Raw genomic sequence first — 266649 nt, 5'->3', positions numbered from 1 at the left:
TTTTTTTGTTTCATACCTTCCAGACATGGCACTTTGAACTGAAGGGATATTTCAGAAAGTTTGAAAGCAGGCGATTTGCTCACTTGTGTACAGACAGAATGATAACTGATACATGCTTTGTTTGAGTTCCTTTGGATCGTTATAATTTCTGTATTATCCACATTTAAATAATGAGAAGAAGCAGAGAATTCTTCTGGTGATCAGGGTTAGGTTGCGCAAAGTAATACATTTCCCCTTATATCATTCTCCCTAATATCATTACTTTCTTACATTAATATTTCCTAAATATTTTACTTTATACTTCCAAACTGATGTTATTATTCCCTTATGCCACAATGCTTCATTTCTACTCATTTTGGCTTCTATTAAAAAAATATTCATCGATTATATCTACTTTAAATGATCAGAAATACAAGAAAATTATGTTAATTTCTCATTAAATTACAGAATTCTGCCACTCTTTAAGATGTTATTCCTAATCTAAACCAGAAGGTGATGAAAAAGGTGTATTGTGGCTAAATAGATAAAGGGAAGGAGGCTGGATGTTAGATAGCTGTACGTGAATCTGATATTTTTATATGTCAAGGGGGTTCAAGTCAAAATCCTATTATTTTGACTGGTAACTTGTTACAGGGAAACATAATTAAATTACTGGATGAATGATTAATGCATTTCCAAATAATTTTAGTTTATTTATGTTTCCAGGTCTTTTACACTGACCGTCTTAAAGAGATTTTAAAATCACTGGGCCTGATGTAAACCAAGTTTCTTCCCATGTCGAGGAATAAACCCATGTTGTTATATTTCAAGCATGTATGAGCCCAGGTTGCTTAATAGCGCAACAGACCACTGCAGGGTATTGCTGAACTGAAAGTGTGTGTGTGGATGTGCGTGTGTGTGTGTGTGACCGTATATTTATGTTAACTTCTTTTTGACAACCACTCTGATGTACTGTGAAAGCATATTGGTTAACATATTGGTACCATATTAAATTATAACTCAAGATTTATAAATAAAGTGTATTTGGTTTATTTGATTTAATTTGCATTTGGTGTATGGCTGAAGAAATGAAAGCCAAGCAGAGCTGTCTGGTTATGTGTCTGCAACATGGTCACTTGCATGTTAATCAAACTAATTGCTTCACTTTGACAGGCCTTATGTTAACATTTAGTTGAAGTGGCTTTATTTGAAGACCCACAGGAGCAAAACCTTTAACTTTACTCCTGCAGTTATTCACTGGGCCGGACCATGCAGTTAACCAAGTGAAACACATTTAAAATGTTGACAAAATGTACAACAATAGCACACACTAAAGACCTCGTATTCATTTTAGAGAAAGATTTGGAATTTGCATTGGAGTGTGACATCTTACTAACAATTGTGGGGCCAAATTATGTAGCCTATTTGCATATTTTAGGTGTATAAAAAGAGTGAATCAAGTATTAAAACACTTAAAAATAATATGTTCCCATTAGTATGGACTTGCACATAATGCTGCTATAGTATGGGACTTTATATACTCAATTAAACAATGCCATACATGTATTTTTACCTAAATTAATTCAGTGTTTACAACTTAACACCTCTTAACAAAATGCTTTTTTTTTTCTTTTGCTATTGAGAATTCCATTAATTCACAGAGCTGGTTCAACTGTGCATAAGAAAAGCAAGCAGAAATGGATTTATAATCGTGTCTCTGTTGCCAGACTGAAGCGGACAGAGCGGATTTAAGCAGCTTCTCTGCTTCTTAGCGGACAGAGAGCTAATGAGGGGCCCCTGACTGCTCTGTCACAACAGTTTACCCGGAGGAGGATGAAGCAGAGCGCTCCACGGCCCCTGGGTGTTTTGGGCCAAGGGGCCAACCTAAAACAATGGAGAATTTTCTCACACACGTACAGGTCCTATAGGAGAAAATACCAAGGAGTAGGCTGGGTGCAATGGAGGAGCAAAAATAGTTCAGTTCAGACTGCGCAGGACAAATCGCCTATGGATTCTCATTTGCTTCTATTAGTTTCGTCAGTTCTCCAGAATTTGTATGAATAAGAGAGCGGAGCGGCTCCTCCGTTAGTGGTGGTATTGTGCGTTGTGGGTTTAGCCAATCAGTATCGAGGAGAGAACATGTGTAGCCAATCAGAGTATTTTCAGAACTAACTGTTCAGAGTGGATTCTTTGGCCCACATGGCGCTTTACTGTCATAATTTGAACAGGTTTTACCCACATAGCAAATTGTTCTGATCAAATCAACACATATTTATTTGATAACCCAAATATGTCCTCGACATTTTTTCTTGTCGATGGAATTCATATTGTTTACAATGCAATAGGGCATAGGCTACTTTTAGGCTATGTGAATTTCCTTAAACATGAATAGCCTATACAAACATATTAAACCTTGTTTTATGATTAGGCCTTAGCTTAGACGCTTCCGAGAAATTCCTGAAAACGGCGAAATTGAGTCAAAAACTAAACAAGAGGATATTTAGCCAAATCGTTTAGAAAGAAACAATATAATAGAAATTACCAAGTAAGCTAATATGACGTCAGAATTTAGGCCACTCAAGCAGGGTTTTTTGTGCTTTGTCACCTTTTTATAGGCATATCTATTTATTGTGTGACTTTTTAGCTTTTACAGCAGTGATTATTAAAATAATTCAGTCATTCAGTATAATTATGCCAATTAAGACAGCTCAACGTGCTAAATGAAATGAATGCGTGTGCGTGGGCTACTGTCGTTTATTTGTGATGTGAAATAGGCCTAATTGCTGTGTGCAGCTTTTGAAGCCGTTTCAATGACATGCTTTAAACCGATAATTATAACTCTCAAAACCTGCTTCACAAAACTCTCAAAAAAGCTGATTTCAACACCCTTATGTTGATTACAAATGCTAATTTATGTTTTATGTTTAGAAATCAATTTACTGTAATAAATGCAAGTTTTTCAATGTAGGCTAGGCTAAAGAGGTTTGAGACAATTCTTGGAGCGAAGTTAAAATGGGGTAAAGCGACTCAGATTTCCTCTCGAATATCAGTCCACCCTTTAAGAAGAAAGATAGAAAAAGCTAGAAGAAAAACGTCACTTTTATTCATGATTTAGGCCTATGTATTTATTCACTATACAAGTAGACCTACGAAGCAGCTTTACAGCCGTGGATGTTTCACACGTTTTAAGCAGCTGACAGTTTACATGAAAAAGTATTATGTGTTCATGTAAGTTGATAAAAACACATTTAGGCCTAGGCCTACTTGGGTTGGTTGATTATTTCAGAGAAACTTTCGCTTCTGAAAAAACTGTTGCATCATTTTGTAGGCCAATTCACTTTTTAATTCGTGAATTTAGCCTAGTAGGCCTATTTATATTTCAGAACTTAAAGCTCTCGTTTGTTTTACAACCGAATGTAAGCTACTGATAGGCCTGCTTTACTTTTTATCGACTCAATCAGTTTTAATTGATTTTTTAAATTAAAAAATATATAGGCCTATATGTTTTTTTTTCATTTATTTACGCAGGCCTAATTTTTTGTATTTAGCCTACATCGTAATAGGCCACAGCACTTATTTATTACAAGCTTCGTTCATCCTTCAGCGACGCTTCGCCAGAAGGCCTTTTTCAAGTTGTATTAATTGTTTGTCATCCGATCCATTACTTTTTTACCCCACGCGTGTGTCGAGTTCATATCGTGAAAAGCAAGAAGGCCTATGCATTTCAAAACAATATTGTTTCTCGTAAACAGGTTCAAGTTTGTAATAAAAAAAACATAATTCAATGCATTAGCCTGGACTCTATTTCCACTTTGGGAATTCATTTTTCGTTTCAGAGTGGGAAAACAACAAGCCAGTAAAAAGGGTGAGCCAACAACCTAGAAAAAAAGCGCGCGTGTGTGGGGGGTCATTCCTAGGGCTAGGGATTTTATATTCAAAATGTCATTATAATTTTCACCTATTACCCTATACACTGACATTACATTCGATGGGCTATGTGGCCTATTTATTTAATTTAGGCCTACTTGACCAGGTATTTACTTATTATACTTATATGATGACTTATATTTGCGCTCTTATTGTGATGTATGTGGGCCTATACATGTCACAAAGAGCCGCTGTCCTGAAGTAGCCTATGTCCTGTCCCGGAAGTATGGCCTATTGCACACTAAGTGACAGGTTACTGGACAGCGGCATCCTATCGCCTTGATTCAGACTGAAGCTAAAACATCCGGAATCCTCTCATATAAAAAAACTAATCAAATCATACTGCTATTCAACCGTGGCCTGTATGCTACCCATTAGGTTAATTAAGTTCACGTATAGGCCTAGGCTTCTTACTCCAGGGTCTCTGAGCGACATGATTTGCACGTTCTGTTATCCGGAGATAGGCTACTGCGCGTTCAAGAAAATCAACAAGACTTCCGTCGCTAAAACGAAGCTCCATCTGTGGGGAAGCTGGCACTGGACTGAAACATCTGAGAAATAGGCTTCAATTTCTCTTTTTGTGCTCAAACGCAACATCTATGGGACTCACCAACACGGAAGGCTCATCAGATCAAATAAAAAAAGCCGCTCTAAAAGGCTATTTTACAGGTGATCAGTAGCTCCACTTGACAATAAGCCTACATACCATAAGGCTATACATGTGTCATGGTGGAGTCAGTCATTCTGGAGAATGCTCGTTGTGAAATTCATTTTTTGTCAAAATAAGTTAATATCCCTTCTCAATCCTCTGTCCTATTTTATTTTTGGTGTTAATACACTCTCTAAACTGGTAAGAAAACAAAGGGGTTAACCCTACTCTAGCAACATGCCCGTTTACAGAGCCTAGGCTGTGCACATCTTTTTTTCAGCACACACACAATAGACTAAAGCAAGTAATGGATCAAAGGGCAGATATTCACTCATTTTGACAAAAAAAGTAATTTTATCAACTACTGTGCCAGAATCGCTGACTCTACCTTTAAATACGAGTTGTTTGTCCAGACTTCTATCTATCTATCTATCTATCTATCTATCTATCTATCTATCTATCTATCTATCTATCTATCTATCTATCTATCTGTCTATCTGTCTGTCTGTCTGTCTGTCTGTCTGTCTGTCTGTCTGTCTGTCTGTCTGTCTGTCTGTCTGTCTGTCTGTCTGTCTGTCTATCTATCTATCTATCTATATATCTATCTATCTATCTATCTATCTATCTATCTATCTATCTATAAGATAAGCTGCTGGAGACAGAGAACAAAGTATTTCTTCTCTACCTTGTCCCCAGATTGGCCTTTTAATCCTGTTCTATGTGTGTGAGTGACATCACGTGGCTCCAAGTCGCTGCTCTGATGTCTTCAAGCTGACGGTATGGATCAAGAGGTTCCCTTGGCTCCTCGCTGTGGCCTGTGACCCTGGGCTGACATTTATATTCCCTGACCAGCTAAAGAGAAGGGGGATATGATAGTGTGGCGATGCAGCATCAAGACACCAAGCACTGGTATGACAGACTCGCTCACCCATAGGAACCTTGTGCCCTGGCCCTTGTGCCCCCAGAGTCCAAAAGTGCCCTAATAATAAAAACCTTATAGATTTTATTTTCTTTAATTATATCATGTGCGAACTTGGTATTATAAGGTTCTATCTGGGTGAAGTAATCAGTGACATGGCATCACATTTATTAAATCCCATTTGTCTAACCTGTTATAGTGTAATGTAATCCATAGTTCTTCGAAACCTACACTCCCAGGTTTCTCTGAATGTTCAGTATCAAAATCCTGGGATTTATAGAGAGTTTTGGAAGATGGTCGAACATAGAACATCATCATCATCAAATCTCTCTTCTGTCTGGATTGGGGATTCCATAGCAAGCGGATCAAGGAGCTGGCTGTTAGAATCTTATAATAGTAAATTAATGTGTCATTTTAGAGATAAAACCTTTTACTTTTTTTAAATATGTGATTCAAAAACCTATGAAAAAAAACAACAACACATCACAAGCATAATGTACCATCCCATGATAACGTTTATGTGATAAACTCATTTTCCAAAAAAATGCCAGATGGAACCTTATAATACTAAGGTCACAAAATATAAAGACAGAAATGTACAGTATAGTAGTATTATCCAAGAAAAATATGCTTTATCAATTTAGGAAGTAAGCTAAGCCGCATGGCCCACCTACTCACATTAGCTTTGCAACTTGTCCTGACTTGTCATGGAAAGCCTGCTCCCATCCAGCCCCCCCCCCCCCCCCCCTTCATTCAGTAAAAGTAAATGATGTCACTCAGGTAGGCACTGTTTAAATTGTGAAACCAGCCCAAATAACACTGAGTAGTAGGTCAGTAGGACTTTGTTGTAATTTACTAATAAATAACATCTGTCTGTACGCTGTACACCTGCTATTAATCAAGCTAGTCTAATTTACATTAGTTCCCCTGTCATGCAGGGCAACTTACAAGTATGCAATTCATTTATGAAGCAGATAGTTACGTTTTGGCTAGTTCGGATGGTCTTTTTTTTCTTTTTTGTAATTGAAGTTTTTAACGTTTTCAAACATGGTACAATGTGTGAAAACAAACTCAGACAGAGGAATGGCACTTCACAATAGCCCCTGCCCCCCAAAATGTCTGTGGACGACCCTGTGGTACGGTCACTTCATATAATGTCAGTAATTAAAGACTTTAAAGGTGATCAATAGTTATAAAACGGGCCCCTTGATCTAGAATCCTCCCCTCAAACCATTCTGTTTTTGTTGTAATATAGCTTTTTCTTCCTAACATTTCAATTATTTTTTGTATACTGCACATTTGGGGTCATGGACAGGCTGAGAGCTAGGGTGAGTGTTGCACGCCTCAGTGATTCCATACGATGCTTATGGAGACTAAATTCTTGAAAGCAGTGAATATGAGAGGAAGCCCATCTGTCTGGCGGTGAGGAGCCCCCTTCGCAAAAAAAAAAAAAAAACATTTCAGCAAGGAGGGGAGAAGCAAAACGCACCAATCAACTCAAGGACTGTACAAAGAGCGCTCTGTGGTTGCTAGGAGACAGATGCAGAATAACCTCCATGAGAAACCTGACCATGACCCTACCTTCTCCTCTCTCCCACTCCTACCCAATTACTGCAAAACATTAAAGCCCACCTCTGTCACATTAAGACTGAAAGGCAGGATGGTGGGGGGAGAGGGAGCTTGTTCTAATTGCAGTAAAATGATGCACAGAAGATTTGGGATTATATTCCTTAAAGGAAAAATGAAAGACATTTTTTTTTATTACGTGAGAGAATAGATGTGGTTTGGGTGCAGTGGCCATGTTGTCGGCGTGTTGTTAACGCAGGCTGCTGAGTGGGCGGAGTTTGTGATGCCTAGCAGGATGGTGGGGGCGGGCAGAGGGATTGTGTCAGACGAATGAGAAGATGAGGATTTGACAGCAAGGTGACACAGAGTTCAGTTTATACGAGGCCTGGCGATATGTGCGCTCATGGTTGACAGGTGGAATCCCAGGGGCGCGTCTGTCACCGTTTCTGATGCCAGGCTCAGCACCACCACCACTAAAGGAAGCACCCATTAGGCGGGGATACACTACAGTCAACCATGTACCTCATTGGTCCGGCCTGGCAGCCCGGCTTCCCAGTTGGAGCCTAGATTAAATGCTGGGTGAAAATCAGTTAATCCCTGACAAATAGATTACTATTGGTGATCTGATTTGACAACATGATCGAAACAGGCTTCCTGGAACTGGTATTAATCTAGTTCGGAAATAGTATTTTTTTTTATACGTATTGTGGCAGCAGCGTATGTGACTCTGAAAAGCACAGTGCGCAGACAGAGGGCCTCTGCTGTTGCTAGATCCATTAAGATGCATATATTTTTTTTCTTTTTTCCCCCCAAAAAATTTAACTGGGGCAAAATGAAAAATCATACTGGGAAGAATAAATTCATGCCAACACTTAATACTACTTTATGGAAAAGTTAGATTACAACCAAGACAAAAGTAGGCCCCTTCGTGGATGTAGAAACTATCAAAGTATCAAATGAAATGTCAGCGATACAGTCAAGTACAGCTATCAATATAGTTCTGCTAAAACTTAATGAAGACATAATAAACAGAACAGAACTCGTGTCCAAAAGGACACACCGGGTAGTGTCATGGACCATTTACACGAAGATGTCGACTAACGTGACAGCAACCATTTCTTTACTGCCATGCAGTAGCAGCTCATTCTGTAGCGATTAGATAATCACTTAATTTTTTTACTGTGAGGTCAACAAAAAAGATTGCAAACTTTTCTTTCCACTTATACTGTATGTGTAAAAAACATTTTAAAAAGTCAAGAAAAACCAATAGTTTAGTGCTTAGCATTTCTGTGTTTGTCTTATGGGCCTATATTTAGAGTCGTTGTTGGTATTTTAAGAAACAATTACAGGGCAGTAATAAAAGATATGGTGTCTGATAACAAACAGGATGTCTGTTTATATTTCCCTCCTCTGTTTGCTTTCTCCTATTGTGATATATTGTTCAGAACAAAGACTTTGGTTTTCTCCTTAGCACTCCCTAACCATCAGTGATCGTTCATGGGTCACAGGAATATTGTCCGTGTGCTGCGACCTCTGAACTCTTGATCTCCTGACTACTGCTTTGTAATCTTTCTAATCTAGGATTCTGGACGAGAGGGGACAGGAGAAACATCAGAATGGCTTTGAACATGTTTTGTTTATTTGTGTTTGTTTCCTGGATTTATTTGAGGTATTAGTTGATCAGATTTATTTTTGTATTGTGCCTCGTTTTGATTATATTGTCTTGTGCTGTTGCCCCGGGACAGATGAGAAATGAAAAATCAATAAAAACTGAAAAAAAAAAGAATTGCTTTGAATTCCAAAGATGTCAGTTTAGTTTTTCCTGATGTTTCTGTCTTTTTATGAGCCTTCAGACTTTGGCTCTGAATGGTGAAGGGTGGGGCAGGGGATTACGGTACACAGGACTGAAAGCAGCTGAAAATGTGTCGACTTTAAAGCAGGAGGTAATACAACCCAAAACGTCAGGAAAGACACAGCTTAGTTTTTTTTTTTACTTTAATGCATTTGTTACATTTAATGGGATAGTTCACTAGTTTTGAAGTAGGGTTATATGGGGTACTTAGGGAGAGTAAGCATGTTACCTTATGGAGATGACAATCGGTGCAGTCACCAAGGAGTTTGGCAGAGACGTTGCTGTAGCAGAAGTCAGCCCTATACTGCAGAGGGGGCCACATATGTCAATTTTAACCGTAAACCAAAATATATGTTAAATTCTATGATAAACTGAGATTTTTTCTTCAGTTTTAGATTACTGCTAGACGGCCGTTTATTTTTGTATCACTCCACTAATCAGCTGCTTCTATGGATTATTCAAGAGAGACACAAGAAAACAAAAATAAAAGTCTGTCTGACAGCAAACTAAAGCTGTGGCTGTCTCAGTTTAGCGTATAATTGAACAGATATTTAGGTTTTAGGTTAGCAATTATATATGAAAAAAAAACGTTTTTCTTCTGGCCCTGTCTTCAACAGCACAAGGCTGACTTCTTCTACAGAGAAATCTCCCCTAAACTCCTTAAAGTGACCGCAATCACCAACTCCATAAGACATTAACCATGACTAGGTACCCCATACAACCTCACTACAAATGTGCTGAACTATACCTTTAACTGCAGAGGCTTCAGCAGGTCTCTTATGCTTCAAAAACAAGGAGCATAACACTGATGAGTCCAACTGTCCCTGGGGACTGTTTTGTAATCTGGTGATAAATGTTGTCATCTTTTATTTTTGAGTGTGAGTCAGAAGTTTAAGATTGGCACTCTTTTTTTCACAATTTTTTTTGACACAGATCATGACTCAGCCTCTCGCCAAATGCAACTTTTTATTTTCATAGAGCATGCACATTTTACAAGGGATACTCAGTTATAGTATGGAGTCTTCTTTTTGTTCAGTCACAGTTGCCATGTTTGAAGGTTTTCAAACCTCCTATTGAAGATCTCACACTCGGATTTGGATGAACAATGTTATGAAATGTAGACATACTTTTTTTTCCATTTACTTATTAGCCTCTGGTTTCCTCAACGCGACCCCCCACCCCACACACACACACACACACACACACACACACACACACACACACACACACACACACACACACTCCCTCCTTCTAAAGGCATCGACATGGGACGGCAGTTGAGTTTCAAACCAGATTTGTCACTTTACCTTTGTATTTACTGCGTCAAATTTTCATTTCATTTTCATTTTTCCTTAATTTATCCTCAAATTATCCTCCATTTAAAATGATGTTGAGTAAAATTACAATACACACACAAACACAATGCAAATATACAACAAGCTGACAGAGACAAAAATTATTAAAACATTCAGATCAAATGGGTGAAGCAGAACATTGCTTAACCTAAACAATCACAGATGGAGTGGGACAAAATAATATGTTTAAATGTGTTAATGGATGTAGGCTCTTGCACATGCATATACTGTATGGGTGGATGACATATAAGCCCCAAAAAAGGTTAAAAATAAATATTCAAATATTTGACATGAGAACCATTGAGTGAGTTGTACTGATTCTTACATTTGTATGTGGTCTTTTAGATTTTTAATTGAAATATGTATTTATTCACCAATTTATTTGAGTATGTGCTTAAAATATGGTGTGACATGAAAGTTTTTGTATTTAAATTATAATGGGATATAAGTATACTGGTTTTATAACAATTCTTCATCTTACCTTTATTGAGATTCAGCATTTCCTTGTACAAAAACATTACATTTTGTATTATTTTTCTTATTCATTGCCCAATGTAAGACATTTGTCATACATTTTTTGGTATAATTTAGATAAATTCCAATATATCCTGTTATAAATCTAACAAAAATACTAGTAAGTATACCTTATAGTAATTTCCATGTGTTACAGTGAGATTTGTTCATCAATCACACCACACCACATTTCAATAGATTTTCTATTAATAATTTGATATTTTGACACCACTCAATTAGGTAGGTATCGGGGTTGAGTGAGTATCCAGTACTCAGAAGATCAACAGTAGTAATGTACAAGTAGTCACCTTTTTCCATGTGATTATGGACCAAAAAAGTTTAAAAAAAGAAAACACATATACATTTAAATGAGTTATAAGCTGTAACATACAAGACTAAAGTGTTAACTCAGGTGAATAATCATTTTATGTGTTAGAAAATGCACTTCATATCATATAGTGTGACAAATGGATCATATAGTGTGACAGGAAAGCCTTTCACACTATATGATTTAGCGTCATACCATATGAATTAGCGTCACACCATATGAGGTTTAGTGCTTTTTCAGACAATTTTTTGCCATGTCCTTTTATGATAGCATGCTAACAGCATACCAACTGTAATCTGACAACACAGATATAAATGTAGTAATGACAAAAAAGGTATTCATCTTTGTCATTTATATATAAAAAGCGTTACACTTTTACACTAAAAGACATTGACAATGGGTACGGAATTGGGATTACAGAAAATATTTGATTTATGCAAAAAATGACAACAGCCAGCATGCCTTGGGAAACTTATTTGGTTGTTTTCTGTACTTCCTGATCAAATAGGGAACTCTCCACCCAAAGGTGCACTGTCCAAGCAATTAAATATTTACATATCACAATTTGGTGTCACACCATATGACATTGATTTCTCTGACCAAATGTATTTAGTCATAGCTAATTCAAAATATTGTACCTAGACTTTGAAAAGAAGTTACTCCCAAATAGACATCTGTAAGATCATTCTGTAGCCTACTTTTTTGAGAAGATTTGCATTAGTTTTTCTTAGTTTTATTCAAGTTTAAAATGTGTGAAATGTGGTTGGGACAGTCACACCATATGAGCTTTTTCTAGTTGGGTTGGAAACTGAAAATGTGAGTGATTTATAACATTACTGTTCAGTGTGTCTACGTAAAGCAACATGGTCTGAACCACATAAGAATTTCTTTTTAACAAATACATTTTTCTTTAAATATGTGTTTCACGCTCGCAACCAACAAATATCCACGTCACATCATCCACCCATATACACATCTTGTATACCAAATGTAACAGAAAGCAAATGAATCAAAACTATCTAAATGTACAATTAGTATTACTTTATTTAACCAGGTTGGTCTCATTGAGATTATATTCTCTTTTTCAAGAGAGACCTGACAAAACTCAATTTCTAAACACACCTTAAGTGCAATTAAGAAAAATACATTAAAATTATATAAATCATCTAAATTGCACTAGAGCTAGTCACACCACTATAGTGACCACACTGAAATTAGACTGTCATTTTGATCAATAACAAGAGAGATGGGAGTCTCCTCTCTGCTACAGCTACAGGCTACTTATTTATGAATACTCACAGGATAAAGGTCAGGATTCTTGTTGGCCTTTCTTCAAGGTTTTTCATTAAATTTGTGGTCAATCTGTTTTTTGAGTTTCTGCGTGGCTATATCTCACTTGCAATCTCCAATTCACATAATATAGCATTCTAAGGGGTTTCATTTCATTGTTTAAATATTATATTGTCAAAATGTCCCACTTTAAATCCACAATGTCAAACAAGGGACAGCAATTAATCTTAATCCAGAAACTAGCACTTGCATGCAACGAGGAGGCTGTACTGTGTTATATAACAACTGAGTAAGTGAAATGTACTGAACTTAAATGGCTTTTTTTTCAGTCTGGGTTTATGACATGGGGTGAGATATGGGTCACAATGACTGTACTTTATTTTGAAGCAATTGTTGTTATTTTGCCATCAAATGAAGCTAAAATCCTTTATAAACAGTTTTAAGAAAACATAATCTTGCTTCACTCAGTGCTATGTGCATTAGACCTTTACAAAGCGTGTTCCTTTCAGAGAGGCTTCTCTTAGTGGAGTGAGTGGACAGGCATAAATGAAAAACATTTAAACATGACATGGTTTGGCCAATACAGTTAGGTTATTATATTTTCCCCATCAGGAGATATTTTTCACTTGGTGTTTTCCTCCAAAAAAAGTTTTGTTTGTTATTGAACCATTAAGTCTATACAACTAAATTGTAAACAATACTCTTTCAAATTGCATTGTTGAAGGGAGCTTGAGGCTCAATCATTTCATTGCCAACGACTGCTGCAGTAACTGTTCTGCATAAGACAAATAGACAATCTTGAATCAGGAAAATCTTCAATAGAACAATTTTGTATGGATGACTGTAATTATGAGTGAATTTTGAGTTAGCTGAGAAAGTGACGATGATTCGAGCTGAAAGGTAAGCCTTGGTTTGGTTTGAATAGGAGTTAGGGGTCGGGTCTCACACTGGAGACAGTCAGCTCCATTCAAAGAACGAAACACAAACCAGTGCTTTGCTTTCACCTGCATGTTGCCCCCATGATGGAATGTTGACTTCATCATGAGAGAAACTTTGTGAATATATATATTTTTTTTTACCATGACTCAACGGATGGAGGTCATTCCATCCTCATCTGACTGAATCCCATTCTGTCATAAAAGGTTTGAACTGTTTGGTGTACTCGCACAATTTTCTCTCTGCTCGGGATATTTTTGGCTCTTGCATGTGGAAAACAGTTAGTCACACAGAGAGACAGAGAGATGGAGGGAGGGAGGGAGGGAGGGAGGGAGAGTGATGGCTGTCAGAGGGAGAGAGAGAGAGAGAGAGAGAGGCTTCACAGAACTCCCCCTGGGCAGGCAGTGTGTGTGAGATCTGGGGGCCCCGGGAGCCTTTTGGATGGCTCACGCTGAATGGGTTGCCCTGGCGAGGTGACCAGGCTTAATGAAAACAGGTTACGAGGGGAAGGGAATGCTTTTGCTCCGCGTTTGGCCCCCTGACCCACTGTCCAACGTCTGCCTTGGCAGCTTTGAAACCCAACATATTTATTTGCGACGCTGTGAAGAGAGAGGGCGGAACGGCTGTCAGAATAAAGTCATCGTCCTGCTGACAGCTTCATCTGCCGTTGAAGGGCAAGCTATGACAGGAGCACAATGTCGCAGCGTCGGGCCGAGCCCTGGGCGAGGGACTGTCATATGTGGGACATGCTGGGAATCTAGCAACCATCATCCCCTAACCTCCCCTCTCCTAAAGCTCCCTTGATACTCCCCAGAATGATTTCTTTGGCCCCCGTTAGAAATGTTTTTCATCTCCGTGTACAAGGATGTCAACTGGGCAACATGTGGGAACTCTTCCTCACTGCAGAGCATTTAGTGCCTCAGAGTTTGCTTTTATCATTGTGTGAGAGAGAAAAGATTAAGTGGAAATATATTGTCCATGCCATGTCTAAATATACATAGGATAAATAAATACAAATTGCAAAGAATGTTTCGTCAGTATTGTCTGATGATTAAATCAGTCTGCGATTCAGACAGACAGCATCCTGTTTGTCTACAGACATCAAAATAGCAGAGCATAATGAGAGTTTCAAGTTGAATATCTACAACCCCTTTGATTTACTATGTTAAATGTAGGTGGCAAATAAAGTGAGATGTTCGTTAAAAAATTAATTATTTACCAGTTCTTGTACTTCAATGTAGGTACAGTGGAAGTAAACAACACTCAGGGAAACAACTGAAAATGATAGAGAAATGAGAAATATATAACATCTAGAACTTATAAGTATTTTTGGAAATGCATACTGGATAAAAAGAAAAAGAAAAAAGAAAGAAAAATGCTTTAACAACACTGATATGACAGGCTGTCTTGCGGCAAGACAAAACGGACCAACGTGCTGCATAGCAAGATTAAGATGTATAACCAGTGATATAAAATGACAGGAGAGCGCCCCCTGTGTTCAGGCCCTGTCCAGGTAATTGCATTTGCAATGCTCTGAGTGGCAAAGCAGCAGTACTACGACCAGCTGGCTTCATGCTAATATGCACAGGGCACTCAGCATCCTTTCCTATCACTAAGTCATTATCTGAGCCATGCCACGATGGGCATCCTGCAGCCATCTCTGCTGCTTAGACAAAGAGGATTGAGCGAGTTTCAGTGCTGGAATGCTGCCCATGTATGAGTTGTTATTTATGCTGCAGACAAAGGAGCACTATTGCCACCATAAATGGGTGTCCAGACTTTGATAATCCTAAATGTTGAGCCAGTCTACTAAGTCACCCTCAATTATTACTGTGGCCTTACGGTCTTTTTTGTTTACTTACTATTTTTGCTGGAACTACATGGGACTTGAAAAGTATGTCCATCTTCCATGTCCATGGTTTTGGACTAAGTAAAGCAAACAACGCTAGAATCTAACATAGAAGCTAATGCAGTGAAGGACAATACTGTGTGTTGTCTTGATGAAAAAAGAACATTAAAGTGTCAGTTCTCAAGTGTGATCATGTGGTTAGTGCATTAATAAACCCATGAGTGTGAAAGGTTATCAGACACCTGGACACTTCACATTGGTTAATATTACTTTAAGGCAGGACTTTTTTTCATAACCCTGGGAAAATACCTTAACTATGTAAATACTTACTTAAACCTGTTTCTGATTCTGCATTACTGTGTCAATGCAGTGTTGTCAGTCACATATATAAGTAAATCTTACACTGACACATTGTTACATGCCTGAGAGATGGACTGATGCGGCTTAACACACTGCCACAAAATAGATGGTAAATTAAAAGTACGGCTAAAAAGACAAAGGTCAACTGTGTCCAACTGCACCTTTTCTGTGGCATTAGTCGCCCCCCCATATCTGCAAAACATGACCACTGAATCTCTCAGCTCTGTCTCCCCCATCAACTTAAATTACCATCCTCCTCTAATTGATATGAGCAATAGCAGAAGAACGCGTGTTAATGGTGAACATAATTGTCCGAGACAAAAGGCCAAACACAGTAAATCACACTTTACAGCAGGAGAGAGCGGAAGGCGACGTCTGGGCTCCAGCCTGTGAGAGGGGAGAGAGATTTCACTAAAGATATCCATCTACCACCTGAATCACGTTTCATTACTGGGTCACCAATTTAACAGAACACCGGACTCCAAAAGCTCCTATTTTACAGCGTTGTACACAACATGGCATTGTTTCTGTTCGTAGATAAACAGTTTATGAGAGCACACAACAATGGCAACATGGTGACTGAGTGTGTGTATGCATTGGCTAGACAAGCAATTGTATAGGTGTGCCGTTAAGTCCTGTACAAAAATAATTTACCTAATAAAATATAGGTAAAAAGAATATATAGATACTAACCAACTGAAAAGTCATAACGGAAATATACAAGAAAGTTCCTTTTTTGTTCTAAAATCCATTTGCTGGTATATTTAAGGGTCTCCCATGGAGTACGCACCAGTGTACAACCAGTGCTCTTCATTAGGTACATTGCATGCCGCATTATAAAAAATAACAGCCTGTTGGAGATGTTAAATTGAGTGGACAGGGCTTAAACCCCTTCACTGCGTTAGTAACTGGCTCGGCCCCTCTCTCCCTATTCTAGCACACTGCGGAGAGGAGGAGGGTTAACTTTCAGCCATAATGTGTAAGTGAAGATCAGCTTCCCCCTTCGGCTCCAGCCCTCACTCCCACTCCCCCTCCCCTCCCACAATCCCCCGCTGCTGTTGTTGGGGTGGTCTCGGCTTCTGCTGTCACCGTGCCGCTGGTCTTTCAGCCGTACTGCTCCCTACCTTTTTTTTTTGTCTTGTTTTTTTTTGTTTGCCGCTCTCTTAGGCGTCACAAGATTACTGAAGCGGTGCTGACATCTCTATCAGCCTGACCTAACACTCTGCCCTTTTCCACCCTCTCCTCCTCCTCCTGCACTACAGGATCTATCAGACTCTGCTCTGTGACACCAACTAATCAACAACTAAAACACAGAGTACATAGAAAGAAAAGAAAAGAATAGAAAACAGAAAGCTTTTCCTCTCCTGCAGACAGCAAATTAAATATAAACACTTTAGTGCCTCCAGCAGTTGACAATGATTTAGAAAAGACAGTTCAAGTCTCTCAACTAGGAGAATTTCCAAGTGGTTTGGTTGGCTTACGTATTATCCGCTATGTAGCTTGGATGTGTTTAAATCAATAAAGGCACCTTTAACTCATGTGATTCTCTTTCCTATTCACCCATTATTTAATTGAAAATATCGTTATAAAGATAATTCCAGAGTATTCATTTAAAAATGTTTTCTTACCTAGGCTAGTCGAGTTGTTCTATGGATGGCAATGTAGGTCTGTGTGTAAAACTGAAATATATCAACAACTGTTTACTGGATTGCAATGAAGATTTTCATGTTACCAAGACAATGAATCTTGTTGACTCGAAACTGGCAGAATAAGTCCTCTAGTTGCAATACCTAAATTGTAATTCATCTTGTGCCATTAAAGATGGGGTATATGATTTATGATCGGTCAAAGTTAACATGAGCTGTACACTTTGACCAATCAGAGGGAGGCTCCGATTCTCTGTTCTTATTGGCTGTTGGGACTGTCCATTCACTTTGGCACGACTTCGTTGGTGTAGAGCGTGTCAGGGAGGGACCATAGGGGAGGGACCAAAGAGAACAAGAGGAGCGGTTGAGGTATTTGGATTCGAATCTCTATCACAACTGCTATTTTCTCCCCAAATCCTCCACCCCAGCTTTAAGTTCAGTGATAATTAGGAAAATGTTAGCATGCTAAAGCCAGATGGTAAAAATGATATCTGCAAAACATCAGGGGCCTCATTTCTAAAGCTTGCGGCGCACAAAAACCTTGCGTAGACGGGCAGAAATGTGCGGCAAAATGTGCGGTGGCAAACGTTGGTATTTATAAGAACATTCTTTGCGGAGAAGTGTGCGTATTCCCACGCCAACTTTCGACCAAGCGTAGAGCTACCGCAAGGTTTTCCTGACTCGGGGAATCAACGACACTCAATGGCAACACCACGAAATAAAGCTCAGTCATCAGAAAAACACACACATATTACTGTGAAATGCTTGGGACTCATATATAAAATCAATTATATGTATAAGCGTACCTATAGTTGTGAATATAGGCTACTGTCTATGATATGCAGTTATGATGTAGGTTGAATTACCTATCAAGTAGGTCTTAACATGTTTTGGTTATATTTTTAAATTTAATCTTATAGCGCTACTCTATAATAATATACGTCGGGAGGTGTTTCCATGTGTGGCCAGCGGGAGAGCAAATAGTTTATATTTTAGGCAGTGTTTTTAAAATATTTTTGTACTATGTAAAAGCCAAAAATATTAATCAAAACAGTATATTTCGTTAGATAAAATCATGTAGTGAATTTAGCAAATTATTACATACATCTTTTTCTCATAACAATTTACCCTGGAAGAAACTATGATCTGGCGTTGTTGGAAATGTGTGGATCTCACGGGACGGAAACAATGCTCTGGAATAGACTGTATAGACTAATGCATTATTTCACTTCTCACACCACATTTTATATACAATCATATGAAAAAGTGTGGGAACCCCTCTCAGCCGGCATTATGATTGACTCTGCTTTCACACAAAAAAGATAAAAGTGGTATGTCTTTCATTTACCAGGAACAGCTAAGTACTGGGATGTTTTCCAAACAAAGATTTTTTGAAAAGCAGTATTTAGTTTTATGAAATTAAATAAAATGTGAAAAACTGGCTGTGCAAAAATATGGGAACCCTTGTGGTCTTGCTGATTTTAATGCATGTAACAGCATGTAAAACTGAGGACTTTAAACACAAAATTGGTTGGATTATGTTGTTAAGCCTTGAACCTCATATAAAGGTCTGTTTAATCATGATAAAAGGTATTTTAGGTGCCTAAATGCAAGTTCCACTTCTCTTTGACTCTCTGCAGAAGTGAGACAGAATGCGATCATCAAAACAGCTCCCAAAAGATCTTAAAAACAAAGATTATTCATTGTCATGGTTTAGGGAAAGGCTACAAGAAGCTTTCCCAAAGGTTTCATAGCAATTGGGCTATGGCTTACTTTCAGGACACTGGTGTTAAATATGAAAGGAGGGTTTACAGTCAAATTGTTTACAGCGCAAATGTTCTGCTCAGTGAAGAGACATAGAGTAAATAAATGAAAAAGAATCATGTGATTTCATGCACAGGATGAAACCATTAAAGGTCACATATTATGCTAAATGCACTTTTTAAATGTGTTATAACATATCCATGCGTCCACAGTGTGCCTAGAGACTGCTATAATATTTAAAAAAATAACAATCTCTCCTTTTCTCACTCTCCCCCTTTCTGAAACCCCCACCCCTCCCCCCCAATATACTCCAGTCAGAATTCTCCTCGTTTCTGACCTCAAAAACTGGAAAGCCAGAAGCTTCCACTGTGCAGCCCACACCCCTATTTCTTATTGGTCCACGGCCCTGACAGACAGAGGGTGAGGCGTATCTGGCTTCGCTTCCGGACAGGGGGCGGGGGGAGCTCAAAGATTGTATATTTACGAGGGGAGCTGCAGCTCTTTTTAAAAAATAGGCCATTGTGAGATTAGCTGAACATCAGCATAGTACAATAAATTATCTGAAAGTTTTTTTCAGCAAACAATTAAAGAAAAACGTATTAGGGACCACTAAGACCATATAATATGGTGTATAATAGAACCGAAAAGTGTATAATATGGGAGCTTTAATGCCATTTTCCAATGTTTCAGCTAAATAATACAGCAAGTCAAAAAATGTATATGATATAACATGCTATCAATGATTGCAAAACTTTGAGTGGAATACAGCTTTTCTTGTTTTTTTATTTTGATACTTGTAAGGGAAACAATGTCACCCATTTGCCCTTCAGATGTGTTATGTGTTCTTTTCAGGAACTTTGCCTTGTCGCAGCCCCTCAGTGTTAATGATGAACATTTAGAAAAGTGCACCAACACAATCCACGACTTCCCAGGCTCCAAGCTGTATTATTCACAGTGGCTTCAATAGCATTGTAAGTGCACTTGTGCCGTGAGAGCCCTCATGCATATAACTAAAGTAAAACAATAGGTAACGGCTGATCAGGCATCTCTAACAGTGATCTGGATCATGCCAAACACAAGGTCCGCATTTACAACTGCTATATGTGCTGAGCATGTAATTGTAACGTGGTATGTAGAGTCTTTTCTATTTGATGGCTTGCATTGTCCTGTACCTTGTCAGCATGTACGGCACTATTATCAGGTGTCTCTGCTCTGGTTTAAGAAAAACAAGTCCCTGTAATTTGATTGTTCCAGCTGAATAAAGTGCTTCTAATTCTGGTCTTTTCAGACATTCGACCAGCTTCTCTTTTCATAAGTTAAATTGAATCCCCCCCCCGTCTTTGCTCGCCTGCTGCATTAATCCAATCAGCTTTTGAGATCTGTGAGGGGAATGATTTTCATCTGCAAACAAACTGCTGTTCATGATAGAATTCCTCAGTCGGTCCAGAGTGTTGTTATTAAGCAACCTAAAATGACAGTCTGCAGGGGAGCCTTGCTAGTGGAAAGATGCTGTCCATTAGCTGTCAACAATGACCACTGGGTCTACTCTCCCATGGGACTGGCAAGCAAGGCATCGTCTCATCCTGAGTCTGGCTGAGAGATCACACAGGCCCCATTGTCTCAAGCAGCCTGGGGTCTTATTGTAGCAGCGTCTCTGGGAAAGGACAAGCCTTCACGTCCGTAGTCTGCCAAAGAATGGGCTTTCTCCGGGCTAAGGCCACCAAAACTGTAAGGGATGAATCTAGGGGAACACAGAGAGGCTATGGAGTAGATTTGGAATAGGGGCACCCCTTCTTAGACAAGTCCCCATCCAGACCTCCCTCTCCCTCTCCCTGTGCTGACCTCCCCTCTCCACCTCAGTTTAATAATGCCTGGGCCTTGGTCATTATTTTGGGCAGATGGAGATGGGGGCAGGCAGTGAAAGGAGCTGGTGTCACTCCCGAGGAGAGGATGGTAGGGATGACAGAGAAGAAAAAGCAAATCAGAGAAAAGATCAAAAGCAGAAGCTCGCCTTTCACTCGCCTGAAAGCGCTAAAGAGGATAAGGAGCGATCGGGCCCGGGGTCTCCTGTCCTCTCTGGCAATTAGACTCAGCTGATGGAGAGAAAGGCGTGAATGGCAGGGTTCAAGGCCCTCTCTAGGACTCACACAACGGGAAGGAGTTTTTTCCCCGACGCCTCCTTTATCTTCCTCTCCTTTCAGAGTGTCAGAAATGCAGCTGAAATATCTTTCCAAAAAGACAGCACAATTCCCAATGCCAAACCTTAATCACGGTGGCTGATGAGATTGAGGAGGGAGGGGGGCGCATTTGAGAGAAAACACACATTCTTTTCACAATTCATCTTTACACTTTATTTGAAGCCAGGATTCAAGGAAGGTGTGGTAGGCTTATGTGTGATTATTGAATTATAGAAACAAGCGTCTATATTCTTCACCAGACAAGAGGACATTTTACATAAATACCAATACACAATGATATATCATTATGTTTTAAAATGTATCATAGGATGACGTGGTTTTCCAGAGCTGGAAATATCTGAACTGAAATTAAAAACATGTATTTGACTTTGCAAATTCATTTTAAAATGACAAACACATGAAGTTGAAAGAAACAACACATGTAAAGATAGAAAATGCAAAAAATAAAAGTGACACATCAAACTAAACTTCAGTTCCATGAAAATACATTATAATTTAGCCTGCATGGATCAGTCACCAAATTTTACTGGCGTAACCTTTGAGTGTCCCTGATGGACAGGCAGCCATGGCGGAAACAATAGCTTGGACTGTTTCATATGATTTAGTATTCCTTTTTCTAACTGGAGAGTTCTCGGCCATGGCCACAGCAACATGTCCCACAGGAACCTATTAACAACCTCTACATATGCAAGAGTTTCAATAGGCCGTCTATCATCCTCACGGAGGGACACACAGCTTTTTCCTACAACTTTAACAGCCTGTCATGAAAAGCGCACTGGGGATTTCAATTAAGCAGGTCATCTGAGAGTGAAGGAACAGCATTTGGGTTGAACAAATGTATTAACAGATAAAGCTAGCTAAAAAGCCATTTGTAAAACAAAGAAAAATAAAACCAGTTGAGCTTAGTATAGCTACAAATGACACTTTGGGGATTAGATGCTATGTTTGAAAAGTAGGTTTGTCTGTGGAGTCCACCCTAGAGAGGTTTATTTAGGCCTAGTAGTGTGGACCCCAACCCATAATCCTGCTGCAGACACACCTGTAGAGGAGAGTATAAAGAGCCATGACTGAAGTCAGTCAAACATCAGTCTTCAAGGAGAAGACTTCACAGCAGCTCTCCACAGTAACTCCAGATCCTCCAGACAGAGCCTGAAGATGACTCCCTCTGCCAGCTTCCTGCTGCTGCTTCTGCTCGGCCTCTCTCAGGCACTTCCTCTCCAGGAGGAAGGAAGTGAAGAAGAGGAAGAAGTCCAAGACCCTGTTGACGTCACCGCTCGTATTCTGACCACCAACAACGTCACCAATGAGCTCCTGTGGGAAGGAGACCTGCTGGTTCCCAAAACCAGAAATGCCATGCAGTGCTGGGTGGGCCCCAAGTGTTTGTGGAGGAAATCTTACAATGACAAGGTGATAATCCCCTTCACAGTGGACCCAACGTTCAGCAGAATGGATAGGCAGAAGATCAACATAGCCATGAGGGTCTTCCACATAAAAACCTGCATCCGCTTTACCCCCCGAGAGAGCGAGACAGACTACATCAGCATTGAGAACAGAGGCGGATGTTACTCCTTTCTGGGCAAAGTGGGAGGCAGACAGGTGGTCTCTCTCAAAAAGTATGGTTGCATGTACAACGGCATTATCCAGCATGAAATCCTCCACGCTCTGGGCTTCATACACGAACAGAACAGGAGTGACCGGGACAGCTACATCAAGATCAACTGGCAGAACATGGCACCATCAAATGCCCCCTACTTTGACAAGTTTGACACCAACAACCTGAACACTCCTTACGACTACTCCTCTGTCATGCACTATGGAAGAAAAGTCTACTCACTGTCCGAGAGGGACTCCATGACTCCTATTCCTGACCCCAACGTCGAGATCGGCCAGAGGCAGGGCATGTCCTACTGGGACATCGAGAGGGTCAACTTGCTCTACAAGTGCTGAAAACAATGATTCTGATCCAAAGTTTTCATTTAAGAAAAAAAGATGAGTAATAATATTCCTTGATAAGGATAGCAGATTCTAGGATTAAGTCAAAGAATATTTGAAACATCCGATCTTGTATGGAATAAAAAATTAAAAGCATTTAAGTTCAATTTTTCATTCTGTTGGTCATTTATCCACCTCTACGTAAATGTAACATTTTAACATTACTTTTGTAAATCAGCACACATTTGCAGATTGCATTGTATAGTCTCTTATACACAAAATGAAATTTATTCAATCTCATCCCACCAGGATTGCATAAGGAATGAGTCTGGAACACTATTCTATATTTTTCATATTGCTAACAAATCCCACCAAAACCAACAACTGATTGATCCTACCAACAAGTAATCTTATTGTCTGTGTATCCACAACTTGCGGTAGCTCATTCTATTGTCATAAAACTCCTTGTGGTCCAAATACTATTAAAAACACAGTTGCACTGGGATCCTTCATCACCATGATGACGGGAACTGTAATTGATTTAAAGTCAGTAATAGACCACACTGCATCAGTGAATGCTAGATGAGTGTTACTTTTGCAGTTGCAAAGGGGGTATGTGGAAAGATTAGAAGTAGCTCAAATGAGTCCACAAATCAGAAATAACATTGTTATTTAGAAAATATATTCACATATAGTGTTGGCAAAAACACCTTAAAGCCACTACGAGTAACTTTGTCCCTTGGCGGCCCCTTTGGACAAAAGCGGTAGTATTTTTACGACGCCCGCTGTCGCAAAGCTGTTTTCTAGCTCGTGCCAGGCGTGCGAGTGTCAATTGAGAAGGGGGGCAATATAGTGCATGTCTGTGTGTTGAAAGTGTGAGGGCACGGACTCTTTTCGGCTCTGTGAGAGTGGTTAGTGACACTGCAACTAATGCCAGTCAGTGCCACACACACCTGATTGCAATGAGTTGATGCAGCAGTGTCACATATCTACTCTCACGGAGCTGAAAGATTGCGTGTCCTCACAGAAAGCGAATGAACGAGAGACGGTAGTTAGTATGGATCACGATGAGGTAATGTGTTTATGTTGTTGTAAATAATGACTATTTCCGATGAATAATGGTAATCTGATGATGGTGAAGAAAAGCAAACTTTGTGTTTGTACCGCTCTTTCATTTAGGAGTAAACACTGCAGTCTAGTTCGCTCCCGTGAAATTGTATACATGTTGCTTGGCAACGCCCTCGTCCCGCCCGTAGCCTATATCACTCTCCCCCTTTTAGCTTTTCTTCATTGAATTCTCTTTTTTTTCTTTGATGGTTCAGCCCCGTTATCAGTCCTCATGACGACAAATAACTGTCTCAAACAAGGCTCCCGCTCCACTTCCCTCACCTGGAGGGATAGGCTTCTCAAATCGCGTTGCTGCGCCACACTGAAATCTGCGACCATATGTGACCATAGAGCCTGCACGAGCGAAGCGAAAATCGGACTGGGTGTACGACCAGACCAAAAGCAGTAATAAAAACTATACAAAAACCTCTTTCTTTGCACTGATGGTCTCGTTTGCTGTTAAAGGTAATTTATGATTATCAGAGGAAACATCAGGCTGTTTAAAATACACTGTGTGCAAATTTTTTAGGGAAGTTGTATAGGCCTATTTGAGGATTAATTTTATTATTGAACAACTACAGTGCTCTCGGTCAATCCAAAATGTTAATGAACCTACACCTGAATGTTTACGAAAGTAAAAGTGAGGTTTTGTCTTTCTTACGAGAATATATATATGTTTTGCTATTATTAGGCAACTGTTAGTATGCAGAATTATTATGCAACTAAATAAAAAAACTAAAATTTTCCCATCTCACTTGTTTATTTTCATCTGTTAAAGTGAGGATAATATAAAACAACTCAAAATTTCCAAATAAAAATGTCCGACATGTCAAAAAAAAAAATCAGTGACCAATATAGCCACCCTTCTTTTCAATAACTGTCACAAGCCTTCCATTCATGGAGTCTGTCAGTTTTTTTTATCTGTTGACGATCAACTTGTGCAGCAGCCACCACAGCCTCCCAGACACTGTGCAGAGAGGTGTACTGATTTCCTTCACTGTAAATCTCCCGTTTAAGCAGGGCCCACAGGTTCTCAATAGGGTTTAAGTCAGGTGAGGAAGGGGGCCATGTCATCATTTTTCATCCATAAAAAATGATGACATGCGTTTACGGGCTAGCCATGCGGTTGAGTACTTCGATGCAGGCGATGGAGCATTGTCCTGCATAAAAATCATGGTCTTCTTGAAAGATGCAGACTTTTTCCTGTACCAATGCTTGAAGAAAGTATCTTCTAGAACTGGCAGTAGGTTTGGGAGTTGATTTTGAGGCCATCTTCAACCCAAAATGGTCAAACTAGCTCATCTTTAAAGATACTAATAGTTGCCTTTAAAGATGAGCTAGTTGGACCTTATCTTTCTCTTATTGTTATTTTATTTTATGTGGCTCAGTTTCGCCTCGTCAAAAAGAACATTTTGGATATCCGCAACTACATTCCTCCTATCCACAACTATCATTTCGGATATCCACAAAGACATTCCTCCTAGGAGAAATGACGTCTCTTTTGCCATTCATCTCTATGGGGTTTCTCATTACAGATATCTACAATTCAGTTGCAGATATCCACTATGTGAATTACGGATATCTGCAACTGAAATGTAAGTATTTATGTTAAATCGGCTTGTCATATGCACGCTTCGTACTTGTACTGGATGTCAAAATACCGCGTTACCGAACACAATCGCATCTTTTAGCTAACATTACAGAACATTAACTGTGAATTTAAACAAGCAAACCTAGCCAATATTCATGTACCAAACTTCCACTGCCTAGAGCGGGTGTAGATACATACGATGACATTGCTGATAAATGTCTGTTCAATATCCAACTTAAAACTGACTTCAACGCTGTGTAAATATGTCTGTAGCCTATTGGGACGTTGAAATTATGGGCAGTCCCCAAAATTAGGTATATAAAGAGTTACAATCTTTATCTAAAAGTAATGGATAAATGGTTTGAATAGTTAGGTAAACAAATGGTAAATGGTGAAAATAGTCCTAGTTATCTAAAATTAGGCCTTATGAATCATTATTGATATACAGTACGTAGGCCTAGCGTAGCCTACCTAAAAGCAGTGGGTGTAGTTAGTTAGTGATACATGTTTTAAATAGTTAGCTAAAGGCAATATAAATTGTTAAAATAGTAAGCTTAAAATAATGGAGAAATGGATAATATAGCTTAAAGTAAAAGGGAAAGGATTGAAATAGTTTAACATTTTTAAATTTACATTTTAAATGTAATTTTAACCATGCACAACAGAAAAATAGTAGTTAGGTTAGTTATTTAAACGGTCTATAGGCTACACACAGTTGTAACATGATGGATGGTGGAAATATAGGCGAGCCTACTTAAAGGTTCAGTAAGCGGACAGTTTTTTGAACTGACAGGAAGTTATAACTTATCATCTCAGATCCATAAGTGTGATAAAACATGATAAAAACCATCAAAACAGACATTGGGAAGGATTTTTACCTGCTCTGCCATTGTAGGCGCATACACATTCACCCATCTATCGCTCTGCACGTGCACCGGCACTGAGACGGGTGCCGGTTTGTAGCGTTCTCTTTTCTGATTGGATACATGTTTCGGGATCCCCGAAAAGTTTATTTGCTGATTACATGCAGAGTGAGTGACTGAGAGATCGGCTTAATGAACCGCGCACACTATATAAGTGATCACTGTACGAATAAAGAAAAATTTCACACTTATATTAACATAAATAAATCGCTGAGGCCTATTAATACACACTTGAAAATACTCCAATACAAATATCATTTGAATCAGTTTGAGTAGTTAATGTTTGTTGCAAACTACAGTAGCCTACCCAGCAATTTACGGTAGCCCATTTTAAACTGAAATTATACATTTATAACATAAATTCTGAAAGCTTTTCGATAGGAACAAAAATGAGTTTGGGGATTAGTAGGCCAGACAGGTTGGGGAGATCTACAGAAGACCTTCTGAGATATGTTTTTATATTTTCAGAGGATTTATTGAGTAGAACTTAATATAGGCCTACCTTTTTACCAGAGCTTTCCTCTGCAATAAAACCACAAACATTATTTAGCTTTTTTATTTTAAAACTCTCCCATCCCATTGCTGTACATTTAAAATTATAGTAACAAAACACCAACACACAACTTAATATCTATGTGTTGGTCTTTCTCCCTCTCCTTTTACAGCTCCTCTATCAATCAGAGCTCTTGTCTGTTTCTAGCCTCAGGCTCTTCTGGATCAAGGGTTTTGATGTTGGCCTGCTCGGGGACAACACAGTCGCCCCACCGCCTCTGGGCAGAAGCCTATAGCTAGTAAAAGCCGTGACTGTGATGTACCTGGGCCCAGACTCCCTGAAGGATTGTTAACACTAGGGAAGTGTTCAGTCCACACGGTCACAATCAACTTAATTAATGCAAGTAATGATCGTTGAAAAATAATGATATTATCATTGGGAAACATCAAAAAAACTAAAAAAAAATCCTTGTGCTGTAGGACTGTGAACTAAATATATTAAATTGGTCTCTATAACTGATATTTTAAAAGAATAAATAGACATTACTTCTTTTTGGAGAAGATCACTTTACTTCTAACCATTCAGTTTGAAATGCCCTACTTTACTTAAACACATTAGGAGGTTAACAGAAGTGATGGTAATGATCATATTTCATGATAATAATGGTGATGTTTGGAATCAGAAAGAGTGAACAGATAACATTCTGCAAGCAATTGAATACCTTCCCGTATTGTTCGACATGTTCCGAACATTGTTTTTATTGGAACCAACCAGCTTTAAGTGTTAAGGTTAATCTGTAAGGTTAATTAGCATTTTTCCCCTATACCTCTTTTGTGTTTCATGTCAATTGCTATATAATAATTTCTAGAATTAAAAGCCCATAGAGTTTCCACCAGCAGCCAGAGTTTGATGGTGTCGTATAAATAGAGACAAAGTGAGCCACAAACTAACCAACTGGGCATGCTGACAGCATGGAAACAGCTTCCTGCTGCTCTGCAGTTTGGTCACTGCCAGTTTTTTTATGTTGGGAGCCAGTTATCACCATGTTGCCCATTGGAACCCTCCATCCCATGTACAAACACACACAGTCCATGCTGGTCGTAGTTAATAATGTGTTGCTAAAGACTGTTAATGGATAATAGATATTAGCAGCCTCTACAGAGCTTTTTATTGCGGCGCCTCTGTCTTCGCACACACACACACACACACACTCACAGCTGAGAATTGTGCCGGTCCTACACGAGTTATAACAAGTCTGCTGAGACCGATCAGCTGCTGTAGTTGTGTCTCATCAGAATGCATGTGCCACGTCACATTAGTCCCCACGTGTGAACCTTGATTTTACTTGGTAATTTTGAAGCGTCTCGCTGCCTATACATATTCATGCTGAGCCTATAAGTGTCAAAATTAGATGTCCTTCCAGTGTCCTTGACAGCGGGTTATTAATATTGAATACGTAAGTCAACATTATAACTAGATGAAGAGCTATACAGGGTCATCGTCTGTTGCATTGTCCACAACCTCTTTTCTCAAGACAATTGGACAAATCATCACATTATTTTATATGGTGTAGCAATGTATAGGATATTATGTGTATGTTGCACTGGGCAGTTTGCAGTGAAACGCAATTTCAGTTCTCTAGGGGTGGTGTTATTGCATGTATTTCTCAAACAATCCAGTGCGAATTGATATCCATTCCAATCAGTTGATTTGTCAATTACTCCTATATGGAAAACATTTTTTATTCTTATTGTGTTGTTACGAGAGCATTTTTCCCACTAATTCTAAACATTTCTCATTTAAGCAGCTGCTGACTGAAAGCCCACGCTCCGACTTAAAAGCCATAAATCCCAGGGTATTACTTGGGGAACGCCAAAATCTTAACTACTCCAATTCTCCAATCCCTAAATTGGTGAGGCTGTTGATGCTTGTGGATGTTTTTTTTTTAATCCTCCGCCTCCTCCCGAGTGGTGTGCGCAGCCCTGTACCGGAGGTTTTTCTAGCTGCAGTGCCTGATAGGATGCTGGCTGCAGGCATCTCGTCACAGCAGCTGGGAGCAGGTCGCTGAGGTCCTCCTGCTCGTGGCGACGCCCAAGGGCCGTCAGCACAGCGGGGAGCCTGGGTCCCGGCAAGGTCTCACACTGCCTCAGCCTCCCTTCATGAAAGCCTAATGAAGAGGGGGGAGGGGGGGGGGGAGGGGGCTCAGGAAACTGTACTGTTGAAGACGCCCACAATCCTGCAGCACGGGAGCACGGAGAGGATGAGTATGTTGTGCAGGGGAATTCGAGGAGCAGAGACAGAGAGGAAGATAACATACTGGTCTGTGTGATTGTGTGCTTTTATTGCTGTTGGAAATGAGACACACAAAGTCCTCAGCATCTATGATTGACGTAAATAAATAAAAAAGGTATGTGTGTACAGATCGGACCCCATCCCACTCACAAGCAAATAGTAAAGCACAGCTTAGAGAACAGAGCATACTCTTATGTATCGATGAAAGAACACAAAAAACTTAATGTAGGCACTTATTACATTTTAAAAAATGAATCCACGGGGCACTGGTGGTGTAGTGGTTAGAGTCCCCCCCCCCCCCCATAGAGGCTCAGTAATAAAATCAGAAATGCCCAAAAATAATCTTAAAAGAAAAAGTCCAGTCATGTTGAAGCAAAATCAGTTAATCAATACAGTATACACATGGCTATTTATCCATTGTTAAAGATAGATGGAAGATACTGACTTTTGATATGTTGTTGTATAAGCAGTTGTATTTGAAAAAGTGTTTGTTACCTACGGAAGCGTATTGCTGAAAACAGGGGGAACAAAAATGTACAACATTATCTCATAATTACGAGATCTTTTCTCGTTATCATGAGATAAGGATCCCGTCATTAGGAGGAACTGGAAAGGTGCGCCAGACACTGCTTTGCTCAGTAGAACGTTCAGTGACAGACTGATTAGATGCTATGTTTGAAAAGTAGGTTTGTCTGTGGAGTCCACCCTAGAGAGGTTTATTTAGGCCTAGTAGTGTGGACCCCAACCCATAATCCTGCTGCAGACACACCTGTAGAGGAGAGTATAAAGAGCCATGACTGAAGTCAGTCAAACATCAGTCTTCAAGGAGAAGACTTCACAGCAGCTCTCCACAGTAACTCCAGATCCTCCAGACAGAGCCTGAAGATGACTCCCTCTGCCAGCTTCCTGCTGCTGCTTCTGCTCGGCCTCTCTCAGGCCCTTCCTCTCCAGGAGGAAGGAAGTGAAGAAGAGGAAGAAGTCCAAGACCCTGTTGACGTCACCGCTCGTATTCTGACCACCAACAACGTCACCAATGAGCTCCTGTGGGAAGGAGACCTGCTGGTTCCCAAAACCAGAAATGCCATGAAGTGCTGGGTGGGCCACGAGTGTTCGTGGAGGAAATCTTACAATGGCAAGGTGATAATCCCCTTCACAGTGGACCCAGAGTTCAGCAGCATGGATAGGCATAAGATCGACATAGCCATGAGGGTCTTCCACAAAAAAACCTGCATCCGCTTTAACCCCCGAGAGAGCGAGACAGACTACATCAGCATTGAGAACAAAGACGGATGTTACTCCTCTCTGGGCAAAGTGGGAGGCAGACAGGTGGTCTCTCTCCAAAAGTATGGTTGCATGTCCAACGGCATTATCCAGCATGAGATCCTCCACGCTCTGGGCTTCGAACACGAACAGTCCAGGAGTGACCGGGACAGCTACATCAAGATCAACCGGCAGAACGTCCAATCATCATATGCCCCCTACTTTGACAAGGTGGACACCAACAACCTGAACACTCCTTACGACTACTCCTCTGTCATGCACTATGGAAGAACAGCCTTCTCACGGCCCGGGAGGGACTCCATCACTCCTATTCCTGACCCCAACGTTGAGATCGGCCAGAGGCAGGGCATGTCCTACTGGGACATCGAGAGGATCAACTTGCTCTACAAGTGCTGAAAACAATGCTTCTGATCCAAAGTTTTCATTTAAGAAAAAAAGATGAGTAATAATATTCCTTGATAAGGATAGCAGATTCTAGGATTAAGTCAAAGAATATTTGAAACATCCGATCTTGTATGGAATAAAAAATGAAAAGCATTTAAGTTCAATTTTTCATTCTGTTGGTCATTTATCCACCTCTACGTAAATGTAACATTTTAACATTACTTTTGTAAATCAGCACACATTTGCAGATTGCATTGTATAGTCTCTTATACACAAAATGAAACTTATTCAATCTCATCCCACCAGGTTTACATAAGGAATGAGTCTGGAACACTATTCTATATTTTACATATTGCTAACAAATCCCACCAAAACCAACGACTGATTGATCCTACCAACAAGTAATCTTATTGTCTGTGTATCCACAACTTGCGGTAGCTCATTCTATTGTCATAAAACTCCTTGTGGTCCAAATACTATTAAAAACACAGTTGCACTGGGATCCTTCATCACCATGATGACGGGAACTGTAATTGATTTAAAGTCAGTAATAGACCACCCTGCATCAGTGAATGCTAGATGAGTGTTACTTTTGCAGTTGCAAAGGGGGTATGTGGAAAGATTAGAAGTAGCTCAAATGACTCCACAAATCAGAAATAACATTGTTATTTAGAAAATATATTCACATATAGTGTTGGCAAAAACACCTTAAAGCCACTACGAGTAACTTTGTCCCTTGGCGGCCCCTTTGGACAAAAGCGGTAGTATTTTTACGACGCCCGCTGTCGCAAAGCTGTTTTCTAGCTCATGCCAGGCGTGCGAGTGTCAACTGAGAAGGGGGGCAATATAGTGCATGTCCGTGTGTTGAAAGTGTGAGGGCACGGACTCTTTTCGGCTCTGTGAGAGTGGTTAGTGACACTGCAACTAATGCCAGTCAGTGCCACACACACCTGATTGCAATGAGTTGATGCAGCAGTGTCACCTATCTACTCTCACGGAGCTGAAAGATTGATTTTATTATTGAACAACTACAGTGCTCTCGGTCAATCCAAAGTGTTAATGAACCTAAACCTGAATGTTTACGAAAGTAAAAGTGAAATTTTATGCAGACCATGGACCTTTTATAAATGGTGTCGACCCCAAATTGTTAATGACACACACATGTCCTTGTGTGTGCAACAACATTATGAGCTGGATACTATCAAACCGTATCAAACACACGCTCGCACTTTATTTCGTCTCCCGTTCTGAGCGGAGCATAAATGGTAGGCTACAGCAGGGAAGGGGAAGGGGAAGGGGAAGGGGAGGAGTTTAACAACGCTCCTTGCTTCATTTCCCAGGAGCGCTGTAGTAGTTGTCTATATCCGGTTAGCCAGACGAGTGGCACCCTGCTGGTTATACTACATCACTTAGTTTGGAAAATATTGCTTTTATTTAATTTTAGGGAATGTATTCTAATATTTGTATGGATATAATATCCGATAGCCTCACCTTTATACTGTGTAGTGAGCATAGATAGAATATAAAATGGATGTAGCTTCCAGGCTGATCTCTGTTATACAGACTGCATCCAATCGTCCTGGCCTATAGTGTCGCCATATTGTCGCTGACGTATACCTCCGAGGCGAAGTGAGGGCCATCGGCTAGCTGTCACTCAAGAGGCCGAGCCCCTAATTATTCATACATTTTAACCTCCAATAGAATAAAAACTATCCTGGTCCGAAAAAATTCACCCCTCTCAGTGTTGTCATGGAGATATGACCTTAACCATACAGACTAGAATGTTTTTTGGACCATACCTTCGATAGGTTAAATAATGCTGTGACAACATGGGAGTCTATGAAAAATTACTGTTTTGGTACCTGCCCTTAGTGGCCACTCTGTGAACTGCATTGTTTGTTGTCACTTCGGCATTGGATGCTGGTAGAACTCGCGAGTAGAGTCCAGCTGCAGCCCCGGAGAACACTACCCTGGCGGGACAACACTACCCAGGCGGGGCGGAAGTACTGTGGTGGGGCGGAAGTGGTGTGACAGACGTGATTTTTTACTATTTAGCTTCCATAACATGTCTGCTACGTCACTCACTTGCCCTAACCCTAACCACCAAGCTGTGACGCCTGTTTGGCGTGACCTACTCAAGATGGCCGCCGCGGTGTTCCCTCAGCCGAGTGGAGCTCAATAGCGCCGTGGCTAATCTAATGTTCTATCTATATGTATTCTAACCTCTCCCTGTCCCCTTGCCATAACCCTAACCACCCAGCTGTGATGCCTGAACATAATCGCCAAAACAATATAGCCTAAATAACACAAACTTAGTATCGGTCTGCGGTCTTGTCATTGTTTGATGTTGTTAACTTAGCAGCTAAGCTAACAGCAGTTTATGACGTAGCAAAAAAATAGGCTACTCAAGATTCAAGATGATTTATTTTGTCATTGTACATGTTTCAGAACAACGATAATCTGTTTACAATTATACCCCGCCAAGAGACATAGAGTGACAGTAACCAAACATGGGAGACAGGGGGGATACACTGAAGAGTCGTCTACTCCTGAGGTATTTGTCTAAATAACTTTTTTTTTAAGCTATGAAAACTGTAACTGACGTGGAAATATTTTTCTATTACGTTTATTTGTCTAAAAAAATAATTCTGAGGTAACTTCCGCCCCACCACAGTACTTCCGCCCCGCCTGGGTAGTGTTGTCCCGCCAGGGTAGTGTTCTCCGGGGATGCAGCTGGATACTATTGGAACTCGCTGTGGTTGGGGCTTGGTAGTGAGTGACACCAAAATGATTAAGTATAAGCAGCTGTGAAGCATAAGTTGTTTAACTGAATGTGGTTGCGCTACACTGTATAAAAAGGTGAAGCTATTGAATATGATATCCATAAAAAAAATCTAAAATGTAATAAAAGCAATATTTTCCCAAAACATGTTTTATCGTATAACCAGCAAGGGACCACGGTTGAGTGAAGTGATTTCGGGGTCACTCCACTGTATAAAAGTGAAGGTAATGAATGTTTTTTATCTTATTCGGCATTGCCATTTGTAGACGGTCCCTGCGCTCTCGTTTCACGGTCCTCTCTACAGACCAATACGTGGAGCTTACAGGACATCTGGTTTCAGTAAAACTTAGGTTGGAGCCCATTGTTCGGCTGACGAAGATAGCAAAGATGCATCGTTGCAACAAAGATGCAACATTCCTGCAGTCTTTCACTGAACGTGTGGTTCTACCGAGCAAATCAGTGGCTGTGGCTCTGCTTTGCTCTTACCAATCTTTTTTCAATAATTGTGCCTGTTTTTTTTCCTGGTGGCAGCAATAAGCTGCCCTAGTTACCCGACAGTCATCATTAATATTTAAAACCACATGTACTTAAAAATAGAATATTTTCTCTTGCAAAACAGCTGACCAATTTTGAAATTGAAGCATTCAAATCTGTCAATGTCAAAATATACAAACACATTTAACATAAAATAAAAGCAGCTGCTGATTGATTATTTCAGACAATAAACTCAACTGTACAATAAAACACCTACGATCTTCACAACTAATATAACAAATTGCTCCAGAAATGCACAGATAGACACATTAGAAAAGATCCAATACGACGTGGTAAAGCAAGTATAGACTTCTTTGGTTGACCGCTCTGTAGGCGTTGGTGGACGTGAGCGGTGCTGTACAGAGCTGAGCTTCGACACAGCAAGTTAAGATACAAATCACCCACGCACCACAATACCGACAAGAGGTGAGATTCTGCAGACCTCCAGCAGATCCTCTGGAAACAGTTTTCAGGTTGAAGGCCGACTATCGTCAGCATCAGGTCCCGCTAACACAGCGTCCTCCTCAAACTTTCTACAAGACTTTCTTCTTCTTACTGTTGCCTCTCATCTCACCGTACTGAACCTGCAGGAAAGAAAAACCACAAGTACTTTTATGAGTGAAGCAATCAATCAATTACCACAGATGTTTTACCTCGATCATCTTTTAGTGCTTTTACTGAAATACTATTGGAAAACAAATGACATTCCCTACCACTACTGAGCGTGATTGACCACGGTCGATTTAGCAAGTGGTCAGCCAAAAAACAAGAGAGTGTGTCATCACTAAACCCAGAGGCCCACGCGCATCCAAAGGAGAGGGAGGAGGCAAAATGGGGTCAAACAGCTTAGAGTCAAGAGGACAGAGTCAGAGAGTGTGAAGAAGAGGAGAGAGACAAAATAGAGAGAATAAAGGAGGAGGAGAGGTCAGAGCAGAGAACACAAAGGGATTAGAAGAAATAGGGAAAAGAAATATAGAGAAGCCCATAGATTTCGTCTGAATAGATCATACTTAAAGCCCCTGTAAACCCTAATCCACAAAATCCTTCTATTTATGTTATTTGGGGAGTTAGTTGCATAACAGTAAACAAGTGAAAAGAGTTGGGCATATTTTCAAATCCAAATTAAAGATATTGTCATTTAAGTTTGATAAACTTCACATACATTTCTGTTTAGATCAGGGCCCGCTCTGGTGTTTTTTTTTTTTTTTGTTTTTTTTAAGATATTCTTTTGGCATTTTTATACTTTATTGATAGTGTAGACAGAGTTGAAATGGGGTAGAGAGGGGAGTGACATGCAGAGAACGACCGTGGGCTGGAATCGAACCCGGGTCCGCTGCTGGCCGAGGCCCATGGGGGGGACGCCCTACCAACTGAGCTAAGGGCGCCCCCCTGGTGGTTCTTTTAAGTATTAAGTATTTTCTATGTTCTATAAAAACAATGACCGTGGTGGAGACCGTTCGCCCACACAGGCCCGTCAAATGGTCAACAGTAAAAAAGCATTTAAAATAAAAAAGTTTAATACAATTCTAACAAAAACATATATTTTCAATCCGATTTTTGTAATGGCTTTTTGAGACACCCAACTTTGATATCATATTGATTTTCACTATTCAAGAGCAGGTTTCCGGAGGCGTCTAGTTTATGGACATGTTGCAGGCCATTTTGGACCATCAATGCATAACAAACACACTGACGGTGTGGTTGTGGTAGATGTGAGTTGCAGGAGATACTGGCTGGCTGATGCTGGGGAGTTCATACAGGAGACAGCAGCCTGGGAACAGCCTGCGCAGCAAAGACCCCCACCAGGGATGTATCATGACCCAAACACAACAGAAATTATACAGGGCTACATAATTATACAGATGAGGCTAATTATACAGACAAGAGTGGTGAATGCCTGGGAGTTGTTTTATTCCAATGCAAGGATAGCGGGCTATGGGATTTTATGGCTTCCTGGCCGGCTGATCCAGCGGGGCTTACCTTCTGCACATCGGAAGGCACCCTCGAAAGGAAATCCAGCACTTCATTGTTGTCAATGCTGTACGGGTTCCGAAATTTCTTGGTGAATTTATTGATACCTAAAACAGAAATTCACACCAACATATCATTAGCACTAGTCTCTCGAAGCTGTGCTCTTTGTTTCCATACAAACAAAATCCTGCGGAGGAGACTTGTGCTGTTCAACAAATATTGCTTCCTGAACTACAACACTATGCGCCTCGTCCTTGTTTTACTTTCGATTTTTAGCCTGGAACGTTTCTGGTCATTCAGGAAATACTTTCATCCATAAAGACTTCTGTATTCTATAGAGCTTCAATTTATACATCACTTTCATTTAGAAGCAGCTAATGTAAAAAGCATTAAGGGGAAGATGTGGCAGCAGGCACTAAATACTCCTGTGACTTTGTAAATCTTCTGGATAATAGAATGCTAGGAAATTAACAAAAATATAGTGAGACAGTGACTATTTATTATAAATATGACAGCAAATTAGAATAGTTAGTGGGCAGGGATCTGACGGGTAGAACAGAGACAGACAGACATACAAACACAACACAATGAAGTGGGTTGGAGACTCACCCCATAATAAAATGATGTAGCGTATGGGGATGAAGTACGTCAGGATTGTGGCAATGAGAAAGATCAGCAAAGCCAGGCCAGACAGGAATGGCACCGACCACTGGAAAGTGCTGAGAAATCATCATCATCAGTGAGTGTCAAGGACAAATCTCAGTTTCAGCATAATTTACTGATCTCTGGCTGTACAACAAATGCAGACCCCACTCATTAAGAAGGTTTTCTTTTATAAAAATGGATAATTGCAGAACAGGTTGAACATTTCTTGAAAATGTAATAATTACGATCCATTTCATACGTTGATCATAGTGTGACCCCTCTAGCTGAAATCTGAGTAATGGATATTTGATTCTTACTTTTTAATCCTCTCCCCAAAACAGGCGACCTGGTCCAGCACGGTTTGAACGGTGATGATGGTTTCTTGGACCATGTGGATTTTCTCCCTCAGCCCTTTTCTCTCCGACTCCTACGGCAGGAAAATAAAACGAACGTGACAGACCAAAGACGTGGAAGACAAAATGACATTTTAAAGGTAGTTCTATTGTGTTGTGTGGTCATATTCTATTGTGCTACATATGTTTATGTTCTGATGTGGCTTTGTTTTTTACAGTACACTTGTGAGGTACTGCATCACAAAATACTTCTTGGTTAAAGGAATTCATAAGTGCATTCTCTGAATATCAATATCGTTTGAGTTTGGAATGTACAAAAACAATATTTTTACAAACTTAGCTTTACAATGACAGACATATCTGAGACAGGCCAGAGCTTTGATCTCTACACCACTTTATGATAACATCATGGTGTCTCACCAAACCACTGAAACAGATTAATTCAATGCTGCCCGTTGATAAGAGCATCTGCACAATGTGAATGTAAAGGCAGATCTTTTTAAGAGCCAGTTAGAAAATGGCCTTTTTGAAGTGGAAGCTCGTCGGAATGGGCCTGGACTTCACATTATGACAGAGACGAGGTACGGTTCTCAGGCTAGTACAACTCCCAGGAGGAAAAAGGACGGCTTTAAAGTAAACAGAGGACGCCAGACTCTGTGAAGATCTGTGGAGTGAGAGCCAGACTTCAGACGGAGACACACGGCCACATGTCCACATCAAACACAGGCAGACTGAAGGAGGGTTAGAGGAGGTCTGTGAGGAAAGGGTCCATTGTTTGCTGGCCAAAGCCATGGTTTTTGTCACTATGTGAGCATATAAATGTGTGTGTGCTTCTGCTCACAAACACAGTGAGAGTTATCGCTGGCTCAATGCCATCCATACTTTGGGGACGAGCCTGGGAAGAGGAGCATCAGAGGGGGATCAAACCTGGGATATTCCAGATGTACACTGACTATCAATCTCAGAAACCACATGTAAGACAATGTAGTCAAATATCCATCAAACCTCTTCAGCCGTTCCAGGGTCATGTTCCCACTGGAACCAGTATGAGAACCACTTTACATCTGTCCGACGTAGACCATTCAACAGTGCATCAATAAACTGCTGTCATTCTGAAGAGATGTTTTATTGCTTTAAAGCATTGTCACACTTTGAACACAACATTTCAAAATGAGCTTTAGAGAGCATGTCTGAGTGCTGTCATTAGTCCCATATTGATGGTATTATATGGAGTGTTAAGCTCTGGGACTTTCCCAAACTCAGCAGAACCTTTTCCCCGCCCTCTCTATTAGCATATGAATGTCTTGTGACATGTGCTAACACGCCACTGAGGTCTTCATTAAGCCCAAATGTATTTCGGTACATTTACAAACAATACCACAAGTGGTTGGCAGGAATCAAAATGCACCAGAAGATTTTGTGCCGAATTAAGAGCTAAACATATCATAAGCAAATAACTTTGTCAACATGTAAAAATAAATCTAAAAACATAATTTCTACTCATCAGCATGCAGAGATACACAGGCTTAGTCAACAAAAAACAGCAAAAAAAAAGTCACCACAGGTACGTACCTTTTCGTCATCCTCCTCTTCATCCCCCAAATCCATATTGTCCTGAAAACAATTTGTATTCAAAAAGGTGAGATTCCAGTGATTCCAAGACTTTCTACATTAAACGTTGTCTCATTTTGTCCCAGTAACTCTAGTGTGCTCATGGGGGTTGACAGCTGACAAAGTCCAGGGATCAGCAGGGACCTCAAGGGCAGCCTTTTATTTGCACTCCATATATTTGCGACCTTAACTACTTAGTACTGCAACGACTGCACTACACTTTCTCCCGGGATGAAAAAACTTCTCCCTTATCTCTTAAATGATTGCTTTGTTTGTGAAAGAAGTTTCTGGAAAGAACTAACCCACATAGAATTGCAGATCCCCGGGGGCGCCCTTAGCTCAGTTGGTATTGCGTCCCCCCAATGGGCCAGCAGCGGACCCGGGTTCGATTCCAGCCCGCGGTCGTTCTCTGCATGTCACTCCCCTCTTTGCCCCATTTCAACTCTGTCTCTACACTATCAATAAAGCATAAAAATGCCAAAAAGAATTGCAGCAAACAAGGAGCACCTTTCAGCTCCTTGTTTTGGTTTTTCTGGCATATAGCTGTACCGCTTCACGGTGTTGTTCTGGCAACACTTTACATTAAGGGTACATTAACAAATGGTTAGTTAATGCTTAGTTAATGCTCAATTGGCCTTAACTAAGCATTAACTAACAGTAAATAACTGCTTAGTTAATGCTTAACTCATCATTACTTATCTAAGAATAGTTAAAGTAAGTAAACCAAGTATTAACTAACTGTTAAAAAGAATGCATTTACAGTTATTTAATGCTCAGTAAAAATGTACTAACCGTTAATAGCATCAACTAAGCATTAATTATTGTACCCTTATTGTAAAATGTTGGTTTGCTTAAATTAAAAACAACAGATGTCATTTTTGTGCTTTGGGAACTGGTGAATGTCTAATGATAATATGCAGCCCTACATGGTTGTAAATCAGCGGCTATTTCACTGATTTGCATTATAGCAGAGTACATTGTTGTCTGAACAGTACGCTGTGTATATCATTTGCTGTAACCTATACTCTGTGTGCTACACACTGAGCACAGACACGACAACACATCCTTTTTTTCCTGTGAAGCTGAGAATGGTCAGAAGAAAAACACAGAATTTTCAAATTTTCAGAGCAAAGGCCTAAACACTTTTTTTTCTTCTAATTCTAAAGGCCACAAACCAATTACAGTGAATATGATACAGGATTCAGGACATTAACTGGAAGCAGAAGAAAGCAGGGTTAGTAAGGGACAAGCACTACAGATTAGCTTATGCTATAATGATATGTTGTTGCATTAGTCTATTCACCGAGTTTTCTATGCTCATGTATTATGTGCTCTTTTATTATCACGTAGCATGGATCTAGGTTGCAGCTGGTTGCTATGGAAACAAACCATCTTTTTTAATTATAAGAACCAAAGTGTGTTCTTTATTGTAGGAAATAAAGAAAAGGGAGTGTGAACACGACGAGCCAGTGGGGTCATCGGGCTCAGGGAGAAGAAAGAAAGAAAGATGGAGGAGGCGGACGAGTAGAGTAGCTGCTCATAGGACTCAAACTCACCAGGTCCTGGCTGACACGACCGGAGCGGATCAGGATGTAGTTCCATGAGATGAGCAGGACCATGAAGAGGGGCAGCATGTAGAAGTCCCAGTACCACACCGTCACCACAAACACCTGCGGACAAGAGGGCCACACAGGGTCACATATCAGTGAGGGCTCCACAGGAGGATAAAACAACCTGCTCTTCATTAAGCCACATCCAAAGACCCTTTCAATGTCTAGCCAAAAGGTCGATCCGATCCGCTATTGATTCCATTAGCACTGGTCAAGTTGATGAAGGCTACCCCGCCACTATCAAAGCCTCGCCTTATGCCGACAGTTGGACCGCATACGCTGTGCAGGGCATCCACTCTGCTCAGCTGGACCGACTCTGCCCTCCACCCCCTGCATATGCATTGACATTAACCACCAAAAGTCTTAATTGCTCTGCCTCTCTCATCTGCTGTACATTAAAGCCGACCACGCCATTCACTGCAGCCACGGGGAGCCTGTGTGTGTGAATATGTCATTGATAGGACGCTTTTGATATAATGTATATTGGTAATGACCTATTAAGGCTTATGAGAAAAACAAGTGGATTTTACCTAAATAATACTTAAATAATTTACATTAAAATCCAATATAAAGAGGTGTGTCATGTCTAGCTCTAAATACTGGAATAATTTGGAGACATGCTATGGAAGACATTTAACAAAAACACATGGAACACGGATAACATATATTCATTTTAAATAGAAGAAGTACTAAAATCCAATATAAAGGGGTGTGTCCGTATGGTATATCTGGGGCTGATTTTTAGTCACTGGGTCACATAATGTTTAAGAAAAATGTATTATAATTATTATCAAAATATTTGTTAAAAACAGATGAATTACACATTATCAAAATGAGTGTGCAACATGAGCCCAATTAGTCGCATATATTTTCATTATCATTTTCAATTTTATTGCCAAGTAAGCATGAAGTTATTGGAAAGTAAATCATGTAAACTATACAGTACTTTATTGACAATCCCCTAGTCAGTGTGGTCAAAATGAAGACAATCTTTCAAGTAATGTGTTAAGATTTCAAGCACATTTAAAACTTTGAAAACACATGATCAAGCAAAATCAAGCATTTTTCCAAACTTTCCAGACTCTGTAGGAACCCTGCATATAATGTCAGTCGTGGTGCACATTCCACCTGTGCGTGGCTCAAGTAAAATGGACAAGAGGCTAAAGAAATGTGGCGTGTGATGTCTCTATTGCAGGGCTAACTGGGGCTACAAAATAATCCTGTCAGAGGGGCCGCGCCGGCCAAGATGGCAGCGAGCCACAAGGCGTGGGGAAGGCTTTAGGGGTTTTTATATGCTAATAAAAACACAAGTGAACATCTGGTAAATACATCGCTTTCCTCTGAGGCACCGGCTGACATAAAAGACCCCCCCAGCCCACACACACACACACACACACACACACACACACACACACACACACACACACACACACACACACACACACACACACACACACACACACACACACACACACACACACACACACACACACACACACACACACACACACACACACACACACACACACACACACACACACACACACACACACACACACACACACACACACACACACACACACACGAATGTGCAAAAAGCCAAGCATCCTCCTGTCTGTTATCACAAGCCAAAAGCTGGCCTTGGAGAGGAGATGAAACCAATTCCTCCAAAAGGGTTACGTTTTATTAGGGAGAACTTTTGTAATGACTGGGAGAGCCGGCACAGAGGGAAAGCCAAGTCACGCTTTGGTGGAAATGTATACTAGGGCCATAAAGATAGTGATAATGGCAGCCCATTTTAGCTTGAAAGGCATTACACAGTCTTCAACAGCAAAAGGGGCTTTGGAAATACAATACAGAAGGGGAAAAAAATAAATGAAAGGCTACCTAATGCGAGGAGCGCTACTGAACTGGAGAGTTTAACACATTTTCAGAATGCAGCCGGATTTTCACACTAATGCTCTGGGAATTGTTTGCACGGAATTGTGTGCGGCCATCTAGGAACACAGAAATCCCTCACGTAATTTACTCCATTCATCGTTTTAGAGCAGGACTAGAACTTTTGCTAAAGAGCAGCTACTGTGACCATGAATAACAATTATGGGATGTTAAATGCTAACACTAGTAAACTGGTGGTAAATTGAGTGAACCATAATGTCTTACAATACATAAAGTTAGCCACCATACGCTCATGGTCATACCAGACACATTAAGGCTGTATGGAGGAGGACCTATTTAGGCTCACATTTTATGATTATTTGTAGCAGTTGTACTGTCAGACATTTTGAATTTTTACTTCTGGATCCCCATTAGGATACATATACTCCGCATACTCATAAAGATAAAAAAAAGAGGGAACCTCGTTTTTAAAAGAAGGCATCAGCGTTCAGAAAAGCTGCTGCATATGGAAGTAAAACTATTTCCTCAGGAAGGGCATACACAGTATGTTTATTTCATTAAGAGAAAGGACGAGGGGAGGCACATTTATGACATTGATTTCCATGTGGGAGTTCTATGTTTATGACATTTCTCAGGCATGTTTTTTTTTTCTTAGCAAACAGACTTTGTATTTGTGGTGTGGTGTAACGGTTGTTTGGAAAGAAGCTTTATCCTTTTTTCTGATTTAAAATACTGATATATTATTTTTTCAAAATGAAGTGTCCAATCATAAACAGCTCAGCCACCTTTTACTGAATAAAGTAATGAAGGGCAACAGTAATATACAAGCTAGGCACTCTCGATCATCCGTCCATTTAAAGTGTGCTGCATTGAGGTGTCTGACAATCAGAAGATGTTGTATGTAGTTTGTCCCTTTATCCTGCAGTATCCTGTGAAGCTCATGAGTAATTATGCCCATGCGGCCGTAATAAGCAGGTAACTTAATAATAGGAGCGTTGGTGTGGTGAAAACACAAGTACAGATGGTACAGTCTTTCAAACACTGAAATTCAGGATGTTTGTGTATGGTGTGTGCCTATTCCTGCATATATGATTTGTGCTTGATAGTTTGTATGTGTGTGTGTGTGTGTACTGCCAGGTAAAACAACAATACTATGCCTAATAAATACATATGTCTGTCTGTGTGTATTACAGGGGGATTGAGTTCAGAATTACATTAAGAATATTTTGCAATCAAGAAATAATGTTCCTGATGTTTAATCAGCAGGAAATAAAGCAGTTTTTGAATTTAGTTTGTTGACCCCTCACCCCATCATGGAGAACAGTTTCTGGAGGTCCAATCGGTCTTATATTTAAAAATAAAATGCCCAACTTAAACAATCTAACGAGTGGCTACTGTTCAGATAAGAGCTCTTTGCTACAGCTCCCATCTTGATAGCAAATTGAACAAACTGTACCTTGGCTGGCGTACAGTATGTATTTTAATAGTCACATAAGGAACATTCTTGGGATGCTGAGAAAATCTTTAGTGCCATCTACAGGACGTCAGCTGCAAAAACAAAAGGAACTTTTCGTGACCTTGATTGGCTGCATAGTTAATGCTCAACTTGCTGCATGCCATTTCAAATCGAACTAGACCTGGGAGAGGATAACGTCAAAAAAATCAGCTCCCACGCCACTCTGCAGTTTAAAGACAGAGGGCTGAGAGGCTTCTGCTGTGTTTCTGTCTCCACACTTGCTTAACACATGTATTCAACAAAAGGCAGCATGGAGAATAAGCCTTATCTCTGAAGAGCCTTTTAATTGGACTTCTGTCTGCATAATGGGGTCTAAATCAAACCGCGCACAGATTGGACGGTGGGTTAATGAGTTGTCAGGGAAGTAGAACAGAAATAGACTCTCTCTGGACTCCACTGGGACTGTACCCGCTCAAGCAGAGGCTTAACTGTGCATCCACGAGACATGAAACACAGAGAGAGCCCCACTCTGAAACACAGGCAGGGCCAGTGCCTGCCTTTTTTATGCTGAGCCCAACGCCGCATTGATTAAGATTCTCGCTGGGAGAGTTCAAGTAGGGGCTGGCCAGACTGCGCTTGTCTCCCGCAGCTCGGAGGGAAAACAGAGGGATATGCAGATGTGTGTTGATAAAAGCAGTTAAAGCAATTCACCAGAAAGGCTAGCAGGCTCCTCCAAACGCTCTCCCACTGGAAGCAGCTTTTGATGAACTGCAGAGTCGTCTTGATAGCACTGAACAGTGTCTTAACACGCATCACGTTCCTGGCCAGAGCCTGAAAGATACACATTATAAACATGCAAAACAAGTACATTTTATTACAGCTATTATTAAAATGAAGCTTTTATTGTGTCTTTGTTTAATCAGGTTATACATTTATTTATACTGAAATGGGAAACATCTAGTCAGCTGGTGAAGTTGTGAGAATAGTTGGTCTGTGTGGCAGTCATTGCGGCCATGAGGCAAAGATGTCAGTAATCTGACCTGATTTTGTTAACCAAGACTTTCAACATTAAAAGAGAGGGAAACCCTGCACATTGCGATCCGAACCCTCAGTGTGTAAGCCAATTTTGGCGCGAGTGAGCGATGTATTGTCTTACAACAATGAGGCTTTGTGGGGAGTACAGACAGTCAGGCACCCTGTCTCGCACCCTGTCTTGCACACTGTATATCAAACTAATGTAGCAGAACGGAAGGAAAGAACAGTGGAGTCAATTAGGGCTCCATTCAACCAATTAAGGCAAAGAAAAATCTTTTTCTTTTGCAGTCAATGCTCTGTGAAACTGTTCAATTCATATAAATACATAATTGAAAATAATCATAGTAGAATTTTAAAGCTTTTCTTCTTTTGCCACACATGGCTCTTCTTTAAAAAATGAATTACCCAAGCTTCACAGGAGTACAGGATTGTGTGCAGTGACCTTTGCACTCTTTACTATTGGAGGCCTATAATGTCTAATGTTTAGGGAACAGCAATCATTTTCATTCTCGATAAATTAGCAAAACTGCTGATTCATTTTATGTTGTTCAACTATCTTATTTAGCGTTTTAGCTCATATCGAGTTAAAAGGTATTCCACCCTTTGTATGCAAGTTCATGCTGCTCTGGATTTATAATCAACCTAACAAGTACAACTCAAATCTTACGTGCTATGTGTGTTACATTTTAGTTTGTATATATTTTCTTTTACATTATACAGTAAATGCAGAGCTGTGACAAACCCTTTTGGAAAATTTGGGATTATCCTCCTCAAATATTCGCTCCCTTGGATTGAAGGTTCGTATGCTTGCTCTGACCTGATAAAAAAAATCATAAAGGCAATGAGAAGCAGACAGAATCAGGCCCATCTTTCATAGCCATAATGCACTCCTGTCCTGTCCTGTCCGCAGGCTGAACTTTTACTTACAGGGTTAAAAATAACATCCAGCTCCAGAGTGATGGTCCCCTTCATCAGCGAGCTTAAGTCCTGTTTCTTCAGTAGGTAGGTGTTCTCTTGGCCCTGGCAGATCTGTGGGACAGAAAGGGCATCAGGTGCTGGATCAGACTTCAGGTCAGCTGTGACCCTGACCATCAGTCAAGCTGAATTACATTTTAACAAGTCGGCGCCCTCTTCACTTCAATTTAGACAAAGAGTGCAAATAGATCTAAGTCTATTGTCTGTTGGTGAGGTAGTGTGTACCGAGAGCAGGGGAATGGCAACTTTTCCCAGAAAGTCTGGCGCCCTGTCTCCATCCTTATCAAAGATGGTCACCACCAGAGCCTCGTGAATGTCTTTGACAGGCCTGCGGAGCCAAAAAAGCAGGTCAGATACACAGCCCACAGAGTAGCATTATGTGCCAGTATTACAGTGTGTTGTCAAACAGCATACATGTGGTTCAGACTACATACATAATGGTGTATTAATGAGAGAATGTGCTTAGAAAATAAGAGGCTCAAACGGACATTGTGAAGACTTGACTCCACTCTGGGTGGAGGCTCTTGTAGACAGTGTGGGTCTGCAGCCTGTCGTTCCCCAGCTCCAACACACAGAAGGGATCACTCTTGCCTGCAGAACACAACACAAACAACAGAAAAAACCTTGACACTGAGATCCCTCCATACAGTGTGACACAACAAAGGAAAGACTGAAATCAAAGTGTGTGACGCACCATTTAAATCCGCAGCCGTCAGATCAGCAGCCCTGATTACTTTGACTTGAAGGAAACCGACATCATGGAGGTTTCTCAGAGTGTTTTTCCAACTCTGTGGGGACAGTAAGCAGACAGGAGGGTTTGGATTGGAATGAGATAACACTTAAGAGAGCAGCTACTGCCACCGAGACTGCACAGTTCTCTACCTTGTTATTACATTTAAAGCAAGCCTAGAAATGAATCCTGCACGCCATCTTCTGTTTTTACTTTAACACACCAAAAAGACATGTTCCTTAAACAGACCATATTTGCAATTGGATTGTCACCCAACTAAAAGTGCCCAAACGATTATATTTCTCACAGTGCCTCTGTCTGCAACGCTTTTTTAAAGCCCGTCTCTTTACGTCTCGAAAACACAGGTTTTTAGAAAGGCGGAAGTGGAGGAAAAGAGGATTGTTCTTTCTCATACTTTGCGAGACTATAGTCACTTAGGGTTAATGTTGAAAAAGATATACTCATGATTTCTCTTTTTCTTTGTAATACTCATGCCACCCAGCTGTTTATTAAGGTAACCTTCAGCTCATCACTGATAAGGCACAATTCTTTGATACTGACTCTCAGCAGACTAGCAGTAGAATACTGCCATCTCTTGGCCTTTCAACACAGAAAGGGATGCAAGAATCATGATACCAGTTTAGACTTTACCCAAATCTGACTGAGAATTTAAAACAGCTTAATTTATTCTAAAATCTAAGCATGTTCGAGTATCTTTTTACTAAGATGGATAGGACTTTGTCTTGACTATTGTTCTATTTTAATTGGCCTTTACATACTGTATATTACAGGAAATTAAAGTCTACTAACAACAATCAAATAAAAGTCGGAGATACACTTTCCAGATAGAATATACACCACAATAAAGGTACTGACATAGTTGACAAGCTGGTTCTCTCTTTCCTGAGGTTGGTCAAGAGGTGCGACGGAGAGGTCGGCGATGGAGACACCGCTGCATGTGTTCTGTGCAACCAGAAAGACTAAGCTTCCTCTCCCATTGTTCAAGACTTGTATGCATAACTGCCTCTGATTGTAAGGGACCGTGGACAGGTCAGCTTCCCCCCTATACAAACAAGCACATACACATTTACAGGCCATTAGAAACGGTATGCTCTTGCTGGCATACACATCAAGGTACACTTGCAGTTGTGCAAAACATAAAAATGCACATACATCACAAATAGACATGCATGGTGACACACATAACAGTAACTATGCACACATACAGACATACCTGTAACACACTTAATCCTGAATATTTATGTCATTATTGCTGAATAGAACCGTTATGTGGGCTGCACACTTTTGAGTGATGAGTTTATTAAGCAGAAATGCAAAACAAATCGATAGTAGTAAGATTGTTCCCATACTGGCTTTGTGGGGCAGGAACACACACATACAAACACAAACAGAGGTTCTGAATGCAGACTCACGATCCTAAACAGTCCTCTGTCTTTCGTCCTTCCTTGGACCAGATGTCCACCTTCAGGATGCCTGGACTGTCCAGGAACTGGTTAAAAGTGAACTTCTCCCTCCACTGAGGGTTGGGCACTTTGCAGTGGGACTAAATAAGAAATGGGATTAGAATAGTCAAACAATATTGATACCCTCATTTACATGGTGTGTTTTGGCAACTTACATTGTGTACATGAAGTAAAATGTAATTTTGTTTCAGTGAGATGTCTGTAAACATGGACTTTTATAACATGTAATCTAGATTAACATTCACAGTTTATATTTAGAATAGGAACCAGTTGCGCTGTTTTACAAAGATGTTTTAACAAGGTTATTAAATCAGATTTTCCAACAGACTACACTGTGAAGGCTTTGTTGTTAAGAATAAATACGCTTCAGAAATTCCCATTGCACAATTATTAGTGCCACTTTGACCTGCATATATAAGAAAAAGAAAAGCATCAACACGGCTCATTAGCATATAGCTTTGATAGACATAGGATGTTGTTGCAAAATAGCAAGATAATCATATACAACGGGAGATACAGAGCCGGCCGTGCATCACTACTAGACTTTAACCAGCTGCCAGGATTAGCATTGACTAGAGCGTAGGCATTTCATGTCATCATATATTATAAGGGCACCAAGGCCCTTACACCTGTACCTTTTACTTTTTCTTTTAATTACAAGAGACATAGTAAGATTTATTACCAATGTGAATGTACAAATCTGCTGCATAGAGTACATTCAAATACAACAACAACAAAAAACATCTATATTTTGTTTAAAAGATTTAGGATGTAGTTACCAAATACATATACCAGATTAGTATCATTCTATTCTTGCAAAAGGAGTGGTGATTGACAAGAAAATATAGGGGAAGATACGTTAAGGGAAGGAAAGGTTAAATCATTAAAAATATATATGTTAAGGATTGGAGGAGAGGAAGAGGAAAAGAACAGAAGAGGAATGTGAGGAGAATAGAATAGTAGCAGAATGAATGGAGGGGGTTTAAGAATAGCAAGAACACTTCAAGAAGAAGAGGGGGGTGGGGCGGATAGTAAACACTAATCCTCCATCCAGTACCTTGCTTTTGTATTTCTGCTCTCCCAGACTGAAGCAAACAAAGAGATTCCCTGTATGCGAGTCCAGCGGCAGATCGTGGGCCCCAACAAGAGTCACTGTCACTACAGACGTCCACAGCTGCTTCCTCTTGATTGACTCTGCCAGGTGAGGGCTCAGAGAGATGCCTGGTTGCTGGAGAGGGATATGAAACAAGAGGGGGCAAATGAGGAACAAGAGACTCGCAATTCAAATAGAAAAAGTGAATGGAATTTCAGCACACCCAACAATCAAGTTCAAATTGTTTACATTTGTAATAACATCATTTATTATCCAACAATGCACACAAGCAGAAATCAGATACACAAAAGAGAGGAAACAAAACACAAACCATTACAGTGAACAAAGGCTGAAATCAAATAAATAAAGTGGGTAGGTAGTTAGTTCTCTGTCCAGTGAAAAGAGAAGTAAATTATTCCTTCATTACACCAAGAGATTGGGAATAGCCCACACCCACAGTAGCTACAATGCAGAGCAGTGTGAGTCTTCCCTATATATAAAAGGAAGCCATATTCTGAGATAATTAGCTTACATAAGGAAAAAGCACTGTAGGGAGACACATTTAACCCAGATTCAGTTATGGAGATGAAGCTGACACTGATGTAATATCTGAATGTGTTCAGCCATATGCACAGGCAGAAAATCCTTTTCCACTTAGTAGAGCACACCGAATAGAGAATACAGTATCTGAGCTAGTAGGGGAGCAGGCACTCAATGGCCACTTTCTCTGGTCAAACCTTTCATAAACCAGTCCTAGGAATGACCAAAGCTGTATAGATTCATGCACTACATAACATGGAACGTACAGATGGTGTGATAAGCAAAAATAGAAAAAACTTGCATTTAGCAGCTGCTGTGTGGGCGAAAACGCCTCGTCAGTGAGGAGTCACAACACAGTGTCAACAAATTATGTGAAAAAAAACCGCCATGCCTTTGTCTGTTACTCAATACTTCCGTACTACCGTACCCTGTCTGTGGCAATCTGCCCAAAAGCATATCACTTCCTACTGATAACAAAAAAGGTGCTATATCGTTTTATTTATTTAAAGTGACAATAACAGAAAAAAATTGTTCTCTTCTTATACATCATATATTGGATTCATAAGCAATAAAACACAACTTTTTTATGTTACAACTTTGCTTGATCTGGTATGACCAGTTGCCCATTGTGGCTAATGTTAGCAAACTTTCAATAGATATTGCTGTAGCTGACATTACTGAGTAATATTGCTGACTTTATAACTCTTCTGTACTTGCACTAATGTTATCCCATTAAAGATACTTTTTAGTAAAAGATTGTGTCATTTTAAAGTCTTTGTGTCTGCAGAAGGGTGTATCTGGAATCAATTAAATATAAAATAGTGTGCCAATGTTTATACTGTTAGTGTTCATATAAGTAGCTAGACAACAATGACGGACTCTTGCACAGATTAAAAACGTATGCCAAGCTTTGGTTACACTGAGAATACTTTTCAGTAATCCAATTCATTGTTGGTATGAGTCTTTTCATGGGATTTATTTAAAATAAGAACAATTCAGATCACAAGTAACAGTAGGGCCATAAGTACACAGTGAACGGGTGATTCTAATACTTACTTAATGCCTCAGACCACCACTGACTGTTAAAGGAATAGATCAACATTTTTTAATATTTATCTTTTTGCCTCACTCAAGCAAACAGGAGTGTTTACTGATGTTGTAAAGTTTTTCTTTTGACCTGCTCTCATTGACTACAAGTGTTTGAGCTAAGCTAACCTGGACCAGCAACCTTTGCCCATTCCTGTATCAAGATGTACGCACAGTTACAGGAACGGTTTATGTCACCTTCCCTTGAGCCAGGGAGTGAGGCAAAATAAAATAAATAAAGAATGTTGAACTATTCCTTTACCAACTCTTTATGTTAAATCTTAAAATAACTTATTTAGAATATTTTGAATTACTGAAGACCGTTTTGGAAGACAGTGGTGATTTGCTGCCCTCTTGTGCAAAGAGACTAAAATGATTCACATCAACCTGGAGGCCAAAATGAATGGTTTGTCAAACATTTATTGTTTATTTAGCAGGGACAGTGCACAATATACAATTGAGCCAGATTATAGCCACATGGCTAATTTTCGTCTGTAGTCCCAGACGAAACAGGAGACACCAAATTGGTTTCACTGATCCGTGTGCAACCAGTTTGACTAATCAGAACTATATTGGGAAAAGAACTACCCTGAGAAGATGAAACTTTAGTACCAGTTCATTATTTTAGAACTGAGAGGAAGCCATTTCTCTTTTAACTATTTCAATTTGATGGTTTTAATGGAATTTCTCTTTTATGATTGGCTAATATATGTCAAATGTTATACAAAGTAAATGCTATTTAATGTCTGTCTAGTGTATTCCCTCAATTATGTCTTAACCTTTTATATACCATCTACAGTCTTACCCTAATTCGTTTGTGGGGCCACCTCTGCAAACAGGAACATGCATGTTAAGTGCAAAACAAAACGACATAGCGGTTAGTTGTCCATAGACATAAACAGTGGGTCAAAAACAAATGTGTAAAAAATACAATGCATCAAAAGTATTAACTACTGACAGTAAACATGCAGTAAATACTGTATATGATTATGAGATTGCCATACGTTTCTTCTGCTGTTTTCATCTCGTATTGACAGGCACATGTCCAACAGCAGGACCCCCATGTCTGATTCCAGGCTGTTTGAGTCGTCCAAGGGCAAAACCATATCATTGTTCCTAAAAAAAAATGTAAGTTTAATTACAGAAATTCAACACAACAAGTGTAGAGAGGAGCTGTCATGTGCCAAGGAGCACAGTCAAGGTACGGTGGCTTCATAAAGTATACACAAGAGAACCTTTTACTTTTTGACTATTATAATTTGCTAAACTTTCTAAAACTATGTTTTCCCTTTGTTATTGTTGGTTCTTGAGCATTGATTGTCGGGCAGAATTTTAATTTGTATCAATTTATATCTACAACACAATCATTGGCACAAATTGAAGTGAAGGGGTCTGAATACTTTCTGAAGCCATTGTACCTGTTGTGACCCGAAACAGTGCTATGCGGTTTCCCGGAGTCATCAGCCAGAGACTAACCAATCTAGAATCCAACACTTCTACACTGGTGTCACAATCACCACACTGAACAGTCACAAATAGGCAACATATCTCACTCCACTCAGTCACCCCTTTGCACTGCTTGCATTTTTTGTCATTGTTTGGGACTGTCTCTGTTTTGTATGTATATTTATTTTGTGTAAATTGAACCCGCCCTGTCAAAGATGAATTTCTGTCACCTGTGACAGACAACACAGTTGTTCTTATCTTATCTTATCTTATTGTCAAAGAGTTTGTGAATCTACTCTGAGGTTGTTTTAGGAAGAAAGTATTTTTTATGTTCACAGTAGGTGATCATTTTGTGCATGTAATAAAAGGATGACCTAAATCATCACGGAGTTAAATTAAAAACTAAATAAGATTCAGAAAGGTAGCATTGATTCAGGGCTGCTTTAATGAACCAAATGCATCTGAACCATAAACATTAACATAGCAATTCATTGTCTGGGCTTGAGTGGAAGTAGAGGTGGATTATGAGCAATGGGATGGTCAACAACTGAGCTGGACTATTTCAGTCAGTTCATTATTATTATTTATTTATTTTTAAGTTACTGCAATTTACCAAATATAATAATAGTATTGGTCCACCAAATCCTGGATCTATTCATAAGCTGCCCAATAACAGTGTGCATTTCGAGTGCAACACAAACTTAACTAACTCAGAGTTTGACACCATCTTTCACTGAGGAACTTACTTGTCCATCTCCAGATCATTCAGAAAGACACTGTTGGAACCCATGAAGTCATCAGTTGTCAGGTCACGGTCGTAAACCTGTAATGTCAAATACCAAGAGACTGATCATCCAAAGAGTATCATGGAGAAAATTATGTATTCTTTATTGTTATATCTGCCTGCCTACAGGGAATACAGATGCAAATTAGTTACAAGCTAACTCTAGTGCTATTGTTTTTTAAGTTTTGTGCTGTCCCTGTAAAAATAAACAAACAGATGATTCATAGTTTTTTGTTTCTGTAAACGGTGTCCAGAATCTGATCAGATGTGGATTTTGATGAACACTACAACACCAGTTCTCATAGTTTATTCAATAAATTGATGAAATGAAGGAAGAGATAAAACCTGCACCAACATGTTCAGCTTGAACAAAAGTGGGTGGTTGGACCAACAGTTGACTTAAGGTGAAGTTTTTAATTAACGTGTTGATTTGGCTCTGGGGCTGAACCTCTTCCATGGCAATATAATGTACTTTTTCCACAACAATAATGCAACAAAAACAAAAAAAAAACAGTGAGGTACCTTGACGTACATCTTCTGGTTTAGATCCCTCACAGGTAGAGTGAAGCTCTCATTCCACAAGGGGTTAAGGGTTTTATAAACCACTTTGCTTTTGTAGACCGTTCTCCCATCTAATTTGAATTTCACATAAGGGTCACTGGTACCTGAAAATGATATAAAACATTTTTACTTTAAAAAAATGTCAGCGCACACAAAGTACAGACAGGTAGCGGATTGTGAGGAAAAAAAAAAAAATTGTCAACAAGCGTTCTGCAGAATAGCTGACTCCACTTTAAATAGGCTGCACATATTATTGTGTGCTCCTGGGAATGAACATTGGCTTGATTTATGAAATTCATAGTTTGAAACAATGGAATTCACCACCGCAGTTCCTTTTACAATTTTAAAGGCAGAGTTGACTTGTCATCATGACTGACCACTGAATTTACCCTCTTGTTTCCAAACAAGGTTTTAAATAGCTTTTTATAATTGTTTCTTAACTTCCATGGAAATGTGATGGATTCCAGCTAAAAAGGCAGGGTAAGCCTGTTCATAGAATCATCTCTTTCATGTATTTGTAACAGAGGATGTGGCTTTTTTTCTCCCCGACCGATGGGACCACAACTTCCCGAATCAAAAGCCGATCGCATTTCAGCGTCCACTGTGAAATGTGACGGCCGCTGAAACTTTTATTTGCGTGTTCTGTTATCACATGCAAAATAGGACAACACAGGTGACATTATCTTACCAGGATTCAGCCTCAAGTACAATACTGAGTACAATCTTTTTATACTTTTATGTCTCACATTTGTTGCTGCTCTGTCAAATCATTTTCACTCCACGCCTAAGGAAGTACAATCTGTGGCATCTGTCGGCCAGTTGAGGGCAGCAGGATACCTAACACATTTGGTGCACACTCAGCTTGTACTCCCCTGCATCTATGTCCTGTTTGTTTTTTCTTGTATACAATAAGCATGACATTACAGAGCAATTACACAACAAAGCAGTGTTGTCCATCAGAAAACAGCTGTCAGCATGTGCTTTGCATGCAGTGCACACAATCGGATTAAATGGGAAAAATTAAAAGGTAGTTCATGCACTGCTTCTAAAAGACTATAAGCTCCTAACAATATGATGAAACCAAATCCTACTGGCCCTTGACCCTCCCCTTTTCGTTTCCTGCATTATCTCTACACAGAAACTGGTTGTGTAAATATAAAGGCACACGCACATGAAAGAGAAATGGGATCCAAATACATGCCCAGAGTGAAAGGGCTTGTTTGTAATGAATGCTAGGTGTGGCTCAGACAAGTTCTAATATGCTGTGTGGGATCCTGTCTCTGTTGTTCTACAGTATGTGTGTCAGCTAACCTGACAATCCACTGACTCTGGCGTCCCTGCAATAAATCACATAGTGAGTAATTAAACAGATAATCCGAGACGTCCTTAACGAGCCAAGGCTAAACACACACAAACTGAGGCCAGTGCAAGCAAAAACACACAGTCAGCAGCAGAGGACACAGTGATAGAGGACACGTAATATTACAAGTGGAAAAAGAGGACGAACAACTCAAGCACCAGTTGCCACATGAGCGTGAGATTAAAACAAGAGGAATACATTAATAACAGTAGTAACGCTTAGTCACAAGGGTGAAATGTAGGCTACTTGATACATGGTGACAAAGTGACAAACTGTAAATGAAACAAATGTGAAACACGGAATATCCTTTGATGTTGTGATTAAAGAAAAGCCCACAGATGCCGAAGTGTACACTGTAGCTATCAGATCTAAATAACATGTCATAGAGTGTATGCATTACTAGCTGTAGAACTCATGTCAAGGATAATTCAGGAAGATGGAAAAGGTTGACCAACAAGCAGGGAAGTTAAAGTGATGAAATAATCTTCAGAAAAACAATTTGATTTTCAGATTTAGGACAGGAAGGTGTATGTGAGATATGAAAATATAAGTCGACCGCTGCACTTCTTTCAACCCCTCTGTTTGCTTACTTGCTAAAGTATATTTGCTCCTGCATTGACCCAGTTTCCATGTTCTAACCATTATGATATAATTGTCTAGGTTTGTTTGAACACCTCACCAATCTACCGAATATCTGCTCTATACATTTATACATGGGGAAGAAATGGGGTTTTAAGTGACTTTGAACATGCCATGGTTGATGGTGCACGGCAGGATGAATCCATACTTTCATGTTGTTTACGCCAAATTCTGAACCTGCCATCTGAATGTCGCAACTGAAATCTGCTACTGTAGCCCATCTGCTTCAAGGTTGGTCATGTTGTGCATTCAGAGATGGTATTCTGCATATCCTGGTTGTAACTAGTGGTTATTTGAGTTAATGTTGCCTTTCCAGAATCTTGAACCAGTCTGCCCATCCTCCACTGACCCCTGACTTCAACAAGGCATTTTGGTCCACACAAATGCCGCTCACTGGATATTTTTCTTTTTTCGGACCATTCTCTGTCAACCCTAGAGATGGTTGTGAGTGAAAATCCCAGTAGATCAGCAGTTTCTGAAATACTCAGACCAGCCCTTCGGGCATCCTCAACATTGCCATGTTCGAAGTCATTTAAAACCCCTTTCTTCCCCATGCTGATGCTCGGTTTAAACTCCAATAAGTGTTCGTGTCCAGGTCTACATGTGATTGGCTGATTAGTTATATGTGTTAAGAAGAAATTGAACTGTTGTACCTAATAAAGTGTCTGGTGAGTGTATAGTGTTCATATGTAAAGTCATCATTGTTCACCGAGATAATAACGAGAATGTAGCGGTAGTGTTGTTAATAGTGATAGTGTTAACGGTGGATTCAACAATTTTGGAGAAGGCTTGTTGTCATAATCCCTTTTTGACAAAATCAGTGAATGTCTCCTCAAGATCCGCAACCTTACTGTTTGAGGGCTGAAAATAAATCCAGTGTTAATATAAAGCCTAGGTTCTGTAAAGGGGCATGCTGCTAGCTATGGTGGGCACCTTTAGTTGACATTCCCTTGGTTTACATACAGATTTACAAAGCCTAGATTGTGTATAACACCAGATTTTTCAGTGTACACACAGTACGTACAGGTACCAAATCGTGAGGAGATATTCACTGATTTTTACTAAACGTCATCTGGACACAGAGGGTTCTCCTGACTCCACCTTTAATGTTGGTACAGGAGTTCCAGCAGTAGTAGAGGTAAGGGGAGGTTCTTACCACTGCGGTCCCTGATGACCAGGTTGCGTCCTTCCTTCAGGTGGATGTTGAGGAGGAAGGTCCTGAAAGCATCCCTGGTGCTCTCTGACAGAGGGCTAGGGGTGTCGCTGCCCGTCTCCCCCTGGACACACGCAGCAAAACAAATAAAATATTATTATTTTATTACTACTACTCATAAATCAGATTACGTCTTGACTTTTTCAGTAGGTTTAGACTGTATCTGATGTGTAATGTATAATCAGGAATGGGTACATGTCCCATAATATACCTTTGAATACAAATACAGAAAACACACTTTTTGTAGATATCCCTTTACATTATACCTAAATATGAACATGTTTTTCTAATAAGAAAAAACACACAAATAATATAAAATTATTATCAAAAAGTTTACATTTTATTCAGAAACTTTGATGCCAGTTTTTTAGTGGACCACTGTCAGACAATTGTTTGACAGCATTTAAAACGTTTACCAAGTCCAATGAGAAACTTTGATGTGTTAATGATTTAGACAAAACTAATGCATAATTCATTGTGCTGTCCACGTTGTTCCAATTGCAATGAAAGCCAATCCTATAAACAGAAGCTATTATTTCTCAGCATTGTTACAGAAGTGGCTGAAGCTCTCTTCTTTTGTTCATTTCAAATTCACATGTTCCTTCTCATACCGGATTTACCCTCTCTGTCTCTATTCTATTCCTCCTTACTCTGTACTTTTTTAGTTGCTCTATAGAAGGCGTCAATTCAATGATGGATTATTTAATCAATTTTAAACCTTTCAACCAAAACATACGAATTTCAGAGAAAAAAAACACCGCTGGCCTGGAGTCACCCCACTCAGCGTCCCAACCAGAACTTCTACAAAATACAGGATGAAGCACGTGCGGCCTGCTGTCCCATTATGTCCTGAATGCAACGCAATAATGTGGAATTAAATTTTGACATGAGTGTTTGTCAGCAGCTTAACCAAAATGCTGCTGCCTGCACCATACTTAACAAAAAACACGTACACAGCCATTTGACAGACGTTCATCTGCAGAGACCTGTTAGACACATAGGTGTAACTCAGAATAAAACCGCCTCCATGTACACTCGCCTTTTCAATATGATGTTACATCTTGACAAATAGGAAATAACATTATAATGATATCGGTTCAACAACTAAGTACCCACACATAGAATTGAATAGCAGCACTTACATTTTGGCTGTCCCCGTCTTTGGAAACGTGATTGTTGAAATCGTCATTACCAAACTGCGGAGACAAAGATAAAATAAGTCTTTTTAGATCCATCATGTTATAAATGGAAATGGTTTTTAAAAAAAGGGAAAGTGATTAAAGTGGAAAGTTTCAGTCTGCTGATCAAGTTCAGGAACTGGTCTCTATTCGGCCTTTCTACCACCAGCACAAATCCTCTGAGCATTTATTAAACATTCCTGTATCCCGGGGACTGAACCAAAGAACACAGTGATGCTGCCCTGTTTGTTCACTTCAAAGTTACAAGTCTAAGCCTTTACTTTACTGTGGAACCATGAAGGGCTGAGCGTTTTTTTTTTTTTTTTTAAACTAGGTTATATAATAAATGAAAAAAACAAATAGTAATAATAAAAAAACATTAAAATAAATATGCATGCATTTTTATTCATAGCTGTCTCCAGCAATATCTAATATTAATCTCTTTACAGATCTTTTGCGTACCAATATGTACAGTATGATACTGACTGCTCACATAAGTATAACATTAATTGAAATAATAATCCAGTGTTAATGTAAATGGGCATGTTGCTCGCTATGGTGGGCCCCCTTTGTACATACCAGTTTACCGAGCGTAGGCTCTGTATTAACACCAGATTATGGAGAAGTAGCAGATATCGAAGAGACACAATGTAAAAAGTACATTATGAACCAAAATAATGATATCCTAAAACTAAGTTTTGACAGTCTACAGCAATGCTGGCTTTGTGGGGCGACTGTGGCTCAGTTGGTAGAGCGGGTTGGCCGATGATCAAAGGGTTCGATCCCCGCCCTGCCACCTGTGTCATAGTTGTTGTGTCCTTGGGCAAGACACTTAACCCACCTTGCCTCGTGTGAATGTAGATAGTTTGCCTGCTATCGGTGTATGAATGTGTGTGTGAATGGTAACGTGGGAAAGGAAAACAGGTCTCCCTTGCAAAAGAGTCTTCGTTCTCAATGGGATATACCTGTATAAATAAAGGTTAAAAAAATAAATAAAAATAAAAAGTGGGGCACAACACAACGGTATTACATGTCAACATGAGCATGTTAACATGCTCAAACGCTCTTGTTCGCATGGTTACATTTGCTTTTTGGCACTAAATGTCAGCAGTTTTAAAAGGGTATCGAGCCATAGCCTACCACTGATGACAATTTACAGTGGAGGAAATAAGTATTTGATCCCTCACCGATTTTGTAAATTTGCCCACTTACAAAGAAATGAGCGGTCTATAATTTTAAAGCTAGGTTTATTTTAACAGTGATAGACAGAATATCAAAAAGAAAATCCAGAAAATCACATTAAAAAAAAAAGATAGAAATTATTTTGCATTTCATTGAGTGAAATAAGTATTTGATCCCCTACCAACCATAAAGAATTCTGGCTCCCACAGATTAGTCCTCGTGCTTTAAAAAAGTACTCCTAATCTCAACTAGTTTCCTGTATAAAACAGACCTGTCTCAAGTTGTTACCTGTATAAAAGACACCTGTCCACATGATCAATATCAAACTCCAACATCTCCATCATGGGCAAGACCAAAGAGCTGTCTAGGGACATCAGAGACAAGATTGTAGACCTGCGCAAGGCCGGAATAGACTATAAGACCATTGGCGAGAAGCTGGGTGAGAAGGAGACAACTGTTGGTGCGATTATTCGAAAATGAAAGAAACACAAAATAACCATCAATCTCCCTCGGTCTGGGGCTCCATGCAAGATCTCACCTTGTGGGGTATCAAGGATCATGAGAAAGGTGAGGGATCAGCCCAGATCTACACGGGAGGAGCCTGTTTATGATCCCAAGGCAGCTGGGACCACAGTCACCAAGACAACCATTGGTAACACACTATGCCGTAATGGATTGAAATCCTGTAGTGCCCGTAAGGTCCCCCTGCTCAAGAAAGGACATGTACAGAACCGTCTGAAGTTTGCCAATGAACACCTGAACGACTCAAAGAATGCTTGGGAGAAGGTGATGTGGTCAGATTAGAACAAAATCATGTTCTTTGGTATCATAGTGACTCGCCATGCTTGGAGGAAGAGGAATTCTGACTATGACCCCAAAAACACCATCCCCACAGTCAAGCATGGAGGTTGAAGCATTATGCTTTGGGGGTATTTCTCTGCTAAGGGGACAGGTGGACTTCACAGCATCAAAGGAAATATGGATGGGGCCATGTACCCTGAAATACTTGGTGACAACCTTTTTCTCTCAGTCAAGTCCGTAAAAATGGGTCATGGATGGGTCTTCCAGCAGGTCAATGACCCTAAAAATACAGCAAAGGCAACAAAGGACTGGCTCAAGAAGAAGCACATTACGGTCATGGATTGGCCTAGCCAGTCTACGGACCTTAACCCATTGATGACGGCTGCTGCGCGATGCCACGTTGGCTCTCCTGCCTGATGCTGCATCGCGCAGCATTATTACTTTATCTAATTTTCATGGCATTCCCAGCATAAAATGCACCGTCATTGGTTCAAATACACATGAGGTGGGTTTTGTTGATTTTTTTAAGACCACGTGACCACCCAAAAGTTGTGTGGTTTGCCAAAAATCACGTCAATCAAAAAATAAAAAATAAAAAAAATAAAACAAAATAATAAAAAAAATACGCCGGCTATGTCAGCGACAGAACAGTTAGTGGCGTTTGGTGCGCAGAATCAAGGTCTACTATAGACTACTGACGAAAATCCCACAACACATTGCATCTATTTATTAACAATATTTAATAATTTTCTAATTCATCTAATTTTGACGATTTTTAGAAATATTTGTTGGTTTGTAAGCGCTAAGGGAGCATGTTTAAATAAAACCTGTGAACCTTAACTTTTAAATGTATTTTATTTCATGTTTCTATGTGCTACACAGGCTTAGATATTAAGGTTTTGGTAGACTTGACAATTCGTACTATTTTTTCAGAAAACCCTCAGGCATTAAGGACATGCATCCTAGATTGCCATAGTCATCAATGGGTTAATCCAATAGATCTGTGAAGGGAGCTGAAGCTCAAGCGACAGCCTCGAAACCTTAAAGATTAGGAGAGGATCTGCAAAGAGGAGTGGTCCAAATGTCCTTCTGAGATGTGTGCAAACCTGGTCATCAACTAAAATACACGTCTGACCTCTGTACTTGCCAACAAGGGTTTCTCCACTAAGTACTAAGCAATGTTTTGATAGGGCATTAAATACTTATTTCCCTCAATGAAATGCAAAATAATTTCTATCTTTTTTTTAAGTAATTTTCTGGATTTTCTTTTTGATATTCTGTCTATCACTGTTAACATAAACCTAACATTAAAATTATAGACCGTTCATTTCATTGTAAGTGGGCAAACTTACAAAATCAGTGAGGGATCAAATACTTATTTCCTCCACTGTATCTGAGGGTGGTGTGAATTGAAAAGTTAATGAGATCACCAAAGTGATTTCGCAAACTATCTGGTAGACGTTGATGGATAAATGAGGAAGTTTCAGGTTACTTCCTTCGATTTTGCCAAAAAGGTTTCAAAATGAAAGAAGACTGTGTCGTGGTAACTTGAGAGCGTCCTGTGTCAAATGCCATATGATCACTAAGACAATCAAGGGTGTGGTGCAGTCATGAAACAACATTCACTATTTGCTCTCCTTGTTCAGCCAACAAATTTGGTTCAGCCATTGGATCTTTGACTGAAATGTCGTTAAGCTTTCCAACTGCAATCTGGCCACACTCCCATCTCATCTAAACCCTGTTCATATACCAAAGATATCTATAAAATATAGAGGAAATAAACAAAACATGTATTCTTGCATTCTCAAAAAAAAACTCTTTACCCTGTAAGATAATCTGTACATTTATCAAAGTTAGGGAAGGTACTGAACTCAAGAAATATTAAACGTGGCTACTAGGGATGGGCACGAGTATATTCCAAGATCGATGATTCGCATACATTCCTGGAAGACTAATCAAGGACTTTTTTTTGATTAATATCAGCTACTTTCCGGATGCATCTCTATGCAGGATAACAATGCAACATAGCCTACCCATTGCTTAATGCGTATCGCAAAACAAACAGAAGAACTGTAAGAAAACATTGCAAATAGCTGCAGAAAGTAAAATAAAACATTAATTCAATTTAAATGAATATATAATTAATTATTTTCTGTCCACTGTCCAGATAAAAGCTGACAAACTCCTGAATGCTTCTTTAGGCTTTAATAACTAAAGTTGATCAACATAAGTTGATGCATTGTGCAAGTATTGCTATGTTATCCTAGCTTGCCTTATCTCATACTTAACCCGATTTCCTCCTATTTCCACAAACTACTTCTGGACCTTGCTGCACTTAGCTAAGCTTTAGCAGACATACTGTAGAGAAACGTTATTCCATTTTTCAGGTGCAGCTGAGCCGGTGCAGACAGCTGCACAGATTAAAATGAGAGGGTTTATGTGAGATGCCGGAGTAAAAAACATGTCTTAGATGCTAGTGATCTAGACAGAGGGGTTATCGAAATCGAAACAACATCTGGGGCTGGTGGACAGACGTTTGAGCATGGCGTTTGACATGGGAAAATATTTTAAAATAAACATACACGTGGTGGGAACGTGCACTTGAGTTAATTTGAAACAAGGACTACTCCAGGATTTGATTACTGACGCCCATCACTAGCGGCCACGCAGCAGCTTTCATCAAAGGAGATAATACTTGCTAGTGACTGGGTGGAATCTAATGTAGGTAGAGCTGGGTATCTAAGTTCAATGCTTTTTTATCACCGACCCAAATGCCTCAATACCATCGAGTATAGAAAAATGTTGGGTAGCGAAAGTTGAGTATCTGAAAGTGTCTTGTTGTTCAACCTCAGTGAGCCAAAACAATTTGGGACGATACCCAGCCCTAAATGTAGGTGGAGACGACATGGGACAATCTTTTAAGCAAGGGATGCACCTGGGTACCATAACATGATATATATTTCACCTGTCTATTAGAGTTTGTTCTGTATGTAAAGTAAACAAGAGCAACATAACATCATGAAGGTATACAGTTCCTTGATGCATGTCTTCGAATGTTATCAGCAATGTGTGTAATTTTCTCATGCCATGTTCTTTGACATGGTGTGTGTGTGTGCAGGGCCGCCCATAAGGGGTAGAAAGTGGGAAGGCTTTCTAGGGCCCAGCCACTTGGGGGGCCCATGGTCTTTGGAAGCCAAGAACCTAACTAAGCTAAACTTTATTTTTAGATTTTTAGATATTTATATTTATGTCAATATCTAGGCTATTCAAAGTTGGGTGTTTACACAGAGCCACGGCTCCGCTTACGGCCATTTAAAAAGCAGTAGAAAAGCAGAAATGTTCAAAATGTTTCAGATTGAGCACAGCGGAGTGTAACTGTTTCAAACATAATCCATACTATAAACCCTTTGTGTGCCAAAAGGTGACAAGATTGGGTTTTGACATTAAACAGTTTTGGCTGGATTATATTTCCTGAGTCGTTCATGCTCACGGAAAACACATCTAGGCCTACCTGCTACTTGTGTCTGGGTGTCGTTGTGAAAAGTATTTGGACCCCATGAAAAAACAGGTTGGGTACCTTTTGTAGTTCTTCTACATTAATTACTCTGTAATTTTCCTGAGTCTACAAACAGGTTTAAATTCTCTCTCCACATAATGTAAAATTTTGTGAAAAAGAATTTCCCTTTGGGGACTATACCTTCTAAAGGCTTTGACATAAGTCTTCAGGTTGACACGACCAGCCAAGTCTGACCAGTTTTTCAGAAACCTGGCCAATTGACCAACCAGCCGGGTCATACCACAATGAAGCTGACGAGCAGCATCATCCTGTTTTAATTATTGCCATAACCACCAAGGTCCTGCTTTCTGTATTGTTTCTAAAAATAAAAAATAGACCTAAAAAAGTTCTTAATGCAAAGAAAGACACAAGGCCCAAAGAAGTTGGAAATAATTGAAGGAACAGATTTGAGTTCAAAGATTAAGAATTGTAATGATTTCAGTGCTTTTGCAGTGATGAGAGGATAATGTACTAAGCCTAAATGTTGCAACCAAACATAGGCCAACTTTATAGTTTTGAGGGTAGGTTGGTTTGGTTATTCATGTAGAGAACCGCCTTTTTTCATTTGTGTGTGAAGAATTTGTTGTTGATGTTGTTTTTTAAGTGTTTTTTATTTCAACAATACCACCAAAAGATTTCAAATGATTTAATGTCATGTGCAGAAATACAAAAAAGTGCAGTATTTGGTGCAGTCAATTAGTGTAAATGTATCTTACCAGAAACTAGTAGCATAGAAAAAGTGCAAATTGTGAAAAAACTGTTTGCTTTAGTGAATACTAAGGAAGAACAATGTCTCTGTGTGAACTGATTATTTTGTAGAGATCTGTTGATCTGTTAAACAATTGTGTGAGTGTAAGGGAATCAAAATAAATGGGTAGGTATGCTGGGCTAAGTCAGAAATGTGTTACTATTTTAAAATAATAATGAGCCCTTGCTCCCCCAACTGTCCCTGCAAGTCCCTGGTTGATAAGATATGTATGTGTTTATTGAGGGATGAGCACACTCACACTCATTGTTGATAGGAGTAATGGGTAAGGGAGGCCCATTGACTGGAGGTTTTCAGGGGCCCAGCCATTTGTGTGGGCAGGCCTGTGTGTGTGTGTGTGTGTGTGTGTGTGTGTGTGTGTGTGTGTGTGTGTGTGTGTGTGTGTGTGTGTGTGTGTGTGTGTGTGTGTGTGTGTGTGTGCTTTTGTTAGTCAATGAGATTATCTGATTAAATAGGACGGTATAAAGGATTATATAAACTGGCATATTATTATAATTATTATTATACAATATCTGGCAGCAATTGCTTTAGTCTAAGTTCAAAACAATCTCATGAAGACAGACTAAAACAAACAGCATCGACCCCTAAAGAATGCAAGGCAATTCAGCAAAAATCCTTTTAGGAATGTAGGAACTAGTCAAATATTTACCTTTTAAGATTCTTTGTTTTTCGTTTGTTTTTACAAAAAAGGGACAGAAGAAAGACCAGAGGACCAGGTTGAAGGGACACCAGCTACTTGCATACGTGAATGCATCAAACCAATGTTAACACTTATTTTAAAATAAATGGTGTAAGTAGTATTCTATTGTGCTATTACATTATTTTGATATTAAAGTCTACATCTAAATGGTAAATGTTATAAATCAAGCGAGAAGGAACAATCCTATCATGATTTTATCACTCCTTATTTAAATGTTTTTAAAGGTATACCAATGCACATGAATTGTAACTGTTGTTTACACACTATGCTGTGTTGACATTTTGACAGTCATTTACAGGCTAAAACTGGGGGCATGTTTGTCCCCTCTTGTTTTTTTGTTTGTTTGTTAAAGCAAATAATACTATACCTGCTACAGTTATGACAAACATACACAGTAAATAGAGTTCATTTTAAATGATTATGTTGTAAGGACATTTGTACACCATGCATTCCAACCGTGTTTCATAACATTTTAAATTATTAATTGATATTTTCTCTTATTTTATGTGACAATGCAAGTCTGGAACCCATGGCAACATCTACAGTATGTCCCTTCTCAAAGTATCCCGTGTTGCAAAGGCGTGAGTCATTATTTATTGGGTCTTAGCGGTCTAAAAAAACAAACACGGCCAGAGTTTACCCAATGTGGCTGTAGACTATTGATTTTGGAAGTACCGCAAATTTAAACTTCATCCGGCTCCTCTAAGTCAAACTCTGTAGGTCCTGTGCAAATACACCTGACACCTCACACACACCCAATGTTAAATAAACCAGCAAATCTATTAGAACCATGCCATCTCCTTACCTGTGCATTACGGGGAACTATACAAGCTTAATAAAATGCTCACTGAATAAATAGGAACATTAAAGTAAAAGGCTAATATTGAGAAACAAAAATCTCTTCAACAAGTTAAAAAGCTTTATAACATTTTATAAAAGATATTTGCTTATATTTGGAGAACTGAGTTGTTATTTCTGTTATACTGACTCAACGTTTCAAATGTAGTGTGTACCTGTGAGTTGTGTTGTGAACCGTCCAGGTCCATGCTGTCTGTGGACATCATCTCCTCATGCTCCATGCCTCTGGCTGCTCCGTTGTTCGTCTCTGGAGATCTCTGCTCTTCACTGATACTGCTGTTGAATGACTGTTGAGAGGAAGTCCAGTCTGTCTCGTCAGCAGGCACCTGTGTGTTTACACTGCTCTCAGCTCCTCCAAAAAGCGGTGTCATGGTGAGGCCACTCCCATCTCCTACCCGGCCTCTATCGAGCTTCCGAAGCAATGCAGAGGGGCTTCTGTGTGTGGAAGAGTTCAACTGTTGGGGCTGTGTGATGGAGGGGATTTGGCTGTAGTCCAGCATACTCATGTTGGGAACAGAGTTGCTCATGTGGTGGCCCATGCCTTGATGGACCTGGAGGCGATTCTTGCTCTGGCTCTCCTTGCCTCGCCGGCGGTGGAAGTTAGGCAAGGCGAGCTTTTGGCGAAGATTCTTCAACACGCCCGACTTTTTGGAGTCCATGATGGAAGGAGGGTTAAGCTGTGTTTCAAAAGGAGAATTTTTTTGTCCCTGTTAATATACGTTTTAATTCACTCTATATTCATACAGCAATCACTTGAATAGTATGCACAGTTCATAACACAGGTCTTACAGTCAATCAGCTTTGCAGTAATTGCCAGTTTGCATTTCAAGTATCCCATTTTTATCCAATCAGGAGACAGCGCGCTATAAAGAGGCGGGTCTCTGTGCCTGTGAACGATGACACCCTGCTCTCCATTGTGGCAATATCTGATGAAGACGGCTGTGTGCTCATGTGGTGGTGGCGTAGGGACGAGGGAGGGGACTACTAACTAAAGTCACTGACAGGAAGTTAGCTAAAAGGACCATATCAATTACTTCTCCATTAAAGGTGCTGTAAGCGGAATGGTTCTTTTAGCTAACTTCCTGTCAGTTACTGCAGTTAGCAGTCCCCTCACTCGTCCCTACGTCACCACATTAATGCATTGCGGTCTTTAAGCAGCAAGTTATCTAGCATCATCTCAGATCCATAAATGTGATAAAACCGGATAACACATGATAAAAACCATCAAAACAGACATTGGGAAGGATTTTTACCTGCTCCGCCATTGTAGGCGAATGCACATTCACCCATCTGTTGCTCTGGCGTGCACCGGCAGTGAGACCATGGAGTGTATATAATATATATGAGTGAGACGAGTGACGGTTTGTAGCGTTCTCTCTCCTGATTGGATAAAAAAAATCGGGATACTTCAACATTTTAATTGGGCCATTACTGCAAATCAGAATGACTTGGAGACCTGTCATATGACGCCCACACTCTGTTGAAGTGATTGATGTAGGAATATGGAGTGATATAACACATATTAACACAAATAAACCGCTTACTTCACCTTTAAGATCTGGAGATCACAAGGAGCTATAGTTAAAGAACACAGACAGTGCAGTCACCATCTACAGCTATGTGTGATATTAAGTGATATTAAGCTGGAATTCATTCAATGTCTGTCTCGTGTTCTTGCACTTGTAGACATTCAGAACAGGCTGGGAAATTGGGACATGCATTCTTATAATAAGCGATGAAGATCAAGGGATTTTGATGATAGCCCTTAAAATAATTACAACCGTTACGGGATGACTATGTGTGGGAAAATGAGAAAACATATCATCCACAACTCTAACTAAAAACACTCTTACTTTACATCCTACATGGAGCGAGAGAATATAGGGGGAACTAAATTGAAAGCAAACTAAATTCACGGTTTTTACATTTTGGGAGCTATGAAGAGTGTCCTTGAAATATTGCGTTCACAATACGCAAGGTCATAGTGACCTTGACCTGTAACCTCCAAAATCTAATCAGTTTATCCTTGAGTCCCAGTCGAGATGTGTTGCACTAAAAAAGAATGACCTGGATGGACGAACAGATAGACGGACATTGAAAAGCCAATCTTATGAACAAGGTTTCTCTTTCAGGCTAAAGGATTAGAAAGGAAGTGTTTCAATGACAGTTCACTCAGAAGAAAATATTCCTTGGAGAAACCTGTCTTCTATAAAGGTGCTCCAATAGTTACATAAAACCCCCCATTGTTATCATTTGATAAAAATAGATGAATATACTGGTGTTGCTATGCATCCAGCAAACCAAATAGTCATATTATGATTTAATTGATTCATCAGATGTATGATTACATCACTCTTGTTGACCCATTTATTTTATTCACCATCCTGACATATGCAGGATTTATTGATAACGGACTTGGTGAGCAACATAAAATACAATCTAATCTATGTAAGACTGAAAAACATCTCGACAACAAATACCTGAACATCAGTTGCATCTTTCAGGCTTTTTCATCTGTATGCAAGAGAATTCCGTCCATAATTTCCACTGAATCGACACTCAGCAACTTTAGCAGGCACACTACGTAGGAATGGTCCCGCCTACAATCAATCAACATGAAATGACACATCCACCAAGATTTGCATAAAGCAAGTGAAGTGGGTTTGTATTAGGTACTTACAGGTATTATATGTGCCTTTAAGAGGCTTGCCTAAACAAGGTGTGACTGAGGTGACATTCTTGGAGTGCAGCCATTGCTACTTTCTAATGACTTGTATTTCCTGTTGCCGATTATTTGTCCGTTTGTTTGTGTGTTTGTGTGCGTTTACGTATGAGAGAATGTATTTGACCAAGTCATCCATCTTTCTTCCACAGTTTACCCAATGCAAGTCACTCTTACGCTTTCAAGATCTCTATTTCTGATCAACTGAACAAGCGGCCTGTGCATATTTTAATTCATCATCTTTACTGCATTAATCTCTCATATTTTTAAAACTCTGCAATAGAGAAAGCAGTCGTACCTGGCCATAGCTGCGGCCGCTTCTGAAAAAAACCTGATTTTGTAAAGCAACACTCTCCTACGCATAATAGTTTGCATTGTTATTAACTGCAACCTACTTTCTCCCATAATCAGTTGGTAAGGGGAAGTAGAGGAAGCTGGCGGGTGGTGTCAGATCAAGCAACAAGACAAGGGCCAGTGTTTACCAAACACTGACATGACAGCTGACTTTTAGAGTGAAATTAGACCAACCATTCTAAAATGTCACACCAAATCTCATAGACAGATAAAGAAAATTACAATATTGCAACAAGTAATCTAAGTTTTCACTGACATATCCGATCCAAATGGGATATTAGTTTTAAAAAGTTATAGCTTTCCCCGGAACGAGTAATGCTGGGTTTACACTACACGACTTTTCACGCGATTTGACAGTCGCAGACAATCTTTCAATGTCGGACTAAAATCACGGGAGTCTTGCTGGAGTTGTGCACGTAATCTCAGTCGTTTGGTGTATAGTGGTCTTCCGACCCGATTTCAGCCAGTCTTCTCCCCGTCTTGACGTTCCGACATTATCAAACATGTTTGATATTATCGTTAGTCTTAAGGGGTTGGCTCAAGCGAAATTACGTGAACACTGTCATACTCTCTCCAGCACCAGACACGACGCAGGAGGAGCGGCATTAGTCGCGACCTGTGTCCAGCTGTGAGGCACTTTTTCCGGACACTTTCACGTAGAAGCCTCGGCTGGAGAACCAGGCTGTCAAGCGCAACCTTAACACTTTACCGTCAAATACAGGGTTAGGAGTCAGAGTTATTTGGGGACGATATCAGCATATACATTTGGTCAAATAATTACAGGATGTCCCCCGCTCGGAATATTGAATTAACTTTTTTTAAATTAAATATAATCACAATCGTGTTTGCAGTTTTTAACATGATCATGACACAAAGCCTACGTGATGAGGGCATATAGTTGTTTATACACCCAGTCCATTTTACCTTGTAAAAAATAGGTTTTATTTCACTGAAATCACTTTTAATCCCTCGTAGCAGGATTGGAAATTATATTAATTTCAAAAGGAATCTAGTTGTAGTCTTGCAATATGAGACCCCCTGTCTTTTCAAAATCTGTGACAGATAACTAATGACTAATTGTCTTCAGGTGTGAGTTGATTGTCTTTAGATGTGAGAGGTTGTCAGTCTTCAGTCTTTTCAAAGTATTTTAAAAGTCCTTTAGTGTAAGCCCAGCATTAGTCACCAACCACTTATCTCAACATCTAGTTTGGAGACAAAGAGTAAACTAATAACTTGATATCTCTGAACTACATTCAGAATTCTCTAGCCTAATCCACATACAAGGATCAGATAGTGGATCACTGAAAGAGTGAGAGAAACACAGCAGGCAGAGAAAAGGGAGAATGAACACCAAGTGACAAACCAACAGAGAATTATCAACCAACTTTGAATATTATAGCATTCAGTAGCAGCAGGCAGTTGTTCTACATATGGATTTTAAAAATGCCAATGTTGTGTCTATAGCTAGTTTCTGCTGACCTCACGTGCCGAACAAAATCTACTAATGCAGGTTTTGGAACACCACCTTTGCCGTCTCTAAAGCACAGCTGTTATCAACATCCTCTTGCGTAAAATAAAAACACGGGTCATCTTCAGTTGCACAATTAGCTGGATTTCAGCAACATTGAAAAGCAGACAATTTAAAATAAATTAAAATGAGATCAAACCAGTACCTCAATAGCCAATGAGAAAACGTAATTTACCATAAAGGCTGTATTTGTCATAGCTGACAAACCAGTCCACTTAGGCTGTTTGAGCATGGTACTACAATAGGATGCCACAGATGGAACAAGTCAGTCTGTGAAATTTCTTCCCTAGATATTCTAACATCAGTTGTAAGAGGTATCATTGCAAATTGGAAGCGTTTAGCCATGAAGTGGCGGACCAACTAAAGTTACATAGCGGGGTGTTGAGGCGTGATGAACCGACCTTTGGGATTAACTAGAACGGAGATTGTGAGCAAGGCCCCCTCATCCAACATCAATATCCGATGTCCCGTCACAAATGCTCTTCTGGGCGCTCCGGTGGCGTAGTGGCTAGAGCGCGTACCATATTGGCTCCGGCCTTCATTGCAGTGGTCGCGGGTTCAAATATGACTTGTGGACCTTTACTGCAGGTCATCCCCCCTCTCTCTTTGTCTACCCATTTCAACTCTGTACTGTCTATTAAAAAAAAATCTTGAAAAAAAATAAATGCAAAAAATAAAAAATCTTTAAAAAATAAAAAAAAATAAAACAAATGCTCTTCTGCATGAGATGGGTCAAACTCCCCACAGACACACTCCGACATCTTGTAGAAAGCCTTCCCAGAAGAGTGGAAACTGTTCTCTCTGCAACGAGAGGACTAGCTCCAGATTAATGCCAATGGATTTAGAACAGGATGTTATAAAAACTCGTGGGGGTGTGATGTTTAGGTGGCCCAATACTTTGGTCCATATAGTGTAGACTTGTGCCAGAGCATCTTAAAACCAAACTTTATCCTTGATGTTGGATCAACAGCTTTATCAGCAACCAACAGAAATACTGTAAGGTCACACTTGAACCAGGAAAAGGTTTATACATTAGCAGTCATTTTGGTGAACTAATTTTTTGTATGCTTTTACCATAGTCAGTTTTCTATGTTACGGTTATTTTCAAGCAAATTCAAGTTATTGTGTGAGACTGGGCTCAAAACAGTAGCGCTTGGCTGGTCCTTGGCAGTGCTCCGTAAACTGGACTCTGTTGTCTCTAAACAAAGTCCCATCATGTAAATAATTAACTCAATAGCCCCAATAACCCTTACAGATACAGACCAGTCAAGAATCATGATTCATTACAATAGCCAATAGGATTAGCAAAAAGCTTCCTGAAAGCATAGAATGACCACAATAACAATGTGTACAGCACTACTGTGTCATTGAGAAGTGCAACAAACCTTTGTTTGACTTTAAAATGAGTTCAGCCTTAAATGTGTGTAACTAAAGGTGCGGTCACTAAATATTTAACTAACAACTCACCACTCATACACATATGGCCCTGGTTTAATCCTGTGTAACTGAGATATACAGCCAGGTGGCCACTCAGCTCAGTGGACCGTTAAATTCATTAAAACTGCCAGACAAGCAAGGGGGCATCGCCGGGCCTCACCTGGACTAGACAGATACACATAGGTGATACATGACAGCATTTTTAAGATACTTGGCATCGGTCAATAACTGGCTGCACTTATTTACTTCATAATTATTTTATTTCCTCATTTATGACAGATGGCTAGTAAGAAATCCAGAACTCCCTCATGGCAATATTTACACACCAGGGAAGCCCAAATGCAATATACACTTTTTTATGTTTCAAATATTTTTCTGTATTCATTTATTTAATACATATTTAATTTAAGATCAATTCTGTTTCTCATTTGTCATTATAATTACATTAAAACCCAAAAAACTATTTTATGTATTGGCATTCTATATCGGCCGACCTGCTCTCGAAATATCGGCATTGGCCATTGAAAAACCCATATCGGTATATCACTTTTCTGAACACATGGCCAGGTGTCATCAGGTGAGCCGTGAATTACTTAATAAAAACACATTCATCAAATATTTATTGAAAAATATGAGCCTGTTTGACTTCAAACGGGAATGTACATCTCATCTCCTTTACAGTGCATCCCTAGTAGGCTACTGCCTGGCCAGTCTTTGGACAGCACGCGAAGGCTGGAACAGTATAGATAAAGCCAGCCCAGTTCAAGGAGACACTGCCAAAGCATTCAACCCAATCTGCAGACAACCTTGTCCAGAAACCCGTCTCACTGACCTCACATCATCTGTCTTGACTCTCTGCGTAAAGAGTAATGCAGTGAGATGGCCATAAACAAGTCAAAAGGTCACAAAGTTAGAAGTAGAGAGACACTATTGAAAAGCTATTAACTGATGAAGTGCTGCATATTATATGACACATAAACATTAAGGGAAAAAATATATACATATATAGGATTGTTGTGCCACAAATAAGTATGCTGTATTTACTTTATGTGTAACGTAAGCTTTAGCCTACTATGAACTCGCTAATATTGTAATTGTGTTCATCAGTGAGATTCTGTATCGTAAGCCCCAGCCATTGTTATTACAGGAGCTGGAGAAGGCACAAATCTCTACTTGCATTCCCAAATTGAGTTAATCACCATTATGAAAAAAAAGGCTATACTTTCATTGCAGTGTCTCGCTGTAGTCACGTCTTAAACATGTTGGCGACTTGGCCGCTATATTTGCCGACGTTTCGCCATAGCGATAAGACTGTTAAAGACCAGCTGCAAATCTAGCAATGTGGCGTATCCTCAGCCCTCACTCATACGGCCAGTCTAGCTCCCCCCCGCCACCTGCAGCAGCCAGCAGACAGACAGCACCGTGCCCGCAAGAGCTGCCAGTTGATGTTTGTACAAGCAAATAGTTATATAGGTCCATATTCAATTGGCCACTGCATATCTATAATAAAGTTAACCTTATAGTTATATGGCAACAAATACCATGTGTAAAGTGAGCTTGTAAATATGTGAATAGGCCTAGTTCATTTTAGTTCATTTAACTACATGTTCAGCATTTTCTAATTATTTTTCCTTCTTTCAGAATAGCATATTATGCAAATAAGATGAATATGTCATCTAGCTACAACTAGATACTTTATTACTTTTGGGCCAATAACTATTTTCCTTAGAGAGTCAGTCAGCAGAGATAGAGGAGGAAAAATCAGAGGGCTCAGAAGTGGAAGGGGTTGTGGTGAAAATTGGTTAAAAAAAATCCCTTTTCCTAAAGGAATGTCTGAAGGATTTCACATGGCAATGCAAAATCAAAAACACAATGAACTGTATGATCTGGGAAACCTGTTGTCAGTGTGGTCCAAAACATGCTGGCCATACAGAGTATCAGTAGGCCTAATATAGTTCAAATTGGGAAAATGTGAATAGATGTGTAAGAGCCATTGACCGCTACAAGATGCTTTCAAGGTCCATTTAACATTTTGAGTTAGGGGCACCAGTGCAACTAAAACAAGTTTGTCTGGTGCCCTGGTATTGATCTTTGAAAGGGTGTGCTTGCATTATTATGCCAGTATCATTACATTAGTTGAAAATGGTCTTAAAACGGCAATATTATCGCTTATCGCAATAATTGTTGGGGCAATTAATCGCCCAGCAAAATTTGTTATCGTGACAGGCCTACATGTAAGGCCTAGATCACAGGGAAACATTTTTCTCCTTATCTACTGCAGTTCACACTAATATTCTGATACCAACTGATTAGTACTGGTAACCCTCCTTTAGGCCTACTTGTTTGACTTTAATGTTTATTTCTTACTAGGTGTCCAAGTTGTGCAACAGCAAAGCAGCTCTGAACAAGTCAAAAGCCGTTTCCTGAACTATTTCACAGATTAGGGTTTTTTCGATATGGAGCAAGACAAAAACCTCCCTGCGTGGAGATGAAATAAACTAATGCAAAAAACAAAACAAAATGTAACTTGTGGTTAGTCAGCATAGTGGTTAGAAGCTTTTAGTATGCTGTGGTGACATAAACAAGACCATGGGAATAGAACTATCAGGATTTGTTTTGCTTAATTACCCGTTTTAAACCTTGGGCTCCAAAGGGATTCCAATTGGCATCCAGAGTTAGTAAAAAAAAAAGAAAATTATGCTGTTTAACGAAGAATGCCAAAAAAGACCAACAACGTCATAGTAAAAACTTTGCAGAAAAGTGACCAGACGCTCTCTAGGACAGGGTCAGACCAATCCCCTAAAAAAGAAACATGCAATTGATATTATCCTGCCAGTAAAGAGATACATTATAATACTGCATCTCAAACCTGTAACTGAGTCTTTATCATTGTTGTGTTCTTTTATTCGGCATGAAGGCTACCACACACATGCCGAACCAACCGCTGAGAATTGACACATAACTTCCCAGCACTGCAACTTTTTCTACATGCTTTATTTTATTTTATAGGCTATATAAAGTAACCTACTGTTTGCTTGACAAAATTGGTGGGCGACTGTTGCTTATGTGGACGCATTAAACAAAACAAAAAAAAGCCCACACGACATGACATGTAGCCTAGGCTAAATAACAAATTACAGATGTTTTGACGGGTTTCTATGCCAGCCTCATTCCATGCAGATGTAGGCAGCACAACTGGAAGACTTCAAGTTTACAGAAAGTAAAAAGTGAGGACAGATAGTTTAAAGGGGTCTGTTGAGGCCGAAGGGGATTTCACCTCCAGGAAGGAAGCTTACCTGAAGAGCCCACGAACCCCGCCCCGGAGACCCCGGAGGAGGACAGGTAGTCAAACAAACTTGCACAACTATACATTTCCCCCTCAAAACGTGAAATGAACGAGTGAGCTTTTACCTTTATCCGTTGCAAAGTAACTCCGACGAGTGTTTCTCATTCACTTCGTGGCTGCTTAACATTGTGGAAGAAAAACGAAACGGCAACAGTTGATAATATCGACCGGGTTGCGTGCCTGGCCTGGACTTCCTCCTATTCGCTTGAGCATCAAACATCAAGCCAGACCAGACACAACAGTCTGCTCTACAGTAGGCTAGGACTTTCAAAATAAAAGCCCTGGCGGTGAGCGCGTGCTCCAAATAAGAGCCCAAAAGGTTATTATAGGAAACATATCCAATAAATCAAGGCAAATTGAAAACATTGTAGCACCGCCTTAAAGCACATATTGATAGCCTATCTTTTTTCCTTTTCTTCTCTGGAAAAAAAGGAAAAAAGATAGGCCTAAACCAACCCCTTTTGAGCAACACTAGTTTAACAAGTAGCCTATCCTGTACGCCTACAGTTATCCTGTAACTAACTTATGTAGCATATAAAAAAATATATAGGCCTATATAAAGCCTTAAAAAAGCCCCCATGTTAAGTAATTAGATTTTTTATACAGCCTTGAGATCAATAAGACTACATATTTTCTGACTTTTCTGACTTCTGAAGTAGCTAAGATGAAACAAACACAACAGGAGTGTTAAGATAAGTCACATGTAACTTCTTCCCTCCAAGTTACCTCTGCACACTAATAACCCTTCACACAATAGATCATCAGTTATGTGGCGGTTAACACCAGCGCTTATGTGCCCAACCAGTTGTGTCACACATTAGTTTTCTTTACATCCAACAGCACAACAGTCTTTCTGATTCCTCAACTTCCTCCTATCCTACCTACATAGTTTCTGTCTGTCCCGCAGGCCATTGTAATCTAATGATCACAACAGTCCAGTAGCCTACTGATGCCACTAGTGTTGGCCCTCTCTCTGTTTTAAACCATGGATTTTCTTGTCTTTTCTTGTCTCATTATTCTCATCTGATGTTGTGACGCCTATTACTCCCACACACATTCCAGTTTCTCATGAATCATTTCACTGCACAGTCATTTGAGTCCGTTCAGCAAATTCCCACAAAGCTCAGACATTGTCATTTCTCCAACCTATCGCTCACTACTATCTAAACATTTCAATTGATTCCCTGCCACACTGTCATACCAATGTACACCCATATATATACAGATGGGTGTACATATGTACACTATGACCAATCAATATACTGTATGTATAGTTAAGAATTATGTGTACATAAAGTTTTTTTTAATTTAACTCATAAAGGAGGATTAAGAATTTCTGCTCAAATGTCAATTCTGTCTGTTTCAGTTGTTGTGTTTTTAAACACAATCAACGGGATGTTTCCTCATGCACAAATGCACTACCAAGCTAAGTGCAACTATTGCACTTGGGTCTATGTTGTTGTGTGGTTCATGTGACAGGATTACAATTCATGAAGACAATTTAATTGTGTCCCATATTAGCTCATGTATTGTATTCTCACCCCTCCATAGCAGTTTGGACAGCTTTGGCTTGATTTAGGTTTTCTGAGGCGGTTTTATTTTGTTCATTAAAGCTATAGTGTATAACTTGTCGCAGAGTAATTACAACATCACTGTCGGCGCAGCTACATGAGATGAGCCTATGATGGTAATCACACATGGATTTTATGCCGTCTGCTGTACTAACATACTAAACGCAGCCATACTGAGAAATAGAGAGTTTGGTCAACTTTGAGTCAACTTATTTGGCGATGGCTTGAATGTAACCGACATTCATATATATGAAAAGTAACGCACTATAGCTCTAAGAAGTGTTTTCTAGAGTGCACTATCCTTTCAGTATATTTTTGGAAAGCAGATACATGTATATTAGCATGGCATACTTCACAAAACCAGTTTATCCTATATACACTGGATGATTAAGAAAAAGGGTGATGCCCTGCCAAGGTTGCAATAACCACAAAAATGCACTCTTGTAAAATGTGGTGGAGCCGGCTTCCTGTTTCACCCAGGCAGACACAACAAACAGATGAACAATATATAGTTACACCAAAGTGATATATATTAAAGATAATATATACAAAACAATAATGACATATTTCTGTAGTACATACAGAGCAAGTGTCCATGGCTTTCATTATCCGAGTGAAATATTGTCTCATTCTGTGCATAATATAAAAACACACACAAACAACATAAAACCAGCATACTGCTTTGGCTGATATAAATAAGTGATTTTATAAAGAGGAGTAACAAGGATGATGTGGAGGGAGTATTGCTTTCATGTTGGACCCTGAGAAGATCAGAAGTGAATTGGCTGACACCCAATGGGAGATATCCAGAAGCACTTCACTGCTTGATAACCCGGATCAGGAAGCCACAAGATTGAATCTCGCCTTATTTGATTCCTTCCTATACAGTTCTGCATCCCATTGGATAAGAAAATGACAGATTGTACTGCAATTGGACCCACATTATCAGTCAGTGATTCATTAAATGATTTATAATATAAATAGGATGGCATGTTGTGTTTTACGTAGCATTGAAAAAACTCTGACATCCAGAATATCCAGACATTTTTTCTCAATAAACCTTCTCAAAAAACTGACCAGCAATCACAACAGGTAGCTTAAAGGGGCGGTCAGCGATTCTGAAGAATTCCAGTTGTCAAAATCACTCTGTCAAAATCAGTGAATATCTCCTCACGATCCGCTACCTGACCCGTTCTGTGTGCACGCTTAAAATAAAATCTGTGTTCAATACACAGCCTAAGCTCAGTAAACTGGTATGTACACAAAAAGTATGTAAACAAAGGGGGGGGCACCGTAGCTATCACCATGCCTGTTTACGGACCGTAGCCTGTGTATTAACACTGTATTTAATTTAGTGCACACACACATCGTCAGGAGATATTCACTGATTTTGACAAACAAGATTCTGACAACAAGCATTCTCCAGAATCGGGGACTCCACCTTTAGTGAAATAATAAAAGAACACATCATTAAAAAATCCCACATTTCATTTGCACAACAGTGTCCTTCCTGTGTTTGCCCTTGGCTTTTGGGCTGTCACGTGACTGTAGTATAGGCCTCTATGTCACCCAGCTGTCCATTCTCATTCGTTTGAGCGTGGGACTCTCCCTGCCCCCTGACAGCGAGGGGAAGTCTGGCCGCTGCCTCTCGTCCCGGTCCTCGTGGGAGCTGCAGGAGGAGCTGAGGCTGTCGGCAGGAGAGCGGCCCATGTCAGAGTGAGGCTGAGGAGGAGGGGCGTGGGCCTGGCTCATGTAACGTGATTGGCTGAGGTGGTCTCTGGGCGGGGAGATGGGCTCGGCTTTGATGTTCATGTTGTTATGGTTGGTGTTGATGGAGAGGTTGGAGCTGCCTGACCTAAAGACAGAGAGGGGGAGGATGTGTTAAGGCTGTGACGGTGGACTGGAGTGCTGGCACCACCTAGTGGTATAACTAAACATGTCTGTGAAATAACTTTTCTGTGGTTGGTTTATACTGAAATGTGTCCTGTGGAGGAAGCAACACATGTGTAGTACTTTAGCTTTACTATTTGATTCTTCTACTTCACTAGAAATAAAAGGAAAGTATAGTTCTATTTCATTCTACTTCAGTTATTTCAGATGGGATTTATCAACAACAAATTATATTTTACATGGAAAATGGACTTTAAAGTGACACCATGTACCGTTTGAAGGAACAGATAACACATTCTTCTAACAAATGAGAAGTTTAATGCAAAGGAATTATTTCTTCGGGTAAGACCAGTAGCCTATGGTGGCCTATAATAGCCACATTAGCATTAGCTGTAATACTGACATTGCTGGTTTTACAGCTACTCTCTACTTGTTCTAATCCTTCACAATGTTTTAGCATTTACCATGTGTCACTGTCAGTATCACAAGTTACATAGTCTCAATTTAACTCATACAGGAGTTGTCATTTACCTATAAGAAAATATGTTATTGTTAACAAATGACTTTGTTCTTTAGTGTTAATGTTTCTGTGCCCACTCTGGAAACTGTATCAGGTGATTTTAATATAGTGTAAATTGAAGTATCTACCACCAAAACGCTCAACAAAGGGTCAAACAGCAAGAGAAAGATAGTTACCCTAGTGAGCCCATCTGGTGCTGCTGCCATGCTGCCAAGGAGCCTAGACAGTGTCCAGCAGGGGAGCTGAAGCCCGACAAATCTGCACTGTTCAGGGAGTAATCTGACAGAGAGAGACGACATGTAACATTATAACACACAAATCATTAGACTGATATAGCTGCTGAACCACCTGAACCTCTTTCACTCTGACTAGCTTTTCACAAACCAACTTTTACCCCAGGAAGAGTGACACTCCAAGGATAGATGAATGTTGGCATTTGATGAACATTGAAAAAAAATATTACATTTCAGGGTACTGATCATCTTTATACATAAACAGTATATCCTTGTATTATTTCAAGACACAGTCAGTTTAACCCACATGTCTGCTTTCCACATGTGGATTGATGCTAAAAATGTAAGCTAGATACTAATACTAATGACAGCAAACACTACTAATCATCAGGTACCGTTGTTGTAGGAAGAGCTGATGCCCGAGTAGACCAGACTCTGGTGAGACAGACTGGGTGTGTTGATGGACACCACTGGGGTGGACAGAGATTGGTTGGACTGACTGCTGCTCAGCCTCTGGTTATTCTGAAAACATAATAAAAACAAACAGTCACTACATTTATTCATTTTCATTAAATAAAATCTTAAATCTGTCTTCTCTGTAGCTTATCTGTGCCTAGGTTGAAGTCATACTGCACAGTGGATTACATGCAGCTGACCATTGCTCGTGATGCTCCATTTAAACCACATGGTGTCGTATACATTCATTTTCACGGACTCTTTCTATAGCCAGTGAGAACTGATTCCCTTTTCAAGGAAACATGAAACCTCAAATACTCTTGCACTCTACAGTCATGATGTACAATATAGCTTCTGCTGTGTCCACTTTATATTAACCTGCCACATCTTCTTATGCTTTACTTTACTCATTTCCCATGTTGTCTCAACTTCCTTGCCGAGGTTCAGTGTCCTGCTCCGGAAAAACTGTCAACTCAAAGGGCTGCTGCTGATTAGTGCTGGAAGTTTTGAATGACTTAAGGCAAGCCGAATTTCACCAACCTGCCAGTGTCTTTTGTTAAACTCCAAATCTTAATATTTAAGAAAAGGAGCCGATGGTCATTTCTCACAATTTTAAAACACAGACCTGGTTAGTAAAAAAAATTAAAATATTTTGTATCATGTAAAAGCATTCAATTAATCAAGCATTTCATAACAGTTCACTGCCTCAAATTAAGCCTCATAAAGACATCAACCTAATAAATTAAAGCTGCTTTTAATCCAAACTGGCGGCTCTCTCACTTGACACATTTCTAACAGTAATTAGAAGTTTGGTGTTGTTCCTCTTTGCGTGTTGGCATTCCAGCCTGATAATGTCAGAAGTGACATCATCCTGAATGAGGTCATTAACTGCTGAGAGCACGGCACACACACACACACACACACACACACACACACACACACACACACACACACACACACACACACACACACACACACACACACACACACACACACACACACACACACACACACACACACACACACACACACACACACACACACACACACACACACACTTTAACAACTTATTCATCCCTAGAACTAACATCATCAAAGCTTACCCAGTGTGACTGCTTGCATTGCATTGCGCTACCTTCCCCTTTCCTTGTATTATCTGTGGCAATTCTATCACTATGAGTTACAAATGCAATACTAGAGAATTCAATTTCCATTTAACATGCTAATGATGATAACGGTTACGTAACAAGGGTGGGTCTGTGAAGAATGTCTTTAGGAACATTGTTTTAAAGAAACTCAGTGTAGAAATAAAAAGATGTCCAGTTTAAAGAGATGTTGTTTGTGCAAAAGACACAGTGAAAAACCACACTCGTATACAGAGGAGGAAGTGAAAGACAGTTTCTAAATGATCAAACGGAGGAGCTGCTGTCTGACCACAACTTAAATGTTCTTAGTGCACGGGATGAAAAGCAGAAACATATGCATGTGGTGTTGTGAGCAGCTCTCACCTTCTCCTGCTGCTGCTGCGTTTAACACTGGGGCTCTGTTGCACGTTTCACTCGCACACTGATGTCATCCCATAAAAGCTGACATTTAACACTCACACACCACTGAGAAATACACATGCTAACTTGCCATGCAGTTGTCACCAATAACCATCTCCCGAATGATGAGAAATGATGATACTGAGGCAATGTTTACTGCTACACAAAGGATGAAAGGCAGTTTATTCATATATATTTTCCACTTAATATTTAGTCAGACAGTATTATATTTTTTATTAATAAATATTTTTGTTCCAGCCTTCATAATGTTGCTTTTTGTATTTGTATCTCATCCTAAATCAATTCAGAGTTACAAAATCCTCACCACCACCTTCTTCTAACTATCTGAAAAAAATGTTATGTACACAATTCAAATAAATTACACCAAATCTCCAGACATGCTGTCTCTAGAAAACAGAGAGGGGAAAAAAGGAACAATTCCATTGTTTGCTATTCCTTACATCATGTTTTAGCATAGAGTGGGAGGGGAGGGCAACAGTCATGATGTATAAGGGCAGATCAATAACTTCAATAACTCAGACCAGCTGCTGAATGTACGTACAATCTGATGGCAGAAATGCAGGCACAAAAAGCTCTACATTTCATGCATCTAATAACTGAAAAACATGTGAGGGATCATGTGTGTGAGTAGAATGTAAAAGCATACATTTCAGCATTTGAGTTCCATTGGTACAGTTTCTACATCTGATGAGCTTCCACAGAGAAGCAGCACTCCCTTTCCTGGCAGACTCCTTGACATATCTTTCACTGAAATGAATCATTTTTGACTTTATAAGGCTCTTTGGGGGAAAGACAATCTGGCAAAAAGATCATGGGAGGTGTCTGCGAACACACAAGGAAAAACTACACACAAAGAAAAATACTTCCTGCAAGTGCTAGCACAGGTTACAGAAAATCAAACAAAATGTAATAAACGACGGCTTTGTGATTGCCAGTGGCAACCTCAACCATGAACCACTGTCTTAAACAACAGTCTGTATCTCAGTGCTAGGAACAGTACATTAAGCCACATCTGTCGTAATGTAGATTTCTAGGAAGAAAAAAACAACTGCACCTGTATTTGTTGTGCAGATGATAAAGAAACAAATTTGAAACTTGAAGAAATTGCAAAGGTTAATTACACTCTGGTTGCCAGTGGAGTTAATGGGAGTTTTAAGGATGCATGACACGCACCATGTCAAATAAACTGTTAAACAATGAAAAATAAGAAGACTGAAGTCCCTATTGAAAGAGACTTAGGGTGTATTCACACTGGGAAAGTCCGCTAGTTCACTTGCTTTGGGTCCAGACCAAATAGAATAAACTTATTATTATTATTTTTTTTTGGGTCCACTTTCACGTTGCCCTTTTTGCAAGTGAACCAGCATTATGAAGCAAAACAACATGTGTGCTAAGGTCATTCATTCATTTGACAGATATTCTGGGGCGGGGAAAAGCAGAATGCACAAAGTGAAAACTGACAAAGTGTTAACAATTATGGAAATATTCCATAACCTGTTTTAGTGATTTAGTAGAACTACTGCCTGATCTACAGCAGGCCTATATGGGGTTATAATTAATAAATAAATAAATACATAAATAAAAAAGAAAACAACAAATTATTGTTGTTTCATATGGTTAACATATCTATCAATGCCAAGTTGTGTGGCTTGTAGCCATCGATGTGGAACGTATACTTTTCACTGTATTTTTGCTGCTGGATGCGCAGCTCACAAGAAGAATAGGCTCAAGCTGACACAGCTGATTTAGCTGCTCGAACTAAACACGGCAGGTGTGAATACGCACTAAGGAACTTGAAGAGGATTACTGGTTATATGACAACTCATGCCTTGAAGTCAGTTCTTTGCCAACATTGATGTGGGGAATTGTTCAGTCCAGAACAGAGACATTCTCTCCTCTCTCTTCTCTCCAAGAACAAAGACTTCCTTGGCAAACCCACCCACCATCTGGTCAAGATGCCGTCCAACCAATTGTTCTGAAAAGTTGCGGACCAACTTTATGTGCATGATCTATTTACCCGGTGCTTGCCTGCCTCCACCATCCCCCAGGCTGACAAAAACATCATGTATAGTTCCTAATAAAACTCTGTCAGGCCCTGAAAGCCTGAAGGCAACACTTTGAAAAACAGTTTTATAAGCTGGTTATAAAGTGGTAGCTGTGTATCTGCCGGCTTGTTTTCATGTTGTTGTTCACCACACACGCGTGCACACACACACACACACACACACACACACACACACACACACACTTACCAGTGTTTGCATCATTCCTTTGGACTGAGGGATGACCACTCGGAGGTCTGTCTTGCGACTGGGAGGGCCCAGGTTGTTTCCAGGGGGAGAGGGTGATTTGGGCGGCATTATTTTCCCCAAACTGCTTCCACCAGATGAGACCACAAACCCGTTCACTGAAATAAGAAATGTAGTGACACAAGGACATTTTAGAAGTGATTCATGTTAAATCGTTTTTTTAAATATTTTTCAAATCTATTTTGCTGCCGCAGGTAATGTTGCCTTGCCTTAAAATCACATGCATTACAAGCTTCACATTAAAATAGACTTTAATGAAGATGAATAAGACTTTAATTAGCTTTCATGCCCTTATTTGCACAACGCCTCTTAGCACACAGTGGACTGAAGTAGATGCTGAAATCCTCCTTTGAACTGAATAGAGTAATCGATTTTGAATCGGGAATCGTTTTGAACCGAAAATCTATTTTGAATGGAAATAAGTTGTGGGATTCCCATAGATGCACAGCACTTATGGTTAACAAAATGCAATGCAAACTTTCCCTTCAGAATTGACAATAATGGTTAACTGATTCATTGATGGAGAATATGAGCTTTTCCACATGGCCCAGGAGCCCTGTATGTGCATCCTTTTAAAATAAACATTTTGAAAGGGATATTTCTTAGAGCCTCTTTAGTGGAAAGCACAAGACTCCTGATTTAAGAAATATTTTGAAGATTTTAAATGTGCTGTAAAAACCTGGGGGGAGGTAACAGTCCCTTGTGTTAGAACAACATGCCCACCAACTGGCTTAGACGAAAGAAGGGAGAAAGTACATCTATGTATTATACAAGAGGTAATAATGAATAATTCATCTATTTCAGCCCCTTGTGTTACATAATGGAAGTGTTCACCAAGAGAGATGGCATGAAGTAAAGATGACAGGGAGGGCTGTTTCAGCCAGGGATGAAGACACAACAGTAAAGACAAGTGCATATGATATAAAGCTGCTTCCAAACTCCTGGAGTAACACCAATAAAAACAGTGACTTTGTCGAGACTTCATAGAGTTATCATTTGACAGTAAATCAAACTCCTTCAAAAATCACTCACAGAGCTTCCTGTTGTATCACAGTGTGCTCAAATGTTTGGTTGAAACATGATACTTCTTTAAAAAAAACCTTCTACATCAGTGGTTTTCAACCTGGGGACCATGGCCTCCACAAGGGGTCAGAAAAAATATTTGTGATGGGTCATGAGATGATAAAAAGGACAGAAAAAAAAGATAAAATGATGTTAATTCTCTTATTTTTGCCTTTCCAAATTATGAGCAAAGTGTAACTCTTGCCTCCTTTTGGGAGGAGAGATATAGACAGGTGAAGCGGAGCAGTCAAGTAAACATTCGTTCTTATTTACAAATGTTCACTAAAGTTTCTGTCGAGTGTGGTACACTTGTTCTGCCCCCATGAGCAGGTGCACACTGGCACAAAGTAAGGAAGCTTGTAATGGATGAAAGAAAGTGTAATGAGCCCGGATGATATCTGATAATTTTTCAACATCAAACAAAGAGTGGACATGAACATTTAAAATGAACTTGACAATCCCTGAGCTGGTAATGCTCCACTTTACATGAGAATTGGAGTATTTTCATACAACACTAACACTGCCTTGGCTTTTTTAGAGATTGTTTCCATCACTACCTTATTCCATCAATTTTCTGTTATACACACATTTCTGCGTTGTACATGTTAATGAAAAAGCAGATTTCCCAGCAGTAATTGGCCTGAACTGAACCCTTCTGGCAGGGGAGGAGAGTAGAATGTCCAAAGTTATGAGGCAAACAACAGTGGGAAGGATAAAGTGGTATGAAGGCAGGAGGTATAAAGGAATCGAGCCCTCATTGTTAAGTTCTGCACCTAACCTGCACTGCAATCAAGGACTTGAGCCTGAGTGAAAATATGGCATATTCAATCTAGAAAATGATGAATGAACAATGAAATAGAATTTCTCTCTGAATAATTTAGTAATTTTTTAAAACTTCCTATAAGATATCTTATATATAGAAGTACTTTAGTCTTTAGACCAGGAGTTCTGTCAGAGTGTGTTTGTGTGATTCCTGAGAGACACATACCAACTGGTCCAGACCCGTTTTGCAGATCCAGATCAGAAGTGCCCTGCAGACCACCTGAGGATAAGCACACAGACAAACAGTTTTTTATTCCTTTCCAACCAAATTGTGTTCTGTAATGTACGTATATTTGGAACGTATCTTCCTGATCATCAGAATTTGTTTTGCCGGTCTTCAAGTTTCCTAATCATCATTATGTTCCGTCCGTTCCATCTTTGCATAATATCTTAATAGAGCAAAATACGCAGTACCAACTTTTTACATAGAAAGCCAGAATGCAGAGCAGATTTTATTCTGTGGTGTAGGTTGGTGATTTTTAAGTGCAATTCAGAAATATTATTCCTGTCTGCTGTGTATGTCTGTGTATGCTCTCCTCCCATTCTCTGTGATGTCATACAAAAATGAGATCCTCCTTAATGTCCATGCTTGAGTTTATTCTAAAAGCTCAGTGTGCACACAGAGTTTAGTTACTGTTGGAGCCATCATGCCACTCTTTTGTTTGTTATTTTGTTACCTGTAGTTCTGTGTTTTGACCACTGGGTGGAGCTTTGGGCTCTAAAAAAGGCATAAAGGTAATCACCTGGCACGGCCAAGTGTGTGTACTTTGGGAAGAGCAAACAGTTTTGTACCGTGTCAGCGTGTCACCATACTTGTTTGATCTGTACTAAAATGATGGAAGTTACTGAACTATACCTTACCTGAATGAAACTGGAATATGTGATACGATGAGAATGCACCGACAACACAAATAAATGGGTCACAGCACTCAAAGAGAAGTTTGTATCGGACATTGATTATTGGCACCACAGAACACGCGCACGGCCGAGTTCTCCCACACCACACCAAACAAACCTAATGCAGAGCCGGTTAAAAGGCTCTACAGTTACCATAGGACCTTCCGTCCCCTAGAACGTTAAGAGCGCACACACCTGTGTTTCCAGTGTTGGCGTGTCTTGGTGGAGAGTGTATGTTCCTATGGAGGGGTGTGTGAGGCGAGGAGAGGATCCCACTGTCAGACAGAGCTGCGGTGGCTGCAGCTAGAGCTTGTGAGGTCGCTCCTCCTCCTCCCGGGCTGTACGACATGCTGCCTGCTGCTACATGCATGAAGTTCTGCTGTGGAAGGCCTGTTGTCTGGGGAGACAAGATACAGACATGTCAACATGAGCTGGATCAATACTAGAATAAACAGCAACAGTCTGTTTTTCTGGAATTCATTTTGCCCTCTTGTGTTTTACATTTTCTGTTCTTGTTTAAAAAAGGTACCACAGGGTTTAAGCATTTGACCATCAACGGACTGACATAAGTGTGACATTTGACATCCCAATGACCTTGAATGACTGAGGCCTTTAATGCTTTAAAATGCCTTTCTATTAAGTTGACCTTAAAAAGAAATGTACTATTATTACTGATATTGTCATGTTTATGTTCATTAAATGTCAAGCTTGTAATGCATGTCATTGTATCACTGTACAACACAACATTTCCTGTATAAAATAAAGTTTATTTTTATTATTATTATTATTTGGCCCCACATGTTGTACTTGATTAACAATGTGTGTGGGAAGCACCAATGCTTTAAAGTCTCCTACCAAACATAAGACATTATTGAGATGGCGTTTATCAGTGTGTGTATCAATGAATAGAGAACAGTAAACCATCAAATGTAGCTTACAAGTTTATGACCCTTCATCATGTTGTCAAACTCTTCATTAATCTTCTTATATTTCTCCTCGATGTTTGGGGTGAGGATGTAGGTGGCATCAGCATCGGGGCTGTCGCAGCCTCTGTGCTCCTTCTTGTTCAGGGCCTGAGGGTGAGGGAAGCACAGGAAGAAGGTATCGAGTTTGGAAAGATCGATTGAAACCATTGGTAAAAGGGTCAAAATTACAACAACATCGACACATCCTTTGCCCAGCTTGTGATGGCTGGTGGTTGGCTTTCATAATGAAGCAACATTTTTCCCATAGAGACCAGAAAGCTGACTTCTACTGTAAGAACACTTCATGGATAAAAAAAACAGCTTGTTAAAAAGGATTTGCATTATCTATTTGAATTTTGGTATGAATGTCCTTCATTATAGACCACCATGTATATTTACATAGCATGTAAAGCTTTGAAACACATTGGCTCATTGTTTTCGTAACATAGTAGTTCAGTGTTTTCCCCAGGTTCAAACAGCAGCGGCGCCGCCGCTGCTATATTTTTCCCGCCGCTGCAATAAAGATCATTTGCATATCAATTTAGTTTTTTTTTGCATTTGGAGCCTGTCTCATATCCGCACGTTGCCCACGCTCCCAAGGGGTGGACACTCGCGCAGCTTACCGCTAGGAATGTCTGCTGAAAGTTCTACAGCTCAAAATTTTAAGTCATGAATTGATGAACTTGCATCATTGAAAAATATGTAAGTTTTCTAAAGGGCTTTAAATAGGCCAATCTATGTGGCTAAATAGCATGCTAATATTGATGTTTGGTTGTGTCAAGTGTCTAAGGATGAATGCTAACATTATCTGGTTATGTGTTATGTAGCTAACGTTAGCTAGCTGCTGATAGCCCATCCCTTTTGTTTCCAGTGGTGGCTTTGCATTTCATTACCAATGTAAACTGTCATAAATAATTTACACCGGTGCTGGGTCATGATTCCTAAAAACAATTAAATTCCATAATAACTTTCTCAATGAACCTGAATGTTGTCTTCTCCTCCACAGAAAAAAAATAAATTTCCACTAAATTGATTCTAGAAAAGGCACAGATCGGTGGATTTTTATCCACCAGAATGCAGGAAATTAAGTGTTAAATTAAACTTTTTCTGGGAGGTGCCCCCATACCCCCACCTATAATTTGTACCCCCAAATGTTGAAACAAAACCTAGCCTATATGCCCTGTACGTAGGTTGTTTTACAATATATTGATATGTTGTTTTTACTTTTTGGATTAAAAAGAAGTCATGTCGGTAAACTACATGTCTGGCCCTTAGTGTGATTATCATATCGTAGAGTGGCCCTTTGTGAAAATGGTCTAATTGATATTTCCTACATTCAAACAACATCACTGCAGCACACATATTCTTATAGTCCAGGTTGTGGCCCAAATAAATGATGTTCATAGCTTGACTGCTGTGCGTTAAAGGGGTGATGAATGCAAGCTTAATAAGAGAATAAATCCAGGCGAACCAAAACATCTCAAAAATAGCTCAGGGGCTCGGGTTAATAGGGTTAAACTTGTTTAAGAGTCAGCATCAATTATCCTATCTATAGTAATACACAAGACTCCTTGAATGGGATTTAAGTGCATATTCTCCTCTCAAAGTGCACCAGATTCATGCATTCAAATTTAAAGGGTACAAAAAACTTTCGGACGGGGGGGCATGCCCCCGGACCTCCCTAGAGGGTTCGGGGGACCACACCACCGCTGCTGAAAAAAATCCTGCGGGAAACACTGTAGTTTGTTAAAGGAATCAGACGTACACATTTGATAAAGAAAATTAGTAGAAAAGTGTCAAGCTGAGACTGAGCAGTTCAGACGTTGAACATATCAATAACCTACCATGTAATAACATATGTCCATGTCACAGGCTGAGGTACTGCAGAACACAGGATGTGTATGGTTCTGCTTGCTCCCTATCTACTATGTGATTAAAGAGCAGGAGTGACAACCAACTCCTGTCAAGACAAGAAACCAGATCTTACTCTGAAGAGGTTCAGTGTCCAGATACTTCCCTAACACTGAGGCCATATTTACATTCCTGCAAGCCTGTGAGCGCTTTACTATGATTTCTGAACACATTCTGTAAGGGCGGGGAAACTCATTTTTTGGAAAGGAATTCACTCTATGTAATGTAAGGTTTCTTATTAACTGTACCAAGACAGTCATAAGGTGACCGGCGTTATACAGCAAGTAAAATGCTCCTAAGCAAGATACTGAACCCATTCCCATGTAATTATTTGGCATTTGCTGATCGGAGGCCAATTAAATTCGATATTTTCTCAATCAAAATAATTGCCTACACATTTTAGTGTACTATTGGGTTCTAATTTGAGGGACACATTCAAGTTGTGCATGTACAGTAGCTGAGCAGCTGCAACCCCGCTTTAGTCAAATATCATCTGTCTATACAGGGCACATAAACTCTACTCTTGAGTGTCTGACAGCTTGTTTGCCTTGACAAGCTTTGAAGCAACACAACAGACAAAAGGCCGGTCTGAGTAGTAGACATTAACAGGAGTGCTGCAGCTTAACATATAAAACAACATTTTAAAACACAATGGACTGGAGTAATCAGATATTTTGATGGCAAGCATTAAATAACTTTGCGTATGGTTTGGTAGTGTAAAGTGGATGGACAGGGAAATAAAAGGCAAAAGGCTGGCTGTAAAAGAATCCCTGAGCACCACTCAGATATAGCTGTAAATCAGATTCATTCGCACAACATCAGGCTTAAGAGGATCATGTTACTGTTAGCAGCACAGCTTAGGCAAATGTCCACAGTGCTGCAGAAAGGCAGTCCTGGTTAGGTACAATATTCTCTATATATCTACTGTATATCTATATCTGTGTAAATAAAAATGTTCCAGTATGTCTCAGCTACGCTCGCCTCTCACTTTGTCATTTGGTGCTGAGCTTAGTTTATTTTTGCTAGAAACAACAGTGAAATTAAAAGATATTAAAACAGTGAACCAAAAGACATTGAAATACTCTGCTGTGGGTTTAAAACAAATTAAATTCAAAATGTTTAATGGCTCGCATCAAAAACAAATATAACATGGAATTCCCAATGTAGATAAGACATGATGCTGAACCTGATTTTCCAGGTGGTTTAGAAAAATTAGGTTTAGATAATTTGTTTAGAACCTGGACAGACGGTTTGATAAGATGTTAATTTCCAGCACCTGGACTTTGGGACGAGAGTTACTGTAAAAATCTAATTATACCAATATAATGCAAGCCTGGATAATGACATCACTTCTCTGGTATACATCATCTCAGCTATGCTCCTCATTACATTACACATCACAGTGTAAAAAGAACAGACAGACAGACAGAGCAACACTCCAGCCAGCTGACTTTAAATCCACCACATGTCCTCTGCATTCCCAGACACTGCTTTCAGTTGGGAACTTCGATCACACACTCCCAAGTCTATTTTCACAACAGGCCTGAAAAGACATTTTAACAACTGGTGACCACTTAAGTAGTCACACGCTCAATGCTTGCTTCGTTCAATGCCTGGTTATTTTCATACTACAGTCAACATCAAGCCGGCCGCTTTACATTTCCAGAGGACACACGCAGTGTATGAATCATTTGAATCAGGACAAGCTTTCTCTAAAGCTGACAGCTAGTTTGTTCGGTGGATGCTTTATCTGACAATAATGCCATTTTGTCTAATTAGGCGATGGTACATTATGTAGTTTATAATTTGGCAGTGCCAGTAATTATTGGTCATAGTCAAAATGAGAGATGTCCAAGAAATGATCTATGGGTGATTTGTTTTGTGATAATATGGCACTGACGCACATGAGAAAAGTAAAACGACCCCTCTACTTTGCAAAAAAATAACACTTTTCGTTTGTTAACAGAATTCTTGCAGAAATCGTGCAAACAGCCCTGCTCCTGCTACATTACAGCTCTGCATCAGGTATCAGGTTTATCACAACAAACTTACACGCAGTGAGATATCGGATATAGGTCTGCTAACACTGGAAAATGGGAAATGCATCCCCTCTTTCAAGGGCTTACAATGATGTGTGTCAGGCACTGAACCGACACAGATAAAAGGTGCCAATGAACCATTCCGCTCCAACTCTCGCATTTACAACAGAAAAGGAACAAGGGTTTATCCCAATCTGGCTGTCTGATTGTAAATTGATAAAACACCAAAGCAAGAATCAGCATTCCACAGTAATATTCAACGTGCAGTGTCTCAGCAGTCTGCAACAATAATGTGGGAAGAAATTTGATGAAATATGACAAGAGCAAAGTGTTTATTATCTCACCATCAGGAGTTTGTTACTCTATGTACATCCTCTGACTCAAGTGTAAACTTGGCTTGACCTTAGGAGGAGAGCAAACGGAAAGGGAGTTTTGAGGGAGTTATTTCTAAGAGTATATCTGTCAGCAATCACATGTGATCACTAATTTTTATTTTAAATTTTCACACCATCCCGAGGTAGCTTTCGAGTAATGTTTAACATGGGACAGTTATAGCTCATATGAAGGAAGTTGTTATCTTTAGAGAAAGTTCAGTGGACAGCATGAGAGCACAGAAGGACACGGAGTGGACTCGGGAGAGGGGAAGGTCTAGTGGGATTTGCTCCAAGACCCAGCGGACTATATTTGGCTGGACAGATGCTGGTTTAAAGCAATACATCATGTCTGGGCACTGACGACTATCTTAAAGTGTCTGTTAGAGGATCTGAGTGTGTGTGTGTGTCTCCTTATCATCTCAAATGTCAAAGTGGGCTTTAGGGGGGATCACCAAAGGCATGTGGATCATTGCCACCATGAGGCACAAGCTGCAACGCTTAGCATCTTAACATGGCGAGGCTGATGTCTTGTTACTGTTGGAGTTGCATCAAAGATAAAATAAGGCCCGCTCTTTCCAGGGAGTCTCTTCCAGTTGGACGGCTGCCCTGTAGGGCTGAATAGGGCGGACACAGGAGATGTAATACAACACATCTCTGGCAGATAAGCTCCACTCACACATTTTCAAAGGCCAGGCCACACAGTTTCCACAGATTGTTTTTTTATGAAGCATCCTGCCACACTTGACTTGAACTGAACCAAATAGACCGCTGTGCTGAATGCCACAGGGTCAAGTTTCCGTGTATTGTAGTTTTTCACTTTCTGTTATGGCTCTTGTTCATCTCTGGAGCTCTGCAGGCTGAAATGATTGCGTTGCATACCTTGGACTGTTGCTCTGTTGTTGTTGAAACTCAACTCTGCTGCACACGACCCTGCCTCATTTTTATGACAAAAGCAATCTGTCAGTGTGATTAGCTGACCAGTTAGGACTGTTATAGCTGGCAGACCATCGTTAAAACAAGAAATAAAAAAAGGTCTTTCACCCACATTTTAGGTGATATTAGATACAGTATGAGCTGGAAATCTGTTTTTATTAATAGTTACATTTGTGACTCAAACAAAAGATGTAACTTGCAGAACTTTGTGGGGCAGCCACTAAAACTTGTCTTTGTTAATATTGCATCAATTTCACCATTTTTATCTACAGCTTAGCAACAACTAATATTTGACCACTCTCTACATTACTCCATGACAACATTCAAATCACGTTGAGTGCTGAGGTTACAGAACTACTCGCTGCTCTGAGTTTTGACAGGTTGTTTATCTGCTATTGTTAAATGTTGTAAAGGCACAGACAGCCTAAAGGAATAGTTTGATATTGGCATTGACATTCTTGCTGACAGATATATGAAACGTGTGATCCCTTTTGCCAACTATCTTTGTTGAAAAATAGCGAAGAAAAGTTGAGGTTGCCAGGTGGTGTAACATGACCAAATGCATATCTGTTTACATGAGGCATAAAACTAACTCACCAACAATGACCTTATTATGAGCTTAATATAAGCCTATCATATTGGCCAATTATGATTTAGATTATACAATGTTCAAACTGCTATCATCTCATCGATATGCATCATACTCTACCTTACATTTCAAAAACCTTTTCAGAAGGCTATTTATTGAGCAACTGAAGTATCATAGGGAGTTGAATAAACTCACTCCTCTAAACTCTGTGTATTTTCAAAAAATTAAAAAACTTAAATGGTCAAATTAAATCTCTAGCCTAAAATGTCAAATCAGTCCTTACAGCAATGTTATCTCTTTGGGCTTGTCCAAAAAGGTAAACATGCCTTGTATTAACATTTTCAAGCTATACGGTGTGACGTTTCTCTGATGCTATAATGCATCACAGCAGCTAAATTAGCACATCAGCAAAGACAATGCGTCTCCTAGCATCATTGGACCTCTGAGGACAGTCAACCAATGTCACGGGGAAGGCCCATCCATTGTTTCCACATACTGTATATGCCCCAAAATGTATTTATTCTGCTTTGAAAATTAAAACGTTATTACATAAGTGAGGAAATTCACATTTCAAGTCAACCTAAACCCATGTGCCAGTATGTGACAAGAAAACGTATGGGCTGTTTATGCCAGAGAGATAATCATCAGCCATCAAACAAAGACAATGAACCCAAAGAAGCTTTCTGCCCGTCCGCCTGTTGCAGCCGGCGGGGTATTACATTACACATAGTCAAATATCCATGTCATGCTTAAATGTTGCAAATGTATAAACCATTATGTAAAACCTTTCTCACTTTCCAGGATTCGTTTTTTACCAAGCGTGACATTTGCGGGAAAAAACAAATGAGGTCTCAAAGCTGGCAAATCAAGCCTGGCCAAAGGCATACGGTGCTGACACAGGTGTCTGCTAATGGTTTCACAGCAGGATAATAGATAGTATTATGTTATTTAGAATCCTTTCACTGCTATGGCAGTCTAATTTCCCTTGAGAAACAGCGGTTGATTTAGTTTGGAAGGTAAAGCATCTAGGATTTTGGCTAGATTGAGGTGACTGAGTGAAGAAAGTTAGTTTGTTTGGGAAGTTTATCTTCCTTTTCAGTTGACAGTTTTACACTTGTAGTGTATGTGTGTGTGTGTGTGTGTGTGTGTGTGTGTGTGTGTGTGTGTGTGTGAGAGCATTTAGGCTGTCAGGATGGCAAACAAATACGCATTAACAGATTACATAAACAGCCAGAAAATGAGTCATGATGACCATTCATATTTGATGGCGGCAGAAGGCAATGGGTACTGTTGCTGCCGCTCGGGGACCATGATGCAACATCACCCGTTGTGTGGTGTCCTGTAGCGTCACCACCATGATGACGCTGCAAGACACCACAAAACTGGTGAACGGCTGGATCTTTTTCCCCTCGCTGAAGACGTCTGTGTCTCCAGTAGGCCAACTATGACTGCTGTGTAAATGTTTAAAAACTGTTTCATAATTTTTTTTTAAATAATCCAACTTTGGAGGACCAACCTGTTAGAGGTTCCCTAGTGAGGTTGTATCTGCTGCATTCATGATGTAAACATTTCAGCCTTTCTAATCACATGTCAGATTATAACCACTACTAACAGTGTTATCCCATTAGGACCTGATAGTCTTGTGGTCCTATTGTTTTGTTTTGTACCATGTAAGACAGCATGAAATGACCTCACTGCCTGAGTTAATACAAAGTCAGTATCATCCACATATATTATTGAGCAATATTATACCTGGCAGGGGAAGTTAGCAGCCGCGGCCAGCGGAGCCTTCAGAACAAATATTAAGGGATTTTCCACTCTGATGGGAAAGTAAAGAATGAGTAAATCCTCAATTATTATTGTATAAATATAAATGTTGTTCCCTCTCTTTAATGCCTACATTTTCCTCTTTTTATTTCTGTCTATGGTCACATACCAGTGCCCCAGGCATGAATGCACTCAAATGAGAAAAAACAGCAAACACTGTATCATTTTTACAATGTTGAAAGTTGCAAAAAAGGCTGTTGTGGGTGATGCATATTTGCATTTGGCTGGAACACTGTTCAACAGAATATTTGGCTTCAATAGATAAAATAACAAAATCAAAGAGGAAAAAGAAAGTTCACATTTTCTCAAAAAACACGAGTGTACATAAATTAGACCATGCTGGGTACCATACCATTTTGTCAGCTGACAGCGCTCCAATGATAACACGAGCACTGACATAGTAAAAAACAAGACGGAGACTACCATGTGAGCTAACTGAGCCTGCCACTCACCTCTACAATGTCAGAGTTAGTCCTGCTCTCGTGGGGTTCGTTGTACTCGGTGTATTTCAGCAGGACTTTGTCCATGTCGGTGCTGGCATACTGGAACAGCTTGTTGGAGCTGTTGAAGATGATGAGGGCGATTTCACAGTCACACAGAACACTCAACTCATAGGCCTTCTTCATCAGACCAAACTTCCTCTTTGTGAAAGTCACCTAGACAGACAGAAAACAAAGTTAAATGTAGTTTTCTTCAACTATCCGCTCCTGTTTCCTCACATCAATGGATGACTAAAGAACTGTGATAAGAGTTTAAATAGTTTTTTGGAAACCATACAACTCATTCCTTGTTCAGAAGCACAGTTTGGACAGACATGGGACCAGATTACATTGACATTTATATTTCATTTTAGGAATTGGGTGCAGCAGCGTCAGCTACTGACAGAAAATCAACTGACATTGAAATAAACAGTTGCTTACATAACCTTGTTGTTTAGAGAGATAGGAACAGTGATTTCAAAATGTGTCAGTGTCACACAGGAAGGAAAGAAGGAGGAGGGAGGGAGGTTCCCATGTGGGGGCTGACGCTGAATTCCCAAAGAGGGCTGCAATGGCCTGATAAGTGACTTCTACTTGAATGTGACTGATTGAGTGGGTGGAAAATGTGGGTGGGGAAAGCAAGTGAGTAATGTTAAGTAGAATCACTATCATATTCCATGGAATATCCATGAAATTTCAAATACAATTTTGAAAGGGTTAAAACAACTGCACATTTCTGAAACCTTTCTAGATTGTGGTTTAGACTCTCATATTGAAGAAACAATTTAAATTGATCACTTGTCTCCCTTGGTGCCAAAAATGTGAAATGTGTCAAGTCAGCCATTTTGACAGGAAAGTTCAGGTGTTCTGTTAGCAACACCCCCACAGCTGTGGCATCAATAGAACGTCCAGGATGTCCTCTGTGCAGTACATTAGGTTTCAAATATAATTCATATATTTTTCTTGACTTAGAGGTCTCAGACTCATGTCCACTACAGAGGACAAAAATTAATTGCCATGCCATGGAGCATAGTGTCCTATTTTACTGTAACATCTGCAATGATAACAAACAGCACTGAGCACCTGACACAGACATTATTCAGCATCTCCAAATGGCTTGAGCTGTCTCAGTTGACTATTAATGTGAAGAAAACCGTCTCTATGTGCTTCTCCATCCGTAATAGGCCTATCAAGGATGTTTTTGAGGTACGGATCAAAAATGAATTAATTGAATCAGTAAATGAAGTAAAATATCTAGGCATCATCCTGGATAAGAATTTAAAATTTGACACGCAGATTAAGTATGTTGCAAAGAAGGTCAAACTAAATCTGAATTGTTTCCGGTTCATAAGAAGGGACTTGTCATGTCAAACGGCCAAATTATTTATGCACGCTATGATTTTTTCTCATTTGTCATACTGCATCACATCATGGTCACAAGCTTCTTCTACTGCATTAAAACCTATATTTTCAATATACAAACAGACAATAAAAGTAATCAACCGGAAACCCATGAGATGGCATCACTGTGGCATTCTAAAAAAACAAAACCTTTTCACCCTTGATAACTTTATTAATTTTAGTAATCTTAAATTGTTTTTCAAGTGTGTAAATAACCATGTGTCACCACTGTTGTCTGAATTGGCCATCAGACGTCAGAGCTCTCGTCGGGCAAATACACGAGACTCTATCAATGGTGATTGTCTTGTTCCCATGTACAAGGCATCTTTCGCCCAGTCTGTTTTCTTTGTAAAAGGTGCAAAACTATGGAACCTCTTGCCAACTAATCTAAAACTAGAAACTAACAGCAACACTTTTAACAGAGAACTTAAACAACGGCTCAAATCAAATCAACAGTGCTCACACAAATAATTTACAACTGGTTTATTGTTTGATCATGCTGCCTTTGTTTTACTCTACGTAGCCTATATATATATATATACAGGTCCTTCTCATATAATTAGCATATTGTGATAAAGTTGATTATTTTCCATAATGTAATGATAATAATTGAACTTTCATATATTTTAGATTCATTGCACACCAACTGAAATATTTCAGGTCTTTTGTTGTTTTAATACTGATGATTTTGGCATACAGCTCATGAAAACCCCAAATTCCTATCTCAAAAAGTTAGCATATCATGAAAAGGTACTCTAAACGAGCTCTTAACCTAATCATCTGAATCAACTAATTAACTCTAAACACCTGCAAAAGATTCCTGAGGCTTTTAAAAACTCCCAGCCTGGTTCATTACTCAAAACCGCAATCATGGGTAAGACTGCCGACCTGACTGCTGTCCAGAAGGCCATCATTGACACCCTCAAGCAAGAGGGTAAGACACAGAAAGAAATTTCTGAGCGAATAGGTTGTTCCCAGAGTGCTGTATCAAGGCACCTCAGTGGGAAGTCTGTGGTAAGGAAAAAGTGTGGCAGAAAACGCTGCACAACCAGAAGAGGTGACCGGACCCTGAGGAGGATTGTGGAGAAGGGCCGATTCCAGACCTTGGGGGACCTGCGGAAGCAGTGGACTGAGTCAGGAGTAGAAACATCCAGAGCCACCGTGCACAGGCGTGTGCAGGAAATGGGCTACAGGTGCCGCATTCCCCAGGTCAAGCCACTTTTGAACCAGAAACAGCGGCAGAAGCGCCTGACCTGGGCTACAGAGAAGCAGCACTGGACTGGTGCTCAGTGGTCCAAAGTACTTTTTTCGGATGAAAGCAAATTTTGCATGTCTTTCGGAAATCAAGGTGCCAGAGTCTGGAGGAAGACTGGGGAGAAGGAAATGCCAAAATGCCTGAAGTCCAGTGTCAAGTACCCACAGTCAGTGATGGTCTGGGGTGCCATGTCAGCTGCTGGTGTTGGTCCACTGTGTTTTATCAAAGGCAGGGTCAATGCAGCTAGCTATCAGGAGATTTTGGAGCACTTCATGCTTCCATCTGCTGAAAAGCTTTATGGAGATGAAGATTTCATTTTTCAACAAGACCTGGCACCTGCTCACAGTGCCAAAACCACTGGTAAATGGTTTACTGACCATGGTATTACTGTGCTCAATTGGCCTGCCAACTCTCCTGACCTGAACCCCATAGAGAATCTGTGGGATATTGTGAAGAGGAAGTTGAGAGACACCAGACCCAACACTGTGGATGAGCTTAAGGCCGCTATCGAAGCATCCTGGGCCTCCATAACACCTCAGCAGTGCCACAGGCTGATTGCCTCCATGCCACGCTGCATTGAAGCAGTCATTTCTGCGAAAGGATTCCCGACCAAGTATTGAGTGCATAACTGAACATAATTATTTGAAGGTTGACTTTTTTGCATTAAAAACACTTTTCTTTTATTGGTCGGATGAAATATGCAAATTTTTTGAGATAGGGATTTTTGGTTTTTCTTTACTTTTTTGCCAAAATCATCAATATTAAAACAATAAAAGGCTTGAACTACTTCAGTTGTGTGTAATGAATCTAAAATATATGAAAGTCTAATGTTTATCAGTACATTACAGAAAATATTGAACTTTATCACAATATGCTAATTATATGAGAAGGACCTGTATATATATTTGACTCATTATATTGCTGCTCTGTACTCTATTGTATAGTATACTGCATTTTTACTCTTTTAATTATCTTTTTTTTTATCAGTATTTGATCTTGTTTCTGTCTTGTTTAGTTTCTTTTGTTGTTTTTAAAAAACCTCCTGTGGACAGGTATGCTAATGTAAACAATGCATCTGGTTCGTCCAATGACATTGTCATGTCCGTGTCCAAATAAAATCTATTATACTATACTATTCCTGAAACCTCCTTCCTCTATGCCATAAAATCCACCCCTACCAAAATGAAATGTTTGTAGTGGAGCATTTACGGCTCAAAATAAACCCACAGGTCACACCTCGATCATCCTCTCTCATCCCGTGTGCAGCTAACTCCCGTGTCAAGCATATTTATCTGGGATCCTGATTGTGTCATAACATTTGTAGAAGCTGCCGTTGACTTTCACACCTCCAAGATTTCCTGCCTTGCTTTATAACTATCAAGTGTATTGGTCATTAGCTGCCTCCATATATACAGGTTAACACAGCACTGCAGCTCACCTCAAGTGTTCTAATGTCGGCTGCTGAAAAGATTTACCTGAGCAGTTAGTAGTTTAGTGAGATATACTCTGATTATCTAAACCATATTGATGAACAGCCTCTTTTTCTAGAGATAAGATTATTTGCCCAAGCCCCCCTACCTACCTCCCTACCTTCTTAATTTTAATGTAAAAATTTATATTAATTTGGTTAACAAAATATTTAATATAAGGCTATCCAAAGTATTTGCTAGCTCATTTTGTGTGTTATAGATCATTGTTAGTTTTTAAGTGTTTCAATCCAGTGGCGTCACTAGGCTGTTTTATTCGGGGAGCCCGGATCTAATTTGATTAGCCCCGAATCTTTTTTGTAAAAGATAAAATAAAATAAAATAAAATAAAATCATTTTTTTATTTTTTATTTTTTTGCTGCTTTCAGAGCCTGTGCCATATCCGCACGACGCACATGCTCCCATTGGTTAGGACTCTTGCGTAGCTTACTGCTAGGAAAGTCTGAACTTGCATTGAAGAAAATATGTCAGTTTTCTGTGGGCTAAATAGCAGGCCAATATTGATGACTGATTGTGTCAAGTGTCTAAGGATGAATGCTAACATGATTTGTTTCCAACTTTTGCCCTAAGTAACAATTTAGCTAACAAATTATGCTACCATAATTATGCAGACGACACACAAATTTACATAACCATATCACCAGGAGACTATAGTCCGATTCAAGCACTAAGTAAATGCATTGAACAAATCAATGACTGGATGTGCCAAAACTTTCTTCAATTAAACAGCGACAAAACTGAAGTAATTGTCTTTGGTGCCAGGGATGAACAATCAAAAGTCAGTGCACAGCTTAAATCTGTTATGTTAGAAAGCACACACCAAGCTAGAAATCTTGGAGTAGTGATAGATTCCGACTTAAATTTCAAAAAACACATTAAATCAATTACTAAGTCAGCCTACTACCACCTTAAAAATATATCGAGAATTAAAGGGCTAATGTCTCAGCAGGACTTAGAAAAACTTGTCCATGCATTTATTTTTAGTAGACTTGACTACTGTAACAGTGTCCTTGCTGGCCTTCCTAAAAAATCAATCAGACAGCTTCAGCTAATTCAGAACGCTGCTGCTCGAGTCCTCACTAGGACCAAAAAAGTGGATCACATCACCCCAGTTCTGAGGTCTTTACATTGGCTTCCTGTTAACCAAATAATTGATTTTAAAATATTGATGTTGGTCTACAAAGCCCTAAATGGTTTAGGGCCAAAATACATATCTGACCTACTGGTCCCTTATGAACCAGTCAGAGCTCTCAGGTCGTCTGGGACTGGGCTATTGAAAGTCCCCAGAGTAAGGACCAGACAGGGAGAGGCAGCCTTTAGTTTTAATGCACCCAAGCTCTGGAATAAACTTCCAGGGGACTTGAGGTCCGCTTCAACACTTGGCTCTTTTAAATCAGGTCTGAAGACCGTTCTGTTTCCGTTTTAACCTGAAATTTGAATTTCTCATTTTGAATTAATTTTTTTTTTTTTTTTTTTTTTTTTTTTTTGGAATGTGTGCTCTATGCTTGATGTATTTTGTTCTTACTTGATGTATTTTGTTATTGCTTATGTAAAGCACCTTGAATGGCCTTGTGTCCGAAATGTGCTCTAAAAATAAACTTGCCTTGCCTTGCCTAGCTAGCTGCCCACCCATTTCATTTCCAATGGTGGCTGTCATTTCATTACCAATGTTAAGTGTCATAAATAGTTAACACTGGTGCTGAGTCATGATTCCTAAAAAAGAAATACCCAAAACAGGTGACATATATATTTGCAGAAAGTTTTGAAAAATCCAGGATGCCTGAGAGCCTTCAGGTGCGAACACACTACACTCGTTACACGCGTACAGACGCGTATAAAATCGGCAATTTTTCCATAGGGAACCATTGGTTTACGCGCGTATATGGCACGTTACTCGCAACATTTTAGCCGCGTATATACGCACCTTACGCACCTACGCGCAAAGTTAAACATTTTTAACTTTTTACGCTCCTACGCGTGACGATTAGCCGCGTTGGCCAACCAGCATTGAGCTTGACCCGACATCACATACATTGGCACGGTCGGAGAACAGTATACACAGAGGCTGAGAAACACCGAGGAGGAAAATGTATTGCAGGCGGCCCGGTGATGTATGACAGCAGCTCGGGAATAGAAGACGTGGGCAAAGTAAACCAGGAGAATGGACTTCCTGGTTAATTCAGTGAATATGTGCGCTGTGCTTTAGCCAATAAACCAATTTAGCGCAGTATAGCATTAGTTAACTCACCCAGTTGTGTGCGGGCGGCTAGCGCCTCATATTATGAACCCAAACATGACGGCTATGTCCGGGGGACTTTCACAACAAGTACAGCGAAGCACCGGTGTTGATCTACGCCAGCCACGGTCTCATTTTAGCTGCATTACGCACATAAAGCATACGCGGGTAACGCGTGTAGTGTGTTCGCACAAATACTGCATTATATCCCATAATAGTTGTTTCTTTAGGAACCTGAATGTTGTCTTTTCCTTCACAGAAAAAAATAATATTTCCACTATAAAATGATGCAGAAAAGGCACAGATAGATGAATAAAAATCCACCAGAATGCAGGAAATTAAGTGTTTGACACTCAAACATTTCTGGGGGAGCACCCCTATACCCCCCACCTATAATTTGTCCCCCAAAATGTTGAAATTAAACCTAGCCTATGACCCTGTACGCAGGTTGTATACAATATATTCATACTGTAGATATGTTGTTTTTACTTTTTGGATTAAAAAGAAGGCATGTCAGTAAACTCCATGCTGGTCCTTAGTGTGATTATCATTTCATCATAGAGTGGCCCTTTGTGAAAATGAGTTTGACACCCCTGAATGGGTAATGTAAGTAATGTCTCACTGTATTAATTTTACTTGAATGGAACTTTAGATGTCTGGGGATAAGCACCAGTCAGGTAGTAGCTATTTAAAGCTATAATTACCTGCCTATTTTGTTTATTTAGATAAAGCATTATTATGACATTTTTTTTGCATGCGCAATAAAGTATACAACAAAATGTGCTGCGTGCACTGTCCTATTCCCTCTTGGGCTAAGCCCCGGATGTTTCAGAAACCTAGAAATGCCCCTGTTTCAATTCATGTTTTTTGGGATCCTAATTAAGTACGGGCCCTCAATGTATTGAGGGCCCGTAATTATTACTCTCCACCATACTTACTTCTTACTTCTTCTTACTTCTTCTGACTTCTGATGCAAAAGTTTGAGCTGCTTCTCCTCCCACACCGTTTCACTTAGAAACGCAAAAATGTCACAGAACGTCCGTCCCTACCCCGAATCGTGTGCAATTATACAGTTTTTTGAATTTCCGCTAGGGGGCGCTGTTATTAAGCCCCGACTGAAGAAAGTTTGAGAGGCCACGCCCCTCACACCGTAACTCCGATTGACTTGAAATTTCTCACACAGGTGTATGTTAGGGTGCTCTACAAAAAAGCCTCTGGGACCATAAAAAGTCTTCTGGGAATATTTCCCGCTAATTAGCATAAACCTAAAAACAGCGTGTTATCCACAACTTTCTGCAATTTGACTGTATCGACACCAAATTTCTCGTGAAGCCCCGGGGGACTACAATAAACATACCCGTAAAAGATTAGTTGGACAACTTGAAAACCATGGCCGCCATTGACCAAAAAGTTTACGCAGGGGCGGGGCTTAATAACACGTTGGCCATAACTCCTTAACCATAGGTCCTATCATCATCAAACTTGCTGGGTATGTGCGGAAGTCATGTGGTAGCATGTCCATAGAAACTTATCGAGGTTAACCCATAGGGGGCGCCACAAATGTCACCCGACTCCGATTGACTTGAAATTGATTACACTTGTACAGCTCATGGTGCTCTACAATATAGCCTCTCGGACAATAGGGGTCAGCCATGATTATTTTTTTCGCCGCCATTGCCCAAAAAGTTTACGCAGGGGCGGGGCCTATACACAAATTGGCCATAACTCCTTAACCATAGGTCCTATCATCATCAAACTTTCTGGGTATGTGCAGAAGTCATGTGGTAGCATGTCCCTCAGAGCTTATCGAGATTAACCCATAGGGGGCGCCACAAATGTCACCCGACTCTGATTCACTTGAAATTGATTACACTTGTACAGCTCATGGTGCTCTACAATATAGCCTCAAGGAATTTTTTTTTGATTTCCGCTAGGGGGCTCTGTAATTAAACCCAGACTGAAGAAAGTTTGAGAGGCCACGCCCCGCACACCGTAAGTCCGATCGACTTGAAATTTCTCACACAGGTGTGTGTTAGGGTGCTCTACAAAAAAGCCTCTGGGACCATAAAAGTCAACCTGGAAATATTTTCGGCTAATTAGCATAAACTGAAAAACAGGGTTTTAACCACAACTTTTTCCAGTTTTACTCTATCGACACCAAATGTCTCACGAAGCCCCGGTGGACTATGACGCACGTTTCCGAAAAATATTAGTAGGATAGCTTGGAAAACATAGCCGCCATTGACTAAAATGTTTACGCAGGGGCGGGGCTTAATTACAAATTGGCCATAACTCGTTGACCGTAGGTCCTATCATCATGAAACTTGCAGGATGTGTGCAGAAGACATGTGGTAGCGTGGCCCTCTAAGCTTGTCGAGGTTAACCCATAGGGGGCGCCACAAATGCGAAAAACGTCATTCACCAATGCAATGTTTGCCAGGCCACGCCCCTTTCCCCCTGACTCCGATCGACTTATCATTTGTCAGACATGCACAGCTCGCGTCGCTCTACGGTAACGCCTCTCGGACCACGGGGGTCGGCCGTGATTTTTTTCCTTCCCCGATTTACGCGGGCGGCCCGTACTTTCAAAATCTCAGCGGGATTTCTAGTTATTGTTATAATAGATAATAAATATAATAATAGAATAGATAAAAAATATAATAATATATAATAGAAAGAATAGATTAAAAACTCTAATCAAAACAGACAACTTATTGAAATAAAATAAACTTTCCCTGGCACATCCTCATCATTGGGTATTGATTAGTCACAGATATATCCCCTCAAGCTGATGTAACTTCTTAGCATTGACTTCTTGGCAACAAATTATGTTTCCTATAATGAGGGCATGACTGGAGGACAGATAACTGACATATGCAGAATGGAAAGTGTAACCTTCAAACGCCAAAGCATGTCAGTTGTTGGGTTGAATGGGTTGAGCCTGGTTACTTACAGCCACTCTCCACTTTCAGCCCCACTCGGAGGCTTTTACCTGCAGAGAGTTCTATTATATGCATGATAGCACCGTGGCCTTTTATATTTAATAGCACAGAACAGCCAGATAGAGAAAGAGACGTGCTGATGATTTAGTCATAAAATCATATTTTCTTATAACATATTCCCATTGGGGGAGATATAATGTCATATTTTGTCTCCAATGCAAAAGGATTTGTGTTTTGAATGTTTGAGGAGCAATGAGCAAAACCTCAACCAAGATGTTGGAACTTTTCCAACATCACATTTATCAAGTTAGATAGCAAAGGCTGCTTCAGATGGCCAACCAAGTTCATGCTCAGCCAAGCTGAAAATGTGCAGTAATGCCAGAAACACTTTGAGGAGAAAAAGCCATGAAATAAATGTTCCATCTCATCGCAGTAACACTATAATATGATGGTAGTAAACGCCGCAGCTCTTTCCTTGATTCCAAGGGCAATAACATTAGTTTTTACAGTTTGAGGTGGAGTCAGCGATATAGAATGCTTGTTGTCAAAATCAGTGAACAGATCCTAGGCTGTATGTTATCACCAGAATAGTTTTCAGCGCACACACAGTACGTGCAGGAGATTTTGACAACAAGCTTTTTTCATAAATGCTGACTCCACATTTAAATGATGTTTAAAATTATATTATTTTTTTGAGAAAAAAAACTAACAAAAACCGGTGCTTGTACCGGTGCCTCTTTCTTACACTGTAATGTCAGTAGTATTTGTTTTGCAAAGTGTGCAATAGTGTGACAGTTGGAAAGGAACAGCTAAAAAAACTTGACAGATAAAACGAGAATACGAGCCAACTTCCCAAAATAGAGTACAAGAACCTAAATATACAGCGGGCTCCAGGGATGCTCACCGGACAGCCAACGCAGTGTCTGTCTATCTAAAAATGCTCTGGCCAAGACAACCAAACATCAAATATAAACATCATCCTAGATATTTATTTTCCAGCCACATCCCTATTTCCAGCGCCTGCGCCTTCCTTCCAGACAGGCTGGTATTTGTTGTGCTGTTGAAAGTGATATATATATATAGAGGAGACAGACAGAGAGGGATTCCAGTGGGCAGCGGTGTGGCTGCACAAGGAGACGGTGAGGAGAAAAAGGGCCACTGTGTGTCCCTAACACTGACCCACCCTGCTAATGATAGGGTGCCGTCCGGACCCAGCTAACCCCAAATGACTGCCCTCGCCACCAGCTGTGACCACTGCACTCCCAAAAGTACAAGGCTTGGAGGCATCTTTAGGCGTTCCTAACGTTGACGATTTTAAACCATCCGGGGCCCACAGAAGGCTCCTTGAGGAATCCCTTCATAAATTGTCATGAAGCGGTCAAAACTTGAACATCCATAAAATATTTGGTGTTTTTGTAGAAAACTCTATAGGAGGTACTTTTAAAAATCTGACTCTGCATGTTGTTAGAGTGGAATCTTATGGCTCGTTTCCACCGAATAGAGCGGGTCGGAGCGGTTCGGTCCGGGTATTTTGGCTTTTCATTTGCCAAAAGTTGGGTAGGGTATGGATATAAGCACACCTAAAGGGCCTTTTCCACCGCCGCGCGGCAACCGCCCTCTCAACCGCCTCCTTGCTGGAGGACTCCACCGGTGAGCCCGGCGTTTTTAAAAGTGGCTGCTGCCTTGGCGGCAATGACAGCGAGATGCTTCGGTGATCGTATCAGTGGGATAGCCCGACCAGAAGTCCACCACACTTATTTCTCTCTCGTATAACGATGTTATAGTCTCTCTATATGAGCTTTTATGAAGAATAATACATGCCGTCCGTTTATTGGTCGAAATAATCATTTCCGCCGTGCGTAGTCACCTCGGCAAGAGTAAAGAGAGTCTTGAATCTTGAATAATGAAAAATAAAACACTAAGAACATTTCTGAAAATGCCTCCAGATGATGGTATACAATTAGCGATGTCCATGGTTAACTGGTAAACCGTTAACCGTTAAGAAGATCTTTAACCGGTTAATACTAAAGGTTAAACGGTTAAAAAAAATTAAATAATCTTAATTTCTCTCAAATCCGGACTCTTATTTTGATATCGCTAAACTGGATGTAAGAATGTGAACAACAGTCCCCTGCCATGTGTTTGTATAATTAATTAACAGCGTGGGCTCCCGCTAGCTTAACATAGCGCTAGCATTAGCCTTCTTGAGGTGGATGCTGTCACCGTCTCAGTGAGTGTGTGAGAGTGACAGACAGGCAGTGAGGTCCTGCACAGACACAGAAAGGTCTGCCATGATTGTGTGCCAGGATCAATAGCGAAAATCTGTCATAAAAAAAAGTGTAAAGTACCGTTATGAAGTACTGATAACGGCGGAGCTTATCAATACTACAGTCTTTCAAAATGTTGCCCCGTGCTAAGCAACACTTTTTTTATTGTCCCAGACTACACAGATTCTGGAATGACTTTTTTATAATCGCGACAAAGGTTCTAGGAGCCCAAATAAAAACAGACCCCTTCATTGCAATATTTGGAACCCCATCTAAACAAACCCATATTACAGCATTACAATCAGAAACATTAGCCTTCACTTCCCTTCTGGCAAGACGCCGTATTTTACTTATGTGGAAATCCCCTAATCCCCCATCAATTCAAATGTGGCTCAAATACGTTATGTTCTTTTTAAAATGAGAAAAAATTTAATTAACAGTGAAACGCTGTGCTAATACATTTACCAAAAATGTGATTCTTTTATAACTTATTTCACTACTTCTTAATCAACCATGGCCCAGGACTAAACCCCCCCTCACTTTATTTAGTCGCTGCTTGTTTTTTGTTGTATTTATACACATTTTTGTATGAAAGCTTATTATGTTTTGTATGATGTATTTTGACTTTATTTGAACTCAGAAACACCTGTTCCTGGTGTATGCGTCTTGAAAACCCCCCTCCCCCCGAGAAAAAAAAAAAAAAAAAAAAAGGGGGATGCACACCTTATAACACATACAGTACATGTAAGAACTGAAACTGGATGCAAAAGAACCCTTCTCTGCCAATTTTAACTGCACCTTCAACAACCAAATAGGAGTATCAGGGTAACATTATGAAATTGGTTATGTTGCTGTACTGTAAGGGGCTTTGAAGAAGTATACAACTAAATGGCCACAATTTCAAATGGTGTGAAGGAAGAATAAGAAGAAGACACTGACCTGGCGGTTCCTCTCATCTACGATGCGGGTGATCTGGATCTTCTTCCTCCCCATTTTCCAAAACAACGTCCTCTAACAGCCGAAGAAGAATATCAGTGGGCTTCAGGTACTTCAGAGTTCTACAGACAATCCTTAACACATAGTTCCACTGTCCATTCTGTTACTCCAGGATCAGTATGGCTTGGCTTGCTGTAAAAGAGCGAGATAGAGACAGAGACAGGAATCAACTTCACCCCAATGATATTTAGCCATCATAGTATGGACACACGTACAGTTTACAATGAGCTGCTCGCTGGATATATTATTTACCCAGGACCCAGCGACAAGAACATGATCTCTCACTGGTTTCCAACCACCTTGCACACACGCACTTCCAACTGTATGTTAGTACGCACAACCAGACAAATGACAGTGCTCCCAGGGGCAGAACCAGAACTTCTGCCATAGTGGAGTCAAGGAATGCTATAGCCTTGCACCCTTAAAGGTATTTTCCCATATCCTTTTGCCGTCAAAACTCTGCGACAGAAAGTTGATAAAGCCTATCAGCTCCTCAGAAATCTCTCTGTAATTCTCAGTATGGCAGCGTTTTCAAACCGGTGCTGTCTACCAGGAGCTCAGAAAAATCCCAATAATTTCCAAAGAGATGTTTCAGTTGTTGATTCTACTGCTAAGAAAAAAGCTGTACGTACAACAGTAGGAATTAAATCCATGCGCAATCACCGAAGACTTACCTCATGTAGATGTGCTGACAGGGTCGTTGTAATTACTCAGAATTCCTCATGAGGGCAACAGAAGTTATGCACTATAGCTTTAAATCTTGTGCATCTACTTCATCACACAACTTGTCGAGCTGGCTCTTAACTCTCCCAAAGCCACACTCCTTCAACATGAAAATGCAGTCCTGTATTATCTGGTGAGCTAGCCTTTGCTGTCCGGCTGTATCCTCCTGCAGGAATGCCCACCTGCCTGGCTGTGTCCCTCCTCTCTTCAGCCTCAGTGTTTTCTGAGCCCTGCCTTCCCACCAGAGCTCCTCAACTCTCTCCTAATCCACATCTGATCTGGGAGGAGGCAGAGAGTGAGGCAAAGCCAGGCTTTATCCTAACCCCCTCTGGATTACTGCAGCATGTGGATCCCAGAGATGAGCCACCAAAACCCCCACAGCAGACCCTGTTCACAGTGTCCGGAGATGGGGCAAATATATTTGTCATGCACCAGTGGAAATTTATTGGTGATTATTTGCTGTTTTAAGAGCCTCTACATTTGATGGAAAAATAATATTTTTCAGTGCCAATCTCTTAAATGCCCATTACACAGATATATGACGAAGAAATAAAAGAAAATCCCATGTTTATTTAAAATGCATTTAAAACATAGTTTTTAGAATTTGGTCTGCAATAACAGACTGCACAGTATCCTCTTTCGAACCCATTCAGTTCAATGCCAGGCCAGATCCCAGCTGACCTGGCAAAGTCAGTTCAGGATACACACTGTAACAAAGACTCCTTGCATAATTTGGATTTAAAAGGTCACAGGGATTTATCTGTTTGACAATCTGGATGATTTGCTGGCAGGCAAATATTTCGAAAAGAGATATTTCTATGAGAAAGGAGACAACAGACATCTCTTTGAGCATGTGTTTTAAAGTGCCTGTTGGGTTGGTTCACTGTAACTGCTGCTCATCTCAACATGAATAGAAGACATCCATTTCTAGATGTGAAGATCTCCCAGTTTAACAACACTGTAAGAAATGGTCTAAAGAGTTGGGTTTTACAGTAATAATGTTAAAGGTGAAATAATATGTACTGAAGTACTGTAATACAAATGTAACTTATGTCTCTTGTTTTAGAGTGATGATTAAAACATGAATCTGATGTCCATTATTTTATTTTATATATTAATAAATGGTTCAACATAAAAGTATATTTATTTTAAACACAGTTCAGAATAATCATAACTGATAATTGAAAAACATTTTTTTATCAAATTAAATTGAGAAATAAAATTATTAATCACCCTTGAATTGGATCACCAACTTGACAAATTAAATGTAATCAAATTGAAGCGAAAGCAAGCGATTCACATCCTTAATCAACCCTGCTAACCCACACTACTAATTTGTTTTCCCAAATAGATTTTTCAAGGGAACATAATTGCTGGATTAATAGTGTTCCCTGGTAATGTGTTTTCAAGTGTAGAACAATGTTGTTTTACCACAAGCTTCAGCTATTGTGTTGTCTAGTGTGAGTACAAAGTGCAGTACGTTTAAATCCTGGTACACCTTGGTAAAGGGTATGGAAAGATTGTGGTTTCAGTTCAATGTAACTAAAAAGACCATGTTTTTTTATTTCCTGCTTCAAGTTACAGTGGCCAATATTAAACCAAGAACATGATGTCGTCCTAACTTAAATTCAACGCTGTGAATGCCTAAACATAACCATTTAAATGCATTAGTTGTTATAGGATATTGTAAATACAATGTCAGTTAACATTTTGCAGTACCAACATTTTGTGTCTTTGTAGGTATGTTCAACCTTTTATCATGTTGATGAAAAAAAAGATACATTTCTTACTAAATGCATTTGATGTTGCAAATAAATATATAAGTCTAATTTATAGCAGACAGGTTTTCCTTATATAATCATTGTAGTTCTAGCTCTTTGTTAACTCTGACAAAAGATATCTAGAGTCCTTTGTAATTTGTAGCGTTGGAGAGAAATAAGGGCTTAAATCGCAAATACATACAATAAAAATCAAACGTACCAACTGCTTGTACAATAATTTTGTTACAATAAATTGTCTCAAGCTATAGAGTCAGTAGATCATGGTGGAGCCTTATAAACATCTCTAGTACATGTGCTCTTTCCAGTCCTTTTAAGTCATTCTGATCAATGCAGATCTAATGTTACAATGGCAGAAACGCTATCCGGTTGATGTTAAAATCAATACGCAGGCCCAGCCAACAGGCTGCAGCAACCTGCACACAAACATCGAGACTAAGCTATATAATATAATTTCATTTTATCGGGTCCTCCTTACCTTGTCAAATAATAAACACTTAAATAATGGTAGGCTATGTATTTTTTTTTAATGAATTTCCAAAGGCCTGGAAAAAAGATTACAAATCATTGAAACTGTAGTTTTCTAAGATATACTGTACCTGCTCTTTTCAATGCCCATCTCTAACTACAAAATACCCCCCCTGGATGTATCCTTAACAGGAAGTGTTAAGCCCCACAAGCGAACCTCACATCCAACCGCTCCACTCTTTATCTCGACCATGAAATCCAATTCCTGTGGCTCTTTGGAAGCGTGACCAAGCTTTGTGAGGGTGTGAAACGTTCTTTTCCAAGGTTGGACTGCACATGATTTTATATATTGTATGCCTATACAATAGTAGAATGTCACATACTGTTGTTTTGCTAAATAAAGCCTAAGTGTTTCCTTTTTAAAAATTTGCTACACTGAATGTTGTACTAAAAATAAAGTGAGAATGTTTACTTCCGCTGTTCGCAACAATTTGTCCACTCTTAGATCTTAACAATGTGAAAGTATGACTTTGCACACAGAGTGTTGGCTCACATGGTTATTTCAGGCTAAAAAGGAAAAGTTTGAAATATACTCCTTTGATTTTTTTGCCAAGATTTGGATAATTTCAATACACCTCCCATTTCTGTGCATTAAATATGAAGCTGGAGCAAAGAGATTGCTCCCTTAGCTTAGCATAAAGATTGGAAACAGCTAGCCTCACTCAGTCTTGAAAATGTAATCAAAATATAAAACATCTTGCCATCACGGAGCGGATGCCAGAAAGTATTTGCGCCCGACTTAGACATAGTCTGGTACATAACTTCCAATCAAACCACAAATAGTCATTTTTTGACTTATCCTGTTTTAAACACATATGTTTGTTATCCTTGTAAAAGTAGTATAAGCACAGATGCACTTGCATTAAATGAACTAAGACAACTAACCCTCAATGGTATATCTCCCTCCCAAACACTTCCTCCCACAAACATCAAAAATTATTATCTTCTCATTGAGCTAACTGAGCATAGCATAACTTTACTATGTAAACTGATATGCTAAGTGAAGCACAATTAGCTTTGGTTTCTATTAAACAAAAGAAACCACCACACAGCAACATCATGCATCAGCAACCAGTCTGCAGGAGAAAAAGCTTGTTGTTGACCCCAACACACCCTAATAAACAGGTTCAACCATACGTGTTATTTAACATTTAACATAATAAAGCATACACTAACAGCCCACCCCCTCCTTCTGTCATCTTAATATGTAAAGAATAAACAGAGTCAGAGCTGAAGAAGGTCAACCATGGTTGTTGTTGACAGCACCATGTTGTTTACAGTACAAAGCAGAACAAAGTGATTGGCAAGCCTTTCATCCCTCCTCCTCATTAAAGACCACGGGTTCATCGTTAATTGTGTTGACCCTGCCGTGGCCCGGGCTCCAGTCACTCACTCCAAGAGTGAATCAATGAGGCTTCAAGCTGGTGCTACCCAGCATGCAACCCAGTACAATAAAGTAACCACTGTCCTCAGTGTGTGCTAGACGGACCATCATTTTGATGCGGTTAGATAATATGGATGAAGATAGATGGACGTTGTCAGTGTGGAAATACTCATCAAAGAGTGTCTGTTTCATCACTGTTTGCTAAAGTGTTGAGGACTCTCTTTACATTCCCTGCAGCTTCCCTCATCTCCTTGCTCTCCTCTACTTCGCTTTGCTCCATCTTGTCCTTCTTCCTCCAGCAGCTTATTTGCATTGTATCCATCAGAAGAGGGAGGGAAAGAGGGAGAGAGGTAGAGAGGTAGAGAGGTAGAGAGGTAGAGAGGTAGAGAGAGAGAGAGAGAGAGAGAGAGAGAGAGGCTCGATTGCTCAAGGCATTATGTGGCAGACCGATAGAAGATACCTCCTCCCCCGAAGCCCGGACATTCTTTGAAGTTCTCATAAATGAAGGTTTTCATGCACGCGCTTGGGCAAACTGGCACATGGTAAACAGTCAGGCTACGTGGTGGAGCAGTTCCCAGAGGGAGGTTGAGTGAGATCGGGCTTGTTTACTGTATGAAGTGTTTAACACTTCCCTGTTTAGAGTAGCGCTCAATGTGCCGGCCCTCCCCATAAGCCCAGTTGTGAATATGAGTTTGCTTTGATGTAGGGAAAGCAAATGACAATTTATGTAAAAAGCATAACAGTGTTGCAGCTGCTTAAAAAGAACTAACGATGAAATTTGCATTCTCTTATGTAAATGATGCTCTGGCACAATGCACAATCTTTGAATAAACAGAAGCTAATAGACACGTCAAAACCAGCAACCAAATTAGTCTCCTTAAAAGGTGGAGTCAGCGATTCTGGAGAACACCTGTCTGTAATTTGTGTGCGCTGAAAAAAATCCAGTAATAATACACAGTCTAGGCTCTGTAAACTGGTATGTAAACAGGGCGGGCCCAAGGTATCTAGCAACATGCTGTTTACACAGCCTAGGCTGTGTTTTAACACTGGATTTTTTCCGGCCCACACACAGTACCATAAAAAATGTAATTGACAACAAGCGTTCTCCAGAATTGCTGACTCCATCTTTAAATCTGCCTTAGTAGATTTTTTTCTTAAAATGTTCCCCTTCACCATTTTTTGTGGCTTACCGAGACAGGAACATCCCTTTCATAGAAGACAGGAGCGAGGAAACCAAGTGCTGGTGTTGACGGCGAGCAGACACGGCAGGAGCACGGGCTGTGAGTAATTCATCACCCACAGTCAGACAGGCTAGCCTCTGGTAACATGCAGCCTGATTGAGTATTGACGCTCCACTGCTGTGCAGGTCACTGAGCTAATGAGTTTTTGCCTGAAATGTAATAATTAAACTTGGCCATTTAATGCCAGGCTAAAGGCGATGCAGATTAGATGGCTTAAACTGTCATGTGCCATAACATCCCGACTCCCCCAGTCACTTGGCAAACTAAGATGCTGTGTTGCCGTGTGAAAGAGTCTCTATAAGGAAAGTACGCTAGATCTGGCTTGTGTTTCCACTGCTGACAGACACACAATAAATGCAGCGCTGCGTGCAGACATTTTTCCCTTAACACAAGATTCTTCACTCTTGCCAAAGTGACTACACACAGAAAATAACTATGTCGACCAATCAATGGACTGCATTGTGATGATCCATCCTTTTGGGACTCTTTGCAAACGGCTTGGTACCCCCAGGTAACCCAATGAAAGGGTGAAAAAAAAGTCACACTTCTCGCTTATCTTGGTGCTCATTCTAACTTTTGACAGTGGAAACGCAAATAAAAGAGTGCCGAGCCGCACTGAACCAAACCGCTCAAACGAGGCTTATGTGAGGGGGTGTACAATACATGTATGTCAAGGCATGTTGACAAGACAAAATGTGTTAATACAAAAAACATGATAGTACATTTGCGAATTTCACACTAAAAAGCTCATAGCTTCAGGGCTACATTTACCGACTATTCTCCAGTGTGCTGCACTGTTACTTACAATCTCCCAGCCTAGTAAAAACTCCAAGACAGCAGTCTGCTCATTTAATTACTCGCCCACCGTGATGTCATTTCGTTATTGTGTTGCTTTTATGACAGTGGCAGAGGGATAAGATTTTCCTGTCTCAACACAGAGACACTGATGTCATGCCTGCAACACAGATTGAAACACAAGCTTGCCCTGTAAAATATGGCTATGCTTCCATACTCGATGTCGCTTTAACAAAAGAAACACTAATTGGCCTTCAGGAGAACTATCAATACTGACACACACAATATGGCCATTTTTGGTCTCCCCCAAAAAATATCAGCTGTGACACTGAGAGGAATTGATTGTGGACTGGTTAAATGTTTCATTTTCAAACTTTAATCAAGCAGCATGTACAGTATCATATTCATAAAAAGCTAAAAAAAAAAGGCCTAAACTGTACTGGGCCAATTGAATAAGAAACAAAATTCCAACCTCAACTGCTCCCAAACAGTTCAATGTCATATCAAGTGTCTAACCTGAACTGTTGTTATTACCATTATCAAAACTATCGCAGAAATGCAATGAAGTTTTAAAGTTGACAGTTTTGAGACATAAAAGACACAAGGCTCTCCTCCTATTACAGTGAACCTGAGAGCAAGATCCAACAAATGCCTCAACTACGTCTATTGTTCTTTATTACATTCAGTTTGCCTTTCTGAAAACTCTTGCTGAGTTGCTGCGAGAGTTGCAGAGAGGATTTCTGGCACTCCTGGAGTCCCATTCATTTTTTCCCCATAGACATGTTTATGTTATACAGTTCATTTCGGACAGGCATGACATTTTCCTAATTCAATCGGCAGTGCAAATGCAAGCGCAAGTTGAAAAGTTAGATCTTGAAGAAGCAGCCAATTACAGAACTTTAAAAAAATTGTTACACGTGTCGCTAACGGCCAGTGGAAGCTAAAGATTATGCTGCAGAGAAAACAACCTGCAGCTTAAAGAGACTATACACGTCAATACTTTTATAATAACAACATATTACCAAATGTGAAAGCAATGTGACTATGTCAACAGGAACAATATAGTTATGAACCAACAGAGAATGATCAGCTACATTTGCAACTTTGCAGCTTCACGGAGCAGTAAAGTGGGTTTCAGATGTTTGCTTCTCTGTCTGGCTGCTACTTTGCTCCTCTCCTTGACTCTCTACTACAATTGGTATGGCCGTTGCTCTACCCTCAACTTCAAGATTTAACAAAGGGTGGTTAATAGTGCATAGTGACCCCAGCAACACGATGTTCTACCTGCTGTCTTCATACATTACCAGTGCATCCAGTCCTGCACACACCACACATAGGGATAAACTCATCCCACAGGCCAAAAGTCTGTTGAACTGTTTAGCTCGTCACTATGTCACATTACTCATATTTCACAGTTTATGGTTTTATATTTCCAATTATAGAAGGAGAGAATAAAATACAGTGCAGTAATAATTTTGCCTATATTGTTATTATGTGAAACTTGTGCTTGAAAGAGGAAACAGATGCACTGGTCTGGCTGAGGTGGATCTTTTGAGAGAGCCAATGCTTTTATTGGTGAGTTTTTTTGGCTATGATAATAAAATAACTTTGAATTTTAACTTTGAACTTTATCCTGAAAAAAACACCACATAGAAAGTATATACTATAGATATGCACTGTATTTTCTTCTATCCTTACTGCAGATAAGTCTGCAGAGCCACACAACTTCAGAGAAATATATCTAGGCTCAGCGCAATCTTTTGATCTACTCAATGATATTATAATGAATTCTTTAACATGTGTATTTGTTCCTGCTCTCATTGAAATTCTGTGCTTTCAGCAAAGTAATGGCATCCTTTTAATGTTATGAAGAAATGTTAAGTAGATCTGAGGCGGCCTCTATCCTGAGGGTCTTAATGCAATCTCCCCATCCTGCCCCCAAGCCCCCCATCACACACACACACACACACACACACACACACACACACACACACACACACACACACACACACACACACACACACACACACACACACACACACACACACACACACACACACACACACACACACACACACACACACACACACACACACACACACACACACACACAACCATCTCCCCCTCTTTCTCTGAGATAACTGGGTAAACAGTGGGCTCTTTTCAAGTTGGTATATATAAAGGACAAGTAGAGTTCAGCCGGAGCCATTAAACAAGTATTTCTGCATGGTATCCTGTATCAAATAAGTGGAGTAACACACAAGTATCAAAAATTGTGTATTTCAAGTGGCACGTAAAGCATTGTACATCAACATTTTAGGCAGTGGAATTGCATACATTTCAAAGTGCAGAATTTTTCTAATAGTAAGTTTGCAGCTCCTTCTTGAAATTCAAAGATTGGCCTAAAATTGACATCTATTTTCTTATAATAAATGGAAGGTTATGAAGTGGCTGGTTCCAATATGAAAATCAACACAGACTGCTATAATGTTGGGCATGAGAATAAGAAATTATAGTTGTAAATTTAGCCAAAATAATAAGTATTCTGAACATGCCAAGCATACAAATGGTATACTGTAGTGCTCCAAAATGCAGCCAAAGCTGACACATCTTTTTGTATTATAATGTAACCTTATTATAATGTAATCTTCCTTTCCTTGATAAAATGTTTATATGATTTCAGAATGATTTAGAATTGTTAGCAGCTGGTGAAGCTGATCCACCCTGAAAACTGGCCGCAGACTATTCTGGAGGGGAAGCTTAGGTTAACTGTGTGCATTTGCTCACAATTCTTTTTCTCTTTGGCTGACTTGCTGACATGGGAAAGGGTTGTTACAGTTGGGATCACCCTAGTCACCTGTGGTCAATTAACATCAGCCATGCTAAAGGAAGGCAAGTCAACTTCAACATGTAGTCACAAAATTCCCAATTTCTTTCGTTTTATAGCTATTGACATTATGAATGCTTACTTATAACCATGGACGTCGATTTGGCTAAACAAGTGGGGGGGACAAACAGGCATTCTGGAGTGCATTTTCAAAAGTGGGGGGGACAATGAGGAAACATCTTTTTTTCTCTTTAGTGCAGGTAATGAACTGTTCTGAAAGACGGCATACCCGCTCACTAATGAATACAATGTATAGCCTACAAAACACTGATGTCTGACGCATTTTCAAAAAGCAGCGGACATATGAGCCACTAGCTGCTCCCCGTAGCCCAACCAAACATGACGTAAACAGAAGGAGCTTGGGAAGGTAGTTCCGACTGAGCACATCGAGCCGAAGCACGGCTGGACTGTCGCACAACAATATTACTCCGCCTCGGTCTCCATGGCAACCTAGCTAGTAGCATAGCCATGATCAGCTTCAATTACTTCTTGATAAACAACCAGTGACGTGCGGTGAGGTCAGTGAGTGGGTAGGCACTGAGTTCTGAAAGCCAGATTTCTCTAAACCTATATATTGTTAAATCAAAAACAATAAACAACAAACAGGCACGCACGGCCGATTTCAAATAAGTTCCTCCCTTTCTTTCTCTCTCTCACTCACTCACTCACTCACACACACACACACACACACACACACACACAGACGGGACGTATATGAAATGTCACGACGGTGACTTCAGGTTTGCCCGTAGCCTACTGTAGTTTGGTCTAAATGATTAAACATCGCATCCATCGACTTAACGGACCCGTCCCTCACACCGAGGGCCGAAAAAACGTAAGGCAACAAGTCAGACCTTCGCCGATTCAAACTACCGGTACTACTTCTAATCAACTTAAAAATAAAAGACAGCATTCATCATTATGTAGGACTACAGCATAACTGATGGCATCTCCACTCCATAAACTTTATCTTAATAGATAAAGTACCAGTAGCATATGCCCCATGGACCTGTCCAGCATCAGAATGTAACCATTTATCCACATTGCAGAGCTTAGGTTTGTCCGTCAGTAACAATGAAAACACAACTGCTCAATTGAATATAAAATGCAGAATGGATTGCATTCGGTATCAATTCATCCAACTTTATTATTAAATAAACCCCAAAAAAGTTTCTGACTCACCAATCTGACTCCCTGGCTGTAGAAATAAGCAAGACGATAGTAATCCAGTGACAGTCTGACTGACAGCACAGCTAGCTAGCATCCTTCCGTTCATGTAGGCTACATGTCCGTTTGAAATGCTCGAACATTGTTTGTCCCTGTTGCTGCTGTACACCGTCCAAGGCTGGCGCAGGCCTTTCTCTTGCTATTCATTCTGTTCCTTTTTAAATTATAATCCAATTTGTTAAAATTCCTCCAGTCTGAAATATCTGCGGGCACGGCAGCTGCAATGTTGACTTAAAAATCCGCGGGGGTAATGCGACGTGAATGAGCATAGCCAACGTAATGACGTTGGCCTAAGCTGCGTAAATGTCTAGTAATATCTCGATTTTAATTGGTCCATGAATGATATGTAATGTAAAGGCTTATGTGGCATACCATTTACGTAAAAAAGGCACAAAGAATTATGCTTATTTGCGTACATGTTAAATAATACAGAATCAAGTGCGCATGCGCGAAAACTTTTTTCTTGCCGTCCACAATGAATAGGCGCAAAGGCACTGATTCTTTGCCGTACACAATGAATGGGAAACAGCAAAGGCAATATTTTTTTGGCATAATTTACTAACTGCTACGTTTCGAATCAAAACGTCTACACTTTTTTAAAGTAATCGCGGATTACATGTAAAGATCGAAATAATTAACAGTAACAGTAATAATACAAATATAAGTTTATTAAATAAAAAAAATATTTAATTTTATTTAATTTTATTTTTTTTGCACACGGCGCCTACCCTGACCGCACGTCACTGTAAACAACATCGTCAGTATCCATGTGCCGCGACACAAGCTGCTGTTAGTGTCCGCTACATTAACAGTCATTAGTGGGCATAGAGGATGGTAATCCCTACAGTTTACACTTCACAACGGGACACTTAAAGCCACTCGCCGTTGTCTCTCTGCTGCTGATTGAAATGCATCAGTCTTCTCTGGTGTGCAAACTAGCGGAGACTTCGGAGCATGTTTTCTCTGGTGTGCAAACTAGTAGTGTGTGTGTGAGAGAGAGAGAGAGAGAGAGAGAGAGAGAGAGAGAGAGAGAGAGAGACCTTAACGCTGTGTTTTAATACGGCTGGACCGACGCACTCCATGTCCGGCTTAAAAAGTGGGGGGGACAAAATGAGTCTTGACGAAAAGTGGGGGGTACATGTACCCCCCATACCCCCCGTAATCGACGTCTATGCTTATAACCAAACAATCTAAATCCCACAACAAATACTGAAAAGAGCAACTGTACAACAATCAATAACAGCTGAACAATATCATGAACATATCATTAAAAGTAAAAATGTTTTGAACGACCGTGAGTCTCAAAACACTACCAGTAAATATGACCTATGTGAAGTTGGGCAAAATCAAAATAATGCCAAACCGAGCAACATATTGGCTTTACCGAATTGCCTTCTAGCTATTATATTTTAGGATATTTAAGGGTCCTGCAACCTGATCCTGGGAATGTTGGGTTAGTAAGATCAGTTACAAGGACACATTTATTTGAATAAATCATTTCTTATTGTATTAGTTTTCATAGTCAGAAAGTTACAAGTTAACCAAACTCTTGAATAGAGTCTATGGAAGTTGCCAGTATAGTCCTCAACTAAGCAAGAAGAAGTGAGAGTGTCTTGGTTTACAGCCAGCTTTAATGAAGTGCTGGCACCATTAACAACAGTGTGTGAGGATTCTGAGCAGACCCAAACCACTCTGTGCTCTGGACCCTGGCTCTGCAAATCCACAGTGAGTTTAATTAAGCCAAGCCACACAGCCATTGACCCAACATCGCTGTTTGAGTTGGCAGGGCCCAGGGAAACCTATTTGCTGTGAGCAACACAGGCAGTTTTATATGACTGCAGCAAAGTAGATTGCCAGGCTAATATTTGGAAATTGTTTTATTTGATTTCAGTATTTATTGAGTGTAATTCCCGAGCTCCTCTGTGGCATTTTTAGCATCAAAGGTGCTGGTGTGTGGCCCGGCGGTCAGACGGCAGGCAGCCAGAGGTCTGGAAGGAGCAGCTAGGGGAGGATTTACTGGGGCGACCCCGCCCGCACCAAGACTTCTCAAGTCCAATAGATTAAGAGCTCTGACATAAACCACGGCAACGGGGATAGGGAAAGGAAAATGCAGTTCTGAACTTTTTTGTAACTTGGACTGAAGGGATCTGGGTCTACTGTAGCTTATTTCAATCAATTCAAATTGAAATGTTATGACATTAAAAAAAAACTAAGTAATTGTTGTGATTACGCGTCCGTATCATCCCAAAGAAAAGCTAATAGATCTGACCCAAGTTTAAAGTTTAGTTTCGGCGTTGAATGTGGGATACAAAATGCATTTTGAAGAAGCCGTTGCATGAAAAATAAGAAGGGAATAAAATATGTGATGAAAAGTTATCAGATATTACCTGAAAGTGTTTGTTATGTCCCCTGGCAGGCGGAGGGGATTCCTCTTCAAGGTCAAACCTGGAGGACGGATACAAGGAAGACGATATGACAGAGTGAGTCTTCCTCTTGCCCGGAGATTCTGGAGAAAAAAACATCTTAATGTATTACATCGTTCTGTCAAATAAATTAGAAAGTGACAGTTTTGAAATTGAAGTTGTAGCTGCGTTTGACAAATATGCTCGTTTTCTGATTTATATGGCAAAGGAGGAAAGTGATGCACCAGGTTTGTTACTCTGAAGATTAAATGAGAGCAGTAATTTGCATCCAAAGAGCACGAGAAAAGACTGCTTTACTCCTCAAATACGTTCTCATCAACACACAATTGCACAACTTGTACACACAACTGTTTGTGTGAAGACCATCTGTGAATCAATGAAGCCATATTTACTAGAAGTCATAAAATCTTGGGGCGCCCTTAGCTCAGTTGGTAGGGCGTCCCCCCCCCGGGCCGGGCCCAGCAGCAGACCCGGGTTCGATTCCCGCCCGCGGTCGTTCTCTGTATGTCACTCCCCTCTCTGCCCCATTTCACCTCTGTCTCTTCACACTATCAATAAAAAAGCATAAAAATGCCCAAAAAATATATAGACCTATAATTTTTTTTTTAAAAGTCATAAAATCGTGAACATTTCCGTGCTGTGGACAGAAGAACTAAAATGAGCCTGTTGCTGTTCCATTATCACATCAGTCTGGATGACAGCATCAGCACTGACAATACAACAAGCCTCCACAGCAGGAGTCAGCGAAGTCAGGCACACAGCTAGCTACAGCTAATCAAAGTGGATAAGAAAAATGCATTAGTCTACTCACAGTGTGCATTAGCCTGGGCTTGCCAAAGCAGGCCATGTAATTGACTACAAGAAACTAAGTCAGTCAGTCAGTCAGTCACGGAGTACTGGAAATAGCTTCTCAATTAAACACACACACATACATACACAGTGCAGCCTCTATTTCTTCAGCGTGCGGTGCAAAAAGAGAAGCCTGTCCTTCACAAGTGTTGCTATTTCTGTTTACCACAAGGCCCAAAATATTCTATCATTAGGGAAACTCAGAGGGAAAGGAAATACCACCAGGGAACACATGGATTCCATACAGCCACACAACGGAACCTTACTGACAGGGTGGACTGTCATGCTTACTGCTAACTGGTTTCAGTTCCGCAATATCCATGTGTCCGTTAACATTCTCTTCTTGAAAGAAATCATCAGCTTTTTCTACTTTCTATAACGGATTTAACAATTTTCCTATCTATAGCCGGTTCATCAATGTCTCTACTTTTATACCAGGATTTGGTGTGCCTTTCCTGTGATGGGAAACAATACATAAAAACTGAACATTGTATGTATAAGTAGCTCTGAGGACTGTATTGCTGAATCAAGCAGTCCCATTCGGGCTTGTAGCTCAAACAGTGTTATAGTGCATGAAGATACAGTGCCTCTGTTGGCAACTACGTGAAGGTTTGGGAAAACTGCAGCGTCCATGGGATTGTATTTAGAAATATGCTTCTTTCAAGTATTCTTTTTAACCTGAATTAAATCATGACCCTAAAAGTAAAACATTAATCTTTAAGTTCTGTATGAATGTGTTTTTTAAGCGTTGTGTACAGTTACCTGGGTTGGATATGGTCTCTGCCTTTCTAAGTGACAATGCAAATCATGTCTGTTCAAACCAGAGCCATAACTCTCAATTTGGATTTTCATTTTGCATGTATTATAAACAGCATAACACACACGAAATGTAGATTGTGCTGATTTGGTAGCCATCATATGTATTTTCACTTTCACTATGGCCAATGTAATATAGTGAGTGATCCACACAAACTCTAGCCCCAGCAGCAAAGAAGAAGAAGCATCTTTCTGAGGCAACTGAAGAAGCCAACAAAAACAGAGATGGACATCTCTAAGAGGTGAAGGTCAACATTGTTTCACAAGCATTTGCATGGATTTTGTAACTCCTAATTTTCTTGTTCTGTGATGTATGAGAATCTTCAATGTTACAGTTTATATTGCACAAGCACAGCTTAAAGGAATACTTCACCCATACGGAACCAGCGTTCTATCATTATAAAATAACTATTATAATATAATGAATGAGGTTTTTCTTCACTCAGTCTTCCCTTGGCCCAGCTGTCCTGTTAATCCTAACCCTTACTGAGATGTCACAAAAAGGAAACTGTAGGGTTAGACAGTGAGACCATAAAACACTCTCTCTGCTTTTTCTCAGGCTAAGATGATCCGATTTCAATTTTTTTTGCACATTTATACTAAATAGGATCTCCGAGTTCAATACACCTTCATATTCCAACCGGTGAAGTAGGCCTTTAAACTATATCAACCTCCAACCAACATGATATTAACTGACATGACTCACTTCTATCACTGAAGTCATATGCTATACTTAGGTCTTGAGAGTGATTTCATAAACCCTCAGTCCTAACAGGAACCACAACGACAAGAAACAAAGCTTACACGCTAAGTAACCAGCAGCAATATGGTATCTTTAAAATGTATACTTGTCAAATTATTTAGCTTTAAAGACCAAGTGCCTTTCAATAAATGGGCAGGGATCCCAGAAACGTTCCAAGCCAGATTACATTAGGACACAGTGAAGTTTTGATTGCCATTCTAGTAAAACAATATCAATCATCCGTCCAACCATTATCTCATGTGCTTACCATTTTTTGGTTATTTGGGTGCAGCAGAAACAAGCTATGAACACTTGTTAACATATTGTTACAGTTTAAGTTGAGATGGCCAATGTGTTAGCACATAGTTGCCTATTTACACATACAACAACAACAGCGTTCATTTAAAGTTGTATTTCAGGCCACTTTCAAGCCATTGTCAAATGAGTTGACCCAAAGTTGATTGAGCCTCTCATCTCCACAAAACTCTGTCCTCCCCGCCCCTGACACTGGAGCAGGAGGTTCTTCTTGGGAAAAATCCTAAGAAGGACTAAAAAAAAAGTTGTTGATTCTACCAAAAAACTTGGCAGTCAGCAGAACGTATAATATCCACCTCATGCAGATGCGCTGACAGTGTTGTTGTTTCTCAGAATTCCTCATGTGGGCGACGGATGTTATGCACTAGAGCTTTAAGTTAGCCTACATACAGCCAGTGTTCGAGGGTAACTACAAAGGTAACTACTATCAACCCTGGCTGTGTGATTGGCTCATTAAAAAAAATATTGACCATGGTACCATTCCCGTAATAACTGGAATAGACTCTGGAAAAAGAAAAAACAGCAACACATTACATTACTGCAACAAAATGAAAGTGCTCAGGATTACTATGTGAGAGATAACTGATTGGAGATGGGAGTTGTTTCATCCCATATGCTCCCTGTGGTCTCAGCAGTATGACAGTGGAACCATGACCTGATTACCTGTCCCCTGAAGCCTGTAATCACTAAAGCCAGCAGACAGCCACTGTCAGTCTGCTGACAGGGAAGATAATTGCTGGTGATGCTACATGCCGTTAGCCCTGCTAATGAAATATGAAAACAAAGAGCAGTGACAAGGCAGCGGGGGCACCAAAGAGGCCTGAACTCCATTGCAGGCCATTTCCTCCCCATTCTCCACCAGCCTCTTTTCATTTCACCTGCCAATCACATGTTTAGTATTGCTCTATATGGAATGATTGAACTGTGGTTTACACTACCTCACTAGCCTAAACAATTGCTTTTCTACAGGGCTGGTCTATCCCATAGATATTCCCATTCAGTCAGATGTTTCCTTTTTACTTCTTACTAGTGCAGTGCCCGTAGGAAGCAGGTCTGCTGTGTGTGTCCCGCTCATCACTCATTTCAAGCTATAGTCGCAGCAGCCAATCAAATCAGAGGGAGGCGGGGTTTAGCCGGAGACTACTTCATGCCGCTTCATGCCCGTCGTTACTGTGGCCTTCAGTCTGCGCATGTATTCGCCGCCAGCATGATATAAATATGATAACTTCTACATATTTGGTCTAAAACTTCATAATCGATCAAGGATGCACACCTTTGTGCCGTGCGCAAGCAATATCCGGAAGCTCAGGCCGATCTGACTAACAGTGAGAGAGATATGCGAGTCACAGACAGACACACAGTGACAAAATGCAGTGTCTACCTTGTCGTTACAGTGCAGAGTATGCAGACCATTAAAGGAGTATGTTATATTCATTGAAACTCCCTCAGTGATGCTCCGCAGCAACATTTAACATGAACCAGCAAAAACAGCGTTTATTTTGTTTAAAACTGTGATGAATTTTAATGAACTTTACAAACACATCTTTCCTACATGGCCTATCTAATGGGTTAAGAGTTAATGTTTTTAATTTATTGACAACCCTTTCTGCATAGAATGGTGTGTTTATTTATTTATTTTATTTCTTCATTGGAGACCTTTCCCAAAACGCTTGAGAAAGGGATGTCTCTACTGCTAGTATGGACAAGAAGAAAAATACAGCAGCAGAAAGCTCTTGACATGTAGATATAGATAAGATATATATATATGAAATATTGTATTAGGAGGATAGATGTAAACCTCTTACAAACCACATGGCTTTGTCTGAATTTCCATACCACCATTTCAAAACAAACTGACAGCTCAAAAAAACATCTGTTATCGTTATCACAAATCTCATTGTAGCTATTATAACCCCCTTACACTGTATATGACTTGAGTACATTGCAGGCCATAAAGATGATAGATAGCCTTGTAAAAGTGATCTTTGAGGTTTTAATCACCCTTCGTCTTCTGCTTCAGCTAGTTATTTCACATAGTCCTATAGCCCTTAGTGATGTGGTTGGTATTTTAGTGAAAGTATTTTAGGAAAAAAAAAACTTAAATTACCTCAAAGTAGGCTATTATTTGGTAACTTAAACTTTATGACTGAAAATGTAATGGAGTTTTCGGTATTAGCTTTTTGCTCTACAAAATCAGCCCATTGATGTCCCCTTTTAGAAATAACCAATGAAATACGACACATGTTTCTATATTCATGTATACAGAATGCAGTAGGCCTAGTAGAAGTAGCCTATCCCAAGGAGAAAATGGTCAAACTAGCTAACCGGCTAAAAAACAGCTAGCGTGCGAAGTTAATCAAAGTTTTATAAAGCTCTCCACTTCGGCGTATCACACAATATGTACAGCACACGTACTGTACTCACATGCAATGTTACATAGCCCAAAAATTACGACAAAAACACTTGTATAGCAAAAAATATATACTGTACGTAGCCTAAATTAAGGTAATACAGAGCACTGTATGTCATACTTTTATGTTGTTTATGAAACATACTAACGGACCAAGTCACAGCGTGTTAGCAAGAATATCCTAACCCTGTGTGGACCGCGGTGACTCCACAGTAGAGACAACAAAACAGACTCTCTCCATGTAATATATCTAATTTAATGTAAAGAGAGATGAGTTTCTTCCACTTACCCCTCTGCCCTCCTGACTCTTCTGTGAATACGGACAGTTTTCTGCCAAAGTGTCTCAGGCACACACACTGACGGGTACTCGTCCGCTTTATTTAGGAAACTGACAAACTCAGAGCACAGAGAGCGTAGCCCTTCCCACCAGAGTGCGCGTGCGCAGCTACGTCGGCGCGCGCTTGTTCATATCATCGTAAATACAGTGTAGCCTACTGTACAGGGTATGAGGCGTGTGTTTGTAGAGTGATGGATCTTTTAAGGTAGCATATTATAGTGTGTGTGTGTGTGTGTGTGTGTGTGTGTGTGTGTGTGTGTGTGTGTGTGTGTGTGTGTGTGTGTGTGTGTGTCTGCGTGCGTGTGTGTATGTGTGTGAACCATAGATAGTATAATAAAGTAGCACAGTAGTGTGAAGGCTAAGTAATGGCCTGTTTCAGTCAGATTGTAAAGATTCACCTTTGTGTCTAACAAATCAGATAGAAGTTCTCACATAAACTCAACATGGACAATGAGAACCTGGAATATCATGTTAAAAAGTGTTGATATCATATAGCCTTTACTCTTCGGCTGCATGTCTGCCCAAAACACAAGCCCCAAATAATAGCATTAAGGACGAAGAAGAGAACTTGTGACTGAAATGCCAAGTTCATGTATGAAGTGGCTGAGAAGTTCAGCTTAGTTTAGCTAGGTGCAGCTTCAGAAACTATCAGTGCCATCCAGTAGCTGGATGTACATGCCTGATATTTAATAACTAATGATAGATTGATGAAAAATGCAGAGAAAAACATACTTGTAATGCAATCAAAAAATGTAATCAAACAGAATAATCTTTTCAGCTAAAAAGAATAAATAAATAACCCAGCCCCAGTCGTATACAGTTTATATTCACTTAATCAAAAGAGACCTTTTACTTTTTGCTTTTACAATCCGACATGTAAAATAAAAATGTGCCCTTCAAGCATTTCTTATAGAGAATAGTATTGCTCATCTTTGCCCAGATGCCATATACCTGTGCCAGATTCCATGAACAATACTAGGCCTACTTCTTCTGAATGGAGATAGTGTTTTAGAACTAAGCCCTTTAAATAAGAAACACAATTCAAGCTCTCAGACTTCTTTCCATCAGGATGAAAAGCAGCACTCTGGTGCCATCTTGTGTCCCTGGTTAAAAGCATCAGGTAGAAGGAATCTAATGGGAGAAAGAGTTTTGCTGAATATTCAGATCCAAACATAGATAGATAACCACATTCATGATTGTTAACAGAATTTAATTTGCTTTATTGTATAATATTTTAATGCACAATACATGCTTTCTGGCTGTTGAACTTTGTCCCAGTAGTTTCAACTCCAAAGTGTTTTGCTACAAGTTTGTTGTTTAGCCTTGACAGAGGTATGACGCATTCATGTGCACAGTAAGAAAAGACTCCCTAAACTCCCCATATTCTGTTATCAGACATTGTATGAAGGATAACACCAGCTGAGATGAATTTCTGGGAATACCTGCCTAATTAAAAACATTTCTGCTTTCGCCAGCAAAAAGGGCTGGACACACCAAACTTAGTATGTGTTTGCGCACACACCAACTTCTCTTGCATATAATCTCTGTACACTGTTCATTCGAGGTATTCAATCATGTAAGCCCATTTGTGGTACATTGTTGTTTGACCCTTGCTGCTGTTTGCAAGTAAATTCACCTGCTTCCAAGAAGGCCTGACTCAGTTTCAATTATTCAAACACTTGGTGAAATAATTCTAGTAACAAATGGTCCTTCGAGCCGGATCCAACATCTTCTTCTCTGGACAAGACGAGCCTGCACCGTGACGACGGGGGAGTCCACGACTCTCGACAAAAGACCTCCAGTGAACATTGCTACAAAAGAGGCTGTCAGCAGACTCGACTTGGACGGAGAGGGGTGACGGAATCCAGAGCCTGAGCGAGTCGAGGCTTTCTTGAAATCAGGTGAATATAAACAGCTGATTTTGTTTTGTCCAGGAATTAGGAATTCCTTTGTTTTATGTATTAGGTAGATAAACTAGTTTATGAAGCAGTATTTCTCATGGTTTTACCGTAAGGGAGAATAACTGATCGTAGTGTTTGGGAAAATGCACTAAAGAGAAAAATATTTCAACCTATAGTGTTTGGGGAGATGCACTAGAGACAAACCTATCTCAGCCTTTGGTGTTTGAGAATTTACACTGTCAAAAACAAAAGTCTCTCACGTACGTAATTAGAATGATCATTAGTGTGGGGTCGAGGGTGGTCCCTTTATTCTGACAGGTATATTTTGTTCCATTAAACTGAGAGTTCTTTGTAATTCGGGAAGGTTTTATGGAAACAAATTGATATCTGGCTGCTTGTTGTTACTTAGCCTGGGGATATAGTACTGCTCCAGGGAGTTAGTCTATGACAGGTTGTTTATTTGTTTTGTTTTGTTTTGTTATGTTTGTCAATAGTCTACAACTGCAGAGTAGACTTATTAGTTTTATTTAGAATACATCACATAGGGTGTTCTAGTTTAAATTGGTGAATTTTGTTAATCAATTGGAGGGAATAGGGGTGTTCACCCTGTTTAAATAGATTACTGGGTAATTTGATATTAGATTTTACATTTTAAAAAATTAAATTACTTGTAAGCGCAACTGCCCCTCTTACATATGATCAAATATCTGACTTTACATTTGATCCAAGCCCCCATCGAGAACAGTAAAGAGAAAGGTGGTGGCCAAAGAGATGAATAAGAGAATGTTGTTGAAAGTGTAAGAGAAAAAAGATTGTTTGGAACTGATTGTTTATGGATGTTATAAAGAAAGAAAAAGTATGTAGGGGAAGGGAGATAGAAGGTTTTGTAAGTGTGCATACAATTGTTATGCTGTTATGATGGGTTATAAAATGCTTGTCTCCTAAAGATGACCAGAGTTCTGACTAAATTGCTAAAAGCTTTAAAGTTTAGAGCTAAATATCTTGCCAAATCCAAGCCCCATAGTGAACCTTAAAGATTAAAGGTGCAGTCAATCATTTGAAGTCCCAGCATAAACTTAAAAAAGCGTCCCTTTGTGTTCTTTTTATGAAAATGTTCACTGAAAAGAATTGTTCAATGCTTTTGATTTGAACTACAAGTTAAAGGGGATTTTTATGCTGAAAATATGATCATAATGTGTATTGTTGATATAAATTGATTCAAAAACTGGTTAACTGTAAAGACACCTATACTTAACCTACATGTTAACTTTTGTTATTTGAAGAACAAACTATAACACCATGTCAGATTTGGAGAAGTAGAGAGCTTCTCAGGAATGTGGTGTGTGTGTGATTCAGTCCCATGCAGAAAAGGGAGGGCCTGTCTCACTGACTGCCTGTGTGTGCTTGAATGCTGCCCAAACACAGACAACCATGTGGAAGAATGAAATCAAACCTATTCTAAAATGTTGTTGTGCGTTAATTGTGACATCTAGAGCAAGCAAAATGGATAGGATGATATTTTAGAAACAACCCTGGCAGAATGATGAGCATTTCTTTTGAGAACATGTTACTGCTCAAATTCATTCTGTTTCAGATGCAAGGAGAAGACCAAGCTGACCATTCTTCAATAAGGACAATTGGACACTGAGGAACAATCTGAATCGGTTATGGTAATATCCTACATAACCATTCCCCCAGTGACTGTGATATGAAGGACACTTTGCGTCAAAATGCCACAAAAGGACTTGTTGACCATCAAGACGATCTTGGTTCCTGTTCCCTGGCTTCTACAAAAACTGTCCTCTCTGAAACTGTACATAGACGATATAGCACCAGTACACAAACTTGCATTTTCACAACTGTGATGTTGATGTACTTGATATTATTCTGCTTGACTGAAATATATCTACTCATATGCTTTGCCCTTTTGCTTTGAAGTGTTGCAAAAAGTTGCATTAAATATTATAAAAAGGGTGGAATGTTAACAGAATTTAATTTGCTTTATTGTATAATATTTTAATGCACAATACATGCTTTCTGGCTGTTGAACTTTGTCCCAGTAGTTTCAACTCCAAAGTGTTTTGCTACAAGTTTGTTGTTTAGCCTTGACAGAGGTATGACGCATTCATGTGCACAGTAAGAAAAGACTCCCTAAACTCCCCATATTCTGTTATCAGACATTGTATGAAGGATAACACCAGCTGAGATGAATTTCTGGGAATACCTGCCTAATTAAAAACATTTCTGCTTTCGCCAGCAAAAAGGGCTGGACACACCAAACTTAGTATGTGTTTGCGCACACACCAACTTCTCTTGCATATAATCTCTGTACACTGTTCATTCGAGGTATTCAATCATGTAAGCCCATTTGTGGTACATTGTTGTTTGACCCTTGCTGCTGTTTGCAAGTAAATTCACCTGCTTCCAAGAAGGCCTGACTCAGTTTCAATTATTCAAACACTTGGTGAAATAATTCTAGTAACAATGATCATGTATTGATTTCAGTTCTATTTGTATTATATTTCTTACATGATACTTCTACAGGAGCAGCTCATAAGCCCACATTATAAGCAGTGACTCAATTAAGCTGTTTTAGTTAGTTTTCCAAGAATTATCTCCATACTAATGATAGAGAGGAGGCCAATGTGGACTTGATGTGGCAGGAAACAACATATTTTATAGATGGACAATTATTTTAATTTGTTGTTGACCTTCTACTCATATCTTTCTTGAATTATTTTGTCAATTTTCTCTGGGCCACTTTATGGCTCTTTTTCTTAAGCATACTGTACATCTTAATCCATCCTGCTTCATCTCTGTTTACTAATTGGTAAGAAACAAAAGATCAATTTGAATCAATGTTACAATCGGTAAACAGTTCATACTACGCAATGAAATGAAATATAAAGAAGCTTATTTTGCAGCATCTTCCTTAGTTAGGTTCCTATATGCACAAAGAGACAGGACATGTTGGAGGTGCTCATTAGATAAGCCCTTAACATGCTTAAAAAAAAGGGAGTGATCCTATATAACTTCATGTGTGAAGATTAGACAGTATATCTTAATATGCATATTGTGTATCCCAGTCCCAGTTTTATCATGAGTTGAATATGGGAGGATGTGGAGCGGAGAGATTAAATAAGGATTGAAAGAGCAGGCCGGGGACGAGACCTTGCCATTAAAAAAACACTATAACCACAGCTGAAAGAAACGTCATGCCTTAACAGGATTTCACAGCGGGAAGCCTTCATCCTCCTCCTGAGACACTGGCTTGATATGAGGCTCGTATATGTGAAATACTCTTCTATAAAGAGCCAAGAAGACAGTAGAAGCAAACTTCCTCTGTGAGTTGATCCTGCAGCAAATACACTGACTTTGCAAAAACTATAGAGCATTAGCCACCGTTACCCCTTCAATCAGCATTACCGCTTTCTGTAAAGTGGGCAGCGGGATGTGGGTCATAGTCAACTGGTAAAAATGAACCAGGTCGTAAAATGAAGAAATAAGATATACTTATTACACTGAAAAAGCCATTTGTATAACACGTGTTAAATGACGAGGATTACAAGAGAAAAGAGAATCTATAATTGATTGCAGGAAGCAGCACACAGTGTGAGTGGAAATTCCACATTTCTATCATTTACACTGTGTGCACAATTATTAGGCAAGTTGTATTTTTGAGGATTAATTTTATTATTGAACAACTACAGTGCTCTCGGTCAATCCAAAATGTTAATGAACCTAAACCTGAATGTTTACGAAAGTAAAAGTGAGGTTTTGTCTTTCTTACGAGAATATATGTGCACAATTATTAGGCAACTATTAGTATGCAGAATTATTATGCAACTAAATAAAAAAACTAAAATTTTCCCATCTCACTTGTTTATTTTCATCTGTTAAAGTGAGAATAATAAAACTCAAAATATACAAATAAAAATGTCCGACATGTCGAAAAATAAATAATCAGTGACCAATATAGCCACCCTTCTTTTCAATAACTGTCACAAGCCTTCTATTCATGGAGTCTGTCTATTTCTTGATCTGTTTTTTTGTGCAGCAGCAACCACAGCCTCCCAGACACTGTTCCGAGAGGTGTACTGATTTCCTTCACTGTAAATATCCCGTTTAAGCAGGGCCCACAGGTTCTCAATAGGGTTTAAGTCAGGTGAGGAATGGGGCCATGTCATTATTTTTCATCCTTAAGGCCTTTACTGGCTAGCCATGCAATTGAGTATTTCGATGCATGTGATGGAGCATTGTCCTGCATAAAAATCATGGTCTTCTTGAAAGATGCACTTTTTCCTGTACCACTGCTTGAAGAAAGTATCTTCTAGAAACTGGCAGTAGGTTTGGGAGTTGATTTTGAGGCCATCTTCAACCCGAAAAGGTCCAACTAGCTCATCTTTAATAATACCAGCCCATACCAGTATCCCACCTCCACCTTGCTGGCGTCTGAGTCGAAGTGGAGCTCTGTGTTCGTTACTGATCCAGCCATGGGCCCATCCATCTGGTCCATCAAGAGTCACTCTTATCTCATCAGTCCATAAAACCTTTGAAAAATCTGTCTTCAGATATTTCTTGGCCCAGTCTTGACGTTTCAACTTGCGTGTTTTGTTCAGTGGTGGTTGGGTTTCAGCCTTCCTTACCTTGGCCATGTTTCTAAGCACTGAACACCTTGTACTTCTGAGCACTCCGGGTAGGTTGCAGTTCTGGAATATGGCAGAACTGGAGGATAATGGGTTCCTGGTAGCTTCACGTTTGATTATTTTCAAATCTTTGGCAGTTAATTTGCGTCTTTTTCTCTCAATACGTTTCTTGCGACCTTGTTGGCTATTTGCAACAAAACGTTTGATGGTTCTGTGGTCACGCCCCAATATCTTAGCAATTTCAAGAGTGCTGCATCCCTCTGAAAGACTTTTAACAATTTTTGACTTTTCAAAGTCCGTTAAATCTCTTTTTTGGCCCATTTTGCCTGAGAAAGAGAAACTGCCTAATAATTATGCACACCTTGATATAGAGTATTGATCTCCTTAGGCCACACCTTAACTCATTACACAAATACACATCACCTGGTATGCTTAAATCCAATAAGCACTTAGGTTTATACAGCTTGAAGTTGGGAAATATGCATAAAAATTATGATATGGCCAAAATCCTCACTTGCCTAATAATTGTGCACACAGTGTATTACCACTTTGTGTCAGCAGCAACATTGTTTCAGTTGACGTTATATTAGTACATTTGTTTTATTTTCCACAAAGCGTTCTTCAATATGATGAAATACAATTGTTATTTCACAATCTGTTGCGTACAGTATGCGTTGCACATACACACAGCAGACGAAAATGGAATAGCAGTGGAAAATCAATAAATAAAATCTTTTAAATATAAATGACGGGTCGTATCCACTCCTATGAAAAACATATGCAAGAACACCATTCACATATACAGTATTTTGTTTCCGCCGACAGGAGAGATAAATACATCACTATTTACATGTAGCCTTTTTCTGCATGAACATTAAACCCCATCTTCTCATCTGCTGCTCCGTCACATCATTACAGCAATATGAGAATAGTGTTTAAAGCCCCTGTAAGCCCAAAATCCACAACATCCTCCTAACTATGTTATTTGTGCAGTTAGTTGCATGATGTACACATCCGAAAAGATTTAGGCATATTTATCAATCCAAATGAAAGATATGCCAATTAATGTTTGGTCAACTGTACAGAACTTCGGTTTAGATGAGGCGGGCTATGCTCTGGTCCTTATTATACAATAAGTCTTTTGACCCAATCATGGCAGTTCTGTGCCCGAACTTTCTATAAAAATAATGACTGTTGCCATAGAGAGCATTTGATATGGTTATGTCCACACATTCCTATCAAACGGTCTAGACAGTAAAAAAGCTGTTTCTTTTAGAAAGCTTTATAATATTTATGAGATTTTTTTCAATAAGATTTTTGTAAAAGTTTATGAGACACCAAACTTTGATATCAAGTATTGATTTTTTTTTTATACTATTTTAGACTAGGTTTCCAGATGCTTTAAGACATGGTTGTAGAATTGAATAGCTGTTATAATGTCACATGACTATGACTGTGTAGGTTGAGGTGTGGTCTCTTCACTGCTGGCCTCTGTGGTTGGGGTGTTGACAGAGTTGGCAGCGGTCAGGAGGGAGGAGAACATAGAGCCGGGTCTTTGCCTCAGCACATCTGGATCGCCTAACTCTGCCGCCTGTCGGACAGAGCGCTTGTCGTTAGTTTAGGGGTTAAGGATGACACAGTCTTCATCATTGTTATGTAAGTGTTTCTCTTGTTACCTCTCCGTTGTCCATGACCAGGATCCGATCTGCGTTCATCACGGTGTTGATGCGATGGGCGATGGTGAGCATGGTGCAGGCCTGGAAGGCTTCTTTAATCGTGGTCTGAATCAAGGCGTCTGTCTCTGCATCGATGGATGCCGTTGCCTCATCCAAAATAATGATCTGTTGGAAGGCAGGAAGGACAGTTAGTGAAGACGCAGAGGAGAAGAAGGGAGTTTGATTGGTGTTGTACTAGCATATACAGTAGATAGGGGGCAGTAGTAATCCAGTGGCAGTGAAAGTGGAAAGTGTTCAACTAAACAGAAACCTAAGGCAATGGACGCATGTTGTATATAAATTGGTGGCTGATTGTGGTGTATGAGAACTGCATACGACTATGTTGATTCTACTTATTTATCATAGTGCTGCTTTTGTGGCCAGGTCATTCTTGAAAAATAGATTTTAATCTCAATAAATTTTACTTGGTTAAATAAAGGATATTGATTGATTGGTGTACAGACCTTGGAGTTGCGGAGTAGTGCTCTAGCCATACACAACAGCTGTCTTTCTCCGACAGAGAAGTTCTCTCCGTTCTCCTGCACCTGTGCCTGTAGTTTATCCTCCAGTCTGGAGATCTGAGGAAACAAAAGCATACTCATAGCACCACTTCTAGGAATGATTAACACAGACTGACTGTGATTCAAAAGCCCATTAAAGGAATACCTTTTTGTTTTTGGGAAATCCACTTGTTCTTGCTGACAGTAACATGACAAGATCCAGAGTTCAGTGGTGGAATGTAAATAAGTTTGTTTACTCAAGTACTGTACTCTCTCTGTACCAATTTGAGCTACTTGAACTTTACTTGTGACTTTAGGGTTAGGGTTATTAAATGCAAATGTATTCTTTTGAGAGTTACAAGTTACTTTTTTAAATTAAAGATTATACTTACACAACATTTGAGTTTATTAAATATAAGTTTAGTTACACTGTAAGAAAACATTGTAAATATACATGACTGTCTCATATTTTACAGCTTACGTACCGAGTCCTTCATGTAGGTCTTCTCCAGTGCTGCCCAGATCTGCTCATCAGTGTAGTTATTGAAGGGGTCCAGGTTGTACCTGTAAGCAAGAACACACGTTATCATAGTTAGCGATCCAGTGACTAACACACAACAGTGAGAACACTGTGTGCAAACTATGTGAAGTTAGGAGTTAGCCAAGGTTACCTGACTGTACCAATAAATAGCACAGGGTCCTGGGGGATGATAGACAACTTGCTGCGTAGGTCCCGCAGACCAATGGCCATAACGTCCACTCCATCTATCAGGATGGTTCCTGCTGCCGGCTCCACCAGCCTGAACAGAGCCACGCCTAAAGAGGACTTCCCTACAGACACAAAGCATGGAGTACCTGAGAATAGTAACTTTAAAGATCCTAAAACATGGCTTAACATAATCACACCATAATCTGCAATTTTAGGGGTGCACTATGCAGTTTCAGGGGAGGGGGATTTGTTTACATTTAAGTCCAGTCCAATTTTCCTGTAAGGAAATTTTTTGATCCAGTCATGAGAATTTACTTTAGAAAATGTTCTCTTTTCTGACACACCCACGGTTATGTTGCACCTACATAAGAATGTAATTCTTTTCACTGATGGTCTCGTTTGCAGGTCATTTATGTTATTCAGAGGAAAAATGTGACTGTTCATAAACATTTGAAAGTTCCTTGTTGTCTTTTTAAACATTTACAGCTAAAGATTGCTGCTGCAACACAGCTGTTTTCAACATCTGCATTTGTATAACCCACAATACAAAAACCTCCACCTGTATGAAAAATAGATGATAAAAACTACTGACGTCTCGGTTCTTACCAGAGCCAGTCCTACCCACAATGCCAAGCTTCTCTCCAGGTTGGATGAGGAAATTGAGCTTGTTCAGGACGATGGGTGTGTTCTCTCTGTACCTCATCTTGTAGTCCTGGAAGGTGATGGCTCCGCTCTTTGGCCAGTCCTCTGGGACTTGAGCGTCCTTTATTTGTCTTGGGGCCTCAGATGTACAACCCTGTAAACAATCAATAACCGCTGCTTTAAAGGGAGGGGGTAAGAGGGGCTCAATATGATAATTAACTGCACACTAGTGAAAGCATTTGGCATCTTTCTTGGATAGTGGGATTGGTGTTGAAACACAGATAGATAGATAGATAGATAGATAGATAGATAGATAGATAGATAGATAGATAGATAGATAGATAGATAGATAGATAGATAGATAGATAGATAGATAGATAGATAGATAGATAGATAGATAGATAGATAGATAGATAGATAGATAGATAGATAGATAGATAGATAGATAGATAGATAGATAGATAGATAGATATATAGATAGATAGATAGATAGATAGATAGATAGATAGATAGATAGATAGATAGATAGATAGATAGATAGATAGATAGAATGGCCCTTAGTAGCCAGGCAACCCTGAGTATAAACATTTGTGAGGAAGAGCAGCTTAGAGTCTGACCGTGATGTATTCCTGCAGCCGCTCCACTGAGTTGAACCTGGCCTCCACCTCTGTCGCCTGCCTCACCACGTACTGAAGCATGCCTGTCAACTGGAACACACATGGACACCGTCAGTCAACAAATGTGTTGCAGTATGTCTTTACTAAAATATGCATTGCTCATTCAAATGTACCTGTATGGTGTAGGACAGGGCCAGGCCTTTCAAAGACGGACTGATGACACTATTGTCGGTGAGCACTATGAACAGAGTCACCATCAAGGTCATGGTTGCAGCCATGAAGTCCAGCCAGAAGGAGAGCCAACGGGTCCCGGAGTGGAACAGTAAGTAGTGGTTGGAGTTGATGTCGTTGAGTGATTTGAACCTACAACGTGGCAAAGGGACAGGCCAGGGTTAGGGACCATATTGATTCAATAACAGTGTTTACAGTGCAGACAGGGATCAGACACACCTTGTAGGGCTGTGCTAAAAAATGTATAGACATAGACCTATATATATATTGTGATATTTATTTACATGATATCTGGGTCGTTTTCCCACTCCAAAAAATCTATTTTTTTTCGATGTAAAACTGGGATTAATTCAGAGCATACTGTAAAAACCTTTTTTTTTAAAGTGTAGTATCTTACAGTTTGATGTGGCTGTCTCTTATGTTGTAGGCGTGGATGGTGCTGAGGCCCTGCAGGGTAGAGGTGGTGAGGGAGATGCACGGAGAGCGACTGATGTTCTCCATCTTTTTCATCTGTCGGATACTCCTCTGGAACACACTGCATGGGAAATCACAACTGTGGTTCAATTTACGTGCACGGACGAACAATCTCTCAAATATAAAATAATCTATTGCTTCAAGATGGAAACCAGATTATGGATTGCTAGGGTCCTATTTTTCCAACGGTCCCGTCAGAAATCCATTTGAACATGTTTACACTTGACTGCCTTAACTCACAAGAGAATGAGGGCGAACAAAGCTCCAATCACCAGCACAGCGACCAGCATGATGGGGAAAACAGCCGAGATGATGACGATGGTGAACATGACCAGCAGGCAAAACTGCAGGAAAGGGTCCATGTGGAGGGGCAGCACAGTGTCCAACTCCTCCTGGTCTTTGGAGAAGCGGTTTAGAATGCGGCCTGCTGGCGTCGTGTCGAAGAAACTCATGGGACTGAGGACAATCTGAGAGAGGAAAACATAAAAAATCAATTGGTAGCTGCTTTTAAAGAATAAATGTTTTATATTTCTTAAAATAAGTTCTCTCTTAATGAGCCTCACACAACATGGCAGTTATACAGACACTATTGAGATACAATCACATACACGTACACAACAATACCACTAAAAAACATAAGAGGTGAAGAGTGAATTTCTCAGAGCTCTAGTTTAGCCATTTCAGAATATTTACTGTTGTGGGCAATCCCAAAAGGTGTTTGAGGCATCTCCAATTACTACACACCTTCTCCAGCAGAGGGGGCTAGACATCTAGTCATAGTCATGTAGTACAAACAGTGTTTTGAAATACCCATCAAGGCAAATTCCCTCCAATTTGGACTATTTTGGGACACCCAGGACTTCTCCCATTCATCTTTATCTATTTATAGTATTTATTGCCATAAAGTTTCCATTTATTTCTCACATTGGTGGCTGATTTTTACACAGCAAACGTGTCATTAGATAGTTTGCCGTTTTTTGAACAAATGTTTAAAAAGGCTAAATGTATGATGAGTAAACGTGGCTATCTACGATCAAAATTGAGAGTTTGAATGTGTGATGGTGTAAAGATGGCCAGGGAGGGTCAGCCATTCGACAGTACCTTCCTGAACATGTTGTCGTGGAAATTGCAGGCGGCATTTAAGGTGACCCCGGTGTAGACGAAGCATTTGATGATGGCAAGTGTCACCATGACAACCACCACCACGCCATAAATAATTTGGTAGAAGTGCAGATCTGGGTTCTGGGAAATGTCTCCCTGTTCTGAAGTCTTATTGGTGAGCGAGAAAAAACAGAAAATGCAGGATTTTAGTTAAGAGGGACAACTGATGAACACATTTTGTTTGGTTGTGTATACAATAATGATGTATGTGCTGTTATAAATATAGTCCCCACATTGTGCAGAGCTGGGGAAGTAAAAAATAAAAAATAGGACAAAAATAGAGAGAAATACAGATGTGTTTATTAAAAAATATGTGATAACTGGCCTGTATACAACTTTAAACAAAGCTGTGGTTTCATCCAAAGTCACTATGGGCAAAAACACGGGCTAAAATACACAAAAGACTGTAAAAGTAAAATATTTTTATCAATAGGGTTCTCTTCAGGTGCTCGCTATGAATATAAATCTCAAACTAATGTTAAGGGTAGGTATGAAAATAGATGTGTGAGAGAGATGGTTGGTCTCACCCCATTGCCCTGACCCAGCCAGTTGCTAAGCCACCAGTTGCTGAAGGCGGTGGATCCAATCATCAGGACGATGTTCAGGATAGTGAGGAAAGTGATGATGTAGCCTGCAGCAACAAAGCAACCCAGTCACACCAAATATCATCAATTGAAATGTGTCTTATTTCTTAGAATCAGGCCAGTACACGTGTGTGTGTGTGTGTGTGTGTGTGTGTGTGTGTGTGTGTGTGTGTGTGTGTGTGTGTGTGTGTGTGTGTGTGTGTGTGTGTGTGTGTGCGTATGTGTGTGTGAGGGTACTGTATCAGACCTCCCGCTGCCTTGCAGTATTGACTGTAGACCCTCCAGGAGACGGCACCTTCTGTGTACAACTCCTGACTGACCAGCTGATCACCGACGACATCTTAAAGGGAACACATTTTTTACTTTTTAGAATCGTAGTACAAATAAAGTAACTTCCATTTGTATCAGCCTGTGCCCTGACTAATTGGATTGTGTTCCCATGTATCATTCATAAACATCTTATTTTTTAGTCTAAGTTTGTGTGGTAGTCATTTAAAAACGCAGATAACAGTGCCCATAATCTTTCTAACAAGACATTCATAGTGTTGCACTCGTTGATTTTAACCACAAAAAATTAAAAAAGAGATCTAGTAGAAAGGAAAAGTGAAACCCCCAGCATTTTTGTTACCACTTTACACAAAGAGCTACATTAATAAGGCTCATTCACAAAGACTCAAACACACACAGCATTGGGTAGGGAGCCAGCTTGACTCCAAGTTCAATCAGTTCTAAAGGCCAACCCTGCAATCAGTAGACCACTTGCTCTACCTCCTGAGGCCTCCCTCTGAAGATACACACACCTAGCCACACACACCTGGCCAATCACTGAGTTTCCAAAACTGTTCAACCATCCTATATACACACTTCAGTTGACGCCCTGCTGGCTGCTTGACCTTATTTCTTTTGGGTTCCCACATTAAAATGGAAACCTATGTTTGAGCCTGACTTTCTTACAGACACTGGACATCTAAACTGTATACTCACCATTTTGGTCTGCTGTCGCTCCATCCTCATTTTCATCTGACATGTCGAATACTGCAAGGGAAGCAGGGTAAGATATGATTAAAATGAAAGAAAACAATCTTACCTCTCTACTGTAGAATCTTGGAAAGACATAACCTATAATGTCTACCGACAGACAGAATTGTAGGTTTATTGCAATGTCTGGTAAAGTTCCCACAAAGCTTTGTACTCATTGTCCTTGGTCTTATCACCCAATGTGCCTTTGTTACCTCCATGGATTGCTGCCAGTACCTTTAACATCCTCTGTGTTATATAGTGTCTTTTTTTGCAAATCCAGCACATTTTTAATTACACTTCACTGTAAAAACTGTTGCTTTATTGCAACTTACCCTACAATAACCCAATGTCGATTTTACGACTGTCTCTGTTCTTTAGACTGATTTTAGTGATCCATTCCCACCAGTTTCTACAGTATGTGCCACACTTATTAGCCTACTAGTGTGTCTTTTTACTACTCTATATTAAACTCCAACATTTTTTCTCATTTATTCTAAGTCTTTAGGCTTCAGAAATTATCCCGTATCATTTATTTTGGACCATTACACACCTGGATTCACTACCCCACTGTAGGTGCGACTGCGAGCCCTCGGCATGTCTTCCGTCAGCTGGGCAGCATCCTCGGGTGACACTTCATCTTCATCTTTCTGAGTCTGTGAACGATGAGCAAACACACAGGGACAAACAGCTGAGTCTGGACAAGTTCAAAATAACACACTTTCCACCCTAACATAGAAGATACACCTTTAACACGTGCCCTTACAGAAGACATGTCCCTGCCCCCTCGTAAACTTATGACCCTTGCTTTATGGCCAACCATTGTTTGTGAGCTAGTAAAGAAATAAAGACATCGAGAAAAGTGTGTACAGCTAGTACACTGACGAAGAGAGACACATTGTGGGATAAAGTGTACTATTCAGTTTCATGGGAGGGAGATTTTTTTTTATATTTGAAGAGCCTGTGGTTAATTTTCAAAACATATTTCCTCCACATGTAATTCCTAGTATTGAATCATTCTATCATCATACATCAAAAGGATGTTATTTTGAGACAACTGGAACCAAATGTAATATTAGAATATATTTGTAAACAAAACCATGAGGCTGCTGTAAACAACAACAGTGAAACATTCACTTTTCCGGTAGCTTTCTACCTTCAAAATAGTGTTCTAGAGTTAAGAACTTCCAATGAGGAGAGAATTGCTGATTCAGTTGTGAGAATACCTTACAAAATGTTCACTTCTCTGACACGCCCAAAGTTACATGGTGCACCTTTAACGGAGCTAGAGTTTTTTTTAAATTGATTTACTTTGGACTGTTCGGTCTGGTAGTTGCTGATGAGTTGTGCGTAGCGTCCGTTGGCTTTGGTCAGGGTCTGGTGGTCTCCAGCCTCCAGCACCTCGCCATCCTCCAGAACCAAAATGTCATCGCAGAACTCAAGATACTGGCAGACACAAGACATGGCAAAGATATCAACAACACTGTCTCAGCACTGTAGCCAGAGGTCTAACAAACGCAAGCTCAACAGCAGTCATTCATGGCATAGGGCAGACATTATTTCTTACCTCGAGCGACTTACACAAATGTCGCTTATAATTAATTATGATTCAGGACAATACCAGTGCCAGCAAATTACTACCTGCTTTGTGATTTACAATTACTATATACAGGATGGCAGGAATAATCTACTATGAAATTCAAGTGCGTAACTCCTGTCGCGGCCCCATGAGGAAATTACAGTAACACTGTTGGTGCGTCTACATTAGGTAAGCCTTAGGTGATTGCACATGGATTTAATGCCTTCTGCTGTACATCCAGTTTTTTTTCTTGGCAGTAAAATCAACAATTGAAACATTTCGTGGCCGCTTTTTGAGCTCCTGCGCCAGTGTCTGGGGCGACCCCAGTTTGTTAACGCTGTCATACTGAGAAATACAGGGAGCTTTGTGGAGCTGAAACTTTGTGTCAACTCCTTTGGAAATGGCTTGAATGTATCCGACATTCATTGATAGACTGAACCACCAGTATAAATGAGTTTGCAAAGTTGATTGATCAATGATGTGTCTATTAAAATGTTTCTGTATATACTATCTGTTTTTTCCCCCACCTGCAGCTGGTGTGTAACCAGTATGACTGATTTTCCCCTGAGCTCCTTCTTAACACATTCTTCAAAGATGTGTTTGCCCACGTGTGCGTCCACAGCAGAGAGCGGGTCGTCCAGGAGGAAGATGTCCTTGTTGGAGTAGACGGCTCTGGCCACACTGATCCTCTGCTTCTGGCCTCCCGACAGGTTCAGCCCTCGCTCTCCAATCTGACAGCATGACAAAGAGGATAGCAACTTATACCCCGTTTCCACTTGGAGTTAACATCTGATTTTTAAGTGATCCGATCGCAAGTGAACAGCTCTTACTTCAAATGGAAACACTCTCAGGACGCATTGAAGACGCATTGAGATGGGATCACAAAAACCACATTTGGAGGTGGTTTACGTCGCTTGTGTCCGATGTGTCCGCATCCAAATAGAATAATAATAGAATTCAAATTGAGCTGCAGATTTGGTAATGCCCAACTCAAACTGCTTTCATCAAGAGGCCTCATATTCATCCTTTTTTTTCCGCACATTAGATGATCATTCTGTTTCCCTAACATCTGACTTCCAATTCACTTTTATGGAAGAATCAAAAAGATAGTCATTAGTATAGTTTGCACAAACTAAAAAAATACTATCCAAAATATTTTGCGCTGCTATAAGTTAAAGGTTAAAATGGCAATTCAAAGTGTTGAAAGAAAGTCTCCATGTTTTCCATGATTGTTTCCAACTGGAGTTGATATACTTAGGAGGATGACAGTGACTTTAGTAGAAATAAATTAATAATAAAAACATTGTTACATTGCAAATTGTCAAGAGCTGTTAGCTAATGATCAGCTTTGGGGGAAAAAAGGGAATCTCTCTCTTTGAGGTCGACTTCAAACGGCACACCATAGCTGTAGAGTTTTATTTAATTGCCTTTAGGCTCAAAACTACAAAAAGTAGAGAGAGCTGCGGTTCAAAACACTCTTAAAAAGAAAAGAGGAACTGATTATACTGAAGGAGTGAGTTACACAATGTCTGAAGCTTTATAAAAGTATCTTTGTAAAATAATTGTGCTAGTCCTTCTAAATCTAATATTTTAAGCACACTATTTTTTTGGAATTACATTAATTTTCAGAGCTTATGTTCAACATTTGTTACTCAACCTCATCCCTGTAGCTTTTGCCTTAACATAATGCTTCTCTATAAAAGTGAGAGACTTATGACCTTGTAAATCGTTAACGTGAGTGTATGTTGGGCTGCTGGAAAATATTAGCTTCACAGCCACAGACGAACATTGCATTACACAGTGATCATTACCCAGCCTGGGAAAAAGTTAGTGAAGCATCTGAATATTGATGACTGTTGATGAGTGTCATGCATGCTTTGACAAACCAATTTAAAGTATAACTCTAAAAGAAGCAAACTAATAAGTAGTATCATTACAATTACTCGGTTAAAGCCTTATCTCAAATCTATTTTTTCTCCAAAACCAGGATTATACTATATACAGCTCTGAAAAAAATTAAGAGACCACTCCAAATGTTCAGTGTCTCTCGTTTTACTATTTATGGGCATATGTTTGAGTAGAATGAACATTTTGGTTTTATAATATAAACTTCTGACAACATTTCTACCAAATGTCAATACATTGTTGTCATTAAGAGCATTTTCAATAAGTCATGTACAGATGAAGATTTAAGAAAAATCCATACTGGTCTCTTAATATTTTCCGGAGCTGTATATAGTATTTGCACAGAATATTCAAAGTTCCACAATTGTACAAAATCATCCAAAAAAAAGCCCCCCCACACACAAACACACATACAAAAATGACATTTAGTCAGCAGAGTACAAAGTACCTACTTCTGTTTGATCACCATATGGGAAGCTTTTCAGGTCAGCTCTGAGGCTGCACACATCCACAACTCGTTCGTATCTGTGGGGAAAAGACAGTGAACGTAGAATGTATTCAACAGAGCCATTGTTAAGGCATGCTATGGCTATTTATTTCACTTACACAAACTGTAATCAAAGGTAGAGGTCACTATTGTAATTATTTGTATTTTTGTACTTTGTTTATACATTGCATAATGGTGATTACAGCACAACTGTAGGTCTGAATACATTCATAAAGAACAGTTTAATGATGGTAAACATTGAAATACTGAGAACAGGTCAGCAGTTGTGCTTTATGCCACCCCTGGCAACATGGAGTGGCTTCCCCATGCTAGTCACACCATATATCAGAGATGACCTCTTGCCTTGTTTGACATGTCATAAAAACGATAAGAGATAAGAAGACCTTTCTACCACTTACACATACATTACGTGAAAAAGAAGACCCAGTCAAGCCTTGTTTTTAAAATCTATGGCCCGTGGTAAAATATTAACATCGCATATAACATTCCCATATAGTAAATAAAGCACCTCCTTATTATTTCGATAGGCTATGGTCACATTTATTTGCAGTTATTTATAATCGGTGAATCATTTTAGCAAGGTAACTGTTTACTTGGCCTGGTCAAAAGGTTCCCCCATCAGGATGTTTTCCTGGATGGTTCCATGGAATATCCAGGCCTGCTGGGAAACATAGGCAAATGTCCCATCAGCTGTGAGGGACCCCTGCAGCAGGTGCATCTAAAATATAAAAATAAGCACACAATCATGTGTTACACAGACAACAGCATCCGTTAAGCGATAACACAAATGTATAAGGAGCATAATTTTGCCAAACGCGTTTATAACAAAGTGACGGACAACAAAACAGTGAAAAGTGAATAACGAATAACAATTGTCAAACATTATGTCGGAGACTGGTAGAGAAAGAAAAACAGAAAAAGGAGGAGCCAACCTGTTCTAAAATGCTGGAAATCAGGGACGTCTTTCCACTCCCCACGTTGCCACAGACACCCAGGAGTTTGCCCTTCAGGAGATAATAACAAAGAGAGTGTAGGTTTACTCCTCACCCAATCCAGTTAACCACATGTCCCTCTATCAGTGGTAAAGCACACCTTAGGCAGGGTGAAGGAGATGTTTCTCAGGGTTGGCAAGCTTTCAGTCTGTCTGCTTTGGGACTTCTGGTCGTCCTTGTGTGCATCCAGCCCGTTGGCAGTGATGGGTGAAGGCTCTGGCTGTGTGGCTGGTCTGGTCCAGGAGAGTGTGGCGTTTTTCATCACTATGGCTGCGTCGCTGTCTTTCCCGTGCGTCAGGTATGGCTCCGGATTCTGGATCAGCAGGATTTTCTAAAAACAGTAGCATACGGCGATTATAGGCTGGTATTTTGTTTGATGGTGAGGAATAAAATGAATGTTGTGGTGACAAACCCTGAACACAGACATACTGAAAGAGGTTAATGCCTCCAATTGCAACAACCAAAAAGATGGGGATAAAATGGAGTATAAATAATAACATTTGTCAACAGGTTTTAGAGAAAATATTTATTATTTGCAATTAATTTGGTATTGCTTTTAATTTGCTGTACATTATATAATTTGCTTTTAAAGAGGCTATCGATAAGTTTTTATTATATTTGTATTGCATTTGTTTAGCAAGCGAGTGAAAGAGAGACCGCAGGATGTATCACAATGTGGTTATGTATTATTCATATGTGAATATGTAAGATTTATAATGGTAATATGACGATGGTGAAGCAAATTAAACTTTGATTTAGTACTGTTCCATAAACACAGGATATACCCGTCTAATTATAACCCTTACTGTTCAGGAGGACACAAAGAGAAGAGTTTACCCTTAGCCGTGCTAGTGACACAGCAGCCTCAGCCATGGCCTTCACAGACATGGGCATCAGAGCCAGGCAGAACCTCATGGAGTTAAAGATGGCGATGGTGGTGAATGCCTGGTAACAACAAAGAACGATTGCTCAAACAATACCGCAAACCATAAATCGACATGGTAATTTATTTGTATTGAATGGAACACAATGCTTCAGTACCCAGAAACTCAATGTAGCCAGCTCTGGTTCAATGCAAACACAAATGAGCAGTGTTTTTATCATGGATACGTGGCGCTACACTGCTACAGTACTCACATTGGACGTGTTGAGACTCAGGCCCAACAAAGTGTGGACGATGAAGGTGAGAACGGTGGCAATGGTGGGGATGATGCCAGTGATGCTGGTATTGATATTCTGGACATAACTGACCTTCTGCAGTTGTTTCCTCTCCTTTTTTCTGAGGTCTAAGAGAGAGATATCATCCCATATGTGGAGAACAGTGAGTGAGTTCAACAGAAATGACAGCAACTGAAATGTTGAAAAGGTGATCAGATATGAAGCTAGATGCTGACACCCCTCGACACTTCTATGTGTGTGAGGTGTTAGTTGGAGAAATGGCAGCTGCAGCCTCGTCTCCTACCTCTCTTGACTCTGGCAGAGTGTTTTCACTGAAGTGCTTTTTTTTGTATTAAAAACTAAAGTAAACTCTTGTTCAGATTAAAGCTTTTCACCATCTGTGCCACCCTCTCCAGATTCCCGTACAGGTGTGCATATATTTCCTTCGGCTTTGCTTTAATCCCAACTTCTGGGTCATGAAACATGAGAAATGGAGCAAACATCCTTCAAGATTGGTTTGTGAGGAAGCCAAGAATTGCAATAGTTGTAATTATTTACAACTTTATAATTAAGTCGTCTTGTGATAAGAAATTATCTTTCGATCCAAAGAAAAAAATAGGCCGTTTTCTCAGGATCACAAGATAATGAACTCGTTATCACTAGGAAACACATTTTATGTACTATATATTACTACCACTAGATAACTATGGAGAACTCAAATAAGATTATAAGTAACGAGAGGACACAACCTTATTTTTTTTCAAAGGCGTTGTTAATCGCATTATTTTGAAATGACACTTGTTTTCTTGAGATATTTACATAATTTACTCGCGAGAACAGCATTGTATATTTTAATATGAGGAAACTAGCCTTTGTTTACTATAATGAGAGAGCAAGCTTTGTTTTCACAACGTCACAACATAATTAAGTCTTAATCATGAGAGAACAGCACTAAAAAATTATTGCAAGCACATCCTTTTTAGGCTTCTATACTTTTGGGTCTACACAAAGGGAAACAATGCCTGGGATATTCGATTGGCAAGAAACACTGAAAATGAATGTGACCAGAAGACACAATCACTGTGCAGCCGTCTGACTGTATACCTGCGATCTTCTCCTCAAAGGATTCCTCCCAGGCGTACATCTTAATCAGTTTGATGCTGTTGAGAATCTCGTTCATTGTGCGGACACGGCTGTCTGTTATCAACATGGCTTTAAATCTGAACTTGTTGATGAACTTGGCTAAGGCAAACTGAGAGCAGAACAAAAAAAATAGACATTAATATTACTGACAACGGAAGCAGGCAGCAAATGGGAAAACAATAATACATAGTAGTAGAAATAGTCCTTGTTGCTAGAATAGTCAAGGGGAATATACCAGAACTTAATTGTAAATCATGGTAAATTATTTTTTTTTTAAATGTGATGATTGAGACTAGTCCACGAACCACACATACGGAATGGTCTATATGGGGACCATTATGAAAATGCAATGTATTTCTTGTTGACTTTATCTATTAATAACCCTGATAATTACAATGACTGATTTAACCGTAGCAAAGACCATTTTATTTTTACACTGCTTAATGAACTACAGTAAGGCACAGACCTGAACGGGGACAAAGATGATGTATGTGAGGACTCCAGTCAGAGCGGTGTAGCCCAGGACGTAGCAGGCATAGATTACACACACTATGAACAGCACTGGGGTGGACAGCAAGAAGCTCGAAAACAACACTGCCTCAAACATCCTGTGGCCATCGTTGGTCAACACATTGATCATCTGGACGGGAAAGAGAGGGACAGAGACAGAAGACTGTAAGGGCGAGTCTTTCAGCAACAAATAAGCTAGATAGACAGAGGCAGATTAAACCCACAAGACATGTATGACAAAAATGTTAAAAAACGCATAAACTACTTCTACTACTGCTAATAGTAATGAATGTATTTGTATCTCATCTCTATTGGTTTTACACAACATAATTAATCCAACCACAATTCATTAAAGTGGTTACAGGGAACTTTTGAATTGTATTTGATTTCTAGCGTCCTCTTAGGACAAAAGCTTTAGTGCTTTTACGTCAGCTGGCAATGGTGTCGTAAAAACGTTGCTTTGTTTAGGAAGCGATTGAAGGAAGATAAATAATGGTTATATGAGGATTGGTTAAGCAAGGTTAGCTTTGATTTTAGTACCATTCAGAAAACCCAGGATGTTCCTGTATGCCTGCAATACATTGAATGATGTTTATCTGTGAGTGGGGACACTTTATGCCTGAACCTTAACTGCACTTCACCCGCTCCTCAGCTACTGAGGAAGACTATTTGCATTCTGCTTTGTCTTGGACTGACCCCAGTTGACATGTTCAACACCATGAAATTAAAGAAAAAGGTGTAATCTTGGTGAAGTATAACCTAATAAATATAACAACTGTTAACTGATATACCTATATATTTGGTGAATAACATTACAAAAATATTTCCATTACACTACTTCCTGCTTGCCAACAGGAGTAAAGAGGACACACACACACACACACACACACACACACACACACACACACACACACACACACACACACACACACACACACATGGTTGGTGAAGTGATTCCAGTGTTCAGGACCTGCCACGTTAAAGCATTAACTCTTATGTAGCCTATGTGCCCCCGGGCTTTACCTCTCCCATTGAAATTCCACTGTGCACCCGCAGAGAGATGACTTTCTGAAAGGCCACTGAGGAGAAGGCGCCCTTCAGTCTGACTGCAGTGCGTAGATTCATGGCCCACAGCAGGGATATGAAGAAGGCTTTGCAGAACTCTGTGGTGAACAGAGCGAAGGCCAGGCCCACACCATGTGACACTGTGGACTCCTCTGGGTTATCAGCGTAGCTCAGGATCTCATAGACCAGAACCGCCTGAGGGAACAGAGAGGTTTCTGTCTGTTAAAGAGAAGCATCAAACACCCAATAACATGGCATGGTAGTTGTCGTGAGGGGGATTGTTTGCTTGAAACATTCTATAGTTGTGTGATATGAATTTTTGGGGCATTTTTCCTTTATTAGACAGATTTTGGAGAGACAGAGCTGAAATGGGGCAAAGAGGGGAAGAAGACATGCAGAGAACTGACCCGGGCCAGACTTGAACCCTGGTCCGATGCCAGGCCTGAGTCTCTAGGGGGGACCCTCTAACCACTGTGCCACAAGCGACCCCTTGATATTAATTTCTTTAATAATATTTTTGTTTCTGTATAAAATGAGGAAAAGGATCAGATGTATCCATATTTGTGTAGCAGAGAATTTTACTTTTGATACTGGTGTATTTTGTTGATCAAATTAAGTGTACTTTTACTTAAGTACAGTTTTTTCTAATCACTAATCCTGTAGTGGAGTATTTTTATAGTGTTGCAGAGAAACAAAGGGACCGTACCAAACTGTGGGCCCCATGCATTAGTTTTTGTGGGCCCCATTTCTTGAACCATGGTGAACCTTAATATCTTTAAAAACATATATTGTCTAACAATTGAACCTACAACCGTTTAAGTGACTCTGTAGTGTTTGTTAAGGTAGTCACTAAGAACTGTTCATACCATGTTAAAATGTAGTAATAATTCCTTCCTTAACTAATTGTAGCATACAATTGACTCAACTATGGAACTGGTATGTATCTCTCTTTCTCTTTCCTTTCTTTCTTTTGTCTTTCTAGCCCTGTTTCCCTTTTTTTGAGAGAGCCATTACAATAACCATGCACTTTAGCCTTGTGCATCACTCAGCTCAATCAGTTCTTTAGAGATGCTTGGCTGGAATGAACCATTTTGTGCTTCTTGGAAGGGTTAAGAATGCACACTGAGAGCCTCCACTATAAAAATAAGTCACTAAACAAATGTATTCTGTTTATTTGAAAATAGTATGACAAATAGTACTTAAAATTAAATATAAATAATTCAAAGTAATTATTTACCCCACTGATTTGGGAGCACTGGTAGTCAGTTCAACTTTTTCCCTCATACTGGTTCGCTCATGCTGGTACGTTTACTAAAAGTGAAACATCTGAATCATCATTTGCAGTGACTGTGATACCAGGACAAACTTCAGAGAAATCCCTTGGATCCAGGTGATAAAGCAAGCCTTGGTGTGGCTGATATCGAAAAATCTGATATAATTACCGGGCCCACGAACACAGCCATCATGGCAAGTATGCCAACAAAGGTGGACACAATCAGTCTGGTTCTCTGAAAGCGAAGCACCGCCCGAACCAGAGAGGCCTTCTCCAGGCCCACCTTTGCCACCTCTTCCTTCCAGAGTCTGTGAAGCCTGCACAGCACACACAGCCAACAGTGAGAGAGTCAACAACACTGTTAGCCTCGGTAATGCCTTCCTCAAGCAAAACTAAAAATCAGAAATCTCAAATGCACCACACACATTCCCTGTTCTTGACACTTTCCTAGCATTCCTTTTCCAGTTACATATTTCAGATAGGCTTCATACCTTTCTCCGCTGGTGTCGGCTGCATCCAGCGGTGACAGGTTGACAGAGCTTATGTCCAATTTATTCTTAAAGATTGCCCACATCATGGGAGTCATCCAGGAAAAAGTTGTAAAGGACAGGAAGCTTGCATCGTCCAGAGGGTGGGACCTAGACTTGGAAAAATCACCCAATTATAAGATCTGCAGTAGGTAGAATATGTAATAGCTGCTAGCCAAGCACAGTATTTGTCTGTAAACATGTTGCCTCAAAGCTGTAGCGCGTAACCTCTGTCACCCCCCATGAGGAATTCTGAGTAATTACAACAACACTGTCGGCCCATCTACATGAGGTAAGCCTTTGGTGATCGTGCATGGATTGTATTCCTTCTGCTGTAGGCCAACTTTTTTTTTACAGTAGAAACTATAACTGAAACATTTCATGGGCACTTCTTGAGCTCCTGTGCCAGTGTAAGGGGGGCGACACCAGTTTGTAAACGCTGCCATACTGAAAAATACAGAGGGAGCTGGTAGGCTTTATCTGCTTTGTGCAAACCCCTTTGGGAATGGCTTGAATGTAACCGACATTCATTCATATGAAAACGGTATGCACTATAGCTTTAAACGGATTCATCAAAAAATTATATTTAAAAACATTATAACAGACAGAAGTAAGTCATCATAGACACTGACTGTGATTTGGACCATCGGAAGGGTTTGAGGCTCTGGAGGCTCTGGTGGTATTTTCCAAACAGGGAAGGGCTGTCCTTTTTGCCGTTATCCACATCAGATTGCCCTAAGGACGCTGCAGATTCAGTTCTGTGACGGAAACTATCTTCTATCTTTAGAGTGGACACAAAGAGACAGAGTAAGAAACAAGAGAGAGAGGAAGAGGGAGAGGGAGAGGGGGAGAGGGAAATGGAAAGGAAGAGGGAGAGGGAGATGTTGCCTTTTAAAGAAAATAAATACAAATTCCTTAAAAGTCTCAAAAAGTTGATCAAACACATCCACAACAAAAGCACGGGAAGGGGGAGAAACAATAGGAGAGGAAAAGGTCCCAGGCAGTGAAAACAACATGTGAAGAGGTTTAAGAGATGTCTGGTGGAAGCTGCTGTTTGATCTCTTATACTCACATAAGAGACTCCTCCGCCACGGTCCTTCTCCAAAGAATAGTCGGTCTTCATTTTGTCCTGCATGCAAAGATAATCAGCAAAGAAGATCAGTGCCACAAGCAGCGGCTTAGAGAAAAACACACGCTTGTAGCCTAATTTAGCAGATGCTGACTTTCCACAGTGTCTGGCTGAAGGCTGTGATCATGCCCCCTTTCATCCATGTATGGACTATTATGCGTGTGAAGCTATAAAACACAACGCAATCATCACAAGGCATTTAGTTGGCTGAATATCACACATGTGGCCATATTGCATGCAAGGCTTTAAAGTCTTCCAAAAACGACAAACGGCTAATACCGTATAAACCATAAAAACAAGGCTCAGACGGAGGCAGAATACTTGTGTCACATTTATGTCACAAAGGAAATGAAAACACAGCCTTGTTAACATGTCATCTGACAGCAGCCATCCTTCCTCCCCACTTCCTCTCACACTGTGTCAAAGTTCTTTACTGTCTGCAGCAGGGTCATATTAAATGTGCACATTCATGACGGCCGGGACACGTGACCTCTGTTACGGCAATGCTGAAAAACCCTGAAGAGCTGAAAAAGCAAAAACTTTTACAACCCCATAATTCCAAAAGGGATGGAGTCAATCTGATCACATGTTATACCCACATGTGTAGTTATGTGTGTCTGAGGATAGGTGTAACTTTACTAACTAACTTATTCATAGATTTGGCATTTTGTCTTTCTGCATAACCAACCATTCGGTCCCACAGGGGGACCTGCAGGGAGACAATGACACAGCTATTTTGTCATGAGAAAAAAAACTTTCACTCTACATCCTATAACCTTAAAACCTTAGACTATTCAGCCAAATAATGTTGCCTGAAGATTTCAGCTCTGTATTAAAAACATATAATAACCAAACATATCCACAGCTGTGAAATCACCACTCATATTGTATTTTTCATTCAAATAGTTTAGATCTAAGGAAATTACATAACTGTGCCTTTAAAACACTAGAATACATCTAACTCACGTGAATTAAAGTGCATTTAAGGATTCAAACAAGCTTAACCTAAACAGAACTACATTTGATAAATAATATTAAATAAAGTGACAAAACCAAAACCTTATATAACGGAATAGATAGACGATACACAGGCTGCTTATCTAGACACCTAAACTCTACAATACCTAACTAAACAACCGTGCAAAACTAAAAAAATTAATTCTTTACTAAACTGAGTGAAAGTTTCTGTAAAGTAGAAAAAGGAAAACAATACTGTACCTCTGTGTGGAGGACTGTGAAGACTCACGGCAGCTTGTTGGTACTAAATATAAGCTGACAACTGACGCGCACGCTGCTCTGGGTTACACAAGTCCCAATAATAGAGATCAAAGGTTGGCCTGCTCATAGGTAAACCTCCCTTCTCACTGTAGGACAATATTTATCGGACGGCTGCCAAACCAATTCAAGCCTGTTATAGTAGATGAAACTAACTGATAAAGATTGGGGGGGTGGGGGGGGGGCTACGCGATAACATTAAGTTTAAACCTCAATTAAACTGATTGATCAACCAATAAAAGTGTAGGGGAGAACGGGGTAATTTGTCACACGGGTAGGTTGTCACAATCGTTATATCTCAGAACCAGAAGGCGCTGTCTGTGAAATTTTGGTATGTAAATATCCAGAATTGGGATCAGAGGTCACCTACATAGTCTTCCTTGGAGTTAGACTGCTGAATTTGAGGAGAGACGACTGTTTGTGTTTTTCATGTCAAATTGAAAATATTTAGCTCCTCAGTATTTTTCTTCTAGGCTTTTTACACAATGGGTTTATAACAACACACTTGTTACCCATACAAAGTGTGAAGGGTAAACCATAGTTTAGATTGTGGTTAGCAAGTTAATTAGTTTTCAGATGGTTGTTGGCCTTGATGCTAGCAAGAAATTCAAGTTGGGGTTGGTCGTCACATTTTTTGGGGGGTTGGTTGTCACATGTTATCCAAAGGCTGCAGTCAGAAAAGGAACCCAATAACGAAATAAATTGTCAAGCTGTATCCTCACTGACACCCCAGAGAAGGAAAGAATAGAGCAGGAAAAGGCAGCTAGCATGCAAAAGAAAAAAGGGCAACAAAATCAAAACAAACCCAGTGCATCCCAAACTAGACCAGCTGCCAAGGCTACATTAAGTTAATTAGGCCTATTTGTCAACTTGACAATGCAATTAAACTTTCAAATTTAGTTTTACTTTCTTGCCTTCTTTTTAATATTATTCCCATTAAGATAACATTGTGACAAACAACCCCATAGTGTTTGACAACCGACCCCTTGATGGGGTTGGTTGTCACAATGTGTAAGGGTGTCTTTCTTCTTTATTACAATAAGATAGAAAAAGTGAGGGGTACACATTTCAAGCCAACACCTTAAGCTTCAATTTAATGTAGGAATGATTATTGAAAGATGTTTAGGTGATGAGCAATTCTCACTGGAGTAAAAAGTGTGCCTACTTACCCCGTTCTCCCCTACTGTACATGACGGCTCTCCAGTCAGAATAGTACCCACCGGTCTGGTGACAAGAGACTTTCTAACTTTGATTTCAACTTCGAACGTTCTTGCTTAAAATCAATGATGATGCGTGTTTGTTCATGTCCACAGAAGAATGCATCTTGTTTTGATCAGCTTGTTAAATAAGGCATCTCCTAACTTGTATGACAATAACAAAATATTCTGTAAATAATAACCCAACTATATTACCATAGTGAAAGACACAAAGACCATGCTCCATTTTAATGGTTCAATGGTTAGATTATGATTTACTGTGCAGTCATGCCTGTTAAAGAAATTATTTGATCAAAAACCCAAGTGTTTTAATTAAAGAGATCGAGTCAGGCATCTTCAAAGTCTGGTAGAATTTTACTTGCGAGCAAAGCAAGGATACATGAATTGAGACAACGAAATGAACAGTAGCACAAGGCTTTATGTGTAAAAAATGTGTATGCTAACCAGTCTGTTCGTGTGTCTGGTCCTTGAGTTCCTGGCAATAGGGGGATGTCTTTTAATTACACTATTCCCAGAACCTTTATCAAGCAGATATTATTCTTCATACAATGTCCAAGAAAGAATGTGGGAGTCTCTTCTCTCCCCAAGGCCATTCAGTAGTAAGTTGCATATTGTGAGGTCAAACAACGATTACAGCACAAAGCATAATGTTGCAGCATTAAAATATTATACAATTTATAAGGCTAATTAAACTCTGTTAACAATTACCATAGTGAAAGAAACAAAGATCATGCTCCAGCTATAATGGTTCAATGGTTAGATTATGATTTACTGTGCAGTCCTGCCTCCTAAAGACAGTTCTGTGATGGTCAATGTTTGAAAAGATCAGCGACACTGACATGGCTATAATATAAAAATAATATCTTAGCATGCAGGAAACGCAAGAATGCTACTGGGTAGCATTCTTGCAACGGGCAACTGGGTGATATATAGATAACCATGTAAGGCAAGGCAAGGCAAGTTTATTTATATAGCACAATTCAGACACAAGGCCACTCAAAGTGCTTTACAGGGGCAAGATTAGAATACATAAAACACATTATAAAACATTTAAAAGCGAATAAAAGAAGCAAATAAAATATGTAGATAACAGTGGCTGCTGAATATTGTCGCAGTCTTGTCGCAGGGCTCATTATTTTTCCCATCATGTCTTATTCTTCCCTTCTCCTTGGTTTCGCCTTCTCCTTAAACTTAAGTAGATCCGTTGTTAATACACAGGACACATTGGCACAGGAGGAGGGCGGCCTACACATCCCTCCCAGGCCACATGTTTTCAGAACGAGCTTTCACATCTAAACCTTAACATGTTCCTAACAAATGTATAATCATCATACTAGAACAAATAAATGATTAAGACGTGTTAATTAAACTAAAACAGTGCAAAAAAGGATGCAATATGAAGAAAACCCTAAAAGCATTAAGTGATTAAGTCACACAAGCACATGTTACATACAAAGTAGTGATACTGAGTTACCTTGATTATTACAATTAGCTGGAGAGGTGCAGCAGTAGTTCAGCAAATAATCATCAAACCCTTCCCCTGATGCTCATTGTATATTGTTAGTTTCTTCACACACTTTGTTCAGTTCAAACTCAATGCTTTCATTTTTCCTGTTCCAAAGCTCTCCCATTCTGTGGATGATACACAAGATAAGATAAGAGAACTTTTATTGTCCATTACATTGCATGAAATGGACATTTGACTTCGGCATTCTGCCAACACAGTGTAAAACAGACAGCACATTCTACAGATAGACCATGTGTTCCATGTCTTTCTTTCTCTCTGGCTTTAATTTTCATTATCTTCATCACAGACTATCTCTGATCAATCTTTTCTTTATCCCACATGCATAATGCCTTCTAGCCCACACTGTATTGGCCTTTTAGCCTTTGTGTCTGCCTTTTTCTAAATGCTCCTTCAAAGCTTCCATCTGATTCAGATTCAGATCCACACTTTTTTACCATTCAAATGCCATTCTCCATATTTGTCACAAATTATTTTCACACAGCCTGAATAAACACATTTTTCTTGCAGACTGTAACATTTACCCATGTTTTTACTGTTACAGTTTAGAGAACCAAGGAGACAAGATTCATATCACCTCTCTTTGAACTCATCTGTCATTTTAACATGATTCTGACACTCAACTAGTCCAACTACTCCCTTACATCAGCCACACCGATATTCCAACTAATCCTGTTAGAATCACACAATCTAATGATTCTCCCACATTAAAGGGATAGTTCAGAATTTTTTCACTGCTGATATGCGGACTGATATGCCGCACTGCACTGGCGAGAGTTGGCATAGTAAAACATGGCCCAACTACAGTTCGCTTAAAAAAGTGCAACAAAAAAAGTCTGTCGGTGCAGTTCTGCGACTCAGTCCATAAATCAGCGGTGAAAAAAATTCCTACATCAAGCGCACAAATGAAACAGATATTCTTTTGTAGGCAAGCATTTACAGCATGCGTGGCAAAGAAAAATATTTCTTTGCTGGCGCCATCTGCAACAGTACTAAGTTGACTTCTGCTACAGCAACGTCTCCCTCAAACTCTTTATAGTGACTGCGCTGATGTATAATAATATATAATGTAGCAGACTAACTATGCCTACTGTATGTACCTCATACAACCACACTATCCCTTTAAGAACTCAGCCCTTTAGAGAGTTTTCCAATATGGGCCTTCTACCATCAAATATCATGTCTTCACCTTTTAAGTTGTTCAATTCCTCAGGATGCCATGTGGAGGAAACTGTGATGCAGTCAGGCACTCTTTCTCAGCCCCTCAGGTCGGTTACCATCCTATTTTAGGGGAGAGGTTCAGTGGTCCTCAGCTGCACATAATTGACCTGTCACCGTGTTTCAGGAAATCCCCAAGTACTGTAAGACATGACGGACCGGCCAAAAATGTTCTGAAAATGTAAAATGTCTGTGTCTAATGAAGATGATAGTTAGTAACTAATCACCAGATGACACAATATCTTCTTACAAAAATGAATGATCATAACAGAAAATTCCCTCATTGGCCTAACCATGTGAGACAATATACTCCCAAAATATATTGGATTTCATCGAGACATGCACACATCTCAATTAAAATGCTTCACATGTGATTTCAGGCATCCTGGTTGTATATAACGCTTTTGACATTAGCTGAAGTTATAAGTTAGCTAGTGAGCTAATTAGAAACAAACTTAAACAAGTATTTGCATTAATTTAGAACATTCATTGATATTTTCCTTTTGAACAAATGATACACTTACCTGAGGTTGTTTAAATGTCAAAAAACATTCTTCTTGCTGAGAAACTTAGTGAAGCACCTGAGTGGGTGGGCTCAATTATGGCTACCAAAATAGTTAAACAAATAATAATAATTATCACTTTGTCCACCTTTAAGAGCCAAGTAAAGGTATGGCTAAGAACTAACCAAAGGTGCAACCACCTCTAAATGTATGCTGTAACCTATTAGTTGTGTATTCCTTTAACTTACTCATCCTACTAATGAATTATCATGTGTTTCTTTTCTTTCTTTCTATTTCTCAGTGTTTTTACAAAGCAAATGTTTTTATTGTATATCTTTGTCATTTTTATTGTTACATCAACCTGCCTAATGGACTACAGATGGAAATTAGCCTCTGGCTACAATCTGTCCTTTTTACGTGTACTGCTGTACATGTTCACTAACGTGCATTGTCCTGAAATAAATAAATAAATACATTTGTTTGTAACACTTTAGGTGTACTATGTATTCATGCCTTTTTCCCCACATCAAGTTTTTGCTTGCTGAGGTTACAACCTTGATTAACAGACCAGAGAGAGGTGTGTGTGCCAGGATCCCAGAGCACATACTGTATCTTCATTCATTATTGATCTTCCAAGACGGCACAACAATCTAACAGTCATTTACCCGCTGTGCTCTTTTACCTGTGAGACTGGTAAACACACACCTTTCACACAGATAAAGAGTTTATTTTCCTGAATCATACTGATTCTTGAATTCTTGAACAATACCCAGCTCTAATTATTCATGTGTAGTCTGTTGTTGCTTCTAAGCAAGGCTTTGTGTTATGTGAGGTCACAGAAACAAACTTAGATAAGGTAATTATGCAAATCTCATTCAAACTAAAAGTAATTAAATTTTTCCTGGAAAAAGGGCAAGCTATAGTATTTATAATGGCAGGCAGTGTGCAGGGTTGTTCTCAGTCTTTGAGTAACGTATTTGATACTTTATGCCGCTGCGCTAAATACTTTAATTAAGTGCAGCAAAATGCAGCATTGCTCTCAGTGAAACGACCTTTTTGAATACTAAAACACTCAGGAGTCCACATATCTCTGGTTTGTTATTTAATGATGAAGCCAGATTCCACTGCCATCTGTTCCATGCCTTACAACAGGTTGAATAAGATTGCTTCAAAATGGATATTTCTTAGGATTCACAGTGGATTTTTTTCTCATGGGAGCCAGAAACAGCAGGTTCCATGAATATGCTTTCTCTTTGTGAAATTAAAGGAAAAAAAAGAAAGACAATGGGACATGCTAAACCATTGTTGGAATAATGCCAAAACTCGAATATAGGCCTATACGTGTGTGTGTGTGTGTATATATATATATACAGTCATATGAAAAAGTTTGGGAACCCCTCTCAGCCGGCATTATAATTGACTCTGCTTTCACAAAAAAAAAGATAAAAGTGGTATGTCTTTAATTTACCAGGAACAGCTAAGTACTGGGATGTTTTCCAAACAAAGATTTTTTGAAAAGCAGTATTTGGTTGTATGAAATAAAATAAAATGTGAAAAACTGGCTGTGCAAAAATATGGGTACCCTTGTGGTTTTGTTGATTTTAATGCCTGTAACAGCATGTAAAACTGATGACTTTAAACACACAGTTGGTTGGATTATGTTGTTAAGCCTTGAACCTCATAGAATTGTCTGTTTAATCATGAGAAAATTTATTTTAGGTGCCTAAATGCAAGTTGCACTTCTCTTTGACTCTCTGCTGAAGTGAAACAGAATGGGATCATCAAAACAGCTCCCAAAAGATCTGAAAAACAAAGATTGTTCATTGTCATGGTTTAGGGGAAGGCTACAAGAAGCTTTCCCAAAGGTTTCAATTGTCAATTTCGACTTGTCAGGAAATGGAAGGACACAGGCATAGTGGCAGTTAAACCCAGTCATGGCAGAACAAGAAAAAAACAGGAGCGGCATAGGTGGAGGATTGTGAGAATGGTTGCACACAACCCACAGATCACCTCCAAAGACCTGCAAGAACATCTGGCTGCAGATTGTGTATCTGTACATCGTTCAACAATTCAGCGCAATTTGCACCAAAACATCTGCTTTTTATAAAGACCAAATAACTTAATTTTTGTCTCATCAGTCCAAAGCATTTTCTTCCAATATGAAGCTGGCTTGTCTAAATGAGCTTTTGCATACTCAATGCAACTGTATCTGTGGCGTGGGCGCAGAAAGGGCTTCCTTCTCATCACCCGGCCATACAGATGTTTTGGTGCAAATTGCACTGAATTGTAGAACCATGTACAGATACACAATCTGCAGCCAGATGTTCTTGCAGGTCTTTGGAGGTGATCTTTGGGTTGTGTGCAACCATTCTCACAATCCGCCGCATATGCCGCTCTTGTACTTTTCTTGGTCTGCTAGACCTGGGTTTAACTGCAACTGTGCCTGTGTCCTTCCATTCCCTGACAACGTTCCTTACAGTAGAAATTGACAATTGAAACCTTTGGGAAAGCTTCTTGTAGCCTTCCCCTAAACCATGACAATGAATAATCTTTGTTTTTCAGATCTTTTGGGAGCTGTTTTGATGATCCCATTCTGTCTCACTTCAGCAGAGAGTCAAAGAGAAGTGCAACTTGCATTTAGGCACCTAAAATAAATTTTCTCATGATTAAACAGACAATTCTATGAGGTTCAAGGCATAACAACATAATCCAACCAACTTTGCGTTTAAAGTCATCAGTTTTACATGCTGTTACAGGCATTAAAATCAACAAAACCACAAGGGTACCCATATTTTTGCACAGCCAGTTTTTCACATTTTATTTTATTTCATACAACCAAATACTGCTTTTCAAAAAAATCTTTGTTTGGAAAACATCCCAGTACTTAGCTGTTCCTGGTAAATTAAAGACATACCACTTTTATCTTTTTTTTTGTGAAAGCAGAGTCAATTATGATGCCGGCTGAGAGGGGTTCCCAAACTTTTTCATATGATTGTATATATATATATATATATATATATATATATATATATATATATATATATATATATAAGGGCTGTCAAGCGATTAAAAAAATGTATCTAATTAATTACAGGCTCTGTGATTAATTAATCTAAATTAATCGCATACTTTTATGACACTTTTATGCCTGTTTATAAATGGCTGAATAGCCTACTACAGTTTGTCTCTCTCTCTCTCTCCATCTCTCTTAACTTCTGTCTCCTCACCTCAGTCAGGTTTCGAACTAGCGCCGAATTTAAAAAAAAAAACAAGCAGACTAAATGACGACTTTCCATTTTCCACACTATTTTGAACCTACATTGTTGCACCCACTAAATCAATAATGCAGACACTGCGGAGAATAAAGTAAGATGTCTTCCTACCTTCATGCTTATTTGCCCGAAGCATCCCATAAACCGTCCATCGAGCGCGCCCCTCGCCCCCTTTCCCCTGCGGGCCGTGTAAGCAATTGGCTACAGGCTGCGCAGCACTTTTGCACCATGTCAAAGTGTATTATAGAAGTGCGATTAATCTGCGTTAATTTTTTTATAATTTTTCTGTGATTAATTAATCGAAATTAACGCGTTAATTTGACAGCCCTAATATATATATATATATATCAGTGATTCTTGAGAACCGGGACAAAAGGCCGTCTTCCATATGTAACTGCTGTTATGTTTAAAACAAAAACATTTGAGAACCGGGACGAAAGGCCGTCTTCCGTAACTGCTGTTATGTTTAAAACTAAAAATATTTAAAATTGTAGATGTTATTAGGGATTAAGAATAGAATGTCTGGAGCACAATTATCCCCTTAAATTTAATTTTATCATTATTATGTCAAATATATGACACTTGTTATCTTCTCACGAGTCACGAGTCATGACGTCCAAAACAGTGTGTCCTCAGAGAATGTTTCAATCTTTTATATGCAATTAAACCTATTACAAATGTACTTTAATGATTAACAAGAGCTTTTTTTTTTATCAAAAGCAACACTATATAATCTCTCATATCAATAAAAACAGTTTTTCTACAACACATTCATGTTTTAGAAGGATTCTAAGTGGTGGGACCACTTTACTGTAAGTCAACACCGTCAGACATTTCATTATGAAAAATGTAATCAAATCAGGCGAAATAAGGGGCAGCTGTCACTTTGAAGGACCTCTTGTCAAATTCTACCTCCGTAGAGTACATTAGAGTCAGACAGGCTCTGATGAAAGTTGTAGTTTTAGAATATTTTACATTACAAATCTTGAAAGTCCTGTGTCAGAACCATGATATGTCAACACCGATTTAAATTTCTGAAGAGGTTATTTGAAATTTTTTGATAATTTTATTTTCCTGAAGTAGTTCATACTAGCACCTAACATCAACAGAAAAACCAAATGGCTACTAGATAAGTTCCATTTGTTATGTAATGTTTAAGAAAAGTTCAATATGTCAACACCGTCAGACAGGAAATCTGACGGAGTTGACATCTGTCGGTGGTGATAGGCCAATGACGGTAAAAAAAACAAAAGCTGGGAGGTTGTGTCAAACCTTAGCTCAGTAGCTTAGTATATGTTGGAAACATACATATAATTTAAATCGCCGTAACATAGGGTTTGTATTTATTATTCTGTTATCTAGTTTTCACAGGATAGTGGAATACAAATCAAGGCTACTCTCGGCTTCCGTAATATACAGTGCGTATGGAAGGCAGATACCCGGCCACCCTCTGCAACCGCCTTCTGGATCTACAAGTCAGCCCATCACTCATCCTGTGGATAAAAGACTTCCTGCAGGACCGGTCCCAGCACGTGGTGGTCAATGGCTTTAAATCCAAGAACATGATTTTAAACACCGGTGTCCCCCAGGGTTGTGTTTTATCACCGATTTTATTCTCCATCTACACAAACAACATAACAAACAACAACAGTGACATTTCTCTTTTTAAGTACGCAGATGACATGGCCCTGGTGGCCGACATCAAGGATAACTCCTCTCTGGCTGCCTATTATCTACAGGTCAACACCATGATGCTGTGGATTAAAGAGAGCTCTTTGGAGCTCAACATCTCCAAGACCAAGGAGCTGTGTTGTGGGGGGAGGCAAACATCTTCCCCCCAACCTCTCTTTGAACCTCTGAGGCTGAATGGGCAGACAGTCGAGCAGGTAGAGGCCTTCAGATACCTGGGCACACAGATCGACACCCACCTGTCCTTCTCCCAGCACACAGACTCTGTGTACAAAAAAGCACAGCAACGCCTGTTCCTGCTGAGGAAACTCAGGAGCTTTGATGTCAGACAGGACATTTTAACAGCTGTCTATAAATCACTCATAGAATCTGTACTCACGTTCAACATCACATCCTGGTTCACCCTCACCTCTGTCAAAAACAAATCAAAGCTTTCTCGGATTATCAATCAAGGAAGCAAAATAACAGGCAAAACTCAAATTCAATTATCAGTACTCCACAGCCAGGCAGTTAAAAGGAAAGCCAACATCATTACACAGGATCCCACCCACCCCCTGCACAAGTCCTTCCAACTTCTGCCATCAGGCCGCCGGTATAGAGTACCCCTATCAAGGAAAAACATATACAAAAACTCATTCATACCCATTGCCATAAACAGCCTAAACAAACAATGAACAATGGACAAATGAACCCTGACGCACTGTCACTTTACACTTTGCACATATCCACAGCTTTTATCTTGTTATTTTTACAGTTTTTAATATTTATACTTGTTTTAAGATCTATACACACTGTGTGTGCTCTTAGAAATCAATGTTGTTGTATGAATGCCTATCATTACATTATCGTGTTTGTATGTCGAGCCACGTCATAGACGATTTTCTGTTACGACAGACAATAAAGTTTTCTGAATCTGAATCTGAATCTGAATACAGTATAAAAGGCTGTATGTATCAGTATTTTTACAAATGTTTATAAAGCATATACTTGTATGTTAACTCTGTGGCTAAGAGGCTCAAAGCCATCATTTACCTGTTGATTGGTTGTCAAGCCTCACGTTCTACCGCTACACCAGGTATTAGGAGCATATCTCATCCCTTAACAGCAACTATGCATCTCTGAGCCACCGCTCCACCGTCATGCTGGTCTATGTTCATCTTTGTTCGTCAGCAGGGATCTGTGGTACACCTCTGTAAAGACAGAACTCAGCTTTGTGGTCATAATAATAATGGATTGGATTTATATAGTGCTTTTTTCCCTAGGGACTCGAAGCGCTTTACAGGGTTCCAGGTTCCATTCATTCACACACATACCGGTGGTGGTAAACTATGATGGTAGCCACAGCTGCCCTGCGGCAGACTGACGGATGGTTATGGTCAAAGCCTGCAGAGCCTGCCCAGACAAATGACTGGGCCCCTGAAAAGGTCCTTACGGGACAAGTATTTGAAGGAGAGGAAGGTAGCAGTGTGTAATATGACATCATCAAGAAAGTTCTACAAAGTTCTAGAATGCAAAGCTCCCTGGGTAACCCCACCCCTTTCGAATAATAACAGAAGCTACAGTGGCCTTCAAGGACCATAGATATATGTCTATGTTCAAGGACAAGAACAATTCTAAATTTTAAACAATGCACCTGATGACATTCCAACAATGACACTTTCAAGATGGCGGCACAAGGCCTTGGTCCAAGATATGCAGAAATATGGACATATATGTACGGTGGCGCTGAGCATTCACCAAATAAAAAAAAGTTTCACAGCTAATGAGACCCTTTCTAAGGGGAAAAAAATTATTAAAAACATTATTTTTCAGCTATTATGCACTAAATGAAATGTACTTATGGATATTATAATTACTTTCTACAAAATCTGCTAGGAAATAAAACCCAACATTCTACACGCTGCAGGTTTAAACTACCTTAGAGTGGAAAAACATTTTTTTTTCTAAAACCCTGAATAAGATAAATGATATCAGGCTCATGACAAGTCTTCTTACTTATTTACACAAAAGCTAAACAGTCCCTACACCAGAATGGTGCAGATTCAATTACAAGTCTAAATCAAAGAACAAATTCAGCTCTGTCCCAAAATACAATCAAGTCGATTTTATTTACATTGCCAAATATCACAATTTGCCTCTTGACAATAATGATATGGAATTAGAGCCAGGCATGAATGTATAAATAGGCGTACATTTCCTTTTTTTACCTGGACATTTGTGTTTACTATTATATTCTATATTTAAATAATCATTCTCCAAACAATCAATGTACCTGTAGCATAGCCATGTCTGCATTTGCGTTTTGTACCATACCCAGTGTGCAAAGTGATTTTATGGACATGGAGCGTTGTAAAAGGTTGTTCACCAAAAATGACATCTAGGACCTTCCACGATCACAACCTGGGTGGACAACCTTGTCAACAAGCTGCTGGAAAGCTACAGTGGGCCGACATAGCAAATCAGAACCACTAAAGTGAATGGGGATGAATGGGGGTGGGCTAATGGGGAATTTTTTGAACTTATAGATATCATTATGAAAATTTGCCAGTTGATTACTGACATTAAAACAAACTTTTTGTATTACAGTATTTTCGAAAATTTTTAAATAAATATGAAAAATCATCAATATCTTACTAATGATGCGTAAATTTGCATATCTGCAAAGCCCCAAAATCTAGATGTTGGAAGAAAACAAAGTCAATTTGTTTTTAAATTTTGAAAACAAAACAAGTGTCCAACTGCCTGAAGCCTTTCCTAATCACAGTTCAAATATGTTAAATAACCCATCGAATTTTTTTTACACAGTTACATTTCATGTGCTATGGACCAAAAGTGTCCTTTTGGAGTCTCCAGCTGGTATTTTAGGAAACGGCTAGACATTCCCTTGGAAAAAACAGTGTAAAAAATTCATTTTCTATGGGTTATTGATCAAATTTGAACTGTGATTAGGAAAAGCTTCAGGCAGTTGGACACTTGTTTTGTTTTAAAAATTTAAAAACAAATTGACTCTGCTTTTGTCCAACATCTAGATTTTGGGGCTTTGCAGATATGCAAATTTACGCATCATTAGTAAGATATTGATGATTTTTCATATTTATTCAAACTTTTTGGAAAATACTGTAATACAAAAAGTTGTTGTTTTAATGTCAGTAATCAACTTGCAAAGTTTCATAATGATATCTATAAGTTTAAAAAATTCCCTATTAGCCCATCCCCATTCACTTAAAGAGTGGTTCTGATTTGCTCTGTCGGCCCCCTGTAGCTTTCCAGCAGCTAGTTGACCAGGTTGTCCACCCAGGTTGGGATCTTGGAAGGTCCTAGATATCATTTCTGGTGAACAACCTTTTACAACGATCCATGTCTGTTTTTCCAAAAAAAGGGGTTTTGCCCCTTAGGTACCATGTAATGTTGCTATTACGACATTAACACCATTACCATGTATGTCCAGCAGGTGGCAACATTGGCTATGTTCTTTATGACACAACAGCCTAACTCAAGCTGAATCATGCACATTTTTCCACAATTTGATTTTCTTTTTACCTTATATATACTTGGCACAGTCTAAAATAAAACCCTGAGACCAATTTACAAAGACAAATAGATTTTAAAAAATTACAAAAGTCTTTATAAAATGGAAGTCTCTCTTACTGGTACACAGAGTGATGTCAGTTACATAAGTCCGCACTGTCAAAACTGAGCTGTTAATTTCTTTTCTACTTAGGTTCAATGTGTTATATGTTTTGCTACAATCCTTGTGCCTAAAACCAAGTTTTCCTTACAGGAAAAAAAGTTTGAAGTGAATTTACACAGATTATTATTGCCTCTTCTGGTGATTACAGTTTAGATTAATACAATTATGGAAGGTGCAAGTTTAAGATCTTATCTCTCAAACATAGTAATTTTGGCAGATGCCTGTATGTTGAGATGTTCAGACTTCAACCTTATTTTATATACATATTGCTGCAATGAGTGAACACAGTATAGTATGGGTAATGGCTTCAAGAGTTTTTAGCAATAGAAATCCAGCCCATGCTTTTGCTTGTCGTCCGCGGAGCTGTTTTGGTGATCAGATTCAGATTTAGACATGGCCTCTGTCTTTGAATTGTGTGGGTGATGCTGGGTTGGTGTACTGACGTTATCTAGATCCTGAAAAGCCCACACAGGAGAGACCCCGCTGGAAATGGCCCAACCGTGCATGTTTGCAGGGGCCGTAGAATCCAAAAGGCTCCCCCTCATCTGCTGGTTCTCCCTTGTGGCTGCCTGCCAAACCATCTCCAACTCTTCCTCTACTTCCCTGTTGGAACAAAGACAGAGGAGAGCAGGCATTAAAGTCAGCCAGTCAAATGAAAGCTGGTAGGATGACAGGCTCTGCACAGCAAGACCTAAGGGTATATCTCAATATTATCATGTCCACGAAACCAGTGTCTGGCCGTCTGCTGACTTGTACTGTGCCATCCCAACAAGGCCAATATAGCAGACGATTGTGACAACCGCAGCAAACATACAAGCTGCAGGAGCTCACACCGCTCCATTTTCTTTTCAACTTTCGAAATACATTGGGAATTGGGAATACAACTGCTAGATTCACCTGCTTCCAAGTTATTTCTGAAGCACCACCTGGGCCTTTGCATTTTGGAATTGAAACTGAGAATGGCCCACGGCAGCAATTAACACCATAACAAATTACAATTCACTGTAGTGGGACTACGAAATGAACAGTTAAGTCATGAGCAAAATGGAGGAGATGGGATAAGGAAAACATCTAATACCCAATGCCCACATTGTTATAATTATTAGAAATCCCTTTTGTTTTTGCAATGCTATGGAAGCATAATGTATTCATTTGAGAAAAATAAATGTTTGGACTGTTTCTCTGAATTGGTGAAGATAATTATCTGAGGATTCAATTATGTTGCTAGAGTTAATCCATATTCATCTCCATGCCCTTTATACCTGCCTAGGGAACCAGGGGGAGACTATCTCTACTACCTCTCATTCATTCAGAATTATGAACAAAATTAGTTTTTAAATGTTAAAAATGTTTCTCTTGTGAATTCAGGAAAAAAGAGCAAAAGTTTTATCTCAAGGGGATGCATTATGCTCCAGTTCAATGCAGTTCATGAGTTATAGCCTTGAACATTATTCTGGAACTCTTTTTAAAACACCTATCTTAAACAGAATGTATTGCAAGACTGTTGTATTAGAACATAATAAACCTAGGGCAACTAAGGATAGTTGAGCAACAGCATGAAGCCATGACCCATTTCCCCTGTGGGGTTGTTTGCAGTGTGTGAAAAAGGTTGAAATCTTGTCTGTCTACCCAACCAGAATACTATTCATTCAATTATACTAGGTATGGGAATCACTCAAAGTAGGTAATAGGTTTTGATTAAGTCGTTTTGAGCATTGAAAAATGGTAATTACATATTTAGCCTCAGCATGGCCCTAACATTCAACACACCTGCTAATTATATTCTTAACTAGTGGTCAGAAACATAAGTTTATTATCAACATCAAGTGTGTGTGTGTGTGTGTGTGTGTGTGTGTGTGTGTGTGTGTGTGTGTGTGTGTGTGTGTGTGTGTGTGTGTGTGTGTGTGTGTGTGTGTGTGTGTGTGTGTGTGTGTGCGTGTGTGTGTTTGCGGCTGTGCAAGCATATAATCCTAAAGGTCAATGGCAGCAGCCACATGAGCAGGGGTTTAGCATTCTGCTATGCATCAGGAAGTGCAGATCAGATCAGGTACATTAACCTATTCCTGGCCACTTCCTAGCACTTTGAGTACGACCAACAACACCAATGGCCAGATTTTAAAAAGCTTGTGTGTCTATCCTTCTTCGAACTGGATTCCAATGCATTATTCATCCATGCGTGTGCACTTTGTCATGTGAGATGCAAGCTTTGCGTCAACAGTAAGTAAACTAAATGATGATATGAATGATGATAACACAAATAATGGAAGGAGGTGTGGTAGGCTAATATTTATACTGGAAAAGGTATACTGCTAGACAAGTAATTAGAATCATATAGGAAGATAAGTAGACTGTGACCAGACTAGGGTGACAATATTCTGAAGCTGCATCAGGTATTTAAGATTCTGCTTGTGGTCTGACACATTTCAGTGTTTCCATATGGCACACCAACAAGAGAAAGCAGTTTGCAGATGCCAAATGCTGCAGTGACTGAACCGCCGAGTGTGTCTGTGACAGAGCCAGAGAGTTTACACATCTGCTCCACCTGTTTGTTGTCAAGATATACTGTAGGCATCGTTTTTGAAACCAGATTTGGCTGACATTTTCTGAATGAACTGCCTATGGCTTAGCATGGCAGCATATTAGATATTCCTGTTGATCTGCAGTTTTCACCAAAAAAAACAATAGTTTATTTTAAAGGTTACCTATTACGCCAGATGCAAGTTGTCATCGTTTTTAAACATTAATATGGGTCCCTGGTGTAACTAGAGACTCCCAAAGTATGAGAAAAAACACTCCACCTTTCTGAAAACCTGATGTGTTCAAAAACCCTTGTCAGAGTTCTCTCCCCTTATGACATCATAAGGGGAAAAGCCACACCCCCTCATTACCAACCTACTTTATTACTACCTCCACTTGTGATAAGTCACACCGCAAGATCCTCCTGAATCTAACTGAAAGTTTGATCCAGGGCCAATCAGAGCAGACTGGGCTTTTTGGAAGTCTGGGCAGTGGCTGTGATAAATATGTTTTCTTTTTACACTATACAATGAAAAAAGTTTCTCGTAGAAACTCAAATTACAATTTTTACCAGTGGGTGTGACATGCACCTAAAGGGTACATTGACATGTGTCATTTTGATTTGCAGTGTTGAACAACAACAAACACATTCAAGCGTGGCCTGAATGTGACCTTGGTCAATGTTTTTATAAATTAAAACATTGTGCTTTTTAAATCAGAGTGCCTCATGGTTCTTAATGGCCACAATTTACTGTCAAATTCATGTTAGTAAGGAGCTAGCTGGAGTGCAGAAACACATACTGTAGAACTTACTCATTGGCACAATGCAGGAATAGTGGAGTGTTTCTAAATAAAGCAGAACTCCTTGGGCTCTGGACTGCATGCAGTTCACATGGGAATAACTGTCGGAGTGAACTGATTGTTAAAGGCTCTGACTTGGTCGTGTTCAAACATTAAAACTCAACTGATGCATTTTTCAGGAGTTTTCCTCCAGATCATTTACCACTGAGTGGTCAGCTCAAAGAGAGATGTGATGACATGCAGTCTGGTTGCATTGTGGTTATAAAAATAATCGTAAAACTCAAAATGTAAATGTGTCTGTGCTGACAGAAAAATCTGAATCACAATAACCACCATTTAAAATACATAATTATCATTATATATCAGCTTTTTTCTCCGTCCCCATACACTGTATACGTATATATCCAACACACAATAATACACATATAAATCAATGCGACAGAGCAGAGAGCAGGGTGTGTAAAATCATCATCAATTTCATGTGGTCACGTACTACCTTTAAGGCTCTCTCTATTACATGTATGCTTTCTTTTTCGAGATGCACCTCAAACCAAAGTACAGCACATGTGTATTGGATGAAACCAACCTATAGAAGCAACCTACCATTTCAGACCGAGAGGTAAAGAAGAGGGATTGTGACAAAAGAGAAATAATAACAGCTCCAAGGCAACAGAGTTACCTTGGTGTGCTGTTATTGTGACCTGACTAAGAGTTAACAGCCATGCTAGCAGCGGCATGAGGCAGCATGATTAACACAGTCTGGTTTTTTGACCATTTCCTTTGGCATATACAGTATAGACATCTATCTTGTCCCATCATATTGCCAACATCATCAGCATGCCACCATGCTCACAATGAAAATAAGAACATGCTGATGTAATAGCAGGTATCATTAACTAATGTTAATTTATAGTATATTAAGTTGTATGTAATTGGCAAATATAGTATCGCCAATAGTACAGAGAATATAGATAAGAGAAGCGAATATAATTGTTGTTTTTGTTTTATTTTATTTTATTTTATTTTATTTTTTATTTTATTTTTTTTATTTAATAAATATTTTGATTTTATTTTTTCTAAGGAAAGGGGTAGGATTAAATAAGTGTATACTTCTTCCTGCTCCTTTTCATGCATATTTATTGTATTTCCATGCTTTTCATTTTGTTTTGTATGTGGATGTCTGAAATAAACTAAATCAAATCAAAAAAAAAAAAATTGTCAGTTACCATCTTAGTTCAGCGTGGTAACATGCTAACATCAAATAATAAGTAGTAAAGTCCAGCTCAGGTTGATGGGAACGTAATCAGTTTAGCATCCTTCTCCATGCCATTGGCATGGCTCTAAGGATAGCTTTGTCTCTCTGTTGGTTAGTTGGCTGAGTGGTTTGACCCAGACTGAAATATATTATCAAGTAATGGGTGGTGTTTGCCATAGGATTATGTAGTAAAATTAATAGTTGTGTCACAACCCGGCTCAAGGGAAGGACAAAGAGGAAACCACACAAGATAATTAGTTTACCCAAATAATAAACTATTTAAACCAATTTTGAAGTAATCTAATAAATGGTGCGTGAATATCAGTAATCAGTAATGGGTGCGGTGTCTGTGTGAGTGAAGAGTGTATGGTATGTGTAAAGCAGCACTAACTAAACTAAACTAAACCAAACCAAACCAAACCAAACCAAACCAAACCAAACCAAACCAAACCAAACCAAACCAAAACAAACCAAAACAAACCATACATCAAGGGAGGGAGGCCCAAGTGGCTGATTCCTGCAGCTTTTATAGCTCAGGAGAGCAGCCAGCATGGGTGTTTGCAATCAGCAATCAGCTCCTGGAAGCCTGCCAATCAGGAGGTGCCAGGAGCTGTCACAGTTGCCATAGGATGAATTATTTATTTTGGGAATCCCATCATCTTTTTTTTTGTCTCGTGCCAGCAAATGAAAAGAAAATTCAATTATCCGGGAAAATATCTGAATCTATTAAATGTTTTTTCCATTACATTTTCAATGGAAATCTATGGTTACCGGATGGTTCGTCACAAAGTGATACGATTACAAAAAATGTGACACCCTGTACAAGATGCCATAATAAATTCTTGACAAAAAGATGACCATGGTTGATCTCTCACCTATTCGAGTTTCTGCCTACATTTAAAATAACCTTAACCAGAGTGGTGGCAGATCAGGGAAGCCTCGTGAATAGTTTATATGGGTCAAAGGGATAAATTTGAAGGCAAAACAAACCTATCAATTTGGTCTTTAGGTAAAATAACGTATTTCCTAAAATAAAACAACACCTGTCAGTACAAGGTTGGCTGTTGATAAGGTTTAACACATGTTTTCTTAGACTTAAATTTCAATTTATAAAGCCACTCTGAGACCAAATGTAAATGTGTGAACATTGATTCACTAGTACTAGATATGGAACAAATGAGAATTATTCTCGTTGTCATTAAAGCAAACAATGGATAATGATGTTTCTTTAAGTTATGGACTATAAACACTTTGTGAGAGTCTTTAATCAGGAACGACAAGGGACAAACCCCCCGCTTGCTAATTACCTCCAACCGAAACAGCATTCACAAATGTGTACCCATGGCAACCACACTCATCGCTTACTATGGCACTACTCAGAAGGAATACAAAGATTAATCTTGCAGCTATGAGAGCAGGACAATTCAACAATAGCATGTCTGTAAGGTGTGTGTTTTGCTTGGATAGCTGTGACCTACAGAGAAGGGGTTAGCTGCTCCACTACCCCAACTACAGTTCATCTCCATTTCCATTACCATTATACTGTAGCTGCAGTAAGCTGCAGCCATCTGAGGATTTGGTCTATCACTCTGCGACAGAACAAGTCCCTGCGCCCTGTCAACCCAGATACTAACATTATTCAGTGTCATTAGTGCAGTGGGGCTTATAAGGCATGTCTGGCTGCGAGAAAGCCACGGGGAACAACACAGGGACTGGCATTAGACAATCAGTTCTTATTATCCCTTCAAGAGAGTCGTGTCTTGTCCATATGTGACATAACGGAGGCGCTGTGTGTCTCATATACACAAATACACATTCTGACTTCAGCACAAATACAATACTGCTGTTTTGAGTGATAGTGAGTTAATGTGTAACATTTGCTAAATTCAATATGGCTTTTCTTCTCTACTATAGTTGAAAATGTTAGAAAGTCTTACATTTGGATGCGTTGGGGCGATACTTAAGTCACATTTTTCTTTTTTGAAAAAAGTGTTCTGTCGTGCAGTTATTTTACATACAAAATGTCCAACTATTAATTCTGCTATATCATTTTTTTTAAGTATTAAACTGCAGGGTCAATTGTATTGTAGCAGTAAAATGAAAAACATCTCCACTCAGGTTTATTTCAGATTAGATCTAAGAAATTGTATACTGGTGTTGGCTGCAGATCTAGAAAAGGAGTATGGATTATCTACTGTATGTGAGCTGAGTGCTGCTATTAGCCAAGTACTCCTACTGTGCGTCAATGCCAGACTTCACTTTGTATTCATTTTAAACCACAAAATACACCTTCTGGAGAGTGAGGTTGAGAACAAATGGATTACAAAATGATGAGCTACTTATGCCAAGGTAGCCGTACAAACACCACCTGTCACAGTCACATACATACGTTTTTTAAGTACTTTTAAAAAGAGGTTTTTGTTGAAAGCTCTGTCATTACAAGGAGGTATGAGTTAGAAAAGACTTGGTCACCACATGAGCCTCAATGAATACACAGGGTGAGTGACATTTTTCAGAGCTATGATGTCAGCTTCCAAGAAACCGCAGCAATATCTGCTCGACGCACAAGACTCACAACCACTCCAGAACCACATGGGAAACCAAGGGATAATTAAGAACTCCTAGTGTTTATGCACATTCATTGGCTTAAGAATTAATTATACATGAGGTTCCAAGTGTGTAAATCCATTAACATAAAGCAATGTCAGCAAAGTTTACACAGTGTGTGAAAACAGGACAGATTAAAGGCTGCAGCAAACACAGATTCCAACAAGCTTGAACCAAGAAAAACACATTTTCTAAATAAATAAAAAAATTCAAATTACACTTCATAGTCATAATGCATTCCAATTTCAACAGATGATAATGTATATGCCACAAACTGCTGCAAAAAGTAGCTGAAAACCATACGTGAGTAAGAGATACTTTGCTAGAGAAATTACTCAGTTACAAGTAACTCAATTATTAAAATTCCACTTGAGTAATAGCTGATTTGAAAAGTATTTAAGTATTAAGAGGATTTAGCTCGTATGGAATGTATAATGCTCAAAGATGCACAGTAGTGGAGGACGTATTCAGTTCCCTTACTTAAAGCCACCACGAGTAACATGGCACGTTGGCGTCCCCTTTGGACAAAAGCGGTAGTATTTTTACGACGCCCGCTGTCGCGAAGCTGTTTTTCTAGCTCGTGCCAGGCGTGCGAGTGTGAACTGAGAAGGGCGCAATATAGTGCATGTCCGTGTGTTGAAAGTGTGAGGACTCTTTTCGGCTCCGTGAGAGTGGTTTTGACACTGCATCAACTAATGTCAGTCAGTGCTACACACACCTGATTGCAATGAGTTGATGCAGCAGCGTCACCTAACTACTCTCTCTCACGGAGCTGAAAGATTACGTGTCCTCACAGAAAGCGAATGAACGAGAGACGGCAGTTAGTATGGATCACGATGAGGTAATGTGTTTGTGTTGTTGATGTAAATAATGACTATTTCAGATAATGGTTATCTGATGATGGTGAAGCAAAGCAAACTTTGTGTTAGTACCAACCGCTCATTCATTTAGGAGTAAACACTGCAGTCTAGTTTCGCTCTCGTGAAATTGTATACACGTTGCTTGGCAACGCCCTCGTCCCGCCCGTAGCCTATATCACTCTCCCTTTTAACTTTTCTTCATTGCATTCTCTTTTTTTTCTTTGATGGTTCAGCCCCGTTATCAGTCATTATGACGACAAATAACTGTCTCAAACAAGGCTCCCGCTCCTCTTCCTTCACCTGGAGGGATAGGCTTCTCAAATCGAGTTGCAGCGCCACACTGAAATCTGCGACCAATACGGATATGTGACCATAGAGTCTGCACAAGCGAACCGAAAATAGGACTGGGTGTGCGACCAGACCAAAAGCAGTAATAAAAACTATATAAAAACGTCTTTTTTGCACTGATGGTCTCGTTTGCTGTTAAAGGTAATTTATGATTATCAGAGGAAACAGGAGGCTGTTTAAAAGATATTTAAATGTTACTCGTAGCCGCTTTAATCAAATAATAATAATTGATCTCTCGGGTATAAATAAAAGTAAAATGCAAATGAAAAAAGAAAAATCAAGAATATGCACTTAAACTATTAAAAGCCATGACAGTTTTGGCAAATTTGTATTAAAAATTACAATCATCAAATAGTTAATAGCCTATTTGTTTTGTCAGTGTTGGGTTTAAAGCCTACAATATTGTTTAAACTCTTCATAAGGATTGTGTACAAAAATCTTAATTCATAAAGTAGCTAGTAATTTACAACATGTGTTTGGTACAGAAAACTATATTTTGTATGACTTGTCCAAGAGAAAGAAGTCCCTATGTGCTAAAATTAGTTCAGCTGGTGGGTGGGCACCAATGTTCCAATATAGAACTTTTTTGATTGCTGATTTTATTGAAAAGGCGTGGGCTAAGAGGAATATGTCTCTTTATATATAGTGTGTTTATTCAGTGCTGGATAAATTGTATTGTATAGTGTATTTTGATTGTGTATGTACTACACGCTTTGTATAGTTATATCGGTCTCCTGTAATCCTGTGTGGGATGGGCCACTTGTGTGGCAGCATGATAGGGAAATAAAAACATCATTCATTCATTCATTCATTCATACAAGTAAGTTATCAGCCAAATGTAGTGAGTAAAAGGTAGAATATTTCCCACTGAATTGTAGTATAGTATAAGTATAGAGAAGCATTAAAAGAAGTCAAGTCCAAGTACCTTAAACTTGTACTAAAGTACAGTACTTGACTGAACGTGTATAGTTACATTACACCTCTGCACAAAACTTATTCAATCCCACATTCTAAATGTATTGCAATAATGTAATCAGGTTTCCAGCCAGTTGACTGTTTTTCAAAATGCAAATACGCTACAAACTCAGGCAGTGATGCTTGTCTGTAAGCTAAGCAGCACTCAGAAGGGAGGCGGCCATCTCAACCAGGCTTCATCTCTGCTGCTGCAGCCTGGGCAGAATACAACGTGTTGGATAAAAAGAGAAAAAAGAATGAGGTAAAAATAGATTTTGGAGGAGTAAAGTTTGACTCCAGCCAAGTGAAACGCTACCTGGCTGAACTCATAATGATGGAACTGAGACCCCAACTACTACGCTCATAGTTTCACATTTTTACTGGGACTGGTAAATCAAAGGTTTTCCTATCCGCAATCATTTGGAGGTCAGTCGGGGGTTTAACCAAATCATCCCGACGACTTATCAGGTCCACAGTAGGGGTGCATGCAGGGTAAAGCCAATGCAGTTTTGCAAAGCCAGCAGTTTGTTGTGTATTAAAGCCAGTAGGTTAGTGGTGTTAGGGCCCACTCACACTAGGGCCGGGGAGAAGTAGGGTAAAAGAGGAGCTGTAAGTATCACAGTGTGCCTGTTCCGTGCTGCAGGAAGATTCAGCATGATTCCCCCCCTCCCTACTCCCTACTGCTCGTGGCCTGGGCACGATTGCACCTTGCTTACGTCACCGTGCGCGTTTAGGATTCGGAGCGTAGTCTACTTGTAGGCTATACGACTGTTTGTGAATATTTTCATCCGGCCAAATTTGCATCAAATATTCCACTTCCAAATTAGAGCAACGAGAATCCTTAATCTATTGTTTTTTTTTAATGTAGCCTTGACGTAATAGGTCGCGATGGACAGTCTCATATTTGTGCAGCACGCTGTTTATTATTAATATGGCAGCCCGTCATCAGACCATACGTACCGGATGGTTTTATACACATCGATCGCTCCATCAAGTAATCCAAGTCAGAACTTTTTGTATGGGCAGAGATCGTTTTTTTAAGTGTCTTTATAAAGTTTCTTGTTAAACCTTAGTGTAGACTACTGTTTCCTTATCACCGGGCCGCGGAGTCCCGTTGTGTGTTGTTTTGTGTTCGTTTCCACCGCCATGCGTAAAGACAGTATTATGACAGCTGACGGGAGGAAAAAGAAAAAAATCATCTGACGAATGTGAGTAAACACGAAAATCTTTTTGCTTTGCTTTCTGCGCTCAACCTATTTAGCTCTCTCCCTCTTTTATTAGCCCACACCTAGGCCTACACACACGTTAATTCTCACACATTTTATGTAGCTACAGTCTAAGTGGTGGGCAATTCTGGTGCCGACTAGAAAGGCAGCGGACGTTAATGGACAATGCATCCTTAATAAATTCACGTCAGGAACGCCGCCTGTGCGCTTGCTTGTGCGCTTCCTTGTGCGCGTGTCATCTCATTAGCATCTGTACTTTGGCCAAGGGGCTGTTCCGTGCTGGAATACGGATGGCGTGGTCACACTAGCCAAACGTTCTAGACTTTAGTATGCAAATGAGCTCGGGCACGGGGCCGCGGCCCTAGTGTGAGTGGCCCCTTAGTGTCGACCGTGGTAGTCTTTGTGATTTGTCATTAAGATGCCCTCAGGGAAGAGCAGGACAGGATCTCCTAACAATCTGATTAGCTAGCTTTCATTTGATAGCAGCAGCAGGCAGCGAGCCCAGAGAGCGGGCTAAAAACAGACGGGGGGGAAATGGTAGATTGTTTTGGGAGCAACAAAAGTACCAGTCAGGTTTTTTCAAAAGGTGCCTCACTGTAGCAGTGCAACTATCTCAAAATAAACCCTTCCTGAAAATCAGTCACACTGCAAATGATTGGCTACATGAAAAGTTAAGTTTTTCTTCTAAAGAATTACCAATGGACTTTCTCTGTCATAGGTAGTTAAGTGCTGTCCACAACAACGTCTTTGCACAATATCTGAAGTGTTTCAGTAGATACTGTACTTTCTTCACGAGGACAATTTAATCAGCTCCATGCAGTGGCCTAGGGGTATAATGCACAAAGAGCCTTATTAGCTCAAGTGCTGTACTATTTCAGATATATATATATATATATATATTTCAAATAAAGTACACGGAAAGGATATATGTAATAAAAGTTTAAAACAATATACAGCATATTAAAAGAGAACAGTTATTTTCTGTTTGGCACTATCGTATTTACCCAAACCAGTTATTGTCTTATGTTGTTTGTAATAGCTTAAAGGTGCTGTAAGCGGAATGGTTCTTTTAGCTAACTTCCTGTCAGTTACTGCAGTTAGCAGTCCCCTCGCTCGTCCCTACGTTACCACATTAATGCACTGCGGTCTTCAAGCAGCAAGTTATCTAGCATCGTCTCGGATCCATAAGTGTGATAAAACATGATAAAAACCATCAAAACAGACATTGGGAAGGATTTTTACCTGCTCCGCCATTGTAGGCGCATACACATTCACCCATCTGTTGCTCTGGCGTGCACCGGCAGTGAGACCATGGAGTGTATATACTATATATGACTGAGACGAGTGTCGGTTTGTAGCGTTCTCTCTTCTGATTGGATAAATATTTCGGGATACTACAATAAGTTTATCCACCGATTACATGCAAAGCAGCTGACTGAGAGATCGGCTTTATGAAACGTGCACATTATGTAAGTGATCACTGTATGAATAAAGAGCGATTTAACACTTATATTAACATGAATAAACCGCTTACTTCACCTTTCAGAGATTTCTCTGTAATTCTTAAATGTCTCATTCATGCATATCCAGTTGGAAGCAGATGAGATTGTTCAACCCCAAGCAGAGCAGAGTCTGTGATTGAGAATACATTGAGAGGATTAGAGGATTGGAGGAAATTGGGACGGTCCTGAGGGACGTAGCCATAATGGAGCTGTGTGATCTGCTGTGTCCAGCAGTTAACGGAGAAGAGAGTGGAAAATTACAACTGTACAAATGTATGAAACTGTGGAGAACACAGAGATACACTGTAGCATGTGGTGCTTTCTCTGCATTACCAGGTTGTGTTGCTGTGGTTTCTTGTGAAAGAAAATGTGGGATTTAAAAAAAAAACAGACAGTTTTGATAAGCCATTAAGTCAAAGGATACTTGTAGAGCTGAGAGGAACTCCCGTGTCGGGTCATAATCAACGTGGGCTCTTGACCATTATTCGACCTCTTTCATATACGTTTAGGGATTCGATGCATTGTTAAGATAACAATAAGGATAATATAGTAGGTTTAAATTTGGTCTTGTTACCATGGTTTGTACAGTTGGTATTTACTGAGCAAGTCATTTTACATTATTTTTTTTTTCAAACAGCGCTCTCCGGTGGACAAACTATTCAACTGCAGCACTGTTTCTTGAATTTCTTCCAAGATTGTATGTACATTTTGGCACTGCAGTTTCTATCGTCAGCTGAAATCAGACTATAATTGGCCGGCAGCTGTATCAGTCGTGGTTGTGTATTCTGTTGTCGTTTTTTTGTTGTTGTCTAAACCCAACATAGTCTTTTTGAGGTATATGTAAGGAAAAGACAAACAATGCACCCCAAAAAAAGTTGAAACTGAAATGATTGTCTAGACATATCTATCAGTTCCTTGTTGTTAGCTCCATGCACTCCTTACCACTTCCTCTGGCTTCCCTCTTTTAACACACACACACACACACACACACACACACACACACACACACACACACACACACACACACACACACACACACACACACACACACACACACACACACACACACACACACACACACACACACTCTCTCTCTCTCTCTTTCCTTCTTTCATACACACATTCTCGACCTATTCTTTTTTCTGCCAGCCTGCCTCCTGTCGTTTCTCCACCACTCTCTCTCTCTCTCTCTGTGCTCCCTCCTCTCTCTCTCTCTCTGTCCTCCCTCCTCTCTCTCTCTCTCTCTCTCTCTCTCTCTCTCTCTCTCTCCTCCTGGCTCCCCTCCTACCGTTTGGACTGCAGTAGTCTCTCCTCAGCCTCCTGTCTTTCTCTTAGCAACCTCTGCAGGTGAAGGATCTCCCTCTCGTGAGAAGCTGTCCTCCCCTCTGTTGCCTCCTCCAACACTGCCAGTCTGGTTGACGCCTGCGTCCGGTACACCTGCAAACAAACAAACACACACACACACACACACACACACACACACACACACACACACACACACACACACACACACACACACACACACACACACACACACACACACACACACACAGGAATGAGATGTGGAGTGTTGCTATGAAGGAGGTGGATTTACATGAAGGACAGCGCAGCAGAAACAACTGGAGTGGAGGAGGGGGAGTCACACGCATTGGGACAAGGTGAGAAACACACACACACACACACACACACACACACACACACACACACACACACACACACACACACACTAAACTGCAGGTCCTCTATGAAGAGTCTGGTAGGAGAGTGCATCTGTTCATTTACTGCATTTTGTGTTAATTTGGTTTGGAGGATGTGCACTTGTGTGTGTGTGTGTATGTGTGACCAGCACATCATATTTCTGTCTAGATTTGGATTTAAGTTTCTGTATCAGCAGAACAGCAGCTGTTGAGCTGCCGACAGTTTAGAACTACTGCGGCAAGTGCAGCACACACACACACACACACACACACACACACACACACACTCTTACAAGTGGACTATATGTAAACCGATATATGTTCAACTACTTGACCTCAGCTCAAGCAGAATAACAATCACAACAATAAATCAAAAGGAGGGCCATTAATATTAGAATCAATGAAAGACAACACTGTAAGAGAGTGAAGGAGAGGCAGAGGATAATAAAGATGTATCAAAGGAAAACGAGGGTAGACACTGTGAGTTGCTGCTATGTGCTCTGCAGTTAGAGAAGATTTAGTGGTGAGAAGAAAACAAGGTCTGTCTAAGGACAGATAGTGTGCGCTTGATGATGGCTTCTTAATTGTGTCTGCAAAGTGTGTTTATTCTGTATAGGGGAAAACAAACAAGTTGTGTTGACCCTTTCACTGTAGATAAGCGTGGATTATTAAGTAGCTTTCTTGTCTAGACTTAATTATGGAAGACATGTACAAGAGTATACATGTACATTGATACTGATTCATCTATAAGGCTTCTTTTGAATCTAGTCATTATGAAACCGGATCAGACGACTGTTGAGTTGTAACGACTCAAACACGATGCCTTTTGTTGACAGATAGCAACAGGGAGCAACTACAAAGCACTTTGAATGTGGCTTCTCGTTATAAAGCCTTTTTCAGAAAAAAGCACATCCAGATGTCTAAATGCTTTCTAGTTAGCCCACCAATCACATTCAAGAAGACAGCGGGATACATGTTTCCCAACTCATTGCTTTTGATAAAATGGAATGCTAAACAAAGGAATCATAAATCAGGGCACCAGGTAGCTGGAACAAAACAGTTTTTTTTAAGAAAACAAGGGATGAAATTGTTTTTCATACCTAAATACCTGTATTATATATATAACTGATTGTAGTCAATTACCTTGGTTAAAAACCATATCACCTTATCACTGACTTTAAAGCAATGATATTTCACATATTCTATGATTCAGTCTATGGTTGTGCACTTCTACGAGGTGGACAATTCTGTAATTTCTTAACATTTACCACTTTCCTCTACATTTTACAGTGTTAATGTATGGGCCTGGCTTCAGAGAGAGAGAGAGAGAGAGAGAGAGAGAGAGAGAGAGAGAGAGAAAGAGAGAGAGAGAGAGAGAGAGAGAGAGAGATTTCAAAGAAACAGATTAAAATCTGAAAGGAACTGAACGGAAAAAAAGTAATTAATTGCCCAGGACAGACTTGAGAGCTGAGAGCATGTCAAATATTTAATTAATATACATGTATGTGTTTCTATGTACTGCTCTGTGACCGTATACTATCTAACTATACTAAGGTCGGACCTTAAATTTGTAATTAAAAATAAAAAAAAACACCTACATCAGAGGCGGCACAATTCAGATCCATGAAATGTGCTTTTTATACTTTGGTGGGATTAACTATAGTATTCAGTAGCTTTCTACCTTATCCAAATGACACAAACATGTACTTATTGACATGTGCTTTCATTGACTTTGCTAAAAGCAATCCAAATGCTGCAGTTGACTGCCACATATAAACAGAATGGCAAAGTACCAGGAGGCTCAGTGGGTGGCGGACACAGAGTGGAAAGCAGGTTTGTTCAGCAGGAAGCTAATTGAAAATGCCTGCTGTTAAAAGAAAGAATCAATGACGTTCAAACACTACCCACATGCTCTTATAAGTATACCTTTCTGACCAAATAGTCATCTAAGTCTCTGAGCCCTTTTATATGCCTGTACCTTACGTGACACAGACACAAGACACAGGGACACACAGTAGGTAGGTTAAGTCGTAAATGGTCAGGCCTTGTCATCTGTCAGGCTCATGTGAAATATGTACGTAAAGGCCCTTACCCAAAGCATACCATTTAAAACATTGTCATTACATACCTATCTCATCCATTTAAATATCTCTTACAGGCTTAAGATCAGCTCTGATATTGATATGATACAATTTGTTTTATCATTAACAATGACAGTTGCACCCTGGATAGTGTCACTCTTGGTGTTTTACAGACATGGCATATTTTGATAATGTTTAGATTTTGGCATACACCTCAGATCACCTGTTATTTTACTGGAACTGGTATGTTTAACTTTTTATTTTAAATCATATATAGCTATGAGTTAGCCTGGTCCAACCAGACCATCGTACTTCATTTCATTTGTACAGAAGGTCTGGAAGTGCTGTAATTGGCAAACGTTCACTCACTTGGAGGCGGGTGTCTGTCGAAGTTTAAAACTATTGGATCTGCCCAGTGCCACTCTGGATTAGCCAACCAATCGCATCACGTTTGGTCGTCACGTGTGTCATGAGCCGGCTTTTGATGGTGCGTTCCAGTTGGACAGGGAACTCGGAAATTTCTGACTTCACTACATATTGTAGTCTATGAATCTACCGGTACCTGGCAACAGTAACTTGTTAGAGCCTAACGTTTAGTTATTTGGACGAGAAAGGTTTTAGGCGTCCATACTTTCGCGAGCAGATGCACTGGAACACAGACAGGTCGGAACTCGGAACTACCAAGTCGGAAATCTCCTTCTTCCGAGTATAAAGGAACGCAGCATTCAACTGAAACTGGAGCGCGACTTCGACGTCATCGTTCTGTTCGCTGATTGGACGACTGTAGATTCTCCGGCGAAAGCTGGGAAATGCACTGTACACCCAGACTGACTACTGAAGGGAAAATGAAATTTGGCCGGAAGTAGGCGGGCGGGCGGAGCCAGGCTAGCTATGAATGACAATCAAGCATTAATAGCTACATGTAAGACATATGTTTAATGCATCATCAGACCAGCAAGTGGTGGTTTTCACTCAACTCATATCTGTGGTGCAGTTAAACTGTGTTTAGAACAGGCCACACATTGTAGGCATAGTGTTTCAGCAATATACATACTGTGCATAGTGCGAGTTAAGCAGTCAATTGTGTCGCAAGTAATATGTGTGACTCATTAGTCATTAGGAGGTCTGACCTAGCTTTTATTTACTGACACATTACCAAACACTGTGGAGTGCAGGGTGGCATGTGTGTCCATGTGTGTGCGTGTGTGTGTGTGTGTGTGTGTGTGAGTGAGTGGAAGAGAGAGAGCGAGACAATGTCACAATGATTAACAATGCAATTTGGTACACATCTCAAGACCCCACTGAAGTAGAACAAATAATCAGATTAGCATTGATGGAAAAATAATCTACATATAGCTAAAAGAAGTATTTCAGAATATTTTTTTGCTGCAGGCTTGTCTTTAATTCTACACGTGCTTCGTCTTCTTAAGAGCTGTACGTGCAGGAAATACAGGCTCGCTTGCCCATTCAATCCGTCATAAGTGACTCACTCTCCTCTCTTCAACCAGTGGCCGCGTCTCTGCATTCTAGGTGATTACTAGGTGGCAGTTCATCAGCCAGCCACCACCATGCCATAGTCAGACGTACTTAGAGGTTGGCAACAGTGACATGCTATTTACCGTGGCCCTAGCTCTGATTCTGATTTGTCAGTGTTGAGAAAGTCATAAAACCCTTCATATGGCCCTTGTTCTCCCCACAACCGGCTTGTTAAATTGTGCTCGGTAATGAATGAAATTGGTATGTTGTGTTAAGCCAGTAAAATCTGGAGAGCGTAATGTTTACCAAGCTTGGCCTGGATCTTCATCAGCCCCCCGGGGAGGCAGCTGGGCGCCAGCATCAGCCCAGCTGAAGCGGTGACATTTAGCGTTCGCAACAAGCTGAGCTGAGCAAAGCCAAACCAATATATCCTACCTCCAAGCTGTGGTCCAGAGGCTGGCTGACCTTCTCCACACATTTTTTTTAAATAAATTACTATCCATTGTTTTCCATTCATTTTTAAGCCCTCTTCATATCACTCCACATAGGTTTCACAGAGCACAATTCACTTGAAGTGCGCACACACACCTGAGAACTATACTCGGTACACATGCTGTCTTCTGCTGTTGGCTATACGTTGTGTGTGTGTGTGTGTGTTTGTGTGAGGACTTATATTAGTCCCAGCCATGTTTCTTCCAAACTAAATATGTTAAGATAAGGACCTCCTGTCTGTCAGGATAGTTTTGAAAAACACAAGACAAAATGGTGCTAATTTTGCATGTGAGCAATAGCTTTCTACGTATGTATAATGCTTTACTGTACATCTGAACATTTTAGTCTCCCATGCCTGAAATGTATTATGATGGATTTTATTGAGTATATAGGTTATGTATATGGTGTCCAGACTTGACAATAGCATTACTTTGGTGCGACCGAGAAGCTACAGGTTGATGTTGTGGGGGGAAAGTATAAAGTTGCATTGACAAGCAGCACACTTGAGTTTTTTGCTTGAAGCTGGCTTCACTCCATTTATTTTCTAAAATGAAAGTCAACTATTTATTTTTGTTCATGAGAAACCAGCTGAGGCCGATCCTTTGGGTCCTACCACCTGTTCAAAAGCCAATCGAGCATCAGCACATGGCATATGTTCCTCCTCTTGCTGAAGAACTATTATATAATATACAGTATGTGCTGAAGCCAACAACTGCTGCTAACGTTGACTAAATCTTGAGCATGTGTTTAAGGCTACTTCTTGGACAACCTTCTTTTCCTTTATCTGGCAATCTGCCATTATTTTAATAAAAGGTTGAATCAGCTGGAAACCAACTGTTCTAATAATCACTTTTTGTCAAAATCCAAGAATAATATATCCTCACGATCCACTACCTGTACTTACTGTGTGTGTGTGTGTGCGCTGGCAAGAAATTCCAGAGTTATTAGGGTTTAATACACAGCCTATGCTCTGTATATTGATATGTAAATAAAGGGGGCCCATCGTAACTAGCTAGTTAACAGAGCCTAGGCTGTGTATCTCCATCTTTTTCTCAGGGCACCCAGGTAGCGGATCATGAGGCGGGAAAGTGATTTTTTCCATTAGCATTCTCCAGAATCACTGACTGCACCTTAACACCTAACAAACCTCACTCACAACTTCCTACCTTTTAATCCGCTTCATTAATTCACAAGTTCAAACGTTTAAACTCCCTGCAGCAATAAGTACATTTCCTCAACTCGAAAGCATCATTCCATGTGTAATCAGACTGACCTTTTCTGCAGAAATTGGCTGTCCTGAACATTAGCATAAGAAAACAAAGTAGGTGTCATGAAGGTGTCACTACTCTACAGCCGATCTTACTGCATCTAATAAGAGAAAAAGGGGATATTTTGAATAAGAGTATAGTGAAAAAGCAGACCATAAAGGAGGTTAAACTGAATGTATAACAGGTATCTATCTGCAGCAGACATGCAGTGGAACAGGGGGAAGTAATATTGTGGGTAAAGGAGAAGAAACAAAAAAAAATTCCCTCTTCCAGTGGTAGACAATGCAAGCCTGTTGGAGCAATTCTTAGGTCCTGGAGGCCAACAGGAAAACAATGAGGTTGTACGTGTTGCCTTTTAGTGGCTAACAGCAGGGTGGGGTTAAAAAACTGAATTAAGTGTACAGCAATTTCTTTTTTTTTTCCGGCTCAAAGATTTATGGAATAATGACATTTATTGCCAATTCTCACAAGCTTCAGCTGGCATGACCTTCTGGTTAAAAACATCTGACCTTTGCTGAGGAGTGAAGCTCTTGTGGTGCAGAGAATCCACAGGTGATTGGAGGCTTATTGGAGGTTGGCTTGCAATGGCACAGGATAACACTATGGGGGTTAGTGTAATAAAAGATGTGTAGTAGATACGGTAAGTTAACCTCTGCTCCTAGGTTTGAAAAACGTCAGAGAAAGAGGGTGTAGCAGCAGCATTTCTGCCAATAGCACACACAAACAGGCATCACATACACAATAACTGACAGGTCGGTCTAAAGAGGTTTCATGGGTTTTTTTTTCTCCAAAAGACTGCTCTGTTTTTTGATTGTTGTTAACAGGGATGAAAGCTCTGCCAACAGCAGCGTGAACATAATCCTCTGGATCAATGGCATGATTCAGAGAAGCATCACCAAGCAGATATTCTGACAGCAAAGGTCAAAGCTATCCTCAACAATCCACATTGAAATGAGGAGAGATAGGAATGGACAGGGGAGCAGAGAACACAATGGATGGTTGTATGTCCCATTTTGCCTACCATATGTAAATTAATTTTTCACAAATCACATGCCAATCAAACATACACACAAAAATCCTGAATAGTAATTGATATGTTTGAGCTTTTGTTTTAGAGTTCTGCACTCTTTATAGCAAAATAGGTAAAACCTTGTCAGGGGCAATCGACAAAGTTACTGTATGCTGTGAATCTAAACCTAGCCCCAAGTTAGCAAGCGGGACTTAGTAGCTAAAAGCACAAGGCATTTTCCCCATACAGTATGCTATAAATGCAAGTTAACACGGCGTTTGATATAGTTCATCCTGCCAAGATCTATACAGAATATTGACTGTCTTGTAATTCTGGCTGATCCATCAGAGCGTCTGGAGCTCAGTATTGTATAGACTTCTTTAGCTGTGACAACCCAGCTAAGACTTTGCTTTTATCTTGGTGATCAAAGTATTTTCCATTACGTGACCAAACCTATTGTTCAAAGCCCTTTTTGCTTTTAAAAATACTGACCTGACTTTGTAGAACTTTAAGTGATACATTGCTTTTCCGCAAGGGGCAACATTTTTACTGGTCTCCCTTATATGAGAGCTCGGGACTATCTACAAAATACAGTGAATGGAGCTGGACATCTAAACATCCCCGGGTTATAATTTGTTCCAGCATGGGTTAATATATCACCGATGCAGTGCTGGGTTAACATGGCTCTGCACCTACTTATGGGTAGAAAACCACATAACAAAAGGGTTGTTTTGATCCATTAACCCAACAGTAATATAAAGCTAACATCCACACCAGGTCAAAACCCCCAATTGGTACTGGGTCAAGTAAAGCAATATTGTGTCACACTGAATTTATGAAACAGTGTGTAGGGACTCAGTAGGCAGAGGTATATACTGTTCCAATCAACAAGTCCTCCAAATTGAACAGCAAAATACACTCACTGGCCACTTTATTAGGTTTATCTTGCTGGAAAAAAATATAGAATCGGCCGCCTGGAATAGAACAATATATTGAGAGTGTGTGACTCCCAGGCTTAATTGGTTTGTACCCAGCTTAACTACAAGTGTGAAATTAAAGTTTATAGGCATGTGTTGATCAATCAGAATCTCAAAACGGGAAACATATTTCTGGCACCTGCAGAGAGGAATTTCACATCGACAGTTGGTGAAGGTACAATTAAAAAGAAAGCAATGATCCAATAAAAGAACATAAAAGAGTACAACAAGCTGGTGTTAACAATATCAATAATGCTTCAATAAAGGTAAGACACCTGAAGGTAAAGGGGCATACAATTATTTCTGGGAAAAAGGATTACAATTTGATTTTAACCTTCACATTTTATTTAATGTTGCATTTTGCAAAACAAGCTCGACTTGCTCTTGCACAATCCCACTGATAGGCAAGGCAAGTTCATTTATATAGCACAATTCAGACACAAGGCCATTCAAAGTGCTTTGCAGGGGCAAGATTAAAATACATAAAACACATTAGAAGACATTTAAAAGCGAATGAAAAGAAGTAGAACATTTAAATAAAATAAAAAGTACAGGTTAAAATGGAAACAGAAAAGTCTTCAGACTCGATTTAAAAGAACTGGGGGTTGCAGCAGACCTCAAGTTTTCTGGGAGTTTGTTCCAAATATTTGGTGCATAAAAACTAAAAGCTGCTTCTCCTTGTTTAGTCCTAACTCTTGGGACTGTAAGTAGACCTGTCCCAGACGACCTAAGGGCTCTGGACGGTTCATAACGTATCAGCAGATAAGTAATGTATTTAGACCCTAAACCATTTAGTGCTTTATAAACCAACATCAATATTTTGAAATCAATTCTTTGAGTGACAGGAAGCCAGTGTAAAGACCTCAGAACTGGGGTAATGTGATCCACTTTTTTGGTCCTAGTGAGGACTCGAGCAGCAGCGTTCTGAATTAGCTGAAGCTGTCTGATAGATTTTTTTGGAAGGCCTGCAAGGACACTGTTACAGTAGTCAAGTCTACTAAAGATAAATGCATGGACAAGTTTTTCAAAATCTTGCTGAGACATAAGCCCTTTAATTCTTGATATGTTTTTAAGGTGGTAGTATGCTGATTTATTACTTGATTTAATATGTTTCTTGAAATTCAAGTCTGAGTCTATGACAACACCAAGAATTCTGGCTTGGTGTGTGGTTTCTAACATAACCGATGTAAGCTGTGAGCTGACTTTTAATTGTTCATCTTTGGCACCAAAGACAATTACTTCAGTTCTGTCGTTGTTTAATTGAACGAAATTTTGGCACATCCAATCATTGATTTGTTCAATGCACTTACTCAGTGCTTGTATAGGACTGTAGTCTCCTGGTGATATGGTTAAGTACATTTGTGTGTCGTCTGCATAATTATGGTAGCATAATTTGTTCTTATTCATAATCTGAGCTAGTGGGAGCATGTAGATGTTAAACAGAAGAGGCCCAAGAATGGAACCGCATTCAATATGTGTCCGCTCAGATATGAAATTGCCTATAGACACATAGTAGTCTCTGTCCTTTAAGTAGGATTCAAACCAGTTTAGTACAGTTCCAGAAAGTCCAACCCAGTTTGCTAGTCGATCTAGTAATATGTTGTGGTCAACTGTGTCAAAAGCGGCACTGAGATCCAGTAAAACTAAGACAGAACTTTTGCCACTCTCTGTGTTTAAGTGGATGTCATTGAGGACCTTAACCAGAGCAGTCTCAGTGCTGTGGTGTTGTCAAAATCCTGACTGGAAAACATCAAAGCAGTTGTTCATTGCTAAATAGTTATTTAGCTGTTGATAAACAGCTTTTTCAATGATTTTGCTTAAAAATGGTAGGTTAGATATGGGCCTATGATTATTCATGAGTGATGTATCTAGATTGTTCTGGTGGCTTGATGACTGCTGTTTTCAGGGCCTGTGGGAATACACCTGTCCGAAGGGACATGTTGACAATTTGTAGAACATCTGAGGCCATACAGCTAAAAACAGTTTTAACGAAGCCTGTGGGCAGAATGTCAAGGCAACAGGAGGAGGAGTTCAGGTGTTGTATAATGCCCTCCAGGTTTTTGTGGTTTATCAGATAAAATTGTGTCATTGCATTTGGATTGATTTTAAGTGGGCATAGCGATAACACATATGTTGAACTTTGTATTGATGCAGTGACAGGTTGTCTAATTTTGTGAATTTTGTCAGTAAAGAAGGAGGCAAATTAATTGCAGGCCCTCGTGGAGAGATGCTACTGACACAGGAGGGTTTGTTAATCTGTCGACAGTAGCAAACAGGGCATGTGCATTGTTGTTGTTTTTGGTGATGATGTCAGAAAAGAAAGACTGCCTTGCATTTCTCAGTTCTGAGTTAAACGTGCACAGTTTCTCTTTGAAGATGTCATAATGAACCTGGAGATTTGTTTTTCGCCACCTGCGTTCTGCTTTACGGCACTCTCTTTTTTCTATTCTGACCTGCGGGGTATTTTTCCAAGGAGATCCTTTCTTACCAGAGACAACCTTCATCTTAGTGGGCGCAATAGCATCTATAACACTTGTAATTTTGCCGTTAAAGTTGTCTAAAAGCTCATTAACTGAGTTACAGGGGAGGGTTCCACGTTCACTTCTATTCGATTCACTTTTGTTTCCAGTGCTGTAATCCTCTGTAGGAGTATTTGATAGTCCTCGTTTGATAAGGGAGGCATCTTGCTGCTAATTAGCTTTAGCTTAGCGCCTCACTTCCAGTCACCAAAGGCTTGTCCTGCTGGTAGGCCTCTTCACGTTCTGTTGAGGAGGTCGTAAAAGTTTCTAAAAATGCCTGTAGTATCTATTAATGTATGTTATTTGTATGTATCCAGGAGCTACTGCTACATTTATATTGACAAAAAAGAAGAATATAAGCAAAAAGTGCAAGAGGAGGAGAGAGCAAGCAGAAAAGCATCTGCACAGTAGGAAAGCCGGAAGCTTCAACCACTGAGATATTTCATGACAGTATTTATTTGTCTAGGACTTCAGGGGAAAGTAGGTCAATTCTGGGATCTACTGGGATTGATGTAGCAAGAGCTGCTTCTTTCTGACATGCTTCGGAATGATTTTTAAAGACTTGTAGCTGAAATATTTAACAGTCAGAAAGTCACAGACAGGCCTGCTGGGCAATTGCCTGTGTAAAACCCACCTATTCAATCTATATTTCATGGTCATGATAAATGGATGAATGACTGTTTTTCTCAGGGCTGCCAAGTTTCACCAAAAGTTTGGAGTGAGATTTTTTGGCCGAGGGACCCAAAACCGTGTCCTCTTTCCCACCCAATAATTTTTGCTAGTGTCCTGCAAGTTTACATATTGTTCATAATAAATCAGAAATAAAAGACAATTGGAAAATGTGATAAAACATCAAAAATCTTATTAAAATAAACAAATTCATGAATTGCGTAGGACAGGTTTTAATTAAACATTGGGTGTGGACATATTGTAAGTGGGGGTCTGGGGTTTCCCCCCAGAACATTTTGAGCATTAAACACTTAATTTCCTGCATTCTGGTGAATTTTTATGAAGCAATGTGTGCCTTTTCTGCATTCATTTTTATGTAAAGTAAAAGAGAACATTCACGGTTTCGCTGACACAAATTTAATTGAATAGCCTACAATGCATGTGTAGTGCTTTCAAATATCTCCTGTAGCCTATTGTTAAAACATTTGGTTAAACTGTAATAAAGGTAATTATTCTATATGTATTCAACATTGTATGGGTTATCCAATTATCCAATTTCAATTCACCATTATTATATTAAATCTATGACACTTGATGTCTTCTCAGAACATATTTTTCCCACAGTAACCTCTAAGCTTAGTTACTCAATACATTCATTCAATTAATGTTGACAACATTTTAGAACAAAAATGTGTTGGTGTGTCAACCAGCCCAAATACATGCAAAACAAGCTTGAATATATCAAGTGAAGTGACTGATTTGAATTAAGGTGTTCTTACCTCTTTGTTCATTTAATACCGGCGTCCTTGTTGTCATTAATTTTCCATATAATTTGAACAAAGGGCGGGACTGGGAGGCGGCGGGCTTTTATTAGTTTTGTAGTGTAACGCAGGGGGGCGTGGCCGTGGTGGTTTGCCAAGTGGCTGCTGCGGCTACGGGCTGCACACGGCCATGGACCTATAAAGAAACCGCGCGTGCAGAAAGCATGGCAGAAAGAGGATGTCACGGAACTCAGTCCGTTTAGCTTTTCAAAATAAGACTTTCAAAGTAAAAGTACCAAAAAATATATATATATATTACGGGGATTAATTTCTCTGCGTGAGAAATTGAAGGTGTGGCGTGTGAGCGTGTGAACTGGTTGATATGCGTGTGTCTCACGGCCAAAGCGTGAGACTTGGCTGCTCTGGTTTTTCTTTATATATAATCTCACTGAAGGGAGGGTGAAATGCAATTAAGTAAGTAGGAAAGAAATGAGGAACACAGGAACAGGAATGAGGAAACAACAACTATAGCTCATTAGAGCACTGGGTTTTCCTTGGATCATAATGAATTTAACCAAGTAAACCTGACATTTTAAGGAAAATATGAATCATAGTCACACAAAAATAATCCCTCTCAATTATCTTTTCAGCCCAGAGCACAGAGCAGAAGCCTCTCCACTTCCTTGACTGGGGTTAGCTTTGGTTAGCTCAGTGGCTAACACACTGATATGTACTGTAGGCCAATGTATAATTGGAAACTGGTGTCCTCTCGCCCTCCTCCGAACGTCGGTGTCTGTTCGCACCTCTGACACGCGGAGGAGGGAGATCTCAACCAGCGTCTAGTCATTCGTCTGCTTCGTGCAGAGCTGTGGCAGCGACTGAGCGCCCTCACAATGTAATTGGTTGATAGTTCAACACTCCAGATGTTATTGGTTGAAGGTTCAACACTCTCCACGTGCACTGCTTAATTGATTGACGCCTAGAAACGTCCCAACATAACAAAATAAACCAAAACAAAGCAAATACAGACAGTATGGGGGGGAGAAGTGATCATTGCGTCGGATTACTTTTGTGTGACTATGATTTCATTTTTAACAGTGACATGCATAGGCAACCTTTAACAATAACTGAAGGCAAGCTTATTACTTTCCTGCCACCCTGCCCGAGCATAGGCAAATAATAATATCCTCACACCGCAAACAGCTACAAACAAGCTCAATGTGTTTTAAGTGGATGGGGCTAATGTGGTAGTTGTTCAATTTTGACGCGTGGCCTGAGTTGTGAGAAGGACCAGCATCAACCTACGTCCTACACATCCATTCAAGCCAGAACTAGAATCCAACAAGGGCATGTACTTTTGAGCGCATGAAAACCTACCACTACCTTTGTGCAAGAGCACATGTTAGGCATGCTCCATGACCACACTGGGAAAACAAGAAGCAATGAGGCCTGATCTGTGTTTCTTATATGCAGGAGGGGCAAGGACTTAGTTTTGGTGTGCCCCTCTATGGACACCAAGTCGGCCACCCAAAGGAGGAGGACAGGCACCTGGCTGGTCCTTAAGAGACCATACAGTATGTGATGTTTGGTCCTGAGTACAACCTCAAGCACTCATCTTAAAAGACTTAAACATTTTAAAACATTATTACAGGAAGGTTACAGTTGCAGTGTTGCATGACTGTATTGTGACATGTAAGCTGCATGGCTGAGGCACTGTAACAGAGGTCCTCACTGTCTCCTTAACAGGAAGTGTTGTTTATCAGGAGCAGAGTGTGGGTAGAATATATCTGTTTGTGCTTATTGTATCAGTCTGTCAGAACTTCCGGGTGTTCGGGTAAAAGAGGGCCCCTTGGTTGGGACCTCTTTTAATGGTTCCGGGAGAGTACCAGCCGATGGATTGAGTTAGAGGGTGCTTACTTTGTAATTGAATAATGTGTATAATTATTTATCATTCGGGTGTGGGGTGTTTTGTGATATGTTGCCGGGTTGTAGTTATGCGAGTTACATTATATATCTATTTTGAAAACGGTATTGGTGTTTGTAAACACCCCAATGGAGGTAAATGGATCCTGCCAAATAACAGTGTTGGCCATTTAATGCAGTCGAAAGTGAGAGTCAGGGATAGTTCATGGATAGTGTGCTGGTGACTGTGTTTTGTTATATTAGGCGGAAAAAAATAGAATATTAGTCAATGAAAAATATTTAAATCTAGAAATATATTTCTCTACCATTCATATTTCATATTTTGCTGCAGGCTATTTCCAGAGAAGAGACGAGTGGAGTTTCCTACCCTCATTTAATGTTAAAGACTAGACATATAAGAAGGTAATTTACATATAAAGCAGGGTTTTCACACAAATAGTACAACTGTATGAGAGGATCGGATTTGAATCGGAACCGGAAAAAAATGCATTGTTGCATCTCTAAGAACAACAAGGCACTGCCTAGTTGCTACTGCACCAAGATTCCACCATAGGTTATTAATACATTGTTTTCAGATTTTACAGATCTTGAAATCTTAAAAGACTGGTTATGTAGCAACAGATAAAATCAATATCTGCCACAGTAACAGTCTGATGCAAAGTAGTGGAGGAGGGGTCTCCTCGCCTCGTGTCTAAAATGCTTGGTCTCTATGGATAGACGCTAACAGCTATTTGACCTTAATAATGATGATTGACAGTTTCTTGCTGTTCATTGGAGTTTTCTCATCTCAGCCTTTAAGGGCTTCAATAGATGTCAGCCATTCTGTACAATCGCACAGAAGATGCAGGCATCAGCAAATACTCAAAAAGGGCGAGTGTTAATAACACACACTAACCTTTACCCCAAATCATGACCCAAATTTGTCTTCATGGGTAGTGAGGTAGGTGAGGGCAACTGTGTTTAAAGCATGTAACTCAGGGCTTTTATGCACAATTTTGGGGATGGATAATGTAACATCTTATCAATGAGTATGTCTATATTTTCTATTCTCCAAAATGTCTCTAGTGTACATGCCATGAAGACCCTTTTACAATTTCCTCATATCTTTATATATGTATCAATGAAATTAGTTGGGATAGCTCCAAGGCATGAGTGACAACATATTTTACTTTACTGTTCAATGATGGTTTTTTAGTTACATTTTTATTTCCTGCATTTCACCTGCATGAATTTAGCCATCACATACAGATACATATGCTAACTGTAACACTTCTTTAGTCAGTGACAGTCATTTTGAACAAAATAAAAGTAAATGGCTTTGAACGAAGAAATCGCAATGCTCTAAAATTCTGTATCTGAACAGATACACATGGCTCTATATAATAAACAAATAAGTTAAGCAACAATGAAAAAACTTTAATTCAGCGCCTGGTCTACTTGTACTCTACACAACATTACTGAATCAACAACATTTTTTGAAGGAGCAGCCATCCCTACCACTTTGCCCCAAATATGATTAGCAATACTGGCTCTTGCTTTGCCACACAGGCTTCTGGGATGACACTGATGATCCAAATCCCACACCATAAATAATTCATCACCAGCCAGTACAAACAGTGAACAAGGCCTGACATGCTGGTATTTGAGACAGCAGATAAAACCAGTTATAAACACCAGCTTAAGTGGATTACCAACACTCAAAGTATTTATTTTCAATGGGTCTTTTTTTTTCTCCTTCCGCAGAACATGACTTGAAGATGAGCTGTCCTCAGGCTGAGTTGGAGGAGAAGGACTGTCATCCACCAGAAGAATTAGAGTGTAAAATCTGTTACCAACGCTACAATGCCCATAACCGCAAGCCTAAGATCCTGGACTGCCTGCACCGGGTCTGCGCTCGCTGCCTTCTTAAGATCCTGGATATTGCTGACGGGGCAGGCTTCATCTCCTGCCCTTTTTGTCGACACCAAACCGATATCCCGGAGTATGAGGTGTCAGAGCTCCCTGACGATGCTAACATCATGTCCCGCTTGGCAATGAAGGACAAATCCTGGAGCTCTGACCACAACAGGGAGGTGGTCCTGACGCCAAAAAGTTTCTCCTCCTCCAGCCCCTCTCACAATTCCAACTGCCTGGTAATCACTATAATGGAAGTGCAGAGGGACTCACAGGCCTCCCCAAGCCGAAATGCCAGCTCTGAGATGTATGCGGAGCAGAGCATGGACTCAATATCGATGGGCTCCAATGGTGCAGCTGACCAGGACGCCCTGTCCAAGCTCTGTAATCATGTCCCACGCATCCTGGTCTGGCTGTTGGGTCTCTTATATTTTGGCTCACTGCCTCTAGGGATCTACTTGCTTGTGATACAGAGGGTGACACTGGGTATAGTTTCTGTTAGCTTGGTCCCATCGAGCCTGACAGTTTGCCTGGTTTATGGATTCTGCCAGTGTCTGTGCCAGGGCATGTGTGACTGCTCCACCAGGGGCTGATGGGAAGTTCTAAGAGAACCGGTGGTCCTAGGCATATGCAGTAACAAAATATTTCACTCTTTTTTTCCCCGGATAGCTATTGGGGACAACAGGTGAAAATGATGCGGGCTTTACAAGCCTACCAGTCAGTCATCTTGAGGGTAATAATTGTCCACTATAAAGAACTAAGAAGACTGCCTTTAATGACGGTCAGTGCATTGTTAAGCCGATAGCTGCAATTCAGAAACTGGTTTGGACAACCGGAACAGAGAGCCCCCGCCAAACTCTATTGGAGTAGCACCTATACCTGCATTTCTGCGATTTATTTCTGTAACTTTTATTTGTTCTGTGTTGTGTGTACGACCTAGGACTGGAATAACATTTGAGAGCAGACTTTCTATTCTTTGAATTACATAACGACAGCACTGATAGAGTATGGGCCCTCAGTTATCAACATTGTACAAAAATTGTACATGCAGTCAGTTTTACATGATGATAAAGCGGGATTAACTCTTTATTACTTCCCCTTAAGTTTGTATGTTTTGGTATAGCTCTAGTCTAAACCATGCACACAAACAACACATTGTGATGAAAAATGAGCACTACAAATTAAATAACATAGACTAAATGGCAAGGGGATTTACTAGGTTTCCTCATGATCTTCTTAAAGGTGCGGTGTGTATTAAGGTTGTATTTATGCGTTAGCTTGTGGGGAATGCTCTAGATTGCAAGGCTCCATCTCTCTACCCTCCCGTTAGAAGAATATCCGGAAATTACGGTGGTGTTCAAGGACAAGAAGCTACACCCACCACTGCCTCAATTGTTTTCACAATATAAAGTGATGAGGTGAAGATGTATTTAATTGTTTATTCTATAGTAGTTCATCATCTTCCAATAAGTGCATTTCCAGCGTACACCCACTTTTTATAAAAACATGTAAAGTCGTTAAGTTTGTCTGTTCTGCGCTACTGTAGAAACATGGCGTTGCAAAACGCTCCCATTCATCAAATGCTTATTCTGAGGTGATAAAAAACACTTATTTTCAAGGAATTATACACTAATTAAGATATACTTGTGAATATTATTTTCCATTTCTACCAAGTATGTTCTGAAAAACGCCAATTCCCTTTACACACTGCACTTTTAAGTTAACAAATAATTGCATGAGCATGACTAAATAAAAGTTACACATAACAAAAAAGGGGGAAATCCATCTTGTGTGCGATTTTGGCAACCAGTTTAAAACAATGACAACTCTTAGACACTGATTGACAGTAAAAACATTACAAATATATGTTATAAAATGTGTTTTTCGCTGTTAAGGCTACAGGTAACTCAAAATGTAATATATGTTCATTTTGGTCCCTGTCTTGCCCTTAGCTGCTCTGAATATCATCGGATCAATATTTGCAATCATTGCACATTTCCTCCAAGACTAAATACAAATTAAAAATTGGACACACAACACTTACCTGTTGCCCATTGTACTGTCAAATCAGTGGCTTTGAGGCATACATGTGCTGAGGTAACCATCGCTAATTAAATGTGATCTCCTTCTTTCTCTGTTTCTGCCTCAAATAGACACACACTTTTAAGGTTGTTGTGTTGATTTGGTATACATGTGAGGAATACACCGGACTCATATCAGGCTTTTTGATAATCTTGCAATGTGTACAACAAACTTTCCATTAAGCTTGTTGTTGGGTTGAACATGGCTATGGCTTCTTTGTTGTAATAATTTATTTTTGGAAAAGTTTGAAGCAGTTTTGCACATTAGACAAAAAACAACTTACTTGTAATTCAAGCATTTTACATTTAATGCTTAAGAATCATATTAGAACCCTTTTTGCACAATGTTGATAACTAAACTGGGCACTGTACAGATAACTGTTAAACATATTGAATGATTAAGTTCAGGTATTGATATTTTTATCAAAACAGAAATGTAGCATTTTGGAAAAAATATTATTTTGTGCTGAATAATCTACATCATGTTCATATATTGTCTAGGTTCTATATATTATTTTCTTAGCTTTCTTTTGTCAACTTCTCTCTACCACTATATGTCTCTGTATCTCCTGTGTTTTCTTGTGTCTGTGTCTTTGATCGACTGACTGAAGCTTAGTAGTGCCACACTACTGATTACATAAGCTACTAGACAATGAAATAAATGGACAATTTTTTCTATGCTTTTCATGTGATCTTAATTATATGCCTCAGCTTCCTAATACAGCTCGGTTTGAGGATTGCAAATATCAATTATAATTTTTATTTTTTAAATTAAAGGTGAAGTAAGCGATTTATTTATGTTAATACAAGTGTTAAATAGCTCTTTATTCATACAGTGATCACTTAAATAGTGTGCACGTTTCATAAAGCCGATCTCTCAGTCACCCGCTCTGCATGTAATCGGCAAATAAACTTTTCGGGGATCCCGAAATTAATATCCAATCATAAGAGAGAACGCTACAAACCGACACCCGTCTCACTGCCGGTGCACGCCAGAGCGGGTGAATGCTTATGCCCCTACAATGATGGAGCAGGTAAAAATCCTCCCCAATGACTGTTTTGATGGTTTTTCTCATGTTTTATCAAACTTACTTATCTGAGATGGTGCTAGATAACTCACTGTTTGAAAACCGCAGTGCATTAATGTGGTGACGTGGGGACGAGGGAGGGGACTGCTAACTGCAGTCAGTGACAGGAAGTTAGCTAAACTGACCATTCCGCTTAAAGCAATGAACGGTTTATTAGGCTTGTTTCCGATTGCCGATCGGATCGATTATCAGCAATTGAAGGGATGGATAATGATTTTTCCCAAGACGATAGGATCGCCTATGAAGGCACCTTTAACTAACTTGAGACATGTTGATCGAGAAGTTAACAAGAAGTTTGAAGTGAATTAAAGCCTTTTAGTTTACAACCCTGTTTACCTACCGTCGCTCACACCCCACATCTCCCTCTTAAATCTTCTCACCAAACCTTTGCTTTGTGCTTCATATACATGTATGTAAACCTAGGCTATATTGATTAGAAATTTGATATTTAATATAGCCTATAATGTTAAACGAGACATGTTGGAATGTGCTGTGTTTAGAGCCCCTCTTGTGCTAAATGGCAACGACACGCACCATGCATCAACACTCAAACTTTACAAGGGATGTGTTTTAATAGAGCAGTATTCCCCCTAGATTAATTGTACAGCGGAAACTTGAAATTTGGGCCTGAAAGGCTGATTCATTTATTGATTACTTTTTGGGAGAAAAGAGAAGACGAGACGTGCATGCGGTGCAAATAGCGCTCCTTTTTTTTCTCAAGTGTGCATTCCCATAGACACTGCTTCTTAAAATACGAATTGAGACACATAAAAGACCAAGGGATAAAAGAGCAAAGTGAAAAACTCTAAACTAAAGGAATATATTAAAGCTTAAAAATTCAGCTGTTTGAAGTGCAGAGACGTAACTTCACCCCCCGATTGGATCGTCTATCAGCGACCCCTATTGAACATGATTGGACGATCTGAAAATAGAACCGATTGCCTACGGTTCATATAGTTCAAACCAGCTGGAGACAGACAATAAAAGGAGAAACGGGCAAAAGAAACAAAGAAATTTAAGATGACAGCCAACGCCAGCAGGTCAGAAAGTGGAAATAGATTTTATTTTCTGCCTGAGTTGGCAGAGCTTTGCAGAGTGACTGTCAGTGGAGCATTTGTCCTACTGGTGTACCGTCCAACATCTGAACCCTGCCTTTCATCTCTCTAGTGTGGCAGGTTACATATGGTATGCCTCTTTTCCACTGAGCAGTACAGTTTGGTCAATCAATCTTTCAGCCCTTCTTGATACTCAGGAATATCCACATCCTCACTGCCATGATTTATTTTACAAGAACTCCTTCCCTCTTCAAAAGTCAGTTGGAATTAGCACATTCAACAATGTGTAGTTCAGCGAAGTGCAGTTTGTTAAGGAAAAGTTGTGAGGATAGACAGTTCTTAGCTCTTGCTGAGACAATTATCAAACTGATCCAATCATACAAGTGGAAGTTGTGACGACCCTCTGGCTGTCATACATAGGGGTTGATATACTAAGAAATGACAACAGGTGCAAACAAGTTAGAAGAAGTAAATCGAAATGAGGGCTTTGCATGCCTTACTGGTTTCCGTGTTTGGACGGAGAGCAGAGTGACAGCAAGCGCAAAGATAAATGTAATGCCACGGAATTAGAGGTGGTATTGGAAGAGAAAAACACACGCACTGTTGAGCTAAAGCCCATTAATATTAATATTATCATAGCAATGCGATGTGTGAGAAAATAAATGCTGTGGGTAAAACAAGAAGGACTGATGAAATTAAGAGAATATGGCAGGACATTAGAAGAAGAACAAAATGACAAATATCTTATAAAAAAAAGCCTTGGCATATAAAACAGGTTGCACATTAGTACAGTCGCTCCTGTTGGAAACAGCAACCGTGTAAAGCCCCGTTTGGCTTCATTCTGTGCGTCCCGAGTCCAGACAGTGTTACAGTAAGCTCATTGTGCTGGAACAACCCAGATGTGAGAAAATGTTGTATGTATGCAGGTGTTGTGTGACTGGTTCTATTTAATGGCTACAAATAAGCCCTTAACTCATCCAAAAGCTCCAAAATGGTATTGCCGGATGGGCAATATGGCAGGATTATTTTTGTTTCTGTAAATCTAAGCATAACACAAGCAGAGAATAAACTAGAAAAAATCTTGTTTGCACACGTTTTTAAACGCGCAAAAGTTTAGTAGATCAACCCCATAGTGTATTTTTATTTGAACAGGGACAGTGTACAAAAGAAACATTAACCTCGTTTAAAACAAGGAGAGATGCATTGTACCAGGTTTTAGCAAACTGCTATTTTCAGCCTGTAGTATTTGTTTACTCACTCTATTTCTCCAATAATTCAATCTCAATATCTATAAGCACTTATGACGAGGGAAGGGGATGTCAAAACACCCTCTATAAATTAGAAGGAAGATATATTCATGTGATTGTATAATTATGCGTACACGTGTAATTATGTATAATTATGTGTGAATAATGTTTTGCGAATGTTCTTGTAAAATATTTCAAACCAAGATCAGAGGAGCATTTTGAATGGGGGGAAAGAATCATCTTACACTGATGTCAAGCAGCATGGGTCTTGCAAACAGAGTGGCTTCCATTAACTCATAAAAGATGAGAGTTTCTTTGAAGCCATCAAACATAGAGGGGATTTTGAGTAAATTGCAAACATGGGATTCACTGGGTGCCTGTTAAAACCTGAGGATATATGTGATTTAATCTTACAAATAGTGTCAGACAAAATCTTGATCAGATCGTATTACTATCCACCTACATAACTGACTCTTCTTTGCATGGATTTTTCTTATTTGGAAAAGTTGTGACTTATAAATAGATACTAATCTCTACAACCATTTGAGGTTGATGATTAACTATTTTGGAATGAGAAAGAATTCTACTTTTTCTTTCTAGTAAGGTGGATTTTGATATAGGAAAAATGTTTTGGCTTTAGCCTCTACAAGTGGCAATGTATATATGATGAATCCTATAACTTTGGGTTGCCGATTTTTGGATAAAAATACATCTTATATTATGAGAGAAAGTGAAAAATCATAGAGAAAGATCAATATGGAAATAAACTTAAAAATAAAGTTTTGATATAAAATTAAGGCAAATCATTCCCTAAAGATGCGTGACTGATTTATTGTTTTTCAGAGGGTCTATTCAGAAACTGTTTTAAACTGAACTGATGTTAAAAACAATCCCTATATCAATAACTGCTCCAAACTGCAATGACTTAAAGGAGAGATACAGTATAATTCCGCTTTAAAGATCTCCTATTATACTACTTTTCTGGTCTTAATGTCTTGTTAAAAACTGCTATAGAGCAACCTGACACGAATCACATCACAAAAAACCATGTAGATTTTTGGGAAACTCTTCCTCTCATCTCAGCGAGCACAGCAGTTTCTCTACACTTGGCATTGTGCTTCTCCGCCCCCTCCTGCAAACCCCACTCCGTTGTGATTGGTTACCTTCCTTCCGGAACAGTTTCAGCAGCGCGTGGGTAGATTTGAGAGCAGGAAGGTGGGGGCATGGCCGGAGCTTGCCTGAGCAGCACGTTACCATACATGGAAAAATCCGGAATCGTGACGACACGATGGCAGGAAATTTGAACCGATTTGAACACGTGATTTCTCGACCGGCTGCCCTAGTGTTTAGTGCTCTGCACAGCCACCCCAGACGGTCAGCAGGGAATACGTCTAAATGCATGTACGTCATTATTTGATAAGCTAGTATGGTTAAACATGACTATAAATCATTATAACAACGTTTATAGGTCATAAAAGTCAAAAAGTATCATAGGTCCTCTTTAAAGTGTTTATCTTCATTAAAGGGGACATATCAGGCTTTTTCTGACGAATGAATCTTGTTACCATGTTGCATAGTCATGTTAAACGATGCCAAAGAAGTAAATAATGAGGTGCGCACACTTGGAAGCAGTGACATCACAGTGATCCGGACTCCTCTACTGTATATGGTCATGCCGCTACAGCGCTGTCGCTTGTTAGCAGGACTTCACGCAGGACTGTTTTTTCAACATGGGCCAGTACGGATCTGGATTAGCGCTGTTTCTCTTTTTCAAACTTTATTCACAAAGAAATGGATACACAGTCTGTTCAAGGACTGCACGTTTCCGACGACACTTGATTATGTTGAAGTGAAAGAAGCCAAAGATGTAACAAACATTGTATCAGTGTCCTACCGCCGGGTTTTTTTTGTGTCAAACGGGGTTGTGAGTACAGTGTCAGCATATACACAGAGCTAAAGTTTTTTTTTCAAGCTGTTGTGCTCAGCCGCCATCCAGAAGTCTTCAAGAGGGTGACTGGTACAGGCACGTGTAGGGTCTTTCCCTGTTTTTATTATTTTGTTTACTGGAGCTGATTATTGACATGCAGCTATGTTGTGTTACGCTAGTGAGTACACATCCCAGTACCAGGTGACGTCATGCAGAAGCGAGGGACTGCTACTTGATTGACAGCAGACTTGCAGTTTGAGAGCCGAAATGTTTAGACAGACACCTGCAGACGAAGAGGATCAGAGCTTGACAAGCTAGCTCGCGTCAATGAACAGTTCTTTGGTTTTAAGCTTTTCACAACTTCACGGAAGGATCTTCATTCCCCATCACACTACTGAACTCCATATCATACGGAGCGGACTGGCGGCTAAGGAGAGCTGAGAACGGGGCTTATTGCATCATCAGATAACGGTGAGCATAGCTAGCTTTAGCATCTGTCGCATCAGCTCTGATTTTGCTCTTCTTTTGTTCTTTGCATTATATTGCAGTAGCGGCAACCCGAACTGCTAGCTCTGGGGTATGACAGTGACCAACACAACGTAATGCACTGTGCGGAAGGGGTAGGAAGAACCTAAGCAGGCCTTTCTGAGTGGAGGCTGAACATGAGCAAAAGAGAGAGGGCAATTTCCTAATATCTACAGAGTTGAATGTGCGGTCCATTGACTCTAGTTTCTTAATAGGAGTCCAAAACCAAAGACCTGAAAATGTGTATGTGGGAATGAGACAGTAAAACAGTGGAGATTATAAGTAAGAAGAGAATAATGTCCTTCTACATAAATGGCATTTGCATTCTGATCACCACCAAAAAAACACACATTCACACACGTCTTTCTCTGAGGGCTGTTGCTATAGAGACTCTTCATAAAATTGCCGGAACCACTGAGATGTTTTTCCCTGCTGTGGCTTGAGTGACAAGAACTGCTGACAGCTAGAACGAGCAGAACGCATTGGCCCTAAAACAAGGCACTGATACTGCCAGACAAATGTCTTGTTCACATTTGCCATATATATAAACAAACAAACAAACACATATACTGTAGAAAAGCTGTACCAACTAGTATTACAGGATAACTAACAGACATATTGGAAAACCTTGCTTTACTTTCAGATAGCTTCTCTACGTTTCCTGACTGGTGAACTAATTGTGTCAATGTTTGGTCATGGACAACCTAGTGAGGTTGTAGAATAAAAATTGAGGGTGCAAGTTAACAGAATTGCAGGTTTTATGTGAAACCAAATGAAACCAATAACAAAGCCCTGTTGGCTTTACACATCTCTTCTTACTGCAATTTTGCTAATGATGGTGAGACAAAAATAACAATAATTTTGCACTTAAGTGTTGCACTTAAATGCAGCACTTACATGTGGCACTAGTTTGGCTAATTTGAAGCCAATGAGATCCAAAGAGTTTGTACCTTCATGGTTGAATGCACTTATTGGAAGATAAGCGACAAAAGCGTCAGCTAAATAAAATGTAATGTATTATAAGCACTATAAATACTAGGAGTAGCAGTGCCACAGGTATAATCTGAAATCAATGGGACCAGTGCACAGCATCACTGTTCAATACTTACTATTGTCTTTATAATGGTGTGTTCTTTACATTTAACATGCTAACTGTGTGAGGTGTTGATTATACATTGGAACGTAGTCCCAGAGAACAATTTGGCTCAGCTTGAGAGATGCCAATTTGAGAGACACAGGCGTTCGTCAATTTCTGAGAAGTGGAGACTGACAGCTGCAATGGAGTGGGCTGATCAATAGGAAGTAAATTGCAGGTTATATTGTGGACAATTAACTCCAGGTATAATTCAACACGCTGTATATAGAGGATTTATCACACTGCTGCTGAATGTTTGTGCCCATTCCCAAGACAAGAGGGAGTGGGTGTATTATTATATTATATTTACCCCCAGAATCAGCTGATTAAAATCTTAAAATCTACAGTACTGTTCGGAATTATATCCATAATCCTAGACTAGATGAAATGGAGAAATCATAGATGCAGAACCAAAACTGGGAGATGGAGGAGAAAATATAAAATATTTCTATCCAAAACTATCATTAGGATCGTGAAGTCTCTGGGGTGTGACATGGACAAACTGTGGCCACTGATGAGAACACAGCTGGAATATCTGGGATCAAATATTATTTGTTTGGGGGTTGTAGTGTTTTAAAGAACAGACGGTGTTAACTGTAAGTGGTGAGTTATGTGAGTCAGTATTATCTGCAGAGGGAGACCATATGCACTATCCATGTTGCTGTTAACAACCCCATTAGCTGCAGCAGACACGGTGCATGACTCCAAATACAACCCCCCAAAGGCTCTCTTAACGATTTCTGAAGACTTTCTGTCTCTGCCATGTTGCCAACCTTTCAATTAATTTTCAACCGCCCCATTAGAGAAAACAAAACAATGGACATGCTTTAAGACACAGTGTTAAGGGGTGCATACAGCTCCACTCCCGATGACATGTTCTCCATCCAGAATGAGGAGATCAATCATTTCAAATGTCATGGCCACATTGTTGTCTGTGGGGGGGGACTTCAATGCCTCAAATGGAGACGATGACAAAAACCTGAGGCCCTTAGTACACAGATACAAACACCTACCAGTAGTTGAAACATTCCTTATCCAATTTGGGTTTGGTTGTGGAGAGAAGGATGCTGCACAAGCTTTTCAAGCATCTGACTAAAAGCTTCAAGCTTTTAGTCAGAGGCTTCTAGAGCTCCACTGTTATAAGGACCTTTACATGAGGTCGTTGGTGTCACATTGAACTTCTACAATGACTCTCCTCTGTGCCAAATGTGACATTGAACGTGTGCATTAGTAGTAATATCCTGTATATATTGACAAGTGTGTGTTCTAAATTCCTAATTTGCCTTATTTTGTGTGTGTTTGAAAGTTATGCATGTTTTTTTGTCATTTGTATCCGTTTATCTGAGCTTAATTTCCAGCCTCATTAGCTACCCTGGCATTAACAGTAAAGAATAAATGAACCTGCCTGCCATGTTTGGATGAAGACACTTACCTTGATTTCTTCCTGTAGTTTTCCGAATCGGACTGTGCCATTCAGCATCCTGTTGATGAATCCCTGCTTTTCCTGATTTAGAAGCGAAGCCTGGGAAGGTAGAGAGGGAAGACGGAGGGTTACTGATCTAAGAAGAGACCACAGGGGGCGGCGGAAAGCACAATTGGATGGAGGGAGTGTGAGATTATGGGTGAGGTGGATAAAGGAAAAAAGAAGAGACTGTTGAAACTGCTGCCAAATTACAGTATTCCCACAGATGCTTCCATAAAAAGCCTATTTAGTTTCATTATCATACTGAACAAATGAGTGGTAGAGGTGAAGAGTAATAAGAAAAGAGAAAATGAAAGTATATTTCAAAAAACAAATCAATAGTGACTTATTATCAAATGAATAAATGAAACAATAGTGAATTGTCTGATGGTATAAAATAATATTTAGCATTAAATAATAAAACTCCAGCTGCACATTGTAATTGCAACCAAAAGTCCAAAGTTCTCCTCACTTTCTTTCTCTCACTTTGCCAAAAAGTGAAGGTCCAAATCCGCACAGGCTGTGACTACATACAACTGTTAAACTGTACATTAAGTCACTGTTTTAGAGTGTCATTTGATTTAGAGAGCATTTTTATATTCAGTATTTCTACACTCTAATTTTTTTCTCTGCTTGCTTAATTTAGACAAATTCATGTTTTTTTTAAACCATTTCAGGCACTTGCTGCATAATAAGCAGGACTGTCTAAAGCACCTTGATGGACAAAAAAAGCCGTGGCCTATTGAGAAACTGCAAAGTAATTCTGTTAACCTGGGGGTCACAACCAGAAAATCAAGCCAAATACAGTTATATCTGAATGTATCTCAGTCTCATGCTACTCAGAGAAACAGCTCAACTGCTCACCTATTGTGGCCTAGCCACAACACAGTAAATTACCAAATTGGAGCCTTGGTGAAAGAAGAAAATATCAAATTTTCTGTTGACTGTGATCTAATTTTAATGTTTTGAAGGTGTAAACAACCGCTCCATTTCCCTTTTGTTTGGGTCAGCGGACAGCCCAAACAACAATAAGTTAATTCAGTAAACTAGCTGACATTTTTCAGTATATGTAATGTCACTTTTTTTCTTTTTTTAAAAACACGGTTTGAACTCGTATAATTTGGACACCCAGACTTTCCACTCCTCCTCAGAGCCAGATTTACTAACATTATTATCTTTTTCAATAAGCACTCCTCATTTAAGTGTACACACAGCAGCTTGTTACTGCCTGCAAGTAAAGAAGAGATCAATATAGATGTAGTGTGGGGCTTGGATTATACAAGAAAAGCACGTCTTGGCTGATTCGGAACGATTTATTCCACCGCTATAGTTCCAGAGAATTGCTCTAAATAAAGCAATAGAAGGTTATATTAAATGAACGTTATCCACTCTGACATTTTTCTGTTATCCACTTGGATTGATGAGGGGAATAACTTGTCTGAGAAGCTGAGGGGAATGAAGCAAAATGCACACTGGAAATGTCAGTGTAGTGCAGTATGTAATGATTTTGCAGTTCCTGGAGTTTCAGGTTTAAATTCATTTTAAATTAACAAAAAGCCACAACTCTCCATCCACATCTTTGTTTGTGGTTGCAAAACAGGTATTTCATTTGGAATTATAGGTCACCATTGCTTTCAGTTTGTAGTTATCGATGTGCATGGCTGGACTGCACCAATGTAGGCTCAACCCTAATACCTCGCATTCACTGAGGGAATCAAAGTGGAAACCAACGTACACAACAACATTTGTTCTGCTTGTAACACGTCAGAGGAGAGAAAGAGAGAAAACATCTCTCTTTGAACACTCAGAGACATGAGGCTACAATATAGCACATTAACCATACAGGGTCCAGCGGTATACTAGGTTTCCACTTAGTTTAATTTTTACCGCAGTTTTCACTCTCATTACTCAGTCAATGTCCACTTTCCTAAAGGATAATAGAGACTATAAAAGATAATCAACAACCAACAATATATTAGTCAATTTCGTAAAAAACAAGGATTCAGACATTTTTATGCCAGGTGAGATAACACATAACTAAAAGGAATTCGCATTGGTCTGTTGGTGCATAAAATAAACAAAGAAAAGATCAATAAAGTAAGTCAAGAATATTAATTGAAAATAGAAAATGTTCAATAAGAATATATCAAAAAAGAAATGTGTGCAAACGACTATTCTTCGGAGGGGAGAGATGTGCATTGAGCAGAATGATCTAATGGCTGCAGTCTGTAAAGATGTGTGTTAATGAAAATAGTTTCTTCAGGTAAGGAAACTGTATGTTAATGTAAAGTGTGATATCTATGGAAGGGGATAAGAGCCAGTGTCAGTGGGGTTCCCTTTTTAATGAGGGCGACTGCATATGGTAAGAAACTGTTCCTGTGGCATGAGGTTTTGGTCCTAATGGATCACAGGGGAGTACCTGCACTATTTACACCTGCACTTTACATGTGGAAAATGACCAATCTACAATGAATATAGCTTTCTCCCTGCAGTCGTTTTGACTAAGCAGGTCATAGCAAGAAAATCACAGCTGATACTCATTTCATTAAAAATCCCGTCCATTCCAGTTCCACCAATTATCCCCGGAACTAGCTCACCTAAACTTAATGAAGTCCTTTTAAATGATGTCAGTTACACCTGTGTCTTTTCTGCTAAAACATACCAAAATGTCTGCTATAATAAAGATCTTTTGCTGACACCTTAGTCATTTCCGTATCATCACTGCATCTCACTGTTGACATGAAGAGTGCACCTCAGGTGAAAGAGACACAGCACCTGTTTGATAAATGTAACATGAATTCAGGCACAAAAACAATTTTTCCTTCTCAGAGTTATCTACGTCTGTGGATTGGCCACATGCTGCGCAGCTGCTCCTTATCCATATCTCTTCTGTATATGTAGAGGGTTGGCTTTATCAGGCATTTACCATATTGCCTGTGTTCCCTTTTAGCTGTAGCAGCTACTATATGTCCTGGGTCCTGCCAGCTCTCCTGTGCTTGTTTCTCTAATCCTACCTGTCTTCACACCGATTACAAACCCAAATAATGACCAAGTATTTTCCCTTCAAACCGTACCAGCTGAGTTTTGCTGTCTGCCTCAATACCTAAGCAGGCACTTCTAACAAAAGCCTAAAAGATTCAATTAACACTGCATTTTCCCAAAAATATTTTGTGATTTGGTCTTATTTGCACAGGTTGCATGAATTAAAAAATATATATATAGGCTATGTATAACTATTTGTGAATGCTGATGGAAAGTTTTATATAAAAATAATATAATATATAGAGTAATACTTGTTCACCTGCAGTGATAAAGGTGTCAGTAATTGTATGCACCTGTATGTAAATACATAGTACAGTAATACACAATCAGTACCAGTAGTATGATTAATACCATTTGCAATAGTTGGTCCCGCTCCTGGGAAAGGTGCTCCGCGACAGAAATGACAGCTCCCATGTACTGCCGAGTCTTTTCCTCTGTCAACACACACTCCTCTTTCTGACGCTTCAACACACTCATCTTCCTCTCAGCCTTCCTGGAAGATGGAGAGACAGAAGAGAAGTAGGAAATCGAATTAATAAGAGTGAAAGAGACAGGGGAAAATTAGTCAGTGTTCAGGGGAAAGGAGTAGGGCAGAACAAATGGTTGAAAACAGGGAATACAAGAGACGATATCTTGAGACCCTGCCGTCATGATTCGACAGGTTAAAACATTGTTGCTTAATGAAACACCTTCTGACAATGGTCACACTTCAAGATGAGAAACTCCACAATGGGCTCAGCTGAAGTCTACAGGGACCAGCAGAGCAAAGGGTTCCAGAGAGACTACGACAGTTTATACATCAGCTGTAATTCCTGACAAAATAAATAGTGCATTACTAGGAGTACTTCAAAAAATCAGGAATATAGGAAAATGATTTGATCTGATTTAAACTATGATAAAATGAATGAGGAAAAATCTCTGTGGCAACTCCAGCCTATCAACAGTGTCTTAAATAATCTGTGGCACAAACATTCATGATTATTTTTATTGTACTTTTGGATTAAATTGGAATATTCTCTTAACATGTGCTAAAACTCTGAAAAATAGCGATTATCCCTATCTTTAACAAAGTGGCTCTGAGCATGGCATCTGTTACAATGCTGACCTGTCCTACAGCAAGGGAAGAGGCACTCAAAGCCCACTTTAGGTTAAACTGTGGTTGCACAACGTTCGTGAAGAGGCTTTTAAATAAACACATTGCTCTGCATTTAACATCATACTGAAACGACAACAATTAGATGTCCATTGTTTTTCTTTATACTGTAATATAAACAGCCATGTTGACAAGACTTATAACAATGTCAGTTTAACAGGGTAGTCATAAGCTTTTAAACAGATCTGCTTTGTAGAGAACGATAATACAGAGCTTCTTTAAGCTGGGAACACACCGCACTGGCCGCGCGGCGAGATTACATACAAAGTCAATGTACTAGCGCGTGGCCGCGCGTCCACCCAATAATCAGCGTCCAGCGGCCGGCGGCGGGGGCTTGCGCGGCGCGGCCTCATGAGAGGCGCGTGAATCAGGAGCGCGGCCATTAGCGGCGCATAGAAATTGTGTCATCGAAGGAGCGTGAATCGAAGGCTTGTGCGGCGAGCACGGCGCCGCGCCTCCACAGCGAACCTCCTGCATTCACGCGGCCAACCGCCGCAGGCGGCCAATGCGGTGTGTTCCCAGCTTTAAAGAAGATGCGATTGCAGCAAAGGAGTGTGTTTTGGCTTTCATGTGTACTGTGATATCTAACAAAGAGAGCAGCGTATTCAGTACCTGTTGGCTTGTTTAGTGAGTGCCATCTCAGCCTCCATTCTCTTTATATCAGCAGTCAGGTTGGCTTTGTCCAGAGCTAGACTCCTATTCTCCTCCTGCAGACTGGACCATTTGAGAAGAAACTCCTCCATCTCACTCTTATTCCTGTGCTCCTGTTCCTCCAATTGTCTGAAAGCCAAAAGCAGATTGTACAGAACATTATAACATAGCCTCTCTTGTATTTGGTAAACACTCTTTACAATATTTTTTTTATCCCATATTATTTGTATCATACATAGTCTGGAATTCACAAGAAAGTTAAGTAAATAACATTTTTCACATGTATATACATAATGAGTGCATTAATGATACATATATATAAAAACAAATCTCCAGGTTCATTATGACATCTTCAAAGAGAAACTTTGCACTTTTAACTCAGAGATGAAAAGTGCAAGGCAGTCTTTCTTTTCTGACATCATCACCAAGAACAACAACAATGCAGGTGCCCTATTTGCTACTGTCGACAGATTAACAAACCCTCCTGTGCCAGTAGCATCTGAACATCTTTCCACGAGAGCCTGCAATGAATTTGCCTCCTTTTTCACTGACAAAATTCACAAAATTAGACAAGCGGTCACCGCATCAATACCAAGTTCAACATATGTGTTTTCCCTGTGCCCACTTAAAATCAATTCAAATAAAATGACAGAATTTTATCTAATCAACCACAAAAATCTGGAGGACATTTTACAACACCTGAACTCCTCCTCCTGTTGCCTTGACATTCTGCCCACAGGCTTCTTTAAAACTGTTTTTAGCTGGCCTCAGATGTTCTACAAATTGTAAACATGTCCCTTCGCACTGGTGTATTCCCACAGGCCCTGAAAACAGCAGTCATTAAGCCACTCCTAAAAAAGAACAATTTAGATACATCACTCATGAACAATTATAGGCCCATATCTAACCTTCCATTTCTAAGCAAAATCATTGAAAAAGTTGTTTATCAACAGCTAAATAACTACTTAGCAGTGAACAACTGCTTTGACGTCTTCCAGTCAGGTTTTCGACAACACCACAGCACTGAGTCCACTCTGGTTAAAGTCCTCAATGACATCCACTTAAACACAGACAGTGGCAAAAGTTATATCTTAGTTTTACTTGATCTTAGTGCTGCTTTCGACACAGTTGACCACAACATATTACTAGATCGCCTCGCAAACTGGTTTGGACTTTCTGGAACTGTGCTAAGCTGGTTTGAATCCTACTTAAAGGACAGAGAATACTATGTGTCAATAGGTAATTTCACATCCGAGCGAACAAATATTGAATGCGGGGTTCCCCAAGGTTCCATTCTTGGGCCTCTTCTGTTTAACATCTACATGCTCCCACTGGCTCAGATTATGAATAAGAACAAATTATGCTACCATAATTATGCAGACGACACACAAATTTACATAACCATATCACCAGGTGACTATAGTCCAATTCAAACACTAAGTAAGGATTTTTACTCCTTGGCTTTCAACCCAGCATGAGACCTTAATTTTGTTTTAGTGTCCTATGGTGTATTTTATTCATTGTGCTTATTAGTTTTATTTGTTTAAATTGTTTTTTTCTGAATTTTAAATTGTTGTTTTGTTTTTAAATTGTTTTATCTGCATTATGTACAGCACTTTGTTTCAGCTGTGGTTGTTTTAAAGGGCTTTATAAATAAAGTTGAGTTGAGTTGAGTTGAGTTGAGTAAGTGCATTGAACAAATCAATGATTGGATGTTCCAACATTTTCTTCAATTAAACAACGACAAAACTGAAGTAATTGTCTTTGGTGCCAAAGATGAACAATTAAAAGTCAGTGCAGAGCTTAAATCTGTTATGCTAGAAACCACACACCAAGCCAGAAATCTTGGTGTTGTCATAGACTCAGACTTGAATTTCAAAAAACACATTAAATCAATTAATAAGTCAGCTTATTACCACCTTAAAAACATATCAAGAATTAAAGGGCTTATGTCTCAGCAAGATTTAGAAAAACCTGTCCATGCATTTATCTTTAGTAGACTTGACTACTGTAACAGTGTTCTTGCAGGCCTTCCAAAAAAATCTATCAGACAGCTTCAGCTAATTCAGAACGCTGCTGCTCGAGTACTCACCAGGACCAAAAAAGTGGATCACATTACCCCAGTTCTGAGGTCTTTACACTGGCTTCCTGTCACTCAAAGAATTGATTTAAAAATATTGATGTTGGTTTATAAAGCCCTAAATGGTCTAGGGCCAAAATATATTACTGATCTGCTGATACGTTATGAGCCGTCCAGAGCCCTTAGGTCGTCTGGGACAGGTCTGCTTACAGTCCCCAGAGTTAGGACTAAACAAGGAGAAAACAAGTTGTGTATTTTAATCTTGCCCCTGTAAAGCACTTTGAGTGGCCTTGTGTCTGAATTGTGCTATATAAATAAACTTGCCTTGCCTTGCCTTGCCTTCCCTATGTACAATTAAAAAGGAAAAGCCTCAGGTGCGGCAAAAATTAATTGATAGTAAAACTAAAACTGAACTGAGGTGAGCTCTTGAAAAACCTTTTGGAAAGAACAAGATGAGGAGCCTTGGCATTTTGGGTGAGAATATGGAGTGAGAGCTGTGCAACCTTTTCTAAAGTAGAGCAAATGAGAATGTGCGTCACTGATATAATCTGCTCAGTTTTCCTTTTTTCTTGTTCTCCCTTCACAGAAAATGACTGTATTCCATTTCATGAGCTAAACTGTTTCAAATACTGACACACTCATATTTTAGAGCAAGAAATATATGATTAAATGTGACAATGTAGCTGTACCTTCTGAGTTTCCCAGCAATGTTGCAGTGTTCCTCCCAGGTGACGGCATCCTTCAGGCGGGCCTGTAGAACTTGAACCTCCCTCATATTTTTCTGCAACTCCCTCCTGCTCTCTTCCAAGTCCTCCTGCAAACGCTGCTTTTCTGCCTCTAACAACATTAGTTGTTTAGACACCTTGGAAACTACAGAGAGGGGCAAGAGAGGCAGTAAAATGAAAATAAACTGTCAAAATTAAATGGAGAAAATTATTCAGTGACACAATAAAAGAGAATTATGCCAAAAGCCACATTTAGTAGCTACATTTTCTTTTAGTTTTGATTACAAGATTCCCTCTTCAATTTTAACCATAGAGGATTTTCTCTTATAAATACCTATATGGTTTCAATTGTGTTTTTACTTTTCTTTTTACAAAGGGCCCTTATGTCGTGGAAGGGCCACAACCAGGACACCCAACCGCTTAGAATTTTCCGGACCATGACATTGGCATTGGTCCCCTTAGCATTGTTTTGACAGAAAATGCATGGTGCCATTTGAAGGCAGCAGAACAAATATTGTCTCGGTCCCAACTGTGCCTGTAGTTGTTTCCCTTGTGTTCGCTTTCTCTCCTGTGTTCCCCTGTCTGCCTGTGTGTGGTGTGGCTATGACTCCCTCCCATGCTCTCTCCTGGATCACTCCAGATTACAACTCAGCTCACTGGTCCGGCTCACCTCCTGCCTGTCATCGTATCCACTGTGTTTACCACAAATAAAAACATGCATGACATCATGCAACTACAAAATAGCCTCTTTAAGCGAGGCCTATGTCTGCCCAGACCTGCGCAATTATGACGAGCGTCTTGCTCACCGAACAGCATTATGGTTAGACTTTTTGTCCGATTTGCACCTGCGCCGACTGCAGCTCGACTGCATGAGACTTTGAAGTCTCCCTTCCCCTATAGGAGCTAGACACTGCAGTTGCTCTCCACGGGCTGCGGGAGCTAAATGTTTGATGAGAAACTGCTTGCTGAGGAGCGGAGCTGAGCGCTGATTTGGAGTTTAAACCCTGTGCCTTTGATGAATTTCCCCAATTGTTTCCGCAAAAGTCTGACATCACCACTAAAAATTTGATTACGATCCATTATATATATATTCTTTTATCATTACACCACAATGTAAATGAGCTTAAGAAGTAACCTTTTATAGACTATCTATGGAAGTAACACTGGTCTGCATCCTTGACATACAAGGAATAATTAGCCTACAGGATTGAACTCTCCTGTAGCCTATAGATTTGTTTTAAAGTGAACACAAACTTGGGTCACATTAATTTGTAGTGACGTGTTATCTTTATGCCATTAAGATTATAGCAGCCTATTATAAAGTTAATCTCTACAATATTAATAAGGGATTTTCTAGTACATCCACTTCATCAACAATGTAACATGCTTACTACTGAAATCAGTCATATTTTTAAATATGAATACATTTACTTCCTATATCATATTCATTGTACAAAGGGAGAAATACTAAACCTGTTTCTTTGGATTGTAAAGTTTTTTTTTGTATCACTTCAAAGTAGGCTAATCTAGTAAATGTAAGAAAGATTTGTGGGGATATCACTAGTTTCTTGTTGTTTTGATGCCCTCGCTTTTGAAGTGTTTGCTCCTCTTTGTTTTGTTTTGTGTGCTGCTTCGAGTGTAGTAATGTAGCCCCTCTGTGAATATATGTATGGTTCTAATGTAATTTCAAAATATTACTTGAAAACAAACTTCATACCCAACAAAGACGCTACTTCCAACGGCGCTGTTCGGCTTCAGCCACCCTTTTTGGTCACTCCCCCGACTGCACTCGGCTACCCATTGTCTACTTTCGAGAAGAGCCGCAACTGAGCTGGAACGAGCCTAATAACTCCCTAAACCCCAACACATATCAAACTAGTTGGTTGTATTTCTTTATGCGAAAGACTGCAGATCACCGGAGTTCTCATTAATAAATGTCACATTGTAAAATGTGAAGTAACCTTTACAATGTAAAATACTGTACACTTATTCTCGAAGTAGCATTGGATTGATTGACATTATACTACTCTACAATATTATATTACAGCTTCACTGAATTTTCTTTTAAAAATGTGCTTATATCATCATTATATTATCTTATTAACCATTATATTGATGTGACTGGCTGGCTTTTTATTTCACCCAGCCCGTTTGCATTTTTCTCTTTTGCACATCAACATCATCAACCAAGGTAGCAGCTCTGAGTTGCCCACACAGTCAGCACATCCAAGACATACCGTTTTGCTATGTTGTTTCCCTGCATGAATACAATCTTTCACTGTACTTGGTAGTGGTACCTTCAGAATGGTGTCTGCCATGGCTGGTCTTTGCCTTAACATGCTGAGCTTCGAGCTGATCAATCAAAACCTGGTTCTCCTGCAAAACCAGAAAGGCCTGTTGTTGTAGTTGTTGACTAGAGAGAGAGAAAAAAAGACAAAATTATTATATTATTATGACACAAAGATTCTATGGCAACATGAATAGCATATTAAAAATAAAAAAGACATAATATCAGCCGCTTACCCTTTCTAACGTGATATTAACTGATTGGATACCTCATATGAAAATGTAATTTTATTATTCTTACTTTAAAAGCAACAGTCTAAATTTCATGCATTGTCTAAATCAATTACTTTTTAAGTACATACACATTCTCAAAGAGTATTCTTATGAGTATTGTCTTAAAAAATGTATAGGTTTATGAGAAAAATATTTGTAAACCCTTAAAGATAAAATTAGCGACAACACACAGTAATAGCCATTTCAGACGGTAGGCGACATTCCGCTCGCGTTGTCGACTGGCCCCGCAGCGTCACGGGAGACAGGCAATCAGTGGATCAGAAGAGAGAAAGTGCTGTACCGATTTACATCACTCATATTTCTCCTTACCAGTCCTTTTGGCTGACCCCTCCCATCTTTGCAATTTCCTCATGGAGTCTCTCATTTTCTTTGATCACCTCCTCCGCACGAACATGCAACCTCTTCACCTCTTTCTGTGGGAAAAGCAGGCAAAGACACGAAAGGACTTCTGATTTCAAGTACGCAATTTGAGAAGGTTTTCACTGAAGAGAGCAATATATATATACTGTTTATATACTGGATCTTTGACTAATGCAATCCGTCGTGATTTCATAAGTATATCTTAGGTTTTGATCCCATTCAAAGCCTACCCATATCCAAGGCAGTAGCCTTATGATTCTGAAAAAATATATGAATATTACATGCTCCTGAATCAGAAGATTACAGAGGATTGAGGAGATAGTAAGAATATGGTAACACACACACATGCTGTTAATTTCCCTCACACAGTTTTACCTCAGTGGTTTGCAGAAGTGCATCTTGCTCATTCATCCTGTCTTCATAGGCCAGCAACAGAGGAGATATATACTTCATGTCAAGCTATAAAATAGGACAATGAGACATTATCCAAATTAGATTTGCTTCTACTCACATTACATCACAAGACTTAAGGCAGTTTCAGACGGGAGGCAATTGTTGCACCTGGTAATACATTCTCAATGAGAAGCAAGAGAGGGAGGCACGGACGTTCTGACAAGCGTAGCGACAAGAGCGCAAACTCCGTAAAACTTTCGCATCCGTCCTCGTCAAATGCATGCACGCACGGAAGCAGATTGAATAATTGAAAACAGTTTAACTTTTTCCTACGCACCAGTTTATAAATCGGAATTGCGCTTCTACCATCTGAAACGATGCTGTGGCTCCCAGCGACATCACTAGAAATCGACTGTAACTCTCAACGTAGTCACTAGAGATATGCCATTAATAATGTTATGGAGTTCCACTGAGGGAAAAACATCACTAGAATTCTACGAGCACTTTCAATGACATCACTGAATTTCTTGCGTGCTGACAAAATCACTTGTTGTCAAAATCTGTGAATATCGCCTCATGATCCACTACCTTTCCAAAGGGTATATAAACAAACGGGGCCCACCGTAGAAGGCCGGTTTACAGAGCCTAGATTGTGTATTAACACTGCATTTTTGTTCAGCACAGACACAGTATGTACAGGTAGCGGATCACAAGGAGATATTCCCTGATTTAGAATTTTTCTTTGACAAAATGCATTTTCCAGAATCCCTGACTCCACCAAAAGGGTTCTACAATATAGCCCTCAGTGACATCAGTAGTTTGATACCATTGCTCACAATGACATCGTTGGAATTCTACTGTAGCTCATTGACATTAAGTAAGTCATCATTACTAACATCCTACTGAAGGCCACAATAAAATAAATTCATCAGGACTTTCAAACTGTAGCTCACAATGATAGCATTGGAGTTATGGTGTCTGTCTACCATAAATCATTCACCTGTATTAAAAAAGGTATTTCCTTAAACTAGTCAACCATGTCAACCAGCCTTGAGGTTAGATTACTGCCCTGTCGTATTAAGGTAATGTACTGTGCAGATTATATCGGGATACTGACCAGCCAGGGAGGAGGAGACCCTGTCTTTGGTAAGCCACTCATTCTGGAGGACTGGGCGAGACACATGAAAGAGAAAGAAAATACAGTTAGTCATAATAACCACTGTTAATATGGCAGCTTATGGCAAAGCAGATATATAAAAATATGTTGATAAAAACAAAGGATTAAAATCTGGTATAGTATATATGATTTCATCACATTTGCATTTACTGTAGATATCTGAAGAAGATAATGTTTTACATTTTGCTGCTTCTTGTGAACAGTTGCTTGTCAAATTTAAAAGAAAGCTTATTAAACATTTTCACTGGCAAACAAAATTACTGTTTTATAACAAAAGAACAGATACAATTTCAGTGTTTATGGGATCCAAAGAAAGAGACAAAGCAAAATTCAAGCGTAGATAATTAAACTGATTAAGACTAATCCTATTGAACTATTATTGCATTATTCTACAAATAAATACTCCCTATTTTCTTCCTGTATCGCTTTCTTGCACAGGTCAAACTTCAGCTGTCACAAATGAAAGCGAACAGCTACAGAGAAAGCAAACTGGTAGCGATGAGAGCCAGGGATCTCTTGGTGTGAAGACACAGCATGAGGTAGCCATGATTAGGCAACCTTTTTTCTGCAGGATAAAACCCACAAACTAGACAGCCACAGATACGTGATCAAGAAAGTATTTTGGAGCAACAAATCAGATGTAAGGACAGACATAGGGAAAACCTTGTTTCGCTCACCAGGAGTTGTGGATCAAAGGGGGATTTTTATCTTTAAGGCTTGGTTGCAAAGAAATAGTTTTTTTCAGTGCTCCAGCTTTGAAAATAAAGTGACGTACTGGCAATAGATTCTGTATAAAATTTCATCAAAGCAGACTGAGGTAGAGGTGATCAAAAGATTTGATACAATAAAACAAACAAAGTTGTTCTTGTTGGCGAACAAAGCAAATCAGGTGAATACGTCTAGAATACACAAACCTGTTTACATTCAATTAGTGAGACATACTAAAGAAATGTTCCTGATGCCATTCCCTGACAGTACTGTTTCTTCCACTGGCGAGCTTTATAAGGCTGGCTACATTAGCCTTCTAACATAATTATCTTAAACCAAGGCAACCAAGGCCCATGACATTTTAATGGGGGCTACAAACAGGTCACAAGAGTTTCCATTCACAAATGGTCCATTTGAGATTAATGAATGTGTTTTCAAAGGAAATTCTTATAATATTCTGGACCAAAAACACCTTCAGCGATATACTGTACAAGATGAGGTTCTACACAAAAAGCAGAAATGTAATCTTGTAGCTTGTCATACCTCCTGTTTAGACAAAGGTCTGAAGCGGGTTTGGTAACGACTCAGCTCCACATTCAGACGGTGAACTGTCAATTTGAGGGCGTCGTTTTCATCCACCAGCTCCTGAGCATGACGCCTCAAATTCTGTAGCTCTGCCTGGTTGCCTGTAAGCACATCAGGTTATATACATATGTTTGAGACATTAAACAGTACTCTTATTCAGAATATCATGATAGTCAGAGTCAAGGGCTTAGTGGCCTTACAACATAAGATAAAATAGTCATACTCATTGTCGTAATGGCTGGAGGAAGGAAGACAGCAGACCAGTGAAATCTCAATATAGGAATTCAATTCATGGCAGGATGACCTATTGAGATATGTCTATTTCTATTCTTCAACTCTCCATGTGGTCTGCTGGCTGACCCTGATCCGTAGTCCCAGGGAAGAAAAAACAGACAGCAACTCTGCAGAATGCCTGTTGTAAAAATCACTTTTCATCAAAATCATTGAATATCTCCTCACAATTCGCTACCTGTTCATAAAATAAAGATCCTGTGCTATTAACAGAGGGTATGTAAACAAAGGGGCCCCCCGAAGCTAGCAACATGCCCATTTATATAGCCTAGGTTGTCTATTAACAATGTATATTCGATGATTTTGTCAAAAAGTGATTTTGACCTCATGCGTTATCTAGCATCGCTGACTCCACCTTTAATAAATAATACATCATCAATGCAGGTTTTACCATTGATGATGTACTCTTCATTAGAATATGTGTTCGAAAATGGCTATAGAACTAGTACTTTTGCTTGCTGCTTCTCCCTGATCACCAAACCAACATGCAACACATTTAAACTGACCATTTTCTTTCCTCATTTAAACAATGTTTTCCTCTTGATGTCCTTGGCATCAATGTATCTCCAGCTCCCTTCTGTTACCCCTGCACACACATATATCTTTTGTGCCAAGCTGCTTAATTCCTTCTCTGTCCTTCTCCTGTCCTTTCATCCCTTTTCCCCTGTTCCTCTTTCCTCTTTACCTTTATTGATTTTCTATCTCCCGCCCCTCATGCTCCTCTGTTTGTGCCTCTGCATATCTCGCCCCAGCTCTACCTGCAGATGGCCGCAGGTTTGAAGAGGCCTGGCTGTGACTGATCTCCTGTTCCAGCCGCTGCAGTCTCTCCTCTAGGTGCTTTTGTTCATCTACCATCCTTGTGTTCTTCTTTGACAAGGCCAGCACAGCCTCCCTCTGCGCCTCACTACTTTGTGCCTTGCTGGGCTCTGGAGACTGCCGGGTTGGGTTTTTGTTTTTTTCGGTTTTGATGGGTTGGCTGGGGTGTATAGTTATAATAGATGGGGCAGCTGTAATAGGAAAGGCAAATACATGTTAGAGATGGATATGTACTGTAGGCTATTCCTAAAAAAAAATCCATATTTTCAATACATAACACATATGAGAATAAGCAAGTATCTCATATTGCCATTACATCAACAACAAAATATGTGTGTCAAGCAGAGATACAATTATTGAACTTATTGTTACATATTAAATTATTACTTTGACAGTCACTTTGGCAATATCAGGGACTATTCTAAATGACTTCAACTTAACAACTTCATTAGAATACATTGTGAGACATAACCAAACAACAAATTGCATAACATTGATGAGTGCGGTATGTTGTAGGATGTTTTTTGTAACAGAAAGAAATATACAAACGCCCAACCCAAATTGGAAAGAAGAAGGGAAAGATGACGGTATCAACAGTATGGTCAATCTACTGTTTAAGGGTAACAATGTGAAATATGCAGCATGTTGCAATTGTCCATAATTGTTACCAAAAGCTTTCCCATTTTAAGTGAACAGAGGAAACAAAAGATGTAGCCTGCAGAGCACAATATAAATAACATCTAAAAATACATGCTTGCATTTCAAGGAGCATTGAACTCTAACTCTCATTGGGGGATTTAGGCTGCATGGGGCTAACAGCATGCTATGCACTTGCTTTCAAATACTCAAATGGACATTGCACATAACACGTTTGCTACTAAAGTAAATACAGAGGTGAATATGCATTGGTTTGACAAAAAGGTAGGTGTTTTGAAAACATGACAAAAGGTTAAAGGTCACATATTATGCTAAATGCACTTTTTAAATGTGTTCTAACATATCCATGGGTCCACGGTGTGCCTAGAGACTGCCAAAATATTAAAATAAATAACACTCTCCTTTTCTCACTCTCCCCCTTTCTGAAACCACCACCCCTCCCCCACCCAATATACTCCAGTCAGAATTCTCCCCTTTTCTGACCTCACAAACTGGAAAGCCAGAAGCTTCCACTGTGCAGCCCACACCCCTATTTCTTATTGGTCCACGGCCCTGACAGACAGAGGGCGAGGTGTATCTGGCTTCGCTTCCGGACAGGGGGCGGGGGGAGCTCAAAGATTGTATATTTACGAGGGGAGCTGCAGCTCTTTTTTTAAAAATAGGCCATTGTGAGATTAGCTGAACATCAGCATAGTACAATAAATTATCTGAAAGTTTTTTTCAGCAAAAAATTAAAGAAAAACGTATTAGGGACCACTAAGACCATATAATATGGTGTATAATAGAACCGAAAAGTGTATAATATGGGAGCTTTAAGTATTAATAACAGACTATAATTCCCATCAGAAAATACTTGTCTGATCTGACATCTTGAGCAGAGGGGAGCACGACTTGTCACCAGACGTGTGCAGTGGGTCAGAGTGATAAAATAACCAATAATACAGTACATAATGCATGATGGATGGAGAGGGGAACTATGTAAATTCATTTATTTTGATCAAGTATTCAGCAAACTTAAGTGGAAAAAACTAGCAGAGACACAGCAGGTTACGTAAGGCCATACATACACAGGACTTACATCTAGAAGGTACAACCTCTTTCCAACTTCCAAGGCTCTTCTTGATAGAGGCTTTCTTATTGGTAGAATCACCACCGGCTTCTGGTGACTGGACACTGGATTCCTCTGTGAAATCTGAGGGATAAGATAAATCATGCCATTATTAAATTAAACCAGAAACTGCATATTTTTCTGTCAAAGTGAATTTCACCATAGCTTGAATGTGCTGCTTTACTACACAGCCAGCCTGTATGAAGTATACCCATTCTAGTGATTAAGGTAGGACAATTCTAAGAATTCACAACCTGTTTTAATTGTACGCCGCCAAAAGCCTGAAGCAAGCTCTGGTAATAACAACTGTAATGAGGGTTTCCATTAAGCTTGATGTAAGGTTGGATTATGGCTGTGATGAAACAACATATCGGTTGAATGAGAGAGGTCATGCTCATGCATGGTACAGCGGAGCCTCACCACTCTTTTCTGTTTTTGGTAAAAATCTAAAAAAACATTTGCATGTCTCTCTTTATATTACCTCTACACCCATACCTCTAAACATAAATGTGTTCAGATAGGTTTATTATAAGTGTACATTCATATTGATATAATAACACTATTTGTCTTTTAAGGTGACCAGAAGTCCCTGTTTTCAGGGGACAGTCTCCATTTTTGGTGGCCTGTGCCTGTTGAAAATGTTTCTAAATGAGCCTTACAACAAATAAAGGTTAAATGAAATAGCATGATTAGGGCAATACTGCCTATAGTATTTTTTTAACATGAGCATGGCGTGTTTAATATCCACATTTATATTTTGACACCACAGGAATTGACATGACATGTTTATGGCTTCTTTATCAAATAAAATATAAAACATCTCCTTTATCCTTTATAATCTGACTATGCATGATTTACCAGTTTATTGATTTTTTCAATCGAGTCCTATTCCTAGTCCCGCTGAAAGGCTATTTCTCCCTCAAAAGTGACTTGATAAAATTCATGAAGGCTATATGGCTCAGATTAGAGCCAACCCAGTCTCTTTTACCAGCTGGACCTTTGAAAGTTCAAAATAATGCTTATAGGCCTGACCCAAATTAGTTGTTTAGCTCCTGTTTGATCGGAAGCCCTATTTTGTTGCTGAAATGTTTTTTCTGCCTTAAAGTGAATCAATACAATTGAGTAGGGCCCACCAAGTCCCTTTTACCAACTGAAAAAACGTTAGAAATGCCAATATAACACATTTGAGTCGTTTTGCTCCTGCCAGAAATATATCAAATAGTATTATGGTTGGTCAAGTAACATTGTCAGCTCTTTGTCCTTTTTATATGTGGGGTTATTCATCAATGATATATTATGAGTTGGTTACTGTGTCCGTACACTTTTGCACTGTCTGCTTATACTAATGTACACATATCATTAATGTGAAGTTAGTACCTGGAGAAGGCACTCTTCTGCGTGACTTCAGAGTCGGTTCAGGTGTACTGATCTGGAAAACAGACAGGTAAAAAAAAAAATAATAATAATAAGTCAGTCTTTAAAAAAAAGATTTCCAAAGACCAGCTGCCTGGATCCCATTGGTGCAAGCCTATTTCAGAGACTACTGCGTTTATTATCATTGTCAAAATGTGGACAATAATACTGTATCTTGTTGCTTTTATTGCTTTGCATTTATTGTGGCACATCTTCAGAGACACATTAAAGTAATGTGATTGAGTCACAGTGGTGAGTTCAGAGTGGATAGGAGTCACAGAAAAAACAGTAAAGTAGAAAGAAGCCAAACAAAGGAAATGAAGACCAAAGACTGTCAACTGCTCTGTAGCAAACTATAACCTGTCCTTAAGGTACACATAGCTAAAAGTAAAGTAGTCCAATTTAAAAGTCCTGCAATAAATCCTCCTTTTTTGAAGGTTAAAATGATTCAATCTGGTAGCTGCTACTAACATGTCACATACAATTTGTTTAAATACCTGCTAGTTTGAGCTAGGTATATCTATAACATAAATACAGCCTTATCCTGAATGACCAAGAGGGCAACTAATGATGGACAGTCTGGTATATTAAGGGATAGGCTTATGTTTGCACATCATTCTGTCCAAATGAACTACATAAGGGGTGCTCACCTCAGATTATGGTACATGGAGACATCATGTCCTGTGTGTTGCTAAAAATATGTTCAGCTAACATAAACTGGTGGATAGCAGCAGGCAGCTAGACTTTATGAACGCCTGGAGAGACAACTGACAGGAGGAAATATTGCCCACACTTTTATAATAGGTCCATGAGCCCACTGGGGCAATTATAAGATAGCAACACAATGTCACAGTATACAGGTAATGCATATAACAATATCACAAGACTCTGTGAAAGCATACTCTTAAGATAAATGAAGTTATGTGGCAAGAAGAAGTCTCTACAAATACATGTATTAAATTCCAAATGTGGGAAACGAACAATGGCTCAGAAAAAACTGCTTTGATATAGAGGAAAAAGACCTGTAAGATGTTATTTAGGAACACTAAAAAAGGATTTATCACTCAACACTGCAAGCTAAGTCCTTGAACATCACTACTGAGCTGAATCAAAGCCTGTGACGGTTTAACTACACAGATCACTTCTCTACAGTACAACACTCAACAGATACACGTTACATTCCGTGTACCACTGTGCCTCCCAGTGGATCAGGCTCGTATCACAATGCCCCCAGTTCACCTCAGAAACATCAGAAATTCAACAAAGTATAAGAAATATTTGAGAGGGAATAGTAATGATCCCTCGACACACACATTTCCAAAGTAGATATTCTGACTAGTCATTGCAGGAACAGCAAACAAAAATAACCAATTAAGTCTCTGTATGTCTCTGTTGCCTATGCCAGTGTACAGACACAGCGCTGGAACTGCCTCACAGATATGTAATGTGCGATGTTAATGAGGTCATTAAATTACACCTGCTCTGTTATTAAACTGGTCTAATGGTTCCGGAGCTCTGATGGTACATTCGTTTGAAAGCTCTGTGACACAAGTTATCAGGAATTCATATTAAAGCGAAAAGAATGTTTCTCACTTGCTTTCAATTGGCTACATTTCTTTAATTGGGATCACACTCTTAACAAGAGTGTAGTGGGAATCTTGCTCACACAAAACAATGAAAACTTCCTTGTAGATTCTCACCTTAGGTTTCAGTGGGAGGGCATAGACAGGTTCTGGGACTGAAATATCCTCCTGTCTGTCCAGACTTTGGTAAACATGTTCTTCCCAGTCCGCTTCATTATCCACCTCCTCTACCTCCTCCTCTTCAAACTCCTCCTCCGATTGGTCAGGAGAGGACAGACGTGGCCGGCCAGACAAATCTTCAGACCATTTGTCTCTGAGGAAGGTAAAAGAAAGCATAATCTCAAAGTCTGTATTTTATTCTGTAATATTTTCTCTGGTTGAAAAAGTAACAAAACATACTTCTTCAACAATATGTCTTTTTTACAGCAGATATTTAGACATACTAAAGAAAATGCACTGATGTAATGTTAACAATAACATTAATGATGGGTTTTTTCTTATATTCTTTTATATTTAAAATGTCTCAGTAAACTATGCCAGTTTGCTAGCATGAACAATAAAATAATCCTGAAATTAAAACAGCTAAATAGAAAACAGCTATAATTAATTGTATAATGTACACATGTGTATTATTTTCCTACTGTGACATGTCAGAATGTCTATATTCATTATGTATGTATATATTTTTTAAATGGGATGTAAGTTTCCCAACCAAATTAGTTACACATTCTCTATCTGAACATTCCTACAGCACCAGGACACATTTTCATGAAGGGGTTATTGAAAAAAACCATCAAGATGGCAAAAATGCAAACGTTCAGCATGTATTTTCCAAGTTCACGTGCCACATTTCATTTCAGACACCTCTTTTGATTGGGTAAATACTGGTGAAGAGCCTACAATTTGTACTTTGACAGTGCTAATATACTAGCTGTACTGCTATTCCCTAGAGAAGGGCTGTTTGTGTATCATTTGGGAGCCTTTTTTTTATTTTTATTTTACTGTGACACGCTTAATAAATACAGCCGCATTTTAGATTGACATTTGGAATCCTGCATCTGCTTGTAGATATAATCATGAATCACAAAGTTAGGGGAAGTTTACTTGGTGTAAAGTGCTGTGCTGAGGTTTGGTTCAGTTATGAAAGAATCCGACCGGTTGCCCTCAGAGAAAGACCTCCTCGGCCAGACAGGGGGGATGGCCCATGTCTGTCCAGTTAGCGAAGAAGACAAGATGGCTGCTGCTAAGGCTGATCTGTAGATGGGAGAATATAGTTTATATGAGGAGAGACAGACATTGTAATACTGTATTAGCACAGGAAATTCATGCTGCCTATCACATCCAAATCTCAACTTCTAATGTATTATAACTAATGTTGACATTCAGCACAACTATAATCCTTCAAACCACAAACAATGAAAATAGGCATTCTATAAACCAAAAGCAACCCACCAAAAGTGTGTGTGGTATGATGATTATAAGTGATTAAAAAACAATTCCCAGCATTGCAGTGGCAATGACAATGAGAGCCACAGTATTATAGTTGAAGACGGAAGGAATAAGCTGTATTTTCGTCTGAATTCATTAAAGGCCTACTTCACCGGTTTGAATATGAAGGTGTATTGAATTCTGAGATCCTATGTAGTATAAATGTGCGAAAAAAATTGAAATCGGTTCATCCTAGCCTGAGAAAAGGCAGAAAGAGTGTTTTTTTTAACCCTATATTTCTCTTTCTCGTGACATCACAGAAAGAGAAATATAGGGTTAAAAAAAACTTACTTTGTAAATATTACTGTGATGACTTTTACTGTGACATCACAGTAATATTTACAAAGTACGTTTTGCAAGAACTTGTCACTACCGCAAATGGTGATGTGGATTTAAACAAGAGTGGATATTGAGCTTAATTAGACAGGATGTCAAACATTACAAACGACGGGTATAACAGGAAACACAGAAGCTACATGAAAGGATGTGGGAGGTTAGAGGAGATGGAGTGTGTTTGGTACCTGGGTCTCTCAGGTGAGGGGGCTGGGCTGCGAGGGGGCGGGGTGCGAGGCACAGCAGGCTTGGGAGCAAGGGAGGCTGCTGGGATCAAACCATGAGCTATATGCTTCTACACACACACACACACACACACACACACACACACACACACACACACACACACACACACACACACACACACACACACACACACACACACACACACACACACACACACACACACAGGGGAAGGTTAGGGAACGTGTGAGCATTTATCACATCGACACAGACAGGAGGATCCACGAGACAAAAAACACTAAAAAGCCTGTAGCAGCACTGTCTGGATGCAGCACTGGTATATTGGCCACAACAGGTCAGTAACAGTTGCCTTTCCAAATAACAGCAGAGAAATGGTGGGCAATTTATCACAAAAAAAATACGCAAATGCACATGGGAAGACGCCTTAACGTTGCAACACTGGTGATAAAGTAAATAACATTACCTTCAATAACTAAATAGCTAAACAACCAAAGCTATCTCTCTAGCTTGCTTTCAATGTCAGCTTAGTTAATTCAAGCTTGCGCTACGTGAAAAACAACAACCATTTAGCGTTTAAGCTAGCTCGAAAAAGTACACGGGTTATTTATTTGATAAAAGATGCGAGACTTACAAACTCCTTGTGTTTTTCCCTCCTGAAGCTGAACATATTTGTAGGTGAAAAGGGGTTTTGAGCCTGGCTTCACTCGCTAAAGTTATTTATTCTGTTCTCGACTAGTTCTCCAAGCATTCCCTCAGGCTAATAGCATTAGAAAAGTTAACTTGTCATTGCCCATTTGTTTCAAGTTATCCCTCATATTCTATCCTTTAAATAGAAAGCAAAATGCTAGAGCTAACAATATTCAACAGGCTGACAGTTTGCAGAAGCCTCGTTTCTAGACGCTTCGCCGCAAGAAGGCACCTCGATACAAAGATAGTGCTGATTGGCTAAAACCGAGAAAAGAAGCCAATCAGCGACGATTATGATTCCCCTAGCAACGACGTCCTTGCTAACAAGAAATTAGGCCAACAGGGGGCGACTGTCATAGATATATGGCGACTGTCACCTCCTTTCTCAACATTACTGTTACTTGAGGGACTGTTTTAAGAGAGGAATTGTTCTTTCTTTCTTTCTTTCTTTCTTTCTTTCTTTCTTTCTTTCTTTCTTTCTTTCTTTCTTTCTTTCTTTCTTTCTTTCTTGTTTCCTTTAATGGTTTCTTGCTTTGTTATTGTTCATTATTTATTTCTTTTTCTCCTTCCCTTCATTAATAATGTAGACCTATAACCTACTTGTAAATTGAACATTACATTAAGATGTCTTGATGTTTAACCAGTCCACTTAGGCCAATTTATAGCCTATAGGCCTAGGTGAAACTTAGCAAACCAATTACTTTCAACTCTCCAAAAGAGTCCCATTTCTAAAAGGGGAACCGCCTTCCATTCCAAATTAGCTACCACTTTCAAAGCATGAGCAGATGGTGGAAACACATTTTGACACTATTCATCCATCAATCTAATCTCTATGCTTTATGATTGTAATAGCCTATAGAAAAGAAACACAGACATTTTCAGTCTGGCTATAAATCAGCTATCAATTGCAAGTTGAGTTTTCTCAAGTGCTGCCCAGGAATGGTGGGAGTAGCATACTCCCACCATTCCTGGGTATTGGATGCTCTCTGATCAAAACTCAACATATTTGGTTCCATATCCACATTTACTTTTCCTGTTAAATAAATCAAAGTAGCCTATTGAAGATAATTTGACTTTAGTACTTTGCTCTAAATGTATGATGAGCAACCACAGTAGCAGGGGTGGATTACTGCACGGGCACACCGGGCACAGGCCCAGGGGCCCAAGGGCTCAGGGGAGCCCTTAGCCAGTGATAGTAACTTTTCATGTCGCATAGTCAAAGAGCTCAGTCACTGATGTCAATAACAGGCTCCAAAAAGGAATAGCCTAAATATAAGGATACTCATTCAAATTTAACAAGATAGAAATCATCATGGGCCCCTCAACTAGTAGGGGAGAAATACAAAAGCAAGCTAAAAACAACAGCATTAGTAGCTCTGTCTAATACAGAAATAAGCTTTCGATTTGTGAATTCTAAATTGTTCATAAAAAGTAGCTATCCACCCTTTATCTGTTGAAATGGTCCCCTCCATCATAGAACATGGGTCTGCAGACCAATCTACTGTACTGTTTTTACAGTTGCAGAGTAAAGAGTGCTGCCTGTTAAAGAAAAATCTTCCTTCTGCATCTCAGGATTTGATATAGCCTCTAAAATGTACTCTCAAAGTGCACCAGATTGATGCATTTTACTTTAAAAAGGTAAAAAAAAATCCGGGGGGGCATGCCCCCGGACCCCCCAACAAGGTACAGGGTCCCTCCAACAGTATCCCAAAACCCTGTGGGAAACACTAATTTCCTTCATATGTTTTGCCATTAATTGTATGTATCTGTGTGGAAAAGTCAGTGTACCTGAATGGATAGGGACGAGTGGGGGGCCCTTTAAGAGTTTGTGCCCAGGGGCCCATTATCTCATAATCCGTCTATGCACAGTAGTCTTTTTCATTTAGGTAAATGCCCAAAAGCACACAGGCTATAAGCAAGTGCCTAATAAAAATAATAATAATAATATCAATGGAATGGGTGAGTGAAGGTCTGATGGGTAGCCTACATATGAATCACATGGGGTTTCCTTGTGTTTCCATAGCGGATTAGTATGTCATATGATCTGCAAGCCACACTCGACAGTTAAAAAACGTAAGTGTTGATTTAGTGTGTGTTGTTCCACTGAGGTCTAGTCAATCCAGTCACCACCAACCTGCTTGGTAGATTTAACCTCTGAGATAGGCCATACACACAAACACACAAACACAAAAACATATTTCGAAAGAATCCAGAAAAATGTGTTTTGTCCCCCTCCTTTTATTGAGATTTGAGCTTGTACATATGATACAAATACTTAGCAAAAAGAGCATTCACACAACAGTGGCTATGCACAGAAGTACACATAAAGAAGCAAAGGCAACCCGAAACCTTTAGAAAAACAGGTACTTTAACCCTCTGCATACACCAAGGCATTGAGGATCACTATGCACTGTTAAATGCATGGATACATCTGTTGTGTCTACAGGATCATCGGTGTAACTAGCTATACATGCCTCTATTAATCAATTACTGCACATTCTTGTTAGACACCTATTGTGACATTTTCCTTTGTGGTTTAGCATAATCGGCACTTGAGACATTAGGTAAACGGAGACAGTGAAGAGCGTTACATCTTCTCAGTGTTGCTGTTTAAAAACATTGACATTTAAAAATATATTAACATATACAAAATGTACCATTATATAAGTTCACCAAAGGATTAAGCAAGGCTAGTAAAATACATTCCTCCAAGAAACCAACCAAGAAATCCAACGTGCAAAAATTCACAATCTACAACTTAACAGGTAAATATATATTCATTTTTATGTGTATTTTTTATTTTATTTTATTACATAAATAATTTGATTATCAAATGTGTATTAGGAATCTACTTTGTAGATAAAGAGATAGTCCAACACAGGTAAGTGTCAGTAAAATGTGGAATGTGACTTCATTAAAAACAGATAGAGACAAATGGTAGAAACCTGACTATAAAGCCTACTTTGATCAAAGTCACTGTTTGGTGACTGGCTGTCCAGGTACGCTGCAGGAGTGTCATTGGTCTGACAACATTCTTCCCTTCTGGAGAAAATATGACCTTTAACTACATCAAGATTCACATTAACAGAGAGACACACAGCTCGTGCTTCTCTTCTCTTACAAATGGACAAACTGCCAGACAGCAGCAGCACTGATGAAAGAGAGGCCAGAACATGAGATGAGTCAGGGTGGTAAATGGTTCATTCTGGCAGATCAGGGACAAGGAGGCATTTTGGTATGTGGCATGACTGGTAAAGCCTAAAACACCAATAGATCCATTTTACACTGTATTCTACGCATGGCACTTAGCAGAAACAATAATCCTCAAAGGCTGTGTCTCACAAATACGAAAGTGACATGAATTCATAACAAAAGGTATACGTATATATTTATATATGTAGTTATTTTTGTAGCAGCATATAGAACATTGCATTCATCAACTTTCCCCATACAAAAACAACTGAACAGCACAAAATAGTGTTTCCTTCAATCACTGTTTAACATACTGCAGCGAGGTTTATCACATCTACATATCGATTTGGAAAATATATGCATTTCAAACCCCACAACTGATCCACTGATTGCAACACATATCGTAGCATCGACAGAACCCTTCACATGTATGAAACAGACATGTGTTGAGGATACACAGAGAACATAACTGCACAGTGCACGGCTACATCAGCACACAATGGAACTAACAAGGTATCGCTCAGGCCACTAGAAAATGACCACCTTTGCAGTCAAGTGGTAACCAGCTCTGGGTGTGTTCATACAACTTTTTTTTGGCTTTGTCCTTCAGTTTGCCTGGAGTGTTTCTTTAAGAACACATACTGAGATGACAGTTTAACTTAAGGGCCTGTTTCAGTGATGTGTATATATATATATAGACTGGAATGAAAACTGGTATGTTTTTTTTGTCGCACTGTGCAGTTGTACTGTGCTGTACACATACTGGCATGGTACACAATGATTTCCCATTATGTTTAGTGTGCAGTCCAGTTTACTACAGATACTGAACTGTGCTGGGAAGGCGCCCATGTACCAACAAAAGGCACCTATATTCAGTATTTGGCACAGCCACTTTCCGGGGTGGCTGGCAGAAATGTCCCCATAGCACTGGTGCCATACAAGCTACATAAACTACTGCTCAGTATTCCAGTGGAAACACCAAAGGACCACTGGAACTGTTCCATAGCCATTGCAGGTCTCGTATAGGTACAGCACAGTACTGTGTAGAGCCCCACTAGGCTTAATATGCCGACCAGCCTGATGCTTGCACACAGTCTAAGGTCTGCTGATGGCTCAATAGAGGGCACTGTCGTTGTTGTAGGAGCTAGAGCTGGGGAATGTGGGACAGGGTTTGTTCCAGGGAAGGGTGCTGGAGCGGTCGGATGTGGGAAGGCTGAGGGTGCTGGCGCTCTTCAGCTTGTTCTTCAGACCCCAGCTGATGAATGAAGGCTTCTTGGCTACTTTGCGGGACTTGGGGCTCTTGTCGTCATCGAAGGCCAGACAAATCATGGAGTAGGTCTTGGGCAGGTTCCCACAGAAGGTGGCACTCTTGGTAGGCTGGAGAAAGAGATTGACATTGTGACATTTAGTAGAAGGAGGCAGCCATTGTTAGTTTAATCTAAACGCAGATAAAGCAATAAATACATACATAGAGAGGTTATTGTTAAGCAACCATGCCTCATATGAAATGTGCAGGGGCAACTTATTGACAATACATAATATAGCATATAATGCAGCCTGAGTAACCCCAAAGTTGCTTAGTCTGTCCACTCCCTATGTATGTCCAACAGAGGAGGAGCTTAAACCTGAATTATTTTAGCTCCTTGTCTTAATATTTATGGAACTGGCTCATGAAGCATTTCATACATAATCCAAATACTAAGAACTCCTCTGCTGTAAATGTGCCAGTTTACTCTCTGGTCAGATTGTTTAAACATCTGTTTTATTCACTAAATATGGGTTGTTCATATCCAAAGAGCTATTTCTCATGGGACACTGTTAAAGTCTACCTAAAAAGAGCAATGTGAAACTCCTACTTGCCGTCTAGATACAAAGAGCAATTTTGCTGTCACTATTTGTCATTGGAGGAAACCAGATGGACAACTTTTCTCTCAGCTAAAAGCAAGGAAAGAAGGGCAAGGCATACCATTGGTGGGTTGCTGTCCATCATGCTGACAACCTGGATGTCAATATCCTCCTCATGCACGTCCTTCAGCAGCCGCATCACCTCACCCACGCCCATCCATTTGCAATCTGTGTCGCCCACGGCAACAATGTAATCGGCCTCTTTCAGACCGTCGGCCTGGAAAAGACATGGGGAATAACAGGGGTTAGTTAGAGAAGAGAGCAGTGAAACGTCCTGATACTGAGTAAATATTTACAGTTGAAGGTTTGTTTGAATGGCAGCCGAGTCCGGTTCACCTACTTTTCCTTCAACACCCAGCCAGGATCAGCAGAGACAAATACTGAGGTTAAGTCAGAAAGTCACAAACTTTTTTTTTTTTTAACAGCAATAAAAAAAGCAATTGGTTGGGTGTGTGTGTGTGTATCAGAGCACAATATTTCAATGCTGTTTGGAATCCATCTTATCTACACAAGCTCAGCTATTTCGGTCTGACAACTTGATCTGTGTTCACAAGAGGCGGGTCAACAACTCAGAACATAATTGGTCCATTCCAAAAAAACAAAAAAAAATCCTGGTGAATGCATTATTAAAAAGTTATACAGAGTTTGGCCTAGTTAGACTTGTGTAATACCCACGACTGTAATCCGTTTCTCCGCTTAGCCTGCAGGGCCTAGTAAGAGTCGGCTCTTTGTCAGTGCCTCTTAATGAGCTGTCAGACAAAGAAAGGATTGCAGGGAGTATAGACTCCCTAAATCTTAATTAAATTTGCAGCCTGAGTGGCTGTTTAGAGGGAGAGTGCGCCCCCAAACACTGTTTGACGCTGAATCCTGTGAAGGTTTCTGAAAATTATATTCAGTGTGCAAACATGGCTGATTTCGCACCACCTGCTTGTTAACCTTTGAGTTAATATCAAGGGACTAATGCATTTGGCTTTTGTTTGTATGATTTGCTGAGCGTGAATGAGCATGGCCCCTGAAAAATCTTCTCTGCTCTGCAATTAAATTGTAGGGCATGAAAGGTGATATCAACTCACAGCAGCTTGGCACAGAGGGTCTAATGAAACCACCTGGACCGGTGATTCTCCTTTGAGGGTGAAGCCCAGGTCTGTGTCCTCTGGGTGAAGTCGTACTGTCCGTGGGGCTGTCCACCGCTGCTTAGCTGAGAAGACTGACATAGGGCCCTGAGTGGAAACATTGTGGGCATGCTAGGGTCAATAGGGACACAGGTTTTACTAACTCAAGAGGACAATATCTGTAAGTCATATAATTATATTACTGTTCAAATTCATTCTTGTGTCCTCAAGGCTAGTTAAACAGGAAAAAGTAACACTAAATTAAAAAGGTGCACGTTTACAGTCATATTTGAATGACCAATATCTCCTTTACCTGCTCCTTTAGGTGTCAGAAATTGTATGTTTTTTAATTTTTCATATTTGCACTGTCAACAGATCAGGTCACAATAATGTACTCTTTAGACAATTATTCATACGAAATGCATTCTTAACAAACTAGATTGTTTTGCCGAAAATATATCGGCACGACTGTGGTTGCTGGTAACAGTTCTTTAAAGCTCCCATATTATACACTTTTCGGTTCTATTATACACCATATTATATGGTCTTAGTGGTCCCCAATACGTTTTTCTTCAATTGTTTGCTGAAAAAAACTTTCAGATAATTTATTGTACTATGCTGATGTTCAGCTAATCTCACAATGGCCTATTTTTTAAAAAGAGCTGCAGCTCCCCTCGTAAATATACAATCTTTGAGCTCCCCCCGCCCCCTGTCTGGAAGCCAGATACGCCTCGCCCTCTGTCTGTTTGTAAACAATGAAGACGTATAGCCTGTTAGCACAGTTAGGTTTAGCCTACCCATGAGAAGAACCAAGTCTAGTGCTAGTAACACACTTTGAACAGTTTGACATGACCTATCCTTGTCTACATGAAATACTATGTTCATACAGATGCACTGACAGCCACACGCTAATGGAAACGGCATGTTCACAATAAAAATGCTGCAAAAGATGGTGGCTACTGCGAAGCTAGCTCGGGAGCTAGCTGCTAACAATACCACTAAAATCAGTGAAAAAATTATCTTCAAAGTCAGACTTCTTCAGTATACCTTCCAATCCTTTGTCCTATTAAAAACGAGGCATTTCCAGACTGGTGTGGGGAATAGAAATATGTTTTTATGGGCAAAAGCTGAATGCTTGTCCCAAAGCTAATAGCTATACCAGTCAGGCAAAAATACCAATAAAAACATTTATTTCAGTTTCACTGTTTGAAAAAAAGCACAAGTAGCTTCCTATCCGTTGTGTTATTAAAAACGAGGCTGCTGTGGTTAAGATAAATTAGTGGATTATGCAACATTCATCATGTTTTGCCGTACTACAGGCATCTTGTCGCTTAGCAACAAGCAAATAACATGGGGGTGAAGGAATATTTTTCGAGAGGATCTCGGGGCTGTGGACCAATAAGAAATAGGGGGGTGGACTGCACAGTGGAAGCTTCTGGCTTTCCAGTTTTTGACGTCAGAAACGAGGAGAATTCTGACTGGAGTATATTGGGTGAAGAGGTGGAGGGTTTCAGAAAAGGGGAGAGTGAGAAAAGGAGAGAGCTTTCTTTTTTTATATACTTTGGCAGTCTGTAGGCACACCGTAGACCCATAATTATGTTCAAAAACATCGGAAAAGTGCATTTGCACAATATGGGAGCTTTAAATGAATATTTCTTATTAAGAAATGTATCTTTTCATATATCGTCCATAGATCACTGGAGCCAAAAGTGATGGCTTACAATAGACTATTTTGTCAAACTGTTACAATACAGTAAATTCTTAATTAAGTAAGCAAGCATATTTAAGAAGCTGTAACCTTCCGTTGTTTTGTTTAACTTTCTTTTAACTTGTGAAATGTTTTAAATGATAAAGCAATTAGTTATTTTTAAGTTAAGTTCTGTTGATCAGAATGACTAACCAATTAATAATGTCAACATTAGCCATCATTTATCGTAAGCATGGACTGCACTTTATACTACTGAATTGACTATTTAACAAACAGACTGTGATCTCACATGAAACATTTCTTATCTGATGGGAAAATCTCTCCTCAAGAAAAACCCTGATAATCCCTCCTATGTAACACTAACCCGATCACCGTAGTAATCGTATGGAGAGATTGCGCTAGATTTAACTTTACCGTCTCATTTCGTTGTGGATCCAAAGGGATTTGAATCTTGTTAATGAAGAGCAAGGTGGGAACGGTTAAAACAGAGGGACCCATTCACAGAGACCCCTTTACCCCCTAATGTCTGGGAACCTCTTCACCAGAAATGACGTATTCCCAATTGAATGTCTCTTTGTAGAGGACATGAACAGAATATTTCATTTCTAGTGACAGAGGATGCCAGTGCCCCCCTTCCAGCCAACACCATGATAATCAACCCAGGATCAGAGTGCTCTCTGTCCATGTGGATAATGTTAGTTTAGCATTTTTGTGCTTTGGATGAAAGTCCAGGAGGCATTGGAAACCAGATGCGAATGTGCTGGTCAAATGTGCCAAAGCTTCCAGGAAATTCACCCTTGGTTGGTCGTATTCAGGAATAACAAAAAAAAGACACTGTGCGTTTAATAAAAACACAATTTCAGGGTCATTTCCTGTCACTCGATGAATAAACCAACCAATATGTACAAAAGAGTGGAAGGATATTAGTAACCCACATACCAGCCTCTGGAAGAAGTCGCTGACTTTCACCTTTGTGGACGGGGGCACCTCCATCTCTGCTCTGTGCTCTGTTTTAGCTGTGGACAGAAAGGGGGAAACAATAGGTATTATTATACATGTGTGTACTGTCCTAACCACATTCAAATGCTAGTAAGCAGTGTAAACATTACATCATCTGAACCTGGTCATAAATGTCACTCGTCGTCACATCTGATAGCAGAAGGCGTGGTACAATAAACAGCGGTCTTTATACGAACTGTTTCCTGAGAGACGTGAACGCATTGGCATTAGCTAGTGTTATTTGTTGAGTGTTTGTTGTGGTGACATTGAGGTTTCTATGTCAACCTCAGGATGAATAGCTTTCACCTCAGTCAGTGACTCAAAAGAACTTTACAATTACCCTCATCCTATCTTTGCATGAACAGGACATATTCATTGCTTGTGGTGTCGTATTCTCGTCCGAAAAATGTCAAACTCACAGATGATGTCTGGGGCCTCGGTGTAGTCCGTGAACTCGTCCTCGTTTTCGTTTTCGCTGCACTTGTTGAGCGAGCGCTGGTGACTGGCTCTTAGAATGTCCTGCAGGACATCCAGCTTGTTCAAATGGTGGCACAGACTGTAGATCCTAAGAGCCTCCTCATGACCCAGGATGGCCCGACGAATGTGTGCTTTACCTGGGGGAAGTATGGACAGATTCATAGCCATAGGGAAGGAGATAGTGGGGAGGAAATGGGGATAAAAAGAGAGGGACAGAGAAGAACAGGCAGTCAGGTCTGGTGTTGTTGGCACGCTGCTGTTTTCTATTGCCTTCCTTTCCATGTCCCACACTTACCAATGCGTGTACGTTCATCTTTACTTTTCAGGATGTCCAGAGGAGAGTGTCCGTCAGGGAGACTATCATAAACCTGGGACAAGGTCTTCTCCTGCTGGTCCTCATCATCACTGGGACTCACTTCAAATAAAGAGAGGGAAAAACAACTGTTAAATTAAATACCACCAATGTTACAGTCAACACTAAAACACAATGCTAACATGAATGGCATGATGACAGTAGAAAACCTGAACTTGTGAGATAGACAAGGCGCTGTATGCAGATAAGTCAGTGGACAGCGCATAGACATACATTGTTGCACACTTTGCAAAAATGAAAACGGGTACATGAATCTGATACATACAAAATAATTCTACAGTGTATGCTAACTTAAGCTTACATACAAGTACTGTTTACGGGTCGAGAAGAACACGCTAAACAGAATTTGACAACTACACACTTATTATCTTCGAAACTAATCAAAATGCAAATCCATCATTGCCAGATGAAAAAGGAACATGTAAAGCATGACAATTTTACAGTCCTGCTGCATAGAAACAGTATAAAGCATTGGTTGAGCAGTGTTTATGTTTTCAATTTGTTTACTCCAGCAGTCATCCTCCTCTCCTCTCCTGCCTCTGGCCTGTGTCCTCTCTCTCTCTCTCTCTCTCTCTCTCTCTCTCTCTCTACACTGCTGTGGCTAATTGCTCTATTCTCCTCATTCACACAGGAATCTGTTAATGAGCTGCCAAACTCAAAGCTGCTTCGCTCCATTGTCCCGCTATTCAGTCCCGCCCCATTCATAGAACCGGGCGAAACTATGACCGCATACTGTAAAGCTTCATATAATCTGCCTCCGTATTTTGTTCAATTTGTTTTTCCTGGTTTGATCTCTCCTCAATTACAATTTTTTGATGTTTAGCAAGAAAGTAAAGCATGAAAACAATACAGCTACAAGAGTGCAAAATGTAAATCTGTGACACGAGGAGACTTTGAATGATGGACCAATATAAAGATGAAGATAACAAACGAATAGAATTTTTTAAACGAAATGATTAGTGGTGAAGTTTGTTCCGATGACAGAAATACTGACAAGCCATGAAGAAATAAAGCAGAAGGCTACAGCACTATTAGCAACAGCACTACTGGAAGGGTTTTGTTCACTCCCTCTCTGCCACCTCATTATGTGGACGGCACTGAGATTCTACAGAAATGTAATCCCCCAGCATTCCACAGAACATCCACTCATCACTCCATCTCCTTCACTCTTTGTCTATCCTGCAACCAAGCTCCTAGAAACTTAGCTTCTCTTTTTCTTTGGTGTGTGTGTGCGTGTGTGCGTGTGTGCGTGTGAGTGAGTGAGTGAGTGAGTGAGTGAGTGAGTGAGTGAGTGAGTGAGTGAGTGAGTGAGTGAGTGAGTGAGTGAGTGAGTGAGTGAGTGAGTGAGTGAGTGAGTGAGTGAGTGAGTGAGTGAGTGAGTGAGTGAGTGAGTGAGTGAGTGAGTGAGTGAGTGAGTGAGTGAGTGAGAGAGAGAGAGAGAATGTAGTGTGTGTCTGTGTGTCTCTTAATAGCTGTTATGTAAGAGCATTGTGGCTGGCTGTGGTTCAGTCCATCCAACCTCGGCCAACCCAGTGGCACTAGAAGAGAAGGATCAGGTTTTCCAGGATGTTTGAAATCGGACAGTTTAAGTCGCGAGAGTTGTTTTACACCCAAACAGCCAACAGGGTAATACCATAGAACAACTACATTACAACGTGAACAGTGGAGGTGCTAATGGACTGGGAGGAGTGGAGGTTGCTTAAGACTAAAGTAAATACAACTTTGTTGACAAACTCCACCTGTTAACCGAGAGTCACTGAAGTAATTTATGTGGCTATTTCAACCACAGTTACGAGATAAAATAGTTCAATAAACTGTGTTTCTTACACTGGTGGTCCAGGAGTGCTGAGGCTACAAAGTAGTGTGCCATGGAGCGATAGTGGTTGGTTTTGACTTGTGACATGGTGGACCAGAAAAATGGCACATTGTCTTTGATGGGCGCCTGGATCATGGACTGATGGACTTGGTCGTAGATTTCAGAGACCTGGCGGGAAAAGGAGGACAGGGTTAGTGAGGGGACTTTAAAAGCACTGATTCAGATCAAATGAGATAGAATACTGTGTGTTTATGCCCTGAGGATTGTGTGTGCACCTTTGCGGCCTCCTGGGCCATTTTCATGAGGGGGGAGAACTGGTTTCGGATGCCTGGCAGCGCAGTCTTCTCAAACAGACACTCCTGAGCCTGAGCCAGCATCAGCCGGATCAACATGCTCACCATGGCTGGACTCATGTCGTAGCTGGGAGTGTGGGTGAAGGTTTCCTTCAGGTGGTTCAGGATACCTGGGGGAGAACCAGAGGTCAGCACAGCTCCAAAAACAAAAAATCATGTCACAGTTATAAATCGTTTGGGGCAGTTGGGTAGCCTGGTCCTACCAGACCATCGTACTTCATTGCATTTCTACCGAAGGTCTGGAATCGCTCAATTGACAAACGTGAACTCAGTTGAAGGCAGGTGTCTGTTGAAGTTTAAAACTATTGGATCTGCCCAGTGCTACTCTGGATCTGCCAACCAATCGCATGACGTTTGGTCGTGACGTATGTCATGCGCCGGCTTCTGACTACAACTGAAACTGGCGCACAACCTCAACGTCATTGTTCTCAGCCACTCCCTCTGTTCACTGATTGGACCGGTAAAAAAGAAAACACGCAAATATACCACGGCGCGGACCCAGACTGACTACTGAAGGGAAATGAATATTGAGCGGAAGTAGGTAGGCGGGCGGTGCCAGGCTAGCAGTTGGGTGGTTTTGTGCCAAAACAATGGCATGGGAAGACAAGGTACGTAGACTTTCCCAGCTCAATGGGGAAAAAACATTTTCAAGAAGGTGCTGTAATAATACATTCCGTTAGCCTAGTAGTTGTCTGACAGTAAAATAAATAATTTGGGCAAAAGTGAATCTTCATGGGGAAACTTCAATAGTCTATTTTGGGAAAGGCATGGAGTAGTATGCTGGTCCGCAAAATGATGGATTGGGCTTGTCAAAATGCTCGTACATTTGCCCTCATAACTAACACACTCTTATACAGATATTTTAAAAGGAGTTGAGTGATTCAGTTCGTCCTATCATTTACTTCCTCCTCTAGCGCCTGTTGCCATTTCAAAAGCATTCAGTAAGAAGGAAAAGTTCACTGCTAGCAGCAAGATCAATGTCTGTGTGCTATCTTTAAATCTGAGCCAAGACACAAACCGCCTTTAATTTGGTTTTCATGTTCAATAGAAGCAATGAGACCATCTGCATTCCAACTGGGAACGCCTCCCTCTTATTTTACAGATTAAAAACCTGGCAGCAAATACTTTTAGACAACTTAATAACAGAGTGCTGCCTTGCTCGTCTTCCTCTAAGGTTCTGCCATTGTTGGTAGGCTCCTCCCATCCTCTAAAACCATGTTGCGTCCAAGGCAGCAGCACTCCTACAGCTAGCATCTCTGCCTACCACCTTCCTGCTTAGTTTATCACTGGCCCGACAAAGGTCCTCATAAAAGGCTTAATTGTTTTACTCAGTACAAGCCTAAATTATAGCTTCCAAAGTAACATAACTGAAGCCATGGAGTGATCAGAGCTGTAATTATACTGCTATACTCCTCATACTGCCAAGTCATAACTCTCTCAAGACTCGTCTGAGCTCCCTGAAACCTCAGAGGGTTGAGGAACCAGTTCATATGACTAGTGCTTCTCTGGAGCCCGGCCACATGACACGCAGCCAGAGAGAAAAACAACTGCACTCATTCTCCGTCACGGAGGGTGGAGGCTGGCACCCATTCTGAAAACAAGGCTGCGCTCAGAACAGTAGGCTTTCTTTAACAGAGTGTGCGTTTTTCATGCTAAGATTGTAAGAAAATGTCCGCAAGGAGAAACAAACATGTTCATTTTGGATGAATCACCACAACTGGCAATTTTTATTTGTTAATATAGCCTGGTTTTAAGACTTTTCTAAAATGTTTACATATTGAATGTGATACTACAGGTCAATTCTAGGCTGGTAAGAGAGGAATTATCTGATAAAAACCTGTTAATCAATCCTATCTCTTCCTACCTGCTGCTTTCTGGAAGGACACGATAGCCTCCTCCAGGCCCACTATTGTCTGTCGATCACTGCGGGTGCCGATCTGAGAGTAGAGGGCGGCCATGTTGAAGAGGACGCTGGCCTTCTCCAGGGACAGGTTCTGTTGGCATACCGGCACCCCAGTGAAGGAGTCGTACCTGAAGGAATGAGACCAGAGATGTCACCATTTACACCATTTGCGTAGAAAACAATCACAATATGACTGATTGGATTTTTTTTAAACGTAATAATGTTTAGTAAATTCCAATAGATAAACAATGTAAATGATACAACCAGAAATATAAACAATAATACTTGAGATAACGTCTTCTCATTTGAACCACTGTTGCCCTCTCTAAAAAGGGATTTCCTCTTTTGTTTTTAACAGGTACAAAATGCAGCAGGGAGGCATGACCTGACCTAGAAGCTAGGCTCAAACCAGTCCTTTTTGATTTATCTCTCCTGTGAGTTGAAGCATAGCCTGGCGTCTTCTGGTAGAGATATACCCACTGCTCCAGGGATTTAAAAGGAGTAAAAAAAACAAGGCTGAGACTTTGCTGTTCAAGCTCAAAGGATTTGGAAAACCTCAGTGTAGGGGCTCATGGCCCGCTAGACTGAATAACACAGAGCTTTCTTTACAGCCTAATGTTCTGCTTATTTTCATGTTATCACTGCCGTAAACTCAGCTGTTATCTTGCTGTCTTAAGGCTAGGACGATAAGGTTAATGTTATTTATTCTGTAAACCTTTGCAGCATTTGCTTTCATTCGTATTATTTTGTCCAAATTTTTATTTTAACAATGTCCTATTGATAATTCCTCTTACAGCAGGTTCATTAATATTAATGCCATTGCTTCTTATTTGCATGAATTAGTTATACAAGTGTTAGTCATTAGTGTTTACCAGGTGAAGAAGATGCCAGTCTGGCGGTTTGGGGAGAAGAATCGGCTCTCCATCAAAGGAAGATGGCTGGAGTATTTTGCCAGCAGTTCCACCCCGGCGTCGTTTCGACTCGGCGTTCTGCAAGCCTGGCACATGAAAGGACAGAGATCTGAGTCAGGCTGCAGTAATGGAGAACTGCTTGTGTTGAGGCCACACAACACAGTACTGTTTGTTTGTTTGTTTGTTTGTTTGTTTGTTTGTTTGTTTGTTTTTCGTCTACAACTGGCTAATAGGGCTACATGGATAACTTTACTTTTATGTACAGATATTTTTTCAGACATCTGCCTTTAATTGTGCCACTACATAAAAACAACAAAGAAGCGCTCAGCATCATAAAAATAATTGCATTTGAATGACTTTTGACGGTATGGTCTGGGGATAATGCAAAGAAACTGGGACAATGTTCTGGAAAGAAGCATTGCTGTTTTTCAGATGTATTTTCCAATGTATTCAGCACCACATACTATAATGAAAGAAATGTTATTTTAAATCCACTCAACTCCATTGGATTTGGGTGGAGGCTAGAAATACCAGAGAGAAATATCTCAAAACCTCAGGAAATTAAACTGAAACTATCTGCATGCCTTTATAGCATTAGACGCAGTGGAGAAAGTATGTTTTTGTAATGAATAATACCCTTTAGCTCCAGAAGTTCTTATGAAAAAAAGAATTGTATGGTGCTTGCTGAAGTAGAATGATAATAATTAATACAGTATCAGATCAGAGTAGAAGTGTACAATACCTGTCGCAAGTCCATCAGGTCAGCAATCTCATCTTCATAACTGTTGCCGTCTTCACTGTAGTGCTCCAAGATGAAGTCCTGTGAGAAAAAAAAAATACAGCTCAGCGTCTCAATACAATATGTGGCTGGCCAGTTGTTGAGAGAGTGCTCCGGGGCTTTCAGTTAAAAAGGGCAGCCTTTCTCACAACTGCTCCCCAAGGTCACATCCTTCATAAGCGTACATGAAGCCAAGGCAAGCTGTGCAGCTCACAGTAAGCTGGCGAGAGCTGCCATTCTGTCAGAGCCAGCCAGAGGTCGGAGTCAGGAGGTCAGTAGGACTGAGGTGTGATTATATAGTAGGTGTACAGGGCACAACAATGTGACCCAAACACTTCATGACAGGAGACTTTAATGTTGCTGTATATAAATTCCCTTTGGACACACCAAGTTATATGTGTTGCATGCCAATTAAAGGAATTGTAAAGCCTGTTCTTATTTTCCTGTTGGTTAGTTTCAACCAAAGATTGCTATTCCTACTTGTCTTTAACAGTAACTTTTCAGGTAGCTTTCTAACTTCAAGCAGTGTTCCAGGGATCTAATTTTCATGTGAGAAAACTTTGTTTATTCAGTTATGAGAAAATACATTCAGAGAGGGTTCACTTCTCTGACACACCCAAAGTTACATAGTGCACTTTAACTTGAGTAAGTTAGACCTAATGTTTAAGTGGCAAAATTATTAACGTCATAATTCCTGCATTACAACAAATGGGAAATTCAAAATGTCGACTATAGATTCACATTAGCTGTAAGGAGGGAGTGGAGAAAGGTGTAGTAGTCGTTTATTTCTGTACCTTGAAAAAAGTGGAGAAGTCGACTTCTTTCGTCTCCTTCAGACCCAGAGCAATGAGGGGAATGTTGGTCGTTTCCCTGTAAGCAAAACATGAAGAATGTCAGCAATGGAGATATCACGATCAGACATCTTATGAGTAACATAATAAGCATGAAAGGAAAGGATATATTGTTATAGCCTGCTCACAGACTTGTTGGCACAGAGGACAATGACTTCTTAAACCCTAATAATTCATAATACAGCAGGACTAGATACAAAAGGGACAATGAAGTGCTTATCCGATTCACAAACAATTCATGTAAGCGAAACAGAGAAGCACTTCCACCGTAAGTCTACTGATTCCTAGTTTAATGATGAAGAAAAGCCAGCTCTAGGTGTGGTGCAATATATCAACAAGAAACTCCCTTTTACCACAGACCAAGCTTTGTTATGGATATCACACACCAATAACATTCAGAAGACTGCTAGATAATAATACTGTATGTACTTGATCACCTCACACTGTTCCGTCACTTGAGAAATATACATTTTAATCTTCTAATCTTTACTTACTCTTTAAGTGTAATTTCAAAGAGGGGAAGTCAGGATTAGACAGATGGTGCAGTAAGCTCAACACTGAAGGAGTTAGGATTTAAAAGGTGAATGGGGGGGCCCCCACGTTTCCTTGTATTGTAAAAAAAACTTCACAACTCTTTGTTTATTCAATATCCCAGAATTGCCTTCCTGTTTGGGTAATGCTAGCCATTCTTTCCTCACGCCTCAGTCAAGGCAGGCTCCCTTTACCTTCCCTTCTGATCTCAGCGTTAGCTTTAATAGCTTGAAGTTGTTCTGCTTGACTGAACACTAGGAGGTCGTTGCTGCTGACAGATGGAACGCAGGTTCAGCTTGTTATCAAAGCCAGGGAAATATAGCCTGACAGGTACCTGTTGCTGATCAGACAGAGTCTGTGAGAAAAGCAGAAACCCTCCCCCTACTGCAGCAGGAGAATGAGGTGTTACTAAATAAATCACCCTTCTAAAAACAAGCTTGTGTTGCTTCTGGATTTGCTAGGCATTTAGGTTTTTCATTAGGGACTTGCAGTGATGGCAAGACTTGGCTCCAACATTACCAAGTCACCGTGATGCTATTATCCCTAACCAATCTAAATCAGCATTCACTCCATCAAAAGGGATCAGAGGTGCAGTACGGCCTTTCCACGGCACAGTACATCAAAAGCACAGGGTTCTGAATAACAAGTCATTCATCACTTGATGATAAGGCAGCATTCCTCCTGCATACTGGCTCTGGGCTCTGTGAATCACAGCAAAAGCTCATTCATCAGTAACACCGATAGAGGCTGCAGTCTTATCCATTAGTGCTTGTAGATGAGATCACTCTGGTCTTTTCTCTGCTTTGGCAAAGGGAGGGGGTATGGGGATGGGGGGGTATCTGTTCTGCAAGGGATCTGAAATGTTAAAAGCTTCTCAGAAGCCCTCTTCCTAGAATGCATGCATGCACGTTGTGATTGATTCATTGGAGTCTTACCAGAAGAGTTAATTGTGGTCTCATAAGGAGCCCCAAAAAGACAAAGAATTTATATCGAACCATTTCCTCCATATTTATTAGCATTGTCATTAAAAGCAGCCTGTACTGCTGGTGTCTTTACCTTACTGTTTTCATTTGTCATCACTTTGGCTCAGAACAGAAGGTCTCTCAGAAAGTTCAGTTTTTGCCCAGGTTAACAGCATTAAAAAAAGGAACTGAACAAAACATTTACTACACAACAAATCACAGTACAGTACAACTTAGTACCACGTTTGTATTGTGAGACACTGAATAGATGTCAGTTTATCAGAAGCAAAATGATAAGAAATGGTAATGAAACGTCTTGATGAATTCCTTGTAGAATGTGCCTTAATATTTGAAAGATTGTCAAGAATACAGTGATTAGCTGCTATTGTTACATGGGGTGGTCACCAACTACATGTACAACATGTAAACCGCACCAGTCACATTCTGTATATGTGCTTATGGTCATGCCAAAACCAGCTGGATCTGGTCTGAGCGGGAGATAACCGAAGAAAGACAGTATATGAAGTTCAGTGGACTGGTGGGAAAAGCCTAGAAAGGACGAGGAGAGCTTTTTGTTTCCAATACTTCAGACTAAGGTTGTGTTTCAGGCTGAGAGGAGGAGGCTAACTCTCTTTTGTGGCTGTAAAGCGTCACCTGCTCACAAATGATAGGGAAAGACTTTCTCACCATATCCCTATCACACTGTACCTTATCTGGTAGTGTAAATATGAAGACGTTTGGACTTTGCACGTGTTGAATTTTCTTTTCAAAACAGACACACACTGGGGGAGAGGTGATGGTAGTTTAAATTATGCCTATTGTCTGTGGATGGAGCAGTGAGCAGGTGTTTTCTTTAACCCATTGATGACTATGGCAATCTAGGATGCATGTCCTTAATGCCTGAGGGTTTTCTGAAAAAATAGTACGAATTGTCAAGTCTACCAAAACCTTAATATCTAAGCCTGTGTAGCACATAGAAACATGAAATAAAATACATTTAAAAGTTACGGTTCACAGGTTTTATTTAAACATGCTCCCTTAGCGCTTACAAACCAACAAATATTTCTAAAAATCGTCAAAATTAGATGAATTAGAAAATTATTAAATATTGTTAATAAATAGATGCAATGTGTTGTGTGATTTTCGTCAGTAGTCTATAGTAGACCTTGATTCTGCGCACCAAACGCCACTAACTGTTCTGTCGCCGACATAGCTGGCGTATTTTTTTTATTATTTTTTTTATTTTTTATTTTTTTGATTGACATGATTTTCGGCAAACCACACAACTTTTGGGTGGTCACGTGGTCTTAAAAAAATCAACAAAGCCCACCTCATGTGTATTTGAACCAATGACAGTGCATTCAATGCTGGGAATGCCATGAAAATTAGATAAAGTAATAATGCTGCACGATGCAGCATCAGGCAGGAGAGCCAATGTGGCATCGCGCAGCAGCCGTCATCAATGGGTTAAGAGACTGGCGAGGAGGCTGAATGTTCCCACACTTGAGTCTGTCCGATCCCATGTGACAGAGAACACTTGGCAATAGAGATTTTACCGAGAGGCAGCTGTTGATCTTTGATGAGGTCCATATTATAAGTAAACTGAATGTATTTTTCATACTGGCTGGTTTTCTTCACAGCTCATACATTGTAAGTTTATGTGGCTAACAAAATCAGCTTTATCACTGAGTGGAACACAAAACACATTCAGGGAAAATATTTTCCTGCATTCCTGAGAGTTAAAATATATCTTCTTACTAATTTACACAGGGAGTTCTGCCTGTCTAAGAAGATGATTTATTAAATCCATGCCTACGCCTCCTGATCCTTGAGACCTTGTAATAATAAAAACGTATCTGGGTGTTACAAAGTTGCTATTTTGGTTTGTAGAAGGTACTTATATGCAGATTTATGTCAGAATTTATAAGAAAATCCTAACCAGGTCTGTATCTCATTTACAATTTAGAATGGAAAAACAGCCTAATAGAAGTGCCTTGGTACTTGGGATAAACCCAGCAAGATTTTTGTCAAGCACCCTCAGAGTTGTTACCCTGGTTACCAAAATACAACACGCCATCCTCCACAATCACCCAACCTTTCGCATCACTTCATTGCTCTGTTGTGATTTGTTGTCAGGGACAACATGACATCCTGTTAAGGAGTGTGCGTGCGTTTGTGTTGTGGTTTCTGTATGCATTCAAGGCTTTTGTGTACCACCATGAATGTGTGTGTGTTAATAATGCGAGGGGTACACATGCGTGTGGTGTATAAGTCTATGTATTTTGGTATTGCCTCATGTGCACCTGTGTGAATGTGTAGTGCAGGTTTAGAGTGTTGCTAATGTGTATGTTTGCGTGCTTGCGTTAGTGTGTGTGTGTGTGTGTGTGTCCGTTTGCCTGTGTGTGCCTTCGGAGATTAAGGGCCAGTTTCACAGACATGGATTAAGCCTAGTCCTGGACTAAATGGAATTTTGAATGGGGGATGTCCATTGAAAGTACAATTTAGTCCAGAACTAGGCTTAATCCATGTCTGCGAAACCGGCCCATAGAGAATTTAAGTGTTCTTAAAGTGTAACTGAACCCTTTTACTTGTTTTTTGAGATATAAGCTGAATTAAATCACTATGCTGTGAAGGAACACGTATATGCTGGTGTTAATATTGAAAAAATTGCAATATGTTAAATATCGGCAATTTAAGAAATGTTTTGTATTGTAAATTATTTTAGAACTTTACTAAGATTTGAAAAAAACTTTTTCCGTCGGGTTCGAAAAATGACGTACTGCTGTACTTTTGGTGCAGCAGTACGTCATCACGTCGCCGCAAAGCCGGTCACGCTCTTCACAGGTCCATAGCTGGTCCATGAGCTACTACTGTTATACAGTCCCTCCAAGGATGTTATTTCGGGGGTTAACACCCTTAACTTCTACCGGCAGTGTGTCTGCATTATCTCGCTTGTGCACACACACACCCACACACCCCCGGACTCGTTCGTTGCTTCACTTGATTGACACACGCTACCGCTCACTCACTCACACACACACACACACACACACACACTTGCGCTACTCTGTCTCCTAACTCTACGATAGAGACACCCGCCAACAATTTAGAATAAGAAAAGTCCTCCACCTCAGACGACCCATCTGTGTGGCATATGAGCTCACTGTGTAGAGACCGTGCCGTTAGACTTTGTGTCACTCGATTTTTCAATGAAGTCATGTCATTCAGAGTGACAGCTAGCAGCTAGCCCCCTCCTTCAAAGACACCGCGCGCCCCACTCCCTCCTGAATGTCGGCCGGCTGATGTCCGAATGTTTAAAAACAAAGGTTCTCAAACTGAATTTTAGAATCCATGGTCTGAAAGCATTTTTCAACATTGTGCAGTAGCTCAAACAGGGGGTTCAGTTACCCTTTAAGAAGAGCAACCTGGAAGCAGACCTGCTTTAATCTAAGAGCCTTCAAGTCATCATTATTTGCATTTATATGAATTTTTTAATTATTTTTAAGATGAACTAAAACTATTTTAAGAGAGAGTTATATATTCATAACGAGAAATATAAAAAAGCACTACTTCCTCAATGGTAGTCATGTTGCCATGCGGACGGATGTTGGGAACGGTGGTAGCTACAGATGCCAATTTTCTGATACCATCTGTCAGCACTTGTATAAACGTCTATATCACCTTACCACTATCATTAAGTCCTTTGTGTCTTACTAAAGCCAACTTTAAGCGTGACGTGAGTGAGATGAAGTGTGTTTTCTTATGACTTACACACTGGCTTGGCTTCAAAGACAGAAAAAACACCAGGACCCATAACTGTCACACACACCCATACACACACACACACACCCTTATACACCCCCGATCATCACGCTGGCTGTATGAAGTCTTGTACTAGATGCTTATCTTAAGTTTGCATACAAGCTCCGCTCATCGTTTCCTTGTCGCTCTGTGCATTGTGTCCTGAAAACAAGACCATCCAGTTTAACAACAAGCCCTTGCACTTGGTTTTTGTGTTTTTTCTAAAGGCCTCCCACACAGCCCTCTAATCTGCTCCTCTGTCATCGAGTGTCTTTCATCCGACACAGTGCACAAAGACTTAAACACGGACTGTCCTGGTCAGATTACTCTATTTCTGACTGCCAATCAATCAACACTGTCTAGTCTAGTGTTTTTCTACCTCTGTATTTACAGTATTAGATTTTTGATGACATATTTGCATACTAAGATCCCTCTGTTTGTGAGAGTCTTCATTTCTGCAGGTTTGGGTAATCTCAGATTGTGTTCAATAATAAAAAGGTTCAAATGGGGAAAGTTTTGGTCAGTGGTGGAGACCACCAATGGGGCAAGAGGACTGGTGCCAGAGTCATTTGTGTCTACGTCGGAAAGCTCTGGCTGCTGCACATGCACTTTTTTTTTGAACATGCAATCTGTTTAATAGCCTCATCACTTGCAATTAGCATTTAAGTAAACCTATAATTAATCTGAAATTTGTAGTAATTACCTGACGACACAAACCACAGTTTCTTTCACTGGTGAAGTCAATGGAGAACCAAAACGTTAACCATGCAACCAGTCTCACAAGATCTCCTGTTGTTGACAAGTTGTGTGTCCCTTTTTAACTTTACGTCCGTTTCACCAAATGCCCTAAACAACTCAGTATGAGTAGACACTTCTTGCTGTTACAAGTTCACATTTCCTAGTCGTTATGAGTTTACTTTTATGAGTATTGTACTAGTTGTGTAAGTAGTAGGATCAGTGTTAGCATCAGAAGGATAGCAGTCATAATTGTACTTACTGGGCGCTCTGGTAGACTTCCACTGAGCTGTTGAGTCCTTCCAGCTGTCCCATCAGTAGCTGCAGGTTGGAGTTGACATAGCTCAGCTCCAACAGCACCATCTCTCTGACCTTGTTGTTAGACGTGGCCCTGCACATGGGAGAGAGTGGAGAAAGAGAAAGAAAAACAAGAGGATGTTCATAAAACCTTTGAAATAAAACGGATGGGAGAAGAAAAATACAAGAAATATCAGCCTTGTCATTATCCACTCTCTCTGACGTAGCCAGATGGTGTATGGCTGGTATTGTAGACCACGGACATGCGTCACTGTGCCCTCATGTACACTTGATTTATTTACTTGATTTACAGTCTCTCCAGCACACAGCTTTACCGTGATCTATGAATCACAGCGGCAATCCCTGTGAAATGCAGCAGCTCATTCCAGAGTTAAAATTCTTCTTCAAAGGAAATATGCATCATCACATGATAAATTGAATATGATCAGGCTAGACTTTAATCTAGGGTCCAATGCATTTCTATATTGTTTCTTGTATGCACGTGTGTGTGTGTGTGTGTGTGTGTGTGTGTATGCACGTGTGTGTGTGTGTGTATGCACGTGTGTGTGTGTGTATGCATGTGTGTGTGTGTGTGTGTATGCACGTGTGTGTGTGTGTGTGTATGCACGTGTGTGTGTGTGTGTGTGTATGCACGTGTGTGTGTGTGTGTGTGTGTGTGTGTGTGTGTGTATGCACGTGTGTGTGTTTGTGTGTATGCACGTGTGTGTGTATGCACGTGTGTGTGTGTGTGTGTGTGCAACCATGTGGTTATGGCAAACTGCACAGCAAAGATACGGTTGTAATAAACCCTCTATCTGTGTGTCTGTGTGTGTATTTGTCGGTATAGAAAGAGAAAGTGACGGGATCCTTTGTAAAGCACAATTTATGATGCATTGTCCGTTTTTCACACATGCACTTGTATCCATGGTGATATAACATAACACACACACCTCTTGGTCTGACCTTATCCTTATCTCTGTTTCACAGTGAACACACACACACACTAATCACAGTGCCACTTGTTGTCATTCTAAGCCCGCCCCATCACCTGATGGCTCTCTCTACCCTGTTATTATAGAGGATGTGATTTTAAACAAGAGAGCCTAGATGTGAAGACAGAGTAAAAAAATAATTTCAGCAGAAGGTTAAAAAGCTGAAATTAATCTTGCTAATTATATTTCACATCTGATTTTTGCAAAAGTCACAACTACTACATGTAAACCACCCAACAGTTTGATCTTTAAAATTACAGTCGCATACTCTTAAATCACATTGTGTTCCATTATTATTGGCCACAGTGCACTAGCAGATTACTGAGAGTACGTTGTCTCTCTGTACAACACATTGGAACCTAACAGGGATTTCAACCACCACTACTTAGTATTGACAACAGAGCATCACTTCCTGCTGGCGTGCTGGTGGGTTTCTGTGGAGGTTTGGCCTGGGGAATCCATCAGGGTCGAGGTGCTGTGGTTTGGACATCATAGATGACAGCTCGTCCGCCCTAAGGCTGCTATTAAGTTCCTATTTAATATCTAATAGCATCCCACAGAGCGTGGGAATCGGAACAGAACCAGCTAGTGTGGTTTTTGACTAAAGTTCCCCCATGTTCTTTTCACAATTTTTGGAGGATATTTTTCCTCAACTACTTTAATCTGAAGAGAGATATCTGGCACTGACATTGAGGGGAGGGAGGGGGGGGGCTACTTCAAGGCTTGAAGTGTAGTTAAGAGAACTGTACTATTCAGTGTGTTTTAAACTCTAAGGAATTGCAATGCTTAAATCACTGGAGAGAGAAAAGAATAGAACTGGTCCGACCAGACTGATCCACCTGCTGCTGATAGAGGGATCAATGCGGAACAAAAGAGAAGAAGAAGAAAAAAAGCGGGGTAGAGGAATTGACTCCTACTGAACACTAAATGTAAAAGAAGAAACAGCTGTCTCAAGAAAAACAATGATTTAGCTTATACATGAGCCATAATGACTTACTATCTAAACTCTTTTGATAGGCTCCTTCCATGCTGCCAGATTAGATCTACAGCCAGACTACTGCAGTGCATATGATTTTAGGCCTTAAAAATAACGCTGAAGGCATACCTAGATCTCAAAAATGCATCCAGGCTGTTCACTGGGCTGCACCTGAACTGCAGAAGCCACGCACGCACGCACACACACACAGAGAGGGAGTCCATTTGCCCCTGGCCTTGGGTAGAAAGACTGTATGAGTTCTCAAGGAATGTGGGGGCTTCTGTAGGCCAACAGGAGGCTCAGACAGGCCTAATGGACAAATAACACACACACACACACACACGCACACACGCGCGCACGCGCACACACACACACACACACACACACACACACACCCTCCCTAACCAGACTTATCTTAACACAAATTCCAACAGGGAATTCTAGTGGGAGAAGTTGAGGCTGCAGAAAAGATGGCGTTGTACCTTGGGATTCTGTACACTTAGTTCCTCAGTGACTGAAGATACCACAGGACACTTACAGTGAGCCCACTGAACTTAACACCAGGCTGACTGTTGTGAGACTCATCATGTCTGCCAAAGGCCACACAGAGCAGAAGGTAGACACGGTAACAGGAGGAACTACTCTTTACGCATCCAACAAAGCAGGTCTGAAACAAACACTTATTTTCTCTCTCTTACCGTTAGGAACCTACAGTAGAAAAACTTGCATACGATAGCCTTATACCCAGTTATGAACCAGCATGTGCTCATCAGAGGAAACTCAAACTGCTTTCTGTTAACTGTTAACCCCTGCCACACTGACCTTTTAAGGAGATACATCCCACAGAATTAGCCTACTCAACTGTCAGACCACAGTTAGAAAAACTGCATTTGTGTAACAGCTGACTCTAAATATACTGCATACTGTATATTGCTGAAAATAAATTTACAGCAAAATGAATGTCCTCGTTAATGCTACCTTTTTCTAATTCTGGAAGTGATAGGTTTGAAAAAGCCCTTGTAGAAAGAAGAAAGGGGAATTTGGTTCAGTGAGTGATGTAGCTGTACAAGCCAAGGGACAGCATATTAGAATTCCAAAAAGCAGCCGCATCCTATTGAAAGTCATGACAGGGCACAACACACTTTTGGAAGCTTTAAATCAAATTACAAAGGCCCTTTGACATGTTTACATTGTTCTGAGGTTTCTCCTAACCCCATGTGTCACAAGAGCCCTTTGTTTTTAAGCGGACGTGGAATGCTCCTCTTCAACATTATTATTGCATAATATCATCCATCCACCCCTATGTGGTTTAAAGTGTCACCAAGAATTTGGGACAGCTCATGACAAAACAATGACAGACCAAGTGGAGTTCACTACAAGTCACATATACCATAGTGACATAACTGACTAGCAATACATTGACTGACACATGAATGAGAGGCCTAAGTAGAGAGAGAGAGACAAACTTAGAAAGGCTGGGCTTTCTCTTATGCAATAAAAGCCTAACTGTGTTTACGTGCTTGTATTTTTGTGCGGGTTTGTTGTTGTATAATATATTTTTAGAATGATGCAATCTCCCCCATTGAAAAAGGGTTCCCTTTCAGAGGAATTATAACAATGAAAAAGAAAGAGAGTTGTAATGTATGTGGTATTAGCAGATACCAGTATTTTGTTCTTACTTGAGCAGGTTTTCAGCTCCGGCCCTCATTCTCATCTGCTTGATGATCTGCTGGTTCAAACTGGCTCGCTTGTTCTGCAGTTTGCTTCGTCCGGTCTGAGCTAGCGGGTTACAACCCTAAAACAAGGAGACAAAAGAAACAAACATGTCAGCAAGATGGGATTAAATGTGGAAATAAACTAAGTGCCCAGGCGTCAAGAAACAAAAAGAGAATTGATGTCTGTTTTTCTTTTTTATATTGAAATGATTTGGTTGGTATCAGTGCCTTAATTTCCCTTTATGTCCTTTAAAACACATTTTTTCCCAATCAAATCAGTCCCAAGGACATTGTTTGCAAGCAAATGATTGTTGCTGAAGAAAAAAAGTTACACTACAATCAATTAAACAAGCATCTTGTTCAGAACATTCGGAGAAAGTTGTTTAAATCTGAATATATCATGAACGGGCCCACACTGAGCAGGTTCACACTACATTGTACTTCACCCCTCCCTCTTTTACAGATACAACAACAGTGCTGGCAATTATTTGGTCAATAAATGTTCCTCTGGCTTTTTATTGCATTTGGCTTTAAAAGTATTTTGTGTGACTTTTAACTCAATCTTTCTTTACTCCACAATGTAACAGTAAAACGTTGGGTGTGGAGAGAGCTGCACCTTGTTATACTGGACTCATTTCAAACACCTGCTCTCACTCTCTGTGTTTACAACTCACAGCGTGTGCGTGTGTGTGCGTGCTTGTGTGGCTGTTCTGTGTGTCCTTGTCCCCTATCAGCGCCTTCAGTGTCCCAGCCTCACTAACTCAACAGGCTGTCACTCTCAGCAGTAGAGATAAACTGGCCTTAAACATTCACACAGACTGAGTCACAGCCCTGCAGAGGTGTGGTCTGTCCTGTATTGAGATCAGACATAAAAAAATAAAAAAAATGCACAGAGACCACTCAACTCAGTGAAACCAGATAGTTTACAGTTGTCAGCTCGGGACACTTTCACATTGGAGTTATTTATTCACCACAAGGACAAACCACACGAGAGGTTCACACTTCCCACCCTAATCCCCCACCTATAGTGCTCCATGTTAAAGGATTACCGATAAATGGCATTTTGTGATAATCTGAAAAATAGACAAATAATGACTGCAGACACTGGAGGCAGCAGTGGGTGTGGCTGCTGTGGCACAATGTTGGTGCTTTTTAATATATAAACCAAGTACCTGCCATGTATTATTTATTTATTTTAATAATTACAAATTCCAGTCAATAGTTTACAGAGTGAATACCAGAAAAGGTCAAGCACAATAGACCATGCCGTTTCTTTCTTTCATTTCATCGGCCATTGAAAAATCCAAATCTGTAGACCCCTAGATATGATCACACAATGGCTTTCCAAAAATTCAATTAGTTTGCCATGAAAAACCATACACTTCTTAGAGCAAACAGCATTTTGTAATTGTGGCTTCCCCTCAGGTTTGCTCATCATATGATCAGACACAGGTGTGCGCTTAACACTACAGCGGATGTGGGAAATTACAAAGCATAATTATGACAAAAACAACGTCATAAATTATTACTATAGTCACATTTATTAAAAAAAACTAAATATCTGAAAAATACTCGGTTGATGGTTGCGCTCCAGGAGGCCAAATGGTTCGAGGCGCATAACACATAATCCTAACATCCTCAATTCAAAATGCAGCTGAGGACATTTATTGCATTTCATTCCCTTCTCTCTTCCCTTGTTTCCTGTGTGCCTCTACACCGTCAACACTGAAGGCAAAAATGCCCTGAAAAAAAAAAATAATAATCAGAAAAAATAAATATATATATTATACTGTTGGAGGGGACATAGTTGTGTGGGTGAGTGTTTTACCCCTGAGTCACCTGTCACATCCTTAACATTTAGAGTTAGTCATGTTGCTGATGCTTTCCGCCTTAGCACTTCCTGTAAAACAAGTATTCAGAAGTGCAGGCAGATATGTCGCAGCATCCTCCTTAAGTAGAGGTTTCAACACTACGGGTTAAAGTGTGGCAACAGAGGTCACAGTTTATAGTTCCATTGCATTCTATAACCACTACACTGCAGTCACTAGTGTGTCCCTGTACAAACATTTCAGTGACCTGACAGTGTAATGATTAACCATTTCTAGATATGAAAGCCCCGTTAATCACACAATAGAGCCGTATCAAGGCTGCGGGGGCGTGGCCTGGCTGAACTTACTATTCTTAGAATGGCAGCTAGGTGAGGACATGGGCATTCAGAGGGCGTAGTAGACTAATGGCAGTATAGTGTCACAGCAATCATTGCATTAAAGGTGTGTTCAAAAGAACAAGGGAGTGGCTGGTGGCTAATAGAAACCATAGCAGAATGTCCCTTGGCCATGTTGAATACGTAGTACGTTATGAAACTTCAACCCGTAATAGCATTCCAAAGTGATGATCCTGATTCCGCATTGCAGTCATTACTCAGCAGATAAGTGACCATCACGTCTTGTGATTACCAGAAATTACAGTCAGTCAATAAAACTGATTGGTTGATACCACACCTCTAATTATAGTAAGCTTTGTTGGAAATATAATGACGTCAGAATGTCTTTAATATTGTGTTACAGTGTTTATTATAGGTGTGCCCATATTTGATAGTTGAAAATTGTTTAGAGGTAAAGCCAATGTGCATGACTATCAGTTCGCAGCACAGACCATTTGGATAAAGATTTGTCCAGCATCATATCAAGTGACACATGGAACAGAGTCCCTGTCTTTGGCTATGCTAAGCCAGGAAACCACTGAGGGAATTGAAGCCATCCTATCCACTGGCATACTCAAACAGTAAAGCCTTTCTCTACGAGCCGTACAAAATACTTCATTAGCGCCAAGAACAAGGACCAAGCCTGTCCATTATCATATCCATCAAGCAGCAAATCAGTCTTCTGTTTTATAACTGAGGCATAACGAACATGTAGAGCAATGGACCATGGGACAGTTGGTTTATACAACTGGTGATTAAGACTGGCAAGTGACCAGGAAGATGCTACAGCCAATCACAAGTTTCGGCAGTTGGACTGACTCACAATAGCTTGTTGGCCCCATAAGCACAGTGAATGTGCTGGACTCAGTACCTCTGTATTCACGCCTCTACGTGATGAATTCCTGCATGCTTCCTAATTGACTCCACACACACTGAATCCACTCCACAAACGATGGGTGTACTTTGACAGATTTTTCCAAAATGGAGCTTCATTCAAGACATCTAAAAACATCATGAACTGAAAAAAAGCTATATTGGATCACACCCCCCCCCCCCTTTCCCTCAATACAAATCCCGCTGAGGCAATCCGGGTGACTCTCCAAGTTGAGGGAGATTGTCTGGTTTCTTAAACCACGACACATGTTGTCAATTTGTGTCTGTGGTCTGGCTGAAGGACAGATGCTACGTCAATGCTCTGGCTGGTGGAGGAGGATGAGGAGAAAGAAAACATGCCTACTCTGCTTTCTCTGCTCTGCCATCTTTCCATTCTGCAGGCCCCGGGCCAGCTGGAGGTGAAAGCGTGTACGGCTGGGAAGGAGGCCCCGCACCGCAGCAGCTCCCCGAGGCAGAGACTGCTCAACCCAGTGAGGCCCTTGTAAATCATTAAAGTCATTTTCGCCCAGGAGAAAGAGTGAGGGGCACAGGAAAAGGTGGAAGCAAACATCGTCATATAGCTCCACTTTGGTTAAAATTTGACCAAAAAGAAAGTTTCCTAATTGCAAATCTCTTTCACATGACAACATGAGAACACAGAAGAACTCATTGCTCTGTGGTTTGGGGGAAACATTGAAAGCGTCTTTATACTGAGAAAGCGATTCTGCAAGGGAAGGGGAGACTCCTGAGTGTTCAACATGGTGGACAAAGGGAAATAGAGGAGGGTTAGAAGAAGGAAGGAGAGCGTAGGATGAGTTAAGCTCTACAATGTGTATTAGGCTGTGCAGTCTCGCATCGTGTCCTGTGGCAGTGCTAGAACCTGGCTCCCACTGGCCTTTTTATAGACACAGGAAGTGCAGCACAGAGCCTAAATCCAGACAGCGTTCAGAGGGGGATTCAGGAGGATTACATGAAACAAAGACCCTGTTAGGAAGCCCATCCAAACAAGCTTTTTCTGCAACAACACTCCAGTTGAGGGCACCAGTATAAACGTGGAGGAATGACACACAGACCACAGCATGGCAGACATGGGAACTCAGTAAAAAAAACACACAAGATAATGACCCCAACTGCTGCCAAGTGCCTTTCTCACAGCCACAATGTACAATACAAACTCACAGCTCTGCTACAGTCGCAGGTACACCAAACATAAAACCATGGTTTCCTCCAGTGTAAACTGACCGCCCCCCGCAATGCCAAGCAACATTGATTTCTCTTTTCTTTTCTTCATTTGTGAATGAGTGAAGGCGAGGCAAGTTAACAGGGCCACACGGTTTTTGTCTATTGTTTTTGAAGGGGGACCTTTGTTTTTAAAACTTTTTTTAAAACAGCGGGAAAGCTTTATTTTTCATATTTTCAATGCTACTTACTTTTTTTATGATTTAAACTGAGAAATGTATATTTACAAACCTATCAAATATCTCCAAGAAAAAAACAAGCAAGTTCACTCATAATACCATTTATGTATCATATCTCAATCGCAATATTGTCCACTGATCGCAATCGTACACACTTTCACACAAATCATGCAGCATATTGCCACCATGCTTTTCTGGGTAAAACCCTGGTAAAACCGGTTGGAGATGTTTCTCTCCTGGTCCTGATTCAGTGAATGCTAATGACCTAACTGAATACCACTATCACAATTATACAGCTTATCAACATGATGTAAATGTAATGTTCTTAATCATACATCCAGGCAGGGAGAATACTCCTCTTATCTGGGGAACTATAAAGATAGGCTAACCTACATTTCCATTATTGAGCTGATGCAGTCAGCCCTGTGGCCTTAGTCTTGTTTTGGTGGTCTTATTAGGTCCCCATAACACAATTGTCATCTGTTAAATGAAAGTGACAAGAAATCTTTGAGGAAATGTTCCACTAATTCAGATCAGATAAAGAGTGAGAACCAAACTGGTTTCCTTCTCCTCCAAAATAATCTAGGGGCAGGAAGCCAATGTGACCTGAGGAACTCCTCATCCAGAACACTTCCTACTAATGTCAATCACTGTCCACTGATAATGTTAATTATGGGATGTTTGGTCACTACCCTTTCAGCCTCTCTTACTATCAGGAACAGCAGGAGACACTGCTATTCTTGGAGTAACCACACACACACACACACACACACACACACACACACACACACACACACACACACACACACACACACACACACACACACACACACACACACACACACACACACACACACACACACACACACACACGAGGCTGACAGTGCTGAGGTTTCTGCTGCTGTTGTTGACACATCAGGAGTTCCAGTAGTGTGTTGTAGGCTACTAAATTTAAGACAGAAACCTCACTTTCTTTCTATTGACATTTTCAATCCTATACGATGTATCCATGTGTGGTTGAATACAGCCAGCTTGAATTACTTATTTGTTTTAATCAAATAGCTAGCCTACAATGCAAAAATAAATTAAATAAATTAAACTTTGCTATTTGCTAGGCTACGTGTGCAGTTAATAAACAGGGTCGGTCTGGTGCAAAAAAAAACATTGTAAAGGCATCAGTCAAACCGCAATAAAGCTTTCAGAAACAGTAAACTTCACTCACTGTTTGCCCATTTTTAACAACGTGTGGCTCACTGTAGCCTACACTGCGAGGGGCCAATACAGCGTACAGGTAGGGCTAAACCAAACTCACCTTTTTGAAGTAACTGCCCTCTCCTCTGCTGCCCTTAATGCCGTTTTGTAAAAGGGTGTCCGTCATCCTGAAGGCTCGTGTCCCGACTATTTCCAAAGGGGGGGAAAACGAGCGAAGAAAAAAAAGAACGAATTAAATTTTAAACCAGACCTCTGCTGCTCAACAGGTGAGTATCCTCTCTTCTCATTCAACGTGTCTGCTCTGACCTCACTCCGCTCAGCGCCAGGGACTTTTCCAGCACAAAGCACCGAGCGAAACTCCGCCCATTCGCCGGGAGAGGAGGAAAAAAAAGTGACTGGGTGGTGCGTTCACGGGCGACAAAACGCCTACCGGACGCACCTGTTTCACCCAGGTTGTTGTGAAGGCCTACGTCACAGTCATTGTATATAGAGTTTGCAGTAGGATACATGAGACCTGACTTTTTTACAACCTACTACCCTGTTAACTGTTAACAATGATAATTAATTCTGTGAACTCAGTCCATAGCCTACAGAATACTTTGGCTGTTTATTTAGCATAAATATAGGCTACATTGTCCAATTCCTAAAAAAAAATGTCCTCTGATTTTCTTTTTCAGTTAATTTTTTGTTGTTTGTTCATTTTAGAAGCTGAATCATATTGCTTCTATCGTCGTGATGAACTGTACATTTGGAAGTAGCCTAGGCCATATAGGCTAAATATCAGAATAATCTTGGACAAATAGAGTAGGCTTGGCCTAAATAAAAAAATGTTTACTATGTCCAACACCTGTCTGACAAAAGGAGCTGTCCTGTAGACCTCTGTGTCACAATAGGCTACTGTATTAGTAAAGCAGATCTCACTAAGTAGAAAGAAAGAAAGAAAGAAAGAAAGAAAGAAAGAAAGAAAGAAAGAAAGAAAGAAAGAAAGAAAGAAAGAAAGAAAGAAAGAAAGAAAGAAAGAAAGAAAGAAAGAAAGACTTTTAGCTAGAGTAGGCTATCCTTTCAATTCTAGGTCTGTGTTGGCTACTGTCAGCAAATGGCAGACGGGCCAGTTGTACGCTACGTAATTATGCAAAATGGCAGCTTATTCCCTTTAAAACCACAAGGAAGCTCCTGATTTGGCAGCAGACCTGTTTTTACATCCTGCTTCACTATGAAAAAAAAACAAATAACACATAGGCGTGCACTGTATGGCTTCAAAGTGTAGGAAGTTGTAGTATGAATTAAACAGAATTAATGAGCAATAATTTACATTCATATCTTTCAAGAATACATTACTTGAGTCAAGTTGAGTGGTATGAACAAAGTAGGCCTATGGTTTTACATTGTTGTGAGGTTAAGACATGAATGAAAATAGTTGATGATTTCTCGTGTGTATGCTACAGCTCTTCCTTTAAAAAAATTATAATTGCACGTCTTTTATAAAAATGTTATATCTTGTATACATGTTAACATACCTGGCAATAAACCAATTTCTGCCAACCGTGCTTACTGTAAATAAGTTATAAAAATATAATTGAACTTGAACTTGAAAGTATTTTTTGTACATCCATAATGAACATTTGTTATCATTATCATATTCTAACGGCACTGTTCAGTGTTATACAAGACGTATTTTCCCTTTGCAGACACACAGGCTGACACACCTGTGGAGAAGACAGATAGTCTGACAGATACATAAACAGACAGATCGCTCCAAGATAAACATACAGCTGCTTTGTGACTCTGTTGGTTTCTGTTCCCAGTGAAAGGGTTTGTGGGTGAACTGACCTCTACCCCTAAGCTAACCTGAAGTTGATCCATGGCTTGTTTAAAGGTGGCTCAGCAGTTATTTGTTGTAGCGCGTGTTCAACTTATCAGTTTGTCTGCGGTGGAAATGAGAGACGTCTAGCTTGCTCGTCTGTGACTGGTTCTGCCGGTTACAAAGCAGGTTAAATTCCTTCTTGTTGAAAGGGTGGTTATTAATATCGAGAGGAAAAAATTGACAACAACCAAACAAAGGTGAAGCCAGGGAAGGAGGGGTGTTTCTGTAGCTGTAAACTAGGCCAACGCTGCCTTTGTCTGACCCATTCCTCCAGCTAAATGCCAGACAAAAGACCTTTTAGAAGACGGAAACATTTTTATTTTGAGCCTCATTAAACTTCTGTGTGGCTGAATGATTTAGTTTCCATTTGAATGATTTTCTGCAGTGTTTTCTCTTGGGCCTGACAAAAAGTCCCATAGCTTAAGTAAAAAGTCAGCCCATTTAAAAGATTATACATGTTCATTTTTAAATGAACACTGGATATGTAGGTTTAATATCTTATAATTACTATGCAGTAAGTCAGGATAGCATAAGGTCAGCCAAAAAAAAAACACCAACATGAAAGGGACTTAATGTTTTAGAGTTCTAAAAAGACATTCACATTCGTACACTTAGTTGCTAACATTGTGCCGAGAGCATGTAATGTTTCACATTGGACAGGAGATGAAAATTAAAGCTGTAATAACACTCCTGGGCTCTATTCAAGTGTTATACATTCCCACAGTGCTGAGCTAACTAGACTTCATACATCCCTGTAAAAACCAGTCCAGCTGGTTATGTTGGTCACCAGCTTACAATGTAAATTGGATACTTCAGTTTCAGTCAGCCATGTTTGTTTTTTGTTTTGTTTTTTTTTTGTTAGAAGAAGCGGTAACACTTTATATTAATGGTACATATAAAGTGGGGACCTGGTATTTCAAGTGGTGACCTTGAGATAGTGGTGACCTTGAATTGAATTAAATGGTTTGAATAAGACAAACCAGGCCATTATTTTATTTGAGGGCCCACACACATGAAAAATAAATGCTTAGTTTATCATGATTTCAACACTTGGTATTTAAAAAAACAAACACGTGTGTAATTGTTTGACTATTCAGACATGATCATCAGTAATATCTCAAAGAACAAGATGATTTAAATACCTTAACTGGTGCATGAATTAATGTATTCAGACATGAATTCAAGATGATTCATGATGATTCATGTACATTTAATTTAAAGTGTTAGCAATTTTGTTTGTTATGTTCGAGAAAATCACATTGACTGACACTATAGCCGTACATTCTTTACACAAAGTGACAAAGTAATCATTCGTATCACTGCCTTCCTCAACATCAACACAGTACTCTTGTACTCTTGAAAAATTGAAGTTCAAGAAGCTTTTGTTTTTGAATGAATGAGCCTCATGAAGACTGTAATTGCTCATTTTGCTTTACAGTTGTTGTGATACAATATAGGAAAATTAACTGTTAACATTTTGATAATTTACTGAAAGTAAGATAGTTTATGGAAGTAAATGAGTGTCATCGGATTTTGAAAATAAAAATCCATTGAATTTTAAGCACTGAATATTTATGCATTGAAATAACGTATCTGAATTTTTTGCAGCATTGAAATAATGTATCTGAATTTTTTGCCTCTGAATTTAACTCATTACATTTTAAACAACTAATTTTCACCTTTATTTTATAATGTTCTTAAATTCAAAATCAAATATTCAACGTTAAAAAATTCAACGTGCCAAATTCAACTGCAAAATCCCATGTATGAAATTCAGAGTAAAACTTTGGGGACCCAAGGAAGAGCAATCGATCATAGATGCTAGATCGCGTTCAACAAAGAGAGCAAGTGGGAATATTAGCTTGTTGCCTTGGATACCCCTGACTGATGCAGGAAGGCAAATCAGGTTTTAGCCATGTCAAACGGCAACACAAGTAACAATGGTGCTTGGGTGAGTACAAACATGTTTCTATATAGGGAAGAATATAATGGCTAGCATATAGAAACATGTTTGTACTCACCCAAGCACCATCGTTACTTGCGTTGCCGTTTGACATGGCTAAAACCTGATCTGCCTTCCTGCATCAGTCAGGGGTATCCAAGGCAACAAGCTAATATTCCCACTTGCTCTCTTTGTTGAACGCGATCTAGCATCTATGATCGATTGCTCTTCCTTGGGTCCCCAAAGTTTTACTCTGAATTTCATACATGGGATTTTGCAGTTGAATTTCGCACGTTGAATTTTTTAACGTTGAATATTTGATTTTGAATTTGAGAACATTATAAAATAAAGGTGAAAATTAGTTGTTTAAAATATAATGAGTTAAATTCAGAGGCAAAAAATTCAGATACGTTATTTCAATGCATAAATATTCAGTGCTTACAATTCAATGGCTTTTTATTTTCAAAATCCGATGACACTCATTTACTTCCATAATAGTTTCTGCTTGTGAAGTGTGGGGATTTTCTCACTCTTCAGCCAGAGCAAATATGAATTCTGTTGTACCAAACAATATTGACCACTGGGTGGGAGTAGAGTTTAATGTTGAAGCATTAACATTGACTAGTATTTATTTTCGTTTTTTCCTTGTGCATGTCTGCTGTGTTTGTGTATGTTTACACAAAGCTATGCCACTGAGCCAGTATAGACGACACCAGGCTCTTTAAGGTGCTCATCTGAATGGAGAGCAGACCCACAAAGGCTGATGTTTGACTATCGTTGCTCTCAATTTGTCTTTGATTTGATCAATTGATGATAATATGGAGATTTGTTTTGAAGTGCACACCAACATAATTTTGTAAGTAAAACCAGTTTTGCACTTACCTGTATGGGTCACCGTAGTGCCAATCTTTTACATGTACAATACAACAGGACATCTAACGTATGACAGAGAATATCTGATCAAGGTACAATGATACATTTACAACCAAAGGAAAGTGTGGCACTGGCTCTAATTGCTAGTCTGTACATTCTTGGTTCCTGTCCTGTGACAAGTCTGACACTTATGTTTTTAGAGGCTTTGCACCCCTCCCCTCCCAAAGGATGTAAAGCTTGTAATGTCAAGAGGACCTGTCAGATTAGCATCTAAACTTTACTTGAATCTATAATGCGTAACATCTGTTATGCCCATGTGGAATTCCAAGTAATTACAACAACACTGTCGGCGCATCTACATGAGGTAAGCCTTCTGTGATTGTATATGGATTGTATTCCTTCTGCTGTACATCCAGGTTCTTTCTGAGCAGTGGAATCAACAACTGAAACATTTCTTGGGATTTTTCCTAGCTTCTGCGCCAGTGTCGGGGGCGACACCAGTTTGTTAACGCTGCCATACTGAGAAACACAAAGAGAGTCTTGTGGAGCTGATAGGCTTAATCAATTTTGTGTCAACTCATTTGGGAATGGCTTGAACGAACTGACACTTAAGGCCAGGACACACCAGCCCGATAATCGCCGTCGTCAAAAAAAAAGACGAATCTGTTTGGTGTGTGCCGTGACGTCGGCCGACGTAGAGGTCGTCGGGCTTGTTTTGAGCCTGTCGGCCGCGGCCAACCGTCTTTCATTTGGAGCAATTTGATTGGTGGAGGGCTAGCGAATCAGTGAAGCCCGGAAGTGAGGCGGGTAGCACAAACAGCTAACAACAGCTAGCCATCGTTTTAATGTGTTTGTTCGTTTCGTTTTGCGAGTAGGCCTACTCACATGCATCAACCCTTGTTGACTGCTCGACACCATGCTCGACACTCTCTGCTAAAAATTGTGCTCTTATGGTCCATAAATATAAATACGTATTTCTATCTATGTTTATGCTCTAGAGAGCTATCCCATCATTTCCGGCTTTCGTATTTTTTCGGGCCACAATACAGATTAGCGCCGCCTGCTGTTGTGGAGACATTACAAGCGCGGGACGTACGGAAAATAAGCAGTCGTCTCGGTGTGTTTTTGGGCCGCGACGGAAAGACTGGAGCTTCCTGAAACGGCGACTCCAGTTTTTGGGTAGTCGGAACGTGTCGGACTGGTGTGTCCTGGCCTTTATTTGTATGAAAAAGTTCCACACTATAGCTTTAAACAGATTGTGT

General features: G+C 39.9%; 8 protein-coding genes across 10 annotated transcripts; 3 read left to right on the top strand and 5 right to left on the bottom strand.

Annotated features, from left to right (window-relative positions):
• Positions 1-21874: 21874 nt before the first annotated feature.
• LOC307249851 (high choriolytic enzyme 1-like) lies at positions 21875-23078 on the top strand (the record flags this gene model as incomplete). Its single annotated transcript, XM_080026734.1, has 1 exon — positions 21875-23078. Exon 1 carries the CDS (start codon positions 22287-22289, stop codon positions 23076-23078), a length of 792 nt encoding a protein of 263 aa, XP_079882860.1. The 5' UTR covers positions 21875-22286.
• A 6403-nt stretch (positions 23079-29481) lies between these two features.
• On the top strand, positions 29482-33400 carry LOC307255294 (high choriolytic enzyme 1-like). Its single transcript, XM_080033973.1, has one exon. The coding sequence runs from the start codon at positions 30355-30357 to the stop codon at positions 31144-31146; it is 792 nt and encodes a 263-aa protein (XP_079890099.1). The 5' UTR covers positions 29482-30354; the 3' UTR covers positions 31147-33400.
• A 139-nt stretch (positions 33401-33539) lies between these two features.
• mctp2b (multiple C2 domains, transmembrane 2b) lies at positions 33540-75819 on the bottom strand. 2 transcript variants are annotated; one of them, XM_080033951.1, is made up of 23 exons: positions 75435-75819; positions 66138-66659; positions 58084-58137; positions 56885-57005; positions 53691-53833; positions 53131-53207; positions 51943-52054; positions 51744-51767; positions 49277-49447; positions 48169-48299; positions 47612-47798; positions 46700-46793; positions 46494-46596; positions 46231-46333; positions 45958-46059; positions 45773-45847; positions 44707-44826; positions 40587-40700; positions 38992-39033; positions 37384-37493; positions 37031-37140; positions 36431-36528; positions 33540-35034 (listed from the first exon to the last, which is right to left on the bottom strand). In XM_080033951.1, exons 2-23 carry the CDS (start codon positions 66639-66641, stop codon positions 34984-34986), a joined length of 2646 nt encoding a protein of 881 aa, XP_079890077.1. In that variant the 5' UTR covers positions 66642-66659; positions 75435-75819; the 3' UTR covers positions 33540-34983. The 2 variants fall into 2 exon arrangements, with proteins under 2 accessions (XP_079890077.1, XP_079890078.1); XM_080033952.1 differs by lacking the exon at positions 51744-51767.
• A 1636-nt stretch (positions 75820-77455) lies between these two features.
• On the bottom strand, positions 77456-126888 carry LOC307249602 (myocyte-specific enhancer factor 2A-like). The gene is made up of 11 exons (XM_080026406.1): positions 126803-126888; positions 121346-121464; positions 108339-108527; positions 95785-95988; positions 87633-87767; positions 86890-87091; positions 85964-86017; positions 83857-84011; positions 79979-80105; positions 79527-79629; positions 77456-78795 (listed from the first exon to the last, which is right to left on the bottom strand). Exons 3-11 carry the CDS (start codon positions 108390-108392, stop codon positions 78501-78503), a joined length of 1329 nt encoding a protein of 442 aa, XP_079882532.1. The 5' UTR covers positions 108393-108527; positions 121346-121464; positions 126803-126888; the 3' UTR covers positions 77456-78500.
• A 7956-nt stretch (positions 126889-134844) lies between these two features.
• Positions 134845-153288, bottom strand: abcc12 (ATP-binding cassette, sub-family C (CFTR/MRP), member 12; the record flags this gene model as incomplete). Its single annotated transcript, XM_080046890.1, has 32 exons — positions 134845-134988; positions 135074-135238; positions 135577-135690; positions 136098-136176; positions 136284-136443; positions 136928-137117; positions 137581-137670; positions 137754-137943; positions 138209-138346; positions 138526-138752; positions 139387-139554; positions 139974-140077; positions 140278-140370; positions 141015-141065; positions 141601-141703; positions 142359-142493; positions 143154-143357; positions 144984-145056; positions 145633-145757; positions 145972-146043; positions 146132-146362; positions 146869-146976; positions 147169-147317; positions 148294-148441; positions 148799-148972; positions 149866-150102; positions 151350-151497; positions 151672-151818; positions 152340-152488; positions 152780-152836; positions 152931-153003; positions 153251-153288. The coding sequence occupies 32 exons, from the start codon at positions 153286-153288 to the stop codon at positions 134845-134847; spliced, it is 4284 nt and encodes a 1427-aa protein (XP_079903016.1).
• A 14255-nt stretch (positions 153289-167543) lies between these two features.
• On the bottom strand, positions 167544-228695 carry cep89 (centrosomal protein 89; the record flags this gene model as incomplete). Its single annotated transcript, XM_080046769.1, has 18 exons — positions 228560-228695; positions 227913-228019; positions 227008-227157; positions 226021-226216; positions 224285-224336; positions 222878-222991; positions 221085-221333; positions 219994-220136; positions 218683-218733; positions 217548-217631; positions 217122-217225; positions 216530-216645; positions 214197-214377; positions 211389-211556; positions 209975-210116; positions 206552-206641; positions 180585-180733; positions 167544-167829 (listed from the first exon to the last, which is right to left on the bottom strand). The coding sequence occupies exons 1-18, from the start codon at positions 228593-228595 to the stop codon at positions 167544-167546; spliced, it is 2418 nt and encodes an 805-aa protein (XP_079902895.1). The 5' UTR covers positions 228596-228695.
• Positions 180891-196654, top strand: LOC307254633 (E3 ubiquitin-protein ligase RNF182; the record flags this gene model as incomplete). Its single annotated transcript, XM_080033089.1, has 2 exons — positions 180891-180954; positions 195912-196654. The coding sequence occupies 2 exons, from the start codon at positions 180891-180893 to the stop codon at positions 196652-196654; spliced, it is 807 nt and encodes a 268-aa protein (XP_079889215.1).
• Positions 228696-230842: 2147 nt separating the features above from the next.
• On the bottom strand, positions 230843-261013 carry rhpn2 (rhophilin, Rho GTPase binding protein 2). Of its 2 annotated transcripts, none has more exons than XM_080031401.1 (15): positions 260809-261013; positions 254967-255082; positions 251285-251413; positions 244937-245012; positions 244107-244184; positions 243326-243450; positions 242415-242581; positions 240473-240660; positions 240209-240365; positions 238304-238423; positions 237951-238145; positions 237472-237548; positions 234786-234932; positions 233774-233929; positions 230843-233184 (listed from the first exon to the last, which is right to left on the bottom strand). In XM_080031401.1, the coding sequence occupies exons 1-15, from the start codon at positions 260872-260874 to the stop codon at positions 232921-232923; spliced, it is 2061 nt and encodes a 686-aa protein (XP_079887527.1). In that variant the 5' UTR covers positions 260875-261013; the 3' UTR covers positions 230843-232920. The 2 variants fall into 2 exon arrangements, with proteins under 2 accessions (XP_079887527.1, XP_079887528.1); XM_080031402.1 differs by having other exon boundaries at positions 237502-237548.
• Positions 261014-266649: the final 5636 nt, after the last annotated feature.

This window comes from Ammodytes marinus, assembly GCF_949987685.1.
Source record: "Ammodytes marinus genome assembly, chromosome: 1".
Classification (NCBI taxonomy): Eukaryota; Metazoa; Chordata; class Actinopteri; order Uranoscopiformes; family Ammodytidae; genus Ammodytes; species Ammodytes marinus.
Note: the sequence above shows the minus strand (reverse complement) of the source record. Positions and strands in the feature narration are given on the sequence as shown.

Excerpts from the sequence above, each read along its gene's own strand:
- LOC307255294 (XM_080033973.1), top strand. The coding sequence starts at position 30,355 with ATGACTCCCTCTGCCAGCTTCCTGCTGCTGCTTCTGCTCGGCCTCTCT.
- mctp2b (XM_080033951.1), bottom strand. The coding sequence starts at position 66,641 with ATGGACTCCAAAAAGTCGGGCGTGTTGAAGAATCTTCGCCAAAAGCTC. Across the intron at positions 58,138-66,137 it reads GTTCACAACACAACTCACAG|TTTGGTAATGACGATTTCAA; the intron begins GTACACACTACA and ends TTGTCTCCGCAG. Across the intron at positions 45,848-45,957 it reads TGGATGTTATTTTTAACCCT|GTCAGAGCAAGCATACGAAC; the intron begins GTAAGTAAAAGT and ends TTTTTTTATCAG.
- LOC307249602 (XM_080026406.1), bottom strand. The coding sequence starts at position 108,392 with ATGGGGAGGAAGAAGATCCAGATCACCCGCATCGTAGATGAGAGGAAC. Across the intron at positions 80,106-83,856 it reads AAGGAATGATGCAAACACTG|AATAACCAGAGGCTGAGCAG; the intron begins GTAAGTGTGTGT and ends TTATGTTTTCAG. Across the intron at positions 78,796-79,526 it reads CACCAGATGGGCTCACTAGG|GTCAGGCAGCTCCAACCTCT; the intron begins GTAACTATCTTT and ends CTCTGTCTTTAG.
- rhpn2 (XM_080031401.1), bottom strand. The coding sequence starts at position 260,874 with ATGACGGACACCCTTTTACAAAACGGCATTAAGGGCAGCAGAGGAGAG. Across the intron at positions 255,083-260,808 it reads AGGGCAGTTACTTCAAAAAG|GGTTGTAACCCGCTAGCTCA; the intron begins GTGAGTTTGGTT and ends TCCTTGTTTTAG. Across the intron at positions 234,933-237,471 it reads GCGACTTCTTCCAGAGGCTG|GGCCCTATGTCAGTCTTCTC; the intron begins GTATGTGGGTTA and ends GTTTCCACTCAG.